Source organism: Anomaloglossus baeobatrachus, chromosome 5, assembly GCF_048569485.1.
Source record: "Anomaloglossus baeobatrachus isolate aAnoBae1 chromosome 5, aAnoBae1.hap1, whole genome shotgun sequence".
In the NCBI taxonomy this organism is placed as follows: domain Eukaryota; kingdom Metazoa; phylum Chordata; class Amphibia; order Anura; family Aromobatidae; genus Anomaloglossus; species Anomaloglossus baeobatrachus.
In genome coordinates this window covers 510,663,276-510,923,895 of record NC_134357.1, presented here as the reverse complement: position 1 = coordinate 510,923,895, position 260,620 = coordinate 510,663,276, and the positions used below count along the sequence as shown (strand labels likewise).

The following is a 260,620-nucleotide window of genomic DNA, read 5'->3' as shown; positions in this document are numbered from 1 at the left end:
ACCCCCACCATCCCCAGCAGAGGCCAGAGCCCCCCCACCGACCCCCAGCACCGGACCCCCACCATCCCCAGCAGAGGCCAGAGCCCCCCACCGACCCCAGCACCGGACCCCCACCATCCCCAGCAGAGGCCAGAGCCCCCCACCGACCCCAGCACCGGACCCCCACCATCCCCAGCAGAGGCCAGAGCCCCCCACCGACCCCAGCACCGGACCCCCACCATCCCCAGCAGAGGCCAGAGCCCCCCACCGACCCCAGCACCGGACCCCCACCATCCCCAGCAGAGGCCAGAGCCCCCCACCGACCCCAGCACCGGACCCCCACCATCCCCAGCAGAGGCCAGAGCCCCCCACCGACCCCAGCCCCGGACCCCCACCATCCCCAGCAGAGGCCAGAGCCCCCCCACCGACCCCAGCCCCGGACCCCCACCATCCCCAGCAGAGGCCAGAGCCCCCCACCGACCCCAGCCCCGGACCCCCACCATCCCCAGCAGAGGCCAGAGCCCCCCACCGACCCCAGCCCCGGACCCCCACCATCCCCAGCAGAGGCCAGAGCCCCCCACCGACCCCAGCCCCGGACCCCCACCATCCCCAGCAGAGGCCAGAGCCCCCCACCGACCCCAGCCCCGGACCCCCACCATCCCCAGCAGAGGCCAGAGCCCCCCACCGACCCCAGCCCCGGACCCCCACCATCCCCAGCAGAGGCCAGAGCCCCCCACCGACCCCAGCCCCGGACCCCCACCATCCCCAGCAGAGGCCAGAGCCCCCCACCGACCCCAGCCCCGGACCCCCACCATCCCCAGCAGAGGCCAGAGCCCCCCACCGACCCCAGCACCGGACCCCCACCATCCCCAGCAGAGGCCAGAGCCCCCCACCGACCCCAGCACCGGACCCCCACCATCCCCAGCAGAGGACAGAGCCCCCCACTGACCCCGGCACCGGACCCCCACCATCCCCAGCAGAGGCCAGAGCCCCCCACCGACCCCAGCACCGGACCCCCACCATCCCCAGCAGAGGACAGAGCCCCCCACTGACCCCAGCACCGGACCCCCACCATCCCCAGCAGAGGACAGAGCCCCCCACTGACCCCGGCACCGGACCCCCACCATCCCCAGCAGAGGACAGAGCCCCCCACCGACCCCAGCACTGGACCCCCAACATCCCCAGCAGAGGACAGAGCCCCCCGCTGACCCCAGCAGCACTGGCTCCACCACAGATGGTCCACAGTAGCATTGAGCGCCCCAAAAAAAAAATCCAGACCAGGCACACAGCATGAAGCTTCCACACACAGTAATAAAGATCTCCCGTTTATAACTATGAAGACACTGACCTTGGTCTGTGCAGGAAAGAGTCATCCATAGCGCGGAGTCCTGAGGTAGAGGCTGCAGCAGAAGCAGCGTCCACACATGCCGAGAAGCAGCGTCCACACATGCCGAGAAGCAGGAGGAAATGGCGTCTCCTCGAGTCCTCGTGCATTGTGAAATTAGACCAAGCCCCCGAACACGCCCCTAACACGTGACGGTAGTGACATCATGCCGGGAAGGAGCCTGTACACTCTAGCATCTACCATATATCCAGTGTACGGCTCTGCAGAAGGAGGGATGTGGAGAGTCCCCATTACTGGGCGCAGGGGGCATTAACCCCCTCAGTGCTGCGCTCACACTCTAGGAGACATAATGTGTTCCCGTCTGTGTCTCTATACCATGTGTGACAGGTTACGGGATTCTCCTATAGGATCCGTGTCTCCTGAGACAGACAGGCTTTTCCGTCCACAACAAGCGAGTCTGATGCATCTGACCACAACCAAGTGAATTTGTTGAATACGTAAATTAGGTGAAACGAAAATGATAAAACAATAGAAAATAAAGGCCTGTTCCTCCCGGCAGCTGGATATCTGCTTCTGGGACAAATCCTGGCTGACTTGACATTGTTACATAATTAGTGCTTCAAGCTTATAACAATTTCTATCTGTCACTGATTGTCCACTCTCGTTTTGAAAATTGACCTTGTTCTCTTGGACGTTTCCTGGCCATGGAACCAAAATTTCAATGCTTTCTCCACTGAGCCACTTAGGTATTACTTTTTCCTTGTGACGTGGTCTCCATCATGCTGGAAAAAGCAACGTTCAACAGATTGCTCCTGGATGATGGGAGAAGTTGCTTTTGAGGATGTTTAGATCCCATTCTTTATTCAAGGCAAAATAGTGAGTGAGCCCTCTCCATGGATGAAAAGCCCCCACACATGAATGGTCCCAGGATACTTTACTGCTGGCAGGACACAGGGCTCATGATAGCGCTCACCTTTTCTTCTCTGGACAATCATTCTTCCAGATCTCCTAAACAGTCTGAAGGAAGCTACACAAGGGAAAATAACTTTCCCCCAGTCCTCAGTCATCCAATCCTTGTACTTCCTGCAGAATTTCAGTCTGTCTTGTCTCTTTCTTGAACAGAAGTGGCTTCTTTACTTACCTTCTTGACACCAGGCCATCCTCTAAAAGTCTTCATCTCACTGTATGTGCAGATATATTGACACCTCCCTGCTGCCATTACGGAACAAGCTCTGCCCTGGTGTTGGAACAATTGTGTTTATTCAGGAATCCTGACACTTGCTGAATTTTATTGCATACCCTGAAGCCTTCTCCACAGAAATAGAACCTCTTTCTTTGAAGTTATTGATTATCTGATAAATGGTTGATTTAGGAGCAATCTAGGCTAATTTAGGGGCACACTGACATCTCTAATGCATTGCAATATGTGTGTATTGTAATGCATTAGAGCAGTGATAAGAGAAAAAAAAAAGTGAAAATGTAGAAAACAAAAAATATTTTTTACAATGAAAATATAAAAGAAACACAAAATAAAGAATAAAACTGTTCTACGCTCAGTAATTCACACAAAAAACTAGGGCCTATCTAATAACAAAACACACGTTACCCAACTGGTTTCTGTACAAATTAGCATTCCTAGCTGCCCAGCCCCTAGTGGCTCCTGCACAGACTGGAATAACCCTAACCACCTGACTATGAGATGACAACTCGGACCTGGCTTCCAAATCGGCCGTCGAGGTCTCCTCGAACCTCCTTAGAAACCAGGGGAAAGGGGACAGTGCTTTAACTGACTCAGGAAAGCATGCAGATATAGAAAGGATCCATAAGTGAGAAAACATAAATTAATAAAACAAAGTGAAAAGTGAAGTACTACTGAAAGAAAGAAATTCCTCTTACTTAACAGCTATAGATAGAAGAAACAGCAAAGATAATAACCTAGCTGATCTCTAACTGATTTGCAGAAATCCAAAGCAGTATGGCTGTAACTCCAAATAGGATCCACTAAGAATATAACCAGCAGGAAACATCATCAAGGTGAAGATTTAAATAGCCGCACCCAACTGTTGATAGGGCAACTAAATTAGCAAATTAAAACATCTGCTGTCTGAAAAAGAATGAAACAAGAACAACAGATAATAAAAACCCCGACAGAAACAGACCCCCAATATGGCTGAGTAGAGAAAAAAGCCAATAAAACAACACTGGCTCACCAGTTAAATCCCAAGACATGATATAACCCCCTTTCCACAAAGGGCCACTGGACCCACAGAGATCCTCATCCATTAACGCCACTGACAGAACTCTCTTACCAGACAATCCGCATGTAGATCTTCTGCATTTACCCAGGAATTGTCTTATGGACCGTAACCTTTCCACTTAACTATGTACTGTTAGCCAGCATCTGACATGTCTGAAACCCAGAACTCACTCTACCTTACACTCCTGATCCTCCTCTAAATCCACTTTCATTATGTCCTGTGAATTAGGCATCCCCTCAAACCTTTTAAAAAGAGAGGAATGGAAGGAATTATTGATCCTCCACGTCACCAGGAGTTGGAGTTTGGCCGTTACAGGTTTAAGGATACAGCTCAACAAATTTGAGAGCACATATCCTAGATGGCACTTTGAGAAGTACATTTTTAAGGACAACCACAAGAATTGTGAAGAACAGGAGCCCTCTTATGTCTGCGGTTCACAGTTCTCTTGGCCTTGTGACAAGTTACCAAAAGACCTTTTTCATCCTCCCTCCAGACCTTATTCAAAAGGGAAGAACTTTTCTCCTTCTCTGGCACAGAGGACTGCAAACCAAAAAAATTCCGAAATAATGAACGAAAACCTCCACAACAAAAAAAAAAGTTGCGGTAGAGGTGCGGTTATTGAGAGTGAAGTCAGAAAGAGGCAGAAATTCCATCCAGACCACCTGATTTGATGAAACAAAACATCTTAAATACTGTTCTACCTCTTTATTCACCCTCTTTGTCTGTCCATTTGTCTCAGGATGATAACCGTAGGAGTATGAAAGCTTAATACCAAATCTTGAACAAAAACTAAGCCAAAAGCTAGCTAAAAACTGAACCCCTCTCTCGGAAATAATGTTTTTATGGAACACCATGTAAATATCATGATGGCTTTGGGATAGCGGGAAACCGGGGCTCCTAAGCTGTCCCTCAACCTAGGGGACCCTACGCTATCCTTAACCTTGGGGATTTACCTGATGGTGTAGAGGCCTGAGTCTCCTTTCTGGCCCTGCTCAGATATCCACAGATAAAGCCAGAAAAGGAAAAAACAAAACTGTCACACAGCATACACACACAAAAGGTAAAGACAATAAGAGATTTAGGAGGAAAAATAAGAGCAGGAAAGATGTAGAAAACAACAACTAAAGCACAACTTTAATCACAGAGTCTGGAACACCACACCTCACAGACCAACATAGAATAAATTATAGCTGGCAAGGGTAGAAGGATTCCACCAGCATAAATAGGAGGGACGCAGAAGTGATAGGTGTCCCCACAACATGTGATTAAAGGAGCAAGCAGACTAGCAGAGTTTAAAGGGTACTTTACACGCTGCGATATCGGTGTCGATATCGCTAGCGAGCGTACCCGCCCCCGTCGGTTGTGCGTCACGGGCAAATCGCTGCCCGTGGCGCACAACATCGTTAGTCCCTGTCACACATACTTACCTGCCTAGCGACGTTGCTGTGACCGGCGAACCGCCTCCTTTCTAAGGGGGGCGGTTTGTTCGGCGTCATAGCGACGTCACTAAGCGGCCGCCCAATAGAAGTGGAGGGGTGGAGATGAGCGGGCGGAACATCCCGCCCGCCTCCTTCCTTCCTCCTTTCCTGTGGACGCAGGTAAGATGATGTTTGTCGTTCCTGCAGTGTCACACACAGCGATGTGTGATGCTGCAGGAACGATAAACAACCTCGCTACTGACCAGAGAACAATTATTGGTAAATGAATGACCTCTACAAAAGCAACGATTTTTACCTCTTTTGCCATCGTTGAAGGTCGCTCGTACGTGTCACACGCTGCGATGTCGCTAACGACGCCGGATGTGCGTCACAAACACCGTGACCCCGACAATATATCGTTAGCGATGTTGCAGCATGTAAATGGCCCTTAACTCTTGCTAGCCTGCCTATGAATCAGAACACAGCAGGTCAACGCCCAAGTCTGCCTGTGTTGATCCTAGACACTAGAGGAACCATCAGGTGGAGTGTCAGAATTGGAAACTCAACAGAGTACAATACTCCAATGACAGTTGGCGAAGTTTGTGAAAAACTCAGTTTGACAGTAATTTAACAATGTGAGAGATTAACAACGTGGCTAAACTCTTAACTGTAGGCAATTTTAAAGAGGAACCAAATGAACCATCTTGATGAAATGATGCACCACCCATACTTCTGTATTACCACCAGAATTAGGTAGATCATTGACAAAGTTTATTGTCAAGTGAGTCCAGGGCTGACACCTCGTTGGGCCTGGTGAGAGGCTTTAGCCCTGACACAAACTGTATTTATGGACATATTTATCAACATCCTTAAGAGCATTCTGCCACCAAAAGGACCTAGACATAGCTCCCCAAATGGCAGAATAACCTTGATGTCCAGCCAATACAGAATCATGTACTTTGTTAAAAAGATCTGTGCATAAAGTGGATAATACAAAAAGCTTGTTATGGGGTAAGCCCTCCGGTGCACTACTCTGAGCATCCTGAATGCTCTCTCTGACATCAATCCCCAGGGCACCCTTCATTAATTAACTTGACAGGATTTTCATCCCTCAACTCCGGAACAAAGCTACTTGATAATGCATCAGCTTTAACATTCTTAGATCCAGGGAGATAAGTCACAGAAAAATTAAACCGAGCAAAGAAAAGGACCCACTGGTCACCAGAAGATTTTTATGATCAGTAAAGATGATTACCATATGTCTAGCCCCCTCCAACTAAAGTCTCCACTCCTCAAATGCAAGGAGTTCTCGATTACTGATATAGTTGAACTCTACTTGGGAAAACTTCTGAAACAAAAAAGCACAAGGATGAATGTAACCATTTTTCTTTTGTGAAATGACAGCATCCATCCCCATAGAAGACCACAAAAGCCAAATCAATCTTGGGTTGACTAAGGACCAGAGCCTTCGAGAAGACTATCTCGAGAGCAGCAAAAGCATTGACTGCCTCATTAGACCAGGAGGAAAAGTCAGAACCCCTCTTGGTCATATGAGTATAAGGCTTAACTATGACTGAGAAGTTACATAGGTCAAAAATAGACCTACAGTAGGTCCGTCTAGATCAATCTTCCCCCACGAATGATACATTTTTATTATTAATCAATTATAACTGACAAGATAAGGGACAGCACAGGGGTACCAGTCTTAGGGTCAGCCTAGGAGCCCCTGTTCCATCCATACACCGCTGTGACATTATTTCCTGCTGACACATATTTTTCCCTATGGATCCTGTTTCAGGTCTCGCCAAACAAATGCAGGCATTGACACTGCAGGTAGCTGAGCTCAGGGGGTAGTGCAGCTGCAGGCTCAATTGGCCACTGCGGCGCAGGGCACTATGGTCGTCAGTTCACCTGATCCTAAGCTGCCGCTTCCCGAGCGGTTTTCAGGGGATTGCAGTCGATTTGTCTCCTTTCGGGAGTCATACCTACGTCCCCTCTCTTCTGGCAGTGAGGTTCAGCGTGTGGGTATTCTTGTGTCCTTGCTCAGCGGTGATCCACAAGCATGGGTTTTCTCTTTACCTTTTTATTCGCCGGTGTTTGGGATAAAGGACGATTTTTTTTGGCGCTTGGCTTGATTTATGACAACCCTGATAAGATGTCTTTGGCCGAATCCAAACTCCATTCACTGAAACAAGGGAATCGGCCGGCGGAGGACTTCTGCACAGAGTTCTGGCTCTGGTCGGTTGACACGCTATGGAACAACCCTGCTCTTAGGAGCCAGTTTCTTCAGGGCGTTTTTCAGTGGGTCAAGAAGGCATTAGTGATGTATGAAACTCCTCCATCTCTGGAGTCTGTTATGGCACTGGTTGTCTGAGGGGGGCATTTCATCAGTGTTTGTCCTTTGGTCCCTAAGAAAGACCGGCCGTTGGAAAACTTCTAAGCCCAGGGGGATTGGTGGGTTCCTGCCTGGGCTTACATATTTCCTCCGTGATGGTCACTCAGTGTTTGCAATCCACTAGGGTTAAGGTTTTGAGCCAAGAGCTCGCCATTTAGGTGTTTTTGGACAGTGGTGCCAGGGCCAATATTATTGACAAGCACCTTACCTGTTCTTCTGGGTTCAGGGTAGATGAGCTGTCTGCTCCGGTCCAGATTGTTGCCATTGACTCGTCACCTTTGTCCCAGGGGTTTTCAAATAATTCATATGTGATCTGGAACTCCACATTGGGGTCATGCATTCTGAATGCATCACCTGTCAGGTGCTCAATAACTTACCTGCGTCCATTGTGTTGGGGTTTCCGTGGCTTTCGCTACACAACCCAAGTTGATTGTAGGTCTCAGGACATCCTTCAATGGAGCTCATACTGTAAGGAACACTGTCGGGGAACCTGTGTCTCGGCTATGGCTCCCAGGCTTCCTGAGTCGTCCGATTTCATGGACGTGTTTTCTGAGAAAGGTTGTAAGGAGTTGCCACCATATAGGTCTTATGACTGCGCTATTCAGTTGAAACCTGGGGCTAGGTTACCTAAGTGCAGGTTGTATAACCTGTCCAGTCTGGAGCAACTCGCTTTCAAAGACTATATCACTTAGAGTCTGGCCAAAGACCACATTAGGCCCTTGTCCTCTTCGGTTGCGGCAGGTTTTTTTTTTTGTTAAAAAAAAAAAAGGATGGTGGTTTACGTCCGTCTCTGGTCTTTTGAGAGCTCTTATCCCTGATCTTTTTTTTTCATCAATCAAGATTTTATTGAATATTACAAAAGTATAAACAATCACATTCCAAGATAAAGAAAGACTCTTCTCCAATCTGTCATATAACTTAACATCTGGTCAAACAAAACTATATTTCATTCAATAATGAAGACCAAACATCTACATTTTTTGTAGAAACATAAGAGTCAGATTACTGAACCATGTAAGCGATTAAGAAACACAAAAGAAAGAGAAAAGAGACATAGAAAAAAGCAGAGTAAAGATATTAAGGAGAGAAAAATAGATAAAGAAAGAAGGGGTGGGAGAAGGCAGGAGGGGGAGGGGAGGGGGATCCTAAGGGGTACTTTGCACGCTGCGACATCGCTAGCCAATGATAGCGATGCCGAGCGCAATAGTACCCGCCCCGTCGTACATGCAATATCTTGTGATAGCTGCCGTAGCGAACATTATCGCTACGGCAGCTTCACACTCACTTACCGGCCCTGCGACGTCGCTCCTGCCAGCGACCCGCCTCCTTCCTAAGGGGGCGGGTCGTGCGGCGTCACAGCGATGTCACACGGCAGGCGGCCAATAGAAGCGGAGAGGGCGGAGATGAGCGGGGCGTAAACATCCCGCCCACCTCCTTCCTTCCGCATAGCCGCTGGAGGCAGGTAAGGAGATGTTCCTCGCTCCTGCGGCTTCATACACAGCGATGTGTGCTGCCGCAGGAACGAGGAACAACATCGTACCTGTCGATGCAGCGATATTATGGAACTGTCCGACACTACACAGATCACCGATTTACGACGCTTTTGCGATCGTTTATCGGCGCATCTAGGCTTTACACGTTGCGACGTTGTTACCGGCGCCAGATGTGCGTCACTTTCGATTTGACCCAGGCAATATCGCAGTAGCCCTAAGAATTTCACGTTAAACAATATGTCCCAAACCAAGATATACCTTTACCAGGCATAGAACTCTATCCAAAATGTGCAAATTGGGCTGAATCCCGAAACAAAATCCAGCTCTGCCACAGCATAGAGTATCCCTGATCTTTTTAACCAGATTTAAGGTGCAAGGTGTTACGGAGGGGACGATTGAATATAAAATAATATGATATCAATCATTGCCCCAAGCCCGCCGGGCAGATATTAAAGTCACTAAGGACAGGAGGACGAAATACAGCAACTCAGGAGAACACAAAGGAAGCAAATCTATTACTGACATGACAAAAAAAGGTATGGACTTTTCTAACTTTTCTGAGGGTGTTTTATATGCTTCTAACTGTCTTAAAAAATATTTGGCAGCACTTCTTTTGATACAGCCTGATGTACAGCGGGGAAAATAAGTATTTGATACACTGTCAATTTTGCAAGATTTCACACCTACAAGGAACGGAGAGGTCTGTAATTTTTATCGTAGGTACACTTCAACTGTGAGAGACAGAATCCCGAAAAATATCCAGAAAATCACATTGTATGATTATTAAATAATTTATTAGCATTTTATTGCATAAAATAAGTATTTGATACAGTAGAAAAACAGAACTTAATATTTGGTACTGAAACCTTTGTTTGAAATTACAGAGATCAGACGTTTCCTTTAGTTCTTCACCAAGTTTGCACACACTGCAGCAGGGATTTTGACAGCTCCTCCATACAGATCTTCTCCAGATCTTTTAGTTTTCGGGGCTTTCACTGGGCAACATTGAGATTCAGCTCCCTCCAAAGATTTTCTATTGGGTTCAGGCCTGAAGACTGTCTAGGCCACTCCAGGACATTGAAATGTTTCTTACAGAGACCCTCCTTAGTTGCCCTGGTTGTGTGTTTTCGGTCATTGTCATGCTCGAAGACCCAGCCACGACCCATCTTCAATGCTCTTAATGAGGGAAGGAGTTTTTTAGCCACAATCTCGCAATACATGACCCCATCCATACTCACCTCAATACAGTGCAATTGTTATGTCCCCTTGCAGAATAGCACCCCCAAAGTATGATGTTTCCACCCCATGCTTCATGGTTGGGACGGTGTTTTTGAGGTTGTACTCATCCTTCTTCCTCCAAACACAGCGACTGACCACATGACCTTCTCCCATCTCCTGGATCATCCAGATGGTCATTGGCAAACTTTATTCAGGCCTGGACATGTGCTGTCGTAAGCATAGGGCCCATGTGTGCCCTGCAGGATTTTAATCCATGAGGGCATAGTGTGTTACTAATGGTAATCTTTGAGACTGTGGTCCCAGCTCTATTCACCTCATTGAACAGGTCCTCCTGTGTAGTTCTGGGCTAAATCCTGACCTTTCTCAGAATCACCCTTACCCCACAAGGCGGGATCTTGCATGGAACCCCAGGCCAAGTAAGATTGACAGTCATCTTGTGTTTCTTACATTTTTTAAAAACTGCCAACAGTTGATGTCTTCTTACCAAGCTGCTTTCCTATTGCCCTGTAGCTCATCCCAGCTTGTGGAGGTCTACAATGTTGTCCCTGGTGTCCTTAGACAACTCTTTGGTCTTGGTGGAGAGGTTAGAGTATGATTGATTGTGTGGACAGGTGTCTTTTATGCAGGTAAAAAGTCCAAAAATGGGCAATTAATACAGGTAACAAATGCAGAATAGGAGGGATTCTTAAATAAATAATAACAGGTCTGTTCGAGCCAGAAATCTTGCTGGTTGTTAGGTGATCAAATACTTATTTCATTCAATAAAATGCAAATTAATTATTTAAAATCATACAATGTGATTTTCTTGATTTTTTTTTGTTATTCTGTCTGTCACAGTTGAAGTGTACCTACATTAAAATTAAGGACTTTTCCAGGTGGGAAAACTTGGAAAATTGACAGTGTATCAAATACCTATTTTCCTCACTGTATCTTTTTCCTTCATGGTGGAAGTTGATGCATCAGAGGAGGGGGTGGGATCTGTATTGTCTCAGGGTCTGTCTGTTGGTAAACTATGTCCATGTGAACTCTTTTCCAAGATGTTATCTTCAGCCAAATGTAATTTCGACAGTCGTAATAGGGAATTACTCGCTATCAGATTGGCGTTTGAGGAGTGGCAACACTTTTTGCAGGGAGCTATTCATCCGGTTACTGTAATTATGGACCATACAAATATCCTTTCCCTCGATTTAGCAAAACGTCTTACACCAAGACAATTCTGGCTTTTCACATCAGTTCTTCCCAATTTCCCTGGTTTGGAAGTAATCAGGGTAATTTTTTTTGGGTTGATGTCAGCTGTGTAATGTCAGCCGGCATCAAGCCAAGGGGTTAGTAATGGAGACTCGTCTCTATCAAATACAAAGAGAAAAAACAAGCACACAAATATATTTTATAAAAAAATACCCCAACTCTAGCCCTCGTTTACCAATTTATTAAAAAAAAAAAAGCCAAGAAGCTCCAAGGAAGCCCACAAAATCTAACGTAGTCCGCAAATGGGAACCTAAAAGACATAAGAAGAGATAGGTAAAGAAATAAAAACAAGAGACTGTCCCTTGTTCAACTATTATTAAAAAAAAATCCTTTCAGTTCCGACGTATTCCATGGTATTCCCAAGACGTCCACTGTTTTCGTAGTACAACCTATGCAGCATCGTTCTGAGAACAGCCCTATATACAGTATTTTTCGGACCATAAGACACACTTTTATGCCCCAAATGTTGGGGGAAAGTGGGGGGTGCATCTTATGGTCTGAATGTAGGGCTGCGGGGAATGAGGGTGCTGCGGTGGAGCGGGTCATCGGTGGCACGAGCAGGCTGTAGCAGCCTGCCGTGACCACGTGGGCCCACTCATTACATATGCACGCCCATCCTCCCACCCATCTCTCAGCGGTGAAGCCGGCGCTGATAGGTGGGCGGGGTGATGGGCGGGGGGTGCGCGCATAGTAAACAGCCTAGCAAAACAAATCCCATAATAACAGCCTTTGTTATGAGCACCAGGCCAGCCATAATAAGGCAGGGAGGGTGCCAGCACTACTCATAGTAACAGTAATACACCGGAGGACAGGAGTAAAGTGCAAAAATTTCAATTTTATTGAGACATACACAACACAGAACACTTAAAATGATGGTACACTACCATAAAGAGAGGGCGACAGATTGTCAGAGTCCAATTGTAAAGGAATAAGGACAGCCACCAACAATATGTCAATATGTGGAATATATAATTGTAAAAAATGGAGGCTGTCACAGGGTTACCTCAGGACAGAGGCAATAATAATGGTACGAGGCTGTGTAAGGGAGGCAGAAAATTTCACCATAGGCTCTCCAAGGAGAGGGAGAGACTATGGTGAAGCTGTAACTGAGGTCACAAAGTAAAAAAATGTGGTAAAATAACCATGCAGTATAGGAGCACATATAGTTATAACTTTGGTTTCTTACCTAAAGTGCTAGTGCAGTGAAGTAATCAAATAATGCTCCAGGTCCTGCCAGCCCAGACACTGTCCAACAGCTAAGTGTAGTCCCTAAATAGCGCCCAGGAGCCCAGGGAGCCCCACCTTGAGAAAGCTTGACCTCGCGAAACGCGCGTCGGATGGAGATCCTGGGCGCTATTTAGGGACTGCACTTAGCTGTTGGACAGTGTCTGGGCTGGCAGGACCTGGAGCATTATTTGATTACTTCACTGCACTAGCACTTTAGGTAAGAAACCAAAGTTATAACTCTATGTGCTCCTATACTGCATGGTTATTTTACCACATTTTTTTACTTTGTGACCTCAGTTACAGCTTCACCATAGTCTCTCCCTCTCCTTGGAGATTCTATGGTGAAATTTTCTGCCTCCCTTACATAGTCCCAGCCTCGTACCATTATTATTGCCTCTGTCCTGAGGTAACCCTGTGACAGCCTCCATTTTTTACAATTATATATTCCACATATTGAAATATTGTTGGTGGCTGTCCTTATTCCTTTACAATTGGACTCTGACAATCTGTCGCCCTCTCTTTATGGTAGTGTACCATCATTTTAATTGTTCTGTGTTGTGTATGTCTCAATAAAATTGAAATTTTTGAACTTTACTCCTGTCCTCCGGTGTATTATAGTAAACAGCCTGCCTGCATGATCACCCCTGGCAACTACAGCCTGGAGTGATCATGTGCGGCTGTATTCACTGCCCCCCGCACATCATCATCAGCGCGGGGTGCAGTGAATCAGTACACTCACCGTTCCCCTGCAGCATCGTGATGTCCTCCTGATTGCCGGCCGCGATGTGTGGAGACTAGCGGGACTCACAGCGATGATGTCATCGCTGTGCGCAAGTGTCCACACAGCGGCGCCGGCACAGACAGGAGATCGCTGTGCTGCAGGGAGCGTGGCTGGCTCCACACAGCGCAGCCAGCACAGACGGAGGAGGAGCGACGCTGCGTGGAGCGAGGAAAGGTGAATATAATTTTTTTTTTTATGTGTGTGCCGCAGGATGGGCGAATATGAGCAGGATGATGGGCACATATGAGCAGGATGATGGGCGCATATGAGCAGGATGATGGGCGCATATGAGCAGGATGATGGGGGTATATGAGCAGGATGATGGGCGCATATGAGCAGGATGATGGGCGCATATGAGCAGGATGATGGGCATATAGCAGGATGATGGGCACATATGAGCAGGATGATCGGCATATAGCAGGATGATGGGCGCATATGAGCAGGATGATGGGCGCATATGAGCAGGATGATGGGCATATAGTAGGATGATGGGCGCATATTGTGGGGACACGGGGCTCAGTGGGTGCTCTCGTCCTCTAAAACCGGCCGCCTTTAGAAAGACAGCGTGGCTCAGGGCTCATCCCAACTGAACGCCGGCCTCCTTAACCGTGGGTGGAACACTACTCAGACAAGACAGCGTGAGGGAACCACAATAATTAGACTTTATTGGATCCCCAAAATATTAACGGCACATAACACATAACCAGCGAAACACACAAATGTAACAGGCAACAGAGTCTCACCCTTCCGCTGGCTCACCAGGGATTTAGAATGTCCATGCCTCAGATGTTCCAGGGCTAATTACTCCAATCCAGCAGCACCCCGCTTTCAGCGGGCACCCACCGTGACTGGAATAATGCCAGATTTAGGAAGCTGGTTGAGGTCTGCAAAGTCTGTACCAGGTGACCGATTTGTCCCAACCTGGGTTTCCTCCTTAAGTGGTCTCTGGTATGATGATATAATACTGGCAGCCGAAGTCGGAATCCCTAGACTGTGGATATGGTCTCCAATCAGAACCGAAGTCCCTAGATTGAAGCCACAAGGTATCCTGATCCTCTAGCCAGCTCCTAAGAGCTTAGACTGGATCATGCACATCCATCAACAACAACAACCTGGTGACTTAAAGAAATCCCTTTTATAGCCACAGCCTTCCACTTGGATACACTGCATCCTCATCGGATTGGTTGGACAAGATTGCTTCTCCCATTGGATGAATTTCAAGCTGCATGGATAATGTTCATTTAAATGATGTGCATAGAAAGACTGAAGATATCTACATGAAGTCTGCAAGTCACAGACTCGACAATGGCTACTAAGGTAATTTACATTAGATTAGCAATACACAACTACATTACAATGATTGCTCCAAAGGGTCTGGTCCCAAACAATAGTTTAGCAAACATGAGTTAACACAAAAGAACAATACGTCTGGCTGAATGTTAAGAAACTTTAACCTATGAGAGTCCATGTCGTCACACATATGAGCAGGATGATGGGCGCCTATGAGCAGGATGATGGGCGCATATGGGCAGGACGATGGACATATAGCAGGATGATGGGCGCATATGAGCAGGATGATGGACGCATATGAGCAGGGTTATGGGCGCATATGAGCAGGATGATGGGCATATAGCAGGATGATGGGCGCATATGAGCAGGATGATGAGCGCATATGAGCAGGATGATGGGCATGTAGCAAGATGATGGGCGCATATGAGCAGGATGATGGGCGCCTATGAGCAGGATGATGGGCATATAGCAGGATGATGGGGACATATAGCAGGATGAGGGATATATATATATATATATATATATATATATATATAAATATAAGGATGGGGATTATATACAAGGCAGGAGGATCATTACCAGGATGGGGTACCTTACTAGAAAATTTGGGGACATTACCCCCATAACAGTGTCAGCAGCAGATCATCACCCCATAACAGTGTGTCATGACCACATTTTTTGCTTAAAATTTTATTTTCCTATTTTCCTTCTCTAAAAAAAGGGTGTGTCTTATGGTCCGGTGTGTCTTATAGTCTGAAAAATACGGTAGGTCACTCTTGGTCTGGCTGTACTCTGCACAGTCGCCAGGTATTGCAAAATGGAGCCTGACAGCAGTGACCAATGAAGCGTCATTCTCAGAACGAGGCTCCATGGATTGTACTAAAGAATCAGTGGACGTCGTGGTAGCACCATGGACTACATGGAGCTGAGGGGATTTTTTAAAAATAAGTGGGTGAATGAGGGACAGTATCTTGTTTTTGTCTTTCAAGTTCCCATTAGTGAACTACATTGGATTCAAGAGACTACTTCAGATCTTCACGGCTTTTTTTTTTTTTTCTCAATAACTTGGTGAACCAGGTTAAGAGTTGTGGAGTGATTTTTTAAATATAATATTTGTGTGTGTTTTTTGCTCTTTTAGTTACTGGGTTAGAACTGGGAGAGTCTGGTAGATGTCATTCCATTATTAACAATAGGGCTTCATGCCAGCTGACAACTCACAGCTGACATCAATCCTATAAACCATTTACTCGATTGCCACTGCAGCGGGGCAATCTGAAAGAGCTGAGGCCAAATGCCAGAATTAGCGCATCTAATATGATGCACCATTTCTGTGGCTGCTGTGGGCTATTATTTTTACACTTGGAAGGGCCCAATAAACATGGACATTCCCAGCATGATAACACCAGCCAACAGCTGTCTGCTTTACCTTGGCTGGTTATCAAACATAGAGTGTTTTTTTATTTTTTTTATCTATTTATCAGGTTAAATGGCTAAAAATACCCTTTAATGCCACATGAAAGGCATTAAAGGGTGCAATTGTACAATATGTAGAGAAGTGGCACATTACTTTGGTCAACTTCTTGTTTCATAGAATCATAGAATATTGGAGTTGGAATGGACCTCCTGGGTCATCTAGTTCAACCCCCTGCTCAAAGCAGGATTCACTAAATCACCCAGACAGATGTCTGTCCAACCTCTTTTTAAAGACTTCCATTGAAGGAAAACTTACAACCCATTGACTACTATAGGGTAAAAATATTCCCTGTAGGTGGTGCCCTCCCCATCCTTTTTTGCTATCTATTGTCTATAGTGTCCCCCTTATGGGATATTTTTCTGGAGCTGCGGCACACCTTCTTACATAATAGGCACTTAGCTTGTTATCAGTGAATTGACTTAATTAGATTATTCCATATATATGGTCCTCCTTTATTAACTGGGATGAATCTAGAGGAAAGGGAGAATGCCTGGTCTAACCAGGTGGCGGATGTTTTTGATCTTCCCACAACTGTTCAATTGGTTGAGGCTACAGAGGAAAATACTGGTTTTGAAAAAATTGGTACAGACTTAATTAAATTGCATAAAAATCTAACTAAGGGGGACTGAGGGTTCAAATCTTCCCTGCATGGGAGGCGGATTAAATTTTCAAGAAAACTTGGGAATCCGGTCTTTTGAAATGTTCATCCATTATTCTGGATATGTTGTTAATACATGATCAAGAATTACTTACCACCATTAGAGATGAAATAAGGGACAGGGAATCCAAGTTAAAGAATTTTGACCAAACCTCAGTGGTGGCGCCTTTTCAGATTAAACTGAAGGGAATTATCGATCTCTTTGAGAAGGAAGTGATTAAACGAAAACGTAACAAATTGCTTAGAGATAAAAAAGACTTTCAGACTCAACCTGAACTATTTCATATTTGATAGAATTTTTTACAAACAGGTTTCAGGAACTGCGATGGGGGCACGCTGTGTCCCATCGTATGCCAACATATATTTAGGATGGTGGGAGGAGACTGTAGTGAGGAATATGGCTATCTATGATAAACATGTCTTTCGTTGGTTTCGATATCTGGACGATGTTCTAATGTTATGGACCGGTCCGTGGGAAGAGTGTGAGGAGTTTATCTCCGAATTAAATAATAATATGTTCAACATTTATTTAACGTCACACATGTCTCTTACTACGGTAGATTTCCTGGATCTAAAACTCTCCCTGGAGAAATCAAGGATCGTCATGGATCTATTCAGAAAACCAACCTCAACAAACAGTTTCCTGCACTACAGCAGTTTCCACCCGGAGCACCTTCGAAATGGGATCCCGAAAGGCCAATTTCTGTGCCTACGCAGAAACTGTAGTCTTGATGTGGATTTTCGGACACAATCAAGAGAATTGACGAAACGTTTTCAAGCAAGAGGATACCCTAAGAAGGTAATTTCACGGGCCTTCCAATCCTCAATGACGAAGGGGAGAAGGGAGATCCTGGCCAAAAAAAGAGATGAGAGGACCCCATATGGTGATATTGGGGTGGTTACTACCTTCAATAACCAATGGTCTGACCTACGAGGGATCTTGAAGAAAAACTGGGGGATCCTGCGAAGTGAAGTGGCGCTCTTGCCACACATTGCAGAAACCCCACGGATAATTGCCAGACGGGCTAGAAATCTTAGAGATGTGCTTTCCTCTAGTCATTTTTGTAGACCATCCAGAAAAATGGAGGGGGGCTCCGTTACCCTTTACTTCCTCCTCAAATGATTTAGCGCAGGCGCGGTAGATACTTCCGGGACGCCGGATATCTCCGGAGCGCGCTGTTTGAAACGCCATTATGGCTGATACCCAGGACCTACAGGTATTTAAACCTGCCGTTTAGGGCACAGGGAACCCACCCCTGATGAAGTCACCCTAGTTGGTGACGATACGCGTGCGGATCTGTACCCTCTGTCACCCTGTCTTTGGGTTTTGCTATGGCTGGTAACTGGGGCATATAATATACCTGCAGGTTATTCTATATCTTGGGGAACTTTTTGTGCTGGGGGATATTTTCTCCTTGCGGTATTATAGTGGTATAATCTAAGTGACACTGCATATCTAAATTCTGTGCTTTATCTGTATGTACTTGAGTACTACTTTGTATATGGTATTTCCACTGTATAACCCCTACCTATACGAATTATACTCTTTAGTGCCTTACTTTGGCCAGTAATTAGGGCTTATATTATACCTGCAGGTTATTTTACTTCTTGGGGATTCCTACCTCTGCTGGGGGATAATTTCTCCTTGCAAAACTATAGTGATATAACCAATTGTAGTTAATCTTGGTGCTATATTTGCATGTACTTGGATATGACTTTGTATATTGTACTATATTTTGGAATGTTGGTAAATTCCCTACATATTCCCCTATCTGTATAAATCATACCCCATAGCTCCCCTTCGGGTAGCAGAGGATAGTCCAACCTTAACAGAGGTCCGGACATCTTTTTGATATATGGCTTTATGCTTTTTAAATGTTTTTAAAAGTGTGTGATCCTGTGTCCTAATTTTGTAATAAAGTACTTTTTTTCACATAATTTGGTGTATCCCTCTTATATGCACACTTCTTTTCCTCTTGTTATAATATCTAATCTGTGTAATACTATTGTATGAACTGAGGATTTCGATTGCGTTAGGGCAATGACAACCAGAGACAGGTTCTTGGTGCAAAGACGTTTATAATATGCAACCAACAATATGTACACAGAACAGAACATAAACACAGTAGAACATAAACACAGTAAATACCTGCCAGGTTCGGAGCAAAGGGGAATTCCCGGGGCCGCGCACCGGACTCCCCGAGGGAGACCACGAGGAGCGAACCCCTATACAGGGGCTGTCTGGCGATCACTCCAGAAGGCCTAAATGCGCAGCAGCCGGGACACAAAAGGGCAACAGGTATAGTCCAAAAATGTCCGTACGTGATGTGAGTCCTAGGGTGGATATGAAACGGAAGGAACCGGGCAGAAGTGCCGACCAGAGACGGCAGACGGAGTCCGGGCATAGCTTGATGAGATCAGATGAAGTCCAGAGCCGGTGTCGGGTGTTTCAACAGGATTCAAATAGCAATCAGGAACCAAGAGCAGCAGGGCAGGAGTAGACAGGAAGCAGTATACTCAAGCAACTAGACTAAGCTTAGGGGCGGGCTTTTAAACAGATGAACAGGAAGTAGGGCAACAGAACAGAAAACTCCATGTTAACAAAGGCAAGATCCTTCAGAAGCAAACTGGAAATCCCGGAACTCTGACAATCTGAGTCTCCTCCCCATCAGTTTCATCCCTTTGCTTCTAGTCTTCCCTTGTGAAAATGAGAATAAAACTGATCCCTCTACAGTGTGACAGCCTTTAAGATATTTGTAGACAGCTATTAAGTTTCCTCTCAGTCTTCTCTTTTGCAAGCTAAACAATCCTAAATCCTGTAACCGTTCCTCATAAGACATGGTTTGCAGACCAGTCACCATTATGGTCACTCTTCTCTGAACTTGCTCCAGTTTGTTGATGTCTTTTTTAAAATGTGGTGCCCAGAACTGGACACAATATTCCAGTTGAGGTCTGACCTTCTTCTGCTTCCTGCCTTTCAACCAACTTTATTGAGACAAAAACGCATGTGTCAAAAAGACTTAAAAAAGAGAGGTAAAGAAATAAAAACAAGAGACTCTCTTGTTCACCAACTTATTAATATAAAAAAATCTTGCAGTCCCGACGTAGTTCAGGGCATTCTCATGACATCCACTAATTTTGTAGTACAACCTATGGAACTTTGTTCTGAGAATGACACTTCATAGGTCACTCCCGGTCAGGCTGTGCTCTGCACAGTCTCCGGGTATTGGAGAGTGCTGCTTTACCACAAGTGACATTTGAACATCATTCACAGAATGAGGCTCAATAGGTTGTATTACAGAATTGGTGGATTTTGTGGGAATGCCATAGACTACGTCAGAGCTGTGGGGATTTCTTAAAATAATAAATTGGTTAATGAGGGACAGTTTCTTGTTTTTATTTTTCTCATTCTATGTCATTTAAGTTCTCATTTGTGGACCAAGTCAGATTTGGTGGACTACTTCAGATCTTCATGGCTTTTTTATTTTAATAATTTGGTGAACCAGGGCAACAGTAGGGGAGTTTTTTGTTTTTCTTTACAAAATATTTGTGTGGTTTTTGCTCTTTTTACTTACTGGATTAGTATTGGGGGTGTCTGATAGAGACACTTCTCCATTATTAAATCTGACACAATGAATTGCTGACATACTGAAGGCCAAAGGAGATCCAACACAATACTCTAATAAAGTGGAAATTCACAGGGTATGTTTTTTACGATGTGGAGACAACAGGATAAAGCTGATTATAGAATTTAATGTCTGGATCTTCTCACAATTTTCTGGTTAAGGAGATTTATATACAGCTGGTGAAATATGTATTGAACATGTCAGCAATTCTCTAAATAAACATATTTTTGTTCAAATCAAGATTTATAGAAGAAAATGTAGTCAATACAAAATATTCAAAGACATTTTTTAAGTGATTACATAAGACTGTTAAAGAGATCCAAGAAAATGGAAACCGAGAATGACATATCTAGTAGGTAAAACCATACATGGATCTCAATATATGAGTAAAAACAGTGATATTGAGTAGTGTTGAGCGAGTATGCTTGTTACTACTCGGTACTCGCACGAGTATCACTGTACTCGGGCTACTCGGCGGGGACCGAGTAATTTCGCAATACTCGTGCTGTACTCGTGGTCTTCATGTTGGCGCTCTTTTTAGGGCCAGCCCTTATGCAGGGATTGGCTGGCAGACCACTGCAATGCCACAGCCCTGTTGTGGAATTGCAGTGATTGGCCGGCCCTCACAGCATGACCTGCCTTTAGCCCGACACTTCCCCGCTCGGCTACGGCCCCTCCTGCACTCCACTCCGCGTGTATATATATATGCACGCTTACACACACACGCACGGTTTTTTTTTTAATTTACAGTTTTATGGTTTCTACATGCTGCCGGTGGTCATTTCAGAATAATACTCGGGTCTCCCATAGGATAACATTGGGCTCGGTGCTCGGGCCGAGTACACGAGTATCTTGGGATGCTCGGCCCGAGCCTCGAGCACCCGAGCTTTTTAGTACTCGCTCATCACTAATATTGAGGTTTTTTCAAATTAAAGCATTATCGAAGAGCTAGTAGGAATAGCGAAAAGAAGAAAAAGAATAGAATAGAATAGAAACCTTAAGTAAGAGGAAAAAGAGAAAAAGAAAACAGAGCCCTGCATTAGAGGTTCAAGCCTCACTTCTCTCTGTCATTCCATACAAGACATGGTTCACTAACTTGCAATCCACAGTCCAAATTCTACAGATTCTCTGTACATAATCCAGGGGGTCCAAACCTTCAGCACCCTTTCTGAAGTGTCTGTTGCCTGTCCTATAAGTTCCTCCATGCTAAAAATCTCATTGAGTTCTGAAACCAGATAAGATTTAAATGGTGTCACTACCTGTTTCCACCATCTGGGGAACAGCCTCCTGGCAGCTGCCAGAAAACGTCTCTCCAGAATGCCCTAATAGAGGGACATTGCCACCAGATATGTATGTACAAGCCTCTTTCTCTCAGACATCTCCAACAGGTGTCTGATGAACCAGGGAACATAGCTTTAATTGTCGTCGGGCATCTATACCACCATATCAAGATCTTGTAGCTTCTCTCCTGCGTTAGAGCATACATAGAAGAGTGCTTAGTGAACAGTAGAATCTTAGCACGGTCACCCTCAGAAAGCGTCTCCCCAGATCCTCCTCCCATTTGGTAAAGCAAAGAAGTTGTGGACCTCTAGTAGTCACCGTGTCCAGAAACATGTTGTACAGCAATGAGACCGGATGGGCAGGAAGGTACCTATCCAAGCAAAGCTGTTCAAAAGCAGTAGGAGGTCTAAAAATATTGTTGCTTGGGGTTAAAGACCTAATATAGCTTTTCACCTGCTAGTATAAAAAGCAAGCCCCCGGAGGAACCAGTGCTTCTGGGAAAAGAGATGATAGAGATCTAACCTCTGAGTTGTCTATGTAGTATTTGACCATGGGATGATCTTCTTTCTTCTTGTGCAATATGGATTGGCCAGATGCACCTGCTGGAAACCCCGGGTTTCCGCAAAGTGGAGTGAGGAGACCAGGGATAGTGGTTAGCTTAATCGCGTCCAAATTTTTCCTGACCCACCCAGACAAATTCTGTACCAGAAACGATGTCTCTCGCACGGAGTTAGGAATGCTTTCTGGCAACCAAATCTCAGCCAATGGGCCATTGTCTGTCTTGTTATACTCGATATTCACCCAACACATATCGCCTGTTATGGAAGAGATCTAAAATACATGCTCCCAAGGCCGCAAAACTGTAGAGCCGGAAGTCAGGTAAACCTGCCCCTCCATTTAGTCTAGTTCTACGCAAAATCTGATAGGAGGTGCGGGATCTTTTGTTGGCCCAGACAAATTCATTTATCAGAATCTTAAGGCCCCGTCACACTAAGCAACATCGCTAGCAACATCGCTGCTAACGAACAACTTTTGTGACGTTGCTAGCGAAGTTGCTGTGTGCGACATCCAGCAACAACCTGGCCCCTGCTGTGAGGTCGTTGGTTGTTGCTGAATGTCCTGGGCCATTTTTTAGTTGTTGCTGTCCCGCTGTGAAGCACAGATCGCTGTGTGTGACAGCGAGACAGCAACAACTAAATGTGCAGGCAGCAGGAGCCGGCTTCTGCGGAGGCTGGTAACCAATGTAAACATCGGGTAACCAAGAAGCCCTGTCCTTGGTTACCCGATATTTACCTTTGTTACCAGCCTCCGCCGCTCTCACTGTCTGTGCTGCCGGCTCCTGCTCTGTGCACATGTAGCTGCAGCACACATCGGGTTAATTAACCCGATGTGTGCTGTAACTAGGAGAGCAAGGAGCCAGCGCTAAGCATTGTGCGCTGCTCCCTGCTCTGTGCACATGTAGCTGCAGCACACATCGGGTTAATTAACCCGATGTGTGCTGTAACTAGGAGAGCAAGGAGCCAGCGCTAAGCATTGTGCGCTGCTCCCTGCTCTGTGCACATGTAGCTGCAGCACACATCGGGTTAATTAACCCGATGTGTGCTGTAACTAGGAGAGCAAGGAGCCAGCGCTAAGCATTGTGCGCTGCTCCCTGCTCTGTGCACATGTAGCTGCAGCACACATCGGGTTAATTAACCCGATGTGTGCTGTAACTAGGAGAGCAAGGAGCCAGCGCTAAGCATTGTGCGCTGCTCCCTGCTCTGTGCACATTTAGCTGCAGCACACATCGGGTAATTAACCCGATGTGTGCTGTAACTAGGAGAGCAGGGAGCCAGCGCTAAGCATTGTGCGCTGCTCCCTGATCTGTGCACATTTAGCTGCAGCACACATCGGGTAATTAACCCGATGTGTGCTGTAACTAGGAGAGCAGGGAGCCAGCGCTCAGTGTGCGCTGCTCCCTGCTCTCTGCACGTGTAGCTCCGTGCGGTGGTAACCAAGGTAAATATCGGGTTGGTTACCCGATATTTACCTTAGTTACCAAGCGCAGCATCTTCCACGCGGCGCTGGGGGCTGGTCACTGGTTGCTGGTGAGCTCACCAGCAACTTGTGTAGCGACGCTCCAGCGATCCCTGCCAGGTCAGGTTGCTGGTGGGATCGCTGGAGCGTCGCAGTGTGACATCTCACCAGCAACCTCCTAGCAACTTACCAGCGATCCCTATCGTTGTTGGGATCGCTGGTAAGTTGCTTAGTGTGATGGTACCTTTAAGTCTGGAAAAGAAGGAGGCCGCAAGGCAAATGGGAAAAGCCTGAAAAAAGTATAAAAGACGGGGCAAAAGGTCCATCTTGACCGCATTGATCCTGCCAAACCAGGAAAGGTTCAGCTTGTTCCATTTTGATATATCCTGTTCAATAGAATGGATCGCCTTGTGGAAGTGCAGACGCGGAAGACTATCCAGGTCCTTAGATATTTTAATACCCAGATAGGTAAGAGATTCCATGGTTCATTTGTATGGTAATGAGCTATGGAGTTGCGACACCAATTTGGGCAGCATAGTTACATTAAGGATTTCAGATTTATGTGAATTCACCTTGAAATTGCTGAGGTGACCAAAGCCAGAAAACTCCAATATCAGATTTGGTATGGTGGTGACCGGGGACGTGATGTAAAGGAGCAGGTCATCAGCAAAAAGAGCCAACTTATGCTCCACACCCCTAACAGACAGTCCTCTGATAGACTGGTTAGATCTGATCGCCTCAGCGAGGAATTCCATGGTCAACACATATAACAGTGGCGAGAGTGGACAACACTGCCTCGTCCCATTACTAATGCAAAAAGGCCGAGACAAGGAACCATTTATTTTAACCTGCACAGTTGGTGTGGCATATAATGCTGTGATTCTATTTAACATGTTCTCCCCTAGTCCAATACTTTTAAGTGCCAGGAACATAAACTCCCAATGCACCCTGTTGAAGGCCTTTTCCGCGTCTATCGACAGGGCGCACATAGGAATCCCTCTCCTCCGGGCTCAATCCATCAGAGAGACAATCTTTATAATATTATCTCCCGCCTCTCTACCCGAGACGAAGCCCACCTGGTCATTGTTGATCAGTGCTGGAAGGATGGGTTTCAACCTACTTAATATCTGTGTATATGAGGGAAATCGGCCGATAGTTACTGCAGAGAAGAGGGTCTTTCCCAGGTTTATGGATTACAGTAATATGAGCTCTGAGAGCCTGTTGTGGGAACCTACCCCCGGAGGACACAAAATTACACATAGTAGGAATAATGGGCTCAGCAGCTCCGAGAATTCCTTATAATAGCCCGCAGTAAAACCATCTGGGACTTCCGGTTCCGGTCCTGGCCGCGGTGGAGGCATAAAGGAGAAGCTCCTGCCCCCCCCGAGAAAAGCAGTCAGACAGCAGCCCCCCCGCATCGGAGTCCGGGACGGGAGGGACCCAGCCTGAAAGCGGAGATCTGCAGCTATGGACAGATACCTGCTGAGGAGCGCCAGCGGCGGTGAAGGGCCCGTGAGAGGCGGCGACGCTGTGGACATGAGGGGAATGGAGGAGAGGAACATGGCGCCGATGAGTGGGCCGGGGGCGGAGCCAGAGGTGCGGGGAAGAGACGCGATGGAGCCGGGTCGAAGCGAGGGATTAGCAGAGGACACGGCTGCAGAGGCAGAGGACTGTGGAGCTGGAGACAGGTGGCTGCAGGGGTCGGAGGAGGGCAGCTCACAGTGGGAGGATGAGGGGGAGGTGGGGGGAGAGACTGGAGAGGAGGACGCTGGCGTTATGGAGGGGAGCTATGGAGGAACAGGAGGGCTGGAGGAAAATGAAACCCAGCGAAGTAGAGGGTCCAGAGGGAGACAGCCGCAATACAGGAGGAGATCAACCTCAGGCACCCCCTGTAAAGGAGGAAAAAAAAAACAACAGCAGGATCCAATGACATCTCAATTTTACAAGACATCTGAGGGAGGCAGAGATTCAATGCAAATAAGCAGATCTAAGAAAACAGCACCACCTGCTGACCAAAACAAGCAAGTGCAAGAGTTCCATATGGATTACAAAAAACTGGCAGTAGAAGTAGCATCTCACTTGTCCAAAGACATAAAAATAGCCATTGAAGTAGCCGTACAAACTTCACTAGCCGCCATGCAGAAGCAATTGACTGATCATTCAAAGAGACTCACAGAAGCAGAGCAAAGAATCTCTAACTCTGAGGAGACAATCTTGACCATGCAAGCACAGATAGCAACTCTTGTAAAATCTAATGAATACCTGAAAGACAAGGCAGAGGACCTAGAAAACAGATCGAGAAGAAACAATCTTCGCATTGTGGGGCTGCCAGAATCGGTAACACCGGGACAGCTGGACAATATTTGTGAGGCGGAACTACCACAGGCGCTGGGCATAAAGGCGAAATTTAGAGTGGAGAGAGCCCACAGAGTGGGACCATTGAGGCAGCAAGAGGCGAAGGAGGGAGAAGGGCAAAATTCAAGCAATAAACCGCCCACAAGAGCCAGACAGGTGATACTCAAATACCTTGACTACAAGCACAAAGAGGAAATTCTGAAAGCCTTTAGAGAACGAAAGCGACCTTTACAATACCAAGGAAATAGACTGCTGATCTTTGGGGATTATTCCGTTGATGTGTCCAAACGGAGGAAGGACTTCAGTAAACTGTGCACATTTCTGTACAATAAAAGAATAAAATGCCAGCTACTCTACCCGGCAGTGCTGAAGGTCAGGAACTCCAATGGTTCGTTCTCATACTATAAAGATCACAAGGAGGCGGAGAATATTCTCATGTCAGAACATAAAGGGAACCGGACGGAGGGGCAGGAGAGGAGACCCAGTGGAGGAGAAAACTTCAGAAAAGGTTCCCCAACGGGTTCGAGAGGGGAAGGTGGACAACGCGGAAGGCAAACACAACCCGAGGCCAGTGGAGAGGGGAGACGCAGTCCAGCCCAGCAGTTTAGCCCAGGGATGGGACCCAGGGAGCAGCGTTCTTGAAAGACACCAAGACACAAGATGATTCTTGAACTCTTCTCTACTGGCCCTTATCGATCTACCCCCCTGAGTGAGGAAGGTGGCCGAGCCGAGGGGGACGAGCCAGCGTGAAGGGGGCGGAGGGGAGACTGAACAAGTCACCTACTCTCCCTCCCCCTCCTCCCCCCTTTTTTTTTTCTCTCCTTTTTCTCCTCTCCCCCTCTCTTCTTCCTCTCCCTCTCTCTTTTCTTCCCTACCTCCTCCCTTCTCTCCCCTAATTTGTCTCTGGTGTGTTCTCCCTTCTTTTCTCTTTCTCCCTTCCCCTCTTTTCCCCCCTCTCTCTCTCTATGCCCTCCCCGGTTCTACCTCTCTTGCCTTTTTTCCAATACTACTCCTCGCTTCTTTCTTCTCTTCTCCTCTGCGCTGTTTCTTCCCCTCTCGTGCTTCTTGGCTATGATATCCTTTATCTATTTCTATGCTCGGCTCTTTTATCTCTTTGTCTCTGCTCCGTTGTTCTTCTCTCTTTGTGGATTGCTTTGCAGGTCCAAATACAGTGGGCACGAATAGGTCGGCAGGAAGGTCCCACGAAACTAGGACTAACCCAGTAGATGAACTCTCTTTAAGGTCCTACCACTTATAACATAATGTTTTAATCTCTGTATATTACTTCAGATCGTTATGTTTTACGTGGGGGATAGAGCTCTGAATCTGTCTATTGGGGGGGGACTAGGGAGACTCATATTTTGGCCAGGAAAAAGGGAAGCCACTAGCATGGCAAAAAGTGCCGAAAGTCCCACCAAAGGGACAACTTGTTATACTGTTGTAGGATTTATACTTTGTATATGTTGTTTAAGAGTTTACACACAAGTTGGGGAAAAGAAATGCCATTCGGGGGAAACCACGTGTGAAGGATATAATGATAGTCGTGTCTCTCCTACAGCTGGGGACCTGGGGGGTGGTATTGATAAGAGCAAATTACCCAGACAAACATGGTGCAACTAACGACATGGAATGTTAAGGGCCTAAGATCACCTAACAAACGAGCAATGGTACTAAGACACTTGAAAAGATTAAAAACAGACATTGCTCTATTACAAGAAACTCACTTGGGGAGGGAAGATTTCTTTCGCATGAAAAAATACTGGGTGGGCTCAGTATATGGGGCAGCGGCGCAAGGAAGGAAGGCGGGCACAATGATTTTGATAAACAAGCAACTTAGACATGAAATAGTGGCTCAGGAAGAGGATGACCAGGGAAGATGGCAGCACATAATAATTAATAGCCCAGTGGGGACACTCAGCATATATAATATTTATGGCCCAAACTCGAAGCAGAATCAGTTTCACGACACCATAAAAGCCATAATTCTCTTGGACAAGGAGCCTAACATCATAGTGGCGGGGGACTTCAATGCAGTGCCAGACTCGGTGGAGGATAGAAGCAAGGGAGAGGGGGAGCCAGGATCCGGGGATAAGGGAACAAATCACAGAGATGTATCACTGGAGGATGTAGGCCTAAAAGACATCTGGAGACTAACTCACCCGCACGATAGAGAATATACGCACTTCTCTCACCCACACAACAGTTGGTCTCGCATAGACCAGATCTGGTTATCTATGGAACTTGCGAATGGTGTGCAAAACTGTATGATTGAGAATATGGTAATCTCAGACCACAGCCCGGTGAGAGTGGACCTTAGAGAAAAATTCAAAAGGGGATCAGATATTATTTGGAGATTCCCGACGTTTCTCCTTAGACAGGACAATTTTCGCAGGATAATAAAAGAATGGTGGGAGGAGTTCTCAGAGGATAACAAGGATCACAGGGTGACCCCGATTTTGTTCTGGGAAACTGCAAAGGCGGTCTTGAGAGGACGCTTGATGGGGTATGCTGCCATGGTCAAACGGAAGACGAATGCGAATTACAACTTGCACAGTGAGGCAGTACGTCTAGCGTATACTAATTATCTGTCAGACAGGTCTAACAGGGCAAGGGAGAGGTGGCTGGCAACCAAGAGAGATTTTGACGAGTGGGCAAAAAAAAAGGAGCAATTATTTTGGTCACATAAAGAGGCAGATCTTCATAGATTTGGTAACAAGGCGGGGAGGATGTTGGCAAATCTAGCAAGAGGCAACAGAAAAATGACAGTAATCTCTTCATTGAAAACGAAGGATGGGGGGATGACTTCGGATCCTAAAGAAATTAACAAGGTGCTGGGAGAATATTATAGAAAGTTGTACGGGCCAGGACAGAATGACATGACTGACGAATCGGAGTGGCTACGACAAGCCCAACTACCTAGCCTAACGGAGGAGGAAAGGGAGGCCCTAAATACAAACATCACGGAGGAGGAGGTCTCAAGAACAATTGGGGAACTTAGCACTAACAAGGCGCCAGGGCCCGATGGTTTTAATAGTGAATTTTATAAAGCCCTCAAGGACCAGATTTCGCCGGATTTACCCTCAGTCTTTAATGCGATACTGGGAGGAGCAGAAATCCCTAAAAATGCAAATATAGCGTACATTAAATTAATTCCTAAGGGAGCCAAGGACCTGGACGACCCCTCGAGTTATAGACCCATTTCGCTCATCAACCAGGACTTAAAAATAATGTCTAAAATCATGGCTGACAGATTGGCAGCAGTCTTACCTAGATTAATTTCAGAACACCAGGTAGGGTTTATAAAAGGAAGAAATGCAGTGACCAATATTAGAAAGACGATTTTAGTGGTTGATGCGGTTAGACTGGGGCGTACAGAGGGAAAGGCAAGCCCTGCTTTAGTCACGCTTGATGCTGAGAAAGCGTTCGACAATGTTAATTGGAACTGGTTGGACAAGGTGATGGAGGCCGCAGGGATAGTGGGTAGGATGAGACTTTACATTAACAATTTGTATGCCAACTCGGGAGCAAGGATCCACACACCGGGATTTTTGTCTGACGTGTTCCCCCTGATGAAAGGGACGAGACAGGGATGCCCGCTATCCCCCCTACTTTTTAACCTTGCAATAGAACCCCTATCAAGAGTGCTGCAGGGTCACAATAGTTTTAAAGGGATCAAAATAAGGGGAAAAGAGATGAAGTTAGCGCTGTTCGCCGATGACGTGATTTTGTATATGGGGGACCCTGTTGCGGACCTACCCTGGACACTTGATATGATTGGTAAATTTGGTGCCTTTTCAGGCTTTAAGTTAAACAAAAAAAAATGCGAGCTCTTATTCCTGAGCGGAGGCAAAGGACCAACTGTGGGAAACCCAAGTGAGGGTCATGTGAATGGGATCCCTATAGCGCACTCATCAGTAAAGTACCTGGGAGTACATATAGGGAGGACGACGGAATTAATTTATAAATTGAATTATGGTCCATTGATTAGAAAAATCATTAACCAGTTGAGGGGCTGGAAGGGGCTGCCCCTGCCACTATTGGCACGATGTCACCTCATAAAAATGATGAGCTTCCCTAGGCTGCTGTACCCCTTTCAGACGATCCCGCTATTGATAACACTGAAAGACGTCAACAGACTTAATTCAGCGTATGCAGACTTTGTTTGGAGGGGAAGGAAACCCAGAATAAAGCTGCGCACGCTGATGAAGTCAGTGGAGGAGGGTGGGATAAATTTTCCGGATGTCAGAGGGTATAACATTGTATGCATTATGAGACATGTGATTGACTGGCTGAGAGGAACGAGCAGGCACTCAGATTATGGAACGGAACTCAAGTATGCAGAACCATGGGACCTGACGTCCATTATACACTCCCCAATGTCTAAGGTTGAAGGTCATATAAGAAACTCGGTTATATTTCGAGACACCATGTTGGCCTGGAGATTGGTTAGACGGAAATTGGGACTCTCCTGGAAGGTATCAAAATACCTAAATCCTTGGGCGTCACAAAACTTTCCCCAGGGGAGAGAGAATAAATTATTCCTCAAATGGAAAGAGAGAGGCATTAGGAGTCTGATAGATGTCATGAATGTGGAAGAGAGAAGATGGATGACAGGTCGGGAGGTGCTTGATAAGTACAATCTCAACGGCCCCCACATTATGCAGTACGAACAATTGAAACATGGAGTACTGAAAGAGCTTGGTGAGATTGGAAGGGAATTGAACAAGAGCATGATTGATGAGCTCATGGGATGTAGCGTAACAAATGTAAATGTTTCCCGAATATACCAAACATTTAGAGGTGTGCTAATATCCAGGGAAGATAGTCGAACACTTCTAGCATGGGAAAAACAACTGAAAGGACAGGAAGTAGTGGAGGTCATACTGAAAGGATGGGTTCAGATGAGGAAACAAGTCACTAACGAGAGCTGGAGGGACACCCAATTTAGGATATTACACAGGGCTGTTTTGGGCTTCAACATTCCGGGCAGGGAGGCACGGTGTCCTAAGTGCCACAAAGAAAAAACAGACATGCTGCACGGTTTGTGGGAATGCAGTCCAATAAAGAGGTTTTGGAACCAAGTCAGAGCGTTAGTTCAAACAACATGGAAAATTTCCTGCAAACTAGAACTAATGGTGTGGATCTTCCACTTTTTGGAGGGTGGAGTTAGAGGGGGATTGAACGCTCAGGACAAAAAAACATTTGTAATCATACATGACATAGCCATGATAGCTAAAAGATGCATCCTAAGGCACTGGATACAGGAGGAGGCCCCAGCCATAGGGGAAGTCATCAGTGAACTGCACAACCTTTTGAGGCTGGAGAAATTAGAAACAGAAAGGGACAAGGATAATTTGACAACCAAGTTTTTTAGGAGGTGGAAAACTTTTATAGAAGTTCATTACAAACAGGAGGACATAAGCCATTTAGTGACACCCTTCAGACATACGGAGTGGTACCTCATAAATGAAATCCAGGATAGTCTGGGAAAGCTGAGGACTAATTAGCAGGGACCCAGGTGAGGGACAAAGGCGAGACAACATGACGTCATCAAGACATGACATTGGCACTAGAACTATCAGAGAATGGCACAGGGGTTCAGGGGTTTGTTTCATTTATGTTATGTTTGGATTTTTTAACTCTGATTCATTATCTGTCAATGCAATCTGAAGCGGGATTGGAGATAGAGAGGGGATTCTACCCCTTCCAATGATACTTATCGACAGCTGCAATCTTGTCTTTTGTAAATCATACTACTTTTGATACGATATTGAAATAAGTTTGTAAAATCAATAAAAATTGTTTTGAAAAAAAAACCATCTGGGCCAGGACTCCTTGCCTTTTTGGCTTCCTTTATAACTGCGGCCACCTCCTCCAAGGTAAATTCCCTTTCCAAGTCAGACCATACTTCTGCCGGCAGTGACGGAAGTCTATGTAGTCGGAGGTAGTCCTCAATTTTCTTTTTTAGCATGTCTGTCGGCAGATCAGCATAATGTCCTTTTATATTGTACAAAACTTCGTAGTAAGAAGTAAAGCTAGATACAATATCCTTTGTACTATGGACCTTAGGACCTCCCGCACTGCTGACACAAGGGATGTAGATGGTCGCTGTTTTTGGGTGGAGGGCTCTTGCTGGTAATTTGCCGCTTCTATCTCCCATGTGGTAAAACCTACTTCTCATTCTATCTCGCCATGCTCTTGATTTCTGATCTAAAATGCTCAACAGTTTTTGACGTGCTATGGAGAGCTCACTGAAAATCTGGGGCAATAGACCTTGTTTGTGTTTTTTTTTCTAAATTTGCTATGGACAACAAGTCCTTTATCTCTCCAGCTCTCTCCCTTTTGAGCCGTGAGCCATGAGAGATAAAGATTCCCCTCACCACACATTTCAATGCCTCCCATTTTATTGATGGCAAAGAAGGGTCTCCCCCATGGTACAGCATGAAATTTTGTATAGCTTGAGATACCTCTGCCTGACACAAGGGCTCTCGCAACAGGTTTTCATTCAAACGCCAGGTGAGGCCCTGCCCACCCTGGGAACCAAAATTCTAGCTCAGGTATACTGGCGCGTGGTCAGACCACAGGATAGATCCAATCTCCTCCTCAACCTGGAAATCTAGCAGAGAATGAGAAATAAAAAAATAATCATTCTACTGTAGGTCTGATGTACCTAGGAAAAGAAAGTGAATTCCTTATCCTCAGTGTGGAGTATCTTCCACACCTCAACCAGTCTCATGCTGTGAGCTAAAGCTTTTAAACTTTTACTTATGGAGAGGGAATATGAGGACCTGCCTGAGGAGACATCTAGGGTTGGATTTAGAGGGACATTAAAGTCACCTCCCATAATTACCGGAGAGGAGTCTGCAAAATCCTCGAGAAGATGCATACATTTTAGATGGAATTGCTTCTGGCTTTGGTTCGGGCTGTATATATTAGCAATCACAAATCTGGAATTCTTCCAGGACACCTGGAGAAAGACGTACCTACCTGTGGGATCAATAAGAGATTTTAGGACTTCTGGCACAAAGGATCTGTGGAAGGCTATTGAAACACCCCTGGAGTTTGATTCTGGGTTTGTACTATTTGTAACATCCTGGAAGTGGATCCATGGGACTGTGCACCGGACTCCCCCAGAGAGGCAACCCGGAGCTAACCCCTATACAGGGACTGTCTGATCACCCCACCAGAGGACCTAGATGCACGGTAGCCGGAACACTAGAGGTACGGAGTACGGGTCCTTCAGAAGTTTGCACGGGAGATGACTATTAGTCCAACGGGAACCATAGGCAGGACGGATGACTGGAACCGGGTACAGGTGCCGAGTAGTAATAGCAGACGGGGTCCGGATCCAGCGGGATGTACAGGCTGAAGTATCCAGGTGGAATCCAGGATCGGTGACGGGTTCAAGCTGACGGAAGATGGCGGGATCCACAGCAGACAGTCACCAGGACACCCCCTGAGAAATTGGCACGCTGGACACAGTCGGGACGGTAGACGGGCACTGCGGAGGAGACAGGGTTAAGCTGAGTACACAAGACAGAGGGACCTGAGCACCTAGCTACAGGAACACGTTGAACAGGCACCGCCCACATGGAAAAGGAAGTCTTATATACCCTGTTCCTGGGACGCTGGCCCTTTAAGAAGAGGTGAGTGAGCGCACCCGCGCTCTAATGTGCATGCGCGAGGCCCGAGTGCCGGAGACCAGTGCAGGAAGCAGAGAGGAAGGTGAAGGAGATAAAGGGAAGCCAGGCACAGAGTCCTGGGTCGCAGCGGGACGCCGAGAGCGGCGGACAGGAGGCATGGAGGACGCACAGGAGGGGGAGTGAGAGTGGAAGCCGCGAGCAGGAGGACTTGGGACTGGAGCGGTGAGTGACAGGCGGCGCTGGGATCTGGGGTGCGTGACACTATTGAACCATGTCGGATAATTCCTCGTGCTTAATTTGGGAATCGAATCTGCCCGAAAATGAGTTTCTTGCAACAGCAGGACCGCTATTTTTTTTTTGCTTGTGGTATGAAAAAACTATTTGTCGTCTCTTCTCGGGCACATTCAGACCTTTAACATTGTAAGAACAGAATTTAATCCTATGCATTGTCTATCTGAAACAGGACTGAGGCTAGGAGAATAGGGGCTATCTGCCACCCGCAGGGAAAGGATAGAGGAGAGAAAGCAAAGATAAAGAGTAAGATAGAACAAGAGAAAGAGAAGATTGTGACAGGGCAAAGAAAAGCTAGACAAGCCATGTGAATCATTTGTGCTGCGTTTAGATGGCATATCGCCATTTGTTGCACCAAAGAAGGAGGAAGTGGAAGCCAAGGGCCTAGGAGCTCTTCACCTCCTCCCCCTCCTCCACCGCCTATGTATTATAACTATGCTATCTTTAACGAAAGAATCATCGCTGACACAATAAGAACCTATATACAGAGCAGTTCAACCTCAATTTCAGAAACTCGAACTAGACCAGCTGCACAACGCTGGAGGGACAGTTACTGTCACAGTCTACTAGATAAACTAGTCAGGAACGCATTTCTTGAACAGTTATAGATAACATTAACTATAGAGTCCAAATCCAGATCTCTCCGGAATCCCAACTACTCACGAACATTACAGCCCCGACGGGCTCCGTCATTAACCAGGTGGTGAGCATCAACCATTCAAACTCAGACGCTCATTAAGCAACACCCATCTCACGTGATATGGAGACCTCAGGTGTCTTTTGCCGCCGTGGCTTGGGTCTCGGTCTTGTTTTTCTTGTTCCGATGAGCAGTGATCCATCTTGGAGGGGAGATAGGAAGCCTGGGAGCCGAGGGCCACTCTGGGATATCCACCATTGGAATTTCAAAGGTTCCCAGGAAGTTGGCGAGGTCACGCAGCAAACGGAAAGTAGCCTTCTTCCCCTCCTTGCTGGATGTCAGGTTGAATGGAAACCCCCACCTATATGGAATGTCTCTTTCCTTCAGCTGGTGCAGGAGGAGTCTTAAAGCTCTTCTCTATAATAGAGTACGCCTGGCCAAATCTGGGAAGAGGGAGATCTGAGTGTCCATAAAGGTGATCGGACTATTGTCACGTGCAGCACGCATGATAGACTCTTTTATTTTGAAAAAATGAACCCGACAGATGACGTCGCGGGGTCTGGAGTCTGAAGGTGATCTAGGACCAAGGGCTCGATGTATTCTGTCCAGCTCCACTGAATGAGGCCCTCTCTCTCCCAGTAGCTGTTTGAATAAATTCTGCGCAACACAGTCCAGTTCACCATTACTCACTGTTTCAGGTATGCCTCTTATCCGGATGTTATTCCACCTATTGCGGTTTTCAATGTCCTTTAGGCCCCCTGCCAGCTTTTCCAGCTTGATGGAGTTACTGAGAATGGCTTCTCTGTGTGCCTGCAGTTCACACAGCACTTCATCCTGTGTCTTTTCCACCTCCTCCACTCTGACAGTAAATGCAGCAGTGAGAGTCTGCAGGTCCTTCCTGTGTGCAGCTTCTAGCCTGCCAATGCAGCCCTCCAGATCTTCCTTAGTGGGGAGTGATTTTAGATATTTGCTAATCTGTGACAGGGCCATGTCTTCTCTCCCCTCCATGAGCCCCTCTTGAGATTCTTCTGGAGTTATACTGCCTGGACTGCTCCGTGCCTGCTGAGAACACTCCACAGCATGGGAAGCCGGTGCCATCTTTGTCTTCACTGACCTGGGAGTCTTCTGTGAGGTGAGCAGGGATCCATGATTTAAGAAGCGCTCCATGTGTGCCGGTGCTTTATTTTCGGTCTGGCCGGTTGTGGAGGGCTTCCAAGGTCTGCCCATAAGATCAGAGCAGCGGGGATTCAAGTTTAGATGGCAGGATCAGGGGAGATTGCAGAGAGCTCCAGGCTGAAGCTTCTTACCCGGCCATTAGCAAGCCAAACCCCCCAAATAAACATATTTTTAAAGGAACTGTTGACATGAATTTGTCACCAGATGTTGGAAACAACAACATATCCAATCCACACAGGCAAAGAAATCAAACCCCAGATGTCAGAAAATTAAGTTATGTGTAATAAGAAATGACAAGGAAAAATTATTTTAAACACACTTACTGAAATTTATTTAATACTTCATACCAAGGTCCGGCCAATGAAAAAGGAAGAAATGCTGTAGATTCTCAGGTCTCCCATCCAAAAGTCACATAATAAAATCATGGCTAAATTTATACTTCCATTTCTAATTGGTACTACTTTGCTTATCCCTTGTTCCTGTGCTAGTCAGTATTTTAATCATGTTCAGTGTGTTTATTTACTGGTTGTGGTTTTAATATCCATATGATCAACTATATCCCATACTCAATAAAGCTTTATATTTGTATTTTTCATTTGCTTTAATATTTATATGTTGGGTTATTTTGTAGGATTTTTTTCTACATGATGATATGCTTCAATTAGTTTTTATTATTTCTCATAGTTTGCTATCAGGTGATATCTTCCTTCTTGTTTGCCAGGTAAGTTATATTACATTCTCAGACTGAAATTACAAACAACAAGAAGAACAAACCATAAGATTGTGCAAAGGGAGTGCTATGATCTGATAACTAATAAGTTTTCAAGCACTAGCTCCATTCTGTGGCATGTGGGAGGGGCATAAAAAACAGACATCGTAATTTTTTTCATCTACAATGGCATTGTACCCATTGTGTAGGTGATACACTGGTCGAAACAAAAAAATCATCAGCAAAGGTAATATATCTGTTTTTGAGTTTGATGTGCTGATTTAAAAAATATACTTAGTTTTGCTCTAACACATAAAGTTTCTGAGATAGAAGTATTTTTGTTATGTTATTTCTGCGTTCTCAGTGTATGCTGGGCCCCTCGTGATATGCTCAAGTTGTTCAAATGGTCTTCGTGACTGGTTGAATATGAGGAAAGTGGTTATGCCACTTGCTGTTCCCATGATTTGGAGAGAACCCAAAAATCATAGTGATGACTACTACTTTTGATTTGTCAAACTAAAGGGCTTTTCGACAAAGAACAAACATAAGATTAATTACCCTGAACTTGAATCTGTGATTAGGCTAGTTCCACATGATGGTACCTTGCCAGTTCCTGTACCACCATTGTCTGGATTGCATGAAAATGAAGTAGAATATGAACACTATGGAGCTGAAGTTACTGGCGAAGACATGTAGACCTCAAGTCAAGAGGAGTATGTACCTGATGGAGCAGCCAATACGCTTTACTCAACATGAATTAAATGATCTCATCAGAGACATTTCATTATCAAAAGATAAAACTGAACTTCTTGCATCTAGGTTGAAAGAGAATAATCTTCATGATGATGTCAAAGTGTGTTATTATCGAAACAGAAGTAACACTTTAACACAATTTTTCACAGTTGTTGGACCAATAGTGCACTGTAACAATGTGAATGGCCTCTTTGAAGAACTGAATCAAGAGTATTTTGTTGTAGATTAGCGATTGGTTATTGACTCATCCCAGAGACGTTCGAAAGCAGTGTTGCTTCACAATGGAAATATGAAACCATCAATCCCTATTGCTCACTCATGTCATCTAATGGAAGTTATGAAAATATGTCAGTTGTTTTGGATGCTATACTGTGCAATATAAGCATCAGCAATGGAATATCTGTGAAGATTTGAAAGTGATTAGTATGCCAATAGGCATGCAAGGAGGTTTCACAGATTATTGTTGCTTCTTCTGTTTATGGGACAGTAGAAATACAGTAAAAAATTGTTCGTCGTGATTGGTGACAGAGAAACATCTATGCTCCAGGTAGAGACAATGTTCAGCATAATCCTTTAGTTGCTCCAACAAAAATCTTTCTTCCTCCATTACATATAAAGTTGGGATTGCTTAAAAACTCTATGAAAGCCATAGCAAAGACAAATTCTCAAGGGTTCCAGTACATTTCACAGAAATTCTCCAGTTTCGCTGGTGAAATCCTGAAGGAAGGTGTATTTGTTGGTCCTCAGATTAGAGAGCTTTTGAGAGATGATTTGTTTAAAGGAACTCTAAATGATAAGGAATTGAGATCTCGGAAAAGCTTCAAGTGGATCTGTGAAAACTTCTTAGGAAAAAATAAATCTTCAGAATATGTTGAAAGTGTTGAGGAACTGCTAAATGCATACCAGTGTATGGGATGTCACATGTCTCTGAAAATGCACTTTTTGCATTCACATTTAGATTTCTTCTCTCAAAATCTTGGTGATGTAAGCGATAAATAAGGCAAGCGGTTTCACCAGGACATTAAAGTAATGGAATACCGCTACCCCCCCCGCCACCTGCTCTTCCCTCCCTCTGGCTGTATGTAAATTTCTCTCTTCAGTTACACGGCGTCGGAGTTAGAGCCTTCGCATAGCGCTCATCTCCGGCGCCGTGTTTCTGAAGCCCACAGTATTATTGGGCATAAGAGAGCGGCGCATCGCCCTCGCTTCTTCAGATCTGTTGTGACCGCGGGAGCGCGCGCGATCACAACAGCACTGGAGAACAGCTGATTTTACCAATTAGCTGCAGCAGACGTCTGCTACGATATTGTCTGTTTCAGCTAATCGGTAAGATCAGCTGTTCTCCAGTCCTGTTGTGACCGCGCGCGCTCCCGCGGTCACAACAGATCTGAAGAAGCGAGGGCACATCATCCATCACAGGATGGAAGTAAGGGTCACCAGATAATATTTTTACGCTGCCGCTATAAAAATTTAAAATATACTATATGAATTGTTCATATCTAGACGTACAATTTGGAAACTAATTCATTTACAAATGTTCATCAGTAATTGTATACATGTTATATTACCGTATTTTTCGGACCATAAGACGCACTTTTTTTCCCCCAAATGTGGGGGAAAGTTGGGGGTGCGTCTTATGGTCTGACTATAAGGCTGCGGCCAGGAATGAGGGTGCTGCGGTGGAGCGGGTCATCGGGGCACAAGCAGGCAGTTGCAGCGCCTGCCGTGACCACGTGGGCCCGCTCATTACATATGCACGCCCATCCTCCCGCCCATCTCTCAGCGCAGAAGCCGGCACTGACAGGTGGGCGGGAGGACGAGCGGGGACGCGCGCATAGTAAAGAGCCGGTCCGCATGATCACTCCTGGCAATTACAGCCTGGAGTGATCATGTGCGGCTGTATTCACTGCTCCCTGCGCGTCATCATCAGCGCGGGGTGCAGTGAATCAGTGTACTCACCCGTTCCCGTGTGTGGAGCCATCCCCCTGCAGCACGCGATGTCTTCCTGTCTGTACCGGTCAGCTGATCTGTACTGATCAGCACAGACAGGAAGACATCGCGATGCTGCAGGGGAACGGCTCCACACACACAGGTCAGCGGCGCAGAGAGGAAGATGATCGATGCTGGAGGGAGTGAGGAAAAGGTGAGTATAAACGTTTATTTTTTTTCTCTGTGCTATAGGATACAGGCCATATACCAGGATGGTATATGAGCACGATGGAGGCATATAGCAGGATGGGAGTATATGAGCAGGATGGATGGGGGGGTATATGAACAGGATGGGGGTATATGAACAGGATGGGGGCATATGAACAGGATGGGCGTATATGAACAGGATGGGGTATATGAACAGGATGGGGGTATATGAACAGGATGGATGGCGGAATATGAGCAGAATGGGGGTATATGAACAAGATGGGGGTATATGAACAGGATGGGGGTATATGAACAGGATGGATGGGGGAATATGAGCAGGATGGGGGTATATGAACAGGATGGGGGTATATGAACAGGATGGGGTATATGAACAGGATGGGGTATATGAACAGGATGGGGGTATATGAACAGGATGGATGGGGGAATATGAGCAGGATGGGGGTATATGAACAGGATGGGGGTATATGAACAGGATGGATGGGGGAATATGAGCAGGATGAGGGTATATGAACAGGATGGGGGTATATGAACAGGATGGGGGTATATGAACAGGATGGGGGTATATGAACAGGATGGATGGGGGAATATGAGCAGGATGGATGGGGGAATATCAATATCGATGGGGGTATATGAACAGGATGGGGTATATGAGCAGGATGGATGGGGAAATATGAGCAGGATGCTGGGATATGAGCAGGATAGGGGTATATGATCAGGATGGGGGTATATGAGCAGGATGGGGGTTTATAGCAGGATCATATACAAGGGAGGAGGATCATTACCAGGATTTGGTACCTTAGTAAAGAATTTGGGGACATTACCCCCATAACAGTGTCAGCAGCAGATCCTCGCCCCATAACAGTGTGTCATGACCACATTTTTTTGCTTAAAGTTTTATTTTCCTATTTTCCTCCTCTAAAATCAGGGTGCGTCTTATAGTCCGGTGTGTCTTATAGTCCGAAAAATACGGTACTCATTTATTTACTTCTTTAAATTGATTTACCTCTTTCGTAGACTTGTCATTTTGCTATCCCTTACGTTGTAAATAAAACAAGCATGATAAGAAAATGTCTACTTTCCTGTGCGCGTTCCTTAATGTATATTAAGAAGTGTTTTTCCACTAAAACATTTCTCAACATTTAAACATGAAAATGGCATCTTCCTGTGTGAGTTCTCTGATGTGTAACGATATGATTTCTTTGTAAATCATTTCCCACATTCTAAACATGAAAATGGATTCTACCCTTTCTGAGTTCTCTGATGTTTAACAAGATGGCGTTTTATTGTAAAACATTTACCACATACAGAATAGGGCGTCTGCCCTGTGTGACTTCTCTGATGCAACATCAATACTTGTTTTTTCTTAAACAATTTCCACATTCAGAGCATGAAAGTGCCTGGCTTTCCCTTCATGACTCACCTGATGTGAAGTAAGATGCGATTTTTGTGTAAAACATTTCCCACATTTTAAACATGAAAAAGGCTTCTCCCCTGTGTGAATTCTCTGATGTATACCAATTTCAGTTTTTGTAGAAAAACCTTTCCCACACTCTAAACATGAAAATGGCTTTGCCACTATGTGAATTCTCTGATGTTTAACAAGATATGATTTAGTAGTAAAACATTTCCCACATTCTGAACATGAAAATAACTTTTCCCCCGTGTGAATTTTCTGATGATTAACAAGATTTGATTTCAAGGAAAAACATTTCCCACATTCTGCACATGGAAATGGCTTCTCCCCTGTGTGACTTCTCTGATGTATAACAATATTAGCTTTCGTAGAAAAACATTTCCCACATTCTGAACATGGAAATGGCTTCTCCCCTGTGTGAATTCTCTGATGTCTAATAAATTCATATTTCCTAGAAAAACATCTCCCACAGTCTGAACATGATAACAGCTTCTCTCCGGTGTGAATTCTCTCATGTTTAACACATTCATATTTCCTAGAAAAACATCTCCCACATTCTGAGCAAGAAAACGGCTTCTCACCAGTGTGAATTCTTTGATGTTTAACAAGTTCATTTTTTGCAGAAAAACATTTTCCACATTCGGAACACACAAATGGCTTTTCCCCTGTGTGAATTCTCTGATGTCTAATAAGATGTGATTTTGTAGAAAAACATTTTCCACATTTTGAACAAGAAAATGGTTTCTCTACAGTGTGAAATATTTGATGTTTAACAGTTTCACCTTTTGTTGAAAAACATTTCCCACATTCTGAACATGAAAATGGCTTCTCCCCTGTGTGAATTCTCTGATGGCTAATGAGATTTGATTTCCTAGAAAAACATTTTCCACATTCTGAACAAGAAAATGACTTCTCCCCTTTGTGAATTTTCTGATGTTCAAGAAGAGTTGATTTTGTAGAACAATATTTCCCACATTCTAAACACAAAAATGGCTTCTCCCCTGTATGAATACTCTGATGTGAAAGAAGTTCAGATTTACTAGAAAAAGAATTCCCACATTCTGAACAAAAAAATGGCTTCTCCCCTGTGTGAATTCTTTGATGCTGAACACGATATGATTTAGTAGAAAAACATTTCCCACATTCTGAACAAGAAAATAGGTTCTCCCCTGTGTGAATTTTCTGATGTTTAACAAGATGTGATTTCGCAGAACAATATTTCCCACATTCTAAACACAAAAATGGCTTCTCCCCAGTGTGAATTCTTTGATGTGAAACAAGTTCAGATTTCCTAGAAAAACATATCCCACATTCTGAACAAGAAAATGGCTTCACCCCTGTGTGAATTCTCTGATGCTGAGCAAGATGTGATTTAGTAGAAAAACATTTTCCACATTCTGAACATGAAAATGGCTTCTCGCCTGTGTGAATTCTCTGATGCTGAACAAGTTGTGATTTAGTAGGAAAACAATTTCCACATTCTGAACAAAAAAATGGCTTCTCCCCTGTGTGAATATTCTGATGTCTAATAAGATGTGCTTTTGTATAAAAACATTTCCCACATTCTGAACAAGAAAATGGCTTCTCTCCTGTGTGACTTCTCTGATGTACAACAAGTTTTGATTTCTTATAAAAACATCTCCCACATTCTGAACATAAAAATGACTTCTCCCCTATGGAAGCTATTTTATGTTCAACATCCTTTCTGTGACTTTTATTTTGCATATTTGTCTTTGGGAAAGCAGGAGAAAGGATCTTGACTTGAGGTGTATCTGGTATAATGACATGTTCTTCACATGTATCATTTGCAAAATCTGAGAATATCAGATGTCCTTCTGAGCTCATGGTACAGTCATCTGTAAATAATAAAATTGGTTTTATTATATTTTTAATAACACTGCATTGGATTATATTAATATTTCATATGATTATTTATATTATATATCTCAGAACATTTCCATACAAACTGTAATGTAATTCAATTTAACAGATTAAGACAAAGACTAAGACGGTAGTGGGATTGATAGAGTATGCTTTTTAAAATTCTAACTACTCTATTGTAGCCTATGTCTCTGAAGGTTCAAATTTCAATGTGTCACCAATCACCATCCATCAATCAATCCATCACCAATAATTTCAAGCTATCTGAGAAAACTCAGAAAGGGGCCTGTAATTAAAGTTATTAGGAAATTCCAGCTCTCTACATACACACTCTGGCAGGTGCAAGTACAAAGCAAAGCACATTGGAGGAGCATATTGCTCATGTACACGTAAGCCTTCAGTTTGGAGAAAGTGTAAGATTTTGTATTATTGTTTAATGTAACTAAGCAGTGGATGCAAGAAAAGAGAACAAGTCCTTTATATTCTTTATATGTCATGCAAGCAAATAGAAACATGGCCCTTAAATATCAATAAGGAAGCACATCTGAAAGTTTTTGCAGCAGTGTCCTCTGCATGCCATGGTTTTGAGTCCCTGTTTTTTTTCTACATTACCTAGCCTTCGTGGTGTTTGAAAGTTTATGAAACTTTAAAAATGTTCTGTATTTCTGCATAAATTTGACTAACACTACATCACAGTTTCAGTAGAAAGTAGGTAAAAGAGAAACACATCAAATAAATTAGTTAATGAAAACTTTAAGCGTCTGGTGTGACTCCCTTATGCAGCATTAATGACACTGAATCAGTTACAGTAATCGTTGATTAGTCTTGCACATTGGCTTGGAGGTATTTTAGCCCATTCCTACATACAAACCAGTTTCAGCTCTGTTATATTGGTGGTTGTTCTCCCATGAACCATTTGTTTCAAATCCTTCAACATTTTTAGAGTATTAAGGTCAAGCCATGAGGCCGGATACCAAGGTGTCAGATACCAAGAGGGCTCTCACCATAAACAGAGGGTCAAGACAAAATAGTAATCAGTTCACAGTCTAAGGTCAGAATTCCAGGAGAATAGTGGATCAAGACAAGGGAGCTAGGCAAATGAATAGTCAAAGGCAGGGTCCAAGTTCAAGACAGCAAAAGATCAGAATAACAGAGAACTAGCAATAAGGCATACACAACATCAAGCAAAGGCTACAACTGGCAATAGTCCGACCACTGTCAGCCAGCTAAATAGTCAGGTAATAACCCAAAATGGGAGACATCTGGAAGAAACCTAACCTGCCCCTACCCTGATTGGACAACTGGACTGTTACTCACAATCCAAACAGCTCAATAGGCCTTAGAATCTATAGTGTGGCAGAGCTGTCACTCACTAAGTCTAGGACACAATGAGATGCGGAATGGTGACAATGTGATTATGTGTTTTGAATTTAACTTCCCTTCTCATGAAAAACCGTAATAGTTGTTTTTTTTTCAACTTTTCCACATTGAAAGTTTTCCTCTGAGGGCAGTTCCTCAATACTGGTGACATGGTATGTTTTGATTTCTTATGAAATAGCAAAGCACAAGCTCATTTGCTTTCGCCCTTCCTCTGTCTTCTTTGTTGCATAAGGTGGTGGATACCTGAAGCTGGGAGGTGAAACCACATGCCACCCAACCGTGGAAACTTCACCACCTGATCTGGTTACAGTGGTGCATCACTGGCATTCAAAACATTCAACCAGTGGGTATAAAAGATGTGTACTGTCCATGACCGTAGTTGCTGCTCTATGTGTCTATGGTTCAATGAACTTCCAAACTCATCACCAAGAGAACAGTCACCCATGTAATCCTGCAGGTATGAACACAGAGCAGCCACCACTATCTGGGAGAAATAATGGCATATGGTTATCCTCAACCCATTAAGGATTGGGTGATATTTCATTTTATCTTGTTTATACAATGCTAAGTAATATTATTATTATTATTATTATACAAGCACATTTGGTCTTGGTCGCATCCCTGTATAATCTGCAAAGTGAAATTGGCAATTTGTGTAAATCGAACAGCAAGTTGTTCAAACCGTGACAAGTAAATTATCTCAAATTCACTAATCTCTACTTTATTCTAGTCCTATTGACAATAGATGGCGGCTCCTGCACCATCAACTGTGCAAATCTAAAGCTGCACACGAAGCCAAACAGATCCGTATTCTGCAAACATAACTGTCACGATTTCTGACATGGCCGTCTACATCCAGCCTTATCAAACTTATTGCCTACAGCAGGACGACTTCTGAAAGGCATTTTACTAAAATTCACACAGAAGCCTCCAGCAGATCCAGGAGAGCACATAAGATACAGAATAACCTTCCCGTGAGCTATTCCATACCTGTATGTTTCCCTCAAATACATAACTGAGTCAAAGTGTTTATGGCAGTTTTCTGTCGTAAAACACTGTGAGGAATCACAACATTTTGTAACTTTGGATGTTTTTACACCATTCCTGGTCAGATCCACCAAAGTGGGCAGAGCATGAACAGGACATGGTGTCAAGCCTCCGGCAAATAGTTCTATAGTTCCACTACTCTGGTGGTGTAAGTTACACCAGAAATGCTACTCCAATCCTTGAATGCAGTAGCATTTATGGCAAGGTGCATGCCATAGAGAAGACGTGCAGAATTAATTAATCGGCATTTTCCCTTTAATGACTTCAGCTCATCTTACCTCACCACACCCTTTCAATTAAGACCGGCGTCCACAGTGCAAGTCTTAATGAAGCGGCACCTACATTTTTAAGTGAAAGAACCACATCAAAAATTCCATGTGAGAACATTCTGATAAATCATATAAAGTTATTATAGAAGCCGGTGATGGAGTAAAATCTGTGACTTCTCTACATTTAGTGGTCACTACTCACCTGTGCGGTTATCTGTAGGAATCTCCTCTTTACACCGCTCATCACCCCTCACATATGTCCCTGCAGTATTAATATGGGTCAGATCTTCACCCTGAACAAATATTGTAAAAGTCACAGACAGATGGAGAAGTCGCGTGAAATGATTCAAAAGAACAGAAAAGATCATAAATGAACATGACAATCAAAACTGACAGCAGTAGATATCACAGAGCTGCAGGTCTCCTGTATAATCCAACCTGTCGCCTCCTAATTGTAACCAGCAGTCTCCATAACCAGAAAATTGTAAGAAGATCCAGACAACATCTAATGTCTATGATCAGCTTTATCCTGTCATCTTCACCAAGTATAAACCATACACTGAATGGCCACATTATTACAGACACCCATCTAGGAGCATTGGATTTCCTTTGGCATTTAGGAGTTCAGCAATTTATCACATCAAAGATTCCAGGTGATGAAATAGTTCTGCAGCATTAACGGATTAACCTATTTAATTGTGGATTTCCTGATTAAGAAGTGGGGACATATTTTACTCAGTACTTTGGATGTTCGTCATTCTTACAGCAATGCAGAAGAGTTCCACATTTTCTTTTGTTCGTGATACTCTCCTGGCAGCAGCCTTTATCCTGCCAGAGTCTGGCATGTTCCTGCCTGAGTCCAGAGTGTCCTGGCTGAGTCCAGAGTGTCCAAGGTCAGGCGTATCCAGGGTCCTGCCAGTGTACTAGTTCCAGTCCTGCCTATGTTCCTGTGTCTGTTCTGCTTGAGTCTTAGGGGTACTTTGCACACTACGACATCGCAGGTGCGATGTCGGTGGGGTCAAATTGAAAGTGATGCACATCCGGCCTCGCTGTTGACATCGGAGTATGTGAATCTTATTAACTACGATTAACGAGCGCAAAAGCGTCGAAATCGTATGATCAGTGTAGCGCCGGTCATTTCCATAATTTCAAAAGGACCGATGTTACGATGTTGTTCCTCGTTCCTGCGGCAGCACACATCGCTGTGTGTGAAGCCGCAGGAGCGAGGAACATCTCCTTACCTGTGTCCCGGCTGCAATGAGGAAGGAAGAAGGTGGGTGGGATGTTTATGTCCCGCTCATCTCCACCCCCCTGCTTCTATTGACCGCCTGCCGTGTGACGTCGCTGTGACGCCGCACGACCCGCCACCTTAGGAAGGAGGCGGTTCGCCGACCAGAGCGACGTCGCAGGGCAGGTAAGTGCATGTGAAGCTGCCGTAGTGATAATGTTCGCTACGGCAGCTATCACAAGATATCCCAGCTGCAACGGGGGCGGGGACTATCGCGCTCGGCATCGCTACCATCAGCTTGCGATGTCGTAGAGTGCAAAGTACCCCTTAATACCCGTCCTGTCTGTGGCTTCATTCCTGTCCTGCTGTCAACTAGCTTCACTCATCTACCACGGTCCCAGACACTGCCCTGGGAGGGGCACCTGCCATCTACCGGCAGCTAAGCCCAACCTCACCATCAGAGGCTCTGGTGAACACCCGGTAGATGCTTATTTACACTCCTCCCTCGTTGGGGTAAGAGTGGCTGTGCTTGTGGTCCAGTGAGTCCACGTTCACGCACACACTTGCTTGTGATGAACCGCGATGGAGCGTGACAAAGAGCGGGTGAGATTTACAGAGGGTCATCCCTGTAGCTGGGCAGGGGAGAGTTACACAGGGTCAGTTCTGCAGCTGGGCAGGTGAGAGTTAAAGATGATCAGATGTGCAACTGGGCAAGTGTATAATACTGGTGGCTAGAATGAGACTGAACGCAAGACCTTTATAGCCCTCTATAAGGGAGATTTCATGACATCTCACAATCTACCTGATGATCCTGAGGAACATTGGGATTTTCTTGTTTACAGTCCTGTGGGAGAAGAGGATGGGGACATCTCTCTGGTGTTGTCCTCTTACTGGATAGAACTGTAGGAGAAACAGAAGGGCTGAATTAATTCTTTACATACAGATAATTATAAGCCATGTGTATTTAGTCCTGTCTATTACCTGGTGATGTGAAGGGCTGGGGAACCTCTATCATGATGTCCTTGTACAGTCCTTTATGTCCTTCTAAATACTCCCATTCTTCCATGGAGAAATAGACGGTGACATCCTGACACCTTATAGGAACCTGACACATACAATGATACCGTCATCCCCCAATCCCTTCATATGATTACTGAATAATGTCCCAGCATTCCCAGCAGTGTCACCTCTCCAGTCAGTAGCTCAATCATTTTGTAGGTGAGTTCTAGGATCTTCTGGTCATTGATGTCCTCATGAATAAGGGGGTGAGGTGGAGGCACCGTGATTGGGCTCAGGGGTCTTCTCCATCCCTCAAATACAGGGTCCTGACAGCGCTCACTAGAGGTCTTCTTCACTACTGTGTAATCCTGGATATGCAGAGACACATTAATAAACCTCACTACAGACATTTCCAGAGTCCTCACCTCTTCATTTCTGTCCATCCATTACTCCCATAGATAAGAATAATGTAATGTGATGTCATCACAATCTCTCACCTCTCCAGTAAGCCGGAAGAGGATCTCTAGGGTGAGGTGTAATATCCTCTCCGCCATCTTGTCCCTGTCTCTATCCAACCTTGATGAGTCAATCAGTAATACTCTCCTATATTTAGAAGATCTGCACTGAGAGGATCCGATATTGTAGGGACCTGAATGGGGAGAAGATGGCGATGTAACATCAGAAAGATCCCAAGTAAGAAATCTCCGGAGCCATTACCGGCTTCACATGATCCCTACATCCAGTCCTGGCCATGTCCTGCCCCCGGTATAACACACAATCCAACTATAGTTACACACAGAGATTTATCACAGAATATCTCCAATCCAGCACCAAAGACACAGATCAAATATAAAGGTAAATCTAAAATATCTGAATCTTTATTAAATATTTCATAAGAAGAAAGACAAAGTTATGAAGTGCAGGAACATCCACAGAGATTGGAACGGTAAAACCGGGGCCGTCAGTAACAGCTAATGATAGTACATTAATATATCCTATATTCACAGAAACAAATACCATTAACTCCTTAAGGATTGAGCCACTTTATACGTTAATGACAAACTCATTTTTTCTATTTTGACCAGTATCACTGTGGTAATAAGTTTGCAACGATTCAAGATATCCCGGTGATTCAGTCATGCAGTGTTCGGTTCCGAACTCGCGGTTTGTCGCTACTGTGTCAGACTCTGTTCACATTGTAGAGTCAGACAGGCAACCCGTGATCTCCCAGTTACTCAGCCTGGGCTAGGCGTCGGCTGATTCATTTCCATTGCTCCCCAGCCCGGCTGCAGCAGTTGTCTATTTGTGTGCGGCTCCTATGACCCAGTTGCTAATTACCACCCACAGCTGTCTCTTTCCTATTTAAAGTATGGGAGCCTGTGTTTCTGAGCCAATAATAGCTTCTGCAGAGCTCCAGAGATTCCGCTCCTATGTGGTGATCCAGGTCTTGATGATCTGTAGTTGCTATTTTGAGTGGTGTGGAAGTTTCTCTGTTGTGAATTTCCTTCCTTCCTTTTTCTTTATTCCCCTGTACACTAATTGGTCTCTTCTTTGTGTGTGACTGCAGTGTGTACGAGTTTTGGTTCTCCCTTGTCCGTGTCGTTTCTGTGGAGTTTTGTGACTGTGTTTCCAGCCTGCCCCAAAAGTGGGGGAGAAGGGAGTAAGATCGAGGCTCGGACAGAAGTCAGGGTCACGCTGGGGGCTCAGACCTCGCTACCAGCAAGCCTACCTCTGAGATAAGGGACAGCACAGGGTGTCAGGACTGAGAGCGAGTCTAGGAGCCCCTGTTCTGTCATTTCATACCCGGTGGCACATTCTGAAAATGTTTTTGCCGTAATACATTGTACTTCATGTTAGTGGTAAATTTAGGTTGATATGATTTTCATTAATTTCTAAAAATATTAAAAATTTGACAAAAAATTTGAAAAATGTTGCAATTTTCAAACCTTTATTTTTTTATCTTTAAAGGGAACCTGTCAGATGCAATATGCACAAAGAATCACGAGCAGTTCTGGGTGCATATTGCTAATCCCTGCCTAACTGTCTCAGCATTTAGCAGCATACATAAAGAGATCTTTAGAAAAAGTATTTCTAAAGATTCTTTATGATATGTTAATGAGCACAGGGACTAGTCGTAAGGGTGTTAATGTCTGCACTCATTCCGCCCTCTTAGCATGGTAGCTCGCCCTCAGGAGCGTGCTAATATGCTATTCAATGCCCATTGCCTGGCGTCATCAGCAGTGATGCACGTACCTGTGTCCATTGTCACCGTATCAGACGTCTGGCAGTGCGCATGATCAGAAGTCCCGACACTTCTGGTCATGAGCACTACACCTCTTTGAAGCCTGGACAGGTACACCCGGCTTCCTTGTGCACATGACCGGAAGTGCGGGGCATTCTGATCATGAGCACTGCCCGGCATCTGGTGCAGTGACAACAGAGACGGGTATGTGCATCAACAGTGATGACACTGGGCAATGGGCATTGAATAGCAAGTTAGCACGCCCTCGTGGTAAAAGGCCAGAATGAGCACAGGAATGAATGCCCTAGTCACTAGTCCCTGCGCTCATTAGCATATCATAAAGAATCTTTAGAAATACTTTTTATGAAGATCTCTTTATGTTTGCTGCTAGATACAGGGACAGTTAGACAGGGATTAACAATATGCACCCATAACTACTCGTGGTTCTGGGTGTATATTGCACCTGACAAGTTCACTTTAAACTAGATTGTTATATCACACAATATACTTAAAAAATAACATTTAATAGACACGAGATACTGAAACTTGTCAAAAAAACAGAAGATGAGGGACAAACAACAGAAATTGTTTTTAGGCTATGGAGCAAGCTACCGTTATCAGTTTCAGGCCGTATCAACTTAATAAAGATGATCCTGCTCCCTAAATTTAGTTACTCCCTTCAACATAGTGCTGTTCCAGTTCCCAAGTCCTTCTTTTCGGCCTTGAACTCATTGATCTCTGTGTTTATTTGGGGTAATGCAAGGCTAAACTAAAATTGGCCACGTTGCACAGGTCGAAGCAGCTGGGAGGGGCAGCCCTGCCTGATTTTTTCCTTTATTACTTAGCTGGCCAATTAAAAGCGTTATCTTCCTGGATGCAAGACTCCTGTTTGCCTAATTCAGAGAGCCACTTCGCCTGTGCGGCGGAGACGGGATGCCTACTTGTTTTTTTGGAGGCGGGCAAACTGGGCTCACTAAAGCTACTACTACTCCTCAGACTGGCACGACAAGTCTGGAGGCAGGCAAAAAAGATTGTACGTTTTTTAGATACAATTGCTGAAATGCCCTTATGGCAGAATAAGTGTTTCCCCACACTGTCTGATCACCCATCTTCAAAATTGTGGAGCTCACACGGCGTTCTTTTCCTAAAAGATGTATTTGAGCAAAATGTTTTGTTGTCCTTTGACCAGATCCGGTCTCAATTTCAGATTGCTAGATGACACTTCTTCAGATACCTACAATGTAGAACAGCGATCCAGCACCACATGCAGAACACATCTGGGGCTACTCTAATATCCTCTTTCCCCTTGATTGGAATTCTTCGATCTCAGGGACCTAAGGGGATGATCTCTTCACTATACACCTATTTACTCTGTATTGGGAATGAATCCCGCCCATTGGCAGTCAGAAGGAAATGGAAGCTGTTAATTCCAAATCTACAGGAGGAGGACTGGGAAGGGATCTTGGAATCCCCAACCAAGGTCTCTCCTTCCATTAACAATAAAATGATCCAACTATATATTATACACCAGGCATAGCTAACCCCTCTGAAACTGTTTAAAATGCATCGCCGGGAGACGCCGGAGTGCTTGAGATGTCATGGGGAAGATGCAGACTTTATACATAAGATGTGGAGCTGCCCGGTGATAGCCTCCTTTTGGCGTGAGGTGATCTCGGTTTTATCTTCCCTAGCATTATTCCCCATACCCCTCAATCCACTTCTCTGTTTGTTCTGAGTACTGGACGAGGGGACCTGGTCTCATCACCACAAAATCTTTCTGCGGGAGTCTCTCTTTCTGGCCAGGAAACTTATAGCCTTACGGTGGATGGGTACTTCTCCCCCAAACGGTGCGGGCTTGGATGGAGCTGGTGAATGCAATGCTCCCTTTCGAACGCACTGTGTATCAGAATAGAGGGTGCCCTGAGAAATTCATTAAGGTCTGGGAGATGTGGAATCCTTCCTCTTTGACACTGTCCACTAAATGGGTGGTGGCCCGTGTTCCTGTATTTGTGACTAGAGATTAAGATCTGGCATTAGGTATATTCTACTTTTGGGTAGCCCCCAACGGCAGAAACGGTTAATTTGATTTCTTACTGTTTGATGTGATGTTTGTGCATCTCAGGTACCTCATTTAGACAATTCACTAAAACACAAAATGTAGTGTTATCATTGCCTTACGTTACTCTGATCATTTCTCTTTTTATCTGTCCATATACAGCTTTGAGCACGTATGTTTTGTATACTCTTACCATGTACCTGTCTTGCTCTGTTTGCTGTTTAATAAACAAATTTAAAAAAAGAAATTGTTTTTAGGACTTCTGTTGGGGCTGCAGGTAAAAATTGTCCCTGTGTCACAGCCAACTGACAAGGCAAATAGATTACAGAAATAACAATACCGTGCCAGCCACCTAGATACATATAGAACTAAAAAACATATGTAAGCAACCACATAAGTAAATGAAAGGGGCATACACGTGTATGTAAACTTGTAGGACAAAAAAATAAATAGCAGCTTACACACAGTACAAGATGCGAATAAAACATATGAATTGTAAGGCAGTTTTTTAATAATTTAAAAAAGGGGGAGAATAAAAACAATAATAATAATAATAATAATTGCAGTACATTGCCAACGTAGAATATAAAACACAAAACAAGTCTTACAATTTTGATTAAGGCTGGTTTCACACTACGTTTATTTAACAAGCGTCAGGAACGTTTTTTTGCTGCAAAAGCGGATCCTGCTTTTACAGCAAAAAACGCATGCAAACGCATCTGTTATTTTGCAGGATCCTGTCACTGGATGTTTAGGGGCGGGCATTGGAGTCATGTGATCAGGAGTGAGGGGAACTAGACTGGGAGCCGGCTTCTGACAGCTGCAGACGCTGGTAACCAAGGTAAACATCGGGCTTGGATACCCGATATTTATCTTGGTTACGAGTGTCTGCAGCTGCTAGGAGCAGGGCTGCCTGCACACGTAACCAACGTAAACATCGGGTAACTAAGAGAAGTGGTTACCCGATATTTACCTTGGTTACGAGTGTCCGCAGCTCTCAGGTGGGAGTGAGAGGGAGGGGAGGAAGGGGGAAAGACAGAGATAGAGAGAGAGAGAGGGTGAGGGAGGGAGGAGGAGAGCGAGACAGATCACGCGAGACTGGTTCTGTGCATGCTCAGTAGAGCAAGCAGGATCCTGTCTATCAGCATGCCAGCGTTCACCTGCGTTTGCGTGCTGTTTAGTCAGGATCCAGCGACTTGCAGTATTTGGACGCAGCTCAAAAACGCTACAAGTAGCGTTTTTGAAAGATGTTGGGGGCGTGGCCTGCACGCTGATGGCGACGGCTGCTTGAAGGAGAGCTCTGTGCTGACAGCAGGATAAACCGGCTCTTATCAGCTCACAGATAACAGGATTACCAGCTACAGGAGGTGTGAGTAACCCCAGCCCCCAGCTATGCCTAAGGGGAGACCTAAAAAGACTGGCACTCCAGCCAAACTGACAGACTTCTACCCCCTGGATAGGGATCTCTGCTCACCAAGCAAGATGGCTTCACACTCAGCTTCTTCCCACTCCTCACAGGGAGAAACAGGCTGTTTAAGAGGCTGCACAGCCATTCCACTGACAGAGGAAACAATGCAAGCTCTGCTGAAAACGCTGAGGGCTTCCTTGCAGGCTGATCTCAGAGAAATAGTAAGAGAGCTGAAGGAAGAGATCAGGTCTCTAGGGGTTCGCACAGAGCATGTAGAAACTAAGATGGCTGAATTTGCAACATCACATAACAATCTGATAGATGCTAACACAGCTTTGGAAAAGGAGGTGGAGGCACTAAAACTTAAAATCAGTGATATAGAGGACAGATCCCGAAGAAATAACCTAAAAATCAGAGGGATCCCCTCATCAGTAGCAGATAAAGACCTCCAGGAATACTTCCACAAGTTTCTGCAGCTTATACTCCCTGGATGGGACACCAGAGACCTGATAGTGGACAGGATTCATAGAGTCCCTAAAGCCAAAGGCATAGATCCAGCTCTGCCTAAAGATGTCCTGGCTAGACTTCATTTCTATAAAACAAAAGAAGCTGTGCTGCACACACTGAGGGGAAATCCAGCCCTGCCAGACACTTTCATGGGACTAAAAATCTTCCCAGATCTTTCTGCTGCAACTCTTAATAAAAGAAGAGAATTTGCCCACCTTTCTAAACTCCTTAGAGATAAAGACATCAAGTACAAGTGGGGGTTTCCGGTGAAGATGATAATTTTCAAAGATGGAGGCACTCACATATGTCATACTCCTTCTCAGCTGGGCAAATTGCTGGATGACTGGGGAATAGCCCACCCACCAAACCCTGGTGGGCAGGAGAATCATAGAGGCCCTCCAGACAGGATTAACCCTGAATGGTCAGTAGCTTAGCTGGGACTCCTTCCTGCTTATGGCACCTGCTGTCCCTGCTCCTGTGACACGGGATGTCACGTAGCCCCCCTGATGTTCTCGCCTATGGCGAGCGGTTATACACAGGGCACCCTACTCGGGGCAAACCGGTGTTGTTGGAATTTTTTTGTTTTTGTTCCTCTTCTCACAAATGTTCCTTAATTTTTTCTGGAAATTTCTCTCAATTCCTTGCTGGTCTAGCCCCTCTCATCCCTGATGGCGTTCCTAGGAATTCAACCCCCCCTGCGGCTCCAATATGAGAGTTAAGATATTGTCTATTAATGTGAACGGACTCAACTCCCCAGCAAAAAGGTCAATGATGTGGAGAGAGGTGAAGGCATCTAACTGTGATATAGCGTGCATTCAGGAGACCCACCTTCTTTCCACAGATAATAAACGGCTACTTCATCCAAGCTTCCAACACACCTTTTTTGCTAATGACTCAAAAAAAAGAGGAGGAGTGGCCATTTTAATAAAGAACTCAGTGGCCTTTAAATTGATAAATGTCAGTTATGGAGCGGATGGAAGATATATTATTTTGTCTTGTTATATCAACAGCGTCCCTTATACCTTGGCAACGGTTTACTCCCCAAATTCATCACAATTGACCTTTGCTAGGAAATTTCTCCAAGCATTCAAAGATACTGCCACAGGGGCGGAAATCATCTGTGGAGACTTTAATATACCTGTAATACGCTCCATGGATTGCTCCAACACCAGCATCCCACATGCTAAGGAACTTAAGCATCTCATCAATGAATTCCATTTTCATGACATCTGGAGATATTTGCACGCATCAGAAAGAGACTATACGTTCTTCTCTTCCAGGCATCGCTCATACAGTAGAATTGATTTTTTTTTGGTCGACAGCAAATCTATAAGTAATTGTGTGGCAGCTGATATTGGTTTAATTACTTAGACAGATCATGCGCCGATCTCTTTGTCTGTTCAGGGTAGCTTTAATGTTCAAAATTCCCCTAGGTGGAGACTGAATACCAGCTTGCTTTGTAGGCAGAAGGTACATGGGCTGCCATACGAATATTACAAACAATTTACATCCACTCTGTCCCCCTTTATGTCAAAAACCTTCAATTTTTGGCAAAATAAAGGGTCAATTTCCCCAGACAACTTAGAAGCGATAATTATCACGCTACCAAAGCCAGGGAAACCTGCAGACACCCCGGGTAATTTTAGGCCCATTTCACTCCTAAATTGTGATGTTAAAATTTATGCCAAACTAGTGGCAGATAGACTTCATAAAGTGATCCCGACCTTAGTGGCTCCAGATCAAGTTGGGTTTGTGACAGGGAGGCAATCTAAGGATGGCACCAGACGGATGCTTGACTTGATTGGACTGGTGGAGATATCGGGTGAACCCAGTGCATTCCTGTCTCTTGATGCTGAAAAAGCCTTTGACAGGGTGCACTGGGGATACCTGGAGAGAGTTCTAACAAAATTCGGGTTCTTGGGGAACATCAAGTCATCCATTCTAGCCCTCTACTCTTACCCAAATGCGTCAGTGTTGGCATCGGGGTTTCTGTCATCTAAATTTCAAATAAGTAATGGCACCCGCCAGGGGTGTCCATCGTCTCCCGCTATTTTTGCTTTAGTGGTAGAACCTCTGGCGGAAGCTATACGAAAAAACATAGCCATTTCTGGTATAAGAGTTGGGGAATTTGAACATAAACTTGGTTTATACGCAGACGATGTGATAATTTCCTGTTCTATCCTTGCAGTGTCGATTCCAGCAGTGGTGAACACATTATCAAACTTTTCTAAAGTGTCGTATTATAAGCTTAATGCGGCAAAGTCTTTGATACTGCCGTTTAATGTACCGGCGGAGGCCAGGAGTGCGCTGGAGGGGGCCTTTCAATTCAAATGGTGCGACAGGGGGATACCTTATTTGGGTATTAAGCTGACACCATCGCAGATGTTAATTAAAGAAAATTTGGAACCTCTGATCCAAAATTTAGAAAAGGAATTGGGAAGATATGAAAAAATATCATTGTCCTGGATGGCCAGGATACAGTCCTTTAAAATGGTTTTCTTACCCAAAATATTGTATGTGCTCAGATGCCTTCCCATTAAAATTTCTCACAAAACCCTGATGAAACTTCAATCGTTGACTAACAAATTTGTCTGGGGTAATAAAAGGGCTAGGGTCGCAGGTAAAGTGTTATACCCCCCATATGACTTAGGGGGATTGGGCACCCCAAACATAACGGCATATTATAAAGCCTTACTAATTGAATCACTAAAGGAATGGTGGCGTCCAGGTAATTCACATAGATGGGCTCAGATTGAAAATTTCCTGTCCCGCCAGGGCTCGGTCAGAAGAATGATGGAAGCAGAATATTTGAGCCGTTCACGGTTCTCCCCGTGTGTTCCCACCATGTCAGCCTCCCTGGAGGTCTGGCGAAATGACTTGATTCATAAGATTCAGATTCCTCTTTCAGAGATTTCCCTCAAGTCGTTGGAATCTCAAATCCCCTTTTTGAATCTGGCCAGGTGGGAGGGATCGGGCATTACAGTGCTGGCGGATCTATACTCTGATTTGGGTGTTAACCCCTTTAATGAAATAGTACGGGAACACCCCTCTTTAAAGGGCTGTTTCTATCAACACATCCAAATTAGTCATTTTCTGGCCTCTAAATTTCCTCCAAAGTCAAAGCCTCTGTTACCTACAACAAAAGCTTTGGTATTTAAAAAGATAATTAAATCCAAAGGTATCTCCTCGACATACAAATGGCTCAATAACCCCCCCGAAGAGCAAAAATCTCCTTATATGAATAAATGGGACGTGGAGTTGAGTGTCTCTACCTCACCTTCAAACTGGCACTCGGCATCAGCAAATATCCAAAAATATTCCAAGTGTATAAATCATCTGGAGCAACTGAAAAAAGTACACCTGCGATGGTATCGGTCCCCAGCCAACTTAGCACAGTTCCTCCCAAATTATTCGCCACATTGTTGGAAGGGCTGCCTCCAAAGGGGTACTCTTGGTCACTGCTGGTGGGCTTGTCCCAAGGTTTTCTCATTCTGGTTGGAGGTGTTTGGCCTGATGGGTGAGCTGACAGGCAATCGTATTAATCCGAATCCGGCTCTGGCAGTGCTAAACGTGGGTATAGAGGAGTTCTCTTGGGAATCCAGGGGTTTATTAGTTCACATTCTAGTAGCTGCCAGATATTGCATAAGTTTGCATTGGAAATCCCCAAAGACGCCTACATTAGTTGAACTATATAACCGAATTAATCTCCAATGCCAATACGAGTTCTGTCTGGCTCACTCCATCCGCGCCAAAAACAAAATACTTCAGATTTGGGACACGTGGTTAAACTCTGTATATGCATCCCCTGTCAGGCATCTGTTTCCAGGGCAAACTGTTGATAATTAAAAACGGGTCAAATAGGCTCAAAGTGTGTGTTACGCAGGGTGTTCACCCATACCACATGTCAATAGTCAAGGTGTTTAAATCTCTGTTGTTGTTACTGCTCGGGCTACCCCAAAACACCATCAAATTCCCTCCCTCCCCCCTCCCCCTCCCTGGTTGCCTCCTTGCAACCATCCATGGTTCTCCCCCTCTCCCCCACCTCTCTCTCCCCTCCCTTTTCTTATCTTCCTTTCTTACTCTCTGGTTCTGGTTGTTTGGATCCCTCATTTTGAGGATTAAAGAGTAAATTGGTAGGTTGATTCTATACGTATTGGGTATTGATTAACCTAAAAAAGTTGCAACTTGCATCAGACATGATTGGTGGTGGTGTGACAGGAAATGTGAATCATAATCAAAGGTGACACTACCACATGTTACAGCGTTGTTTTCTTTGTGTATTATTGCCAATGATACCTGAATTTCTCCTTTTTTTTGTAATGTAACTTCCTACAATAAAAATTGATTGGATTAAAAAAAAAAAAAAAAAAAAAAAAAGAAAGATGTTAAAAAACTGCAAGTCGCTGGATCCTCACTATAACGCACGCAAACGCAGGTGAACGCATGTTAACGCGAGTCCATTGCAAATGCATTGAAGTGAAAACGCATTTGCACTGGATCCGTTTTTCCGCTAAAAAAACGTCATGGACGGATGTTAAATAAACGTAGTGTGAAACCAGCCTAATAGTGGTCGGCAGAGACAGGTTTAAAAATGTAGGCATTGCAAACTCCGCTCTGGGAGCACTTACAGTTATTGGTGGGAAGTTCTGTTCGTCAGCCATAGGCTGCTTGCGGAGGAATTGTCCAGAAAAATCCAATACAGATCAGGGACCCAGAGTCTGATCTGCTCAGTGCGTATTGCAGGGGATGAGGATGCTGAGTATGCCAGTCAACTGTTGTATCCCTGTGATGTCACACGCCAGAGTTACTTCGAAGCGCCCGGGCTATTCTGAGGCAATGCTGCTGGCCGGAGCGTCCTCACCCCCTGTATAATATATGGAGGACTGTGGGGAGTGTACTATAAAATATATGGAGAACTATGGGGAGTGTATTATAATATATGGAGGACTATGGGGAGTAGTACAATATATGGAGGACTATGAGATGCATTATAATATTGGGATATCGGTGTATGGGAAAGAGCCAAGTGTAAGCATAATTATCCTGTACCCCGAGAGGAGTGAGAACAGGGGGGGGACAGGTACAAATTTTGCACCGGGTCCCATTGAACACTAGTTACTAGGGACAATTTGGGAATCTTTCCCCAGATACACCTTCACTTTGAATGTGTAGCTTGAGTCGCTTTCACACGATTTATAAATTTTCAGTCCGAATCGAGACCTTTTGGTTAGCAAATATTCCTTGAAATGCAGTCTGCCCTTGAAAAGGACCAGAGATTTGTCCACACAAATATTTTTTTGGGGTATATATTCGGGTATATACCGTATTTTTCGGACCATAAGATGCACTTTTTTTCCCCCAAATGTTGGGGGAAATTTGGGGGTGCGTCTTATGGTCTGACTATAGGGCTGCGGCCGAGAACGAGGGTGCTGCGGTGGAGCGGGTCATCGGGGGCACGAGCAGGCAGCAGCAGCGCCTGCCGTGACCACGTGGGCCCGCTCATTACATATGCACGCCCATCCTCCCGCCCATCCTCCCGCCCATCTCTCAGCGCTGAAGCCAGCGCTGATAGGTGGGCGGGAGGACGAGCGGGGACGCGCGCATAGTAAAGAGCCGGTCCGCATGATCACCCCTGGCAACTACAGCCTGGAGTGATCATGTGCGGCTGTATTCACTGCCCCCCGTGCGTCATCATCAGCGCGGGGTGCAGTGAATCAGTACACTCACCCGTCCCAGTGTGTGGAGCCGTCCCCCTGCAGCACGCGATGTCTTCCTGTCTGTGCCGGTCAGCTGATCTGTGCTGGTCAGCTGATCGGCACAGACAGGAAGACATCGCGTGCTGCAGGGGAACGGCTCCACACACACAGGTCATTGCCGCAGAGAGGAAGATGATTGGTGCTGCAGGGAGTGAGGAAAAGGGGAGTATAAGCGTTTATTTTTTTTCTCTGTGCTATAGGATACAGGCCATATACCAGGATGGTATATGAGCACGATGGGGGCATATAGCAGGAAGGGAGTATATGAGCAGGATGGATGGGGGGGTATATGAACAGGAGGGGGGTATATGAACAGGATGGGGGTATATGAGCAGGATGGGAGTACATGAGCAGGATGGGAGTATATGAGCAGGATGGATGGGGGGTATATGAACAGGATGGGGGTATATGAACAGGATGGGGTATATGAACAGGATGGGGTATATGAACAGGATGGGGGCATATAGCAGGATGGGAGTATATGAGCAGGATGGATGGGGGGTATATGAACAGGATGGGGGTATATGAACAGGATGGGGGTATATGAACAGGATGGGGGTATATGAACAGGATGGGGTATATGAACAGGATGGGGGTATATGAACAGGATGGGGGTATATGAACAGGATGGGGGTATATGAACAGGATGGGGGTATATGAACAGGATGGGGTATATGAACAGGATGGGGTATATGAACAGGATGGGGTATATGAACAGGATGGGGTATATGAACAGGATGGGAGTATATGAGCATGATGGGGGCATATAGCAGGATGGGAGTATATGAGCAGGATGGATGGGGGGTATATGAACAGGATGTGGGGTATATGAACAGGATGGGGGGTATATGAACAGGATGGGGGTATATGAACAGGATGGGGGTATATGAACACGATGGGAGTATATGAGCAGGATGGGGGTATATGAACAGGATGGGGGAATATGAACAGGATGGGAGTATATGAGCAGGATGGGAGTATATGAGCAGGATGGGAGTATATGAGCAGGATGGATGGGGGAAATATCAATAGGATGGATGGGGGGTATATCAATAGGATGGGGGTATATGAACAGGATGAGGGAATATGAGCAGGATGGGGTTTTATAGCAGGATCATATACAAGGCAGGAGGATCATTACCAGGATGGGGTACCGTAGTAGAGAATTTGGGGACATTACCCCCATAACAGTGTCAGCAGCAGATCCTCGCCCCATATCAGTGTGTCATGACCACATTTTTTTTGCTTAAAGTTTTATTTTCCTATTTTCCTCCTCTAAAACCAGGGTGCGTCTTATAGTCCGGTGCGTCTTATAGTCCGAAAAATACGGTGGGAAAATGTATCATTAAAATAATTTATCAGGGGCCTGACTTTGTAAAGTCGATCATGGCTAGGGTCATTGGGAGGGAGACAATTTGAGTTTTTCATGAAGTGTAGGAATCGTAAAATGCTTTAAAATTTGTTGTCGGGCCACCTAACTTCACCACAACCCTTCATAAAGACTGGTGTCCACAGTGCAAGTCTTAAAACTGTAGGTGCCGCCTCATTAAGTATAAAGTCCACATCAAAAATTTCATGTGAATACACTCTGATAAAAGATATAAAGTTATTATAGAAGCCAGTGATGGAGTAAACTCTGTGACTTCTCTGCATTTAGTGGTCACTACTCACCTGTGCGGTTATCTGTAGGAATCTCCTCTTTACACCGCTCATCACCCCTCACATATGTCTCTGTAGTATTAATATGGGTCAGATCTTCACCCTGAAACAAATATTGTAAAATACTTTGCATTACTATAGTTGCACCTTCTATTTATTTATTATGTGCGGCCATAAAAAACTCAGCTCCCCTCCCTTTTCATGCAACTTTTTTCTGGGTGGCCATTTACATATCATTGAATATCCATCTTTGATCCTTTTTTTCTGCCAAATATTGTAAAAGTCACACATGGAGAAGTTGCGTGAAATGATTCAGAAGAACAGAAAACTTCATAAATTAAGATGACAATCAAAACTGATAGCAGTAGACCTTCACAGTCCTCAGATCTTAGTCCTATAGAGCATCTCTGGGACGAGGTAGAATGGGGTGTTCAGTGCCTGTCAGCTCCTCAGTCTGATTTTCGGTAAATTTAAGAAGCTTTCATGTCCCCAAGCTCCTGAAATCCTTTCAGCACCTGGAATCTTTGATGTGATAAATTGCTGATCTCCTAAATGCCAAAGGAAATCCAACGCTCCTAGATGGGGGTCTGTAATAATGTGGCCATTCAGTGTATGGTTTATACTTGGTGGAGATGACAGGATAAAGCTGGTCATAGACATTAGATGTTGTCTGGATCTTCTCACAATTTTCTGGTTATGGAGACTGCTGGTTACAATTAGGAGGCCACAGGTTGGATTATACAGGAGAACTGCAACTCACCTGTATAATATCTACTGTTGTCAATAGATAGCATTGGTGTGTCAGTCTCTACAAGGAAAAAAAAGTTTTCCCCTTTGACCCTTCTTAGCTTCTCATACAGCCAGATAAGATCTCATACTTTGCACTGACGAGGGGAAATCACCCCGAAACACCGTGTCTGCAAATTGAAGTTCTGATCTGGCATAAATCCTAAGTCGTATGACAAGTCTCATTAAAGGGTCACTTTTGACTTTTAGGATTGCTACTTACAATAGGTGGCATTAGAGTTCGTCTACTTCCTCCCTGAATAGACAATTTGCATTTGTCCTGCAAAGAATGCGGCCCCCCAAAATACATTTTTTTTTTCTATGTGCGGGCTACAAACTGAGCCGAGTTTGAGACCCCAGTTCTACAGCAATACAGTGGAACCTTGGATTACGAACATAATTGGTTCTGGGACTGTGCTCTTAAACCAAGTTACTCTTATTTCAAAGCGAATTTTCCCATAGGAAATAATTGAAACACAGACAATTCGTTCCACATCCTAAACATATTTACAGTATTTATACAAACTTATTACAGCAATTCAAAATAATGTACTGTATTCATATAAAATTATTACAGTACACTAATACAAAATACTGTACAGTACAGTACAGTAAAAATCATAAAACAAATTAAACTGCAAGTTAGCTTCCAATAGAATTGTTGGTGGGCGGGAGGTACAGTATAAGCAATGTGCTGTACAGGTTATCAATAAGAGTACAATACTATATCCACAAATGCAAATTGATAGAAATGCTATATACTATATACTGTACTGTGCAATGGTATACAGTACATATGGACAGAAAATTACCTCCAGAGCGGGTCAGAGAATGGTGTAGGATGGAACGTGTGCACAGTGGGAATTTCTTCTTGCAAAGCATTGCTCTTAAACCAAGTTACAAATTTTTAATAAGCTTTGCTTGTCTTGCAAAACGCTCTCAAACCAAGTTACTCTTAAACCAAGGTTCCACTGTACTTTTGAAGTGTCTCACCAGTTAAGAATGGCAGTTGGACATGGCAAGAGACAGGTAAGCTGTGCCAGATACTTAGATACCTAAACATGCTTCTGGTTCAGCTGTACTACACTATTTGTCATATCTCTTTGCCTCTATGTTTTAGGTTCTACCTTCTCTCACCTATAGCTCCCTTTTGCACATTCTGTGCACTCTCTCCATATCAACGTCTTCCTTCTCCCCTCTACCATGTACAATACTGAAGCATTACTGACATTTCTCAACCACTCCAAACCATCCACTAGCACCATAAAGTACACAAAACGCTCACGCAAATAATCGAATCACCTGCTCTTTCTCCTAGTCGCTGTTGATATCTCTCCCAACTACGGCCCTCCTTCCAATAGTATATATAACTCTCATCCTGTAGCATATGGAAAGAAACCCTGCCAATCTTATCAACATTCAGCACTCACTTTCTCCTGTCTCTTTTAATTGTGCCCTCTAGAACACACGGTTAAGGAAAAAAAACAACTCCTCTATATTCAAGATTTCTTCCTCTTCAGCTTCCCTAACATTCTTGATTTTACAGAAACCTGGATACTGAAGTCAGACACCACTACCGCTCTCTCGTATGGTGAGCTACAATTCTCACATACCCCCAGACCTGAGAACATACAAGGTGGAGGTGTTGGTCTGCTCTATTTATCACAATGTGCTTTCCAAGTTATCGCCCTGATCACCTCACTTATGTTTCCTTCCTTTGAAGTCCACATGATTAGACTCTTCATACCGTTCTCCATTCGATTAGCAGTTATGTATCGCACTCCGGGCTCCTCCTGTCAGTTTCTGGATCATTTTGCCACTTGGCTACCACACTTTCTATACTGTGACATTCCCAGTCTCACCAAGGGGGACTTTAACATCCCCATTCATGACCCGCTCTCCCCATCGCCCATCTATTTTCTTTCTCTAACCTCCTCTTTCGCCCTTTTACAGCTGACTAACTCCCCTACGCATGAGGATGGGAATACCTGGACCTGCTTTTCTCCCAGCTCTGCTCAGTGGATTACTTCATTAATTCCTTTCTCCACAACCTTCTTTCCTTTTCTGTCAAGAATGGTAACCACACCCAGGAAACAAAGACCAGCAGCTTATGAACAATATACACTCATCTTTAGCTTTCATCTCCTCCCTCTCATGTCCAGACTCAGCATTGTCTCATTATAAAAATACATTGCAGAGTGCCCTGGATGAAGCTGCACCAGCTACATGCAAAAAGACCCCACACAGACAGTGGCAACTTTGGCACACACGTTTCCTTCAGCAGTGTTGAAGGTGTGCCAAGCGTCTGTGAAGAAAATTACTTTCAGCAGAAGGCTTCATCCACTATAAGTTCATGTTCAAAACTTATAAGGCTGAGTTCACATGTCCAGTAGTCATCCGTTAGAACAGATCCTACAGAGATCTGTTGGGAAAAAAGACGTGCAAACAACTTTTTGTCCGTTGTTAAATAACTGCTGTCTACTGGATCTGTTTTTTGTTGTTTTTTTTTTACCTTGGAGCCTGTCACAGAAGAAGAAATGACCAGGCTCCCTGCTTCTTCTCGCCCAACAACCTGCACCAGTGACCCTATTCTCTCACATCTCCTTCAGGCTCTCTCCCCAGCTGTCACTACTAACTAAATTATTTAACCTCTCTCTTTTGTCCAGTAACTTTCCCTCATCATTCAAACATGCCGCCATAACCCCTCTACTTAAAAAACCCTCCCTCTACCAAAACTACACTGCTAACTACAGACTGATCTCGAATCTTTCCTTTAGCTCTAAACTCATGGAACGCTTGGTCAACTCTCGGCTAATCTGCTAGCTCTCTCAAAATTCGCTTTTTGATCCCTTACAATCTGGTTTCCACTCTTTACACTCTACTGAAAATGCCCTTACTAAAGTCACTAATGACCGAGGCGTTGCCTAGCACGGCATGTGAGGAGACACAGTTTCTGCAGCTCCTCCTAAGTATCTAGCAAATGCATAGGAGAGAGACACGGAAAGTGCAAAAAAAAAGTAACAGTGGGCAGCTGGAAGACTTCCTGACGCGTGTGGACCGCTTATTGCCGCTGAAATGACAAAGAGAGGACCGAAGAGACAAGCAGGAGAGCCAGAACGGCAAATCCTAAATGGCACCGTGGGCAGCATGGAGCAGAAGACTACGGGCAGTATACAGACTGAGGAGCTTCAGATACAGACTGCAGCCAGGTTGGAGTGCTATGCAAGGCAGGGGAACGGTGGCAGACATGGAGGGACAGAGAAAGGAGCGATGGATGTGCATGCGAGACACAAAAACAGCATGGAGCTCAGTGAAGGAGAAGGGAGGGGGGAATGCAGTGAGGAAGATGCTGCAGCTGCTCTCTGCCCAGAAGTGATACAGCCTGGAACTCAAGCAGCGCTGCCAGAGAAGCTAATGGGTGCACAGAACATTCCTGAAGAGCCCACATTAAGAGATGTATTAACAGCAGTAATGCAGTGCAGATCATCTATAATGGAGGTGACCCAGCAGCTAGGGAGCCTTAGAGAAGATATGGTGTCCATGAGGCATAAGTTACATGAAGTCAAAGAAAGAACAGGAGTAGTGGAGCAGAGAGTCAGTGTCATGGAGGACCGCATGGCAGGGGTTGACAGAGATGGGCAGCGTGCAGCACAACAAATTGCAGCACTTTTGGCGAAAACAGACGACCTGGAAAATAGTTCAAGCCGTAACAAACTGGGATTAATTGGCGTCCCAGAGAAAGTGGAAGGTGCATAACTAACTGAATACTTTGAACAGTGGCTAAAAAGTAAAATCGGATCTGAGCATCTCACCCCTCTATATGAAGTGGAAAGAGCGCATAGGGTGCCCACCCGACCCCTGCCTCCGGGGCACCCACCGCGACCTGTCTTGGCCAAAATATTGCACTATAGAGACAAGGATAATATTCTGAAGCAAGCTAGAGGACACACTGATCTGACAATCAATGGCTTTAAAATATCCATCTTCCCAGACTACTCAATGAAGTGCAAAAACAAAGTTCCAAGTTTATTGACATCAAGAGAAGGCTGAGACAACTAAATCTGGTATACTCCACGATGTACCTGGCGAAGCTGAGAGTGGTGGTGGGAGAAAAAGTATACTTTTTTTTCGGATCCTAAAGAAGCGTTGCAATGGCTTGATGGCAATGAGCAGCGTCTGCGGTGAGACAGACGTGAAGGTGAAGCTGGGGACTGACTTTGGAAGGCACTTTACCTCTTACTGTGAATAGCTGTGTAAAGGAGGAAATACACAGTATGGTTGCTGAGGAGAAGGTTCTATTTGAATTTTCTGTTTTTTTCTTTCCCTCCCTGGAAGTTTGACTTTAACTATCTGTTTGATGGAATCTAGAAGGGGGAAGAGTTTCTGGTAAAGAAGAGAGGAAGTAGCACCTTGATCCGGAGGCGGGACTCTCTAATAAGCACTGGACACGTAATGTATGGTTGTCAATTATGGTTATGGGGGGGAGGGGTGTTTCTCTCCCCCCTCACCTTTTTTTTTTTTTTTCCTCTCCTCTTTCCTCCTCTGCATGCACAGATCTGTACAAAGATGCATTACGGAAATACAGCAGGACTGCATCGCAATTTTGACAGACAGCCGGATACCGTGTAGGTCAGAAAGGCGTGAGCTGTTTACTCACCTGGAGATCTTTATTTGGGGGATGTGGATGGTTAATTGGGCTATACTTATGGTAGAGGAGGAGCCCAGGCAAAAGATGTACACAGTATCGGGCGAAATTGTCAAGGCGAAAATATGCCCTCCGTTGCAAAGGGGACAGGTGGCAACGATATGCTGTTCATATGTTTATTGTTGGGGGGGTGTTTGTATTGGGGGGTAGGGGGTGGGAGGGCCGGTCGACAGTCTCATTTGGCCTATTAGAAAGCTTGAAAAGGGGGAGAATTAACTGGTTATGCACATGGCGGGGCGTATTAAGTTGATTAGTTAGAATGTCAGGGGCTTAGCCTCTGGCATCAAAAGGCAAGCAGTATTTCAATTTTTGCGTACAGAAAAACCTAACCTGATTTGCTTGTAGGAAACACACATGCTACCGGAGAAGATGCATTTGTTGGATAGACGGTGGCTTAGAGTGGGGTACCACTCTACGTATTCTGCATACTCTAGGGGGGCCAGTATATTGGTTCGCTCAGGTACGAGACTTGAATGTTTAAAGGTCATTACGAATAAGGATGGGTGGTATGTCTGTTTATCCTGTAGATTGGGGACAAGGGCTGTAGTAATTATATCCTTATCTATACCTCCGCCGTATTGTAGCAAGTTTCTTTATGATTTGATAACTGTATTGGCAAATTTCCCGGGAGTTCCCTTTATAATAATGGGCGACTTTAATAATGTTCCGAACTCACACTGGGATAAAGGGAGTCATGAGGCACGAAAGGAGGGAGGTAATCGTACACTGTTTGGCAATTTACTTAAAGAAACGGCGATGATTGACTTGTGGAGGACTAGGCATCCGGATGTGTATCAGTACTCCTACTATTCGGCTATGTTTTCATTCGTTTCGCGTATAGATTTGGCCCTGGGTAACGAGGCTATGCATAGTTTGGTAGTGGGCGCGAAATATTACCTAAGAACGGTATCAGACCATTCACCTATGGGGGTGGAAATGGACTTGAGGGACCAATGAAACCAAAATAGACCCCTATGGAAATTAAATCCTTTCTGGTTGCAGTTAGTGGAAGGAGGGGGGGCATTGGTGAGAGTCTAAGGGAGTACCTTAGGTTTAATGAAGGGTCAGCATCTATTGGCATGGTTTGGGAGGCATTGAAGGCATACTTGAGGGGACTATATATAAGGGGAATATCTAAGGTCAAGTCGGAGGCGAAACGACAGGATCAGCTTGCATTCCAGGAATTAGGGGAGACGGAAGAGGCTTTAATCTTAAATCCCACACCGACGGCAAAGAAGGGAATTTTGTTACTTACCGTAAATTCCTTTTCTTCTAGCTCTTATTGGGAGACCCAGACGATTGGGTGTATAGCACTGCCTCCGGAGGCCACACAAAGCAATTACACTAAAAAGTGTAAGGCCCCTCCCCTTCTGGCTATACACCCCCAGTGGGATCACTGGCTCACCAGTTTTAGTGCAAAAGCAAGAAGGAGGAAAGCCAATAACTGGTTTAAACAAATTCTCTCCGAGTAACATCGGAGAACTGAAAACCGTTCAACATGAACAACATGTGTACCCGCAAACAAACCAATAATCCCGAAGGACAACAGGGCGGGTGCTGGGTCTCCCAATAAGAGCTAGAAGAAAAGGAATTTACGGTAAGTAACAAAATTCCCTTCTTCTTCAGCGCTCTATTGGGAGACCCAGACGATTGGGACGTCCAAAAGCTGTCCCTGGGTGGGTAAAGAAATACCTCATGTTAGAGCTGCAAGACAGCCCTCCCCTACGGGGAGGCAACTGCCGCCTGCAGGACTCTTCTACCTAGGCTGGCGTCCGCCGAAGCATAGGTATGCACCTGATAATGTTTGGTGAAAGTGTGCAGACTCGACCAGGTAGCTGCCTGGCACACCTGTTGAGCCGTAGCCTGGTGTCGTAATGCCCAGGATGCACCCACGGCTCTGGTAGAATGGGCCTTCAGCCCTGATGGAACCGGAAGCCCAGCAGAACGGTAGGCTTCAAGAATTGGTTCTTTGATCCATCGAGCCAGGGTGGCCTTAGAAGCCTGCGACCCTTTGCGCTTACCAGCGACAAGGACAAAGAGTGCATCCGAACGGCGCAAGGGCGCCGTGCGGGAAATGTAGATTCTGAGTGCTCTCACCAGATCTAACAAATGTAAATCTTTCTCATACCGATGAACTGCATGAGGACAAAACGAAGGCAAAGAGATATCCTGATTAAGATGAAAAGAGGATACCACCTTCGGGAGAAACTCCTGAATGGGGCGCAGCACAACCTTGTCCTGGTGGAAGACCAGGAAGGGAGCCTTGGATGATAGTGCTGCCAGCTCAGACACTCTCCGAAGAGATGTGATCGCTACCAGAAAAGCCACTTTCTGTGATAGTCTAGAAAGTGAAACCTCCCTCAGAGGCTCGAAGGGCGGCTTCTGGAGGGCAACTAGTACCCTGTTCAGATCCCATGGATCTAACGGCCGCTTGTACGGGGGTACGATATGGCAAACCCCCTGTAGGAACGTGCGCACCTTAGGAAGGCGTGCCAAACGCCTCTGAAAAAAGACGGATAGCGCCGAGACCTGACCTTTAAGGGAGCCGAGCGACAAACCTTTTTCTAACCCAGATTGCAGGAAAGAAAGAAAGGTAGGCAATGCAAATGGCCAGGGAGACACTCCCTGAGCAGAAGACCAGGATAAGAATATCCTCCACGTTCTGTGGTAGATCTTAGCGGACGTGGGCTTCCTAGCCTGTCTCATGGTGGCAACGACCCCTTGGGACAATCCTGAAGACGCTAGGATCCAGGACTCAATGGCCACACAGTCAGGTTCAGGGCCGCAGAATTCCGATGGAAAAACGGCCCTTGGGACAGTAAGTCTGGTCGGTCTGGGAGTGCCCACGGTTGGCTGACCGTGAGCTGCCACAGATCCGGATACCACGCCCTCCTCGGCCAGTCTGGGGCGACAAGTATGACGCGGCTGCAATCGGATCTGATCTTGCGTAGCACTCTGGGCAAGAGTGCCAGAGGTGGAAACACATAAGGGAGCCGGAACTGCGACCAATCTTGCACTAGGGCGTCTGCCGCCAGCGCTCTTTGATCGCGAGACCGTGCCATGAAGGTTGGGACCTTGTTGTTGTGCCGTGACGCCATTAGGTCGACGTCCGCACCCCCCAGCGGCGACAGATTTCCTGAAACACGTCTGGGTGAAGGGACCATTCCCCTGCGTCCATGCCCTGGCGACTGAGGAAGTCTGCTTCCCAGTTTTCTACGCCGGGGATGTGAACTGCGGATATGGTGGAGGCTGTGGCTTCCACCCACATCAGAATCCGCCGGACTTCCTGGAAGGCTTGCCGACTGCGTGTCCCCCCTTGGTGGTTGATGTATGCCACCGCTGTGGAGTTGTCCGACTGAATTCGGATCTGCCTTCCTTCCAGCCACTGCTGGAAGGCTAGTAGGGCAAGATACACTGCTCTGATTTCCAGAACATTGATCTGAAGGGTGGACTCCTGCCGAGTCCACGTACCCTGAGCCCTGTGGTGGAGAAAGACTGCTCCCCACCCTGACAGACTCGCGTCTGTCGTGACCACCGCCCAAGACGGTGGTAGGAAGGATCTTCCCTGTGATAATGAGGTGGGAAGAAGCCACCACTGCAGAGAGTCCTTGGCCGTCTGGGAAAGGGAGACTTTCCTGTCCAGGGATGTTGACTTCCCGTCCCATTGGCGGAGAATGTCCCATTGAAGTGGACGCAGATGAAACTGCGCAAACGGAACCGCCTCTATTGCCGCCACCATCTTCCCGAGGAAGTGCATGAGGCGTCTTAAGGAGTGCGACTGACTTTGAAGGAGAGCCTGCACCCCAGTCTGTAGAGACCGCTGCTTGTCCAGCGGAAGCTTCACTATCGCTGAGAGAGTATGAAACTCCATGCCAAGATACGTTAGTGATTGGGTCGGTGACAGATTTGACTTTGGGAAGTTGATGATCCACCCGAACGCCTGGAGAGTCTCCAGTGCAACATTCAGGCTGAGTTGGCATGCCTCTTGAGAGGGTGCCTTGACCAGTAGATCGTCCAAGTAAGGGATCACAGAGTGTCCGTGAGAGTGCAAGACTGCTACCACTGCCGCCATGATCTTGGTGAACACCCGAGGGGCTGTCGCCAGACCAAATGGCAGAGCTACGAACTGAAGATGGTCGTCTCCTATCACGAAGCGTAGAAAGCGTTGGTGCTCTGTAGCAATCGGCACGTGGAGATAAGCATCTTTGATGTCTATTGATGCTAGGAAATCTCCTTGAGACATTGAGGCAATGACTGAGCGGAGGGATTCCATCCGGAACCGCCTGGCGTTCACATGCTTGTTGAGCAGTTTTAGGTCCAGAACAGGACGGAAGGAGCCGTCCTTTTTTGGAACCACAAAGAGATTGGAGTAAAATCCTCGCCCCCGTTCCTGAGGGGGGACAGGGATCACGACTCCTTCTGCTCTTAGAGAGTCCACCGCCTGCCGCATGGCATCTGCTCGGTTGGGGAGCCTGCACCCTGTGGGGAGGTTCTGAAGAACCGAAGTGGAGGCCGAGAACTGAACTCGATTCTGTACCCGCGAGACAAAATGTCTGTTACCCACCGGTCTTTGACCTGTGACAGCCAAATGTCGCAAAAGCGGGAGAGCCTGCCACCGACCGAGGATGCGGAGGGAGGAGGCCGAAAGTCATGAGGTAGCCGCTTTGGAAGCGGTTCCTCCATTTGCTTTCCTGGGGCGTGAGTGAGCCCGCCAGGAATCTGAGCTCCCTTGTTCTTTCTGAGTCCTTTTGGACGAGGAGAATTGGGCCTTGCCCGAGCCTCGAAAGGACCGAAACCTCGACTGCCACTTTTTCTGTTGAGGTTTACTTGCTCTGGGCTGTGGTAAGGAAGAGTCCTTACCCTTGGACTGTTTTATGATTTCAGCCAATGGCTCACCAAACAGTCTGTCTCTAGATAATGGCAAGCTGGTTAAGCATTTTTTGGAACCAGCATCTGCTTTCCAGTCCTTTAACCACAAGGCTCTGCGCAAAACCACAGAATTGGCGGACGCCATAGCGGTACGGCTCGTAGATTCTAGGACAGCATTGATAGCATAGGTCGCAAACGCAGACATTTGCGAAGTTAGGGACGCCACTTGCGGCACTGCTGGATGTATGATAGCATCCACCTGTGCTAAACCAGCTGAAATAGCTTGGAGTGCCCACACGGCCGCGAATGCTGGAGCAAACGACGCGCCGATAGCTTCATAGACAGATTTCAACCAAAGGTCCATCTGTCTGTCGTTGGCATCTTTAAGTGAAGCGCCATCCTCTACTGCGACTATGGATCTAGCCGCAAGCTTGGAAATTGGGGGATCCACCTTTGGACACTGGGTCCAGCGTTTGGCCACCTCAGAGGGAAAAGGATAACGGGTATCCTTAGAACGTTTAGAGAAACGCTTGTCTGGATGAGCGTCGTGTTTCTGGATCGATTCTCTGAAGTCAGAGTGGTCCAAAAAAGCACTTAATTTACGCTTGGGATACAGGAAATGGAACTTCTCCTGCTGTGCAGCTGCCTCCTCTGCAGAAGGGGCTGGGGAAGAAATATCCAACAGTCTATTAATTGCCGATATAAGGTCATTAACCATGGCGTCACCATCAGGGGCATCCAGATTGAGAGGGGCCTCAGGATTAGAATCCTGATCACCGTCCTCAGTCTCATCACAGAGAGACTCTTCACGCTGAGACCCTGAGCAGTGTGATGACGTGGAGGGTCTTTCCCAGCGAGCTCGCTTAGGCTGCCTGGGACTGTCATCTGAGTCAGAGACTTCAGCCTGTGATGCTTGAGACCCCCTTGAAGTACGGATTAGTTCCAACTGAGGGGGACCGGAGAGCATAGACACAGCAGTGTCCATGGTCTGAGTAACTGGCCTGGACTGCAAGGTCTCCAGGATTTTTGACATAGTCACAGACATTTTATCAGCAAAAACTGCAAAGTCTGTCCCCGTCACCGGGGCAGGGTTCACAGGCGTCTCTGCCTGGGCCACTACCACCATAGGCTCTGGCTGACGGAGTGCCACTGGGACTGAACATTGCATACAATGTGAGTCTTTGGAGCCTGCCGGTAGATCAGCCCCACATGCAGTACAAACAGTGTACACAGCCTGTGCCTTGGCACCCTTGCGTTTTGCGGATGACATGTTGCTGCCTCCTCAGAGCAGTACAGGGTGTCCAGCCAAGAAGCGACCTTACAGTGCAACTATATATATATATATGGTACTAAGAAAAAAGTACACTAATATAACACTGAGGCACTAGTGGGGCCAGCACTAAAGTGCAGCTTACCGCCCGCTTAGGAGCGGGTGTGTGGTCGCCGAAATCCCTTTAGTCTGGGTCTCCCAGAGCCTGCTGCCTTTCCCCAGCCAGACCGCATGTGTAATGGCTGCCGGCGTCCTTGTGGAGAGGGGGGGCGGGCCCTGGGCGTATACAGACGAAGAGCGGGAAGCCTGCTTCCCACTGTGCCTAGTGAGAGGGCTGGAGCATGTAAATAGAGCTCCAGCCCTCGGCGCTGCCAAATGAGCAGCGTCTCTCCCCTACCCTGATTGACAGGGTGGGGGCGGGAACGAAGCGGCGCTAGGCCGCAGAAGCCGGGGGCTAAAGTTAGAAGCGCCGCCGCCGTAAAAGCGCGGTCGGCGCAAAGTCCCCGGCGCACCACAAGTCGCAGCTGCGCCGCCGCTCCAGTAGCGGTCGGCGCAGTAGTTCCCAACATGTAACGTCACTCAGCAAAGCTGCAGTGACCTAACCCCAGCGCACAGCGCTACTGTCCCCGGCGCACTATAACGCTCAGCAAGCCTTGAGAGTGTCCGTGCCTGCCGGGGACACAGAGTACCTGAAAGTTGCAGGGCCTTGTCCCTGAACGGCACTCCCGCTCCAAATCCAGCAGGTTCTCTGGGTCTGTGGATGGAGCCCGGCCTCAGGGCTTGGGGGCCGGCAAGATCCCACTTCCACAGAGCCCACCAGGGGATGTGGAAGGAAAACAGCATGTGGGCTCCAGCCTCTGTACCAGCAATAGGTACCTCAACCTTACAAGCACCACCGCGGGTGAGAAGGGAGCATGCTGGGGGCCCCATATGGGCCCTCTTTTCTTCCATCCGATATAGCCAGCAGCTACTGCTGACTACAAACAGTGGAGCTATGCGTGGATGTCTGACCTCCTTCGCACAAAGCAGAAAACTGGTGAGCCAGTGATCCCACTGGGGGTGTATAGCCAGAAGGGGAGGGGCCTTACACTTTTTAGTGTAATTGCTTTGTGTGGCCTCCGGAGGCAGTGCTATACACCCAATCGTCTGGGTCTCCCAATAGAGCGCTGAAGAAAGCTGAGATGAAGGTAGCTCAAAAAACGGTTACTATTTTGACTATACAGGCGGCAGAAAGAAAGAAAATGTTTCAGACTATGCAGTGTTTTGAAAATGGAGAGAGCGGGACATCTATTGGCTGTGATAGCTGCGGCACAGAGGGAATCAGCGTTTATCGCGCGGCTGCGTTTGGCAGAGGGAGTGGAGATCACGGATAGCCCGGGGATTTTGAAAGTATTGGAAACATTCTATTCTGACTTGTACTCAATCAAGGTTCACCCGGAGGTGGGGGGAGGTAGATGAATTTTTGAGTAGAGCCCAATTACCAATCCTCTCTGTTGGGGGAAAGTGGAGGGTGCGTCTCATAGTCTGAATGTAGGGCTGCGGGGAATGAGTGTGCTGCAGTGGGGAGCGGGTCATCGGGGGCACGAGCAGGCTGCAGCAGCGCCTGCCTTGACCACATGGGCCCGCTCATTACATATGCACGCCCATCATCCCACCCATCATCTCTCAGCGCTGAAGCCGGCGCTGACAGGTGGGCGGGATGATGGGCGGGGGGTGTGCGCTTACTAAACAGCCAGCCGCATGTTCACCCCTGGCAACCATAGCCTGGAGTGATCATGTGCGGCTGTATTCACTGCTTCCTGCGCATCATTATCAGCACAGGGGGCAATGAATCAGTACACTCACCGTTCCCCTGCAGCATCGCGATCTCCTCCTGTCTGCCGGCCACGGCTGTGTGGAGACTAGCAGTGCTCACAGGGATGACGTTATCGCTGTGCGCACGTGTCCACACAGCCGCGCCGGCACAGACAGGAGGACATTGCGATGCTGCAGGGATCGTGGCCGGTTCCACACAGCGCTGCCGGAACAGAGGGGAGGAGGAGCGATGCTGCGTGGAGCGAGGAAAGGGGAGTATAAACTTTTTTTTTTTTTTTTGTGTGTGTGCCACGGATGCAGGACATATAGCAGGATGGGGGTATATAGCAGGATGGGGGTATATGAGCAGGATAGGGGGTATATGAGCAGGATAGGGGTATATGAGCAGGATGGGGTTATATGAGCAGAATGATGGCATATGAGCAGGATGATGGCATATGAGCAGCATGATGGCATATGAGCAGGATGATGGCATAGAGCAGGATGATGGCATATAGCAGGATGGGGGTATATGAGCATGATGAGGGTATATGAGCAGGATGATGGCATATGAGCAGGATGATGGCATATGAGCAGGATGATGGCATATGAGCAGGATGATGGCATATGAGCAGGATGATGGCATATGAGCAGCAGGATGATGGCATATGAGCAGGATGATGGCATATGAGCAGGATGATAGCTTATAGCAGGATGATGGCAAATAGCAGGATGATGGCATATGAGCAGGATGATGGCATATGAGCAGGATGATGGCATATGAGCAGGATGATGGCATATAGCAGGATGGGGGTATGTGAGCACGATGAGGGTATATGAGCAGGATGGAGGTATATGAGCAGGATGATGGCATATGAGCAGCATGATGGCATATGAGCAGGATGGGGGTATATGAGCAGGATGATGGCATATGAGCAGGATGGGGGTATATGAGCAGGATGGGGGTATATGAGCAGGATGATGGCATATAGCAGGATGATGGCATATAGTAGGATGATGGCATATAGCAGGTTGGGGGTATATAGCAGGATGGGAGCACATACCAGGATAGGGTATATAGCATGATGCGGCCATATACCAGGATGAGGTATATAGCAGAATGGGAGCACATACCAGGATGGCAGTATATAGCAAGATGGGGTTATACCAGGATGAGGGACATATCTATATAAAAGGCAGGAGGATCCTTAGAAGGATGGGGTACCTTAGTAGAGAATTTGAGGACATTACCCCCATAACAGTGTCAGCAGCAGATCCTCGCCCCATTACAGTGTGTCATGAGCACATTTTTTGCTTAAAATTTTATTTTCCTATTTTCCTTCTCTAAAACCAGGGTGCGTCTTATGGTCCGGTGCGTCTTATAGTCCGAAAAATACGGTACTACAGTATTTGATGGGAAAAAGTCCTTTGCTGGCTAGTTTGGAGGCGGGAAAATTTCGTGTCTTTGCTGCATCATACCCTACTATACAGTTGATAGATAAAATATGGAGTAAGATCAAACAAGTGAGAAGGATAACGGGGTTCACTAGATATACACCTATGTGGGATAACCCTAACATCCAGGAGTTGGTATCCCTTAAGGAATTTGGGCAATGGAGGAGAATTAGTATTTGGTTCCTTTCCTAGGTGATGGATGGAAATATATTTAAGACCTTTGAGGAGATTCTGAAAGAATTCCCGTTGGGACATGGTATGTTCAATAAATATTTGCAGCTACGCCATGCATTTGAATCACAAAATAGAATAACACCAATTAGTATACAGTCGGATAGCGTGATTAATATACTTGGAATGCAAAGAGGAATGGCGGGATTCATATCAATGGTGTATGGAGGACTGTGGTCTATGTCTGTGGGGAGGCAGCAAATTGGAGCATATGCAAAGTGGGTGGAGGATGTGGGAGACATTCTGCAATATGTAACTAAAATATCTCTGAGTTAGGCGAAACGGTTATCGCAGTTCTATGTAATATATAGATAGAACCCCCGTGTGGATGCAGAAAGTGGGAGTCAGAACGGATTCCAAATGCCCAAAATGCGGTGTTTAAGAAGCTGGGATCATGCACATGTTATGGGAGTTCCCGTGTTTGCAAGGGTTTTGGATTGTAGTATTGAACTTAATTCAATCAGTGATGCAAGTGGAACTACCAAGAAATCCGCTGGTGTGTGTGCTAGGGTACGCGGATGAAGTGGGGGCAGAGGAGCAAGAGAAACTGGCAGTGGCACGATTGTTGTATGCAGCAAGAAAATTAATTAGATCGTACTGGATATCTGAAATAACACCGACACGTAAGGAATATGTTGAAAAAGTGAATTATTTTGTTCTCATGGAGAAACATATTTATATTAAAAGGAGGAGAAGAACTCAGTATGAGAAGATTTGGAGTAAGTGGCTAGACTTTCCAGGATTGGCATCTTGGGAATTATTGAAAGACAGGATATTTGGAATCTAGATAGGGGAGGACAGATTGCAGGAAGTGCACAAGACCGTAGTGGGTCATAAATGAAGAGAAATGCGAAGAGTGGGGGGATGAGACTGTCGACCGAAAGCGGGTGAGGTGAGAGGGGTATGTTTATTGTTAATGGTATGTATATTAAAATGAAAAAAATTATAATAAAAAATGTATCTGATTAAAAAAAAAGTCTCTAATGACCAATTAACAGCAAAATCCAATGGCCACTACTCCATATTGTTTCTCCTAGATTTTTCCACTGCTTTTGACACTGCGGATCACCAGCTCCTCCTGACCATGCTCTGCTCTACCAGCCTCATGGACAACGCTCTCTCCTGGTGCTCCTCCTATCTCTCTGACCACTCCTTCACTGTATCTATTGCCGGCTCTTACTCCTATTATTTCCTTTTACTATTGGGGTTCTTCAAAGCTCGGTCTTGGGCCTCCTCCTCTTCTCTCTTTATATTGCCCCTATTGGATAAACCATTAGCATATTTGGTTTCCAGTATCTTCACTATGCTGGTGAAGCCCAATTATGCATATCGTCTGCTAACATCACCCCCACCTTAATACAAAAAAACAGGGATTGTCTGTCCGCTGTCTCCATCATCATGTCCTCCCTCTATCTGAAACTGAATTTCTTCAAAACTGAATTTCTCACCTTTCCTCCCTCTACTAATCAACCAATCAACTCTACTATCCAACCTACTACCTTTGATGATTCAATCATTATTCACTCACTCATGTCACTTGCATCTTAAAAACATCTCCAGAATCCGAATGTTTTTCACATTTAAAACTGCAAAAACCCAAACTGTCGCTCTAATTCATTTTCATTTAGACTACTGCAGCTCTCTACTGATTGGTCTCCCTATAAACAAACTTTCTCCTCTCCAATCTATCCTAAATGCGGCAGCCAGCATCGCATTTCTGTCCAGCCACTTCACCGATGCCTCCACCTTGTGCCACTCATTGCATTGGTTACCCATGCGTTACAGAACAAAATAAAAAATTATATCTCTCCCTCACAAAGCACTCACACAGTTCTGCACCACCTTTATATCTCATCCATCATCTCTGTATATCCCCCTACGCATCCCCTTGGTTCTACAACTGATGTTCTCAAAGACTCACATCTTTCATAATTCAAACCTCACAACTCCGTCTCCTAGACTTTTCTTGTGTTGCACCAGTTTTCTAGAATTCACCACCCCAAACAATGTGACAAATATCTAGTCCCCATGTTTAAACATGTACTTTAAAAAACACATCTCTTTAGACAAGCATATCTCAATTCACTAAACTAAAGGCCCCGTTACACGCAACGACGGATCTAACAATATATCGCCGGGGTCACGGATTCCGTGACGCACATTCGGCATCGTTAGCGACGTCGTTGCGTGTGACAGCAAGGAACGACCGTTAACAATGAAAAATACTCACCTTATCGTCCATCGTTGACACGTCGTTCATTTTTAAAAAATCGTTGATTGTTGAGGACGCAGGTTGTTCGTCGTTCTCGAGGCAGCACACATCGCTACGTGTGATACCTTGGGAATGACGAACTGCAGCTTACCTGCGGCCGCCGGCAATGAGGAAGGAAGGAGGTGGGTGGCATGTTACGGCCGCTCATCTCTGCCCCTCCGCTTCTATTGGGTGGCCGCTTAGTGACGTCTCTGTGACGCCGCATGACCCGCCCCCTTAGAAAGGAGGCGGTTCGCCGTCAACAGCGACGTCGCTATGCAGGTAAGTACGTGTGACGGCTCCAAACCAATTTGGGCGTCACGGGCAGCGATTTGCCCGTGACACACAAACAACAAGGGCGGGTGCTTTCACCAGTGATATCGCTAGCGATATCGCTGCATGTAACACCCCCTTAACTCTCTTCTGTCCCTGCCTTCTAAATGTTAATCATAACCTTTTCTCTCCTATTTCTGTCCTCACATCCTCCATACAACCCTAAGCATTTAACCAGTTACTGTCCAATGACCTGATCATGCAACTTTATATGAAAACCATTATTTATCATAATAATGGCCGGACCAGACACTAGAAGCATGTTCTACCTATTGTGCCCCCCTATTTCCCTACAGATTGTAAACTTGCAAGCAGGGCCCTCACTCCTCCTGTAACCTTTGAATTATTTGCTAGTTTGAATTTTTTAAATTTCTGTACACACCCCCGCTTAGCCCAGTTTCACACATCCGGCTTTTCGCCGGTTTGGCGGATGTGGCGCATGCCAGTACAGTATGATACAGTACAGTGGCAGCGCCGCAACTTCTGGGTCACATGCTCCAGTCACATGAAAGCATGTGACCGGCGCTTGTCGTGCTGCCACTGTACTGTATACACTGTACTGGCGTGCGCTGCATCCGCCAAACCGGCGAAAAGCGGGGTTAATTGTAAACTGCTGCGGAATATGTTGGTGCTATATAAATAACATTTATTCTTATTATCTATGCTAAGGAACGATGACTACATTCTAATATATTAGATGATCACCATCATTGTATTCAGCTGCAGATACCTAAATGATGAGATGTTTACATCCACAGGATCTAATATCACTAGAGATGTTTCCATGATCTCACCATTCATTATACTTTGTACATATACATACCCCCCAAAATTGGCAATTTTTAAATACTGGTCCAGGTTAATCCAGCACCAGTGACCATGTTCAAAGTCATTCAAAATGTTCAATCTTCATATTCTGAAAACTGATCACTTCATTATATGCTGTACTACACGGTCATGTGTGTAATAGGTTTCACATGAGTGGGAAAGTGTATCCAATATATTGGCCAGTGTATAATACTGAAGGATAAAACAAGACTGAGCACAAGACCTTCACAGCCATCTACACATCATAGGGAGATTTCATGACTTCTCTCCATCTACCTGATCATCCTGAGGAACATCGAGATCTTCTTGTTTACAGTCCTGTGGAAGAAGAGGACGGGGACATCTCTCTGCTGTTGTCCTCTCACTGGATAGAACTAGAGGAAACACATACAGGGACTGAATTCATTCCTTACATACAGATAATTATAGGCCGTGTGTTTTTAGTCCTGTCTATTACCTGGTGATGTGAGGGGCTGGGGAACCTCCATCATGACGTCCTTGTACTGATCTTTGTGTCCTTCTAAATACTCCCACTCCTCTATGGAGAAATAGATGGTGACGTCCTGACACCTTATAGGAACCTGACACATACAATGATACCGTCATCCCCGATCCCTTCATAGCGTTACTGTATAATGTCCCAGCATTCCCAGCAGTGTCACCTCTCCAGTCAGCAGCTCAATCATCTTGTAGGTGAGTTCTAGGATCTTCTGGTCCTTGATGTCCTCATGTATCAGGGGGTGAGGTGGAGGCCCCGTGATTGGGCTCAGGGGTCTTCCCCATTCCTCAGACACAGGGTCCTGACAGCGCTCACTAGAGGTCTTCTTCACTACTGTGTAATCCTGGATATGGAGAGACACATTAATAAATCTCACTACAGACATTTCCAGAGTCCTCACCTCTCCATTTCTGTCCATCTGTTATTCCCATAGATAAGAATGATGTAATGTGACGTCATCAGAATCTCTCACCTCTCCAGTAAGCCGGAAGAGGATCTCTAGGGTGAGGTGTAATATCCTCTCCACCATCTTGTCTCTGTCCCTATCCATCCTTGATGGGTCAGTCAGGAGAATTCTCTTATATAGAAGATCTGAGAGGATCCGATATTGTAGGGACCTGAATGGGGAGAAGATGATGATGCAACATAAGAAAGATCCATGTAACAACCAGATTCTAACTGCAGACTAACTTGAATCTGGTCATGTAACAATACAATGAGAGGAGAACGACTGAGGGGAAACGTAATGGGGAATCTCCACATACCTCCTCCTGCAGAGCCGCACACTGGATATATGGCTGCTCAGTGCTTACAGGACCTGTGATAACACAAGATTCTGCGTACACTGAGGAGCTGATCATGTGACCCCTGACTCCTCCCCTCCATGTGACATCATCACAGGTCCTGTCAGCACAGAGCAGCCATATATATGTAAGAAACCGCCTAAAGGAAATGGGATTTACATACAGAAAAGCTAAACAAAAGCCATCATTAACACCTAAACAGAAAAATACAAGGTTACAATATTCTAAGGAAAAGCAATTGTAGACTGTGGATGATTGGATGAAAGTCATATTCAGTGATGAATCGCAAATCTGCATTGGGCAAGGTGATAATGCTGGAACTTTTGTTTGGGGTCATTCCAATGAGATTTATAAAGATGACTGCCTGACGAAAACATGTACATTTCCACAGTCATTGATGATATGGGGCTGCATGCCAGGTAAATATAACTGAATAGGATAACTGAAGTGAGCACTAATATATATATATTATGAGTGCAAGCCAAAAAATACATACTATATACGGATAAGGCTGCACATCAAACTTAGATAATGGTATAATGCCTCAAGCATATGGAAAAACATTGGAATATACAATGAAAAATGCTACTTGCTGACTTGAACATGTGAATAATGAATTGCATACCTGCCATGAATATTAGGAAAAAGGAGATATTTAGCAATCGCATTGATCAATGTAACTGAGCCCCAAGACCTCGTCAAGGTATATCTCTATATTGGGGTCCCTAGCTCTGTGACCCTAACTGTGTGTCATCTCATTGCAATTAAAAACTGCTGTGGGTGGAGAGGGGTAACCAAGGACTTTCTTATATAGGAGATGGAAAAAACATGGCCGAAAGGGGCAGAGCTGTGTTCACATTCAGAAAAAAACTACATATAACTGAATAGGATAACTGAAGTGAGCACTAATATATATATATTATGAGTGCAAGCCAAAAAATACATACTATATCAGGATAAGGCTGCACATCAAACTTAGATAATAGTATAATGCCTCAAGCATATGGAAAAATATTGGAATATACAATGAAAAATGCTACTTGCTAATTTGAATATGTGAATAATGAATTGCATACCTGCCATGAACATTAGGAAAAAGGAGATATTTAGCAATCGCATTGATCAATGTAACTGAGCCCCAAGACCTCGTCAAGGTATATCTCTATATTGGGGTCCCTAGCTCTGTGACCCTAACTCGGCCATGTTTTTTCCATCTAGTAGCATTTTTCATTGTATATTCCAATATTTTTCCATATGCTTGAGGCATTATACTATTATCTAAGTTTGATGTGCAGCCTTATCCTGATATAGTATGTATTTTTTGGCTTGCATGCCAGGTAAAGGCACTGGGGAGATGGCTGTCATTACATCTTCAATAAATGCCCAAGTTTACATTACAAGTTTACATTCAAATTGTCTCTCCAGAAAAGGAGACAAACTCTAGAGCAGCGCCACCTATTGGAAGTAGCGATCCTAAAAGTCAGAAGTGGATTTTTAACAATCCTTTGCATATGATTTAGGATTTTATGCCAGACCAGAATCCCAATTTTCAGACACGGTGTTTCGGGGTGCTTGCCCCTCGTCAGTGCAAAGTATGGGGTGTCTGGTCTGGCTCATGAGAAGCTATGTGGGGGACTACGGGGGAACACTATTCTCCTTAGGCCTAAAACACACTTCCGCAAAAAAAACATACGTGTCTCACGGTCCGTTTTTCGGGTCCGTGTTCCTTTTTTTAGGGGTGTTTCTCCGGTACGTATGGCATCTGTGTGATGGCGTATGCGAGCCGGGTGTGCGTGTGTAATGTCCGTATTGACATAAAATACGTACGTGTGCTGTCCGTGTGCTGTCCGTTTTTAACGGCCCGCATTCTTACCCAATTAACGTTGTTAATCATTCATCATGAGATACTGGTGTTTTTGTTTGCCATCAATTGACCTCATAGATTGGTAACAAGTGTTTCAGATTTTGTGATTAAAAACGGACACGGATGATACGTGCTGAACACGGACATACTCCGTGTGCGGTCCATGCAGGCACAAACCCATAGACTAAAGCGGGTCCGTGCCTGCGTGCTGCCGGCCAAAAACGGACATGTCGTCCGTGTAGAAAAGCGCACACACGTACTTACCACACGGACACACGTTCCGTGTGATTTTACGTGTGTGTGCCATCTACCATTGAATAACATGGGTCTCCGTGTCTCCGTTACGTGCAAATACGTACCGCACACGTACAAAAAAAACGGATGTGTGTTGCGGGTCTTAGGGAGACTTTGCAAGCCAGTCTGGCTGCCAGTAAGGGGACTTACAGTTAGGTCCAGAAATATTTGGACAGTGACACAATTTTCGCGAGTTGGGCTCTGCATGCCACCACATTGGATTTGAAATGAAACCTCGATAACAGAATTCAAGTGCAGATTGTAACGTTTAATTTGAAGGTTTGAACAAAAATATCTGATAGAAATTGTAGGAATTGTACACATTTCTTTACAAACACTCCACATTTTAGGAGGTCAAAAGTAATTGGACAAATAAACCAAACCCAAACAAAATATTTTTATTTTCAATATTTTGTTGCGAATCCTTTGGAGGCAATCACTGCCTTAAGTCTGGAACCCATGGACATCACCAAACGCTGGGTTTCCTCCTTCTTAATGCTTTGCCAGGCCTTTACAGCCGCAGCCTTCAGGTCTTGCTTGTTTGTGGGTCTTTCCATTTTAAGTCTGGATTTGAGCAAGTGAAATGCATGCTCAATTGGGTTAAGATCTGGTGATTGACTTGGCCATTGCAGAAGGTTCCACTTTTTTGCACTCATGAACTCCTGGGTAGCTTTGGCTGTATGCTTGGGGTCATTGTCCATCTGTACTATGAAGCGCCGTCCGATCAACTTTGCGGCATTTGGCTGAATCTGGGCTGAAAGTATATCCCGGTACACTTCAGAATTCATCTGGCTACTCTTGTCTGCTGTTATGTCATCAATAAACACAAGTGACCCAGTGCCATTGAAAGCCATGCATGCCCATGCCATCACGTTGCCTCCACCATGTTTTACAGAGGATGTGGTGTGCCTTGGATCATGTGCCGTCCCTTTCTTCTCCAAACTTTTTTCTTCCCATCATTCTGGTACAGGTTGATCTTGGTCTCATCTGTCCATAGAATACTTTTCCAGAACTGAGCTGGCTTCATGAGGTGTTTTTCAGCAAATTTAACTCTGGCCTGTCCATTTTTGGAATTGATGAATGGTTTGCATCTAGATGTGAACCCTTTGTATTTACTTTCATGGAGTCTTCTCTTTACTGTTGACTTAGAGACAGATACACCTACTTCACTGAGAGTGTTCTGGACTTCAGTTGATGTTGTGAACGGGTTCTTCTTCACCAAAGAAAGTATGCGGCCGATCATCCACCACTGTTGTCATCCGTGGACGCCCAGGCCTTTTTGAGTTCCCAAGCTCACCAGTCAATTCCTTTTTTTCTCAGAATGTACCCGACTGTTGATTTTGCTACTCCAAGCATGTCTGCTATCTCTCTGATGGATTTTTTCTTTTTTTTTCAGCCTCAGGATGTTCTGCTTCACCTCAACTGAAAGTTCCTTAGACCGCATGTTGTCTGGTCACAGCAACAGCTTCCAAATGCAAAACCACACACCTGTAATCAACCCCAGACCATTTACCTACTTCATTGATTACAGGTTAACGAGGGAGACGCCTTCAGAGTTAATTGCAGCCCTTAGAGTCCCTTGTCCAATTACTTTTGGTCCCTTGAAAAAGAGGAGGCTATGCATTACAGAGCTATGATTCCTAAACCCTTTCTCCGATTTGGATGTGAAAACTCTCATATTGCAGCTGGGAGTGTGCACTTTCAGCCCATATTATATATATAATTGTATTTCTGAACATGTTTTTGTAAACAGCTAAAATAACAAAACTTGTGTCACTGTCCAAATATTTCTGGACCTAACTGTATAGCTGCCATGCCCCTCTAGGGAATATTCAAATTGTCTCTCCAGGAAAGGAGACAAACTCTAGCGCAGCGCCACCTATTGGAAGTAGCGATCCTAAAAGTCAGAAGTGGATTTTTAACAATCCTTTGCATATGACTTAGGATTTTATGCCAGACCAGAATCCCAATTTGCAGACACGGTGCTTGCCCCTCGTCAGTGCAAAGTATGGGGTGTCTGGTCTGGCTCATGAGAAGCTATTTTTACATTGACATTTTTGACACTTTTCTTATCCCATCAATTGAAAGGATGTTTGGGGATGATGAAATCATTTATCAAGTTGATAATGCAATCTGCCATAGAGCAAAAACTGTGGAAACATTCTTTGAAAGAAGACACATAAGGACAATGACATGGCCTTCAAATAGTCTGGATCTCAATCCAATTGAAAATCTTTGGTGAAAGGGGTACTTTGCACGTTGCGACATCGCTAGCCAATGCTAGCGATGCCAAGCGCGATAGTACTCGTCCCCGTCGCACATGTGATATCTTGTGATAGCTGCCGTAGCGAACATTATCGCTACGGCAGCTTCACACGCACATACCTGCCCTGCGACGTCGCTCTGGCCGGCGACCCACCTCCTTCCTAAGGGGGCGGGTCGTGTGGCATCACAGCGACGTCAGACGGCAGGCGGCCAATAGAAGCGATGGGGCGGAGATGAGCGGGACGTAAACATCCCGCCCACCTCCTTCCTTCCGCATTGCCGGTGGAGGCAGGTAATGAGATGTTCCTTGCTCCTGCGGCTTGACACACAGCGATGTGTGCTGCCGCAGGGACGAGGAACAACATCGTATCTCCTATTGGTGCGACATTATGAAAATGACCGATGCTACACAGATCACTGGTTTTCGACGCTTTTGCGATCGTTTATCGGCGCATCTAGGCTTTACACGTTGCAACTTCGTTACCGGCGCCGGATGTGCGTCACTTTCGATTTGACCCCGACGATATCGCAGTAGCGATGTCTCAGCGTGCAAAGCGCCCCGAAGTTGAAGAAAATGGTCCATGACAAGACTCCAACTTGCAAAGCTTATCTGGCAAGATCAATCAGAGAAAGTTGAAGCCAGATGATGAAGAGTACTGTTTGTCACTCATTAAGTCCATGCCTCAGAGACTGCAAGCTGTTATAAAAGCCAGAGGTGGTGCAACAAAATACTAGTGATGTATTGGAGTGTTTTTTTGTTTGTTTGTTTTTCATGATTCCATTATTTTTACCTCAGAATTGAGTGATTTCATAATTTTTACACCTGTTTGGTCTTGAAATGTAACCGTTACTGGCTAGCACATTATGTTTTCATGATTTTTTTCAGTGTTTTTTAAAGCCAGAAAGTTGACATTTGAAATGACTTTAGTTTTGTGCCATGTCTGTGATCTGCTTTTTTTAAACAAAAGTAAACAACTGAATGAACATCCTCAGAGCCAGGTGAGCCAAAATTTTTGCCAGGGGTTGTACTTCCTGCAGAATTTCAGTGTGTCTTATTTCTTTCCTGTAGTGAAGTGGCTTCTTTACTACCCTTTTTGACACCATGCCATCCTCTAAAAGTATTCATCTCACTGTGCGTACAGATACCTGCCTGCTGCGATTACGGAACAAGCTCTGCTCTGGTGTTGGAACAATTTTGGCTCTTTAGGAGATGGCCCTGACACTTGCTGAATTGTATTGGATATCCTGAAGCCTTTTCCACAGAAATTGAACCTCTTTCTTTGATTTAGGGGCAATCTAGGCCAATTTAGGCTATGTGCGCACGTATGTGCTCTGCTCTGCACCGCACCGAAAAGGTGCGCTTCAGAGCGCAGCTGAAAAGCTCCGTTCTGAAGCGCATGGTGCCGGCAGAGAACGTGCGCTCTGCATGCTGCCTCTCCCTATAGACAGCATGCAAACCGCACGAAAGAAGTGACATGTCACTTCTTAGAACGCAGCGATTCGGGCAGCAGCCGAATCGCTGCGTTCTAATATGCCACGTGCGCACGGCTCCTGCACAATCTCTATAGATTGTGCAGGGGACGCAGGACGCATGCAGTTACGCTGCGGTGCAGAACGCAGCGTAACTGCATGCAATACGCACACGTGCGCACATACCCTTAGGGACACACTGATATTTCTATTGCATTGCAATATATGTGTATTGCAATGCATTAGAGCAGTTATAAGAGAAAATAAAAAGTGAAAGCATGGAGAAAAATATTTTTTACAAAGAAAATATAAAATAAACACAAAATAAAGAACAAAACTGTTATGCTGTCATAGTAACTCACAAAGAAAACTAGGGCCTTTCTCAGAACAAAACACACCTGACCCAACTGGTTCCTGTACAGACTAAGGGGTACTTTACACGTTGTGACATCGCTAGCATCGGCTAGCGATGCCGAGCGCGATAGTACCCGCCCCCGTCGCACATGCGATATGTGGTGATTGCTTTCGTAGTGAACATTATCGCTACGGCAGCTTCACACGCACATACCTGCTCGGCGACGTCGCTGTGACTGCCGAACTATCCCTATTTCAAGTGGGAGGTGCGTTCGGCGTCACCGCGACGTCACTAATCGGCCAGCCAATAGAAGCGGAGGGGCGGAGATGAGCAGGACATAACATCCCGCCCACCTTCTCCCTTCCGCATTGCCGTCGGAACGCAGGTAAGGAGATGTTTGTCGCTCCTGCGGGTTTACACACAGCGATGTGTGCTGCCGCACGAGCGACAAACAACATCGTACCAGCGGTCGACCCGACATTATGAAAATGACTGACGCTACACAGATCACCGATTTTCGACGCTTTTGCGATCGTTTATCGGCGCATCTAGGATTTACACGTTGCGATGTCGTTACCGGCACCGGATGTGCGTCACTAATGATGTGACCCCGACGATATTTCGGAAGCGATGTCGCAACGTGTAAAGCCCCCCCAAGGTTCCTAACTGCGCAGTCCCTAGTAGCCCCTGCACAGATTGGAATAATCCTAACTACCGGACTAGGAGAAGGCAACTTGGACCTGGCTTCCTAATCGGCCGTCGAGGTCTCCTTGAACCTCCTAAGGCTATGTGCCCAGAGGCGCTCGTACCTGCGGATGAAACAAAACATCTTAAATACTGTTTTACCTTTTTATTCATCCTCTCTGTCTGTCCATTTGTCTCAGGATGATAACCGTGGGAAAATGAAAGCTTAGTACCGAATCTTGAAAAAAAACAAGGCCAAGATCTAGCAAAAAACTGAACCCCTCTCTTGGAAATAATGTTCTTTGCAACACCATGTAAATATCATGATGACTTTGGGATATTAGGGAACCGGGGCTCCTAAATTGTCCCTCAAGCTAGGGGACCCTACGCTATCCATAACCTCAGGGAGACTCCTGATGGTGGAGAGGCCTGAGTCTCCTTTCCTGGCCCTGCTCAGATATCCACAGATAAAGACAGGCAAGGAAAAAAACAAAACTGTCACACAGCATGCACAAACAAAGGTAAAGACAATGAGATGTATGAAGAAAAACAAGAGCGGGAATGACGTAGAAAGCAACAACTAAAGCATAACTTTAATCAAAGAGTCTGGCACACTACACCACACAAACCAACATAGATTAAATTATAGCTGGCATGGACAGAAGGATTCCACAAGCATAATTATAAGGGAAGCAGATGTGATAGGTCTCCCCACAACGTGATTAAAAGAGCAAGCAGACTAGCAGAGATTAACTCTTGCTAGCCTGCCTATGAATGAGCACACAGCAGGTCGACGCTCAAGTCTGCTTGTGTTGATCCCAGACACCAGAGAACCCATCAGGCTGAGTGTCAGAATCTTTTTTTTTTTTTATTAATCCAATCAATTTTTATTGTAGGAAGTTACATTACAAAAAAAGGAGAAATTCAGGTATCATTGGCAATAATACACAAAGAAAACAATGCTGTAACATGTGGTAGTATCACCTTTGATTATGATTCACATTTCCTGTCACACCACGACCAATCATGTCTGATGCAAGTTGCAACTTTTTTAGGTTAATCAATACCCAATACGTATAGAGTCAACCTACCAATTTACTCTTTAATCCTCAAAACGAGGGATCCAAACAACCAGAACCAGAGAGTAAGAAAGGAAGATAAGAAAGGGAGGGGAGAGAGAGGTGGGGGAGAGGGGGAGAACCATGGATGGTTGCAAGGAAGCAACCAGGGAGGGGGAGGGGGGAGGGAGGGAATTGGATGGCGTTTTGGGGTAGCCCGAGCAGTAACAACAACAGAGATTTAAACACCTTGACTATTGACATGTGGTACGGGTGAACTCCCTGCGTAACACACACTTTGAGCCTATTTGACCCGTTTTTAATTATCAACAGTTTGCCCTGGAAACAGATGCCTGACAGGGGATGCATATACAGAGTTTAACCACGTGTCCCAAATCTGAAGTATTTTGTTTTTGGCGCGGATGGAGTGAGCCAGACAGAACTCGTATTGGCATTGGAGATTAATTCGGTTATATAGTTCAACTAATGTAGGCGTCTTTGGGGATTTCCAGTGCAAACTTATGCAATATCTGGCAGCTACTAGAATGTGAACTAATAAACCCCTGGATTCCCAAGAGAACTCCTCTATACCCACGTTTAGCACTGCCAGAGCCGGATTCGGATTAATACGATTGCCTGTCAGCTCACCCATCAGGCCAAACACCTCCAACCAGAACGAGAAAACCTTGGGACAAGCCCACCAGCAGTGACCAAGAGTACCCCTTTGGAGGCAGCCCTTCCAACAATGTGGCGAATAATTTGGGAGGAACTGTGCTAAGTTGGCTGGGGACCGATACCATCGCAGGTGTACTTTTTTCAGTTGCTCCAGATGATTTATACACTTGGAATATTTTTGGATATTTGCTGATGCCGAGTGCCAGTTTGAAGGTGAGGTAGAGACACTCAACTCCACGTCCCATTTATTCATATAAGGAGATTTTTTCTCTTCGGGGGGGTTATTGAGCCATTTGTATGTCGAGGAGATACCTTTGGATTTAATTATCTTTTTAAATACCAAAGCTTTTGTTGTAGGTAACAGAGGCTTTGACTTTGGAGGAAATTTAGAGGCCAGAAAATGACTAATTTGGATGTGTTGATAGAAACAGCCCTTTAAAGAGGGGTGTCCAACAACAGGAAGATGAAAAATCGACCGCAAACAGCTGCTATGCCAAACAATTTCTTTTTTATTCAAGCGTTCTTTTCATCGGTGCAGATAAAAATGCGGGAGGTGACTAGGATGCGAGTCCCTCCAAAGGACGACGACGGCCGTTTCGTCTGTAAGCCAGACTTCTACGGGTCCACGTGGGGGAATGGCCGCACGCACCTTATAAAGGGGAGTGCATCCAGGCCACATCACCGCACATTAAAAACAGAGGAATGCACACATGATAGTGATTAACATAAGTGCAGACAACACATATTTGAACATACAGCTGGACGTTTTGAAAAAAGACACTCGTTCACGTGTCACTGAGGGTGTATGGTTAACATTCATACAGAATTTGGACAAAAAATTGATTGACACTCAGACAGAGATTAAAATTAAAAAAAGAGAAAAGTTTATGAGAGATAAAAAAGATTACGAAATGGGACAAATTTTCTGTTGGACAAAAGATCGCACTAAAAATTATAAAAGAAAACCTTATATAAAAAACAAAAAATTGGGTAACCAGGAAAGAGGGTACTGGACCACTGAATCGGAGTCCAGTGGCTCTGAGGATGTGGTTCCAGGCCCCTCTAGAACGGTGACCCCTCAAGTTGGGCCAAATCCTGCCCCTTTAGGAAACGCATCCGTAGGGGGGGCAGGAAGAGGCACAAGGGGAAGAGGTCACAAGAGAAAATTTGTCTCATGGAAGAATTAGAATATTTGTCACCCTCTCTCTCTCCTTCTGCCAATAATGTTGTTAACCTGTCTGAACATGTGTTGACCGATGATATGGTAGCCGTCCTATCTAGAGGTTTAAATTTTTGCGTGCCAGAAGAGTTTGATTTTTCTGAATTCAGAATTGATTTATATAAAGCCACAAGGAAAATGCACTTGCATAAGTTTTTTCACCAGACGTCGACCACTTCGACTATAGTCCCTGAGGGTCACCAACCTTGCACAACTGAGGGGTGCGATTGGGATATCACGGGGGCTTTTGACTCCACTGTAACCCAGGCCGCTGGTTTGCTGTTGAGTCTGAATGACCCCGAGGGCGAAAAGCCTTTTGACCCAGGTGGTGACACTAATGAATGTGGTAGATTCACTAAGGGGGTGAAATCTAATTTTTTCCCCCCGATGGCCCATGGTAATTTAATTGATGTGTTTCAGGAAGCAGTTGTCAAGGATGTGGAGGCATTGCTATATCCCAAAATGGATAATAATCTTAATGAGGGAGAACCTCCTCCCCCCCCTGGTGTTATGACATTGGAAGGGAGAGGGTTGGAGAAATAGGCATTCCCGTAGTTAGATTGTGCACAGTATATGTACCTTTGGTGTATATGAGGGCAAATATATGCTATACTATCTCCCATTAGTGATTTTAACCTAGGGAGATCCTGGGTTATAGAAACTGTACAGCATAACCTGTTATGTTCGGTATATATGGTGATCTAATGGTACTATAACTTACGGGGGTGGACTAAGATAACACCTGGTATTGAATTTTAGCTACGTGATGTGGAGCGCTGGTTTGTGTACTCCTTGTAGGGAGCTGCGCTAGGTATCGGAGAGCTGCGTCTCTGTGGGACACGTCACGTAGTAGCAAACACGCCCCCATCTGTGATAGTTCCTGTATAGGAGCGGTGCCCTGTGACGCGCTGCCCGGATAAACCGGATGTGACGCGATTCATACATCCGGTGACCTCTGTGTGGAACGCGGATGTATGCGTTCCACAGGAGGAGCCTGCGCAGTGTGTCCTGGGCAGTGCAAACACGCCCCTAATATCTATGTGTGGATGAATGCGATTGGCTGAGAGGCGCGCCAGTATGGCGCATTCCGATTGGCTGTCGGTGAAAGGCATCCGGAATGATTCCGGATGTGATGTACACACCGGATATACATGTTTTACTATGGAACGCACGCTGTACTGAGCCACCATGTGCCTCTATACATATAGCGTGGCGTTGTATATTGGAAAGTGAAAATAATGACTGAACATGAACACCTGGGGATGAAACTGGCCATTGGTGAGTTTCTGATTAAGTGCAATTCATGATTGGCTCTGCTATATATATATATACTCTCTTCTGTGCCTGCATCAGCTCCTATGTGAGTCTGGGTGTAGGACCTGTTACCTCTAAATGCAATACTGAAGTCCCCTGATGAGTCGGAATTGATGAAACGCGTCGGGACGAGGGCCAGGAATATTGTAGGGGCACAAGAGAGGACTAGATGTGGTCTGTTCTTGTAAGAGCAGAAGCTTTGGGGTGTTAGACATTATGAAGGTCTTCTAGGGTCAGTACAGGGCCAGCTGACGCTGTGTGGACCCATATAGAGGAAGCCTTCTGCACCCCAAGCTGCAAGAATGGGTGAGATCAATCCTAACTCATTCTATAAATTTTGAATTGGTAAATTCCTCTTTGAGGATTACCGTGCACTATATGTTTATTATATTGAGTTGTTTTTGATGATTTTTTATATACTCATATTGGACCACTGTCCTTTTTGGAGTGTTAACCATCATACTCAATTTTGTTTTGTGTTTGTTGTGTTTTTTTGATTGGTTTGTTATGTCATAGGTTCTCTGGGGCTGTGAGGGCTGTTTAACGACAGCAATCCAGAGAACTTTGGGTTAATGTTTTAGTCTAAAAGGATTTTAATACTAGATTAAAAGTTAAATTTTAACCTCTGATTGCTATTTTCTTTAATGAGGGAGAAGCGGCAGCGGTAAAAATAATGCGCACGTGGAATGACACAGTATTCCGCCAAGCGGATAAAGGCGGTAATATTGTGTTGTTAACGCGCACCGCTTATATTAAAGAATGCTTAAGGCATCTGCAGGATCGTGATACATATACTCCCTTACAATCTAACCCCATTACTGAGTATAAGAAGCAATTAACACGCTTATTGGGGAGATATGTAACACTCGGTTTTCTCACTAGCACTCAGGTCGAAAAATTAATTCCAGAATTTCCCACAAAACCCCATTGGTATGCTATACCTAAGATACACAAAGATAGTGTCAACCCCCCTGGCCGCCCGATAGTGGCTGGCATCGGTTCGTTAACTGAGCCGTTGTCCCACTATCTTGATTGGTTATTGAGGCCTCTGATGGAAAGAATCCCTTCCTATGTGAAGGATAGTAACGATTTTATATCTTTGTTGAGAGGTTTTGATTGGCAGGAGGGGTTTAATCTTGTGTCCATCGATGTGGAAAGCCTGTATACACGGATACCCCAGAACCTGGGTGTACAGGCAGTGAGGGAGACAGTGGCTCGCAGTGGAAAAACGCAGTTGTATTGCGATTTTGTAGGTGAAGCTTTGAATTTTGTGCTTTCAAAAAACGCATTCATGTTCCTGGATAAATGGTACGTCCAGTGCAGGGGTACTGCAATGGGTACCCCCGTATCGTGCGCTATGGCTAATATTTTTTGGGTTTTTTTGAGAGCGTATACGTTTTCGTTAGCACAAATCCATTTCTCAAGCACGTGAAGTTGTTCCTCAGATATGTGGACGACATATTCATGGTGTGGGATGGTACAGAGGAGGAGTTCACAGGTTTTGTCACCTACCTTAATAGTACAAACACCATGAATATGTCTTTTACATCATGTTTTGGAGGCAACGTTATTACATTTTTGGATATAGAGGTAGAAGTGAAAGAAGGGTTAATATTGACAAGGATGTATAGGAAACCAACTGCCTCTAACTCGTTACTGCACTTTCAGAGTGCCCACCCCAGTCATACTAAAGTAGCTTTACCCTACTCTCAGTTTTTGAGACTAAGGAGGATCAATAATGTAAAAGAGATTTTTGAAGAACAAGCTGGGGATTTAAGATCAAGGTTATTGGCACGGGGTTACCCTAGTACACTAATTGATTCTGCGTATGAGAAGGCGTGTTCTGAGAGTTCTGAAAATCTATGGGTCAGCCAATCTTCTGGTATTGGAAAATTGTCACATAGTCAGGCAAAGGCAAAAAAGGTGAGAAAAACGAACAATACCGTAAATAGGTTTATGTTCAGTTTTAGGTTTGGCCCCTTAGATGGAGTAATAAAAAAAGCCATAAAAAAGAATTGGCATATCCTTGCCAACGACCCGGATCTAAAGAGTATGACAGATGCAGGACCCCCAGTCTCTTATAGACGGTGTAATAATTTGAGAGATCTGCTGGTGAAAAACAGGGTGACCTGTCAGTCCACATGGCTCGAGAAATGTTCGCCCGTTGGGAATTTTCGCTGCGGTCACTGCAAGTTTTGCGCCTTGCATCTCACCGGTACATCTCTTCAAATTGGTTCCTTTTCTCACCAGGTCAGGCAGTTTATTTCCTGCAAGACGAAGTATGTGGTTTATGTGATTGTATGCCCCTGTGGAAGATTTTATATAGGGAAGACAATAAGGTGCATGTACATACGCTTTAGGGAGCACTATAAATCGATTTCCACAGGTAAAGGTTCTCCTAGGCTAATAGAACACATTCGCACATCACATGAAGGTAATCCCAACATCTTGCGCTTTGCAGGACTAGTCCAGGTTTCCCTGCCTCCACAAGGGGGCGATCTCCATAAGTTATTGCTACGTAAAGAAGCAAGTATGATAAAATTTGGAGCGCAGGGAAACCTGGGTTTGAATGACCGTAACGACCTAGCGGTATTCTTATAATACCGGCTTGCATAAAACTGATTTTTTGCAAATTATTTTAGAGTGATGGATTCATTTTGGATCTTTTGATAAATGAGTGGTTATGTCATTAAAAAGAATAATATGAACATAATGGGTTATGTATTGATATGACATTGATAAATGCCTCTGTACCTTTCAGGTGAATTTTGTTTCCCTTTTTTTTCCCTGTTTTCATGTTTGTTTTTGAAATGTGTGTCACATTGATTGTATGACCATGTTTTAAATGGGATGTGTTGTCTGCACTTATGTTAATCACTATCATGTGTGCATTCCTCTGTTTTTAATGTGCGGTGATGTGGCCTGGATGCACTCCCCTTTATAAGGTGCGTGCGGCCATTCCCCCACGTGGACCCGTAGAAGTCTGGCTTACAGACGAAACGGCCGTCGTCCTTTGGAGGGACTCGCATCCTAGTCACCTCCCGCATTTTTATCTGCACCGATGAAAAGAACGCTTGAATAAAAAAGAAATTGTTTGGCATAGCAGCTGTTTGCAGTCGATTTTTCATCTTCCTGTTGTTGGATCTCCTAGCTGCTCAATACCAACCAGCACGCTGCGCCTGCAAACCAGCGCTACATGGCAGTCATCAGCACGTGAGCCACTGAACTTGGAGGTAATCTGAGGGCAGGCGGTGCAGGACTTGTTCACTTGTTGCTACAGTATTTAAAGAGGGGTGTTCCCGTACTATTTCATTAAAGGGGTTAACACCCAAATCAGAGTATAGATCCGCCAGCACTGTAATGCCCGATCCCTCCCACCTGGCCAGATTCAAAAAGGGGATTTGAGATTCCAACGACTTGAGGGAAATCTCTGAAAGAGGAATCTGAATCTTATGAATCAAGTAATTTCGCCAGACCTCCAGGGAGGCTGACATGGTGGGAACACACGGGGAGAACCGTGAACGGCTCAAATATTCTGCTTCCATCATTCTTCTGACCGAGCCCTGGCGGGACAGGAAATTTTCAATCTGAGCCCATCTATGTGAATTACCTGGACGCCACCATTCCTTTAGTGATTCAATTAGTAAGGCTTTATAATATGCCGATATGTTTGGGGTGCCCAATCCCCCTAAGTCATATGGGGGGTATAACACTTTACCTGCGACCCTAGCCCTTTTATTACCCCAGACAAATTTGTTAGTCAACGATTGAAGTTTCATCAGGGTTTTGTGAGAAATTTTAATGGGAAGGCATCTGAGCACATACAATATTTTGGGTAAGAAAACCATTTTAAAGGACTGTATCCTGGCCATCCAGGACAATGATATTTTTTCATATCTTCCCAATTCCTTTTTCTAAATTTTGGATCAGAGGTTCCAAATTTTCTTTAATTAACATCTGCGATGGTGTCAGCTTAATACCCAAATAAGGTATCCCCCTGTCGTACCATTTGAATTGAAAGGCCCCCTCCAGCGCACTCCTGGCCTCCGCCGGTACATTAAACGGCAGTATCAAAGACTTTGCCGCATTAAGCTTATAATACGACACTTTAGAAAAGTTTGATAATGTGTTCACCACTGCTGGAATTGACACTGCAAGGTTAGAACAGGAAATTATCACATCGTCTGCGTATAAACCAAGTTTATGTTCAAATTCCCCAACTCTTATACCAGAAATGGCTATGTTTTTTCGTATAGCTTCCGCCAGAGGTTCTACCACTAAAGCAAAAATAGCGGGAGACAATGGACACCCCTGGCGGGTGCCATTACTTATTTGAAATTTAGATGACAGAAACCCTGATGCCAACACTGACGCATTTGGGTAAGAGTAGAGGGCTAGAATGGATGACTTGATTTTCCCCAAGAACCCGAATTTTGTTAGAACTCTCTCCAGGTATCCCCAGTGCACCCTGTCAAAGGCTTTTTCAGCATCAAGAGACAGGAATGCACTGGGTTCACCCGATATCTCCACCAGTCCAATCAAGTCAAGCATCCGTCTGGTGCCATCCTTAGATTGCCTCCCTGTCACAAACCCAACTTGATCTGGAGCCACTAAGGTCGGGATCAATTTATGAAGTCTATCTGCCACTAGTTTGGCATAAATTTTAACATCACAATTTAGGAGTGAAATGGGCCTAAAATTACCCGGGGTGTCTGCAGGTTTCCCTGGCTTTGGTAGCGTGATAATTATCGCTTCTAAGTTGTCTGGGGAAATTGACCCTTTATTTTGCCAAAAATTGAAGGTTTTTGACATAAAGGGGGACAGAGTGGATGTAAATTGTTTGTAATATTCGTATGGCAGCCCATCGGGGCCCGGGGCAGAGTTAGACTTAGTCATTTTAATGGCACCTAGGATTTCATGTGTAGTAAAGGGAAGATTAAGTTCCTCTAATTGCTCATCTGAGACCCGGGGAAGATCCAGGGTGTCTAGGAAACCCTGTATATCCACTTGAGTCGGCTGTGACGTATTGGAATCATATTTTAGATTATACAGGGCCTCATAGTATTTCGCAAATGCTTCTGCTATTTCAATGGGATGTCTAGTGATTGTTCCGTTCGGGTCCCTCAGGAATTCTATTTTAGATTGGATCTCACGTTTTTTCGTCCTTCTTGCCAATAAGGACCCCGCTCTATCCCCCATAGCATAAAATGTCGATCTATTTTTTTTAAGATTATGTTCGTATTTTTGCAGGAGTAGGGATCTTAGTTGGAATCTATGGGTTACAATTTCTTTAGTCAAGTTGGGGGATGCTTTGGCTTTATTCAGGGATTCAAGGTGATGAATACGGGTTAATATATATTTAATATCTGCGTCTTTTTTCCGTTTTTGGATGGAGGCTATTTTTATGAGCTGCCCTCTGACTACGGCTTTATGAGCAGCCCACAGGGTCTCGTCAGAAATTTCCCCATTATTATTAAGTTTAAAATATTCTGTTAACAGTGACTCTACTTCATCATGTACCTTCTGCCTACAAAGCAAGCTGGTATTCAGTCTCCACCTAGGGGAATTTTGAACATTAAAGCTACCCTGAACAGACAAAGAGATCGGCGCATGATCTGTCCAAGTAATTAAACCAATATCAGCTGCCTCACAATTACTTATAGATTTGCTGTCGACCAAAAAAAAATCAATTCTACTGTATGAGCGATGCCTGGAAGAGAAGAACGTATAGTCTCTTTCTGATGCGTGCAAATATCTCCAGATGTCATGAAAATGGAATTCATTGATGAGATGCTTAAGTTCCTTAGCATGTGGGATGCTGGTGTTGGAGCAATCCATGGAGCGTATTACAGGTATATTAAAGTCTCCACAGATGATTTCCGCCCCTGTGGCAGTATCTTTGAATGCTTGGAGAAATTTCCTAGCAAAGGTCAATTGTGATGAATTTGGGGAGTAAACCGTTGCCAAGGTATAAGGGACGCTGTTGATATAACAAGACAAAATAATATATCTTCCATCCGCTCCATAACTGACATTTATCAATTTAAAGGCCACGGAGTTCTTTATTAAAATGGCCACTCCTCCTCTTTTTTTTGAGTCATTAGCAAAAAAGGTGTGTTGGAAGCTTGGATGAAGTAGCCGTTTATTATCTGTGGAAAGAAGGTGGGTCTCCTGAATGCACGCTATATCACAGTTAGATGCCTTCACCTCTCTCCACATCATTGACCTTTTTGCTGGGGAGTTGAGTCCGTTCACATTAATAGACAATATCTTAACTCTCATATTGGAGCCGCAGGGGGGGGTTGAATTCCTAGGAACGCCATCAGGGATGAGAGGGGCTAGACCAGCAAGGAATTGAGAGAAATTTCCAGAAAAAATTAAGGAACATTTGTGAGAAGAGGAACAAAAACAAAAAAATTCCAACAACACCGGTTTGCCCCGAGTAGGGTGCCCGGTGTATAACCGCTCGCCATAGGCGAGAACATCAGGGGGGCTACGTGACATCCCGTGTCACAGGAGCAGGGACAGCAGGTGCCATAAGCAGGAAGGAGTCCCAGCTAAGCTACTGACCATTCAGGGTTAATCCTGTCTGGAGGGCCTCTATGATTCTCCTGCCCACCAGGGTTTGGTGGGTGGGCTATTCCCCAGTCATCCAGCAATTTGCCCAGCTGAGAAGGAGTATGACATATGTGAGTGCCTCCATCTTTGAAAATTATCATCTTCACCGGAAAACCCCACTTGTACTTGATGTCTTGATCTCTAAGGAGTTTAGAAAGGTGGGCAAATTCTCTTCTTTTATTAAGAGTTGCAGCAGAAAGATCTGGGAAGATTTTTAGTCCCATGAAAGTGTCTGGCAGGGCTGGACTTCCCCTCAGTGTGTGCAGCACAGCTTCTTTTGTTTTATAGAAATGAAGTCTAGCCAGGACATCTTTAGGCAGAGCTGGATCTATGCCTTTGGCTTTAGGGACTCTATGAATCCTGTCCACTATCAGGTCTCTGGTGTCCCATCCAGGGAGTATAAACTGCAGAAACTTGTGGAAGTATTCCTGGAGGTCTTTATCTGCTACTGATGAGGGAATCCCTCTGATTTTTAGGTTATTTCTTCGGGATCTGTCCTCTATATCACTGATTTTAAGTTTTAGTGCCTCCACCTCCTTTTCCAAAGCTGTGTTAGCATCTATCAGATTGTTATGTGATGTTGCAAATTCAGCCATCTTAGTTTCTACATGCTCTGTGCGAACCCCTAGAGACCTGATCTCTTCCTTCAACTCTCTTACTATTTCTCTGAGATCAGCCTGCAAGGAAGCCCTCAGCGTTTTCAGCAGAGCTTGCATTGTTTCCTCTGTCAGAGGAATGGCTGTGCAGCCTCTTAAACAGCCTGTTTCTCCCTGTGAGGAGTGGGAAGAAGCTGAGTGTGAAGCCATCTTGCTTGGTAAGGAGAGATCCCTATCCAGGGGGAAGAAGTCTGTCAGTTTGGCTGGAGTGCCAGTTTTTTTAGGTCTCCCCTTAGGCATAGCTGGGGGCTGGGGTTACTCACACCTCCTTTAGCTGGTAATCCTGTTATCTGTGAGCTGATAAGAGCCGGTTTATCCTGCTGTCAGCACAGAGCTCTCCTTCAAGCAGCCGTCGCCATCAGCGTGCAGGCCACGCCCCTCGAGTGTCAGAATCTTCAAACTGAACAGGGTCCAATGCCACAATGATAGTCAACGAAGTTTGTGCAAAACTCCATGTGACAGTAATTTAACGAAGTGCAAGATGAACAACGTGGCTAAACTCTATAGGCTGCTTTACATGGTACGACCGATTGTGCGATTTCACAATCGATCGTACCCGCCCCCGTCCAAATTGCTGCCCGTGGTGCACAAAGTCGGTAACCCCCGTCACACGTACTTACCTCTCGTGCGACCACGCTGTGGGCGGCGAACGTCCACTTCCTGGAGTGGGAGGGACGTTCGGTGTCACAGCGACGTCACACGGCCGCCGGCCAATGGAAGCGGAGGGGCGGAGATGAGCGGGACGTAAACATCCCGCCCACCACCTTCCTTCAAATAGCCGGCGGCGGCCGCGTGACGCAGGTGAGCTGCTATTCATCGTTCCCGGGGTGTCACACGGAGCGGCGTGTGCTACCCCGGAAACGATGAACAACTAAATTAAACGATATTATGGAACCTAGCGAGCAGTACACGACTCATGATTTGTGAGCGATACTGCGTCGCTAGGAGGTGTCACACAGGCCGGCATCGCCAGCAATGCCGGATGTGCGTCACAAAAAACGTGACCCCGACGATCTATCGCATGATAGATTGTCTGGTGTAAAGCAGCCTTTAGCTGTAGGCAATTTTTAAAGAGGAACTAAATGAACCATCCTAATGAAACAGTCCACCACCACCCACAGTACAGTATTACAACCAGAATTAGGCAGGTCAGTGACAAAGTCCATGGACAATTGAGTCCAGTGCTGAGACAGGACCTTGTTAGGCAAGGGGAAACCAACCGGGGCCTAGTCAGAGGCTTAACCCTAGAACGAACTTTGCATTTATTGACATATTCATCAACATCCTTACAAGCATTATGGCACCAAAAGGACCTAGAATTAACTCCCCACATGACAGAAGATCCTTGATGTCCAGCCAACACAGAATCATGGACTTCGTTAAGACGTTCTGTGCGTAAAGTGGATGGTACAAAAAGCTTGTTCAGGGGGAAGCCCTCCGGTGCACTATTCTGAGCATCCTGAATGAGCTCAGATCAATCCCCAGGGCATTATTCACTAAGGCGGGCTGTGCACACTACGACATCGCAGGTGCGATGTCGGTGGGGTCAAATTGAAAATGACGCACTTCCAGCATCGCATGCGACATCGTAGTGTGTAAAGGCTCGATGATACGATTAACGAGCGCAAAAGCGTCGTAATCGTATCATCGGTGCAGCGTCGGCGTAATCCATGATGTTGTTCCTCGCTCCTGTGGCAGCACACATCGCTGTGTGTGAAGCCGCAGGAGCGAGGAACATCTCCTACCGGCGTCACTGCGGCTTCCGTAGGATATGCGGAAGGAAGGAGGTGGGCGGGATGTTTACATCCTGCTCATCTCTGCCCCTCCGCTCCTATTGGCCGCCTGCCGTGTGACGTCGCAGTGACGCCGCACGACCCGCCCCCTTAACAAGGAGGCGGGTCGCCAGACAGAGCGACGGTCGCAGGACAGGTGAGTCCATGTGAAGCTGCCGAAGCGATAATGTTCGCTACGGCAGCTATCACAAGGATATCGCTGCTGCAACGGGGCGGGGACTATCGCGCTCGGCATAGCAGCATCGGCCTGCGATGTCGCAGCGTGCAAAGTACCCCTAAGAGTCTTGACAGCATTTTTGTCTCCCAACTCTGGAACAAAGCTACGTGCCAAAGCATCAACTTTAACATTCTTAGATCCAGGGAGATAAGACACAGAAAAATTAAACCAAGAAAAGAAAAGGGCCCATCGGTCGCTATTAGATTTTTGTGATCGGTAAAGATTATTACCTTATGTCTATTCCCCACCAACTAATGTCTCCACTCCTCAAATGCTCTCTTAACTGCCAGGAGTTCTTGATCACTGATATACGTAAACTCTGCTTGCGAGAACTGCTGAGACAAAAAAGCACATGGATGAAGGTAACCACTTGACTTTTGTGAAATGACAGCATCCATCCCCACAGAAGAGGTGTCTACTGTGTAGACGAAAGGCAAATCAACCTTGGGTTTACTGAGGTCCAGAGCCTTCGAGAAAACTGTCTCAAGAGCAGCTAAAGCATTGACTGCCTCATTAGACTAGGAGAAAGAGTCAGTACCCCTCTTGGTCATATGAGTAAAAGTCTTAACTATGACTGAGAAGTTACATACGGTAGTTACATACAGTTGAAACCAGAAGTTTACATAAACTATCTAAAGAGACATGTAATAACCTGCAGGTAACGGGATACGCAAGGACTGCACGGAACCACGGGGGTTAATCAATGCAAATTTAATAACATATTGCACAACACAGGTGGAGGAATAGTGCAGGAAAGGAGGGGAAGAAAAGGGAAGGTGCACAGCAGTAGATATAATGTAATATACATACAACCACTTTGAATAGCTTGTCAAGGGTGGGAAGCCTCAGATTGTACTCCCAAAAGCAAAACACAAAAATCCTTATTAAGCAAAAAAAAACCGCAGGGTCCTTGTTACCTTACTTGTATAACACAGTGCAGAGTCTTTTCCTATCTGTCCCTAACTAAAAGTAGTGTGCACACTTAACTGCAGGTTTCAGCGTGGGGTACCTCGTCACCGTTGGGGCCCGTATTCCGCCGCAGACACCTCTAAAGTTCAGTCTTTGTCCCGGATCTGTAATTTGCCCGTGCTGTCTGGCACCTCGCTCCACATCCAGCCTTTCTTGGATCTGTGTCTTGGGGAGATGTCACGCAACACTCAGGTACTTGGACCTTGTTCAGCAGGGCAGAATGCGGCCTTGCCTTCTTCAGCACGTCCGAACACACACCTCTCTGCATAAACAGCTACCAAACAAAACTAGCTCCTCTTCACATCCTGTTCAGGACTGTACCAAGTAAATCAAGCAGCAGGGGGTTTGTGCCCGCTGTTCTTTGTTTTGACAGCAGGTGGCAGCATAACAAGGAAAAGTCCACAGTCTTCTAACCTATATATGTAAATGTTAACAGGTCTTACATTTCCCCCCCTCTTTAACCTCGGTCGTCCCGGCCGATACTCTCCTGAGGCGCTCTGCACAGGGGCACACGGTGGCAACTCCTGCCCTGCTTCACAGCCTGTTGCTTGGGAGCCAATGTCTTAAAACAGGATCCAGTGACAGAACACACAAATTCATCTGCCAAGTACCAATCAGGGGGAATACCAGCATTAGCCCGCTCAGTCCGGCGTGGTACTACGGCTAAGTCACCAGACGTCGGCGCCGTATCAGGGAGTACAGTATTCTTGTCCCCATCTCTGGCGATTGGTGACTCCTGCTCTGCACGGGTGGCACCTGTGTCTTGAACGGATGGGGGCGTGGATCTCTCCCAGTCTGCTGGGTTGGCCGGGGCCCGCCACCATTCTTCATCGTCAGAGCCCTCTTCGAGGGTAACAGGAATGGGCACGGGCACCGTCTCCGAGGTACTTTGTCTGGTCCTGTCTTCTGAAAAGCAAGGGCCTCAGCATATTGCGATGCAGGATGAGGGTGCTGCCTCTTTGCTCGCCTCTCACTTCGTATACTGATCCGTGGGGCGAGATTCTTCTGATCACAATGTAAGGCTCTGTTTTCCAGCGCTCGCTCAACTTGTATCTCGGGTGCTTCTCTGCAACTAGTACTCGGTCCCCTGGCAAGAACGGGGTTTCACACACAGGTTTCCGCTGTGGATGTGTCTTTTCTTGCAGCCGCTTGGTGACAATTCGATGGATAGTCTCCAGCCGTCGTCGGTGACAGTCAACCCAGGAACCCACACTCTGACCTTCACTGATCTCGGGGGGAGCCAGGTTTAGCTCTTCAATGCCTCTTCCAGCTCTTCCAAACAGTAGCACGTATGGGGTGTACCCAGTGGTGGAGTGGACACGATTATTGTACGCCCACACGAGTTCTGCGAGATAGCCGGGCCAGTGATTCTTACGATCATCCTCTAACGTGCGTAGCATTTGTAGGAGGGTCCGGTTAAATCTCTCGCAGGCTCCGTTGCCCTGTGGATGATAAGGCGTAGTCCTTGACTTCTGCATTCCGTAAATCCTTTGCAGCTCTCTCATGACACCGCCCTGAAAGCAAGCCCCTTGGTCGGAATGTATTCTTTTGGGGTAGCCGTACACCCGGATAAAGTCATCACTGATGGCTCGAGCAGCTGATTCAGCCGTCTGATCTCTGGTGGGCGTCACCACCGCAAATTTGGAGAAGTGATCTGTCATCACAAGGCAGAACTGATAGCCCCGGTGGGAGTGACCAATCTTCAGATAATCGATCATGAGTACTTCCAATGGCTCTTTGGTTGAAATAGTCTGTACTGGTGCTCGCTGTGGGGGAGCTTTACTTAACTCACAGGAACGGCACAGTTAACAGGCCTTCTCTACTGCCCGAAGCATCTGAGGACAGTATACTATTCTTTGCAACCACTGGTAAGTCTTGTCCGGTCCGAAATGGGCTCCCTTCTCATGCGCCTCTTGGGCCAATGGTACTGCCATCTTCTGGGGTATCACTACTTGCCACCGCACTTCCAACTCTGTAGCTAGGTGCACCTTCCGATACAGCATCCCTTCTTGCACCGACAGATTATCCCACTGGCTGAGAATCTGGAGGGCCACGTGCGACAGCGTGGCCCGTATTTCCTTTCTAGGCTTGCGCTGCTGGATCACCCACTCTTTCACTTGAAGCAGTTCTGGGTCAGATGACTGGATTTTCACCCATTCCTCTCTGGTTTGGCCAAGCAGGCGTGATGTCGTGCCCGACGCAATTTCCAGCATACGAGCCTCTACCAATTGAGCGGTGAATTTACTGAAGTCCGGAATTTCGTCTTCCTCCAACTGTTCATCTCTCTCCCCCACTGGGGCTTCGGTGGTAACACGAGAAAGGGCATCCGCATTCTGATTTTCATGCTTGGAGCGGTACTGCACATGATAATTGTATCTGGAGAGTCGTGCCAGCCACCTCTGTTCCATTGCTCCCAGTTTGGCGGTGGAGATGTGAGCCAGGGGATTATTATCCGTATAGACTTCAATTTGGGCTCCCGTGAGATATTCCGAGAACCTTTCGGTTATTGCCCATACTAGTGCCAGTAACTCCAGCCGAAAGGAACTGTAATTCTCGGGGTTGCGCTCGGCTTCCCGTAACGTCCGACTTCCATATACAATCACCCATTCAGTACCATTCTGTACCTGGGCCAGTACTGCACCCAGGCCGTAGAGGCTTGCGTCTGTATACAACCGAAAAGGGAGGTTATAGTCTGCATAGGCAAGCACAGGGGCGCTAACCAAGGCCTCTTGCAATCGGTGTAAGGCTTCTGCTTGTCTTGGTCCCCAGCAAATTTTCTGTGCTTTTGGTCCTTTCGCAGTCCCTCGGAGCAATTCGTGCAAAGGTTCTGCCTCCTTCGCGAAATCTTTGATAAAGCGACGGTAATATCCGGTTAGCCCCAGGAAAGCTCGAACCTCCCGCACTGTGGTGGGTGTGGGCCATTGTAGCACTGCTCTCACTTTCCCATCGAAGGGCTGTACGCCGGCTTCCGACACCTTGTGTCCGAGATATTCAATCTCTTCCTGAAAGATCCGGCATTTTTTTGGTTTCAGTTTAAGCCCATGGGCCCGTAACCGCTGAAACACTTGACCCAGGTTTTCTAGATGTTTTTCGAAGGTTGCAGAATACACTACTATGTCTTCCAGGTAAATCAACGTGGCCTCGAAGTTCATGTCTCCAAGGCAACTTTCCATGAGGCGCTGAAAAGTTCCTGGGGCATTATTTAGTCCAAACGGCATGCGATTGAACTCGAAGAGTCCCATGGGTACAATAAACGCGGTCATGGCCTTGTCTTTCTCTGCCACAGGGACCTGCCAATATCCGCTGGCCAGATCAAGGGAGGAGAAGTAACGTGCCTTTCCCAGCGCCGACAGGGACTCCTCTATCCGGGGCAGAGGGTAGGAATCGCGAACCGTGCATCCATTAAGCTTGCGGTAGTCAACACAGAAGCGGGTAGACCCATCCTTTTTCTTGACCAGCACGATTGGGGCAGCCCATGGACTCTGACTTTCTCTTACCACCCCGCTCTTAAGCATCTGCGCCAAGAGCTCTTTCACCTCTTGGTAGTACTTTGGGGGTATTTGTCTGTACCTTTCCCTGATCGGTGGGGCATCTCCCGTGGGTATTTCGTGCTGAATCTTGTCAGTACAGCCAAAATCTTCTGCGTGACGGGAGAACGTGGCTTGATTCTCCCAAATAAAGTCTTCTATGGCTTGGGCTTGCTCCGAAGCGAAGGGGCTCAGGTCCACTCCCATCTGCCCTAAGATGACGCGACTGTTCCACTGATCAGTGGGTTTCTCTTTTCTTTCCATAGAAACAGCCCAAGTCCAGGCTTCCCCTGCCATGGGCTGCAATTCAATCGATTCTGCGGTCGCCACCTAGTCAGGCGCCAGGTAGACATGGGCCAGAACAACTCCCGGGGTCAAGGTGTAGGCCTGTTCACCGGTGTTCACGCAACGGAAAGGGACTCTTCCATTTCTTACTGTTGCTAAAGTGCGAGCCACCAACGGTTCATCTCCGTTCTCTTCACCACGGTAAGGCTCCACCAACACCTCCAATCCCCTCGAGTGTACGGTGGGCTCCGACTGGCAAGGTGAGGACTGTCTCACGATTTGGAGGTAGAGTAATTGTCTGTCTTGGGACTCGAACCCTCCCCACCGGGTAGCGGCTCCCACCATTCCTCCACAGTCCTCGGGCACGGATAAGGTGTTGGAAGACCTTTTGGGCGGGCCTGTTAGCAACTGTCGTCTTCCAGTAATCACAGCCCCCCTTGTTGAAGAGCAACTGGTCTAATTCTTTTAGGACGTTCATACCCACGATAGCCGGCACCTCTCTGTCGTACCGGCCCTCCGTTAACACAGTCCCTTTTTTGCCTAAGTTCTGGCCACATGCACGTATGTTCATCCACATGACCCCTACAACCGGAATGGGAAGATTGTTTGCAGCCCTCAGTTTGATATGTGCCCCTTTGTCAATGGAAACAGTTTGTCCAAAATGTTGGTAGAAGAACTGTTCTGGCATGGTGGTCACTTGGGACCCAGTATCCATCAAGCATCTTACTTCTTTCCCTTCAAATTCGGCCATGATTGTCGGCGTGCTGGCTGCTATATCTTCAGGGTGTTGGTCTTCTCTAAGCTCAGTTGGTCTCCCCGCCATGTGCCCATCCATGGAGGGAGGCACTAGTTTAACGGCGGTCTTTCTTGAGACGTCTTCCTCTCCGGACAGTGTCGGAATAAATGGTTCTGATTTCCACAGTTCCAACACTGGTACTCTCCAGCGGGTCTCGATCGTCTCTGCTCGATCTGTCCCCTCTCTTCTTGATAGGTATGCGTGCGGGTATTTGGCCGCAGTGCTGTCGTTCTGACTTCTGACACCGGGGCTTGCATATTCTTCAGCAACTCTTGTAGAGCAGTAACCGTCTCTTGTAACTGATCCACTTTAGCCTCAAGTTGGCTCGGTTCTCGGTTTTTCTCACCCGGGACTATCTTATGCATACAAAATTCTCCCCAGGCGTTCTGCGGGTCTCAATTTTCAGTTTGTGCGCGGGAGACTGCTTCTTCCAATATTTCCTGGAAAGTTAGTTTTTTTTCTACCCTGAGCCGTTCATGGAGGGCACCTTTGATCTTGGGGTTATGTAACCCACGGAGGAATTGATCTCGTAGGGTACGGTCAGCATAACCGGGGGTTTGTGCTAGCTCTGGCTCTGCTGTAAGCATTTGTCTCATTATTCTCTGGAGTGCATTTGCATACTGTGGCAGACCTTCTTCTTCACCCTGCAGCCTGTAGAACAGTTGCGCCTGTGAATCTCCTGCTTCTGGTTTCCCGCCATACACTCTCTCAAGAATCTTCACCACCTGCTCTAACGTCTTTCGTTCACTCTCAGGGCGCAATAAAATAGTCTCTTGAGCATGGCCTTCAAGGGCAATCAACAATATTTCCCCTTGATTTTCTGCAGTCACTCCTGCTACTCTCAACATGCCCCTCACTCTCTGCGCCCAGTCATGGAGAGGTACATTGTTGCCAGTAAATTTTGGTATATGGGTCAGCATAGCCCCCAGGGACAGCTGCCTTGCTGGTATTCCCCCATCAGGTTGTATTAGAACACCTCCATCAGCGACACCCCCCTGTCCGTCCATTGTTCTGTACCAGCCTGCGTATCCTGCCGACTACGCCAAATGTAATAACCTGCAGGTAACGGGATACGCAAGGACTGCACGGAACCACGGGGGTTAATCAATGCAAATTTAATAACATATTGCACAACACAGGTGGAGGAATAGTGCAGGAAAGGAGGGGAAGAAAAGCGGGAAGGTGCACAGCAGTAGATATAATGTAATATACATACAACCACTTTGAATAGCTTGTCAAGGGTGGGAAGCCTCAGATTGTACTCCCAAAAGCAAAACACAAAAATCCTTATTAAGCAAAAAAAAAACGCAGGGTCCTTGTTACCTTACTTGTATAACACAGTGCAGAGTCTTTTCCTATCTGTCCCTAACTAAAAGTAGTGTGCACACTTAACTGCAGGTTTCAGCGTGGGGTACCTCGTCACCGTTGGGGCCCGTATTCCGCCGCAGACACCTCTAAAGTTCAGTCTTTGTCCCGGATCTGTAATTTGCCCGTGCTGTCTGGCACCTCGCTCCACATCCAGCCTTTCTTGGATCTGTGTCTTGGGGAGATGTCACGCAACACTCAGGTACTTGGACCTTGTTCAGCAGGGCAGAATGCGGCCTTGCCTTCTTCAGCACGTCCGAACACACACCTCTCTGCATAAACAGCTACCAAACAAAACTAGCTCCTCTTCACATCCTGTTCAGGACTGTACCAAGTAAATCAAGCAGCAGGGGGTTTGTGCCCGCTGTTCTTTGTTTTGACAGCAGGTGGCAGCATAACAAGGAAAAGTCCACAGTCTTCTAACCTATATATGTAAATGTTAACAGGTCTTACAGACACATATGCATGTTTTCTCAGTATCTGACATGTTTTAGGTCAATTAGGATTAGCAAAAATATTTAGATTTGCCAAATGCCAGAATAATGAGAGAGAGAGAGAGAGAATGTTTTAAGACATTTTTATTACTTTCTGCAGAGTCAAAAGTTTACATACACTTAGAGTACTATGCCTTTAAACAATATGGAATGTAAACTGGAGGAGCAGAAAGAGGTATTACTGCACTGCCTGTGACAGAAAAAATACAAAAAAAATGTTTGTATAATAAAAGGAGTGAATTTATTTCTACGCGTTTCAGGAGTCTGAGCCCCCTTCTTCAGGAAAGGAATCACTCTGATTTGTCTGGTGAGAGTGCAGTGGACTGGAGCTCCATGATGAAGCTGAATCACTGAAGCCTCTTAGGGTGGTGTCACACACAGCGACGACGACAACGACGTCGCTGCTGTGTCACCATTTTCTGTGACGTTGCAGCGACGTCCCGTCGCTGTCGCTGTGTGTGACATCCAGCAACGAGCTGGCCCCTGCTGTGAGGTCGCCGCTCGTTGCTGAATGTCCAGCTTCATTTTTTGGTCGTCGCTCTCCCGCTGTGACGCACACATCACTGTGTGTCACAGCGAGAGCGCGACGAAATGAAGCGAGCAGGGAGCAGGAGCCGGCATCTGGCAGCTGCGGTAAGCTGTAACCAAGGTAAACATTGGGTAACCAAGGGAAGACCTTCCCTGGTTACCTGATATTTACCGTCGTTACCAGCGTCCGCCGCTCTCGCTGCCAGTGCTGACTCCTGCTCTCTGCACATGTAGCTGCAGTAATTAACCCGATGTGTACTGTAGTTAGGAGTGCAGGGAGCCAGCGCTAAGCAGTGTGCGCGGCTCCCTGCTCTCTGCACATGTAGCTGCAGTACACATCGGGTAATTAACCCGATGTGTACTGTAGCTAGGAGTGCAGGGAGTCAGCGCTAAACAGTGTGCGCGGCTCCCTGCTCTCTGCACATGTAGCACAGCGACGCGTGTCGTTATGATCGCTGCTGCTTCTGCTGTGTTTGACAGCTAAGCAGCGATCATAACAGCGACTTACAAGGTCGCTGTTACGTCACAGAAAATGGTGACGTAACAGTGACGCTATAGAAAACCAAATGAGTTCAGCACTGCAGGGGGCCTGTTGATACCAGGGAAGCAACTAGTGAGTCACCACACAGAGGAAAAGAGATGTTCGATCATCGGGGGGGGGGGAACGCTGTGTTGAGATGTGGAGCTAAAGATACCTTGGGGCAGTGGCAGTAACACAGATAAGTTTTTTGCGCCAAAATCGCCATTTTTGGTCTCTCCACTGACGCCAGATTAACTGCCAAGCACATCACCTGCTCTACCTCCCATTCTCTGTCCACAATTATCACAACAGATTTCGTTTGTTTAAAAAAATACTCTGATATTAATCTGACAGCATACTGACTAAACTGAAGAAAAAGAGTTGAACTGTACAGCGCTGAAAAACACGGAAATCGCAGTTTCCCATCACTTCACTGCATTAGTTCCTTATTAAGGGAGTTCAAGACACAAGCTCCTCTATGCCTGCAAGATCACAGCGGCATTTTGTCCACAAAGGGATGAAGGTGAAGAATAAATCTGCCGGGTCAGATCAGTCACACATGGAGCTGGCGGCTACACCATCTTTGTCTGCCTTAATCTCACTGCAAGATGCTACACAGGGACTACTGGACTCCCCATTGGATCCAGAATCAGGAGACTTGGAGAGCTTCTCTGAGCACAAGCAACTGAAAAATTATCTAAACCTTCTCCCTACTAAAGAAGACTTTAAATGACAGAAAATATAACTTGGAGGGGGAAGTAAAATGGCCGCCGGTGCAGTCAGACGCATGTGATGAAGCTCCTGTTCCACAGTTTGAATCCGCCACCATCTGCAGTCCTAAGAGCCCTAATCTTTGGTCCGGGGAGCTACCAACTGCTGTGGAGGTCCAGGAAGTCCTAAGCTTGGAAGCATGGTCCCCTGGAAGACGTGCTGGTAGCAAACTGAGACCTCGTGGGGACATCCCAGGCCACTGCACCACAACTCTGCAGCTCCCAGGCTCTAGCAGAAGGGTGAAACGCAGGACCTGCTGCAGAGGATCGGAGAACCAGACACCTTTCTGGATGACGAGCGGGTGGTGAGTGAGCCTACCCCCCTGGCGGGACACCAACCAGTCAGTCACTTACTGCTTGACGGCCCACTGAGCCTACACACTGCCCACAATGACAGCCGCCATCTTGAGGACCCGTGCGCCTGCGGCGGGCCAGCTTCCCAGTCGCCGACAGGTGAGGGGAGAACCCAGCTCCCCATCTCTCTTCAGCACCCATCTTCACTGGGTGAGTCACAGGTGGCAATAGGCCCGAACTGAGGGAAGCACTGCCTGCTGCTAAGTCTGTGGGGGAGGAGGGATCCCGGCCGGAGCTGAGGCCTAGCTAACGCGAGGGAGCTGTGGCCTGGAGGGAAGTGCTGCCTGTTTCGGTGCCACCGCAACCAGGACCCCTCCTTCCAGAAGCAAACCCGGTGGCTGTGTGGCGCCCTGAGGCTTCAGTTGCCACAGAGGTACTGCACCTCAGCCAGAGCTGTAGTATTCCATCTCAGGTAAGGAGGAGGTCAACACCGGTTCACACAAAGCATGACACCCAGGCTCAGAAACACCTCATCAGACATGGCAGAGGGCATGATTATACCTGAAGCCAGGCTGGGGGATGGAGTCGTAGGAGTGGAAACACAATAGTACAAGTGGGAACACAATGTGAAGTGTGGAGTTTCAGTCTGAGGAGCAGTGGAGGAGCTAAGACCCGTGACCTGGAGCAGGTACCGCTCAGCCCGAGCACAGATAGGAGGGGTCCTAGAGACCACGGAAGCTAACCTCTCGTGGCCTTGTTTCACATATAATCTACTGGTGGAAGGACTAGGCTGCAACACAGGGACTGATCCCTGGGCTAGGAGAGTATAACCTACGGGCTTCGCTAGCAAAACCAGAGGCTGAGGTGTCTGCACACACCGTAGCTACCACCACGAATTCCCTGGAAGGTGACCCTCAAGGACCAAAGGGATAGAGCTTCACACCACCCCACAGGGTTCACGGGCACTGATACAGGTTTCAGTGAGCGAAGGCAACACAGGATGGAGAAGCAAGCGCATGAGTCGGCCAGGAAAGGGTACACTTTAGAAAGGTGCACCGGACTCGACCTCCAAACTACCCGGGATCGGCTGGAGCCCATCACGGTGCTTCCCGGCACTCCAAAGGTGGTCCCTGGCATGTGTGTCACCGGCTACAGTGAGTAAAAACCTTGAGACTGCACCCCTGTGTCGCTCCTTTATTCGCCTGCGCCCGCCATCATAGACTACTACTATCACCCCCATCCGCCCATCGGCCCAGCTCTATCTGTGGGGAGCTGCACCATCTAAGCTGCATCACTATCTGCCCTGGGGAGCCCCATCCCGCAGCGGCGGCACCTAACTTGGCGCATAACACAGGTGGTGTCATGAATAAACAGTCATCATCCCCTTCCTATTTACTAAACAACACTGCCGGGGTCACGGAGCCAGACCACGCCACCACGGCGCCCCAGGAGCAGTACCGCTGCCCAGTAACGAGTCACTCCACAGCACCGGTGCGGGCATGTCAACTTGGCATCACGAACAGGATTCTGTGCCAGTCCTAACGGGTACTGTGCGCCTTAACAGACTGTTCAGATCACGATTTATTAAATTAACAACTGCCATTAACCGCGCGGCACGGGAAGAAAGGGGACGTGCCGTCGTGGGCGGAAACCAGAAAGGGAGCAAACAAAATTCCCGCCACTAGAGTGGCTGAAAGGTTAACCCTAGAGTCCTCAAGGGAGGCAACAGGATGCAAAATGAGGAAGGAAACCTGGCTGCTGCCGCAGTTGCAGCCACAGCGCCGGTATTCCTGTTCTCAATATCATATATCCTTGGAGCAGCATGGCTACCATAGTACTCAGGAGAGTCCCATACCTTGGGTGACTTCAAAGAGATGCTGAATAGTTTGTTCCGGGTGTACCCCTTGACTGAAAATCAGAAGGCAAACATCCTACTTGGCCAGATAAAGGGTGCAGCACAGCGGGAGGTAAAGTCCTGGTCAGAGGCTGACAAGGGAACAGTGAGGCAGATCCTGACTAGAGATGAGCCACCCCCCTGGCGTTCGAATTTGGTTCTGTTCGTCGAACCACTCGAACCCCATTGAAAATAATGGGAGGCAAACACAAACACATAAAAACACATTATACATGTACACATACAGTTAATAAACATTGCCATAACACTTACAGGTCCCCGCGACGTGTCCTGCACTCTGTCTCCCGCCGCTTTTCCTTCCGATAATCACTGCGTCCTCCCGGTAACCAGCACTGATGATAGGACCTATCGTGACGTCAAAATAGCATGTGACCAGTCACGTGTCTATTATCTCATTGGCTACAGACTGGTCCCGTGGCTAGACGTCATGCTAGGTCCTGTCAGTGCATCTCTCCGGTACGCGGTGATCATTCCAGCATCTTCGTGTACCGGCGAAATGCTCTGGTATATGGTCGGCTTCCCTGTCCATGCATGTGAACGCTCTTTACAGAGTCAGCCCACATGCAAGGACTAGATGCCACAGCTGGTGAATTGCGGCACCGGGAATCACGTGAACGGAGCACCGTTTCTATGGTAACCCGCCTGCCAGAGAGAAGATAGAGAAGAGAGAAGAAGAGAGAAGATAGAGAAGAGAGAAGATAGAGAAGAGAGAAGATAGAGAAGAGAGAAGAAGAGAGAAGGGAGAAGAGAAAGGAGAGAGAGAGGAAAAAAGAGAAAAAGAGAGACTAAGAGAGAGAGAGAAAAAGAGAGAAGAGAGAAAAAGAGAGGAAAAGAAAGAGAGAAAGAGAGAGAGAGAGAGAGATCGAGAGATCAATGCAGCCTCATTCCGTGAACTGCTCCGATTTTAGAGGTGTGTCCCGCGGCTCACAGCTGATGTCCGGCTCCTCCCCTCAGTGCATAATTAAATTAAACCGGGACTTGAACTCAAGAACTAATGCTTCTTAGACGGGAGCTCTATCCATTGAGCCACTGGCTCTAATGAGAAACATAGGCAGATTTGGTAAGTCTGGTGACAGCGCGGCTCACTTCAGGTGTTACGTGGAGAGGACACAGATCGCTCGCTTTCATCTTCATGTAGCAGAGCTGACAGTGTCATGTGGATTACTTTGGACCTGGATTGTTGTTTGAGGATTAATAAAAAGTTAAATGAGGTGTTTTTTTGTCTTTTATTCCAAATAAAGGATTTTTCGTTGTGTGTGTTTCTTTACTTTCACTTACAGTTTAATCATGGAAGGTGTCTCGGGGAGACGCCTGGCATAATTAACCCCTTATTACGCCGATTGCCACCGCACCAGGGCAATTCGGGATGAGCTGGGTAGAGTCCCGGGACTGCCGCATCTAATGGATGCAGCAATTCTGGGCGGCTGCCTGCTGATATTGTTAGGGTGGTGGGCTCCCCATAATGTGGTGCTCTCCATCCTGACAATACCAGCCTCCAGCCTTGTGGCTTTATCATGGCTGGTATCAAATATGGGGGGAACCGCATTTTTTTTTTTATTTCTTTTACTGCACGATATAGAGACGCCCGCCGGCGGCTGGGCTTGGTTGCAGTGAGACAGCTGTTACGGGGGTGTGTTTGACTGCAACCAATCATGGGCGCCGGTGGGTGGGGAAAGCACGGAATAACTAATTGAATAATGAAGTGGCAGCCATTTTCAAAAGAGGAAATGCCGCTGGAGATTTGTGACAGCCATGCAGCGAGACGCCCGTGATCGGTGAGTAGGAAAGAGAGAAGGATTGTGCTGGGGACACAGGATGCATGCAGATATGAAAGGTGTGCACATTCTTACTGTGAAAGCCACGCTTTTGGTGCTCGAACCGTTCTCGAACGTAACTTGAACTGCCGAACTTTTAGCAAATCATTCGAGTTCGAACGACACGAACACCCCCCAAAATCACTCGAACATTAAATTGGCGAACCGCGAACATCGCTCATCTCTAATCCTGACAAAGCTGAAAGCTTTCAACACCCGCACAGCAGCCGTGATAAAGATGAAGTTCTTTGGATGCAAACAGGGGGTGTAGGACAGTGTATGGGACTACTTTCTGAATCTTCAGGAGGCCATGTGGGCTGTTAAGCAGTTGGACCCTGATGGTGTGCGTTATGAAGACCGGCTGCTAACCGACCAGTTCATCGAGGGGCTCCTGTCTGATGCCCACCAAACACAGCTGCATATAATGGCCCTGCAAAACCCTGACCTCCCCTTCGCCCAATTCAATAATCGGGCTATTCGGGTGCTGCGAAATTCAGCTCCAAGTACCACTGGCCCCCTTCGTCCCCAGGCAGTCCCGTGCAGTAAAATTTGGTGGAGGTTCCATCATGCTTTGGGGCTGTGTGGCCAATGCCAGCACCGGGAATCTTGTTAAAGTTGAGGGTTGCATGGATTCAACTCAGTATCAGCAGATTCTTGACAATAATGTGCAAGAATCAGTGATGAAGTTGAAGTTACGCAGGGAAGGGATATTTCAGCAAGACAATGATCCAAAACACCGCTCCAGATCTACTCAGGCATTCATGCAGAGGAACAATTACAATGTTCTGGAATGGTCATCCGAGTCCCCAGACCTGTATATCATTGAACATCTGTGGGATGATTTGAAGGGTAACTGAACTGGAATTGTTTTGTAAACAGGAATGGTCAAATATACCTTCAGAGGATCTACAAAATATTAATGTCACTTTTATGTTGAGGTGCGCATACTTTTGCACCGGTCAAATTTTGTTTAAATGCGGATTGCACATTTTCTGTTAGTACAATAAACCTTATTTCAATCCAGAAATATTACTGAGTCCATCAGTTATTAGATATATGAAACTGAAATAGTTGTTGCAAAAACCCAAAAGTTTATAAAGAAAAAAGGTTAACATTAATAGGGGTGCCTAAACTTTTTCATATGATTGTACATCTATCAAACATACGGATGGTCTGCGAGCAGTTTCGCTTTTCCTGAGGAACAGTACCATTGACAAATCGATGGTGGAATTATTGTTAATCTAGTTGGAGTTCATATTAACCCATAATGTATTCACCTTCGATGGAAAAATCTTTTTGCAGACACAGGGCATGGCAATGGGGGCGGCATGTGCCCCTTCATATGCCAATTTATTTTTAGGAGCATGGGAAAGGGACATCTTTTTGGGTGATGCCATCCCAGGTTGTAGTCGCATTCATAATTGGATGCGCTACATTGATGACATCTTGTTCATCTGGGATGGCACCCCCATTGAATTGAATAAGGTGATGCAAGCCTTGAATGATAATCAACAAAACATGAAATTGATGTTCAAACAAGGTAGAGAACTTGAATTTCTCGATATCTTCATTAAAACTGAAGACAATGGCTTCTTGTGAACCTCAATTTTTAGAAAAAGTACGGCTACCAATAGCCTTCTCCATGCCTCATCCTCGCATCCTAAGGCAGTAATCTCTGGTATTCCAGTAGGGCAGTTTTTAAGAACAAAGAGAATTTGCTCTGATCAAGACATGTTTGAGAAACAATCAAGTGAATTGGCACAGAGATTCTTGGAAAGAGGCTACAATAAGAAAGTGATACGGAAAGGTTACCATCAAGCCACACACTCTTCTAGAAGTGCGTTACTTTTTTCTAGTGATTATGGATCAAACAGGAATAATAAAGTAAAAGAAGAAAAAACAGGGCAGCTACGGTTAATCACCACATATAATAACCGATGGGCAGAGATGAAAGGAATTTTGCAAAAGTATTGGGGAATTTTACGCTCTGATGTAATCCGGAAGAATATCTTACCCCCAAAGCCTTTAGTCACAGCAAGAAGATCAAAAAATTTAAAAGATACGTTGGTGCATAGCCACTTTGATCCAGAAGTGAAACACAAAAGAGTGTTATCCACAGCAGATCAGGGCGTTTTTCCTTGTGGGCTGTGTAAAGCCTGTGCTAATTTAGTTAAGTCTAAAAACTTCACTAACTTTGATGGGTCTAAAACATTTACTATAAGGAAACAATTGACATGCTTCTCGAAGGGAGTCATTTACTTGGGTGATTGCCCCTGTAAAAAACTATACGTCAGTTTAACGACCCGTGAATTGAAGATCAGAGTGTGGGAACACTGTAGGGACATCTCCAAGGCAAAGACGGTAGAGGATAATACACAATTAAAGACTCTACAGGGACATTTTAAAGAATTTCACAATTGTAACCCATTTTCCCTTAAGGTCAAAGCTATTGATCAGGTGGAGCTTGGAATTAGAGGAGGGGACTAAGGTAAAATTCTAGCAAGAGTTGAGAGTCGCTGGATTTATCGGTTAGGCACTCTCAGCCCTCAGGGCGTTAATGAAACCTCAGGTTTTGGAGCATTTTTGTGAATTTCTAAAGGCGGTGTCCAGAACAGTGATAAATGTGTTTAAATATCTGGATCTTTTTGTCGATTCCTTTTTAAACGGTTTGGGTTTTTATTCTGTGTTGGGAGTGGGTGGAGGTGTGGGGATGTTTTTAAAGTCACTAGTTTTTTTTTACTGATGCATTTATTCTTTCTCCTTCATAGATAATGATGTCCTTTTGTCTTAGTAATCTACCTCGAGACCTACTATCAACTCCCTGAGAATATATTTATTATTTATTTTTTTTATATTTATGATAATGGGGAGGGGTGTTTCCTGTTGGGGGGTGGTGTGACCCATTATTGTTTTTTTAATGTGGGTTATACTCCCCGCTATATAGATTGGAATATGTGATTTTACTATTGTTTTCAATAAAGATAGTTTGGATAGGAATCTATGATACACATTACTGTAAAGTATTTGATATAGCTGCTTGTTTAAAGGGAATTTTGGTGTGGTATATAGTTAATAGGGTTTTGTGTCACTAGATAAGATGTACAATAATGTAGTATCCTATATTTTTCTATGAAGGAGAAGTTTCACATTTATCTGTATACAATGATCTAATGCGGTTTTTCCGTTATGGTACTGCGGTAAACTTACTCATTGGGGCAGGGCGTTTATACGGTCCGAATCTTCCTGGAACTGAAATGCTGGGCACAGTAAGTGGAATGGTTTGTGTTGTCGGACACTTCTGAGTGCCTGACACGCAAGCTGCGTTCCACGGTCGCCCGGCAGGAAGTCACATTATACTGAGGGAGGAATACGACTGACGTAAGCGATGCTATTGCTTCCGATTGGTGTAGTACGTATATTTAATCCCAGCGCTTCCCCCGGCCCGGCATGCCCCCCGTTGAAGCCGGGTAGCGAAACATACGTCGGGGTAAGAGGCTGACGGCATGCTGTAATAATACACCCAGGTAACCTTTGAGCGTGTGGTTGGTGGATCGGTTCTGGTGTTTTTTTGGCGTGGCATATATACTGCAGTGTACTATTTGCCTTTTGGGGCTGTTAACACGTGCCAGCTGATTTAATTTAATGCCAGTTACTATCTTTATTCTGATCCCGCTTGAATGTGGGATATAGCTCCATCTATCGACGTAATTTAGAACTCATCCATCATCCCCATGCGACTGGGTTATACTGCACAGAAATTCACATTCTATTGTAATTAAAGTGACTAATATAAGTTGATTCTATCTTGTAATAACCAAGCATTGTACTATACTCTATTTATCAAACTCTATAAGGGCTTTATGCAACTCATTTTGATGCACGTAAATACTGTAATTATATAGCCCTATTTGTTTTGATATAAGGAGAGGAAGTATTTTGAAATACTATATAGCACAAGTCACTTCCCTTGTGGATTTTCCCATGTGCAATATTATTATGCTGCTAGGTCCTCTGTCTTTTGCTGTATACATCTTTTTTAATTGTGTGTTTATATGTTATATTAATATTTAATAAAGATTAGTAATTTATAATTTGGGACTTTTTGCTCCTTTCTTGAAAAAATGACAACATTTTTTTCATAAGGTGTTATTGCTATGAAATGAGAGTGTCCTTCTATAGACAGACTGCTTTTGTGTTAATTTTTCCTCACTATAACTTTTCCCTTCATGGTGGAAGTTGACGAATCAGAGGTGGGAGTGGGAGCTGTATTGTCTCAGGGTCCGTGTGTTGGTAAACTACTTCCATGTAAACTCTTTTTCAAGGAGTTATCTACAGCCAAATTAAATTATGACACTCCAAAAAGGAATTACTATCAAATTGGCATTTGAGGAGTGGCAACACTTTTTGCAGGGAGCTATTCATCCGGTTACTGTTATTATGGACCGTAAAAATCTCCTTTCCCTTGAGTTAGCAAAACATTTTACACCGAGACAATTCTGGCTTTTTGCATCGGTTCTTCCCAATTGCCCTGGTTCGGTGGTAATCGGGGTAATATTTATTGGGGTTGTTGTCAGCTTTGTAATGTCAGCTGGCATCAAGCCAAGGGGTTAGTAATGGAGAGTTGTCTCTATCCAATACAAACAGCAAAAAATGAACACAAAAGTATTTTATTTTTAAAAAAAATTCCCCAAACTCTAGCCCTGGTTTAATAGTTTGTTACAAAAAAAAACCAAAACCATGCAGCTCCAAAAGAAACCCACTGAATCCGACATAGTCCTCAAATGGGAAACTGAAAGACATAAAAAGAGAGAGGTAAAGAAATAAAAACAAGAGACTGTCCCTTGTTCAACTATTTATTATTAAAAATAATCCTTTCAGCTCCGATGTAGTCCACGACGTTCCGTTTCTGCAATACAATCTATGAAGCCTCGTTCTGAGAACGGTGCTTCATAAGTCACTCCTGGTCTGACTACTCACTCTGCATAGTCGCCAGGTATTACAAAACGGAGCTTTACCGGGAGTGACCTATGAAGCGTCATTCTCAGAATGAGGCTCCATGGATTGTACTACAGAATCAATGGACGTCGTGGGAGCACCATGGACTACCTCAGAACTGAGGGGATTTTTTAAAATAAATGGGTGAATGAGGAACAGTATCTTGTTTTTGTCTTTCAAGTCCCCATTAGTGGACTACATTGGATTCAAGAGACTACTTCAGATATTCATGGCTTTTTTTTTATTAATAAATTGGTGAAATGGCAAGAGTCGTGGAGCGATTTTTAAAATATAATATTTGTGTGTTGTTTGCTTTTACTTAATAGGTTAGAAATGGAAGAGTCTGGTAGATGTCTCTCCATTACTAACACTAGGGCTTCATGCCAGCTGACAACTCACAGCTGACATCAACCCCATAAATAATTACCTTGATTGCCACTGCACCAGGGCAATGGGAAAGAACCGAGGCGAAGTGCTAGAATAAGCACATCTAATGTGATGCACCACTTCTGTAGCAGCTGTGGACTGGTATTTGTATGCTGGGAAGGGCCCAATAGCCATGGACCGTCCCAGTATGATCATATGAGCCCACAGCTGTCTGCTTTACCTTGGCTGGCTATCAAACATAGGTTGGACCCAAGTGTTTTTTTTATTTTATTATTAGGTTAAACAAGGTTAAAACCACCCATTAGTGCCACATGAAAGGCACTAAAGTGTACAGTTGTACATATTGTACAACTGTACAATATGTAAACGGGTGGAACATTTCTTTGCATGGGTCAACTTCCTGTTTCTTCTGCTTCCTGCCTTTCAACCAACTTTATTGAAACAGAAAAGCATGTGTCAAAAAGGCATAAAAGAGAGCGGTAAGGAAATAAAAACAAAAGACTCTCTCTTTCACCAATTTATTAACAAAATCATGCAGCTCCAACGTAGTCCAGGGCTTTCCCATGACTTCTACCGATTCTGTAGTACAACCTATGAATCTTTCTTCTGAATGAAGCTTTATAGGTCACTCCCAGTCAGGCTGCGCTCTACACAGTCACCGGGTATTGCACAGCACAGCTTTACATTGAGTGACCTATGAGGCTCCATAGGTTATATTACAGAATCAGTGGACGTTGTGAGAATGCCATCGGAGCTGTGGAGATTTCTTAAAATAATAAATTGGTGAATGAGGGACAGTTTCTTGTTTTTATCTCTCTATTTTTGTCTCAAGTTCTCATTTGTGGACTAAGGGGTACTTTGCACACTACGACATCGCAGGTGCGATGTCGGTGGGGTCATGTCAAAAGTGACGCACTTCCTGCGTCGCTCTCGACATCGTAGTGTGTAAATCCTAGATGATACGATTAACGATCGCAAAAGCGTCGTAATCGTATCATTGGTGTAGCGTCGGCGAATTCCATAATTACGCTGAAGCGACGATCCGATGTTGTTCCTCGCTCCAGCGGTAGCACACATCGCTGTGTGTGAAGTCGCAGGAGCGAGGAACATCTCCTACCTGCGTCACCGTGGCTCCCGTCGGCTATGCGGAAGGAAGGAGGTGGGCAGGATGTTTACATCCCACTCATCTCCGCCCTTCCGCTGCAATTGGCCGCCTGCCGTGTGACGTCGCAGTGACGCCGCACGACCCACCCCCTTAACAAAGGAGGCGGTTCGCTGGCCAGAGCAACGTCGCACGACAGGTGAGTGCATGTGAAGCTGCCGTAGCGATAATATTCGCTTCAGCAGCTATCACAATGATATCGCAGCTGTGACGGGGGCGGGGACTATCGCGCTCGGCATCACAGCATCGGCTTGCGATGTCGTAGTGTGCAAAGTACCCCTTAGTCGGATTTGGTGGACTACTTCAGATCTTCTTTGTTTTTTTTTTGTTTTAATTAATTTTAATAAATTCGTGAACCAGTGCAAGAGTAGGGGAGTTTGTTTTTTTTTATAAAATTTTGTGTGTTTTTTGCTCTTTTTACTTACTGGATTAGTAATGTCTGATAGATTTAGTAATGGAGAAACATCTCTAACACAATGAATTGCTGACATACTGAATGACAAAAGGAGGTCCTATACAATACTCTAATAAAGTGAAAATTCAGTGTACGTTTTTTACTATGTGAAGATGACAGGATAAAGCAGATAAACGAATTTAGATGTATGGATATCCTCACTATCATGTGGTTATATCACCTCACCAATGCTCTAAGTAAACATATTTTTAAAGGAGCTGTTAATCTGAATTTGTCACCAGATGTTAGTAACAACCCATCCAATCCACACAGGCAAAGAAATCAAATCACAGATTAAGTTATATGTAATAATGAGAAATGACACAGAGAAAAATTATTTGAAACACACTTACTGAAATGTATTTAATACTTCATACAAAGGTCCAGCTAATGAAAAGAGAAGGTAGAAATGTTGAGCGATAAATACATTCTCAGGGCTCCCATCCAAAAGTCACATATTGAGGACCTGGCCAAATCCATACTTCTATTTCTAATTGGTACTACTTTCCTAATCCCTTACTCCTCTGATCTGCTGTTCATGTCCAATTCATGACCAGTGTATTTATTTACTGTATGTGGTTGTAATAGCCGTATAATCAACTATATCCCATACTAAATAAAGGTTCATGTTTTGGATTTTTCATTTCCTTTAATATTTATATATCAGATTATTGTGTAGATTTTTTTTTCTACATGATGGTATCCTTCAATTAGTTATTATTATTCCTCATGGTTTGATATTAGGTGATATCTTCTCGCTTGTTTCACAGGTAAGTTATATACACTACTCAACATTGATATTACAATACCAAGAAGAGGAAGCCATAAGGTTGTGCAAATTGAGCACTAAAATCTGATAATGAACAAGTTTTCAAGCACCAGCTCCAATCTGTGGAATGTGGGAGAGGCACAAAATACCATATCAGCAAATTGAGGTTCTGATCTGGCATAAATCCTAGGTCATATGAAAAGTCTTGTTAAAGGTTAAAGAGACACTTTTGACTTTTAGGATAGCTACTTCCAATAGGTGGCACTAGAGTTTGTCTCCTTCCTGAAGAGACAATTTGAACACTACCAAATGGTCATTGGTAATTGTATTTTGTACATGTTCTATTACTCATTTATTTCCTTAAATTGTTTTCCCTTTCTTTTGTAGACTCATGGTTTTATTATCATTTGCATTTTTCTTTACGTTGTAAATAAAACAAGCATAAGAAAATGTCTACTTTCCTGTGAACGTTATTTAATGAATAATAAGAATTGTTTTCCCACTAAAACATTTCTCACAATTTAAACATGAACATGGCTTCACCCTGTGTGAGTTCTCTGATGTGTAACGATATGATTTCTCTGTAAAACATTTACCACATTCTGAACATGAAAATGGTTTCTGCTCTGTGTGAAATAAAATATTAGCAAGACTGTATTTCTCTGTATAACATTTTCCATACTTGAAACATGAAAATGGTTTCTACCCTTTATGAGTTCTTTGATGTTTAACAAGATGGTATTTCATTGTAAAACATTTACCAAATACAGAATAGGAATAGAGTGTCTGCCCTGTGTGACTTCTCTGATGCAATGTCAATACTCTTTTTCTTTCTTTATTTAAACAATTTCCACATTCACAGCATGAAAACACCTGGTTTCCCCTTCATGACTCATCTGATGTGAAGTAAGATGCGATTTTTGTGTAAAACATTTCCCACATTTTGAACACAAAAAAGGCTTCTCCTCTGTGTGAATTCTCTGATGTATACCAATTTCAGTTTTTGTAGAAAAACCTTTCTCACACTCTGAACTTGAAAATGGCTTTGCTACTATGTGAATTCTCTGATGATTAACAAGATTTGATTTCAAAGAAAAACATTTCCCACATTCTGAACATGAAAATGGCTTCTCCCCTGTGTGAATTTTCTGATGATTAACAAGATTTGATTTTAAAGAAAAACATTTCCCACATTCTGAACATGGAAATGGCTTCTCCCCTGTGTGACTTCTTTGATGTATAACAATATTCGCTTTCGTAGAAAAACATTTCCCACATTCTGAACACGAAAATGGCTTCATCCCTGTGTGAATTCTCTGATGTCTAATAAATTCATATTTCCTAGAAAAACATTTCCCACAGTCTAAACATGGTAACAGCTTATCTCCAGTGTGAATTCTCTGATGATTAACAAGATATGATTTAGTAGAAAAACATTTCCCACATTCTGAACATGTAAATGGCTTCTCCCCTGTGTGACTTCTCTGATGTACAGTAATATTAGCTTTCGTAGAAAAACATTTCCCACATTCTGAGCAAGAAAATGGTTTCTGCCCAGTGTGAATTGTCTGATGTTTAACAAGTTCATTTTTTGCAGAAAAACCTTTCCCACATTCGGAACACAAAAATTGCTTTTCCCCTGTGTGAATTCTCTGATGTCTAATAAGATTTGATTTTGTAGAAAAACATATCCCACATTCTGAGCAAGAAAATGGCTTCTCCCCAGTGTGAATTCTCTGATGGCTAATAAGATTTGCTTTCCTAGAAAAACATTTTCCACATTCTGAACAAAAAAATGGCTTCTCCCCTGTGTGAATTTTCTGATGTTCAACAAGAATTGATTTTGTAGAACAATATTTCCCACATTCTAAACACAAAAATGGCTTCTCCCCAGTGTGCATTCTCTGATGTGAAACAAGTTCAGATTTCTTAGAAAACCATATCCCACATTCTGAACAAGAAAATGGCTTTACCCCTGTATGAATTCTATGATGCTTAGCAAGATGTGATTTAGTAGAAAAACATTTACCACATTCTGAACAAAAAAATGGCTTCTCGCCTGTGTGAATTCTTTGATGCTGAACAAGCTGTGATTTAGTAGGAAAACAATTCCCACATTCTGAACAAAAAAATGGCTTCTCCCCAGTGTGAATATTCTGATGTCTAATAAGATGTGCTTTTGTATAAAAACATTTCCCACATTCTGAACAAGAGAATGGCTTCTCCCCTGTGTGACTTCTCTCATGTACAACAAGTTTGGATTTCTTATAAAAACATTTCCCACATTCTGAACATAAAAATGATTTCTCCCCTATGGAAGCTATTTTATGTTCAACATCCTTTCTGTGACTTTCATTTTGCATATTTGTCTTTGAGAAAGCAGAAGAAAGGATCTTGGCTTGAGGTGTATCTGGTATAATGACATGTTCTTCACATGTATATTTTGCAAAATTTGAGAATATCAGATGTCCTTCTGAGCTCCTGGTACAGTCATCTGGAAATAATAAAATTGGTTTTATTATTTTTAATAACACTGCATTGGAATTCTATTAATATTTTATATGAATATTTAGATTATATATATCATAACATTTTCATACAAACTGTAATGCAATTCAATTTAACAGACTAAGACTGTAGACCACAATAGAGGGATTGATAGATTGAGCTTTTTCAAATTCTTACTACTCTATTGTAGCATCTGTCTCTGAAGTTTCAAATTTCACTGTGTCCATCAGCAATAATTTTAAGTTACCGTATATGCCGGCGTATAAGACGACTGGGCGTATAAGACGACCCCCAACTTCTGCCCTAAAAATATAGAATTTGGGATATACTCACTGTATAAGACTACCCCGCTCCCAAATGAAAAAAAGTCTGCTTTGATTGCAACATGTTAATTTTAATTCCGCGAGAGCCGTACAATATGTTTTTAAAGGGCCATTGACAGATCAATTGCTCCAATGTTCACTTAGTACAGCAAGGAATGCTCCTCCCTGCTGTATAAAGCCACATCTGGACTGAAACAATGGTACTACACTCTGCTACAAACAGACACACACAACTCTGCTACAAACAGACAAACACACACAACTCTGCTACATACAGACAAACACACACAACTCTGCTACAAACAGACAAACACACACAACTCTGCTACAAACAGACAAACACACACAACTCTGCTACATACAGACAAACACACACAACTCTGCTACATACAGACAAACACATACAACTCTGCTACATACAGACAAACACATACAACTCTGCTACATGCAGACAAACACACACAACTCTGCTACATACAGACAAACACACACAACTCTGCTACATACAGACAAACACATACAACTCTGCTACATGCAGACAAACACACACAACTCTGCTACATACAGACAAACACATACAACTCTGCTACATACAGACAAACACATACAACTCTGCTACATACAGACAAACACATACAACTCTGCTACATACAGACAAATACACACAACTCTGCTGCTCTGTGGGGCCTGCACCCGCGGCTCGGCGGGTACAGCACCCGCGGCATCGGCGGGGGGGGATTGGCAGGGCATACATCTGGGGGGTTAGAAGCAGCTCACCGGGGCCCATAATGGGCACAAGTCCCCCTGTGTTAGATATCTCCCCCATAGTGCTGCCCATGGCCCCTATATAGATCGCACAAGTCCCCCTGTGTCAGATATCGCCCCCATAGTGCTGCCCATGGCCCCTATAGATCGCACAAGTCCCCCTGTGTCAGATATGGCCCCTAGGCTGCTGCCCAAAGTAAAATAAAACCCTCTTTCCTTATCTCCTCCAGCGCTGAGCTCCCTCCTGTCTGGCTCCGTGCTTCTGTTCTTCCACTTCCTGGTTCTCAGTGCGGTCATGTGATCGGCACAGCAGCCTGAGCTCTCTGCCTGCCTGATCACAGTGGAAGCAGGGACACGGGGAGAAACGCTGCAGGGGTAAGTAAAGCTTTTTTATTTTAGAATGAGCAGCAGCCTGGGGGCCAAATCTAACACATGGGGGACATGTGCGATCACACTGGGACGCAGGCTCATATAATATGCACCGCTGCCCCAGCCCCTCACTGCGTGCGATTTCAGCACCATTGGAGATGGACAGCGGCTGTGCATATTATATGAGCGGGTGCAGGAGATCAAAGGATGCAGCCCGCAGCGTTCCCCTGTGCTCCAGAGCTGCTGCCCCCACCTCCCCTGGACGCTGCAGTGTACATACACACCCCCCCCCCCCGTATATCCGGCGTATAAGACGACCCCCCACTGTAGCCATTATTTTAAGGGGGTAAAAAGTCGTCTTATACGCCAGTATATACGGTATCTGAGAAAACTCAGAAAAGGGGTCTGTAATTAGAGTTATTAGGTAATTCCAGCTCTCTACATACACTCTCTGGCAGGTGCGAGTACAAAGCAAAACACATTGCAGGAGCATATTGGTCATATACACATTAGCCATTACTTTGGAGAAAATGTAAGATTTTGCTTTATTGTTTAATGTAACTAAGCAGTGGATACAAGACAAGAGAACAAATCCTTTATATTCTTTTATATGTCATAAAAGCAAATAGAAACATGGCTCTTAAATACGAATAAGGAAGCACATCTGAAAACGTTTTTGCAGCAGTGTTCTCTGAATGCCATGGTTTCCTGTCCCTATTTTTTTGCACATTACCTAGCCTTAGAGGTGCTTGAAAGTTTATGAACCTTTAAAAAAATGTCTGTTCTTATTAAAGGCAATAGCCCTGCCTCCTCCGGTCCCAAATGGCTCCTTCCCCTTGTCCACGAATCTAGCAGGGCCCAGATGATGGCTGGCGACTCACTGGCCAATCCCCACTCTGGGGCACCGCTGCCCATGCCGTCAATGAGATCGCAAGGACTCCGCCATGTCTGCAGCCCTGCCTTCCGACACGTTCCTGACACGAGATCACACATATTTCCCAGCATGCTCCGGGCGTGCGTCACAGAGCGCGCCTCGCTCCCAGAAGGCCTGCAGAACCAGCAGGCCGCAGAGAGAACGCTGAGGAGCTGCAGGGGGGAGGGTGGTGTGGCAATCCCGAGACCTTCATTATACAGTTTGTGCCGCCCGCACCCGCACGGACACCAGGTCCCAAGAGGGTTGGTGGATGGCGCTTCCAACCCCGAAGAACGGCGCCACAGGACCCACCCTGTTCTTGCGGTCACCGGACGGGGATTGGTAAGTTCAGGCCTCTTCTGGCCCATAACTTCTTTCTGTACTGCACACAGAATTAGGTCTCCCATCAGGGACAGGAAACCAACTGAAGAGGGGGAGAGGTATCGCCCTTTTTTATTTTAGAATGGTTTCCTGTCCTTGCTGGGTTGATCTCTCTCTCATGTGGTGCTGTCATAGGTGAGGGTAAAAAATTCATCAATGAGAACTTTCAGCGTCTGGTGTGACTCCCTTGTGCAGCAATAACAGCAATGAAACAGTTACAGTAATCGTTGATTAGTCTGGCACATTGGCTTGGATTCGGAATTTTAGCTCATTCCTACATACAAACCAGTTCCAACTCTGTTATATTAGTTTGTTGTTAGCCCATGAACGACTCGTTTCAAGTCCTTCCACATTTTTAGAGTATCAAGGTCAGATCTTTGACTTGATCATTCCAGAACCTTAACTTTATTTTTCTCTAACCATTATTGTGTAGAACAAGTTATGTGCTTTAGATTATTGTCTTCCTGTATGATGCACGTTGAGGAGATTGAGATTTTATTTACTGTGTTTTTTCTCCACACATAATGCATCTCATTTAAATAAAAAGAGGTTCACTTTTGTCCCATCTGTCCCCAAAAACATTGTTTCAATAGACTTTTGGCTTGTTAGGTGTTCAGTAGTAAAATGCAGACGGCCAGCAATGTTCTTTTGAAGAACACTGGCCTTCTCCTTGCATTGTTTTCTATGTTCAACATATGGTGCACATATGAATATTGTTGTTAGCTAATGTGTTAGCTAATGTGAGAAAGACCTTAAGTTCCTTAGAATCTGCCTTGGGTTCCTTTGTGACCTAGCAGACTATTATATGCCTTGCACTTTAAAAATATTCAAACTTTCAACCATCACTGTAAGTGTATAGACAAATTTGTATGTGTGATGCTAAGTCACAACTCAAGGGCAAGCCATGAGGCAGGAGGGACAAGAGGACAGTATCAGATATCAAGAGGGCTCTCGCCATAAACAGATGGAAGAGACAAAAGCGTAAATCAGGTCCCAATCCAAGGTCAGAATTCCAGGAGGACAGTGGATCAAGACAAGGGAGCTAGGCAAATGGATAGTCAAAGGCAGGGTCCAAGTTCGAGACAGCAAAAGATCAGAATAACAGAGAACTAGCAATAAGGCACACACAACATCAAGCAAAGGCTACAACTGGCAATAGTCCGACCACTGTCAGCTAGCTAAATAGTCAGGTAATAACCCAGAAAAGGAGACATCTGGAATAAACCTAACCTGCCTCAAGCCTGATTGGACAACTGGACTGTCACTCACAATCCTAACAGCTTAATAGGCCTCAGATTCTATAGGGCGGACGAGCTGTCACTCACTGAGTCCAGGACACAGTGAGAGGCGGAATGGTAAAAATATGACTAAGTGTTTTGAATTTAACTTTCCTGCTCATGAAAAACTATCATAGCGGGTTTTTTTTCAACTTTTCCACGCTGAAAGTTTTCCTCTGAGGACAATTACCCAATGCTGGTCACATGTTATGTTTTTATTTCTTATGAAGTAGCAAAGCACAAGCTCATTTGCTTTCGCTCTTCCTCTGTCTTCTTTGTTGTATAAGGTGGTGGATACCTGCAAGCTTGGAGGTGAGACCAGATGGCGCCCAACCATGGAGGGCTTCACCACTTGTTGCAGTGGTGCATCACTGGCATTCAAAACATTCAACCAGTGGCTATAAATGATGTGTACTGTCCATGACCATAGTTGCTGCTCTATGTGTCTATGGTACAATAAACTTCCAAACTCATTACCAAGAGAAACAGTGGCCCATGTAATCCTGCAAGTATGAACACAGAGCAGCCACCACTATCTGTGAGAAATAATGGCAAATGGTTATCCTCAACCCATTAAAGATCGGGTGATTTTTCATTTTATCTTGTTTATACAGTGCTACGGAATATGTTGGTGCTAAGGAAGTCAAATTATTATTATTATTGTTCTATAAACAAACTTGGTCGCACCCTTGCAATTATCTGCAAAGTGAAATTGGCGATTCGTGTAAATCGAACAGCAAATTGTTCAAACCGTGACAAATAAATTATCTTAAATTCGCTAATCTCTGCTTTATTCTAGTCCAATTATTATATCAAGATATTTCATACAATAGAAGGTGGCTCCTGCACCCTAACAGCTGAAATCTAGAGTTGCACACGAAGCCAAACAGGTCCGCATTTTGCAAACTTAACTGTCACGATTTTTGACATGGCCGTCTACATCCAACCTTATCAAACCTATTGTGTACAACAAGATAACTAGAGATGAGTGAGTAACGAAATATTCGTAATCACTTTACTCGTAACGAGTAATTTGTAACACTCACATATTCCCAATAGAGAATACAATGCAAAATCATTGGGAAATGCAAGTAATTTTCTGCTGGACCCAACAAAAAGGTATGGGGGCCTGAGGAAAAGTCTAACATGGATGGGAAAGTGATGAACTGAATGGGGAGAGCCTGGAAAATATGCCTGCATGCATTTCTGACTCACATATGGTTTCAGGGAATAAGAATGTCACAGTATTACGCTACTTTTACAGATGCACAAGAACACCTACCAAACCTAATCTAAATTGCATTTTACAAGCCAAAAGGGTTAAGAAATCGTTTTTCCAGTATAATCACTTGTATAAAATGCTAAATAACCTGGAGAGAAAAAAATAATCATTTTGACATTTGTTCACATGTAGTGTTTTGGATTTTTTTTACTTTTACAATTGGGAGGAGCCTGACTTATACATTTTGTAGGTCCCTCTGTCATACATCATTTCTAGTAGCTATTCCCCAGTACTTTACAAGGCCAGTTAGAACGTGCCCGTTGATATGTTGATCTTTGACCTGAGGGGCCTCATGTGGTCCTGTAAAATACGTTTTGGAGGGACTGCTATTACTTATACATTTGGGTGGTCCCTCCCTCATTGAGACTCCGATAGTGTAATACACATTCTGAGGCCCTAAATTCAAGTTTTCAGAGGGCCTGCAGGTGTCAGGAAACCTGAGTTTGGTGAGCACCCAGAGGTGGCCCAGTAACATACGTTTGGGAGGGACTGATCTTACCTATACATTAGAACAGTCCCTGCCTCATTAAGACTCACATAGTGGAATACATATTCCATAGCAGTTTACAATGCGTCCATTGTAGGGAGTCACAACCTGGCTTGTGCCGTCCACATCAGCCACATTAATACGTTGCTAGTGGGCTTGCCAAATACAAAGCAGTACTATAAACATTTTGTGCTGTCTGACACACTAAACGTACCAGTCCCATTTCCCCATTATTTTGGGGGGTCACACATCTTGTCTTGTGACATCCACATCAGCCACATTAATACGGTGCTAGTGGCCTGCCAAATACAAGGCAGTACTACTGGCATTTTGGGCTGCCTGGTACAAGTACTTACTGGTACTTTTTCCAGAATATTTTTGGAGTCAAAGTTTGCTTGGTTTGGGCCATCAACATCTGCAAATATGTCACTAAAACCCAAAATGACAAAAAAGCCATTTAAAACACAAGGATGTAGATGCAGGTATGGTGTTATCAGTGGTGGACGACAAGGCACTGAGTCTGTGTCAGGTCAGAAGAAGCTTGATGCATCCACTATGTTCCTTGACAAATTTTCCTGTCTGGAACTTAAACGTGTGTGGAAGCCAGAAGAGCAAGAGCAGATTCTGTCTTGGATGGCAAACAAGGCATCTTCGCATAGCTCAAACAGCAACAAATCTTCCACGAACACGCAGTCTACTGTGGATACAGAGAAGGCTGGCCCATCCAATCCTTAACCTGGTTCTCCTTCCTCCCCCCCATTATCAGTAGGAGACATATGACCCCAAGCTTGGCCACTCTGAGAATCTGTTTTGTACATATCCTTTGGTTGGCTCTGGCCTCTCACCGTGCAGCATTGAAGAGGGATGTGAGGAGGTGGCGTGCGTTGATGCGCAAGTATTTGAGGACCTACAGTCAGAAGAAAGCTACTTTGAGAAACATGATATACTCTCTCCAGAGGTGGAGGCTGTTGATGATGATGATACACAGTTGCCATCAGGTCAGCCTACAATCTAAACTGGAAAGGAGGATGAGAAGGAAGACGAGGTGGTCGATAATGAGTCCACTGATTTGACCTGGACCGTTGACATGCATACCCAGCACAGCAACACAGAGAAAGATGGATATGTAGCTCCAACACAGGCACCAAGGGGTAATGGTTTGCCCAAAGTGAGAACTGAGTCAACTGTTCCGAAGAGCACCCCCACTGTGGCCCAAGTCAGGGCAAGGGGGCGTTCAGCCGCTGTCTGGAAGTTTTTTTCTTCTTCAGAGAAAAACATTGTCGCCTGTGCTACATCCTTCACAAACTGCTGTCCAGGAAGAAGGTGCTCATACATCCTGCCCATAAGCTGCGATTGCACAGACACAGCAAACATCAACCACATCCACTTCCTTGTCCCAGCGAAGCATCCAGTTGTCTGTGCCTGAGAGCTTGGAAAGGAAGCATAAATACCCAACCATGCACCCACAGGCACAAAAACTAAATTCGCACATTGCCAAATTGCTAGCTGTGGAGATGTTGCCGTTTAGGCTTGTGGGAACAAGGTGTTTGCATCATCTCTTGGCTATGGCTGTCCCACGATACAGTGTTCCCAGCTGCCACTATTTTGCCTGGCGTACCGTCCCCGCATTACACAAGCACGTGTTAAACGATCTCAAACGTTGTCTAACCAACTCCGTAACCTGGAAGATCCACCTAACAGACATGTGGGCAAGTTGTTGTGGACAGGGATGATACATATTTTTCACGGCACACTAGGTGAATCTGGTGGAGGCTGGGACAAAGTCGCAATCTGCAACATCACACATCCTACCCACGCCAAGAATAGCGGGCCCAACTTCTATCAGCGTTTCCGCCTCATCATATGCCACTTCCTATCTCCCCTCCTCCTCCTTATCCTCTGCTAAATTACCCTCCCCATCACTGCCAAGCTCTGAGCTGTATAGCAGCGCATCGGCAAAGCTTCAACACATTCTGCTGAAGCTGATCTGTTTAGGTCAGAAACCACACACTGCAGCAGAGCTGTGGCAAGGTATAAAAGAACAGACTGATCAGTGGGTCTCCCCAAAGCAGCTCCAACCCGGTCTGGTCGACTGTGATAATGGACGTAACCTGGTGTCAGCTTTAAAGGTAGGCAAGTTGGTATACGTGCCATGGCTCACGTGCTGAATCTAGTTATTCAGAAATTTCTCAAAACATACCCTGACTTGGCGTACCTACATGAGAAGGTGCACCGTATTAGTGCCCATTTCAACTATTGCTCCACCACTTCTGCTGGTCTTTCAGCTCCACAAAAGCGCCTCAATTTGCCAAGTCACCGACTCATGTGCCACCTGCCCACGCGGTGGTACTCTACATATCATATGTTGGTGAGGATTAGTGAGCAACAGAGGGCAGTAGCTGAATATCAGTTTTTGGGATGTGCGATCCATGTCTTTTTTTCTTCATAGTGTGTTGAATACCAGTTTCAACATGCCCGTCAGAAACAGTCAGCCATCAGACATAACTGTCGAGTGGGTATGGATCCCTGACATTTGTGAGGTTCTTGAGAACTTTCATTACAGCACCAAGCTCGTGAGCGGTGATTAGGCTATTATCAGCTTAACAATCTCGCTGCAGTGTCTGTTGAAACAGTGACTGCAAAATCTCAAAGAGGAAGCTTTGAGTGTCCAGCATGTGGCTATGGAGCCAGATTTCCCAATGAGTGATACTACCCAGCCAATATTCTGAGACAACACTGGATGAGGATAAGGAGGGAGAGGACTTGTTTTTCTGTGCTACCGAGGGGATTCCCAATGCTCCACAGGGGACTCTCAACTCCAGCTTCATGTCTGTCCAGCATGGCTAGGCTGGAGAAGAGGAGGAGGAGGAGGAGGAGGAGGCGAGTCAGTGTAAGGAGAAGATGGGTATTGTTCCTCCTGGTGGAGAACCAGAACCTTTGCCTGTTTGCAGCTTGGCCAACATGGCACAGTTCATGTGTGTCTATCACAAGACCCTCGCGTGATACACATTTTATCCAACAACCTATACTGGTTGCCACCTTTCTAGACCCCACGGTACAAGGAGAAACTTCCTTCTCTCCTTTTGGAGTCACCAAAGGGTTGCACAATTGAATCCGTCAAGAGGGTCATTGTAGATCAGTTGCTGAAAACATCACCCTCAGACAACACTGGTGGCAGAGTTATCAACTGTTTTCAACACCAAGGATTAGTGAGGAGAGACACGAACACCAGGTCCAACAGAGGTGGGGGAAAAATGTGCGCAAACTGGGCCGTTTTCAATAAACCAGCACACCAGTAAGGGCTATTTGTGCCTGTAACAATGCCAAGGAGAGAGAAGTTGCACAACATGGTCAAGGGGTACTTAAGTGACCATACCTGCATCCTTTATGACTCTTCAGTTCACTTTAATTATTAGGTATCCAAGCTGAACACTTGGCCCGACTTCTCCTTATACGCCTTGGAGGTGCTGGCCTGCCCTGCTGTTGGTGTGATGTCAGAGCGTGTTTTTAATTCTGCTGGGGCAATCATCACTGATAAGCGCGCAACAAGGACTGGATTTCTCCACAGTTTGTAATCCCTCCAGATGAGAGCAAACCAAACTTAATTCCCCAAAAATATTGATTTTGACTACTGCCGTTAACATCCACCCCTTCCCATATAATGCCTTTTCCTTCCTGGGTCAACCATGACTCAGCCCATAGGGCTAATTTTTGTAAACATTAAACACTATGCACATTGTGCTGTGATGGACAAACCAAGACAATACTCCTTCTCCGCCTAACTACTATTTGTCATTGGAGGCCCTTTTGATGGTGACTCACTACGTCAAATATGACTCAGGCCATAGGGCTAATTTTGCAAACAATGCACATTGTGCACTGGACAAACCAGGACAGTAGTTCTACCAAACTAATATTTGTCATTGGAGACCCTTGTCAAGGGTTGTCCCACATTGTGACTGAGATAGGGGATACATATTCGTCAGCAATTTACAATGACTGTTGATGAACAACTGATGACCACAAAACCACAAAACCACAACCACAAAACTTGAATTGTGGACCACAACTACTACACTAGTCCTACGTAGATAATGTTTGTCATGAGAAGCTCTTGTCATGGTGTCTTCCTGCATCTATGACATAGCCACCAGGAGTAATTTTTAGAAATCCAATGCACATTCTGCATTGGACCAAGTACTGGAGTATCAACAAGTCTTCTATTCCTTTATAATCTGGGGAATATTGCCAATAAATATCTCTGAGCCATTTGGAGAAACTTCTCCAACACATCCTGGAGGGGGGGCACCATATATCTTTTGTCCATTCACTTGCACAAGTGATATGTTTGAGCTTGTCATCCAGTTGACTAGTGCAGCTTTATTTTTTCTGTTGGTAGAGTTCAACCAAACCGGAGGCTCGCAGGCTGCAGTTACTGCTCCCTTGTTGTACTCCATGTCGCTTGCTCTTCTTCTCTGTAGTCTCTGCCCTTAAATGAGTTCAATGAGCGAGTGAGGGCCCTGCGATATGAATAAGTGAGGGCACGCTCAAATATACAGAAGAGGGCCCTCCAAAATTTATAGAGGGGGGCCCTTCCAAACATATGTTACAGGGCCACCTCAGGGCTCTTAAAGTCAGGTTTCCTGACACCTGCAAGCCCTCTGAAAACTTGACTTGAGGGCTGCAGAATGACATGGAGGAGGAGGGTAAAGCCCAATGGTAAAATGGGCGCATTCTAAACTGCCATGGAATATGTATTCCATTATCTGATTCTCAATGAGGGAGAGACTGCCCAAATGTATAAGAGCAGTCCTTCCCAAACGTATGTTACTGGGCCACCTCTGGCCCAGCTGAAAACATGCTCTGAGATCACACTAGCAGCTGGACAGGCCAGCACCTCTAAGGCGTATAACAAGTGGTGCGTTTACTATATCAGACAGCACAAAATACTAGTAGTACTGCTTTGTATTTGGCAAGCCCACTAGCAACGTATAAATGTGGCTGATGTGGATGGCACAAGCCAAGCTCTGTGACCCCCAAGAATAGCGAGGAAAAAAGGACCAGTGCTTTTAAACAAGAGGCAGCACAAAATTACACTACTCTGTGTGCTGGAAAAAAAAGAGCCCTGCCTCTGACAAGAGCTGTTCTTATATGGACACTGGAAGAAAAGGTTAACCTCTCACTACCTAATCCACAATCTCTTCCTCCCTGTACTGTGAGCTTGTTCAGTGGTTTCAGCTCTTAAAAGAGCTATTGTATTCTGGTAATATGGAAGTAGTGACACACTCCTTTAAGCTCGAAAATCTCTCCCTCCTTACATTACACTGACCTACTATACACTCCAGGTAACCCTGAAAAGGGTTTTTGTGTTATTAAGAGGCCTAAACACTCTCCCTATTAGCTGCTCGCCCTGCCCCTATACTGATACAATGGTGGCTCCGGATGCAATGTGTGCAAAATGGCTTTTATAGAAGGGAAGGGCTCTTATAGACTCTTATAGGCCAGCTAATCACAGTAATTTCACAACCAAGATGGCTGCGGCATTACTATGTTTGGTTAAGAAACCCAGCATGTTTAGTGGCTGCAAATCAGGTGTCAAACCTGCTGGGAGGAACATACAAATATTGTGAGGTGAGTACACAAAAACTCGCAATATAACGAGTAACCCGAATACCGTACTATCTGTGTGAGTAGTGAATAGTAACGATTACACTTGGCCATCACTAAAGATGTCAACTGAAAGACATTTTATTAAAATTCACAAACAAGCCTCCAGCAGATCCAGTAGAGTACATAAGAAAACAGAATAACCTTCCCCTGAGCTATTCCATACCTGTACATTTCCCTCAAATACACAATTGATTCAAAGTGTTTATGTCAGCTTTCTGGCATAAAACACTATGAGGAGTCAAAAAAGCTTGCAACTTTGGATGTATTACACCAGTCCTGGCCAGATCCACCAAAATGGGCAGAGCATGGACAAGGCGTGGTGTCGCCCCTCTGGCAAATAGTTCAAAAGTTCCACTACTCTAGTGATGTAAGTTTCTCTAGTCCTTGAACAAAACAACAAAAAAAACAAAAAAGTGAGCCGCAGTATGAGTTGTATACATGTAGCTTGTAAGCTCATGTTCAGATTGGCCATAAGACATAAAATAAAAAAAAAAAACAAGGAAAAAAATAACATGAACATATACCCTGCTGTGATTAAATAAAAGCATAATGCATATACAGTGGGTACGGAAAGTATTCAGACCCCTTTACATTTTTCACTCTTTGTTTCATTACAGCCATTTGGTAAATTCAAAAAAGTTCATTTTTTTTCTCATTCATGTACACTCTGCACCCCATCTTGTCAGAAAAAAAACAAATGTAGAAATTTTTGCAAATTTATCTAACAAGAAAAACTGAAATATCATATGGTCATAAGTATTCAGACCCTTTGCTCAGTATTGAGTAGAAGCACCCTTTTGAACTAGTAGAGCCATGAATCTTCTTGGAAATGATGCAACAAGTTTTTCACACCTGGGTTTGGGTATCCTCTGCCATTCTTCCTTGCAGATCCTCTCCAGTTCCGTCAGGTTGGCTAGTGAACGTTGGTGGACAGCCATTTTCAGGTCTCTCCAGAGATGGTCAATTGGGTTTAGGCCAGGGCTCTGGCTGGGCCAGTCAAGAATAGCCACAGAGTTGTTCTGAAGTCACTTCTTTGTTATTTTAGCTGTGTGCTTAGGGTCATTGTCTTGTTGGAAGGTGAGCCTTCGGCCAAGTCTGAAGTCCAAAGCACTCTGGAAGAGGTTTTCTTTCCATGATATGTCTGTACTTGGAACATTCATCTTTCCTTCAATTGCAACCAGTTGTCCTGTCCCTGCAGCTGAAAAGCACCTCCATAGCATGATGCTGCCACTACCATGTTTTACGGTTGGGATTGTATTGAGCAGTGCCTGTTTTTTTCCACACATACCGCTTAGAATTATCACCAAAACGTTATATCGTCGTCTCATCAGACCAGAGAATCTTATTTCCCATAGTCTGGGAGTCTTCATGTGTTTTTTTGCAAACTAAATGCGGGCTTTCATATGTCTTGCACTGAGGAGAGGCTTCTGTCGGGCCACTCTGCCATAAAGGCCCGACTGGTGGAGGGCTGCAGTGATAGTTGACTTTGTGGAACTTTCTCCCACCTCCCTACTGCATCTCTGGAGCACAGCCAGAATGATCTTGGAGTTTTTCTTTACCACTCTCACCAAGGCTCTTTTCCCACGATTGCTCAGTTTGGCTGGACAGCCAGGTCTAGGAAGAGTTTTGATGATCCCAAACGTCTTTCATTTAAGGATTATGGGGGCTACTGTGCTCTTAGGAACCTTGAGTACTGCAGAAATTCTTTTGTAACCTTGGCCAGATCTGTGCCTTGCCACAATTCTGTCTCTGAGCTCTTTGGGTAGTTCCTTTAACCTCATGATTCTCATTTGGTCTGACATGCGCTGTGAGGTCTTATATAGACAGGTGTGTGCCTTTCCAAATCAAGTTCTTTCAGTTTAATTAAACACAGCTGGACTCCAATGAAGGAGTAGAAACATCTCAAGGAGGATCACAAGGAAATGGACAGTGTGTGACTTAAATATGAGTGTCTAAGCAAAGGGTCTGAATACTTAGGACCATGTGATATTTTGGTTTTTATTGTGTAATAAATGAAAAAAAAAATCTACATTTCTGTTTTTTTTTCTATCAAAATGGGGTTCAGAGTATACATTAATGAGAAAAAAAAGAACTTTTTTGAATTTACCAAATCACTTCGATGAAACAAAAAGTGAAAGATGTAAAGGGGTCTGAATACTTTTCATACCCACTGTAAATGAACATAGAGTACTTAGCAACACTATTTTGATCAAAAGAGTGTAAAGCCATCCCACCGCGACAAGGTGTACCCAATTGGGACGGTACCTACACTCTCTAATATTAACACCTCACCATGTGTCAAACGACATCAATTTGAATAAGAGTGACTGTATCACAACTGGACACAGCCATGAGAGGCACCAGATGAAATGTAATGCCAAGCTCACTGAGAAGGGGGTAGTAGCATTTCTGGCAAGGCGCGCGCCATAGAGAAGATGTGCAGAATTAATTAATTCGCATTTTTCTCTAAAAGAATTCAGCGAATCTTACCTCATCACACCCCTTCATTAAGACCGGGGCCCACAGTGCAAGTTCACCTCACAAATTCCATGTAAACACACTCTGATAAATCATATAAAGTTATTATAGAAGCCAGTGATGGAGTAAAATCTGTGACTTCTCTGCATTTAGTGGTCACTACTCACCTGTGCGGTTATCTGTAGGAATCTCCTCTTTACACCGCTCATCACCCCTCACATATGTCTCTGTAGTATTAATATGGGTCAGATCTTGACCCTGAAACAAATATTGTAAAAGTCACAGACAGATGGAGAAGTCGTGTGAAATGATTCAAAAGAACAGAAAAGATCATAAATGAACAAGACGACCAAAACTGACAGCAGTAGATATCACAGAGTTGCAGGTCTCCTGTATAATCCAACCTGTCACCTCCTAATTGTAACCAGCAGTCTCCATAACCAGAAAATTGTGAGAAGATCCAGACAACATCTAATGTCTATGATCAGCTTTATCCTGTCATCTCCACTAAGTATAAACCATACACTGAATGGCCACATTATTACAGACACCATCTAGGAGCGTTGGATTTACTTTGGCATTTAGGAGTTCAGCAATTTATTGCATTCAAGATTATAGGAGATGAAATAGTTCTGATGAATTAACCAATTAACCTAATTAATTGTGGATGTCCTGATGAAGTGAGGACACACTTTGAAATGCGTAGAAATAAAACCACCCATATTTTACTCAGTAGTTTGGATGTACGTCATTCTTACAACAGGGCAGAAGAGTTCCACATTTTCTATTGTTCCAGATTCTCTCCTGGCACCAGCCTTTATCCTGCATGGAGTTACAGAGGGTCAGCCCTGCAGCTGGGCAGGGGAGAGTTACAGAGGGTCAGCCCTGCAGCTGGGCAGGGGAGAGTTACAGAGGGTCAGCCCTGCAGCTAGGCAAATGTATAATACTGTTGGCTAGAACAAGACTGAACGCAAGACCTTCACAGCTGTCTATACATCATAGGGAGATTTCATGACACCTTCTCTCCATCTACCTGATGATCCTGAGGAACATCGGGATTTTCTTGTTTACAGTCCTGTGGAAGAAGAGGATGGGGACATCTCTCTGGTGTTGTCCTCTTACTGGATAGAACTGGAGGAAACACATACAGGGACTGAATTAATTCTTTGCATACAGATAATTATAGGCCGTGTGTATTTAGCCCTGTATATTACCTGGTGATGTGAGGGGCTGGGGAACCTCCATCATGACCTCCTTGTACAGATCTTTGTGTCCTTCTAAATACTCCCACTCCTCCATGGAGAAAAAGATGGTGACATCCTGACACCTTATAGGAACCTGACACATACGATACCGTCATCCCCCGATCCCTTCATAGCGTTACTGTATAATGTCCCAGCATTCCCAGCAGTGTCACCTCTCCAGTCAGCAGCTCAATCATCTTGTAGGTGAGTTCTAGGATCTTCTGGTCCTTGATGTCCTCATGTATCAGGGGGTGAGGTGGAGGCTCCATGATTGGACTCAGGGGTCTTCTCCATCCCTCAGACACAGGGGCCTGACAGTGCTCACTAGAGGTCTTCTTCACTACTGTGTAATCCTGGATATGGAGAGACACATTAATAAATCTCACTACAGACATTTCCAGAGTCCTCACCTCTCCAGTTCTGTCCATCTGTTATTCCCATAGATAAGAATGATGTAATGTGACGTCATCAGAATCTCTCACCTCTCCAGTAAGCCGGAAGAGGATCTCTAGGGTGAGGTGTAATATCCTCTCCACCATCTTGTCCCTGTCCCTATCCATCCTTGATGGGTCAGTCAGGAAAATTCTCTTATATAGAATATCTGAGAGGATCCGATATTGTAGGGACCTGAATGGGGAGAAGATGACGATGTAACATCAGAAAGATCCCATGTAAGAAATCTCCGGAGCTGTTACCGGCTTCACATGATCACTAACATCCAGTCTTGGCCCCTGGTATAATACACGATACAACTATAGTCACACACAGAGATTTATCACCGAATATTGTCCCATAGCCGGGGCAGTCAGTAACAGAGAACGATAGAACATTAATATCTCCTGATAGTGACAACATGTAGCGGGCGACGACCATAATGGAAACTGTAAAGTAACAGAGTAGCCAGCGGCATCAGGAGGGAAGTGACCATAGGGGTAATGATCACGGTCACAACAACGACCTGGCCCAGGGGTACTGGGAACCCACCGGCCCCAGCACCTGTTTCAGCTGAATGTGCGTCTGAGGGTGCCTATCCAGCTGAAATACATCATAGCACAAAGACCCATCAGGTCTATGCACTGCGATCTTCCGGCCGCCGATTAAGGCTAAGAGTATTCACTGCTTCCCATGCTGATAATGGGGAACAGAGAACATGCCGGCAGCTGACTGTGCTGTAAGTGGGCACGATGTGCATGACAGTGACATTGTGGCATGCTATTATTGGAGGAGGACACCGGGGGAGTCGGGAAAGGTGAGTATAATCATTTTGTTTACGGTGTGTGGCGCCTGAGGGTATAATATGTACCAGGATGCAGCTAGGATGGGGACATAAAACTGGCTTGGGCCATTATGGGGACATGTATATCAGGCTGGGGTTATTATGGGGACATGAATACCAGGATGGGGCCATTATGGGGACATGCATACCAGGATGGTGCCATTATGGGGACATGCATACCAGGATGGTGCCATTATGGGGACATGCATACCAGGATGGGGCAATTATGGGGACATGCATACCAGAATGGGGCCATTATGGGGACATGTATACCAGAATGGGGCCATTATGGGAACATGTATACCAGAATGGGGCCATTATGGGGACATCTATACCAGAATTGAGGCCAAAATGGGGGCATATATACCAGGATGGGGTCATTACGGGGACATCTATACCAGGATGGGCCAATGGTGGGGACATATACCAGGATGTGGTCATATACCAGGATGGGCCATGAGGACATATATACTAGGATATAGCCATGATGGAGTCATGCAACAGGATGTGGTCATGATTGAGACAAGTATACCAGAATGAGGCCATATATAAAAGGGTGGGCTATGATGGCGACGTATATGCCAGGATGAGGCCATGATGGGAACATATATACCAGGATGGGGCCATATATTGCAGGATATAGCCATGATGAGGTCATACACCATGATGGGGGACATTAGTACAGAATAGGGGTAAGCACTACACAATGAAGGGGGAGTGGGGCAACTCATATGTCATAGGATTTAGAAAGCTACACGGACCATACATCTGACCAACATGTGGAGGAGGGCCCAGTCTCAAACTTTGCACTGGGGTCCATCGGACTCTAGTTATGCCACTGGAAGTGAGTGACCCAATCTAATCCGATACAGCCAGATCTCCTGATAGAGCCGCACAGACGGGAACACGTTCTGTCTCCTGGAGTGTGAGCGCAGCACTGAGGGAGTTAATGCCGCCTGTGCCCAGTAATGGGGAATCTCCACATACCTCCTCCTGCAGAGCCGCACACTAGATATATGGCTGCTCTGTGCTTACAGAATCTGTGATGACACAAGATTCTGCGTACACAGAGCTGAACATGTGACCCATGACTCCTCCCTTCCATGTGACATCACAGGTCCTGTAAGCACAGAGCAGCCATATGTAAGGGGTAGTCGGACCCCTGGTAGTGAAGGAGCGGTTTTTCCCCCCCTGAAGACGCCACAGTAGTATGGTGGCAAATTGTAGATGTTAATGGTAAAATGTTACCTGTCATAAACTGTTTCCCCACTAGGTGCCAGTGTAGAGCAGTGTGCAGAGGGCAGTGAGATGTGACTGGAGAGAGAAGTCTGAGGTGACGGGGCAGAGTGTGTGAGTAAAAAGTGGCAGGCAGCCAGAGTGAGTGCGCAGACAAAGAAGTGGAGGTACACGGGAACGCCCGTAGAAAGCAAGAGAAGTAGTTCCCCGGCAAAGTGGAGAGGTGAGAACTTATCCGGAGCCGGTAGTCTGTGCTAGATCTGCCCTATAGTAAATCCGGGTTCAGTGTGCAGCTACTAGGGGGTTAACGCATGTCCCCTGCAGGCGAGGGAAAGTTACCAGGGAAAGAGGAAACCGTCAGCAAGAAGTGTAACCTGTAAACCGATGTGACTTGATGCTGAAAGGTGTAAAGAGGAGTGGGAACTCATCCGGAACCGGTAGTGTGTGCTAGATCTGCCCTGCAGTAATTCAGGGTTCAGAGTACAGCTACTAGGGGGTTAACAAGTGTCCCCTGCAGGTGAAGGAGAGTGACCGTCAGCAAAAAGGGGAAACCGTCAGGAAGGAACGTAATCTGTAACGTTAAAGTGAAGTACTGAAGTAACTTGCTGCTGAGAAGTGTAACAGAAAATGGAAGCCTCGTTCAATAAAATGTTTCTTAGTTTACCAGCTGCCTGTCAGTGGCTCTTTTCTGTAACTGATGAAGGGGCTGGCGAGCCGAGGGAAAACGGCGTCACGGAGAACTCAGGTACCGGCACGAACGCGTCCCTGCCACCCACACTCTGCCCCACAAACAACACCTCCGTTTTAACAGTGACGGCCGGGCCGGGGGTCAGCCTGCCGCCCCCTGGGCGGGAGACCGCGACTACAACCCCTGAGGCGCCCCCTGCCCCCGTTACACATACACTGTGTGCAGAATTATTAGGCAAATGAGTATTTTGATCACATGATACTTTTTATACAAGTTGTCCTACTGCAAGCTGTATAGGCTTGAGAGCCAACTACCAATTAAGTAAATCAGGTGATGTGCATCTCGGTAATGAGGAGGGGTGCGGTGTAATGACATCAACACCCTATATAAGGTGTGCTTAATTATTAGGCAACTTCCTTTCCTTTGGCAAAATGAGAGATTTGACGGGCTCTGAAAAGTCCACAATTGTGAGATGTCTTGCAGAAGGATGCAGCAGTCTTGAAATTGCCAAACTTTTGAAGTGTGATCACCGAACAATCAAGTGTTTCATGGCAAATAGCCAACAGGTTCGCAAGAAGCGTGTTGGGAAAAAAAAGACGCAAAATAACTGCCCATGAATTGAGGAAAATCAAGTGTGAAGCTGCCAAGATGCCGTTTGCCACCAGTTTGGCCATATTTCAGAGCTGCAATGTTACTGGAGTATCAAAAAGCACAAGGTGTGCCATACTCAGGGACATGGCCAAGGTAAGGAAGGCTGAAAAACGACCACCTTTGAACAAGAAACATAAGATAAAACATCAAGACTGGGCCAAGAAATATCTTAAGACTGATTTTTCAAAGGTTTTATGGACTGATGAAATGAGTGACTCTTGATGGGCCAGATGGATGGGCCAGAGGCTGGATCAGTAAAGGGCAGAGAGCTTCACTCTGACTCAGATGCCAGCAAGGTGGAGGTGGGGTACTGGTATGCACTGGTATCATCAAAGATGAACTTGTGGGACCTTTTCGGGTTGAGGATGGAGTGAAGCTCAACTCCCAGACCTACTGCCATTTTCTGGAAGACAACTTCTTCAAGCAGTGGTACAGGAAGAAGTCGGTATCGTTCAGGAAAAACATGATTTTCATGCAGGACAATGCTCCATCACATGTATCTAACTACTCCACAGCGTGGCTGGCCAGTAAAGGTCTAAAAGATGAAAAAATAATGACATGGCCCCCTTGTTCACCTGATCTGAACCCTATAGAGAACCTATGGTCCTTCATAAAATGTGAGATCTACAGGGAGGGAAAACCGTACACCTCTCGGAACAGTGTCTAGGAGGCTGTGGTGGCTGCTGCATGCAATGTTGATCGTAAACAGATCAAGCAACTGACAGAATCTATGGATGGTAGGCTGTTGAGTGTCATCATAAAGAAAGGTAGCTATATTGGTCACTAATTATTTTGGGTTTTGTTTTTGCATGACAGAAATGTTTATTTCTAAATTTTATGCAGTTATATTGGTTTACTTGGTGAAAATAAACAAGCGAGACGGGGATATACCGTATTTGTTTTATATTAAGTTACCTAATAATTCTGCATGGTAATAGTTATCTGCAAAAACAGATATCCTCCTAAGATAGCCAAATCTAAAAAAAACACTCCAACGTCCAAAAATATTAAGCTTTGATATTTATAAGTCTTTTGGGTTGATTGAGAACATAGTTGTTAATCAATAATAAAAAAAAAAATCCTCTAAAATACAACTTGCCTAATAATTCTGCACACAGTGTATATCTAGTGTGCGGCTCTGCAGGAGGAGGGATGTGGAGATTCCCCATTACTGGGCGCATTAAAGGGAACCAGTCACCTAAAATATGCGTTCCGACCTATCAGGAGACGCATGTGTGCCCTAATTACACCTTTCTACCCATCCCTGTGTTATAAAATTGTATAATATGAAAGTAATAAAAAACGTTTTATTACCTTCATATTTCGTATGTAAATAGCAGGGAATATGGTCACAGGGGCGGCGCCTTGCCCTGCATACTTTCCGTGGTATCACGCCCCTATGGGTGTGGTACCATGGAGTCACATGAGCAACGTCACCGTCACTCATTCTATCCTGCGTGCATTGTGGCAGGCTTAGTTTCCGGGTGTTCACGCGCCGGCTTCAGACGTGCAGTGCGCATGCGCAGTGCACGTCTGAAACTGACAAGGAGAACCCGGAAGAGAAGCCTGCCGCAATAGTAAGTGTAAACGTGCGCAGGATAGAATGAGCGACGGTGACGTCTCTCATGTGACTCCATGGTATCACGCCCACAGGGGCGTGATACCATGGAAAGTATGCATGGCAAGGCACTGCCCCTGTGACCATATTCCCTGCTATTTACATAGGAAATATGAAGGTAATAAAACGTTTTTTATTACTTTCATATTATACAATTTTATAACACAGGGATGGGTAGGGAGGTGTAATTAGGGCACACATGCACCTGCTGATAGGTCAGAACGCATATTTTAGGTGACAGGTTCCCTTTAAGCTCCTCTGTGCTGCGCTCACACTCCAGGAGACAGAACGTGTTCCCGTCTGTTCCCTGCACACATCTCTGACTCCCACGTCACTGAAAACTGAACTTGTCAGAGTATTACATTACTTTTACAGACTGACAATAAAACATACCAAATAATAAAATGTGTTTTAATGAACAAAACGTTAGGAAACGTTCTTTCCTGCATAATGACATGTTTCTAAGGCACATGTAACTGGAGAGGAAAACTGCCTGCTCTACCCCGTTCACACTTAGCGTTTTTTTAAAAAACGCAGCAGTTTCCCATTTCAGGCAGGTAAAATAAACAATTGTGTGCATTAACTTGTTAAGTCACCGCTGGAGTCTGCTCCAGCGACTTCTGCTCCGATCGCCAGGCGATGCCGTGTTCCTGCCGTGGATGGTTCTGGTGATGGGAGAGGAGTCGATGCCAGCGGCACCGGTGGGCGCAGGCTCCGATCATCCACTGGGCTGGGTTATTTTGGGATCTGCAGTACCGCTGGCTGACTGTCGGTGGCATGTGTCTTCCAGCTGAAGTTGCCAGCGTTCAGCTACAGCCAATGGGAAGACACCACACCCTTCTTATTCCCCCTCCTGTCACATGACCACTGCCAGAGATAGTTCTGATTTTCCTGGCTCCTGTTACGTCCTATTCTGTTTGGTTATTCCTGTGTGCTGATTTCTGCGTGTTTTCTGACTACCCTCCTGCCTACTGTTTTTGTACCTCGCTGCCCGATCTGGATTTGACCTCTGCTACGGTTGATGACTAAGTCATTGCCTGCCGATTCTGTCCCTGTTCCGCAATTCCTGGTTTGACCCTGCCTGACTACTACTCTCATCGGACTGCAGCCTTCCACAGGTAGTGATCACCAGGGCCCTATGTAATTCCAAATGCCTGTATAGGGGTTAAAGGGTTTCAGGGTTCTGGGGGTCCTGCTTGGTGAGTGGCTTTCCTCTAGCCTCCCCATTACAGCCTGAGTCTGTGAATCCAGGCAGGCGTTACATTATCTCTGGCCCATCTAACAAGGAGAGAAAAAAAAAAAAAAGGATTCTCTCCATGCTGTGCTAAATCAGGTGCACACCCTTTCTGGCCTTGTACATGGACTTACACAGCAAGTGCAGGATCTCAGGTCTGCTTAGGTTCAAGCCCCTACAGCACCTACCTCATCGTGCCCAGAGTCCTGTCAACTGCAAGGGAACAGATCACGTTGTGGAGCCAAACATGGAGTGCCTGGATCAGAGAGGCAATCATTTCCAAGGCAGCAGCAACACCTGAGCGGGCCCCAGGATACCCGCTCAGGTGCCCAGGTACTCCCTGCAGACCCTATGAGGTTAATGATACCTGTCTCATTGTCTCACCAGGGAGAATCTGTACGGCTGAAGACCTTTGTTGATTGTGGTTCTGCTGCTAATTTCATAGACCCTATTGTAGCAAAAGAGCTGGATTTGACTTTGCTAAGGTTAAATGCACCTATTAGAATATCTGCTATTGATAGCACCCCTATCACGCAGGGTGTGGTTACTTTTATAACTCCAGAGATCTCCATGCTTGTTGGTGCTCTGCATGTAGAATCTGTGTCATTTTTTGTTCTTGAAAATCTGATGTCAGCAGTGGTATTAGGCATGCCATGGCTGCGCAAACATAACCCGGTCATAGACTGGCACCAGGGTGAGATTGTGCGCTGGAGCCCTGATTGTCAGGAGACATGCATGTCTTTATCTGTTAACATGACTAGAGCTGAACCTAACTTCATACCTCATGCATTCAGGGATTTTGCTGATGTCTTTTCTGTATCTGAATCTGAAAAATTACCTCCGGACAGAGATTATGACTGCCCCATGGATTTGGTCCCCAATTCCCGACTCCCCAAGGATAAAATGTATAATCTTTCTGGTCCGGAGCGTCAGGCCATGAAAGATTATATAGCAGACAGTCTGCAGAGAGGGTTTATCAGACCATCCAGGTCATCAGTCGGCGCTGGATTCTTTTTCGTTGATAAAAAAGATGGTGGCCTCAGACGTTGTATTGACTACTGTGAACTGAATGCTATTACTGTAAAGAATCAGTACCCTCTGCCACTCATCCCCGATCTATTTAACCAGCTCATAGGAGCCCGGTGGTTCACCAAGCTGGATCTCAGGGGAGCATATAACCTAATCCGCATCAGAGAAGGAGATGAGTGGAAAACAGCATTTAATACTCGAGAGGGACACTATGAGTACCTGGTAATGCCTTTTGGATTAAGTAATGCGCCGGCTGTGTTTCAGAACTTTGTTAATGACATTTTCAGAGATATTTGTGGTCAGTATGTGGTGGTCTATCTGGATGACATCCTGATTTATTCTTCTGATGCTACGTCACATGTCCAACATGTACGCACTGTACTCCAGAGACTCAGGGAGAACTCCCTATTTGCTAAATATGAGAAATGTGTTTTTTTTTGAGGCAGAGGTTAATTTCCTGGGTTATATATTGTCTGCAGAAGGCTTCCACATGGATCCCTCTAAGCTTCAACCGATTAAGGAGTGGGTACAACCCAAGTCTCTGAAAGCCTTGCAGCGTTTCCTTGGGTTTGCTAATTATTACCGCAAATTTATTAGAGGTTTTTCCAAAATTGCCAAACCCCTCACCGATTTGACTAAAAAGGGGGCTGATGTGGTTAATTGGAAGCCAGAGGCGATCCATGCCTTCTCAAAATTAAAAGAATGTTTCTCCTCAGACCCGATTCTGGTTCAGCCTGACCTTATGCGTCCGTTTATTGTGGAAGTCGATGCATCCGAGGTTGCAGTGGGAGCGGTGCTATCACAAGGTACTCCGTCTCTCACTCAGCTTCGTCCTTGTGCCTTCTTTTCCTGCAAGTTTTCTCCCACAGAGAGAAATTATGACATTGGTAATCGTAAGCTGTTGGCAATTAAATGGGCCTTCGAGGAATGGCGCCACTTCCTCGAGGGCGCCAAACATAAGGTCACAGTCATCACAGACCATAAGAACCTCACTTATCTGGAATCTGCTAAGAGACTCAATCCTAGGCAAGCTAGGTGGGCATTGTTCTTCTCCAGATTTGATTTTGTGGTAACATTCTGGCCCGGTACCAAGAACACAAAAGCTGATGCACTTTCCCATTGCTTCTGTCCCTCTCAGTTGGAAAACTCTGAACCAGTGCATATATTAGCTAAAGGCATTATTATGTCATCTGTTTCCTTAGATTTGATAGAAGAGGTCCATAATACCAAAGACCAAGCTCCTGAAACCACTCCTGTCAAAAACTGTTTGTCGCCCCCTCACTTCGCCTACGGGTACTCCAGGAATCCCACAATTCTGTGCTTGCAGGTCACCCTGGTATCGGCAATACCCTCCAATTAGTAACCAGGAATTTTTGGTGGCCAACCGTAGCGAAAGATTGTAAGGACTATGTACTGGCTTGTGAAACTTGTGCGCGAGCCAAGGCACCCCGTAACCGCCCTGCCAGATTTCTCCAGTCCCTACCTACTCCAGTAAGCCCTTGGACACATCTCTCCATGGACTTCATCACTGACCTTCCACCCTCAGAAGGGAAGACCTGTATCTGGGTAGTAGTGGATAGATTCAGCAAACAGTGTCATTTTGTTCCTCTGTCCGGATTACCCAATTCTGAAACTCTTAGCAAGTTGTTTATTAGGCATATTGTGCGGTTACACGGGGTTCCGGAAAATATTGTTTCTGACCGAGGAACACAGTTAGTCTCGAAATTCTGGAGGTCGTTTTGTAAAAAGATCAATATAGAGCTATCTTTTTCATCTGCCTACCACCCAGAGACCAATGGTCAGACCGAACGTTCCAATCAAACCCTTGAACAATATCTCCGGTGTTATGTGTCTGACCGTCAGTCTGACTGGCTGGAATATCCAGCTGAAGTTGCCAGCGTTCAGCTACAGCCAATGGGAAGACACCACAGCCTTCTTATTCCCCCTCCTGTCACATGACCACTGCCAGAGATAGTTCTGATATTCCTGGCTCCTGTTATGTCCTATTCTGTTTGGTTATTCCTGTGTGCTGACTTCTGCATGTTTTCCGAATACCCTCCTGCCTACTGTTTTTGTACCTCGTTGCCCGATCTGGATTTGACCTCTGCTACGGTTGCTGACTACGTCATTGTCTGCCGATTCTGTCCCTGTTCCGCAATTCCTGGTTTGACCCTGCCTGACTACTACTCTCATCGGAATGCAGCCTTCCACAGGTAGTGATCACCAGGGCCCTGTGTAATTCCAAATCCCTGTATAGGGGTTAAAGGGTTTCAGTGTTCTGGGGGTCCTGCTTGGTGAGTGGCTTCCCTCTAGCCTCCCCATTACAGCCCATCTGAGTCTGTGGATCCAGGCAGGCGTTACATTACCTTTATGAAATCTCATTACTTTTGCTGGGACTGTACAATAACTTTTTAATTTGCATCAAATTTATTAAAAATGCTTTAACACTGTCACGCCAGAGCCTATTTCTGCCTTCGTGACAGGGCCAATTTATTAATTTCTGACCAGTGTCTCTTTATGAGGTTACTAGCTGTTTCCAGCCAGCTAACGCTCAGCACGCCCATTATGATCAGTTCCTCAGTGTATGAAGGACTCTGCTGTGGGTATACAGCTCTCCCCCAAAGGGTATACAGCTTTCCCCCAGGGTATACAGCTTTTCTCCCCCGCAAAGGTTTACAGCTCACCTCCCTGGTATATAGCTCTCCCCCAAAAGGTATACAGCTGTCCCCCTCAAGGGTATACAGCTCCCCTGCCGCCAAGGGTATACAGCTCCCCTGCCGCCAAGGGTATACAGCTCCCCTGCCGCCAAGGGTATACAGCTCCCCTGCCGCCAAGGGTATACAGCTCCCCTGCCGCCAAGGGTATACAGCTCCCCTGCCGCCAAGGGTATACAGCTCCCCTGCCGCCAAGGGTATACAGCTCCCCTGCCGCCAAGGGTATACAGCTCCCCTGCCGCCAAGGGTATACAGCTCCCCTGCCGCCAAGGGTATACAGCTCCCCTGCCGCCAAGGGTATACAGCTCCCCTGCCGCCAAGGGTATACAGCTCTCCTGCCGCCAAGGGTATACAGCTCCACTGCCGCCAAGGGTATACAGCTCCACTGCCGCCAAGGGTATACAGCTCCCCTGCCGCCAAGGGTATACAGCTCCCCTCCCCCCAAGGTTATACAGCTCTTCTCCCCCCTAAGGGCATACAGCTCTTCTCCCCCTCAAAGGGTATACATCTCTTCTCCCCCCCAAAGGGTATACAGCTCTTCTCCCCCCAAGGATATACAGCTCTTCTTCCCCCAAGGGTATACAGCTCTTCTCCCTCCAAGGGTATACAGCTCTCCTCTCCAAGGGTATACAGCTCACCTCCCTGGTATATAGCTCCCCCAAAAGGTATACAGCTGTCCCTTCCAGGGTATATAGCTCCGCTCCACCCCCAAGAGTATACAGTTCCCCTCCCTCCAAGGGTATACAGCTCTCCCCCCCAAACGGTATACAGCTCTTTCCCTCCTAAGGGTATACAGCTCACCTCCCTGGTATACAGCTCTCCCCCCAAGTGTAAACAGCTCCCCCCCAAAATACAGCCCCCCGATATTTATACAGCTAGCTGTATACAGCTGGGGGTGTAAGAGTTAATCACCGTGGCACTACACTGCAGTGTTGAATATTGGCGGGTTTCCCGGCGGGCTGGCGGTGTGAGGGTTAATCATTGTGACAGGTTCATCACTTACACTACACTGCACATAGAGGGGAGGAGTCAGGGGGGGTCACATAATCAGTTCCCCAGTGTGTGCAGGACTCTGCTGTGATGGTTGTCGTGGTGCTGGATGAGGTGAAGTTTATGTGCGGGGTCAGGACCGATTTAGAGTGTGGATGTAGCGGAGCCATGTGTGGTAATGGTGGGGTGCGAAGCCGCGTGTGGTAATGGGCGGAGCCGCGTGTGATAATGGGAGGGAGGCGGAGACGCATGTGGTAATGGAAGGGGGCGAAGCCGCATGTGGTAATGGGAGGGGGCGGAGCCGCATGAGGTAATGGCAGGGGCGGAGCCGCGTGTGGTAATGAGCGTGGGGGCGGAGTCATGTGTGGTAATGAGCGTGGGGGCGGAGCCGCGTATGGTAATGTACGGGGGACGGGATTAGTGAGTAATCACAACGGCTCTTATATATAGATATATAACTCTGGAACTTCAGCGGATCCCGGTAATTCTGACACTTTTTTCGTGACATATTGTACTTCATGGTAGTAGTAAAATTAAGGCAATATCTTTTACATTTATTTGCGAAAATGACGAAAATTTTGGGAAAATTTTGCAATTTTCAAACTTTAAATTTTTAGACCCTTAAAGGAAACCTGTCAGGTGCAACATGCACCCAGGACCACGAGCAGTTCTGGATGCATATTGCTAATCCCTGCCTAACCGCCCCTGGATATATTAGCATAGATAAAGAGATCTTTAGAAAAAGTATTTCTAAAGATCTTATATCGTATGCTAATGAGCGAGGGGACTAGTCCCGAGGGCATTGCTTCTCTTGCAAGTCGCTTCACATTAGCATGTTAGTATACCCCTGTGGGTGTACTAACATGCTAATGAATGCGCAGCGTCAGAGGATGATCTCACCTCTCCACCGCCATAGCCCATCGCTCCCCCACAAGTGACACCATTTTGGAATCTAGACCCCTCAAGGGAATTATTTAGATGTGTGGTGAGCACCTTGAACCCCCAGGGGCTTCACAGGAGTTTATAACGTTGAGCTATGAAAATAAAAAAATAAATTTTTACCACAAAAATCTTCAAGCAAGTAGCTTTTTTCACAAGGGTATCAGGAAAAAATGCACAATATAATATGTTGTGCAGTTTCTCCTGAGTACACAGATACCCCATATGAGGTGGAATTCTATTTATTGGGCACACGGCAGGGCTTGGAAGGCAAGATGCCATGTCGTGTTTAGAAACCCCTGAGGTGCCTAAACAGTGGAGCTCTTTCAAAAGTGACCCCATTTTGGAAACTAGACCCCTCAAGGAATATATGTAGATGTTTAGTGAGCACTTTGAACCCCCGGGGGCTTCACAGACGTTTACAACATTGAGCCATGAAAATAAAAAAATACATTTTTACCACGAAATTGTTACTTCAACCAGATACCTTTTGTGAAATAAAATGCACCATAAAATTTATTGTGCAATTTCTCCTGAGTACGCAGATACCTCATAGGTGGTGGAAATCTACTGTTTGAGTTCACAGCAGGGCTTGGAAGGGAAGGAGCGGCAATTAAATTTTAGAGTGCACAATTGCTGGTATAGATAGTAGATGCCATGTCGCGTTTGGAGATCCATCCATGTGAGGTCTTGTTTTTTGCGGGACGAGTTGATGTTTCTATTGGTGCCATTTTCAGGTGCCTAACATTTTTTAATTGTTTTTTATTCTAATTTTGGTTGGTAGAATAAACATGAAACAGCAAGAGTTTTGGGGATTTTTTTCTTTATGCCGTTAACTCTTTGGTAAAAGTAACAACGCAGGTTTATTCTTCGGGTCAGTACGGTTACATCGATACCACATTTATCTTTTTTTATGTTTTGTCGCTTTTACGCAATAAAAACAATTTTTTTTTTAAAAAATTATATTTTTTGCATTGCTGTATTCTGAGAGCTATAATTTTTATTTTTCCGCTGATGGAGCTATGTGGCGGCTCGTTTTTGCGGGACAGGATGTCGTGTTCAGTAATACTATTTTTGTTTATGTTCAACTTTTTGATTTTGTTTTATTCTCCTTATATATATATACACACACACACACACAGTCATATGAAAAAGTTTGGGCACCCCTATTAATGTTAACCTTTTTTCTTTATAACAATTTGGGTTTTTGCATCAGCTATTTCAGTTTCATATATCTAATAACTGATGGACTGAGTAATATTTCTGGATTGAAATGAGGTTTAATGTACTAACAGAAAATGTGCAATCCGCATTTAAACAAAATTTGACCGATGCAAAAGTATGGGCACCCTTATCAATTTCTTGATTTGAACACTCCTAACTACTTTTTACTGACTTACTAAAGCACTAAATTGGTTTTGTAACCTCATTGAGCTTTGACCTTCATAGTCAGGTGTATCCAATCATGAGAAAAGGTATTTAAGGTGGCCACTTGCAAGTTGTTCTCCTATTTGAATCTCCTATGAAGAGTGGCATCATGGGCTCCTCAAAACAACTCTCAAATGATCTGAAAACAAAGATTATTCAACATAGTTGTTCAGGGGAAGGATACAAAAAGTTGTCTCAGAGATTTAAACTGCCAATTTCCACTGTAAGGAACATAGTAAGGAAATGGAAGAACACAGGTACAGTTCTTGTTAAGCCCAGAAGTAGCAGGCCAAGAAAAATATCAGAAAGGCAGAGAAGAAAAATGGTGAGAACAGTCAAGGACAATCCACAGACCACCTCCAAAGACCTGCAGCTTCATCTTGCTGAGGATGGTGTCAATGTGCATTGGTCAACAATACAGCGCACGTTGCACAAGGAGAAGCTGTATGGGAGAGTGATGTGAAAGAAGCCGTTTCTGTGAGCACGCCACAAACAGAGTCGCCTGAGGTATGCAAAAGCACATTTGGACAAGCCAGTTACATTTTGGAAGAAGGTCATGTGGACTGATGAAACAAAGATTGAGTTGTTTGGTCATACAAAAAGGCGTTCTGCATGGAGGCAAAAAAACACGGCATTTCAAGAAAAGCACTTGCTACCCACAGTAAAATTTGGTGGAGGTTCCATCATGCTTTGGGGCTGTTTGGCCAATGCCGGCACAGGGAATTTTGTTAAAGTTGAGGGTCGCATGGATTCAACTCAGTATCAGCAGATTCTTGACAATAATGTGCAAGAATCAGTGATGAAGTTGAAGTTACGCAGGGGATGGATATTTCAGCAAGACAATGATCCAAAGCACTGCTCCAAATCTACTCAGGCATTCATGCAGAGGAACAATTACAATGTTCTGGAATGGCCATCCCAGTCCCCAGACCTGAATATCATTGAAAATCTGTGGGATGATTTGAAGCGTGCTGTCGATGCTCGGCGACCATCAAACTTAACTGAACTGGAATTGTTTTGTAAACAGGAATGGTCAAATATACCTTCATCCAGGATCCAGGAACTCATTAAAAGCTACAGGAAGCGACTAGAGGCTGTTATTTTTGCAAAAGGAGGATCTACAAAATATTAATGTCACTTTTATGTTGAGGTGCCCATACTTCTGCACCGGTCAAATTTTGTTTAAATGCGGATTGCACATGTTATGTTAGTACAATAAACCTCATTTCAATCCAGAAATTTTACTGAGTCCATCAGTTATTAGATATATGAAACTGAAATAGCTGTTGCAAAAACCCAAATTGTTATAAAGAAAAAAGGTTAACATTAATAGGGGTGCCCAAACTTTTTCCTATGACTGTATATATAGATATAAATAAATGTATTTTTTGGAATGTTTCTTAAAGTTTTTAGTGATTTTTTCAGATAAAAGTGCGCCTGCGCAGGACCTCAATGTCGACCTATGTGCATAACATAGGACATGTCATGCACTTAGGCTTCAGAAGAAGGAGGACAAAGATGGCTGCTGGTACCGGAGAACAGAGACACCCACCTGACCAGTCTGTAACGCACCATCTGTTAGGTATTATAACGTCAATTTTACGTTCTACACAGCGGCCTGGGCTCTTATACAGCATGTTAGAATGCTGTATATAAGAGCCTGGTGGTGGCCGCAGCTTATAGTCACCAAATCTGGGGACAGGTTCCCTTTAAAAAATAATGTCTGGAAACGTCTGGCTGTATTTTGAACACACCCCCTTATCATGTAACAGAAATAATGTCATACCTGGAAGGAGCCTGTACACTCTAGCATCTACCCACATAGATATATGGATGTGTGGCGCCCCTGACCTGGTCAGGCGCCACTGAGTACTGCACCCATGCTGGGTGAGTGCGAACAGGTAATCCCAAAGGCTGAGTAGGGTGTGTACGCACAGACACATAGTAACCAGGTCTCACACACACACCATAGAGGGGACGCCTGGGCAGACCCAGGAGGGGGCGTGGCCTCCACATCTCAGCTAGTGGTTCGGTAGGGAGGCAGGAAGCTAGTAGTTGCAGTGGCAGTCAGAGAAGGAGTAGAAGAGGAGCAAGCCGAGTCTGAAGCGGAGAGCGGGCACGCAGACACGCTAGTCAGACTCTGCAAGTGTAGTGGCTATTGGTGGGGGAGAACGGTCACCAGAAGTTGGACAGAAAGACGCTGAGGAAATCAGTTGGTCTGGAGGACACTGAGGGAGCCAGCTGGTCGTGTACTGAGACTCCTGGAGGGCTAGGCATGCACGGGGAACAGGTCCTTAGAGCCAGACATCCATTTAGTGGTCTGCTAAACCTGCCGGTGGACAACAAGTCCCACACCAACCAACACAGAGTCTGAAATCAGCAGCAACGAGGGGCCCCATAAGGAGGATCGAGCCTGGAGCCATCTTCCTTGGTCCACGCTGCCAGCAAACGGGCCAGAAAGGAGAGAAAAGGAAGTTGTGACTTCCCTGGATGAATCCCACGGTACTTTAAGTCAGGGGTTGTCAAGAAGTGCTAGGAAGGAGAGTCAGCAGTCACCCCTATACCAGTCTGCAGGATACCTGGTTATCTCCGTATCGCCCGGGTTATCTCACAAAACCAGCTGAAAGTGAGTAAACAAGTTGAAAGACACTTTGGACTGAGACTGAGTTATTCTGCGACCTGTTGTTCCACACACATACACCCGAGTCCCTGGGGCCAGCTTCACTCTCGGGAGGCCATAACACCAGACTGCAAACACCATCAGCCCCAGACGCTCGTTAAACTGCAGTGGCGGTCACCCATAACCCTGACCGCAAACCGAGAGTGGCGTCACGACTCAGAAGTAAACCTGACATACCTGCTGCCAGCGGTAATCAAAGTGAAGCCCCTGTGGCGTCGCAGAAGGTGGAGTGACGTCCCTGGAACGGACGCTGCGGGTGGGCGACACAGATGTTCTGTGCTTACAGGACCTGCGATGATGTCACATGGAGGGGAGGAGTCACATGTTACACATCCCTTCCTGTAAACGATGCAAATGACGGTTGAGCCTAGAATGTACGGGCTGCAGTCAGGTCATGGGCGTGACCGTTTGGGTTGGGGGCGTGGCGAGGTTTGTCTCCATCCACTATAATCATGCCCCTGTGGCTTCGCTCCACCCCCCTGCACCCTCCCCTCCTGTGGTCTCTCCCCCAGACATCCTCTTCTATTATAATCACCTCTATGCTCACGTGAACTTAGAATAAACATATAAAACATTGTTTTTCTGTCTGGAAACACCAGGCTGCATTTTCAACACGCCCCATTACACAAGTTACGTCATACCTGTCAGGAGCCCGTACATTCTAGCATCTAGCCTAGAGTATGACGCTGTTCTGTGCAAACAGGACCTGTGATGATGTCACAGTCATGTGATTAGTCACTTGGGTGGGGGGAGGAGCTAGTCTAGAGTTTGCAGAAGACGGCCTCATGTGAGAAGAAGCTGGAGACATTTTGTACAGCGCTGACCGGTAATGAGGGAACAGAGTGTGATAGAGGGGCACAGAGCTAAGCCTGGGGCAGAGGGGCAGGAGCTTCACCAGCAGCCATATATGTAGTGTGCGGCTCTGCTGGAGGAAGATGGAGGACTCAGTGCTGGGGGAGGGGAAGATGTGTGAGATCTGGATGTGCAATGTGTATGGAGCGGAGCAGAGTGATGTGTATGAGAAGGGGAGCGGAGAGGCGTACGAGGGGAGGGGAGCAGAGAAGCGTACGAGGGGACCGGAAAGGCGTACGAGGGGAGCGGAGCGGAGAGGCGCGGGAGCGGAGCGGCGTACGAGGGGATAGGCGTACGAGGGGATAGGCGTACGAGGGGATAGGCGTACGAGGGGATAGGCGTACGAGGGGATAGGCGTACGAGGGGATAGGCGTACGAGGGGATAGGCGTACGAGGGGTGCGGATGGGAGAGGGGTGCGGAGGGGAGAGGGGTGCGGAGGGGAGAGGGGTGCGGAGGGGAGAGGCGTACGAGGGGAGGGGAGAGGCAGGGGAGGGGAGGGGGAGGAGAGGCAGGGGAGGGGAGGGGAGAGGTGTACGTGGGGAGGGGAGAGGCGTACGTGGGGAGGGGAGAGGCGTACGAGGGGAGAGGAGAGGCGTGGGAGGGGAGGGTGAGGAGAGGCGTGGGAGGGGAGGGGAGAGGCGTACGAGGGGAGGGAAGGGGAGAGGCGTACGAGGGGAGGGGAGGGGAGAGGCGTACGAGGGGAGGGGAGGGGAGAGGCGTACGAGGGGAGGGGAGAGGCGTACGAGGGGAGGGGAGCGGAGAGGCGTACGAGGGGAGGGGAGCGGAGAGGCGTACGAGGGGAGAGGAGCGGAGAGGCGTACGAGGGGAGAGGAGCGGAGAGGCGTACGAGGGGAGAGGAGCGGAGAGGCGTACGAGGGGAGAGGAGCGGAGAGGCGTACGAGGGGAGAGGAGCGGAGAGGCGTACGAGGGGAGGGGAGCGGAGAGGCGTACGAGGGGAGAGGAGCGGAGAGGCGTACGAGGGGAGAGGAGCGGAGAGGCGTACGAGGGGAGGGGAGCGGAGAGGCGTACGAGGGGAGAGGAGCGGAGAGGCGTACGAGGGGAGCGGAGCGGAGAGGCGTACGAGGGGAGGGGAGCGGAGAGGCGTACGAGGGGAGGGGAGCGGAGAGGCGTACGAGGGGAGAGGAGCGGAGAGGCGTACGAGGGGAGGGGAGCGGAGAGGCGTACGAGGGGAGGGGAGCGGAGAGGCGTACGAGGGGAGAGGAGCGGAGAGGCGTACGAGGGGAGAGGAGCGGAGAGGCGTACGAGGGGAGCGGAGCGGCGTACGAGGGGAGCGGAGAGGCGTACGAGGGGAGCGGAGCGGAGAGGCGTACGAGGGGAGCGGAGCGGAGAGGCGTACGAGGGGAGCGGAGCGGAGAGGCGTACGAGGGGAGCGGAGCAGAGAGGCGTACGAGGGGAGCGGAGCAGAGAGGCGTACGAGGGGAGCGGAGAGGCGTACGAGGGGAGCGGAGAGGCGTACGAGGGGAGCGGAGTACGGCAGAAATGCTGAAAGAACTGATGTACTGTAGATTATTTTCTGCACCAAATCTGCAAGGGAAAAATTAAGTATGTGCAGAACACTTCAGGATTCTGATTGACTTTCCTGGCATAAGGATAGATTTGTGACAAAATTGCACCCGCCATCCAAAAACACGCTTCAAGAATGCAGTGTGTGCACACAGCTTTAAAGGGAACCTGTTGGGTCCAATATGCACCCAGAACTATGAGCAATTCTGGGTGCATATTTGTAATCCCTGCATCTAGTAGCATACAGTAGATAAAGGGATGTTTAGAAAAAGTATTTATATATAATATTATATACTAATGAGCGCAAGGACTAGTCGCAAGGGCGTTACTTCCCCCGACTAGTCAGCCCTCTTAGCATGTTAGCACGCTCCTGTGGGTGTGCTAACATACTATTCAGTGCCAGCGTTATTGGCATAGATGTGTGTACATGTGTCCGTTGTCACCACATCAGACGCAGGGTTTACATTCAGTGCACATGCTCAGACGTCCCGGCACTTCCGGTCATGCACACTATGAAGCCGGGTATACGCTTCTCAGCTTCATAAGGGTCCAGAGCGCATGACCGTAAGTGTCGGGACTTCTGATCATGTGCACTGAACCTAAACCCGGCGTCGGAGGCGGTGACAACGGACAGGTACGCGCATCCATGCCGATGACGCTGGGTATTGAATAGCATGTTAGCAAACCCACAGGAGCTTGCTAAGAGGGCGGACTAGTCAGCAGAAATCAAGCCCTTGCGACTAGTCCCTGCGCACATTAGTAAATCATAATGAATCTTTAGAAATACTTTATATAAAAGATCTCTTTATCTATGCTACTATATACAGGGACGGTTAGGTAGGGATTAGCAGTATGCACCCAGAACTGCTCGTGGTTCTAGGTGCATAGGGGACCTGACAGGGTCACTTCACTTTAAGAGTTCAGTACAGATATTTAAGAAAACTTTCTGGGATCTCTGCATGTTTGTTTTATTAAGGGATTAAGGGTTCATTCACATGACCGTTCTGTTTGTCCTGGTCAGTTCCTGTTTTTTTGTGGACCCACGGACAGGACCATCTTTTCAATGTCTTTTGTGTAGGATCGGATGGCACATGGTAGCACTTCCATGTTCATCCGATCCTACAAAATAACACATTGGATGCCGTATGTCCGTTCCGTTATTATGGAACATGTCCTATTCTGTTCTATACCTGACCGTGACTCAATACAAGTCAATGGGTCCGCAAAATCTCCGTAAGCCGCACGAAAGGACTTCCGTGTGACCTCCGTCCGGTGCCTCTGCAGTCTGTGTCCTGCTCCCGCGGCTGCTCGCACTGCAGTGTCTCAGCATTTGCCCGCACTGCAGTGTGTCCGCAGCTGCCCAGACAGCAGTGTCAGCATATGCCCGCACTGCAATGTCAGCATATGCCCGCACTGCAATGTCAGCATATGCCCGCACTGCAATGTCAGCATATGCGCAAAACTGCAATATCAGCATATGCTCACATTGCAATGTGAGCAGTCGCGGGGATGATGAGCGCTGCCGTCAGGAAGTTAGTAAAGTTTATTACCTGCTGTGATGAACTCCTGACGTCAGCACTCGTCACTGACCGCCGCGTTCTCACATCACCTCTCGCGGGCGGCCTGAGACTGTAACTAGTGGTGATGTCACGGGTCGCTCGCGAGAGGTGATCTAAGAACGCGGCGGGCATAGAACTCAGTGACCAGCGCTGATGTCAGGAGTGCAGCGGCTTCCATCACCGCTGGTAATGTACCTCGCTAACCTCCTGAAGTTCGCACTGGTCATGCCCTGAAGTGACCTGGACTGACCTCATGATGTTAGCTCAGGTCACTGCACTGCTTTCTAAGCCAATGGGGAACATTCTGTTCTTCATTGACTGGGATAGGGAGTAAGGATCGTCGTGGGACCCTCTTATTGGATTACGCCGGACCCGGATTTGGATATTCTTTTCAATAAATTGATGAAAGAGGGAATGTGTTAAGTTTATATAAAAAAAATTATTTTTTTTTGTCTATTTTTTTTTAAATTACTGACTAGGTTACTGATGTCGGGTATCTGATAGACGCCGTGACATCAGTAACCCCAGGGCTTGATGCCAGGTGACATTACACATCTGGTATCAACCCCATATATTACCCCGTTTGGCACCGCACCAGGGCATCGGTATGAGCTGAGGCAAAGCATCAAGATTGGCACATCTAATGGATGCGCTACTTCTGGGGCGGCTGCTGCCTGCTATTCTTAGGCTGGGGAGGGTCCAAGAACGACGGACCTCCCTAGTCTGAGAATACCAGACCGCAGCTGTCTGCTTTACCTTGGCTGGTGATCCAATTTGGGGGGACCCCCACGTTTTTTGTTTTAAATTATTTATTTAATTTAAAATCTGTTTTGGATTACCAGCCAAGGTGAAGCTGCCAGCTGTGGTCTGCAGGCTGCAAACGTCTGCCTTACCCGAGCTGGCCATAAAAAAAAAAAAATAGGGGGACCCCACGTTTTTTTTTTCTCTAATTATTTTTTGGCTAAATACAAGGCTAAGTACCCTTTAGTGCCACATGAAAGGCACTAAAGGGGTGCAAGATTACAAAATGCTGGGGAGTGGGACATTATGTCTTTCTCATCTATTATCTATCTCTATCCATTCATTCGTTCATTCATCCATCCCTCTATCCATCTGTCTCTCTATACCTCTATCTATCTATCCCTCTATATATATATCTAGCTATTCATCTATTTATCTAGCTGCTTGCGCGTTTTGCATTCCGCAAAAAAACCCAGAAGGCACACGGATGACACACGGCCCGTATACAGAACGGGTATCACACGCATGCCACACGGATGCATCCGTGAAAAAAACGGACAGTGTTTTGCGGACCGCAAAAACGGAACGGTCATGTGAATATAGCCTAATTGTCCATGAGAATGTTTCTGTTTACAGTGCCTTGTCTCAATGTGATTTGTTATTGTCGTGCAGTATCCTGACTAAACATTATAGATGTTATATTTGCAGCTGTAGGAAATTATTGAAAAAATTATCTCTTAGGCCCCTTTCACACCTCAGTTTTTTGCTATCAGTCACAATCCGTTGGCTCGACGGTTCCGTCGCAGATTGTGGAAAAACTGATACGACAGATCTGCCAAAAAAACGGGACCGTCGCATCAGTTTTTTTTCAGCCCAACAGTGTTTTTACACCCCATCTGAGCATGCTCAGTTAAAAAAACGGATCCGTCGCCAGATTCCATCATTTCACAGATTACGACGGATCCTGCGCCCATAGGCTTCCATTCTACCAAACGACGGACGGCGACAGATCCGTCGCTGTACGTTTTTTTTGACATACACAAAAATGTTACTGTGGACGTCGTCTTCGTCCGACGGACAAACATTTTTCGACGGATTAAACATGAGGCCATCCATCGCTAATACAAGTCAATGAGAAAAACCGGATCCAGCGGCATCAGTCGCTGGATCCTTTTTTTTTCAAAATTCAATGCATTGTGACTGATGGCAAAAAACTGATGTGTGAAATAGGTCTTAGTATTGCACATACACTGTGTGCAGAATTATTAGGCAAATGAGTTTTGATTACATGATAATTTTTATACATGTTGTCCTACTCCAAGCTGTATAGGCTTGAGAGCCAACTACCTATTAAGTAAATCAGGTGATGTGCATCTCTGTAATAAGGAGGGGTGTGGTGTAATGACAACAACGCCCCATATAAGGTGTGCTTAATGATTAGGCAACTTCCTTTCCTTTGGCAAAATGGGTCAGAAGAGAGATTTGACGGGCTCTGAAAAGTCCAAAATTGTGAGATGTCTTGCAGAGAGATGCAGCAGTCTTGAAATTGCCAAACTTTTGAAGCGTGATCACCGAACCATCAAGCGTTTCATGGCAAATAGTCAACAGGGTCGCAAGAAGCGTGTTGGGGAAAAAAGGCGCAAAATAACTGCCCATGAATTGAGAAAAATCAAGCGTGAAGCTGCCAAGATGCCATTTGCCACCAGTTTGGCCATATTTCAGAGCTGCAACGTTACTGGAGTATCAAAAAGCACAAGGTGTGCCATACTCAGGGACATGGCCAAGGTAAGGAAGGCTGAAAAACGACCACCTTTGCACAAGAAACATAAGATAAAACGTCAAGACTGGGCCAAGAAATATCTTAAGACTGATTTTTCAAAAGTTTTATGGACTGATGAAATGACAGTGACTCTTGATGGGGCAGATGGATGGGCCAGAGGCTGGATCAGTAAAGGGCAGAGATTTACACAGACTCAGACGCCAGCAAGGTGGAGGTGGGGTACTGGTATGGGCTGGTATCATCAAAGATGAACTTGTGAGACCTTTTTGGATTGAGGATGGAGTAAAGCTCAACTCCCAGACCTACTGCCAGTTTCTGGAAGACAACTTCTTCAAGCAGTGGTACAGGAAGAAATTGGTATCGTTCAAGAAAAACATAATTTTCATGCGGGACAATGCTCCATCACATGCATCCAACTACTCTACAGCGTGGCTGGCCAGTAAAGGTCTAAAAGATGAAAAAATAATGACATGGCCCCCTTGTTCACCTGATCTTAAGCCCATAGTGGTCCCTCGTAAAATGTAAGATCTAGAGGGAGGGAAAACAGTACACCTCTCGGAACAGTGTCTGGGTGGCTGTGGTGGCTGCTGCACACAAAACCAGTAAACCGATCAAGTAACTGACAGAATCTATGGATGGTAGGCTGTTAAGTGGCATCATAAAGAAAGGGGGCTATATTGGTCACTAAGTTTTTGGGGTTTTGTTTTTCCATGTCAGAAAAGTTTATTTCTAAATTTTGTGCAGTTATATTGGTTTACCTTGTGAAAATAAACAAGTGAGATGGGAATATATTTGGTTTTTATTAAGTTGCCTAATAATTCTGCACAGTAATAGTTACCTGCACAAACAGATATCCTCCTAAGATAGCCAAATCTAATAAAAACACTCCACCTTCCAAAAATATTAAGCTTTGATATTTGAGTAATTTTGGTTGATTGAGAACATAGTTGTTGATCAATAATAAAAAAAAGTCCTCTAAAATACAACTTGCCTAATAATTCTGCACACGGTGTACAACTTAATGACTGATTAATAGAAGCTACAAGACTGTTGTTTTTATTTATATTTTTTTCTCCTTATAGTCTGAAGTCTCTTTCCTCTATACAGGATAGTGAGGTCAGACGTCTGAATTTGCCCAGATATCCCCCTCCCCTTCTTTCTTTTTCCCCTCCCCTTCCCCTTTGTCCCCTTCCCCTTTTTTTTCCCCTCTTTTTTTTGCCCCCCACCATTTGTTCCCCCCTTCTGCCTCCCTTCTCTCCCCCCCACCCTCCGCCTCCCTTCTTCTCTCTCACCTTCCGCCTCCCTTCTTCCCCCGCCTCCCTTCCCTTCCTCTCCCCCTCACCTCACCGCTATTGTGATTTATCTTCTGCTTCTAGTTAGGAGCTGCAGATATTAGACAAAGATCTACTGTACAATGTATTTTTACTGTATTTGACGTGATCATGGAACTACAGATTTGTTTTAAGGCTTTCAAAACTAGTTTTCTAAGAAGCTAAGGATTGTTTTGAAATACAGTGGAACCTTGGTTTACAAGAACAATTCGTTCTGGGAGTGTGCTTGTAAACCAAGTTACTCCTCTGGCAAAGCAAGATTTCCCATAGGAAATCATTGCAATGCAGACAATTCGCTCCACAACTTGTTCAATGTTCCATCCTGGTCCCCTATTGTGCCATTCCACACATGCACAAACACGCACACACACATATTATGCTTACCTTGCATTCCATTCCATCGCCGGCCTCCCAATTTCTTGTAGTTCGCCGCTACAGGATGTATATTGGGTAACCATCGCAACGATGGAGGAACTTCGCTGTCAGAGCGCTGACATCAAAGCTGCTTACCTCTGATTGGTCTGACTTTGAGTAGCGGCTGACAATGGACGTTCCTCCCTCGTCGCGATGGTTACCCGATATACATCCTGTAACGGCGAACTACAAGAACCGGGAGGCCGGCGATGGAACGGAAGGTAAGGTGAGCATAATTTGTGCGTGTTTGTGTGTGGACTGCAAGAGCGGGTTCCAGCGTGAGGGAAGTACGGAACCGGAAGTGTGTGCGGTATTTGTTCGTACGGCAAAGCTTGCTCGTAAACGGAGTTACAAATTTACAGCAAGCTTTGCTCTTATAGCAAAATGCTCACAAACCGGATTACTTCTAACCGAGGATCCACTGTACCTGAACTTAGTTTTAATAAAAGGGATCCATGTCGTAAAGATTATTCCAGGCGTTTGCAACCTGGTGTTTTTGCAGTGTTTTTTTGTTTAGCAGCGTTATTGTCTTGGTTTTATGCAAATCTATGCTAATCAAACGCTGCTTTTTCCAGGCCCAGCAAAGTCTGAGATTTCTAAAATCTCATGCATACACACACCTGCAGATTTTTTTACCGACAAATACCTGCGTTTTTGGTCAGGTTTTCAAAGAATAAATGTCAATTCTGTGCAGCGTTTTTGCAACGGTTTTGCATTGAAACAATCCACTTTGTAGCAAAAACGCCACAAAAGAAAATAAAAAATGCACCAAATCTACAGATGACTCCCAGGAGACATCCTGTCACTAGATCAGGCTTAGGTCAGGAAAAAAAAAAACTCCGAGTGAATATAGCCTAAGGCCTTGTGCCCACAGGGCCTTTTTTATAGCGTTTTTCCTTTTTTTTTTTTTTTAATCAATAAAAAGCAAGCAAAAATCATCGCAGCAAAGTCTAAAAATCATGACTTGCTGTGCACACGCTGCTTCTTTTTTTTTGCTCTTTTTTTTTTGCTCTTTTTTTTTGCTTTTTTTTTTTTGCTCTTCTTTTTGTTGCTGAAAAAAGAAGCAGCATGTCAATTGCTTTAGCGTTTTTTCCTGTTGTTTTTTTTTTCTTTTTTTTCCCCCCCCAATTGACCTCAATGGAGTCAGTGAAAAATGCAGGAAAAAACATGTGGAATGCCCACGTTGCTTTTTTTTTTTTTTTTTTTTTTTTTTTTTGTGCCTTTTGATGTCACTGGGGTTCCCTGTAATAGAGATGAACGAACCTAATTGGCAAAGATCGGAAAAAATTGTACTATCTTTGGCTGGATTGGGATCGGATATCCAATCGCTTAGGCCTAAGACACACGATGTCAAAATTGTAGCAAGTGGAATGCGATAAAACATCGCATTTCACTCAGACCAATATTAGCCTAAATGCCAGCAGCCACGAGCGATTATTTTCTCAGCCCTAATTGGACAGAGAAAACAGTCGCAGCATGCCGTGGGTGCAATGCGATCCTTGTTTCTCTCATACCCATTCAAGTCTATGGGACGAGAGAAAAATTGCACTGCACTCGCAGTATGGAGGAACGGAGGAGAGAGGGAGATAAATCCCTCTCCTCCGCAGTGCCGTCCCGCCCCTCCGCAGCGCCAGCCCACCCCTACTCAGCCGGCCCGCCCCCCGCAGCTGTGGTCCGATCGCACGATCGGAGCTCAGTTGCAGTGACACTCGCATAACACTCGGCTCCCGCTGTGCTGCCAGCGTGAACAGAGTGTCATGCGAGGATCGCAGTAGTCCCCATGTGGCCCTGGCCTTACCGCAAAAGATCTTGCCAAGGATCCGTAAATGATCGGATGGCAAAAACCATACTCTCCCTGCCCATCACAGCCATGTCAAGTATTGGCATGGCTGCGATTGGCCTCTGTAAAAAAAAAAAAAAGGCAAAAGGTTTAAAGCACAAGGTACATACTTACGCGCCCAACAATTATCTCTAATGATTATTCACTGCTTTCCCCGCCCACCGGCATATCTGATTGGCTGCAGTCAGACCCCACACACAGACAGCATCTGTTGATTGGTTGGAATTCACAGGCGCTGTGTCAGGATCTATATTGTGGTATAAAATTGGCGTAGGGTCCTGCTGTATTGATACCAGCACAAATAAAGCTGGCCACAGGCTGCAGCCCCCAGCTGTGCGCTTATCTTGTCTGTGTATTAAAATAAGAGGAACCACTTGCGGGTTTTTTATTTAAAAATGCAATAACCTAAAAACCCCAGCATGTTGTCCCTCCCCCCCCTTACTTAATTTTGATACCCAGCCATGATAAAGCCCGACAGATGGGAGCTGGTATTATCAGCCTGGGGAGTCCTATAGTTATTAGTCCGCCCCCCCAGGTTAAGAATAGCAACCTGCAGCCGCCTAAGATTGTTGCATGCATTAGATGTGACAAGCCGAGTGCTTTACCCGGCTCTTCCCGATTGCCCTGGTGTGGTGGTAATCACGGTAAGATAAGAGGTTAATAACAACAACTCATAGCTGTCAGTTAGCTCTAGATTAGTGATGGCAGGTGTCTGACACCCCCATCACTAATCTATAAGGGAAAGTAAATAAACATAGAAACCGTAAAAATCCTTTATTTGAAATAAAAGAAAAAGAAACACCTTCTTTCACCACTTTATTAACCCCCTAAACACTCCTGAAGGTCCGATTTAATCCACACAAGGTCCTAAACTATTCCAGCACTGCTACATATGAAATTACAGCGCACGATCATGGAACATGACCGAATGCTGTAACTGCTGGCAGAGAGCGAGCCGTGATCAGCGGTGACATCACTCAGGTTAGTGACGATCACAGCTGGACGTTCACCTGTTCATGCCGGTGGATCACTGGGGTTTCCTGCAGCTCCACCAGCATGAACATGATTCATCTTATGACATCACCGGGTTTCCCTGCACCTAGGCCTCGCGGTCTTAACCGTGGGTCCATGCAGGAGGCAAGTGCGGTGAGGTAGGTGCCCTGGTCTGTGAGGCGATCCGTAGTTCAGCAAGCCTGGGTCGTCATGGTGATGACCAGGGTTACTATGGCAGCGATCGGGCCCTTGTGATCACTTTCCAGAGACCCAATCGCCAGGGAGAGGTAAGGTGGGAGCGGCGCAGGCGCCTCTCTGAGCAGAGAGCCGCGTCCTAGCTGTAACATTAGCTGGAGAACCGGAGGCAATCGCGGGGGTATAGCGCCTGAACCCCTGCGGTCACCATGACAATAAAAGCACGAAATAAAGCATGTGACAAAGCATGAAAAAAAGCACATTTTTTCAGCAGTTTTTTCCTGCCAAGACATGTTTTTTTTTTGTGCTGAAAAAAAAGCAACTTGGGCACATATCCTAATTGGTAGTGAGTGATCGATTGAAGATAGTGATAGAATCGCACAGGAAATGGATGAAGGGGAATAAGACTTAGGCTACTTTCACACATCCGGTTTGAGCCCTGCGGCTCAATCCGGCTGTGAAAACTATGCAACGGATGCGGTGAAAACACCGCATCCTTTGCATCAGTTTTTACATGCGGCCGGTCCGGTTTTTTCCGGTTGCGGCATGCTACTGAGCATGCGCAGTGGAAAATACCGCATGCGGCGACCGGATGCGGTTTTTTCCGCATCGCGCCGCATCCGGCCTCCATAGGGATGCATTGAAAAATGCGCCGCAGCGGCCGGATGCGGCGCGATGCGGTGTTTTTTGCCGGAGCAAAAAACGTTGCAGGGTACGTTCGATCCGGCCGCCGCATCGGCTAAATCTGCCGCATGCGGCAAAAACCGGACCGAACGCAAGCCCCTACGGCACAATGCGGCACTAATGTAAGTCAATGCAAAAAAAAACCGCAATCGGCGTTACAAAAGCCGGTTGCGGTTTTTCTGCAGAACGCCGTATTGTGCCGCAGAGCAAAAGTCCGGATGTGTGAAAGTAGCCTTAGGCTACTTTCACATTGCGTTTTTACTTACGTTCAGTGTTCCCATCGGGGCATCCTTCCGAACCGCCCCTAACCGCAAAACGTGTTTCGGACGCATGCGCCGACAGGGCCATTGACTATAATGGAGCAGACTCTGTCAGAGTGTGTTCTGTCTTGCACCATTTATGCACAGATACGTTTTCTGCAGGCGGACACCTAAATGTAGTTGACTGCGTTCGGGTGTCCGCCTGCAGAAAACGTATATGTGCAAAAATGTTGCAAGACAGAGCACACGCTAACGGAGTCTGCTCCATTATAGTCAATGGCCCTGTCTGCGCATGCGTCCGAAACACGTTTTGCTGGGAGGGGCGGTTCGGACGGATGCCCCGACGGGACCACTGAACGTAAGTAAAAGCGCAATGTGAAAGGAGCCTAAGAAAGAACATAAAGAATTGAGATGTTGCCTGTATCACCCAACCCGGCCTACCAGACCCCAATGCTCCACCTCTGCTTGTAGTTACATAGGCTTAAAGGCCTGGAATTCCAAACACTTTGTGTTTCGTACCACAATTGTTCCTCTCATAGTTCTTCCTATTCACAGTCAGGTCTGTATTAGTTCTTTTCCACGATTTTTGCTCTAATTATTCTTATTTGTGAATTGTTCTATGTAAGAGATGACAAAGCAGTTAGTATATCTAAAGTAATAAGAGTGTGAGAAGAAATGGATGAAGTCATCAGGTAGTGACTGATCACTTGTAGAACAGCCCAGAATATGGTCCTGAAGTGTGAAGAGTCTGATGGAAAGAATTGGGCTTGAGGAATATCGTGTTTTCCTGTGAATTAATGGAAAATAAGTGTTGGATTTGTCTGTTTTTGTCTTAGTTTGTGAAAAATTAAATTGATGTTAGGATAAAAATCTGTCAATGGAGTAATATTCTGCTAATTTAATATTGTGTTGTAATTATTATAACAGGAAACATCTAATATTAGTGTATATATTAGTAAGTCAGATATGTACTGTATAAGAGATCACGCTTGCATATACTGAAGAGGAGTTCTTCTAGGGAGAGTTTCGTTGTCCAGAGAAAGCCAAAGGAATGCATGGAATGTGGGAAGAGGGAAAATAAAGGTGACGCATATAGTATACAGATACAGACCCTTATATCTACCCTCATGGAAGGGTGAGAGAAAGTTTTTCCAATTATTTAAACGGAACCAATCACCAGGATTTTCATATATAAGCTAAAGCTAGTGCTATACTGGCACTATCAGGCTGATTCTCTACATACCTGTAGTGGTCAACGCGCATGAAGAGGTTTTGAAATCCAAAAAAGTAAAGTTTATAAAATCGGCAGCTTCTTGAGTGACAGCAGCTGAGGATCAGATAATATATTTATAGTTATCCCCTCCCCCTGTTAGAATTAGCATAAGTATTATACAATCGATTTAACTTTTCACTACCAGGACCTCGGATATATAGGTTTTGTAATCCAAGAAAGTAAAGTTTATAAAATCATCAGCTTCTTGAGTGACAGCAGCTGGGGATCCGATAATATCTGGGGGGGGTATTCAGAGTTATCCCCTTCCCCTGTTAGAATTAGCATAAGTATTATGCAATCGATTTAACTTTTCACTACCAGGACCTGTGTGAGGTCATACCCATGTGACCAGAAGGGGCGGGGGTTCATCCAACAAAGCAACCAGGAAGCAACATTTTTATTTGCTGAGGACCCGCCCCTTCTGGTCACATGAGTATGACCTCACACAGGTTCTGCTAGTGAAAAGTTAGTCTATGTGCCCACGTTGCGTATTTGCATGCAGTTGCGCTGCGTTCGGCACCGCAGCGTAACTGCATGCGCCCTGCGTCCCCAGCACAATCTCTGAAGATTGTGCATAATCTATGCCCACGTTGCGTTTTAGAATGCAGCGATTTGCATGCTGCCAAATCGCTGCGTTCTGAAAAGCAACATGTCACTTCTTTCGTGCACTTTGCATGCTGTCTCCATTGTGTCTATAGGGAGAGGCAGCATCCAGAGCGCACGAATTCTGCAGGAATTCTGCAGTACAATGCGTCTCAGAACGCAGCTTTTCGGCTGCGTTCTGAGACGCACATGCAGTGACTTTACGCTGTGGTGCAGAACGCACACACGTGGGCACATAGAATTAGCATAAGTTTTATACAATCGATTTAAGGGTAACAGGGGGAGGGGATAACTATGCATACCCCCCCCCCCCCCCCCCGATATTATCTGCTCCTCAGCTGCTGTCACTCAAGAAGCTGATATTATAAACTTTACATTCTTGGATTTCAAAACCTATACATCCGAGCTGACCACTACAGATATGTATAGAATCAGCCTGATCGTGCCAGTATAGCACTGGCTTTAGGTTATATACGAAAATCCTGGTGATTGGTTCCCTTTAAGGAACATGAAGTTGAATTGATTTAGTTTTGTATGGTATATTAGAGGTTAATGATTTATTTAATGGATCCAATCATAAAAGGCACGTCCGCTTGTCTGAACAGTGCCTGAAGAAATCGCTATCTGACGCTAGACTAAAGGCCCCTTTACGCACTGAGACTTTCTAGCGATCCCACCAGCGATCCCGACCTGGCCGGGATCGCTGGAAAGTCGCTGGTGAGCTGTCAAACAGGCAGATCTGGCCAACAACGCATCAGCGATACGGACCTGCAGAACGACCGGTCATCCGTGTGTAGAATGTGGTTCTTGGCCGTACTTCTCAGTACCTCAAGCTGTGGGTGTTAGGTCACCACCAGAGGTACTCGACTATTTTCCTCTTTTTGTTTGTATTGAAGCAGTTCACTTCTAGGGGTCCTTGTGGCTATAATGATCTGATCATCAGGAGGTGGAGGTGGGGTGGTAGCCTTGGTTTAAAAATGTCTTTTTAAGATGGGTTAAGTGTTCATCCCTGTCTGCTGGCCTGGAACAGATATGATTATATCTGAGGGCCTGGCTGTAGACAATGGACTTTTTAATGTGTTTGGGATGGAAACTGTCCCATCTGAGGTACAGTTAGGTCCAGAAATATTTGGACAGTGACACAATTTTCGCGAGTTGGGCTCTGCATGCCACCACATTGGATTTGAAATGAAATCTCGACAACAGAATTCAAGTGCAGATTGTAACGTTTAATTTGAAGGTTTGAACAAAAATATCTGATAGAAATTGTAGGAATTGTACACATTTCTTTACAAACACTCCACATTTTAGGAGGTCAAAAGTAATTGGACAAATAAACCAAACCCAAACAAAATATTTTTATTTTCAATATTTTGTTGCGAATCCTTTGGAGGCAATCACTGCCTTAAGTCTGGAACCCATGGACATCACCAAACGCTGGGTTTCCTCCTTCTTAATGCTTTGCCAGGCCTTTACAGCCGCAGCCTTCAGGTCTTGCTTGTTTGTGGGTCTTTCCGTCTTAAGTCTGGATTTGAGCAAGTGAAATGCATGCTCAATTGGGTTAAGATCTGGTGATTGACTTGGCCATTGCAGAATGTTCCACTTTTTTGCACTCATGAACTCCTGGGTAGCTTTGGCTGTATGCTTGGGGTCATTGTCCATCTGTACTATGAAGCGCCGTCCGATCAACTTTGCGGCATTTGGCTGAATCTGGGCTGAAAGTATATCCCGGTACACTTCAGAATTCATCCGGCTACTCTTGTCTGCTGTTATGTCATCAATAAACACAAGTGACCCAGTGCCATTGAAAGCCATGCATGCCCATGCCATCACGTTGCCTCCACCATGTTTTACAGAGGATGTGGTGTGCCTTGGATCATGTGCCGTTCCCTTTCTTCTCCAAACTTTTTTCTTCCCATCATTCTGGTACAGGTTGATCTTTGTCTCATCTGTCCATAGAATACTTTTCCAGAACTGAGCTGGCTTCATGAGGTGTTTTTCACCAAATTTAACTCTGGCCTGTCTATTTTTGGAATTGATGAATGGTTTGCATCTAGATGTGAACCCTTTTGTATTTACTTTCATGGAGTCTTCTCTTTACTGTTGACTTAGAGACAGATACACCTACTTCACTGAGAGTGTTCTGGACTTCAGTTGATGTTGTGAACGGGTTCTTCTTCACCAAAGAAAGTATGCGGCGATCATCCACCACTGTTGTCATCCGTGGACGCCCAGGCCTTTTTGAGTTCCCAAGCTCACCAGTCAATTCCTTCTTTCTCAGAATGTACTCGACTGTTGATTTTGCTACTCCAAGCATGTCTGCTATCTCTCTGATGGATTTTTTCTTTTTTTTCAGCCTCAGGATGTTCTGCTTCACCTCAATTGAGAGTTCCTTAGACCGCATGTTGTCTGGTCACAGCAACAGCTTCCAAATGCAAAACCACACACCTGTAATCAACCCCAGACCTTTTAACTACTTCATTGATTACAGGTTAACGAGGGAGACGCCTTCAGAGTTAATTGCAGCCCTTAGAGTCCCTTGTCCAATTACTTTTGGTCCCTTGAAAAAGAGGAGGCTATGCATTACAGAGCTATGATTCCTAAACCCTTTCTCCGATTTGGATGTGAAAACTCTCATATTGCAGCTGGGAGTGTGCACTTTCAGCCCATATTATATATATAATTGTATTTCTGAACATGTTTTTGTAAACAGCTAAAATAACAAAACTTGTGTCACTGTCCAAATATTTCTGGACCTAACTGTATGTGGGACGGTCAATAGACGGTCAACTTCACCACATTCTACACAAGGATGACCGGTTAAAAACAATATTCAAACATCCTCCATTGCTGTGCTACAGGCAACCTCCTAATTTAAGGAGCATCATGATCTGAAGTTCTATGCCCTCAGACAGACCAAGAGGAACTTATCCTTGCAATGTAAAGAGCTGCAAAACCTGCGCTCATGTAGAGACCAAAGACAGGATACAGATCCCTAAAACACAGAAGGACTATAAGATTCCTGGGACATTCACATGCTCCTCTTCCAATGTGGTGTACTTAATCCTGTGCACTATATGTCCTATTGGGGGCCTCTATGTTGGAGAAACAGGACAGAGACTGAAAGCAAGGATGAGATCTCACCGGCACACAATTACAGACAAAAAAATCCATTTACCGGTGGCCAAACATGTCTGTGCTCCAGGACACAACATAAACCACATGAAAGTCCTCATATTAAAAGGCAACTTCAGATCACAGAGCCATCGCAGGGTCTGGGAATACAAATTCATCACAATGTTTAACTCTGTGGACACAGGACTCAATCTGTCAGAAGGATTTATGACTCATTACAAAATCTGAGAGGTCAGCTCCAGAGACTGCTAGGGCACCGTGCCTCTGATCCTACATGGATATTGGGACAATAAAACTCACACCACTAATCAAAACTAATTAAGGTTTCACTTTCCAAGCTGTGTTTTGTTTATTTAAATGTCCTTTTACTATGCATCGCTGCAGAGGTGACACATGCGCAGTGCTAGGTTGACATGAACATAATACTGCACACAAGGCGACTTGGCTTCGGACAGAAGGGCGCGTTCAGCATTATATAGCGAATAGACTATTGATTAACACTTCATAACCAATCAGAGGTCAGCTTTCACTTTACCTCAGCAGCTTCAATGCTGAAAGCTGCACTCTGGTTGCTATAGGTAACCAGAACGATCTTACTGGGAGGCAATACTCATAAATGAGGCCCAAGTTACTTCGGCAGTGGCTAATCTTTGATTAAAAAAATAAAGCCCTTTAGCCAATAAAACGATTTGATCCCGGCTTCAGACAGAAGGACGCATTCACCATTAGGCTATGTGCACACTAGGCCGTTTTACCCGCGGATTTACCCGCGGTTTTGCTGCAGAAATTTCTTGAGAAATGTTTGAAATCTTTCTGCAGACATTTCCCAGCAAAACCTATGGGGAAAAAAATAGCTGTGAGCACGCTGCGTTTTTTTCTCAAGAAAATTCTTTGTGAAGATTTTCTTGAGAAAATTTCTTGAGAAAATGTGCATGTCACTTCTTTTCCGCAGATACCTACGGTATACCCCCGGTATTTCACTCCATTCACTGTAATGTAATCGCGAAATTCCGGGGGTATACCGCAGGTAGCAAATGATGTGCGGTATACCCCCGGTATAGCCGCGATTTACCTGCGGTAATGCTCATCGCTGCCTGCGGTTTTGCAGGAAGTGATGTCATTATGACAGAAGATGATGCGGAGCAGAGTAAACACACACGTCACACTCCATGGACGCTGCACAGAAGCACTTCCGTGTGACGTCCGGCAGGTGTCCGTGCAGTATGTGTCCCGCTCCGGCCTCGCCGCTGCCTATCCTGCAGTGTCAGTGTCTGTCCGCAGTATCAGCAGCTAGTCACGCTGCAGCGCAGGCAGACACTGACACACAGCAGTGCGTGCAGCCGCGGGGATGACTGGCGCTGCTGTCAGGAGGTGAGATGAGATCATTACCTGCTGTGACGATCTCTTGCCTCCTGACGTCACCACGGTCACTGCTGTCTATGCCCGTCTCGCGAGCGGCCCGAGACTGTCACTAGCGGTGACGTCATGGGCTCTCGCGATACTGCTGAGAACGCGGCGGGCATAGAAGTCAGTGACAGCGCTGATGGCAGGCAGGACTGCAGGAGATCATCACAGCAGGTAATGATCTTATGTAACCTCCTGACAGCAGCACTTGTCAAGCCCTGCAGTGACCTGGGCTGACCCATTGATGTTAGCTCAGGTCACTGCATTGCTCTCCCAGCCATTGGGGAACATTCTGTTCTTCATGGACTGGGACAGGGACTATGGTATGGATCGCCGTGGGACCCCCCCCCCCCCTTATTATTACGCCGGACCAGGATTTGATCGTTCTTGTCAATAAATTGGTGAAAGAGGGAATGTGGGGAGTGTTTTTTTTTTTCTTTCTTCAAATAAAACTTTTTTTATTGTCTATTTTATATATCTTACTGACTGGGCTTGTGATGTCAGGTATCTGATAGATGTGTGACATCACCAACCCCAGGGCTTGATGCCAGGTGACATTACACATCTGGCATCAACCCCATATATTACCCCGTTTGCCACCGCACCAGGGCAACGCGATGAGTTGGGGGCGAAGCGCCAGGATTGGCACGTCTAATAGATGCGCCACTTCTGGGGCGGCTGCGGCCTGCTATTTTTAAGCTGGGGAGTGTCCAATAACAGTGGACCTCCCTAGTCTGAGAATATCAGACCCCAGCTGTCCGCTTTACCTTGGCTGGTGATCCAATTTGGGGGGGACCCCCACGTTTTTTGTTTTAAATTATTTATTTAATGTAAAATAACAGCGTGGGGTGCCCTCTGTTTTGGATTACCAGCCAAGGTGAAGCTGCCAGCTGTGGTTTGCAGGCTGCAGCCGTCTGCTTTACCCTAGCTGGCTACAAAAAATAGGGGGAAACTCCACGTCATTTTTTTTTAATTATTTATTTATTTTTTGGCTAAATACAAGGCTAGGCACCTGCCACATGAAAGTCACTAAAGGGTGCCAGCTTAGAATATGCAGGGGGGTGGGACATTATATAGGTCTTTCTCATCTATCTATCTATTCATCTATCCATCTTTCCCTCTATCCATTATCTGTCTGTCTATCTATTATCTATATTATTTATTTCTGTTCAGCATAAAAAAAACGCAGGCACCAACCTGTGGAAAAAACGCAGCAAAAACGCATGCGTATTTCCCGCGGATTTGGTGCGTTTTTTTACCGCAGGTGCGGTAATCTTCAACTCCCAGAAGTTTCTCAAGGAATTTTCTTGAGAAAAATCACTTTTCTAGTGCGCACATAGCCTTATATTCTAGATTCTACCCCTTTTCATGGTGTCCTGAATAGTGATGGGCGGACCCGGACTGTAACCCCAATCGTACAGTGGCTAAATGGATCCCAGTATCAAGGAGTTATATGCGATTTAAATATCCTTTCTAGAGACAGCAGATTAGTAATGGAACATATCTTAATGGAAACGATGGTGTGTGTATAAGTATATTCCGTATTTTTCAGACTATAAGACGCACCCTGGTTTTACAGGAGGAAAATAAGAAAATAAAACTTTAAGCAAAAAAATGTGGTCATGACACACTGTTATGGGGCGAGGATCTGCTGCTGACACTGTTATGGGGGTAATGTCCCCAAATTCTCTACGAAGGTACCCCATCCTGGTAATGATCCTCCTGTCTTGTATATGATCCTGCTATAAACCCCCATCCTGCTTATATACCAGCATCCTGCTCATATTCCCCCATCCTATTCATATACCCCATCCTGTTCACATACCCCCATCCTGTTCATATACCCCCATCCTGTTCATATACCCCCATCCTGTTCATATACCCCCATCCTGTTCATATACCCCCATCCTGTTCATATACCCCCATCCTGTTCATATACCCCCATCCTGTTCATATACCCCCATCCTGTTCATATACCCCCATCCTGTTCATATAGCCCCATCCTGTTCATATAGCCCCCATCCATCCTGTTCATATACCCCCATCCTCTTCATATACCCCCCCATCCTGTTCATATACCCCCCATCCTGTTCATATACCCCCCATCCTGTTCATATACCCCCCATCCGTCCTGCTCATATACCCCCATCCTGTTCATATACACCCATCCTGTTCATATACCCCCCATCCATCCTGCTCATATACCCCCATCCTGTTCATATACCCCCCATCCATCCTGCTCATATACCCCCCATCCATCCTGCTCATATACCCCCATCCTGTTCATATACTTCCATCCTGTTCATATACCCCCCCATCCCTCCTGCTCATATACTCCCATCCTGCTATATGCCCCCATCGTGCTCATATACCATCCTGGTATATGGCCTGTATCCTATAGCACAGAGAAAAAAAAACCAAACGTTTATACTCACTCATCTTCCTCTCTTCGCCGCTGACCTGCGTGTGTGGAGCCGTTCCCCTGCTGCACGCGATGTCTTCCTGTCTGTGCCGATCAGCTGATCAGCACAGATCAGCTGACCGGCACAGACAGGAAGACATCGCGTGCTGCGGGGGAACAGCTCCACACACGGGGACGGGTGAGTGTACTGATTCACTGCACCCCGCGCTGATAATGATGTGCGGGAGGCAGTGAATACAGCCGCACATGATCACTCCAGGCTGTAATTGTCAGGGGTGATCATGTGGACCGGCTCTTTACTATGCGCGCGTCCCCGCTCGTCCTCCCGCCCACCTGTCAACGCCGGCTTCTGCGCTGAGAAATGGACGGGAGGATGGGCGTGCATATGTAATGAGCAGGCACACGTGGTCACGGCAGGCTGCTATAGTAGCCTGCTCGTGCCCCCGATGACCCGCTCCACCACAGCACCCTCATTCCCCGCAGCCACAGTCAGAACATAAGACGCACCCCCAACTTTCCCCCAACATTTGGGGGAAAAAAAGTGCGTCTTATGGTCCGAAAAATACGGTAAGTAAATCCGATTTTAAGTAAGCGGGAAAAAACGTGAAGCCTCTTCCTCCTTTTTTCTTTTTTTTCATACAAACGTCTCAGTGATCTCATTTAACCGCTTCACCTCCTGGGTGATTTTTTCTGTTTTTCGTTTTTGTAGTTTTTTGGGTTTGTTTTTTTTTTTTTTTTTTTGCTTCCCTTCTTCTGAGAGCTGTAACTTTATTTTTCCGTCAATCTTGCCCTATGTGGGCTTATTTTTTTGCTGGACCAGTTATACTTTTAAATGAAACCATAAGTTTTACCATATAAAGTACTGAAAAACAGGAAAAAAATTCCAAGTGTAGAAAAACTGCAAAAAAAAGTGCGTTTGCATGATTGTTTTTTGGGATATTTTATTCACTGTGTTCACTATATGGTAAAAGTGTCGGTGTGATGGCTCAGGCCGGTATGAGTTCGTACACACCAAACATGTATAGGTTTACTTTTATCTAAGTGGTTAAAAAAAATTCAGAAGTTTGTCTAAAAAAGTGGCATACTTTTTGCGCCATTTTCCGAAACTTGTAGCATTTTCATTTTTTGGCATCTATGGCTCAGTGACAGATTATTTTTTTGCTTCTCGAACTGACGTTTTAATGGTACTGTTTTTGCGCAGATGCTACGTTTTATTTGATCGCCTATTATTGCATTTTGCACAAAATTTGCAGCGACCAAAAAACGTAATTTTGGCATTTAAACTTTATTTTACTGCTACGCCGTTTACCGATCAGATTAATTTATTTTATATTTTGATAGATTGGGTATTACTGAACTCGGCGATACCAAATGTGCGCATATTGTTTTTTATTTTATTTGACCCTTTAATTTTAAATGGGGTGAAAGATGGGGGGCATTTGAACTTACCGTATTTTTCACTGTTAAGACGCATCAGATTATAAGAAGCACCCCAAATATAGAGAGAAAAAAGGTGAAAAAAAATAATGGGGTCCATTTTATACTCCAGTGGTGTCTTACCTAAGGGGAGGGTCGACAGCAGTGGTGGAGCAGGGGTCACAGGAGGCAGGGGGGGGTGCTGGAGTAGGGCAGCGCTGGCTGCTGCGTGGAGCAAGGCACTGCGGCGGTTAGATGCTCTGTCGGTGGTGTGATCTTCAAATAATGCCACCGGAATCGTCGCCTGCGCAGATTGATCTCTCAGCTCAATGACAATCCGAGAACTCCGTCTACTCCTAGCGGCATTGTTTGAAGATCGCACCACCCGATAGAGCATCTTACCCTCGCACTGCCTTGCTCCACACAGCGCCCACTGCAGCAAGCAGAGCCCCGCACCGCAGACAGAGCATCTCACCCGCCGCAGCCAGCACAGCCCCGCAAATGCCGACAAAGCATCTTACCTGTCACACCGCTTTGCACCACACAGCGTCCACCGCAGCCAGTACAGTGCTCATTCTCCACCTCCTGGTAAACTACATTTGGATTTTAAGATGCAACCCTCATTTTCCTCGAATTTTTTTGGGAGGAACACTGCGTCTTATAATCTGAAAAATATGGTAGGTTTTTTATTTTTATATTTTATTTTTTTTAAAAACTTTTTTTCTTTTAAATTCTACTAGTCCCCCTTGGCGACTATAAGGATCAGCAGTCTGATCACTCATTCATTTCAGTTGATCACACCTACACAGTTCTGATCAACTGAATTCTCGTCTCTTGTAACACAGGCTGCTTGACCGGTTAAAACAGGAAGTGAATCATGTGAGCTACAGGGGTCATCACATGACCCTGTACTACCATGGCAAGCATTGGATCACGGTGATCACGATGCTGTTGATGGAGCCGGGTAAGTGCATGATTACCGCAGCGGGCATTTAAATTGTGCTGTCATATTTTGACAGCGTGATTTAAAGGGTTAACAGGCGCGGGTGGATCGTGGATCCACCCGTGCCTGTCAGGCACACATGTCAGCTGTTCAAATCAGCTGACATGTGCAGGAATCAGCCCAGGCGGATTACCCCTTGATGATTTAGGATGTACCAGTACGTCATCAGTCATTAAGGGGTTAACCCAAAGGCTATATACACAGGGCATTTTTTGCCTAGAAATAACCTGTGTTTTTTTTGCTGCGGTTTTGCACTTCCTCATTGATTTGTTTGGGTGAAAAATTGTGGCAAAAACGGTGAAATAATTGGCATCCTCATTCTTTAAAAACGCAGAGAAAACCAAAGAGGTTGACATTTCGGTCAGGAAATATTGTTTTGTGTGCATGAGATTTCTGTAGTCTCATAGGCTTTGTTAGGACAGTTAAATATACAAAAATATCCATGGAATAGGTAAAGGGATAATAATCATAAGTATAACATGCTAAAGAGCATTTTAAATATCATATGGGAAGACCTGTGTGGACTACCATAAACAATGAAAATGCAAACCACTCAAATTGAAAGCACAAAAACAGGAGGGCACAAAGTGGTTGAGATGCAAAGGTATATGTCAAAATTGAATAATGCATGCAAATTTAATGAAGCACATGAATAAATAAAGTGGGGATACAGAAGACAGGTTGCAAAAGGCACGATAAAAAACAGGGGATATCACATGTTAATAAATAGTCAGAAAGTCAGCTTGTTAAAGGTAGGAACGTATAAACCATGTGATTATCCAGAGTAGTCGCTGGTGACACCGGGGTTAACATATAGCAAATGCCCAAGTAGAACAGTGTACAATGCAGAAACATACCAATGCTGTATCAAATCGGGAAAACAGTCACCAGCGTAACATTAAGGTGCCAAGTGCAGGGCTGCAAGACCAGAAGTCCCCCCTAGATGGTAACGCGCGTTTCACGTGTTTAATGAACGATTCATCAGACCAAGGAGGGGTAAAGACTCCTCTGTTCAAGGACCTTATGTGTGCACCATGTGAGGTGTCACATGGGTAAAAGTAGCCAATCAGTGATGTTTACATCGGCGCATGCGCAGTTCACATCAAACTCCCCAGCCACTGCGAGCGGCGTCAGGTAGAGGAGCGCTCGAGGGGGGGCACTCCAGTGTATCAGGTAACGCCCCCACACGAGCGCAACTCCACCCTACAGACACCGCAAGGCATGCCAGGGAGAGGGAGCGGACCACGCATGCGCGCACATCAGCTGCTGACACATGGGAACGGAAACTCCCTATATAACAGAAATACACAGAGGCATATAAAGGACTGAATGGCATAATAGCAGTAACACATAATAGTAGTCATAATCGGAGCCATGTAGGCCAATACTCAGTCGAAGCTGCAGTGAAGGGAGTCTTCATATGTTCACATGTATAATTGAGTGACGTGTTCAGGCATACAGATGGCAAGGGTCCAAAAGAACAGGAAAAGAAAGCTGCAAACAGGCAAAGATAGCATAAAAACCGATGCAGCTATAGTGCATTAAAATAGCAATAGTAAGGTGAAAAGGGAAATAAAAAATGGGAACAACCCACTGAAAAAAAAGGGGGGGGGGGAAACATGGAGAATGAGGAACTACAGGAAGGGGGCAAAGCTAAGGGACTCATTTAAACCAGACGGAACCAATGTCCCCAGTATCGTAATCCATTTTGTTTCCCTCTGAGCTAGGATTTTTTTAAGGTTCCCACCTCTGTTGCCACATTGAACAACGTCTATCCCCGTGACCCATAATGATTTTGCTTTACAATCGTGATAATTTCGAAAGTGTCTTGGGAGGATCTTAAGGGTAGAGACGTCGATCACTGTCTTGGCCGCACCAATGTCTCTTACATGCTCGCGTACTCTTACTCGCAGCTCCCTGGATGTTAATCCTATATATATTTTAGGGCAACTGCATGTCGCATAATAAATAACGTAAGAAGTAGCGCATGAAATAAAAGTCCTGATGTCAAAGGTCCGACTACCATCAGCAGTGGAAAAAGTCTTACTGCGAGAGACATTAGTGCAGGCAACACAGTGACCACAAGGGAAACAGCCACGGACTGGATTAGTAGACCCAAAAGGATGTGGGGTCACTGGGACATAATGGCTATGTACAAGGTGGTCACGGAGGTTCCTCGAACGTCGTGCCGTCATTAGTGGATAGTCAGGGAGGAGGTCCTTAAGAACAGGATCCGATTTCAGAATTGGCCAATGTTTGTTCAGGAAAGCAACCTCTTTCTTCTGTATCCCCACTTTATTTATTTATGTGCTTCATTAAATTTGCATGTATTATTAAATTTTGACATATACCTTTGCATCTCAACCACTTTTTGTGTTTGTTAGGACAGTGTAGGCAGCTTTTATTAGCCTGCATGGATTTGCATACAAGTTAAAAACCATGCAAAGACAACCCATTTTGAACATAGCCAAAAGGTTTCCGATAATTAGTTTTGTATAGTCAATGCAGCTTTCTTTTTCTACATCTCCTGTTTAAGTAATTCAAGGAAGACTACTTCAATTATAGTGATTAGATGCATGTAACATCCATGTTATGCATTAATGTACAATGTCTGGACAAACCCTGTTTCATATATCACAGACGGTGACTCACTCCTCCATATAGACCTTTTCTGCCTCTTTCAGGTTTCGGGGCTATCACTGGGTAGCATGGAGGTTCAGCTCTCTCCAAAGATTTTCTATTAGGTTCAGGTCTGGAGACTGGCAAGGCCACTCTGGGACCTTGAAATGCTTCTTATGGAGCCATTCCTTAGTTGCCATGGCTGTGTGTTTCCATTCTTCATACTGAAAGAGACCCATCCATGACTCGCTTCAATGTTCTTATGGAGGGAAGATGGTTGTTAGCGAAAATCTGGCGATGCATGACCCCATCCATCCTTCGTTAAATTTGATGCAGTCATCCTGTCTCATTCTGCAGAAAAGCACCCTAAGGCTCTGTGCGCACTGGGAAATGGAATTTTCTTGTGAAAATTCCGCATGCTCTCAAAGATTACCGCACCCGCGGTAAAAAACCGCGGGAAACCGCACCCGAAAACCGCATGCAGTTTGCCGCGGTTTTACCGCAGTATTATTCGCGGTATTGCCGCGGTTTTGCCGCGTGCGGGTTGGGATGTGCTTTATTGCATTCAATGCAATAAAGCACATTGAAGAAAAAAAAAAAAAAAAAAGTCATTTAATTCTGAGATAGTAGATAGACAGAAGAATAGATAGAGGGATAGATAGATAGACAGACAGATAGAGGGATAGATACAGGACAGATCGCTGCATTTCCCACGGTCGGCAGTGAGTTCACATTACCGGCCGTGGGAAATGACCGGTAATTACCTCTGCTGTCTGCTGCATTCAGCCTGTGTCTGTGACAGTCGCGGCTGGATGTCAGCAGTGCAGGACGCTGGAGTCGGACCTGTGGATTACGCCGGAGCTTTGTTTGGGGGGGGTTAATAAAATGGTGAACGAGGCTTGTTGGTTTTACTTAAAATAAAGGATTTTTCGGTGTCTGTGTTTTTTTCACTTTACTTACGGGTTGATCATGTCAGCTGTCACATAGACGCTGCCATGATCAAGCCTGGGGTTAATGGCGGTGATCCACCATCATTAACCCCTTGTATTACCTTGCCACCACTGCTACACGGTGGCAAGAAGAGCCGAGGACACTCCCGGTGCTGCCGCATAATGGATGCGACAGTGCCAGGGCAGCTGCGGCTGATATTCTCGGCTGCCGGAGGGGGAGTGAGGCGGGGGACATTACCCCTGCCCCTCTCCCTCCCCAGCCTGAGAATACAGGGCCGCCGCTGTGTGCTTACCTCTGCTGGAAGGTGAATATGCAGCGGAGCCCACGTTCTTTTTTTTCTATATTTCCGTTTTCTTTCTATGTGTGTTCTATGTGTCTGTGTCTATGTCTGTGATGTGTTCTGTGTGTGTGATCTGTGTGTTTACTCTCTGCACGGCTTCCTCTTCCTGTAATGACATCACTTCCCTGCAAAACCGCAGACAGGCGATGCACATTACCGGAGGTAAACCGCGAAATACCGCAGGGAATAACGCAGGAAAACGCAGTGAACCGCACAGAATTTGCTGCCTGCGTTATTCCCTGCGGGATTTCATGATTAACATTGAGTCAATGGAGGGAAATTCCGCAGCGGCGTGTGGAAAAGAAGTGACATGCACTTGTTTTTGCTGCGGGATTCCCGCAGCAAAACATGCAGCTGTCAAATTCCGCCTAGTGCGCACAGGATTTTTTTTCTCCATAGGATTTGCTGGTGATTCACTGCAGAGATGTTATGAACATTTTCTGCAGCGAAACATGCAGCAAATCCGCGAAAAATCCGCTGCAAAATCCGGTAAGTGCGCACATAGCCTTAAAGTATGATGTTTCCACCCCCATACTTCACAGTTGAGACGGTGTTCTTGTGGTTGTACTCATCCTTCTTCCTCCAAACACGGCGAGCGGAGTTCATACCAAAAAGTTCTATTTTGGTTTCATCTGACCACATGACCTTCTCCTATGCCTTCTCTGGATCATCCAGATGGTCATTGGTGATGTTCAATTTGGCCTGGCCTGGAAATGTGCTGGAGTGAGCAGGGGGACCTTGTGTGACCTGCAGGATTTTAATCCATGACAGTGTAGTGTGTTACTAACTGTAATTTTTGAGACACTGGTCTTCAGGTCATTGACCAAGTCCTCCCTTGTAGTTCTGGGCTGATTTTTGATCTTTTTCAGCATCATCCTTACAACATGGAGCCCCAGACCAAGCAAGATTGACAGTCACCTTGTGTTTCTTCTATTTTATAATTGTGCCAACAGTTGTTGCCTTCTCACCAAGCTACTTGCCTATTGTCCTTTAGTCCATCCTAGCATTGTGCAGGTCTACAATTTTTCCCTTGTGTCCTTTGACAGCTCTTTGGCCTTGGTCATGGTGAAGAGTTTGGAGTGTGATTGAGTGTGTGGACAGGTGTATTTTATACAGGTAAAATACTATAAATCCAAGACCCGAATTATAAAACAATACTTTTATTAGTTCTACAAAAATATTTTAAAAACACCAAAAAATACAATTACCACAAAATTGCATGATAACAGGTATCTAGTACAATTGTAGTCTCACATCACCTGATTTAACCCTGATATCTCCCTAAGATGTACCACTACCTAACTGCGGAGACCTCCCTGATGTTATATGGGGTCCCCGCTCCACGGAGGCTGTCCCTCTAATTATACCTGATATTCCCTAATCCTAATGTAATCATACCATACAATGATAGAGGAAGGATAGAGAAGGTGGTAAAAAAGGAAAAAGCCTGGGTAGACAAGTACCCCATTCAATCAAGACAATTCAGACCCAACAATGAATATATAAGTTTAGACTGATGAGAAGAGCTAAAACAAGTCACCAGTTTCTTTAGACTATAAGGGGGAATTCCTTTTATGATATTTTAAGGTACGTCAATGGCCTGTGTTCCCCATATCTTGCAACCAATCATGTATGGAATTGATGGAATTCCACATATGAGATACCTATATATACATATCTGACCTGAGTAGTCTCGAAAGCTTGCTATTATTACCATCTTTTCAGTTAGCCATTAAAAGGTATCAACCACTGAGGACTTCAGTTCTTTTACACAATTTTTTTTATATATCAGTAATAACCCAGGTCATCAACACCCCTCCTTTCATTGAGGGTCAATGCTTTATAGTGAAGTATAACCTCAGGGTACAAAGGTATCATGTGACATGAAAAATACAAAATATTCTCCTATGGTTTTTTTAATGAGGTATACTCCTCAGGGATTCAGATAGCCAAATCATTGGTGCTCTTGTCTTTCTACAATGGGAAGACCTTACAGATCCAGAGTCACCTATCGGATAACAGTCCTTCCCATAAAGGAGTTCTATCAGAATTCATTTTTCGCCTCTGCCTCGACGCGTTTCTCCCCTTCCATGGTTGGGGTTCTTCAGGAGGCCTTATATTCAAGAATCAGATTTAATCCATAAGATTATCAGATACGCTGGGGTGCAAAATATCAACCCTCCATAAATAGGATCTGTGCAGCATTCTAGTATAAATACTGATACTCAGAAGCAACATAAGGAGACTCCCATCCGCTCCCATGCAAAACGCACACCGCTATAGCAGCCCTGCAGCTGTCCTCACAACAAACGATAATGGCATTCCGATTGTTAGTTGGTAGGTGATCAAATACTTATTTCATGCAATAAAATGCTAATTAATTATTTAAAAATCATACAATATGACTTTCTAGATTTTTTTTTTTTTTTTTTTTAGATTCTGTCTATTACAGTTGAATTGTATGTACAATAAAAAATTAAGGCCTCCATTTTTATGTAGGTAGGAAAAGTTTTAAAATCGGCAGTGTATGAAATATCGTACTTATTTTCCTCACTCTTCCACATTCTGGATTTGACAGTCCATACGCGTTTTAATTAGGAAAACCTCCCCTGTGTGAACACCGGAAGGTGTGTACCCCTAATGTAATACATTTGCAACACTGGCATTTATTTGCTCGATATTTGTAGCTCCCAACGTTTTGTGGAGCAAAATGGATTGTGTTGTGTTAGGGTACTTTCACACTTGCGTTATTTTCCTTCCGTTACAATCCGCCCTTTTGGGAAACAGCGGAATCCGTTAACGGATTCCGCTGTTTCCCATAGACTTGTATGGTTGACGGATTGTACCAAAAGGAGCTGCGTTGCTTCCGCTGGGCGACGCTCCGTTGCTTCCGCCCAGCGGGAGGAACGCAGCATGTAACGTTATTTTGAGCAGCGGAATCCTCTGGATTTCACTGCGCATGCTCTTTTTTTTTTTTTTTTTTTTTTTTTAAATCAAACTTTATTTTGGCTCGCGGTGGCCGAACGTTCAGCTGAGCGCCCGGCCGTCGGCAAGCGACAGCGCTCAGCTGAATGACCGGCCACCAGCATGCCCGGCCGCCGGCAAGTCACAGCGCTCAGCTGAGCGCCCGCCCGCCGGCATGCCCGGGCGCCGGCAAGTGACAGCGATCAGCTGATCACCCGGCGGCCGGCTGCAGGGAGCGATCAGCTGATCACCCGGCGGCCGGGAGCGATCAGCTGATCACCCGGCGGCCGGGAGCGATCAGCTGATCACCCGGCGGCCGGGAGCGATCAGCTGATCAGCCGGCTGCAGGGAGCGATCAGCTGATCACCCGGCAGCCGGGAGCGATCAGCTGATCACCCGGCGGGCGGGAGCGATCAGCTGATCACCCGGCGGCCGGCTACTGGGAGCAATCAGCTGATCACCCAGCGGCCGGCTGCAGGGAACGATCAGCTGATCGTTCACTATAGTCTGCCGCTGGTAAAACCGGGAAAAAAAAAAAAAAAAATCAAAACGAATTGCGTTGTTTTGCAGCATCCGTTGCATCCGTTGTGTCACTATATGCAACACATCCGTTGCATCCGTTACACAACGCAATGCAACGGATACCGTTCAACGCAAGTGTGAAAGTAGCCTTAGTCAACGGGTTTTTGAGGCTGGGAGCGAAAATATTTCTAGGAGGTGGTGCTCATTGGAAGGTAAGTTTGGGTAGTTTATGAATGATTGTATTGAGCACATGATCTTTCAGTATAATGTGCCATTGCTTGTGTAGGGACCTACGGATATGATGATGAGCACAGTTTTAAGTGATTATAAAATTCTCCTGGTATTTATCATTTGTGGGTTCTGCTTTCGATATAGAAAATACAATTTGCTGTTGTGAAGTTATTTTTTTTCTCTGAAAAGCCCGCTCAAACATACTTTTTGGATCATTTTGCCTGCAAAACCGTTCCTGGAGGATCCCAGCTTGTGCAATAAATTTTTTATTGGATTTAGGGGATGCTCTGTAAAGTGGATGTATCAATTTATAGCCTCATTTAAAAAAAAAAAAGTTTACTCCTATACTTTCTGCCCAGATTCAGGTTTGCTGCATTTGATTGCATCTTAGCAGAAAGTATAGTCATGTACATACACTTCAGAATTCATCTAGCTGCTTCTGTCTTCAGTCATATCATCAATAACCACTAGTGACCCAGGGCCATTAAAAGACAAGTATGCTCGGCCATCACACTGACTCCTCAGTGTTTTACTTAGTATGTGGTGTGCTTAGGATCATGAGCTGTTCCAAGCCTTCTCCATACTTTCTTCTTCGCCTCATTCTGGTACAGGTTGATCTTCGTTTCGTCCAAAGAATGCTTTTCCAGAACTGGGCGGCGGCTTTAGATGGTTTTTGGCAAAGTCTAATCTTCCATTTCTAATATTAAAGCTGATAAATGGTTTGCACCTTGTGGTCAACCCTTTGTATTTGCTCTAATGAAGTCTCTTTATGGTAGAATTAGTTCCTGAAACATCAACTTCCTTGAATGTTCTTCACTCAGGTGGATATTGTGAAGAGGTTTTTCTTCAGATTGGAAAGGATTCTGTGATTATTCATCACTATTGACTTGTGTTGATTTGACCTCCCCTAACAATTCTGCTAGCTCTCTGATGGATTTGCTCTTTTTTTGTCAATCTAAGATGATCTGTGTCTTTTGCATTGAGACCTCCTTTGACCACATGTTGTAGGTTCACATCAACAGCTTCAAATGCAATACCTGGAAAAGGCTCCAGACCTTTTACCTGCTTAACTGATGATAGATTAAAGGGAACTTGTCAGCAGAAATTTTGCACTAAACCTAAAAGATTCCCTTTCTGCAGCTCCTGGGCTGCATTCTAGCAAGGTTCCTATTGTTATTGTGCCCCCTTTTAGACCAAAAAGAAATACTTCATAAAGTGGTACCTTTTTGTATGCAAATCTTGTTAATTGTACACAGGGGCGGGCTGTCTGGTGTCCGTTATTCTGCCTCCTGCTGCTTTACGCCATCCCCCATCGCTCAATTTCATACCTCAGGACGCCGCCTACTGCGCCCGAGGTCTCGCGCATGCGCCGTGCCACTCTAGCGGGACTGTGCACTATGCATGGTGTGACTGCTGTTGACGTGTTGCGCAGGCGTGAGATTATGGGCAGCGCTGTGATTTTCATCAGCAAGTACCCACGCTTTCCCCTCTGCCTCCGCTGTCCTGCGCAAGCGCTGGCCAGATGACCCCACGTTACCTCTTTCCCATCTTGGTAAGAGAAATTATTGTGTATTTTATGTTCCAGTAAGACAGAAAGCACTCTTCTCATGGATCCTGACCAGCTGAACAACACGCAGTGAAACGACCCTCAGAATGTCATCTACTGCATATGTTATATTTTGTAGGCTTTGAAGTTAGGATAGGGACAGGTAATAGGGGTGGTGATGCTCCCCCTGGTTGTTTTGACCCCATGTAGTTAAGGCCCTTATCCATTAACTGTGTGACATGGGGTGGGTTAGCCAACAATATTTCTTAGGAAGGGAGAATATTTTTTTTTTTTTTGACAGGCTTGAAGAAAAAAATGGGAAATGTTAGAGTAAGGAAGGGGTTAATGTCTATACCCCTGCCAAAATCTCATATGGTGTTTGTTCTTTGAGATCTAATTGAAAAAAAGACTTGCTGAGGGAAGTGATGCAAGGAGTGTCTTTGCTTACCGTGTTTTTCCAAAAATAAGACACTGTCTAATACTTTTTTTGCCCCCAAAAAAGCATTAGGGCTTATTTTTGAAGGAGGTCATATTTGTGGAGAAACCTGGTTGGGGGTAAGTTTACCCCCCCCAAAAAAGCAGAGAGTCCACTTCCCAAGAGACTCATACTTACCAGACCCGGACGTCTGCGTGGCTCCCAGGTTCTCCCTGTGATCTCCGGTGGGTGCTGCACGCCGTCCTCCCCTGCTTCTGGCTGGCTGACACTGACTGACTGACTGACACACACACACACACACTCCACACACTCATTACATCCAGCGTTACAGAATACTTCTGGCCGCAGGGAATGATGGGAGGAAGTCACGTGTCCGGCCCGCAGGTCCTGTAAGCAAGCATTCTTGCGCTCCACTGCACTGCCTCCCAGGATTCTGCCAGCCAGAAGAAATCGGTGTCGCTGAATGTGGTATGTGTGTGATGCAATGTGTGTGTGAGATCCGATGTTTGTGTGTGCGATCTGATTGTGTGTGGGTGTGAGATCGGATGTGTGTGGGATGCGATCACTGCAGGTCCTCTGCTCAGCATCTGGTGACTGTGATTGCGGGGTGCCCGCTGTGTATAATGAAGTGTCCTGCAGTATCTGTAACTTAGCTGCACAGACACTTCACTATTGAACCGCGACTAGGGCTTCTTTTCGGGAAAGTGCTTATATTTAAGCCTTGCTCTGAAATGCTGAAAATCCCTGCTAGGGCTTATTTTTGGGGGAGAGCTTTTTTTTGGAAACACACGGTACTATTTCCTGTCATGTAGGAAATTCCTCAACTTATGCATAATACGTTCACATTTTCGGGGATGAGGGGGGTATAAAAGACTTGATCTTCATTAAATTCACTGGAGAGCTTTGGAAGTCACATGCCTGTATATTTTATTAATTCTCTCCAGCACTGTAGAAAGAATTCCAGGAAAGTTTAATTGGCATTATTACTGCTCCAACATGTTAGTTTTCTTCTGTGTTGTGGTGTTTAATTTGAAATATAATGTGATAAGTCTGAATATGACGATAATTGTGTGTTATGCCGAGGGCAGGACGGGGCCAGGACAGGATGTCGTGAAGCCAGTAACAGCTCCGGAGATTTCTTACCTGATATTTTTATGATGTTACGTTGTCATCTTCTCCCCATTCAGGTCTCTACAATATCGGATCCTCTCAGATCTTCTATAGAAGAGAGTTTTCCTGATTGAGCCGTCAAGGATGGAAAAGGACAGGGACAAGATGGAGAGGATAATACACCTCACCCTAGAGATCCTCTTCCGGCTTACTAAAGAGGTGAGAGATTCTGATGACATTATTCATTCTTATCTATGGGAATAACAGATGGACAGAACTGGAGAGGTGAGGACTCTGGAAATGTCTGTAGTGAGATTTATTAATGTGTCTCTCCATAACCAGGATTACATAGTAGTGAAGACCTCTAACGAGCGCTGTCAAGCCCCTGTGTCTGAGGGACGGGGAAGACCCCTGAGCCCAATCACGGGGCCTCCACCTCACCCCCTGATACATGAGGACATCAATGACCAGAAGATCCTAGAACTCATCTACAAGATGATTGAGCTTCTGACTGGAGAGGTGACACTGCTGGGAATGCTGGGACATTATACAGTAATGCTATGAAGGGATCGGGGGATGACGGTATCATTGTATGTGTCAGGTTCCTATAAGGAGTCAGGACGTCACCATCTATTTCTCCATGGAGGAGTGGGAGTATTTAGAAGGACACAAAGATCAGTACAAGGAGGTCATGATGGATGTTCACCAACCCCTCACATCACCAGGTAATACAGGAGTAAATACACACAGCCTATCATTACATACAGATAATGAATGAATTCAGTCCTTGTATGTGTTTCCTCTAGTTCTATCCAGAGAGAGGACAACACCAGAGAGATGTCCCCGTCCTCTTCTTCCACAGGACTCAGAACAAGAAATTCCCACTGTTCCTCAGGATGATCAGGTAGATGATAGAAGGTGTCATGAAATCTCCCTATGATGTGTAGACGGCTGTGAAGGTCTTGTGTTCAGTCTTGTTTTCTCCTCCAGTATTATACTCTGAATGAACACTTTATTAGAGACACTTTGACACTCACATGTGAAACCTATTACACACATGACCGTGTAGTGCAGCGTATAATGAAGTGATCAGTTATCACAATATGAAGATTAAACAATGAGTAACTTTGCACACAGTCACTGGTGCTAGATTAGGCAGGACCAGTATTGCAAAATTGCCAACTTTGTCAGGTTTTTTATTGTAATGAGTTCAAAAGTATACTGAGAATGGTGTAATCATGGAAAAACATCCAGTGATTATTGAATCCTGTGTATGTAATCATCTCGTCATTTAGGTATCTGCAGCTGAATACAGTGATGGTGATCATCTAATATAGTAGAATACTGTACAGTCATCGTGCCATAGCACAGTTGGGTTATAGCAGATGATCCGTTCCAGTGTCATTGCTGTCTAAGAGAAACAAAGAAATTAAACTTTATTTGGCAAAAGAGAGCAAGGATTATATCACAGAGCAGTGGGAGACATTGTTTGAAGTAATTTCCACTTCAATTTAAAGTTTCTGGGATTGAGTCTACGGCGCAGTGAAAATTAAAGAAATTCACAGGCGTGGGATTTCCGAAGCTCTCCCAAGTGATGAGCATCATATTTTTATAGTAGACATATCGTGCAAAAATTTAGGTGTTCTTCACAGGATAGTAAATAGAAGATATGACTGCAGAGGTAGACACTCCCAGCATCAACCCAGCTAAGCCACATCCCCTGAACACGTCTTGGTTACAAAAGTATAATCCCATGCCCTGAGAACAGGCTTTGACAGGTTTGAAGATTTTTAACTCCTTCCTTATTTTAACATTTCCCCTCTTTTTCTTCATGCCTATCCAAATCATTTGTATCACTTCCTAACAGATGAGGTTGGTTATCAACCCCTATGTCACACAGAAAAGAATTTGGCCCTTCGCTACATGGGTATACCATACCATTCAGGGTGAGCATCCCAATCCCTATCTCTGTCCTATCTTTGAACTTGACATAATATATCATATGCAGTCTGTGATTCTGGGGGTTGGTTCACTGCAGCCATTGGTCAGATGTGGGGATGATAATGCTACAGTACTGGTCAGCTGGTGATGGTGCAGGAGATCAGAAGTGCAAACTTTCTAAGCTGGAACATAAAATATAGCTTTAGATCTTTTTAAAACTTTGAATCTTTCTATTTTTGCACACTCTGGTACACAGATCATTATTATGCATATCACTACATATATAACTATATAACAGTGTAGTGAACACTTCTACTACCAACTGTGATATTCCTGAAAATAAACCACCTTAAATTAATTACCGTATTTTTCGGACTATAAGGCGCACTTTTTTCCCCCCAAATTTTGTGGGAAAGTGGTGGGTGCGTCTATAGTCCGATGGCTGCGGTGCGGTGGTGGTGGAGCGGGTAAAGGCGGTTGCGGTGGTGGTGGAGCGGGTCAGGAGCAGGCTGTAGCAGCGATACCTTGACGTGAAATGCACGCCCATCATCTCTCAGCACTGAAGTCGGCGCTAACAGGTGGGCGGGATGATGGGCGGGGGATGCGCGCATACTAAAGAGCCGGCCCGCGTGATCATCCCAAGCAACGACAGCCTGGAGTGATCATGTGCAGCTGTATTCATTGCCCCCCGTGCACCATCATCAGCGCGGAGGGGCAGTGAATAAATACGGTATACTCACTGTTTTCTTGCAGCATCGCGGTGTCCTTCTGTCTGCCGGCCAGCTGATCTGTGTGTAGAGCGGTGAGCACAGTGATGACGTCATCGCTGTACACACGGCTCCACACAGGTCAGCTGGCACAGACAGGAAGCGAGCGATGCTGCATGAAGTGAGGAAAGGTGAGTATACAGTGGGAGTCCTCCACCTGTTAACGCAAATCCGGCTGCGGCTGAAGAGACCACGAGATCTGTGGTGACTTTAGTCAGGTGATGTGCGGTGACAGCTGGAGTCACCGCTGATCCCGGCGGCTCACTTCACTTGCGGCCTGACTCTCACAGAGAGCGGTCGTGTTCTATGGCTGCTCTCTGTGTCAGATGTGGGACATCGTGTGGATTACATCGGACCTGGGTGTTCTAAGGGTTAATAAAGTGGTGAAACGTGGGTTTTTATGTCTTTTATTTCAAATAAAGGATTTTTATGTGTTTGTATTTATTACTTTCACTTACAGCTTAGTGATGAGGGGGTGTCTCATAGACGCCTGCCATCACTAAGCTAGGACTTAGTGGCAGCTATGGGTTGCTGCCATTAACTCCTTATTACCCCGATTGCCACCGCATCAGGGCAATCGGGATGAGCTGGAAAAAGTCCCAGGACTGTCGCATCTAATGGATGCGACAATTCTGGGTGGCTGTTGGCTGATATTTTTAGGCTTGGGGGGCTCCCAATAATGTGAGTCTCCCCAGCCTGAGAATACCAGCCCCCAGCTGTGAGACTTTATCTTGGCTGGTTTTCAAAATTGGGGGAACTGCACGCCGTTTTTTTTAATTACCCCCATACAGTGTCGGCAGCAGATCTTCGCCCCATAACAGTGTGTCATGACCACATTTTTTGCTTGTAAATAGGAAAATAAAATTTTTCTCCTCTAAAACCAAGCTGCGTCCTATTTTCCGGTGCGTCTTAGTCCGAAAAATACGGCAGTTGGATTCAGTCAAGATAGTTCTTGACCCAATCGCAACTGGGAGTTATATCACTATGTTTGAGTGTAGTAGCCCCTGAATTCAGTTTTGCATGTTCTACCAATCAAGTACAGACTTTTTTTTTTACATCCAAATCTGTTTAGGTAGGGCATTTACTTGACTAATGTAGTTTTCTCTGTACTTCTTCACTGTAACCGAGTCTCCAATCTTTAATCCTCTAGGCTCTTTGTATCTGATATAAACAAGAAAACATGATGATACGTATCTTGCAGTGTCTGTTGTAGTGCACTGACTTATCCTGTCATGTTCCTGTACAAGTGCTGTAATTCCTGACAGATATAACAGCCTCTGTTATCAGGACTCATAACAAGAATCTTATAGGGGGGAAAAAAAAACCTTTTTTCTGCTTAGATTACTTCTGACTGACAATAAAACTTTTGGCAGACATTCAGTTCAGTTTTATTGGTTGCTCAATCATTTTATGAATCTTTAAATTTCTGTGTCCCACTCGGACCTCAGCTATCTGATACTGCTTTTCTTTTTGGTGCTTTCACACAGGGCCAGATATTTGAGCATTCTGAAAAGAGATTTATACAGATCAGGACAGACTCATATGTTCCCACCTTGGGAGTCTAAATGAAATCATTCTGCCATTGTTGGAAGGCGTACAATGGACTTAATCTGTTTTCTTACAGGTCAAGCTGTTTGACAAGCTTTTCTTCAGAGTTGTGCTGTGCACAGATAGTACAGTACAGCTTGGCGCTGAAATTTCAATTCACCAGACTTGATCACTATCATTTAATCTTAGAAGGATTTAATAAGAATCTAATTCTGCAATAACCCAAATAGAAGACTGGTTGTAATGCTTGTGGCAGGTATAGAGGCAGCGAGCGGGAGTAGTGGACCCTCAGGGGGGGAACCAGGCTTACCCTTTAGTGGGAGGGACTTGTCTAAGCACGTTTTGCAATCCGGACACGAGGAACCACTCCCAAGGCAGTCAAAAGGACTGAGGTAGCCGACCCCCATGACAGCAGACTGACTCGGGTACCAACACAGATGCAAGCAGGTACACTTGGGATGACTGAGGTAGGCAGGTATGGATAGATATGGGGGCATGGCAGGGACAGATAGGTATGGGAAGGCAGGTACAGGTGATGGACACAGGAGCTCGGGACCTGACAACTAACTAGCATGCTAAAAAGTGGGGAAGCCATTGCACCACTGCTGCCACAATGATTAATAAGGAGATGATACACCATGCAGAGAAGGATGCAACAATTAAAGGATAAAAAGACCCTGCATATTAAAGTGTGCACATCAATCATGAATAATAAAAAAGATTTTTTTAGAAGACAAAAAAACACAATTTAAAAAAAAATAGAAAATAAAACTGACAATTCCTGAGATGAGTCTCAATGGCCATGACAGAAAAAATAGAAAGCAATGTACAATTACACAGCTATATTAAATCATGAAAACATATGGCCACAGTGTATATGGAGAAACAATATCCCAGTAGGCCATATATTAACAGAGACATAGGAGTAAAGGGCCCTTGAGGAGAAAGCATATTTCACCAATACTTAGGTTCACAGCATGGTATATGACGTAAGAATTACCAAAATAAGGGCCAATGCCCATCATAAGAACCAGGACAAGGAAGCCCAGAATAGTCAGTGAAGGACTCTACACATGTCTCCGTACTCGGCGGCTTTGTCAGGGATAACATACAATCAGGTAGTCGGTCTATTTATATCCCCTTTAATAAGAGATATATATGTACCCGTGTTGTCAACAGCACACACAACTAGAGGCGGGGAGCAAGTATCCATCAGCTGGTCAGGCTGTGAGCGCATATCCGGACCACCGTTGCTAGGTAACATACATAACAGAGGGGAGATTGTAAAACCGGCTAACGCCCATCTCTAAGTAATCTTCCTGAAGTCAATTTTGGAGAAACACTTCATTAACTTGTAAGCGATCGTTTCTTCGGCGCTCCATTGGGAGACCCAGACGATTGGGTGTATAGCACTGCCTCCGGAGGCCACACAAAGCATTACACTTAAAAGTGTAAGGCCCCTCCCCTTCTGGCTATACACCCCCAGTGGGATCACTGGCTCACCAGTTTTCTGCTTTGTGCGAAGGAGGTCAGACATCCACGCATAGCTCCACTGTTTAGTCAGCAGCAGCTGCTGACTATGTCGGATGGAAGAAAAGAGGGCCCATATAGGGCCCCCAGCATGCTCCCTTCTTACCCCACTTGTGGTTTGTAAGGTTGAGGTACCCATTGCGGGTACGGAGGCTGGAGCCCACATGCTGCTTTCCTTCCCCATCCCCCTGAGGGGCTCTGTGGAAGTGGGATCTTACCGGCCCCCAAGCCCTGAGGCCGGGCTCCATCCACAGACCCAGTGAACCTGATGGATACGGAGCTATGTACCGTTCAGGGACAAGGCCCTGCAACTTTCAGGTACTCTGTGTCCCCGTACGGGCGGGCACGCACACACCAGACTTGCTGGGTGTGTTAGTGCGCCGGGGACAGTAGCGCTATACGCTGGGGTTTGAGTCACAGCAGCTTAGCTGTGTGACTTCATGTGCTGGGAACTACCGCGCCGGCCACTCTCGGAGCGGCGGCGCGGCTGGGACTTGTAGTGCGCCGGGGACTTAGCGCCGACCGCGCTTTTACGGCGGCGGCGCTTATAAATTTAGTCCCCGGTTTTTGCGGCCTAGCTCCGCTTCGTTCCCGCCCCCTCCCTGTCAATCAGGGAAGGGGAGAGACGCTGTACGATTACTCAGCGCCGAGGGCTGGAGCCTTATTTACATGCTCCAGCCCTCTCACTAGGCACAGTGGGACGCAGGTTTCCCGCTTTTGGTCTGGCACGCCCAGGGCCCGCCCCCCCCTCCACAGGACGCCGGCAGCCATTCCTGCACGCAGTCTGGCTGGAGGACGGACACAGGCTCTGGGAGACCCAGACTAGGGATTTCTGGCGACCACACACCCGCGTTTAGCGGGCGGTAAGCAGCACATTAGTGCTGGCCCCACTAGTGCCACAGTGTGTATTGGTGTACTTTTTCCTGTACCAGATATATATATATATACTGCACTGTACGGTCGCTTCTTGGCTGTATACCCTTTATTGCTCTGGGAAGACAACAACATGTCATCCACAAAACGCAAGGGTGCCAAGGCACGGGCTGTATACACTGCTTGTACAGCATGTGGGGCTAATCTACCAGCAGGCTCCAACGACTCTCATTGTGTGCAATGTTCAGTCCCAGTGGCACTTCGTCAGCCAGAGCCTATGGTGGTGGTAGCCCAGGCAGAGATGCCTGTGAACCCTGCCCCGGTGACGGGGACAGAATTTGCAGTCTTTGCTGATAAAATGTCTGTGACTATGACAAAAATCCTGGAGACCTTGCAGTCCAGGCCAGTTGCTCAGACCATGGACACTGCTGTGCCTATGTTCCCCGGTCCCCCTCAGTTGGAACTAATCCGTACTTCAAGGGGGTCCCAGGCATCACAGGCTGAGGGCTCTGACTCCGATGACAGTCCCAGGCCGCCTAAGCGAGCTCGCTGGGAGAGACCCTCCACGTCATCACGCGGGTCAGGGTCTCAGCGAGAAGGGTCTCTAGATGATGAGACAGAGGTGGGTGATCAGGAGTCTAGTCCTGACACCGCACTCAATTTGGATACGCCAGATGGTGACGCCATGGTAAATGACCTTATAGCGGCCATCAATAGGCTGTTGGACATTTCTCCCCCAGCCCCTTCAGCAGAGGAGGCAGCTGCCCAGCAGGAGAAATTCCATTTCCTGTATCCCAAGCGTAAATTGAGCACTTTTCTGGACCACTCTGACTTCAGAGCATCAATCCAGAAACACCATGCTTATCCGGACAAGCGTTTTTCCAAACGTCTTAAGGATACACGTTATCCTTTTCCCCCTGACGTGGTCAAACGCTGGACCCAGTGTCCAAAAGTGGACCCTCCAATATCCAGGCTTGCAGCTAGATCCATAGTTGCAGTGGAGGATGGGGCTTCACTTAAAGATGCCAATGACAGACAGATGGACCTTTGGTTGAAATCTGTCTATGAAGCTATTGGCGCGTCGTTTGCTCCAGCATTCGCGGCCGTGTGGGCGCTCCAAGCTATTTCAGCTGGTTTGGCACAGGTTGACTCTTTCATACGTCCAGCAGTGCCGCAAGTGGCGTCCTTAACTACGCAAATGACTGCGTTTGCGACCTACGCTATTAATGCGGTACTGGACTCTACGAGCCGTACCGCAATGGCATCCGCCAACTCTGTAGTTTTGCGCAGAGCCTTGTGGTTAAAAGAATGGAAAGCAGATTCTGCTTCTAAAAAATGTTTAACCAGCTTGCCATTATCTGGAGACAGACTGTTTGGTGAGCAATTGGCGGAAATCATTAAACAGTCCAAAGGTAAGGACTCTTCCTTACCCCAGCCCAGATCAAGCAAACCTCAACAGAGGAAGTGGCAGTCAAAGTTTCGGTCCTTTCGAGGCTCGGGCAAGCCCCAATTCTCCTCGTCCAAAGGGACTCAGAAAGAGCAAAGGAGCTCTGATTCCTGGCGGGCTCACTCACGCCCCAAGAAAGCAACCGGAGGTACCGCTTCCAAGGCGGCTGCCTCATGACTTTCGGCCGCCTCCCTCCGCATCCTCGGTCGGTGGCAGGCTCTCCCGCTTTTGCGACATTTGGCTGCCACAGGTCAAAGACCGGTGGGTAACAGACATTTTGTCTCACGGGTACAGGATAGAGTTCAGTTCTCGTCCTCCGCCTCGGTTCTTCAGAACTTCCCCACATCCCGACCGAGCAGATGCCCTTCTGCAGGCGGTGAATTCTCTAAGAGCAGAAGGAGTGGTGGTCCCTGTTCCTCTTCAGGAACAAGGACAAGGTTTTTACTCCAATCTCTTTGTGGTGCCAAAAAAGGACGGCTCATTCCGTCCTGTTCTGGACCTAAAACTGCTCAACAAGCATGTGAACGCCAGGCGGTTCCGGATGGAATCCCTCCGCTCAGTCATTGCCTCAATGTCTCAAGGAGATTTCCTAGCATCAATAGACATCAAAGATGCTTATCTCCACGTGCCGATTGCTACAGAGCACCAACGCTTTCTACGCTTCGTGATAGGAGACGACCATCTTCAGTTCGTAGCTCTGCCATTTGGTCTGGCGACAGCCCCACGGGTGTTCACCAAGGTCATGGCGGCAGTGGTAGCAGTCTTGCACTCTCAGGGACACTCTGTGATCCCTTACTTGGACGATCTTCTTGTTAAGGCACCCTCTCAGGAGGCATGCCAACTCAGCCTGAATGTTGCACTGGAGACTCTCCAGACGTTCGGGTGGATCATCAACTTCTCAAAGTCAAACCTGTCACCGACCCAATCACTAACGTATCTTGGCATGGAGTTTCATACTCTCTCAGCGATAGTGAAGCTTCCGCTGGACAAGCAGAGGTCACTACAGACTGGGGTGCAGGCTCTCCTTCAAAGTCAGTCGCACTCCTTAAGACGCCTCATGCACTTCCTCGGGAAGATGGTGGCGGCAATGGAGGCGGTTCCGTTTGCGCAGTTTCATCTGCGCCCACTTCAATGGGACATTCTCCGCCAATGGGACGGGAAGTCAACATCCCTGGACAGGAAAGTCTCCCTTTCCCAGACGGCCAAAGACTCTCTGCAGTGGTGGCTTCTTCCCACCTCATTATCACAGGGAAGATCCTTCCTACCACCGTCCTGGGCAGTGGTCACGACAGACGCGAGTCTGTCAGGGTGGGGAGCAGTTTTTCTCCACCACAGGGCTCAGGGTACGTGGACTCAGCAGGAGTCCACCCTTCAGATCAATGTTCTGGAGATCAGAGCAGTGTATCTTGCCCTACTAGCCTTCCAGCAGTGGCTGGAAGGAAAGCAGATCCGAATTCAGTCGGACAACTCCACAGCGGTGGCATACATCAACCACCAAGGGGGGACACGCAGTCGGCAAGCCTTCCAGGAAGTCCGGCGGATTCTGATGTGGGTGGAAGCCACGGCCTCCACCATATCCGCAGTTCACATCCCCGGCGTAGAAAACTGGGAAGCAGACTTCCTCAGTCGCCAGGGCATGGACGCAGGGGAATGGTCCCTTCACCCGGACGTGTTTCAGGAAATCTGTCGCCGCTGGGGAAGGCCGGACGTCGACCTAATGGCGTCCCGGCACAACAACAAGGTCCCAACCTTCATGGCACGGTCTCGCGATCACAGAGCTCTGGCGGCAGACGCCTTAGTGCAAGATTGGTCGCAGTTCCGGCTCCCTTATGTGTTTCCACCTCTGGCACTCTTGCCCAGAGTGCTACGCAAGATCAGATCCGACTGCAGCCGCGTCATACTCGTCGCCCCAGACTGGCCAAGGAGGGCGTGGTATCCGGATCTGTGGCATCTCACGGTCGGCCAACCGTGGGCACTGCCAGACCGACCAGACTTACTGTCCCAAGGGCCGTTTTTCCATCGGAATTCTGCGGCCCTGAACCTGACTGTGTGGCCATTGAGTCCTGGATCCTAGCGTCTTCAGGATTATCCCAAGGGGTCGTTGCCACCATGAGACAGGCTAGGAAGCCCACGTCCGCTAAGATCTACCACAGAACGTGGAAGATATTCTTATCCTGGTGCTCTGCTCAGGGAGTGTCTCCCTGGCCATTTGCCTTGCCTACTTTTCTCTCTTTCCTGCAATCTGGGTTAGAAAAAGGTTTGTCGCTCGGCTCCCTTAAAGGGCAAGTCTCGGCGCTATCCGTCTTTTTTCAGAAGCGTCTAGCACGACTCTCTAAGGTGCGCACGTTCCTGCAGGGGGTTTGTCATATCGTACCCCCGTACAAGCGACCGTTAGATCCATGGGATCTGAACAGGGTGCTAGTTGCCCTCCAGAAGCCGCCCTTCGAGCCTCTGAGGGAGGTTTCACTTTCTAGACTGTCACAGAAAGTGGCTTTTCTGGTAGCGATCACATCTCTTCGGAGAGTGTCTGAGCTAGCAGCTCTGTCATCCAAGGCTCCCTTCCTGGTCTTCCACCAGGACAAGGTAGTGCTGCGCCCCATTCAGGAGTTTCTCCCGAAGGTGGTATCCTCTTTTCATCTTAATCAGGATATCTCTTTGCCTTCTTTTTGCCCTCATGCAGTTCATCGGTATGAGAAGGATTTACATTTGTTAGATCTGGTGCGAGCACTCAGAATCTACATTTCCCGCACGGCGCCCCTGCGCCGTTCGGATGCACTCTTTGTCCTTGTCGCTGGTAAGCGCAAGGGGTCGCAGGCTTCTAAGGCCACCCTGGCTCGATGGATCAAAGAACCAATTCTTGAGGCCTACCGTTCTGCTGGGCTTCCGGTTCCATCAGGGCTAAAGGCCCATTCTACCAGAGCCGTGGGTGCGTCCTGGGCATTGCGTCACCAGGCTACGGCTCAACAGGTGTGCCAGGCAGCTACCTGGTCGAGTCTGCACACTTTCACCAAACATTATCAGGTGCATACCTATGCTTCGGCGGACGCCAGCCTAGGTAGAAGAGTCCTGCAGGCGGCAGTTGCCTCCCCGTAGGGGAGGGCTGTCTTCGCAGCTCTAACATGAGGTATTCTTTACCCACCCAGGGACAGCTTTTGGACGTCCCAATCGTCTGGGTCTCCCAATGGAGCGCCGAAGAAGAAGGGAATTTTGTTACTTACCGTAAATTCCTTTTCTTCTAGCTCCTATTGGGAGACCCAGCACCCGCCCTGTTGTCCTTCGGGATTTTTGGTTGTTTTTCGGGTACACATGTTGTTCATGTTGAACGGTTTTCAGTTCTCCGACGTTACTTCGGAGTGAATTTGTTTAAACCAGTTATTGGCTTTCCTCCTTCTTGCTTTTGCACTAAAACTGGTGAGCCAGTGATCCCACTGGGGGTGTATAGCCAGAAGGGGAGGGGCCTTACACTTTTAAGTGTAATGCTTTGTGTGGCCTCCGGAGGCAGTGCTATACACCCAATCGTCTGGGTCTCCCAATAGGAGCTAGAAGAAAAGGAATTTACGGTAAGTAACAAAATTCCCTTCTTTGCACTGTTGAAAGAACCGTACATCCGATGAGCAATATTGTTGCACAGAAGAAATAACCGTACGTGCGGAAACACTCCCGTTCACTGCAGGGCCCGTTTTTACACCCTCCAGTGATTTACCGTGTCAAAATGTAATCTTTTTATTTTTTTCTGCCGCACGTTTTTTAGCTAATCTTGCTAATCGACACTTTGCCGGGATTAGTCTGTTTGCCTGCTACTAAGTTGGCTGACATACGCTTGAGCGCAGTGATGTGTCGCAGGTGTGGCACAAACGCATCATCGAGGAAAGCGGCATAGGTCTCAGATCAAGGATGCAGGGTAAAAATGGCTAACGCCCATCTCTAACTAATGTTCCGTTAGCCAGTTTTTGAGAACCACTTTGTACAGAGGGAGAACTGGCTAACAGAACATTTCCCCTACCCGAAAACCGTTCCAGAGAATCACGGCAAAATGTCCTTGGGACTTATTCAAAAATCGAAAATGTCTTGACTAGAGATGAGCGAACTTTTTCCCGAACATGTTCACCAATTTCAAATTCGGCACAAACATTGATGATTCGGTTTGCGATCGGAAAACCGAGCAACTTATCAAAAAATCCGCCGAATGTGGCTGTGCTCAGGAAAAAAAAATGCTAACATTAAATTGGCCCTAAAACTTTCCCTGATTCTTTGGTGACAAAACTCTCGCCGGAAGACCCGCTGGCTGGGAACAACACCTAACATTAGGAGCATTCCCTGCCAGCGGGTTTACGGCTTGTATCAAGGTGTAGAATTTTTTTCTTTTTGAGCTTTAAATTCATTTTTTTTTAAGCTTTCTGAAGTTTGCAGGTGTTTGACACCTGCAGGGTGTGAATTTTGGAAACATTGCCGCAGCTGTGAAGTCCAGGAATCTTTACAGTGTCCTTTTTAAAAGATTTGTTTAAGAGAGCTTAACCCCTTCACGACTGCGTGATGTACCGGTACATCCTAACAATCGCGGGGACACGGGGCTGTGCACCCACGATCGCAGCCGGTGACTACTTAACCAACAGTTGAGCCTCTGCCTTCACAGCCAGGGACTTTGCCTGCGTCCCTGGCTGTTTAAAGGGAACCTGTCACCAGTTTTTTACCCTATAAGCTGCGGCCACCACCACCAGTGGGCTCTTATATACAGCATTCTAGCATGCTGTATATAATAGAGCCCAGGCTGCTGTGTACAACATTAAAAAACTTTAGAATACTCACCAAAATCAGTCGCTGCAATGGATGTGGCTTAGATGGTCGTCTTTGTCCTCCAGTGCCAGCACCGCCTCTTTCGGCCATCTTCGTCCTCCTGAAGCCGCGGTGCATGACGCGTCTACGCCATACACACTCGCCGGCCCCGCGCATGGGCACTACAATACTTTGATTTGCCCTGCTAAGGGCAGATCAAAGTGCGCCTGCTCAGAACCTGAATGCCTGCGAGTGTGTATGACGTCGGACGTGTCTTGCACCGCGGCTTCAGAAGGACGACAGAGGCGGCGACAAAGATGGCCGAAAGAGGCGGCGTCGGCACCGAAGGATGAAGACGCTCATCTGTGCCACATCCACCGCAGCGACTGGTTTAGGTGAGTATTATAAAGTGTTTATGTTGTACACAGCGGCCTGGGCTCTTATATATAACATGTTAGATTGCTGTATATAAGAGCCCACTGGTGGTGGCCACAGCTTATAGGGCAAAAAACTGGTGACAGGTTCCCTTAACCACCTTATTGCCCTCCGCGACCAATCAAGACACTTAAGGAATTGGGAGACAGATTGTGCACTCTCTCCCATCTGATTAGTACCCTTGCGATATAATCGCGAGGGCCTGGTTGTTGTTATGGTGACCCGAAGTTGTCATGTCGACTTCCGGATCACCTGACTAAGGATGCCTGCAGCATTATCACACACACTTTCAGTGCAGCTCTGACAGATGCAATATCCTGCAGTGATCGAGCACTGCAGAACATTGCAGCTGCGATCAAAGTACTGTGAGGTGATGTCCCATAAAGGGACTAAGTTTTTTAAAAAAGTAAAATTTAAAAAAGAATCAGAAAATAAAGAATAAAAAAATAAATGATCAAATAAATAATCATATTTGTATTAAAAATGAAAATTTAAATAAGCAAAGTACACATTTTGGTATTGATGCGTCTGTTACAACCCGCGCTATAAAACTATCACATTAGTTAACCCCCTTCAGTAAACACTGTAAAAAAGAAAATGAATAAAAAAACAGCAAAAACTGTCTTTTGAACATACAGCTGACAAAGTGGAATAAATCGCCATCAAAAAAGTCATATATAAATAAAAATAATACTGCTGAAAACCTCATCTTGTCCCGCAAAAAACAAGCCACGATACAGCTCTGTCAGCCAAAAAATAAGTTATAGCTCTCAGAATACAGCAGTGGAGAAACCTATTTTCATTATTTATCCTATAAAATAGTTTATATGGTATAAAAGCTGCAAAACAAAAAAAAAATATATAAATATGGTATCACTGTGATCGTACCAACTTGAAGAATAAGGTTTATCAGTTTTATGGCATGGTGAACAGTGTAAAAAAGAACAAATAAAAAAATAAAAAAAACATTCCTTAGTTGTTTGTTCTTGATTCTGTCTCACAAAAAATGGAATAGAAAGTGATCAAAAATTACACAGGTGTGCAACTAAAAAGCTGAAAACGAAAAAAATATTGAAAAAAAATCCTTGACGTCAGGATTTGCCACAAAATGCAAAATTCTCTTCAAATTTAGTAATTGTTTCTCAATTTTTGGTATTTTTTTGATGTTTTGGGTTTTAACCAAATTAATATTTATTCACATCAGTGCATTCAAGATATACAATGCCAAAAAAATATAAGTTTCAAACAAAAGAACTTTCTGAGCAAGCTAATGAAACCAGTATCAACATGTTGCAAGCTGAACGTGTGGGCTGGTAAATACCTGGGCTCCTTTTTCTTGGTTCTCGCCTGTTCATACTTTTTGATCTCAGTTCGTGTTAGCTTGTCATTATTTTAAGTGTTTCCCAAAATTAGCATTTTGGCTCAGCAGAAGTGTATTAAGTCGCCTGACAGTTTGTTACATTTCTGGTGAATATACAGTGTTGAAGCAACAGCTGACTATTACAGACTTTGTGATAAAAGTACACTTCGCATACTTCAGATTAAACCTTGGACATCAAGATAAAGCTTAGGTGCCTCATAAAGTGTGCAAATAGTATGTTGAGGATCTCCGAAAGTGGTTCAAGGGTAAGAGAAAAGCTTTCTGTTATGGGATTCCTATGGTATGGCTAGAGCTAAAGAAACATAGTGACGATTGTTACTTTTCTTCATGTGATTGGGGTATAAAATGGAATGCTTCCATTTTGAATTATAACCTATCTTCACTCAGCAATTCGTCCCATCCCCCATGGCACAGATATACTAGTACCCAACACCCCTGCTACCTTAGAAGAGCTAAGTAGCTCCCATGAAGGTGGAGCCAGATGATTAATCAAGTTCTTACTTTGAAGATGATACAAGACCAAAATTGTTTTCCCAGATGGAGATGAATGATTTGGTAGGAAACTTAAATCTTTCCAAAGATGTGGCTCAGTTACTCGGATAAAGGCTCAAAAGCACAAATTTATTGTTGGCAGGAGTGTCTGTTTCATGGTTCAGACACCATGAAAAGGAGTTTGTTCCTTAGTTTGCCCAGGAAGACAAGTTGGTTTATTGCATCGATGTTGAAGGCTTGATGGGTCAGTTCAAAATCCAATATGATTCAGAGCAATGGCGTCTTTTTATAGATTCTTCAAAAAGTCTCAAAGGAGTTTTACTTCACAGCGATTTTTATGCTTCCATCTCTGTAGGTCATTCTGTACACCTCAAAAAAAACCTACGAGAACTTGGTTATTTGTAAACTTAAATATGAAGACCACGGTTGGCAAGTGTATGGGCATTTGAAAGTTTTGTGCATGCTGTTTGGGCAATAGGTTGGGTATACCAAATACCCTTGATTTCTGTGTCTATGGGACAGTCAAAACCAAAAAAATCACGGGACCAAGAAGAGTTGGCAGCCAAGGGTGCTCAAAGTTGGTGAAAAAAAATGTCCACCGAGAAACTTTGGTACCTCCCCAAAAAGTTCTTCTACCACCTCTCCACATAATTCGTAATTCGGGATTCGTAAAGCGATTTGTAAAATCACTTCCAAGAGAGAGAGAATGCTTCAAATACTTTGTCACCAAGTTTCCAGGCCTCTCAGAGGCAAAACTGAAGGAACGTGTGTTTGTTGGACCAGACATTAGAAGGCTTATAGCTAATTAAGAGTTTATCAATACCATGACAGATCCTCAAAAAGAAAAGTGGATTGCATTTAAAGAGGTCATAGAGAATTTTTTAGGCAATAACAAAGATCCTGAGTACAAAAAGATCATTTGATGACTGCTAAAAGCATTTCAAGCTTTAGGTTCCCTGACCCACCTTGACAACTTTGTTGAAAATTTGGGATCTGTGAGTGAAGAGTGAGGTGAATGGTTCCACCAGGACATTAAAGAGATGGAAAGAAGATACCAGGGAAGATGGAACATTACAATGATGGCAGACTACAGTTGGACGCTTCAGGGAGACATTCCACATGCTACTCACAAGCGTAAATGTACCAAGAAGAGCCTCACAGGGAAGAATCAATTTTAGTGTGTGTGTTAGTGAGCTCATTCCAAATTTTTTTTTTTTTTAAATATTTTCATGAAAAATTTGAAATAAAACAAATAATTTTATAAGTCTTTTTTCATTTATTTTGAGGTATTGCCTTATTTAACAGTTACCTAAATTGTCAGAAAATGTGATGTTCTATGACAAAACCGAGCTCATTTTCTGATTCAGCGCACCCTAAAACATAAAGATTATGTGGAATGACCAAAACAGCTCTTGAAATTTTTTTTTTGCAGACTTGTGTTATGTGGCCAAAAAAATCTGCATCAAAATCTGCATATCTATCCTGAGGCCAACAACGTCTGATAGGCCAGAAGTGTGGATTTCTTGGTCATAACTTCGCCACCAAGGATTTTCCAGAGGTTTTCTATTGGGTTTAGATCAGTACTCTGGGCTGACCATTTCATTATGTGTTTCAAGGAACTACCGTATTTTTCGCTTTATAAGACGCACTTTTGTTCCCCCAAATTTTGGGGGACAGTAGGGGGTGCGTCTTATAAGCCGAAAATATATAATATATATATATATATATATATATAATGTACACTGCAGGGTCCAGGGGAGGTGGGGGCAGCAGCTCTGGAGTGCAGGGGAACGCCTTTGATCTCCTGCTCCCGCTCATATAATATGCACAGCCGCTGTCCATCTCCAAAGGTGCTGAAATCGCACGCAGTGATGGGCTGGGGGAGCGGTGCATATTATATGAGCCTGCGGCCCCCTGTGATGGCACATGCCCCCCCTGTGTTAGATTTGGCCCCCAGGCTGCTGCTCATTCTAAAATAAAAAATCTTTACTTACCCCTGCAGCGTTTCTCCCCGTGTCCCTGCTTCCACTGTGATCAGGCAGGCAGAGATCTCAGGCTGCTGTGCCGATCACATGACGCACTGAGAACCAGGAAGTAAGGAACAGAAGCACGGAGGGAGACAGGAGGGAGCTCAGCGCTGGAGGAGGTAAGGAAAGAGGGTTTTATTTTACTATGGGCAGTAGCCTGGGGGCGATATCTAACACAGGGGGACTTGTGCGATCTATAGGGGCCATGGGCAGCACTATGGGGGCGATATCTAACACAGGGGGACTTGTGCGATCTATAGGGGCCATGGGCAGCACTATGGGGGCGATATGTAACACAGGGGGACTTGTGCAATCTATATAGGGGCCATGGGCAGGACTATGGGGGCGATATCTAACACAGGGGGACTTGTGCGATCTATATAGGGGCCATGGGCAGCACTATGGGGGCGATATCTAACACAGGGGGACTTGTGCAATCCATAGGGGACCATAGGCAGCACAGGGGAATGTATGCAATCCATAGGGGGCCATAGGCAGCACAGGGGAATGTGCAATCCATAGGGGACCATAGGCAGCACAGGGGAATGTATGCAATCCATAGGGGGCCATAGGCAGCACAGGGGAACGTGTGCCATCACAAGGCTGCTATATTCAATATAAGGGGGCCATATCCAGATTAAGGGGGCTAATTTTAGGATGGGGGGCTATGAGGGACATATATCCTATATGATTTGTTGAGGGACACTGGCATTATAAGATGGACCCCATTTAACATTAAAAAAAAATAATTCTCTTTTCCTTCACCAAATTTGGGGGTGCGTCTTATAATCAGGTGCGTCTTATAAAGCGAAAAATACGGTAATTTACCCATTTTGCTTTGTGACTGGGCATTGTCCTGCATGAAAATTGCTGGCTGAGTGATGAACGCAAGTAAGGAACCACGTGTTGTTGAAGAAGGTTCTGATACACAATTGCATTAACTCAGTCATTTAGTTGTATGAGAGGTCCAACTCCTGCTGCAGAAAACATTCCCCAAACCACTTTGTGTTAACTCTTTCCCCAGTCTGTCGACGAACATAATGTTTCCCATCAGACCCAAATAAATTAAACTTTCTTTCATCACTAAAATGAACTGTGGACCACTTCTCTGTCCACACATCATGCTACTCGCCAAAGGTGAATCTAGCCTTTTGATTTTTTTTCTGCCAATGAGAGGTTTGGTCACTGCAGAGTGGGCTTTCAGTCCAAATGCTCTTAAATGTCGTGACGCTGTATGACGAGACAGATCCTTACCCTGTTCAGTGCTGAACTGGCGAGCAATTCCAGCTGCAGTGATGAAACAATTACCCATGGAGATTCTCCATATTATCATGTCCTCTTGCATTTGTCTTTTGAGGGCAACCAGCCTTCTTGGGGGACTTGAAAGAGTTTGATGTGGTAAAGATGCAATATTCCTGAAATCACAGACTTAAAAATACCAATTTCTCTTGCTATGGCTGACAGGGTCACCCCTTTGGCCTTCATCTGGATAACCTGCCGCCGTAGGGTTTCAGTCACATTGGAACGGCACACCATTTTTGCAAAGTAAATTCAAACTGGAAAGGTAGGCTGCCAGTTAAATAGGGTTTGTCAGATAATTAAGGAAATTAGCACCAGGTCCCAGATGAACACCAATAACTTGCAGGTATCTGAAAAAGTTCTTTAATTTTGATCAGTGTTCTTTTTAATTTATCTCATCTACATTTTTATTATGTCCTTTGGAATAAATTCAGTTTATGAAATAAGCTTAAAATACAGCTAGTTAAGTCATGATAGGATATAATCACCGAGGACTACACAATGAACGCAAAATTTCGGAAATTGTATGTTCTCTAATTTTATTCTCCAGTGTATATCAAGGAAGACTGCTAAAAAGCAATTCAGACAACTTTTTTGCAAGGTGTGCAACACTTTACAGGACAAACTATCCATACATCTGTGCCAGTCCTGCATGAAAACAGCTTCCGAAGAGGAGCGCATTGATGTTTTGGAGGAAGCAAAGAGGAAACAAAGCAACATCATTAAATACTTGACTGCGGTTCCATATAACATCCTGGATTTCAAGAACAGCAAGTTTGAAGATCCCAATGAATATTTTGCTGACTTTTTGGAGAGGCGTGGATGCACGGTCTTAAATAAGCCCTCTAAAAGGTAAATATATATAGTGGAACCTCGCTTAACGAGTAACCCACTTAACGAGAATTTCGCTTAACAAGCAAAGCTTTCTGTAAATTTGTAACCCGGTTTACGAGAAAGCTTTGCTGTGCGAGCAAAATCCTCACCTCACACACTTCCGTTTCCGTCCATCCACCGCGCTCTGACCCGCAATTGCAGTCCACACAAACACACACAAGCACGCACAAACACACACGCACGCACACACATACAGTATTATGCTCACCTTACCTTCCGTTCCACCGCCGGTCTCATGGTTCTTGTAGTTCCCGTGTACATCACGACGTGCTCGCGGCGAACTAGAAGTACCATGAGGCTGGCGGTGGAACGGAAGGTAAGGTGAGCATATAATATGTGTAACTTCCGTTTCATCGCCGGCCTCCTGGGTCCTGTAGTTCGCCGCTCCGCTCCACTCCAGGCTGTGCATCGGCATCCATAGCGACGAAGCAGGAACTTCCTGGTTCCTGTCACCGTTGCGGCTCTGCCTTTGATGTCAGCGCTCTGGCAGGAAGTTCCTCCCTCGTCGTTATAGTTACCCGATACATGGCCCGCACGGAGAACAGCAAGTCCCAGGAGACCGGCGATGGAACGGAAGGTAAAGTGAGCATATAATATGTGCGTTTGCGTGCTTGTGTGCTTGTGTGTTTGTGTGTGTTTGTGCATGTGTGGAATGACAGAATAGGGGACCAGGATGGGACATTTAACTAGTTGTGGAACGAATTGTCTGCATTGCAATGATTTCCTATGGGAAATATTGCTCTGCTGAACGAGTAACTTGGTTAACTGGGAAATATTGCTCTGCTGAACGAGTAACTTGGTTAACAAGCACAGTCCCAGAACGGATTGTTCTCGTTAAGCAAGGTTCCACTGTATAGCTAATTCTACCCTTAACTTATGGAAAGCTTGGTGGTATATACAGATGTCAGGTGCTGTCTGGAAAGCTAAGTGGCAGATATAAATGTATTTTCTTCGGCGCTCTATTGGGAGACCCAGACGATTGGGTGTATAGCACTGCCTCCGGAGGCCACACAAAGCAATTACACTAAAAAGTGTAAGGCCCCTCCCCTTCTGGCTATACACCCCCAGTGGGATCACTGGCTCACCAGTTTTCTGCTTTGTGCGAAGGAGGTCAGACATCCACGCATAGCTCCACTGTTTGTAGTCAGCAGTAGCTGCTGGCTCTATCGGATGGAAGAAAAGAGGGCCCATATAGTGCCCCCAGCATGCTCCCTTCTCACCCGCGGTGGTGCTTGTAAGGTTGAGGTACCTATTGCTGGTACAGAGGCTGGAGCCCACATGCTGTTTTCCTTCCACATCCCCTGGAGGGCTCTGTGGAAGTGGGATCTTGCCGGCCCCCAAGCCCTGGGGCCGGGCTCCATCCACAGACCCAGAGAACCTGCTGGATTTGGAGCGGGAGTGCCGTTCAGGGACAAGGCCCTGCAACTTTCAGGTACTCTGTGTCCCCGGCAGGCACGGACACTCTCAAGGCTTGCTGAGCGTTATAGTGCGCCGGGGACAGTAGCGCTGTACGCTGGGGTTAGGTCACTGCAGCTTTGCTGAGTGACGTTACATGTTGGGAACTACTGCGCCGACCGCTCCTGGAGCGGCGGCGCAGCTGCGACTTGTGGTGCGCCGGGGGCTTTGCGCCGACCGCGCTTTTACGGCGGCGGCGCTTCTAACTTTAGCCCCCGGCTTCTGCGGCCTAGCGCCGCTTCGTTCCCGCCCCCACCCTGTCAATCAGGGTAGGGGAGAGACGCTGCTCAATTGGCAGCGCCGAGGGCTGGAGCTTTATTTACATGCTCCAGCCCTCTCACTAGGCACAGGGGGAAGCAGACTTCCCGCTCTTCGTCGGTGTACGCCCAGGGCCCGCCCCCCCTCTCCACAAGGACGCCGGCAGCCATTATACATGCGATCTGGCTGGGGAAAGGCAGCAGGCTCTGGGAGACCCAGACTAGAGGGATTTCTGGCGACCACACACCGCTCCTAAGCGGGCGGTAAGCTGCACAGTAGTGCTGGCCCCATTAGTGCCTCAGTGATATATTAGTGTACTTCTTTCTTGGTACCATATATATATATATATATTTATATAGTGCACTGTAAGGTCGCTTCTTGGCTGGACACCCTGTACTGCTCTGAGGAGGTAGCAACATGTCATCCGCAAAACGCAAGGCTGCCAAGGCACGGGCTGTGTGCACTGTTTGTACTGCATGTGGGGCTGATCTACCGGCAGGCTCCAATGATTCACATTGTGTGCAATGTTCAGTCCCAGTGGCACTTCGTCAGCCAGAGCCTATTGTGGTGGTAGCCCAGGCAGAGACGCCTGTGAACCCTGCCCCGGTGACGGGGACAGACTTTGCAGTGTTTGCTGATAAAATGTCTGAGACTATGACAAAAATCCTGGAGACCTTGCAGGCCAGGCCAGTTCCTCAGACCATGGACACTGCTGTGGCTATGCTCTCCGGTCCCCCTCAGTTGGAACTAATCCGTACTTCAAGGGGGTCTCAAGCATCACAAGCTGAAGTCTCTGACTCAGATGACAGTCCCAGGCAGCCTAAGCGAGCTCGCTGGGAAAGACCCTCGACGTCATCACACTGCTCAGGGTCTCAGCGAGAAGAGTCTCTCTGTGATGAGACTGAGGACGGTGATCAGGATTCTAATCCTGAGGCCCCTCTCAATCTTGATGCCCCTGATGGTGACGCCATGGTTAATGACCTTATATCGGCGATTAATAGACTGTTGGATATTTCTCCCCCAGCTCCTTCAGCAGAGGAGGCAGCTGCACAGCAGGAGAAGTTCCATTTTCTGTATCCCAAGCGTAAATTAAGTGCTTTTTTGGACCACTCTGACTTCAGAGAATCAATCCAGAAGCACGACGCTCATCCAGACAAGCGTTTTTCTAAACGTTCTAAGGATACCCGTTATCCTTTTCCCTCTGAAGTGGCCAAACGCTGGACCCAGTGCCCAAAGGTGGATCCCCCAATTTCCAAGCTTGCGGCTAGATCCATAGTCGCAGTAGAGGATGGCGCTTCACTTAAAGATGCCAACGACAGACAGATGGACCTTTGGTTAAAATCTGTCTATGAAGCTATCGGCGCGTCGTTTGCTCCAGCATTCGCGGCCGTGTGGGCACTACAAGCTATTTCAGCTGGTTTAGCACAGGTGGATGCTATCATGCATCCAGCAGTGCCGCAGGTGGCGTCCCTAACTTTGCAAATGTCTGCGTTTGCGACCTATGCTATCAATGCTGTCCTAGAATCTACGAGCCGTACCTCTATGGCGGCCGCCAATTCTGTGGTTTTGCGCAGAGCCTTATGGTTAAAGGACTGGAAAGCAGATGCTGGTTCCAAAAAATGCTTAACCAGCTTGCCATTATCTAGAGACAGACTGTTTGGTGAGCCATTGGCTGAAATCATAAAACAGTCCAAGGGTAAGGACTCTTCCTTGCCACAGCCCAGAGCAAGTAAACCTCAACAGAAAAAGTGGCAGTCGAGGTTTCGGTCCTTTCGAGGCTCGGGCAAGCCCCAATTCTCCTCGTCCAAAGGGACTCAGAAAGGACAAGGGAGCTCAGATTCCTGGCGGGCTCACTCACGCCCCAGGAAAGCAAATGGAGGAACCGCTTCCAAGGCGGCTACCTCATGACTTTCGGCCTCCTCCCTCCGCATCCTCGGTCGGTGGCAGGCTCTCCCGCTTTTGCGACATTTGGCTGTCACAGGTCAAAGACCGGTGGGTAACAGACATTTTGTCTCGCGGGTACAGAATCGAGTTCAGTTCTCGGCCTCCACTTCGGTTCTTCAGAACCTCCCCACACCCCAACCGAGCAGATGCCCTGCTGCAGGCGGTGGACTCTCTAAGAGCAGAAGGAGTCGTGATCCCTGTCCCCCCTCAGGAACGGGGGCGAGGATTTTACTCCAATCTCTTTGTGGTTCCAAAAAAGGACGGCTCCTTCCGTCCTGTTCTGGACCTAAAACTGCTCAACAAGCATGTGAACGCCAGGCGGTTCCGGATGGAATCCCTCCGCTCAGTCATTGCCTCAATGTCCCAAGGAGATTTCCTAGCATCAATAGACATCAAAGATGCTTATCTCCACGTGCCGATTGCTACGGAGCACCAACGCTTTCTGCGCTTCGTGATAGGAGACGACCATCTTCAGTTCGTGGCTCTGCCATTTGGTCTGGCGACAGCCCCCCGGGTGTTCACCAAGATCATGGCAGCAGTGGTAGCAGTCTTGCACTCTCACGGACACTCTGTGATCCCTTACTTGGACGATCTACTGGTCAAGGCACCCTCTCAGGAGGCATGCCAACTCAGCCTGAATTTTGCACTGGAGACTCTCCAGGCGTTCGGGTGGATCATCAACTTCCCAAAGTCAAATCTGTCACTGACCCAATCACTAACGTATCTTGGCATGGAGTTTCATACTCTCTCAGCGATAGTGAAGCTTCCGCTGAGCAAGCAGCGGTCACTACAGACAGGGGTGCAGGCTCTCCTTCAAAGTCAGTCGCACTCCTTAAGACGCCTCATGCACTTCCTCGGGAAGATGGTGGCGGCAATAGAGGCGGTTCCGTTTGCGCAGTTTCATCTGCGTCCACTTCAATGGGACATTCTCCGCCAATGGGACGGGAAGTCGACATCCCTGGACAGGAAAGTCTCCCTTTCCCAGACGGCCAAGGACTCTCTGCAGTGGTGGCTCCTTTCCACCTCATTATCACAGGGAAGATCCTTCCTACCACCGTCCTGGGCGGTGGTCACGACAGACGCGAGTCTGTCAGGGTGGGGAGCAGTGTTTCTCCACCACAGGGCTCAGGGTACGTGGACTCAGCAGGAGTCCAGCCTTCAGATCAATGTTCTGGAAATCAGAGCAGTGTTTCTTGCCCTACTAGCCTTCCAGCAGTGGCTGGAAGGGAAGCAGATCCGAATTCAATCGGACAACTCCACAGCGGTGGCATACATCAATCACCAAGGGGGGACTCGCAGTCGGCAAGCCTTCCAGGAAGTCCGGCGCATTATGATGTGGGTGGAAGCCACGGCCTCCACCATATCCGCAGTTCACATCCCCGGCGTAGAAAACTGGGAAGCAGACTTCCTCAGTCGCCAGGGCATGGACGCAGGGGAATGGTCCCTTCACCCGGACGTGTTTCAGGAAATCTGTCGCCGATGGGGAAGGCCGGACGTCGACCTAATGGCGTCCCGGCACAACAACAAGGTCCCAACCTTCATGGCACGGTCTCGCGATCAAAGAGCTCTAGCAGCAGACGCCCTAGTGCAAGATTGGTCGCAGTTCCGGCTCCCTTATGTGTTTCCACCTCTGGCACTCTTGCCCAGAGTGCTACGCAAGATCAGATCCGACTGCAGCCGCGTCATACTCGTCGCTCCAGACTGGCCGAGGAGGGCGTGGTATCCGGATCTGTGGCATCTCACGGTCGGCCAACCGTGGGCACTACCAGACCGACCAGACTTACTGTCCCAAGGGCCGTTTTTCCATCGGAATTCTGCGGCCCTCAACCTGACTGCGTGGCCATTGAGTCCTGGATCCTAGCGTCTTCAGGCTTATCCCAAGGGGTCGTTGCCCCCATGAGACAGGCTAGGAAGCCCACGTCTGCTAAGATCTACCACAGAACGTGGAGGATATTCTTATCCTGGTGCTCTGCTCAGGGAGTGTCTCCCTGGCCATTTGCATTACCTACCCTTCTTTCTTTCCTGCAATCTGGGTTAGAAAAAGGTTTGTCGCTCGGCTCCCTTAAAGGACAAGTCTCGGCGCTATCCGTCTTTTTTCAGAAGCGTCTAGCACGACTTTCTAAGGTGCGCACGTTCCTACAGGGGGTTTGCCATATCGTTCCCCCGTACAAGCGGCCGTTAGATCCATGGGATCTGAACAGGGTACTAGTTGCCCTCCAGAAGCCGCCCTTCGAGCCTCTGAAGGAGGTTTCACTTTCTAGACTATCACAGAAAGTGACTTTTCTGGTAGCGATCACATCTCTTCGGAGAGTGTCTGAGCTAGCAGCGCTGTCTTCCAAGGCTCCCTTCCTGGTCTTCCACCAGGACAAGGTAGTGCTGCGCCCCATTCAGGAGTTTCTCCCGAAGGTGGTATCCTCTTTTCATCTTAATCAGGATATCTTTTTGCCTTCGTTTTGTCCTCATGCAGTTCATCGGTATGAGAAGGATTTACATTTGTTAGATCTGGTGAGAGCACTCAGAATCTACATTTCCCGCACAGCGCCCCTGCGCCGTTCGGATGCACTCTTTGTCCTTGTCGCTGGTAAGCGCAAAGGGTCGCAGGCTTCTAAGGCCACCCTGGCTCGATGGATCAAAGAACCAATTCTTGAAGCCTACCGTTCTGCGGGGCTTCAGGTTCCATCAGGGCTGAAGGCCCATTCTACCAGAGCCGTGGGTGCGTCCTGGGCATTGCGACACCAGGCTACGGCTCAACAGGTGTGCCAGGCAGCTACCTGGTCGAGTCTGCACACTTTCACCAAACATTATCAGGTGCATACCTATGCTTCGGCGGACGCCAGCCTAGGTAGAAGAGTCCTGCAGGCGGTAGTTGCCTCCCCGTAGGGGAGGGCTGTCTTTGCAGCTCTAACATGAGGTATTTCTTTACCCACCCAGGGACAGCTTTTGGACGTCCCAATCGTCTGGGTCTCCCAATAGAGCGCCGAAGAAGAAGGGAATTTTGTTACTTACCGTAAATTCCTTTTCTTCTAGCTCTTATTGGGAGACCCAGCACCCGCCCTGTTGTCCTTCGGGATTTTTGGTTTGTTTGCGGGTACACATGTTGTTCATGTTGAACGGTTTTCAGTTCTCCGATGTTACTCGGAGTGAATTTGTTTAAACCAGTTATTGGCTTTCCTCCTTCTTGCTTTTGCACTAAAACTGGTGAGCCAGTGATCCCACTGGGGATGTATAGCCAGAAGGGGAGGGGCCTTACACTTTTTAGTGTAATTGCTTTGTGTGGCCTCCGGAGGCAGTGCTATACACCCAATCGTCTGGGTCTCCCAATAAGAGCTAGAAGAAAAGGAATTTACGGTAAGTAACAAAATTCCCTTCTTCAAAGTATCAATGCAGATTTTCTTTCATCTCCTTAGGATACCAGATTGTGAAGTTTCCGGCAGTAGCGGTGAAAAATCTCAGTAAGTGCTATTTACCATTATCCCTAACTACTGTATTTGTAACAGATCAAATATTATAAGTTGGCATGTGCGGCTATATCTTTGTGTATATCCGTTATTTAATCAGATAACAGGGTACACAGACACTATCAGTGTGGATCATCTCGGTTTCCAGTGGATATATACATGCCTACTCATAATGTATGTTGCATGCATTATTAGGTGACCACTGCCCACCCGCACTTGTCACTCTGAGCAGGTATAGGTATGCAGATTAGTCCCACGCGCCGGCCATGTTTCCGCCTCTTTCCTGGTTGAGTCGTGTGACATATACACATAATGTGTGCTATATGTTATTATGCAGGTGAATCTCTTCTGGGTCTCCACGCATTGTGTGCATACGTTTTGACTCAACCAGAAAAAAAAGAGCCCCTCAGAAACCTGGTAAGTGGTGTGTTTTTGTTTTGTGTAGTGATGGGTGCTGTGGTGGTACAGCCAAACAAGTTGGATGCGTTTGGTGGGTGGGAAGCCCTCACCTTGTCACTGGTGATGAGGCAGGGATGTCCCTGCATATGGATAGTTTTGTCAGAAATCTATCTGTTGAGGATCCTGGATCCAGGTATCTGTTTGACAGTAATGAGCAAAAATCCTCTACTGTGTGCCCTAATGTGTCTACCTCTGTTTCAGGTTTCACTTGCGCAAACAATTGTCAGAGGCTGGGTTACAATTGAAACATGATATAAAATCCCCCATGTTGACAAGTTTTAAAGATTATTTACGGAAGACCCTTTCAGCAACCTCTGTTGTGCCAATGGCAAGTTTGATGCGTTGCATGTAGTTAATGAATATTCCTTAAAGATTCCAATCCTAATGTATGTTCGTGCGCTTAATTTCAGGTGGACAATGTGGCCAAATTTCTTTATTATGTCAGCCCCAAGGAAATCACCCTGGATTTTATAAAGAACTTTGATAACACCATGGCATATTTTGATGTGCTGTCAAAACTAAAAACAGCTGAGAAAACTATGAAAAAATATATAGGAAATGTGCGCCGATTGGTAATATTTCTGACAGAAGGTAACTACTCTGGTGATCTGGATGAGGAAACCAAAAGCGGTGCAAAATCTTTTTTGGAGGGTTTAAAGAAAATTGAACAGGGACTCAATGAGAAGACATGTAAACCCATAAAAAGGGGGTAAGCATAGGAGAGTCATTTCTTGGATAATTTGCCGAAATGACAAAGTATTCATACTTTTGTCTTTTTCTATTTATCACATACAGGTTGGATCTCCAGCCACTCACAAATACAGAATGCTGCCAAATTCTAAAAGTGTCTAAAAAACATGTGACCTCCATCTTTGAGAAGGCAAGCTTGGATAAAATAATTTGTGACAATGACAAGGCTCTAGTTGGATACTACCTCAGGGCACTCCTCATTTTAAAACACAGGCGTAGACCATCTGTATCAAAAAACCTGACGGTAAGCTACTTACAGCTATTACATTATCGACAAATATGATGTTGTGTCCTATGTCATGTATTTTCTATGGTTCTTATCCGATAGGTAAAAGAATGGCTGCAGAGGAAGCAGGTACATGACCATGATGAAAAAACCTTCACAGCTATTTACACAGGATATGATGTAATTATAGTGGACAATGAGGAGGAGCAGGTAAGTGTTAAGGCTGCTTTACACACAACGATATCGCTAACGATCTTGTTAGCGATGTGATACGACAGATCGTAGATACGATTTGCCAAGATCGCATATAGGTCATTTTGTGACCGGCGCTACAAAAACGACTTATGTGCGATCTCGGCAAATCGTATCTACGATCTGGCGTGTCACATCGCTAACGAGATCGCTGTGTGTAAAGCAGCCTTTAGAAATTCTATATGAAACACCGAAATATACACTGCAATTCAAAAATTTATTTTCACCCACACAATTTTGTCTTTTCCATGAAAAATCATACTTTTATTTATCAAATAAGTTACATAATGAATAGAAAATATAGTCCAGACATTGATTAGGTTAGAAATAATGATTCTTACTTGCAATAATAATTTTCTCCTTGAAACGTTCCTTTTGTCAAAGAATGCTCCCTTTGCAGCAATTACAGCTTTGCCAGAGGTGTATCTAGGCTTTCTGGAACCCGGGCCAAGAATTCTGTTTGGCGCCCCCCACCCCCCCCCCCCCCCCACCCCCTCCATCCCCGCTGTTTGAGTAGTTATCATGTGACCGCTCATTCATATATGATTTACACATTCACGTGCAGACAAGCTGCTTTCCTAACTTTCTCAATGTTCAATGAAAAACAGAAGTAGAAAAAGAAGTGAATTGTCACATGACTAAATATGAAAATTGCATGAGTGGAGCGGCCATGTGATGACTGCTGGAACCATAATGCAGAGCTGAATCCTAAGGCTGCGTGTCCACGATCAGTGTTTGCAGCGTTTTGGATGTAACGTGTTTTTGCAGTGTCCAAAACGCTGCGTTGTACCATACAAGCATAGTGGATTGATTTCTAGAAATCCCGTGCCCACTGTGCTTGTTTTTTCCACAGCAAACACTGACCTGTGGTGCATTTTTCCAAGTTGCAGCATGTCAATTGTTTGTTGTGGATTTGCATGCGTCCTCCTTAGGGAGAACACAAGCGAGAGACCGCAGCACACTGAACCCTGATAGTGGGTATGAGTATTTATTATTATTATTATTATTATTATTATTATTATTATTATTATTATTATTATTATTATTATTAATTTATTTATAGAGCACCATTAATTCCATGGTGCTGTACATGAGAAGGGGGTTACATACAGGATACATATACAAGTTACAGTAGACAGACTAGTACAGAGGGCCCTACCCTTGCGGGCTTACATTCTATAGGATTTTGGGGAGGAGACAGTAGGTGGGGTGTAGATTGGGCGGCAGCTCCCGCACGGTGGTTGGGCGGCAGCTCCCGCACGGTGGTTGGGCGGCAGCTCCCGCACGGTGGTTGGGCGACAGCTCCCGCACGGTGGTCGGGCGGCAGCTCCCGCACGGTGGTCGGGCGGCAGCTCCCGCACGGTGGTCGGGCGGCAGCTCCCGCACGGTGGTGAGTATCTGCAGTCTCCTGCGGTGGAGACGCATGGCCCCACAGGTCAGGACCCACTGTGTCCAGGACGCAGTGAATCCTGATCGTGGGCACATACTCTTACTGGGAGTATATTACATGCTGTTAGGACTGGGCTACATTGCTTCATTTTATAGTTATAGGGGGTGTCCAGGTTTATGATGAAAGTCTACAGTCACTAGGTGACTGCAGGCTTCTGAGTTCTCACACCGCATGTTCTGCACCCTTAGGATTCTCCCATGCCAGTGGCGAGAGTAGACTGTCATGTGAGCTCAAGTATGCTGGGTACTGCAAATCTGCCTCATTGATTTGGATAGGAGCGGATATGCACTACACAGCCACGGCTACTATCAGAAGATTGATCGGATCTGGAATTGAGCACTCTGGCAGTCTACATCTGCCATCGGCACGAAAACCAGCCGATTTGCGAGGGTGCCAGCTGCCGAACCCCGGTCGATTACACGCTGGCCGTATACCGCACACAGCTCTGACTCACTGGCCGTATACCGCACACAGCTCTGACACACTGGCCGTATACCGCACACAGCTCTGACACACTGGCCGTATACCGCACACAGCTCTGACACACTGGCAGTATACCGCACACAGCTCTGACACACTGGCCGTATACCGCACACAGCTCTGACACACTGGCCGTATACCGCACACAGCTCTGACACACTGGCCGTATACTGCACACAGCTCTGACACACTGGCCGTATACCGCACACAGCTCTGACACACTGGCCGTATACCGCACACAGCTCTGACACACTGGCCGTATACCGCACACAGCTCTGACACACTGGCCGTATACCGCACACAGCTCTGACACACTGGCCGTATACCGCACACAGCTCTGACACACTGGCCGTATACCGCACACAGCTCTGACACACTGGCCGTATACCGCACACAGCTCTGACACACTGGCCGTATACCGCACACAGCTCTGACACACTGGCGGTATACCGCACACAGCTCTGACACACTGGCGGTATACCGCACACAGCTCTGACACACTGGCGGTATACCGCACACAGCTCTGACACACTGGCCGTATACCGCACACAGCTCTGACACACTGGCCGTATACCGCACACAGCTCCGACACACTGGCCGTATACCGCACACAGCTCTGACACACTGGCCGTATACCGCACACAGCTCCGACACACTGGCCGTATACCGCACACAGCTCCGACACACTGGCCGTATACCGCACACAGCTCTGACACACTGGCGGTATACCGCACACAGCTCTGACACACTGGCCGTATACCGCACACAGCTCTGACACACTGGCCGTATACCGCACACAGCTCCGACACACTGGCCGTATACCGCACACAGCTCCGACACACTGGCCGTATACCGCACACAGCTCCGACACACTGGCCGTATACCGCACACAGCTCCGACACACTGGCCGTATACCGCACACAGCTCCGACACACTGGCCGTATACCGCACACAGCTCCGACACACTGGCCGTATACCGCACACAGCTCCGACACACTGGCCGTATACCGCACACAGCTCTGACACACTGGCCGTATACCGCACACAGCTCCGACACACTGGCCGTATACCGCACACAGCTCCGACACACTGGCCGTATACCGCACACAGCTCCGACACACTGGCCGTATACCGCACACAGCTCTGACACACTGGCCGTATACCGCACACAGCTCCGACACACTGGCCGTATACCGCACACAGCTCTGACACACTGGCCGTATACCGCACACAGCTCCGACACACTGGCCGTATACCGCACACAGCTCCGACACACTGGCCGTATACCGCACACAGCTCTGACACACTGGCGGTATACCGCACACAGCTCTGACACACTGGCCGTATACCGCACACAGCTCTGACACACTGGCCGTATACCGCACACAGCTCCGACACACTGGCCGTATACCGCACACAGCTCCGACACACTGGCCGTATACCGCACACAGCTCCGACACACTGGCCGTATACCGCACACAGCTCCGACACACTGGCCGTATACCGCACACAGCTCCGACACACTGGCCGTATACCGCACACAGCTCCGACACACTGGCCGTATACCGCACACAGCTCTGACACACTGGCCGTATACCGCACACAGCTCCGACACACTGGCCGTATACCGCACACAGCTCCGACACACTGGCCGTATACCGCACACAGCTCCGACACACTGGCCGTATACCGCACACAGCTCCGACACACTGGCCGTATACCGCACACAGCTCCGACACACTGGCCGTATACCGCACACAGCTCCGACACACTGGCCGTATACCGCACACAGCTCTGACACACTGGCCGTATACTGCACACCGTACACGACACACACTGGTCATATACAGTACACATGCATTGGACATACTGTACACACCACTCACCCCCCCGCCCCCCGTATACAGCACCACCCCCTGTATACAGCACTCTCATACTGAACATATACAGCATACATACACTAAACATTGAAGTCACTAATACATTAGATATATGGTTGTAAATATTAGATATAAACACACTTAGCTCAGATATAAGTAGCTGCGGCTTAGTTGGCCCTGTAAGATCAGGTGCAGCACAAGTTCCTGACTGACGCTCCCTCCTCATGTAAGATGGATGCAGCAGCCGGGCACTGACTGGTTAATGTGTGGCCAATCAGCACTGGCTTCATTCTGGTCTCCTGTCTCATTTGTGGTGCAGAGGACGGGAGGGTGAGTGGCTGAGCACATGCACTATGCTGCCTCCTCAGTGCCGTGCAGGCCCCTCCCCCATCACTCTCCTAACTGCAATCTGACAGGCGAGCGTGCAGGTGCCAGAGGCGGAGGGGAAATCCCACCTCCAGTACAGTCTGCTGGCTGGAGCCCTGTGCCATGCAATTGATTACACGGAGCCGCGCGCCACACTTTGAGTCCGGCTGTCAGCTTGACTACCGAACTCAGAGAATATCTCCCACTACGGAGGGCGGTAAAACACAGCCGCCAGGGAGACTTTCAGAGCGCTGCCTTAGGCAGCCGGACAGCACCCCCTGACAGCTGCGTCCGCGGCAGATGCCCTGCCAGCCCCCCCAGATACGCCTCTGGCTTTGCAGACCTTTGGCATTCTAACTGTTAATTTGTTGAGGTAATCTGCAGATTTCACTTCATGCTTCCAGAAACCCCTCCCACAAATTGTTCTTTTGCCCATATTAATCTTTTCCTTTTATTAGCCAGTCTCAGATATGGCTTTTTCTTTGCCACTCTGCCCTGAAGACGTTGACACTGGCGTTTTGTGGGTACAATTTAATTAAGCTGCCAGTTGAGGACCTGTGAGGCGTCGATTTCTCAAACTAGAGACTCTAATGTACTTGTCTTATTGCTTATCTGGTTAGAGCCTGTTTGTGCTCTTCTCTGAAGGGGAGTAGTACACACCGTTGTAGGAAATCTTCAGTTTCTTGGCAATTCCTCACATGGAATGTCCGTCATTTCTAAGAACAAGAATAGAATGTTGAGTTTCACATGAACGTTCTCTGTTTTTGGCCATTTTGAGAGTTTAATGGTAAGTTCACACAGTGCGTTTTTTGTGGCGTTTTTCAGGTGCGTTTTTGCTCAGAAAACTGCATGACGCAGCTATAAACGCAAGGGATGGGTAGTTAAGTGACATGTACAGGAAGAGGATTCCTGTTGGTAAAGACAGAAGCGTGAATCCTCGCGGTACCGCCACCGCTGCTTCCACCTCCCGTAGGGCGCCATGGCCAGGCGGGAAGTGGAAGCAGCTGCAAAAACAAAAGTGAACAGTAGAAAAAAAAATGTCATACTTACCTGTCTGCAGACTCCCGACATGTCCGCTCCCAGCACCGCCACCCCCGCTCCGGCTGTGTGCAGTCTCCCTGGCAGCACGTCCGATATCTGCAGGACCTGGCGGTGATCATCTGATGCGGCACCTGACGCATCAGTTGATCGTAAGTCTCTCGGTGACGCCGGCTTTTTAGCGCCCAGCCGGCTTAACATATCAGCTGATGCCGTCAGGAGACTTCATCAGCTGATTACCGGCAGCTCCTGCAGCGATCGGACGGGATCAGACTCCTGTCCGATCGCTCCAGGAGCTGCCGGTAATCAGCATATAAGTGATTTTTTTTTTTGATTTTTTTTTTATCGGATGCATCAGCTGATTGTGTAAAAGCAGTTTATACAATCAGCTGATGTGTGATGTGATTCACGTCCTTGAACCTGACACATCATCTGATCGCTTTGCCTTCCAGCAAACCGATCAGATGATATTGGATCTGAATTAGACGGCGCGGGACCCTTGACCCAGGATTACTGCGGAGGGGGGTGTTCTTTATTTCAATAAAGATGGAGTCACTAATTGTGTTGTGTTTTATTTCTAATAAAAATATTTTTCTGTTTTTCGGGCTTAGGGCCAGCTGATAATATACAGCTAGCCCTAACCCCATTATTACCCAGCGAGCCACCCGGCATCAGGGCAGCTGGAAGAGTTGAATACAGCGCCAGAAGATGGCGCTTCTATGAAAGCGCCATTTTCTGTGGTGGATTTGGACTGCAATTCGCAGCGGGGGTGCCCAGAAAGCTTGGTCACTCTGAACTGCGGATTCCAATCTCCAGCTGCCTAGTTGTACCTGGCTGGACTCAAAAATTGGGCGAGGCCCACGTCATTTTTTGTTTTAATTATTTCATGGAAAAAAAAAGGGCTTCCCTATATTTTTGGTTCCCAGCCGGGTACAAATAAGCAGCTGGGGGTTGGGGGCAGCCCGTACCTGCCTGCTATACCTGGCTAGCATACAAAAATATGTCGACGCCCATGTCATTTTTTTTTGGGGGGCAAAAAACTCCTGCATACAGTCCTGGATGGAGGATGCTGACCCTTATAGTTCTGCAGCTGCTGTCTGCTCTCCTGCATACACTATTGTATGATGGAGTATGCTGAGCCTTGTAGTTCTGCTCCCCCTGCCTCTCCCTCCAGCATACAGTCCTGGATGGAGCATGCGGAGCCTTGCAGTTCTGCAGCTGTCTGCTCTCCTGCATACACTAGTGGAGAATGAGACCATATTGAAGAAAGAAATGACATCAGACCTTTTTTTATTTATTTTTTTTTTATTTTCAACAATCTTTAATGGCATTGTTCACTGATAAAAAAAAAAAGCAGCAAAAAATGCAGCAAAACGTGGTAAAAATGCATGCATTTTTTGCCACGGGTGCGTTTTTGAGCGGTTTTGCCGCAAAAAAATGCCCAAAAACGCAGCGTCAAAAAAACGCAGTGTGTGAACTTAGCCTAATAGAACCAAGAAATGTAATGCTCCAGATTCTCAACTAGCTCAAAGGAAGGTCAGTTTTTTAGCTTCTCTAATCAGCAGTTTTCAGCTGTGCTAACATATCGTATTTTTCGGACTATAAGAAGCACCAGACCATAAGACGCACCCTGTATTTAGAGGAGGAAAATAGGAAAATAAAATTTTAAGCAAAAAAATGTGGTCATGACACACTGTTATGGGGCGAGGATCTGCTGCTGACACTGTTATGGGGGTAATGTCCTCAAATTCTCTACTAAGGTACCCCAGCCTGGTAATGATCCTCCTGCCTTGTATATACAGTATATGTCCCTCATCCTGGTATAGCCCCAAACCTGCTATATACCGTCATCCTGGCATATGGCCTCATCCTGCTATATACTGGCATATGGCTGCATCCTGCTATATACCCCATCCTGGCATATGGCCCCATCCTGCTATATAACCCATTCTGGCATATGGCCCCATCCTGCGCATATACCCCCATCCTGCGCATATACCCCCATCCTGCGCATATACCCCCATCCTGCGCATATACCCCCATCCTGCGCATATATCCCCATCCTGCGCATATATCCCCATCCTGCACTTATACCCCCATCCTGTGCTTATACCCCCATCCTGCGCTTATACCCCCATCCTGCTCTTATACCCCCATCCTGCTCTTATACCCCCATCAATCCTGCTCATATACTCCCATCCTGCTCATATACCCCCATCAATCCTGCTCATATACCCCCATCAATCCTGCTCATATACCCCCATCAATCCTGCTCATATACCCCCATCAATCCTGCTCATATACCCCATCAATCCTGCTCATATACCCCCATCAATCCTGCTCATATACCCCCATCAATCCTGCTCATATACCCCCATCAATCCTGCTCATATACCCCCATCCTGCTCATATACCCCCATCCTGCTCATATACTCCCATCCTGGTATACGGCCCGAATCCTGTGGCACATAAACGTTCATACTCTCCTTACCTCACTCCCTGCAGCATCGCTCCTCCGTCTGTGTCAGCAGCAGCGCCCGCAGAGTGGAGCCGGCCATGATCCCTGCAGCATCGTAATGTCCTCCTGTCTGTGCCAGCTGCGTGTGGACACGTGAGCACAGCGATGACGTCATCTCTGTGCGCACAGCTAGTCTCCACACAGCCACCGCCGGCACAGACATGAGGACATTGCGGTGCTGCAGGGATCGTGGCTGGTGAGTTATACTGATTCACTGCACCCCGTGCTAATGATGATGCGCGGGGGGGCAGTGAATACAGCCGCACATGATCACTCCAGGCTGTAGTTGCCAGGGGTGACCATGCGGGCAGGCTGTTTAATATGCGCACATTCCCCGCCCATCACCCCGCCCACCTGTCTGCGCTGGCTTCAGCGCTGAGAGATAATGGGCGGGATGATGGGCGTGCATATTAAATAAGCGGGTCCACGTTGTCACGGCAGGCTGCTACAGCCTGCTTGTGCCGCCGATGACCCGCTCCACCGCAACACCCTCATTCCCCGCAGCCCTACAGTCAGACTATAAGACGCACCCCCCACTTTCCCCCAACATTTGGGGGGGAAAAAAGTGCGTCTTATAGTCCGAAAAATACGGTACTTGCACAAGGGTTTTAAAGGGATTTCTAAACATCCATTAGCCTTTTAACACAGTTAGCAAACACAATGTACTATTAGAAAACTGGAGTGGTCGTTGTTGGAAATGGGCTTCTTTACACCTATGTAGATATTGCATTAAAAACTGGACGTTTGCAACTACAATAGTCATTTACCACATTAACAATGTACAGAGTGTATTTCTGTTTAATTTAATGTCAGCTTCATTGAAAAGAAATGGGCTTTTCTTTCAAAAATAAGGAAATATCTAAGTGACCCTAAACTTTTGAACTGTAGTGTATACTCTTCATGTTTCTCCAAGAACAATTAAATCCATAACTCAATGTTTCACTCTTAACAGCTTTTTAGCACATATTTCGAGAAGATACGGCCAACACTTGAGAGACCAAATTCAACCACCATGCAGAAGTTTTTTCTTTCTCTAACTGGCCAAGAAGTTAAAAATCCCACAAAAGACCTAGAGCGCTTCCATAACAAGTAAGTGGAAAGGGAGAGAAACAAAGGGCCTTATTATTATTTTTATTTTATTTTTTTTTTTTTAAAAAAGGCAAAGGAGAACCCCCCCCCCACAAACAGCTGTCTTTGTTGCCCATAGAAAACAATCTGAGCTCAGTTTTGATGTCTTTAACCCCTTCAGCCCCCAGCCTGTTTTCACCTTAAAGACCCGGCCATTTTTTGCAATTTTGACCAGTGTCACTTTGACAGGTTATAACTCTGGAACACTTCAACGGATCCTGGCGATTCTGAGATTGTTTTTTCGTGACATATTGTACTTCATGTCAGTGGTAAATTTAGGCCGATATGTTTTGCGTTTATTTGTGAAAATTTCGGAAATTTGGCGAAAATTTTGAACATTTTGCAATTTTCAAAATTTGAAATTTTATGCTCATAAATCTGAGAGATATGTCACACAAAAAAGTTACTAAATAACATTTCCCACATGTCTACTTTACACCAGCGCAATTTTTGAAAAAAAAAATTTCCGTTAGGAAGTTAGAAGGGTTCAAAGTTCATCACCAATTTCTCATTTTTCCAACAAAATTTACAAAAAAAAATTTTTTTTAGGTACCACATCACATTTGGAGTGATTTGAGAAACCTAGGCGACAGAAAATACCCAAAACTGACCCAATTCTAAAATCTGCACCCCTCACTCTGCTCAAAACCACATCCAAGAAGTTTATTAACCCTTTAGAAGCTTCACAGCAACCAAAGCAATGTAGACGAAAAAATGAAAATTTTACTTTTTTAACACAAAAATGTTACTTTAGCCATAAAAATTAGTATTTTCACAAGGGTATCAGGAAAATTGCATCATAAAATGTATCGTGCATTTTCTCCTGAGTACGCAGATACCCCATATGTGGTGGTAATCAAATGTTTGGGCACACAGCAGGACTCGGAAGGCAAGGAGCGCCATTTGAATTTTTGAGTGCAAAATTAGCTGCACTCATTAGCGGACGCCATGTCGGGTTTGAAGACTCCCCGAGGTGCCTAAACAATGGAGCTCCCCCATAAGTGACCCCATTTTGGAAACTAGAACCCTCAAATATTTTTTCTAGATGTTTGATGTGCACTTTGAACCCCTGGGGGCTTCACAGAAGTTTATAACGTTGAGCCGTAAAAAGAAAAAAAAAATTTTTTACCACAAAACTGTTGCTTCAACCAGGTAGCTTTTTTTATCACAAGGGTATCAGGAAAAAATGCACCATAAAATGTATTGTGCATTTTCTCCTGAGTACGCAGATACCCCATATGTGGTGGTAATCAAATGTTTGGGCACACAGCAGGACTCGGAAGGCAAGGAGCGCCATTTGAATTTTTGAGTGCAAAATTAGCTGCACTCATTAGCGGACGCCATGTCGGGTTTGAAGACTCCCCGAGGTGCCTAAACAATGGAGCTCCCCCATAAGTGACCCCATTTTGGAAACTAGAACCCTCAAATATTTTTTCTAGATGTTTGATGTGCACTTTGAACCCCTGGGGGCTTCACAGAAGTTTATAACGTTGAGCCGTGAAAAGAAAAAAAATTTTTTTTACCACAAAACTGTTGCTTCAACCAGGTAGCTTTTTTTATCACAAGGGTATCAGGAAAAAATGCACCATAAAATGTATTGTGCATTTTCTCCTGAGTACGCAGATACCCCATATGTGGTGGAAATCAAATGTTTGGGCGCACGGCAGGACTCGGAAGGCAAGGAGCGCCATTTCACAGCAAAATTGGTTGGAATTATTAGCGGACGCCATGTTGCGTTTGGAGACCCCCCTGAAGTGCCTAAACAATGGAGCTCCCCCACAATTGACCCCATTTTGGAAACTAGACCCCTCATGGAATTTATCTAGCTGTTTAGTGAGCACTTTGAACCCCTGGAGGCTTCACAAACGTTTGTAATGTTCAGCCGTGAAAATATTTTATTCTTTTTTTTACCACAAAATTGTTTTTTCAAACAGGTAGCTTTTTTTTCCACAAGGGTATCAGGAAAAAATGCACCATAAAATGTATTGTGCAATTTCTCCTGAGTACGACGATACCTCATATGTGGTGGAAATCAATTGTTTGGGCGTACGGCGGGGCTCAGAAGAGAAGGAGCGCCATTTCACAGTAAAATTGATTGGAATTATTAGCAGACGCCATGTTTCATTTGGAGACCCCCTGAGGTGCCTAAACAATGGAGCTCCCCCACATGTGATCCCATTTTGGAAACTAGACCCCCCCATACAAAAAAAACTAGTTTGGCGAAATAAAAAATACAGACATCAGTAAAAAAAAAAAAAAAAAAAATGAGCGCCTGCCACTAAGACCAGTGCCAAACGTGAGAGCAATGCACGAGTCTTGCATCGCATCATCCACTGCAGTCTGGAAGCGAGCAACTGCGCTGGATAATGCGATGTGAGAGGGCGGGGCGGCAGATGAGAAAGGGCGCAGCGGATGGAAGATGGGAAAGGGCGCAGCGGGTGGAGTAGCGGCAGAGGATGGGAAAAGGCGCAGCGGATGGAGGAGCGGCAGATGAGAAAAGGCGCAGCGGATGGAGGAGCGGCAGATGAGAAAAGGCGCAGCGGATGGAGGAGCGGCAGATGAGAAAAGGCGCAGCGGATGGAGGAGCGGCAGATGAGAAAAGGCGCAGCGGATGGAGGAGCGGCAGATGAGAAAAGGCGCAGCGGATGGAGGAGCGGCAGATGAGAAAAGGCGCAGCGGATGGAGGATGGGAAAGGGCGCAGCGGATGGAGGAGCGGCGGAGGATGGGGGGGTGGGAGGTGAGATTGGGGATAGCTACCTTACAGGATGGATCTAGGCAGCAGGATCACAGCAGACAGAAAAGGCAGCAGATGAAGGAGGGTGAAAAGGATGGGAGAGAGCAGGCAGCAGATCAGGGAGGGGGGCAGAGTCTGATGGGAGAGAGCGATGGCACATGGAGGGGGGAAGGCAGCACATGGAGGGAGGGGGGGAAGGCAGCACATGGAGGGGGGGGAAGGCAGCACATGGAGGGAGGGGGGGGAGGCAGCACATGAAGGGGGGGGAGGCAGCACATGGAGGGGGGGGGAGGCAGCACATGGAGGGAGGGGGGGGGAGGCAGCACATGGAGGGAGGGGGGGAGGCAGCACATGGAGGGAGGGGGGAGGGGAGGCAGCACATGGAGGGAGGGGGGAGGGGAAGGCAGTACATGGAGGGAGGGGGGAGGGGAGGCAGCACATGGAGGGGGGGGGGGGGAGAGGAGGCAGCACATGGGGGGGAGGCAGCACATGGAGGGGGGGAGGGGAGGCAGCACATGGAGGGGGGGAGGGGGAGGCAGCACATGGAAGGCGGCAGCCGATTAGGTGCAGTGGCAGCCGATGGAGGCGGCGGCCGATCGTGTGCAGCGGCGGCTGAAAAAGGTGGGTGCGACTGAAAGGGGACGGTGGCGGCGGGGACAGCGGCGTGTAAAGCGGCGTGGCGGGCAGGGACAGTGGCGGGAATAGCGGCGTGGTGGGCAGGGACAGTGGCGGGAATAGCGGCGTGGCGGGCAGGGACAGCGGCGGGAACAGTGGCGTGGCGGGCAGGGACAGCGGCGGGAATAGCGGCGTGGCGGGCAGGGACAGCGGCGGGAATAGCGGCGTGGCGGGCAGGGACAGCGGTGGGAATAGCGGCGTGGCGGGCAGGGACAGCGGCGGGAATAGCGGCGTGGCGGGCAGGGACAGCGGCGGGAATAGCGGCGTGGCGGGCAGGGACAGCGGCGGGAACAGCGGCGTGGCGGGCAGGGACAGCGGCGGGAACAGCGGCGTGGCGGGCAGGGACAGCGGCGGGAATAGCGGCGTGGCGGGCAGGGACAGCGGCGAGAACAGCGGCGTTGGGGGCAGGGACAGCGGCGGGAACAGCGGCGTGGCGGGCAGGGACAGTGGCGGGAACAGCGGCGTGGCGGGGAGCAGCGGTGGATCATGGGGATCAGCGGTGAATCGGCAGGCAGCAGCGGTGGATCGGCGGGCAGCAGCGGTGGATCGGCGGGGAGCAGCGGTGGATCGGCGGGGAGCAGCGGTGGATCGGGGGGGCTATAACTTACCGATGGGCACCTACAGCGACCGCTCTCATGAGCTTTCACGGACGGAGTGAAGCTGAGGGTAGCGGTCACATACAGGTCACTGGCACAAGATCCACAGTGATTGGGAGAGATCGGTCACAAGGCCGGTCTCTCCAATCAGAGCTGGGGGCGGGTGAAACAAAGTTCACCCAGCTCCAGCCAGTCATCAGTGCTACAGCAGCACTGATTTTGGCTGGATTTCAATGTGTCAGCCATTTTCAATGGCTGACACATTACAGTGACTGTAATTGGCTGAGCGGCGTTTGTCAGCCAATCACAGCCTCTGTAGGTTCGGGGAGGAGACACCACCCCTCCTGAGGTCAGGCAGAGGTCCCCTCCTTCCCGAATCTACCGTTTAATTAAACAAATTTCACTCCCCGGGGCTCCGGGACCGTGATTTCGCCATGACGTACTGAGTACGTCATGGGTCGTTTAGCACCATGTCACCATGACGTACTCAGTACGTCAAAGGTCGTTAAGGGGTTAAAGAGGACCAACTACCAGGAGTTTCCTATATAAACTAAAGACAGTGCTACACTGGCGTTATCATGCAGATTCTAAACATAACTTTAGTTGTGATATCGGATGTATACTTTCTGAAATATAGGCAAGTAAAGTTTGTGAAATTCACGGTTACTTGATTGATAGGTGCTGCTGAATATCTAATAGGTGGATCAGGTTTTGCTAGTTTTCTCCTCCTGTAATAACAGATGGGGAGGAAGGACAGGCACGCTGACAGGTTCAAGAATTACTAGCAAAACTCGACCCACCTATTAGATATTCTGTAGTTGCTATCAATCAAGTAACAGTGAATTTCACAAACTTGCCTGTATTTCAGAAAGTATACATCCGATCTCACAACTAAAGTTATGTTTAGAATCAGCATGACAGAGCTATTATTTCTCTGTCTTTAGTTTATATAGGAAAATCCTTGTGGTCGATCCTCTCTAAAATTGCTCAGGTAAAATGAAAGTTGTTCTCTGCTTCATTGCTCTTGTCAATTTAATATTTTTATTTTAGATTGTATGGACAAATTTTCAATATATTCTTAGGAGTCTTTTACACACAGATAATTGTTCAACGAGTGTTTTGGCAGATCTGTGGTTGGAGCAAAATTGTGGACAATCAGTGCCAGGTTTGTGGCCGTGTACAAATGGAACATTATGTCCACAATTTCACTGCAAACAGAGTTTTGCCGAACAATCTTTAAACAACTATCTCTGCATGTAAAAGGGCGTTACTCATACTAACAATTCCTTTCTTCTCAGGTACAACCTGCCCCTTGTGACGTGGCAGATGACAATATCTGCATATGAGCATTGGGCAGATGAAATGTCAAAGGAAAATAGATCCCTCACAGATGAATATGTATATTATGGGGAACTTAATAACCAGCTTTTCACCCCAGATTTGGTTGAAGGAATGAAAAAATTGGCGAAAATGGAGGAAAACAGGGAAGGAGAAACATCTGGGTAAGAGTCGTAACCGAATACACAAACAGCCCCTCCAGGCACTTTCCATAGCATCAGATTTGAGCAATGACTGTTAATTTCAGTTTAATGGTCTTGTTCATTCCCGCGATTTCCCTGATGTTTCCTGAGCTCATTTTGAAAATACACCATATGCTAATGTCAAGAGAGGCATTGAAAACGGGCACCAATCATAAAAGTCCTTGAAAAACCCCTTTTAACATAACTTACTTCTCATTTACACTTCACAGAGGAAATGTCGCCAAGAGGGCGAGGACAAGCAATGACCAGGAACTGGACAACAGAGAGGGCGAAAGTGACGAGGGACAGAGCAGCAGTGAGGGTTCACGCAATTTCTTGTACCAGAGGCTGACAGATATGTACCCCGTAGATATTGCTACTTCTCCACCATCAATAAACCTGTGTAAAGAAGTAAACCGGGATCATGCAATGTTTCTGCGAAAGAAATGGATCTTCAATCAGAAAAAGTTAAGAGTAGCAAATGCTGCTGGTAAGTTTTTGGGGTTTTTTTGTTTTTGTTTTTTTTTAATAAGGTTTTTTTTTTCTCTTCATTTCCAATCTATGTGCAGTAAGTAGATGGCACTGTGTTCCAGGCCTATGCTTACAGAAAATACTGTGTATGCTGTTTATTCTAATTTTTTTTGTATTTAGCATCCTTCAGGAAACCCCCCAGCAGCAAAGACTTGGCGAGATATGTGAAAGGAAAGGCATGGCGTACAAATGTACCATACATAGAAGAAGTGAAGCGTGCTTGGAAACCCCCTATGCCAAGGAAAAAAACCCACTTTACAGAGGAGATCAAAGATCTTGTGAGGACCCAGAAATGGAAAGGGCTAATTATAATGGAGGACAGCAGCAAAGGCGGGCATACCGTGAAGACTGTCCGTGCTTTTAATAGGGGAGAGGTGGTCTGTGATTATCACGGAGAAGTTATGGATGGTAAAAAAGCAGAAAATACGTACAGATCACTGACTGGAAAGCCATATATGTACTTTTTTGGAAACAAAGGATATAAATTATGCATTAATGCCACCAATGCACCTTGTAATTGCCACCCAGACATGCCGTCCACTTTTGGAAGGATGATAAATCATTCGTGTAAGATGGACAATCTTAAGCCAAAGGTTCAGGAATGTGAAGCTGGAGAGACCCCAACAATTCTCTTTTTTGCTAAGAAAGATCTGAAGCCAGGCACAGAACTATTTTTTGATTATGGAGTTGTTACGTCTCCCCCAGAGTCCGCTCCTGTGACTTCTGCTTCGATCACCAGGCACCACCGTATTCCTGCTGTGGGCAGTGCTGGTGATAGGGGATGAGTCCGTGCCAGTGGCTCTGGTGGGTGCAGGCTCCGGCCATCCACTAATCTGGGGTTGACTGGGACTTGTAGTACCACTGGCTGTCTGTGGTAGTGTGTGCCTTCCAGCTGAAGTTACCATCTTTCAGTGACAGCCAATGGCAAGGCACAACACCTTCTTATTCCTCCTCCAGTCTGCTGGTGCCCACTAGATATAGCCTTAAAATACTTACTGCTGCGTCTCTGGTTCACCTTGTCATTACTATTGTTCCCAGTGTTTTCACATCTACCTGATCTCTGACTATTCACCTGCTTGCCATTTTTGTACGTCGCTGCCATTTCCAGTTTTTGACCTTCGCCTGATTTAGTGACCACTCTTTTGTCTGCCGATTTTACCCCTTTTTTGAACCTCCTGGTTTAGACCCTCCTGATTTAGACCCGTCCTGTCGCCCATTCTTCTCTGGATTGCAGCCTTTCCCAAGGCAGGGACCCTCTGGACCTTGTAGTAATTACAGATCCCAGTACAGGGGTTAAAGGGTTTTGGGGGCTCTCGGGATCTTGCTGGCTGGGCGGCTTGCCTCTAGTCTGTCTGTGACAGTCACCCTGTGTCCGTGGTCCTGGACAGATGTCACAGGAGTCTGAAGAAACCAGTATGGAGAAAGGGGGAATGTTAACTGCTTGTCTCTTAATATTTTACATGACCCCCCTATCCATGCATGTGACCCATTGTTTTTTGTGTGTGTGCACTTACTTTATATTAGTCTTATGTGTGGACAAAGAGACAGTTAACAGAGTTTTATTATTGTTAGTTTTTTTTCTAGATTGAAGCTATTTTACTGTTAAAGGGTTTGTACCAGCACTTCTAATTGATTCTTAACTAATCTGTTCATCCTGGTTGCTTCTGTCCAGAACATGTGACTGCCACAGCCAATCACAGGCCATAGAAGGGAGCTTCCACAACCAGTAATTACCTACACAGTGGTACCAAAGGGTGGACGGCGAGTGGCAGGCACTGGGGGTCGCATCGTGCTGGAAACCAGCCAGATGGAGAGGAGACAGCCCCAAGGCAGTGGTGGCTCAGATGATGAAGACCATAGTCCCACGTTTTCATGGAGGCAGGAAAAGAAGAGAGATAAGCGTCCCTTGATAGTGATGTTAGGCACAGTCCCTCAATACTTATGTCATCACCACCTGCGTTACCATGGAGACGGGGATGTTACAGAATGTAGCTTCGGCTGTGGAAGTCACTGAGCTGACAGTGTCCACATTGTAGTCCCCTGGGCCTGGGGGGGCCTTTCCATTCCACATCCTAATGAAATTCACTACTGTTCCAGGTACTGGACGCACCACAAGGCAAAACACGACACTAGGCCGCATCATCACGTATACACAGCGAGTAATGTTCCATTAGCCAGTTTTGGAGAACCACTTTATACAGATTGGAGATCGTAAGGCAGGGGTGGGGAACCTTTTTTACTACCGGGGGCCATTTGGCAATTTCTACGAACCTTCGGGGGCAGCATCAAATTATCATTGTGAAAATAACCCTGCTATATATGGTCAAACAATTAATTAGCTCACCCCTACTATGGTGGTTGGAGCTCCTTCTCTTTGGTGTGGCTGTGATGTTTGATGATACTAATCATGTTGCTTCTGACAACTGCTTTTCCAGGTTTGTCTCGGTGTGGAGCGCAGTCAACTCTTTGTATATACATCACAGGAGATGCTGAAGGAACATACATCACTGGAGGGGCTGAGGGCATATACATCACATAGGAGACGCTGGGACTGCTGTATATACATCACAGGAGATACTGGAGGCACATATATCACATGAGGAGCTGGGGACATATATATATATACCCCCTGTGATGTAAGTGTCCCCAGTGTCTCCTGTGATGTGTATGCTCCCAGCATGTCCTGGGCATACACATCACAGGAGACGCTGGAGGCAAACACAACACAAGAGGGGCTGGGGGGCATACACAACGCAAGAGGGGCTGCTGGGGCGCACACAACGCAAGAGGGGCTGCTGGGGCGCACACAACGCAAGAGGGGCTGCTGGGGCGCACACAACGCAAGAGGGGCTGCTGGGGCGCACACAACGCAAGAGGGGCTGCTGGGGCGCACACAACGCAAGAGGGGCTGCTGGGGCGCACACAACGCAAAAGGGGCTGCTGGGGCGCACACAACGCAAGAGGGGCTGCTGGGGCGCACACAACGCAAGAGGGCCTGCTGGGGCGCACACAACGCAAGAGGGCCTGCTGGGGCGCACACACCGCAAGAGGGCCTGCTGGGGCGCACACACCGCAAGAGGGCCTGCTGGGGCGCACACACCGCAAGAGGGCCTGCTGGGGCGCACACACCGCAAGAGGGCCTGCTGGGGCGCACACACCGCAAGAGGGCCTGCTGGGGCGCACACACCGCAAGAGGGCCTGCTGGGGCGCACACACCGCAAGAGGGCCTGCTGGGGCGCACACACCGCAAGAGGGGCTGCTGGGGCGCACACACCGCAAGAGGGGCTGCTGGGGCGCACAGACATCACAAGAGGGGCTGGGGGCACAGACATCACTGGGGGGGAGGGAGACATCACGGGGGGGACATCACTGGGGGGAATGGGAGCATGGACAGCACTTTCAGAGCACAGACATGACTGGGGGAACACAACACTGGGGGTTATACACAGCATTGGGAGGGCACACGGCACGGGGCAGGCTATACAAAGCACTTGCAGAGCCCTGACATCACTGCGGGGACATAGCACTGTTTGTTGCACACAGCTCTGGGAGGGGGTGGCACACAGAATTGGAAGGCCCTAAAGCACTGGACAGTCACAGAGGGCAGGCGCTGGGCACACAGTGCGGGAGTGCGGGCACACAGTGGCGGGAGTGCGGGCAGCGGGCACACAGCGGCGGGCAGCGGGCACACAGCGGCGGGAGTGCGAGCAGCGGGCACACAGCTATAGTGCTGTACAGGAGGAGGCGGCACTATCTGTACCTACATCTTGTACAGGGGGAGGAGGCAGCACTCTCTGCACCTAGATCCCGTGGAGGGGGAGGTGGCACTTTTCACAGAGGGGCGGGCACACACACACACCACTGAGCACGCTGACACTGGACAGTGGCGCATGTGATGAATTAAAAGGCCGGCAAACTACAAGACCGCAGCGACAGACCCAGAACTGCAGCCCCCGGGAATCTGCCCGGGGGCCGCATAAAAGGTCATCGTGGGTCGTATGCGGCCCGCGGGCCGGAGGTTCCCCACCCCTGCCGTGAGGCTATGTGTGCATGATGCGTTTTTCGTAGCGTTTTTGCGGTGCATTTTTGGTCTAAAAACTGCATGACTTTGCTTCCCCAGCAAAGTATGAGTTTTCATTTTTGCTGTCCGCACAGTGCAGTTTTGTTTTGGGGGCATTTTTGTGGTGACCACAAAGATGCAACATGTCAATTCTTTCCGCATTTTTGCCAGCGTTTTCACCCATGCATTGCATTGGAAAAAATGCAGCAAGCAAAATGCAGAAAAAACGCATGTTTTTATGCATCTTTTTACCGTGGGTGCGATTTTTGCGTCCAAAAACGCTGCATCTTTGTGGTCACAAAAAAAGGCAACGTGCGCACATAGCCTAAAACTGGCTAACGCCCTTCTCTAAGTAATGTTCGTTTAGCCAGTTTTGGAGAAACACTTTAACATCTGGGCAATATTATTGCACGATCTAAATAACCGTACATCCAGATATGCTCCCTTGAGCAACATCGGTGCACAGTGGAAATAACCGTATGTGCAGATATGCTCCCATTCACTGCAGGACCCGTTTTTACGCTTATTAGGTGATTTACAGTGTCAAAACAAATTTATTTTTTTTATGGTGCAAGTTTTTCGCTAACCTGGCTAATCGACACTTTGCCGGGACTGGTCTATTAGCCATCTTAGGAGCAGGTTAACATAAGCTTGAGTGCGGTGGCGTGGCGCAAACTAGGAATGCAGCTTAGCCAGTTTTACTTTACATCCTCAATCTGTCTGAGGCCTAACGGCCATCTCCTAGTAATGTTCCATTACCCAGCTTTGGAGAAACACTTTAACATGTGAGCGATATTGTGCTGTCGAAATAACTGTGCTTGCGGATACATTCCCGTTCACTGCAGGGCCATTTTTTATGCTTGTTAGGTGATTTATGGTGTTAAAATGTAAACTTTATATATTTTTGGGCGCAACTTTTTCACTAAACTGACTAATCGACACTTTGCCGAGATTGGTCTGTTAGTCAACTTAGGAGTGTCAGTGGCGAGCGGCAGGCGACTTGGGTGCTTTCACCCTGTTGGCCAAGCTAACGGCGATGCAGTCCGTGGACGGTGCTGGCATCTGCTGGTTTGCTGCATGAGAGCTCCAAAATTTGCTAACGGCGTTCAAGAGTCAGATGAACAGCCCCGCCATCTGCTGATCGTTCACCACATGAGAGCTCCAAAACTTACTATTGGCGTCCAAGAGTCAGGTCTTTTGCAAAATATTGTGCAACATCGCAGAAGCGTGAGTGAGGTGGTGTATTGTTCAGTTGGGTCCGGCGGAGGGGGCGGCGGTTGTACCTCACGCAACAACTGCGGCGAAGACTCACGGAAATCTGTGAAGGCGCCGACGCTGCCCTCTCTGACGACCCCCCGAAAGGCGGGATTTCAGAGTTTCGGGCCAAACGTGTCAGTTATGGTTTTTCACAAATTGAAGCTGTTGACCCTGATCTCGTTACATTGAGAAACAGTGAGGTTAGTAGACACCAACACATTGTTTTAAAGAGTTTTATTGAACCTTTATTAGGAAAAAATAAATAGACCGGACTTTCAGCATCCTGAGGTTGCCCAGGAAACCTATCTGAAGTGCCACAGAGGTGGGTGGGAAGATCAGGCATTCCCCTCTTACGTGACCAGTGATCTCACTGGTCACATGGGTGGGGAATCCTTTATCTCCCTACCTGAACTTCTTTTTTTTTTTTTTTAGAAAAGATTTTTTTTTTAAGTTTAAAAATAAAAATGGTGTAAAACAGCTGGTCAAGCTAACTATCTCTATATCACTATTCTATCAGTTCCATTTATCTTTCTATATCTATAAATAATTTCTTTGTCGCTCCATTGGGAGACCCAGACAATTGGGGTGTATAGCTTCTGCCTCCGGAGGCCACACAAAGTATTACACTTAAAAGTGTAAAGCCCCTCCCCTTCTGCCTATACACCCCCCCCCCCCAGTTTTTATGCTTTGTGCGAAGGAGGCTGACATCCACGCATAGCTCCACATCTTGGTCAGCAGCAGCTGCTGACTATGTCGGATGGAAGAAAAGAGGGCCATAACAGGGCCCCCAGCATGCTCCCTTCTCACCCCACTCTGGTCGGCGGTGCTGTTAAGGTTGAGGTACCCATTGCGGGTACATAGGCAGGAGCCACATGCTGTTTTCCTTCCCCATCCCTTAATGGGCTCTGGGTGAAGTGGGATCCTAATCGGTCTCCAGGCACTGGGACCGTGCTCCCTCCGCAGCCCCTGGGGGAATCTGCTGGACAGGAGCCGGGTATCGTCAGGGACAAGGCCCTGCTACTGTGAGGTACTCTGTGTCCCCCTGGGGGACCGCGCATGGAGCGCTTGTGCCATACACACTGCAGCACTGCTGGGTGTGTTAGTTCGCCGGGGACTACCGCGCCGGCCGCGCTTATTTGCCGGCCGCGCTTATAACTTTAGTCCCCGGCTTTTGCGGCCTAGTATCGCATATTCCCGCCCCCAGGCCTGCCAGTCAGGGGAAGGGCGGGACGCTGCACAGGACGTCAGCGCTGAGGGCTGGAGCATACTCTGTATCCTCCTTCCCCCTCATTCAGCACAGTGGGGCATCAGATTCCCGCACTTTCTAGGGCACGCCCACGGCCCCCTCCTCCCCACAGAACGCCGGCAGCCATTCCTGTCAGCACTTCTGACGCTGGAGAGGAGAGACAACACGGCTCTGGGAGGCCCAGGCAGGGAATCTGGTGATCACACAACCGCTTTGAGCGGTCGGTAAGCAGCACCTGGGTGCTGGCCCCACTGAGTGCCGAAGTGTACATATATATATGCTTATATGCTATACATTTACACTGTACGGTCGCACTGTTGATTTTTGGCTAATACCCTCCTGGATTGTACTCAGAGGAGACAACAGCATGTCGTCCGCAAAAAGCAAGGGTGCCAAAGCACAGGTTTACTTTGCAACCTGTACCTCATGTGCGGCTATACTACCGGCAGGTTCCACCGATCCTCATTGTGTGCAATGCTCGGCCCCTGTGGCACTTACTCAGCCGGAGCCTCTGCTACTGGTGGCCCAGGTGGAACCACCTGCTACCACTGTCCAGGTGACAGGGACGGAGTTTGCAGTATTTGCTGACAAACTGTCTGAGAGTATGGATAAATGGTCTGCCAAGATACTAGAAGCCTTACAGTCCAGACCGGTGACTCAGGCCACGGGCACTGTTGAATCATTGACCCCAGGCCCCCCTCAGTTGGAGCAGCAAAGTGCTCCTGGGGTGACCCATAGGTCCCAGGGTGAGGTCTCTGACACGGACCGCAGTCCCAGGCCGCCTAAACGGGCTCGGTGGGAAATTCCCTCGACTTCATCACACTGTTCGGAGTCTCAGCAGGAGGACTCTCTGGATGATGAAGCGGAGGTAGCAGATCAGGATTCTGATCCTGAGGCCGCTCTCAACCTAGATACACCTGAAGGTGACGCCATAGTGAATGACCTTATAGCGACCATCAATCAGGTGTTGGATATTTCTCCCCCAGCTCCTCCAATTGAGGAGTCAGCTTCTCAGCAGGAGAAATTCCGTTTCAGGTTTCCCAAGCGTACATTGAGTACGTTTCTGGATCACTCTGACTTCAGAGAGGCAGTCCAGAAACACCGAGCTTGTCCAGATAAGCGTTTTTCCAAGCGCCTTAAGGATACACGTTATCCCTTCCCCCCTGACGTTGTCAAGGGCTGGGCCAGTGTCCCAAGGTGGATCCTCCAGTCTCCAGACTGGCGGCTAGCTCCATAGTTGCAGTGGAAGATGGGGCTTCACTCAAAGATGCCACTGACAGACAGATGGAGCTCTGGTTGAAATCCATCTATGAAGCTATCGGCGCGTCTTTTGCTCCAGCATTCGCAGCCGTATGGGCACTCCAAGCTATCTCAGCTTGTCATGCGCAGATTAATGCAGTCACACGTACGTCTGCTCCGCAAGTGGTGTCCTTAACCTCTCAGGCGTCGGCGTTTGCGTCCTACGCCATTAATGCTGTCCTGGACTCTGCGAGCCGTACGGCGGTAGCATCCGCCAATTCGGCAGTCCGCAGGGCCATGTGGCTACGTGAATGGAAGGCAGACTCTGCTTCCAAAAAGTTCTTAACCGGTTTGCCATTTTCTGGCGACCGTCTGTTTGGTGAGCGATTGGATGAAATCATTAAACAATCCAAGGGAAAGGACTCATCCTTACCCCAGTCCAAACCAAACAGACCTCAACCACGGAAGGTACAATCGAGGTTTCGGTCCGCGGGCAGGTCTCAATTCTCCTCGTCCAAAAGGCCTCAGAAGGATCAGAGGAACTCCGATTCATGGCGGTCTAAGTCACGTCCTAAAAAGACCGCCGGGGGAACCGCTCCCAAAGCGGCCTCCTCATGACTTTCGGCCTCCTCACACCGCATCCTCGGTCGGTGGCAGGCTTTCCCGCTTTTGCGACGCCTGGCTGCCACAGGTAAAAGACCGTTGGGTGAGAGAGATTCTGTCTCACGGTTACAGGATAGAGTTCAACTCTCGTCCTCCGACTCGGTTCTTCAGAACATCTCCGCCCCCCGAGCGAGCCGATGCTCTTCTTCAGGCGGTGTGCACTCTGAAAGCAGAAGGAGTGGTGATCCCTGTTCCTTTTCAGCAACAGGGTCACGGTTTTTACTCCAACTTGTTCGTGGTGCCGAAAAAGGACGGATCTTTCCGTCCTGTTCTGGACCTAAAACTGCTCAACAAACACGTAAAAACCAGGCGGTTCCGGATGGAATCGCTCCGCTCCGTCATCGCCTCAATGTCCCAAGGAGATTTCCTAGCATCAATCGACATCAAAGATGCTTATCTCCACGTACCGATTGCTCCAGAGCATCAGCGCTTCCTGCGTTTCGCCATAGGGGACGAACACCTTCAGTTCGTGGCACTGCCTTTCGGCTTGGCGACAACCCCACGGGTCTTCACCAAGGTCATGGCAACAGTAGTAGCAGTTCTGCACTCTCAGGGACACTCGGTGATCCCTTACTTAGACGATCTGCTTGTCAAGGCACCCTCTCAAGTGGCATGCCAACACAGCCTGAGCATTGCTCTAGAGACTCTCCAGAGTTTCGGGTGGATCATCAATTTTCCAAAGTCAAATCTGACACCGGCCCAATCACTGACATATCTTGGCATGGAGTTTCATACTCTCTCAGCGATAGTGAAACTTCCGCTGGACAAACAGCGTTCACTACAGACAGGGGTGCAATCTCTCCTTCAAGGCCAGTCACACCCCTTGCGGCGCCTCATGCACTTCCTAGGGAAGATGGTAGCAGCAATGGAGGCAGTTCCTTTTGCGCAGTTTCATCTGCGTCCACTTCAATGGGACATTCTCCGCAAATGGGACAGGAAGTCGACGTCCCTCGACAGGAACGTCTCCCTTTCTCGGGCAGCCAAGGCTTCCCTTCAGTGGTGGCTTCTTCCCACTTCTCTGTCGAAGGGGAAATCATTTCTGCCCCCATCCTGGGCTGTGGTCACGACGGACGCGAGCCTGTCAGGGTGGGGAGCGGTCTTTCTCCACCACAGGGCTCAGGGTACTTGGACTCAGCCAGAGTCCTCCCTTCAGATCAATGTTCTGGAGATAAGGGCAGTGTATCTTGCCCTGAAGGCGTTCCAGCCGTGGCTGGAAGGCAAGCAGATCCGAATTCAGTCGGACAACTCCACAGCGGTGGCTTACATCAACCACCAAGGCGGAACACGCAGTCGGCAAGCCTTCCAGGAAGTCCGGCGGATTCTGCTATGGGTGGAAGCCACAGCCTCCACCATATCCGCAGTTCACATCCCGGGCGTAGAAAACTGGGAAGCAGACTTTCTCAGTCGCCAGGGCATGGACGCAGGGGAATGGTCCCTTCACCCGGACGTGTTTCAGGAGATCTGTTGCCGCTGGGGGATGCCGGACGTCGACCTAATGGCGTCCCGGCACAACCACAAGGTCCCGACATTCATGGCACGGTCTCAAGATCACAGAGCTCTGGCGGCAGACGCTTTAGTTCAGGATTGGTCGCAGTTTCAACTCCCTTATGTGTTTCCTCCTCTGGCACTGTTGCCCAGAGTGTTACGCAAGATCAGGTCCGACTGCCGCCGCGCCATCCTCGTCGCTCCAGACTGGCCGAGGAGGTCGTGGTACCCGGACCTGTGGCATCTCACGGTGGGCCAACCGTGGGCACTACCAGACCGACCAGACTTGCTGTCTCAAGGACCGTTTTTCCATCTGAATTCTGCGGCCCTCAACCTGACTGTGTGGCCATTGAGTCCTGGATCCTAGCGTCTTCAGGGTTATCTCAAGAGGTCATTGCCACTATGAGACAGGCTAGGAAACCAACGTCCGCCAAGATCTACCACACGACGTGGAGGATATTCTTATCTTGGTGCTCTGATCAGGGTTTTTCTCCCTGGCCATTTGCCTTGCCCACTTTGCTTTCCTTCCTTCAATCCGGATTGGAAAAAGGTTTGTCGCTCGGCTCCCTTAAGGGACAAGTCTCAGCGCTCTCTGTGTTCTTTCAGAAGCGCCTAGCCAGACTTCCACAGGTACGCACGTTCCTGCAGGGGGTTTGTCACATAGTCCCTCCTTACAAGCGGCCGTTGGAACCCTGGGATCTGAACAGGGTGCTGATGGCTCTTCAGAAACCACCTTTCGAGCCAATGAGGGATATTCCTCTCTCACGCCTTTCGCAGAAAGTGGCCTTCCTAGTAGCAGTCACATCACTTCGGAGAGTGTCTGAGCTAGCAGCGCTGTCATGCAAAGCCCCTTTCCTGGTGTTTCACCAGGACAAGGTGGTTCTGCGTCCGGTTCCGGAATTTCTCCCTAAGGTGGTATCCTCCTTTCATCTCAATCAGGATATCTCCTTACCCTCTTTTTGTCCTCATCCAGTTCACCAATGTGAAAGGGATTTGCACTTGTTAGATCTGGTGAGAGCACTCAGACTCTACATTTCTCGTACGGCGCCCCTGCGCCGCTCGGATGCACTCTTTGTCCTTGTCGCTGGCCAGCGTAAAGGGTCACAGGCTTCCAAATCAACCCTGGCTCGGTGGATCAAGGAACCTATTCTCGAAGCCTACCGATCTTCTGGGCTTCCGGTTCCCTCAGGGCTAAGGGCCCATTCTACCAGAGCCGTGGGTGCGTCCTGGGCTTTGCGGCACCAGGCTACGGCTCAGCAGGTGTGTCAGGCAGCTACCTGGTCGAGCCTGCACACTTTCACGAAACACTATCAGGTGCATACCTATGCTTCGGCAGATGCCAGCCTAGGTAGGCAAGTCCTTCAGGCGGCGGTTGCCCACCTGTAGGTAGGGGCCGTTTTACGGCTCTATTTCGAGGTTTTACTTTACCCACCCAGGGACTGCTTTTGGACGTCCCAATTGTCTGGGTCTCCCAATGGTGCGACAAAGAAGAAGGGAATTTTGTTTACTTACCGTAAATTCCTTTTCTTCTAGCTCCAATTGGGAGACCCAGCACCCGCCCCTGTTCCCTTCGGGCTGTTGTTCTTTGTGTACACATGTTGTTCATGTTCAATGGTTTCAGTTCTCCGAAATTTCTTCGGATTGAATTTACTTTAAACCAATTTATAACTTTTCCTCCTTCTTGCTTTTGCACCAAAACTGAGGAGCCCGTGAGGCACGGGGGGTGTATAGGCAGAAGGGGAGGGGCTTTACACTTTTAAGTGTAATACTTTGTGTGGCCTACGGAGGCAGAAGCTATACACCCCAATTGTCTGGGTCTCCCAATTGGAGCTAGAAGAAAAGGAATTTACGGTAAGTAAACAAAATTCCCTTCTTTTCAGGTTTTACACATTAAAAAAAACAAAACAACATTCATTTCAGTATCTTTTTTTTTTTTTACCGGTACCACACGGACAACCATATCAGTGCGTATGGCTTGCACCTGTTTAAACACGGACATCTGAAGGGGGCCATATGGATATCCATCTACTGTATGTACTATAGTTTTGAGTTGCTGCAAATTATGATGTTCTCCTCAGCGGCTAATATTACTTCTCAAAATTTCTAAGGAGTATTGTTACCCCTCTATAAAATATGTAGTGTGACCTCTGCCAGAGCCTGTCCTATGGAACAGTGGTGGCAACAGCTTCAGACGTTCAGCGAAAAGCAACTTCCGTCCCTTTTTAAATTAAAAAACAAAAAAAAAAACCAACAAAAAAAAAGTTTCGCCCCATATGACTTGAATCAGGCGCTTTGAGTCTCATGTAGTTATGTTGCCACAAAAGGAGGGAAACACTGAGAAACACGACTGGTGCCTAATAAATGTGGGACATAAGAGAGGATCAGGGGGCTGCTAAAGAAAATAAATGGTCAGCGAGATCTGAACAATTTACTGTGGGTCAATATGCGAGGACTGTGAGATGTGGAAACTACCTGCAGCAATGTGTGAACACAGCCAGGTACAGATCCAACCGGAAGTGACTGTTCACTAATGTCACACCGAGCTTTATCATTATAGAAATGAACATTAAGCCCATACTTCCAGAACAATTTTATTAAAACAAGTATATCAATAATTCTAAAAAAAAAAAGAATGTTTGTTCAGTTTTATAGATAATTATTGGTTCCATGCTGTACATGGGAATGGGTTACACACAGAATAAAGATATAAATTACAGTGAATAAACCAATCCTGACAGACTGGTACAGAGGGGAGCGGACCCTGCCCTCGGGGGCTTACAGTCTACAGGTTAATGGGGAGGAGACAGTAGGTTGGGGATACAAATATATAACACTGAGATGGATACAGAAGGTAGCGGACCCTGCCTTAACCCCTTAACGACCGCGGGCCGTAAAATTACGTCCTTGCGGTCATAATGTTACTGCCCGCGGTCTGCCGGCAGCATCATGCTGCGATCGGCACACATCTCAGCTGATTTTCACAGCTGAGATGTGTGCCTGCTAGGCACGAGCAGAATCGTTATCTGCTCGTGCCGTTTAACCCCTTATATGGCGCTGTCAATATGTGACAGCGCCATTATAAGCGCGATCGCGGTAAACATTTACTTACTGCCCGATACCGGAAGTCACGTGACGCGATCACGTGACTCCCGATAGTTGTCATGGTAGCACAGGATCATGTGATGACTCCTGTACTACACCTGACTTGCTTTCACTTTCACTGTGCCAGCGGCACAGCAAAAGAGAAAGAGAGCGGATCTGCTGTTTACAGCCTTGTAGCTGTGATCAGCAGATACTGCAGAGCGATCGGAATGCTGATCGCAATAGCCCCCTAGGGGGACTAGTAAAATAAAAAAAAAAGTTAAAAAAAGTTTTAAAAAATTAAAAAAAAAACCTAAAAGTTCAAATCACCCCCCATTCGCCCCATTGAAAATTAAAGGGTTAAAAAAATATACACACATTTGGTATCGCCGCATTCAGAAACGCCCGAAATATCAAAATATAAAATCAATTAATCTGATCAGTATACGGCGTAGCGGCAAAAAACTTCCAAACGCCAAAACGATTTTTTTTGTCGCCACAACTTTTGCGCAAAATGCAAAGAGGCGATCAAAACGTTAGCATCTGCGCAAAAATGGTACCGTTAAAAACGTCAGCTCGAGACGCAAAAAATAAGCAGTCATTGAGCCATAGATCCCGAAAAATGAGAACGCTACGGGTCACGGAATATGGCGTAAAACGTGCGCCACTTTTTTCGGACAAACTTCCGATTTTTTTTTTTAACCCCTTATATAAAAGTAAACCTATACATGTTTGGTGTCTACGAACTCGCACTGACCTGAGGCATCACACTCACACATCAGTTTTACCATATAGTGTAAACTAAATTTGAGAGAGAGAAGGCGCAATAGGGTATTACCCGATTTACTGGGTAAAAAGTATGAGGAAATGGTGCACTCACCTGGTTGGGTTGTGCCAGTCACAACCCCTTTGAGAGCATAGGCGAGCGCTAAGGTGGTCCAGCAGCAGCCCTGTTGTACAAGCAAGACTTCAAATTCGGGACTGGAGAAAACAGGTTTAACACCGCGCTTGAAGACCACGGACATCAGTGATGAACAGACAATTCTTTTATTTTACTTCATTCCTACGCGTTTCGGAGGCAACAGCTGCCTCCTTCTTCAGGGAAAAGGATTTTACAGATACCAAGGAGGAGCCCTTAAAAAGGATATACAGAAAAAAAGGGGGGTGGGGAGGAGGAGGATGAGGGATCCCTGGCTATGACGTCAGTTCACCGTGTGCTGTGGAGCAATGACTCATTGCCACGTGGAGTGAAGCCACATTACATGGCCCTTACAAAAATTAAATAAATATACATTGATACATTTAGATCAAACAGAGAAATCATAATCAACAATGAAAATCATGAAAAAAAAAAACAGACAAAATAAATTTGAAAGTGAAAACGTGGAAAAAAAAAAAAAAAAAAAAAAAAAGGGGAGTGGGTAATATATATACTATTATCAATGATCTTTGACACGAACCTGGGGTAGAGTGGCCGTGAAATTGACCGGCCATCACACTGTCATTGTGCTAACAGAGAGGTCGAGTGATGATTCATGGTTGGCTATAAAAACCATTGGCCACTAAAACTGCACTAGGCAAAAAATCGGCAAATAGAACAGGGCATCTATTGCATTTACAAGTAGGACCGATAGTGACATCGTTTCAGTTATTATTAGAACTCAACCTTTTTAATTTTTTTAATTGATGGGTGAAATGCACTTGAATAGAATCGACTAGTGAAAGGGATCCGTTATGATAAACCAGGAGGAGCAACAGAGGAACGGTGTAGTGCGCATGTATAGGAATGGAAGCAGGTTCTCTTAATGAGAAGAGGTGAAAGGGAGTTCAGATCGTGGGAAAAAATTGCAAAGCGCAAGCGCGCTTCACATAAAAAGTAGCGAGTTCCTCACATCTCAAGGTTAAGAAAGTTCAGGAGCGTGGGAACTAACTTTAGTGCGCGTGCGTGCAGCCGGTGACAGTTCAGGATTTACCCGAAAAAACATGTAGTCAAGCCGTGGAGAAGGAAAGACAAATCACGAATGAAATGCTCAGAGGGCTGTGAAACGGGATCAAGCCCGACAGTGCTAGGCAGAATAAAAGACAGTTCATCTCAATCTGACAAACCATCCAAAAATCACTCATAATTGGTTTACCAAAAAAGCTGATTTTTGACACTGAAAAAGCAAGGGAAGGACAAGGGTAGCTTAAAAACAGTAATGCATTATTTGAAACACGTAGTAATTTGAGCAAGAAATGAATTAATAAAAAAGGGGGGAGAGTCAGGATATATGTGCGATGCGCACAGGGATTACTGACAAATACATATGTTGACAGTATATCATTAGTAACATGAAAAGAGAGAGAGGGTGGGGGTGGGGGTGGGAGGGGGGAGGGGAAATTAAAAATATCTGAACTGGTGATTAAAAGAACATTTAAGACATGAATATAAAAACAGTCTATCGGAGAAAAATGATACAAACATGATATAAAAATATGTAAATATAAAAACGTGAATCTATAGGTAAAAATATATATATATATATATAAAAATATATATGAAGAATATATGGCGAATAAAACATAAAAGGCAATCATTATGACGATGAATCAATCATAAAAAATCACAAGGACATATTCCCACAAGTTAATAAAATAAATCAGTAATCTCATTGAGACCAAAGGGCTTGAGGGTATTCAATCTGTGTATCCAGTAGGTTTCCTTTCTGCTGAGTGCTTCTGCCCTATTGTTGGCATTAGGGGGAACCTGCTCAATGGGTGTGATTTTGAAATCTGGATTTTTATTGTGTGCAATAGTGCAGTGTTTAGACAACCCATGTTTTAGGAAGCCAATCTTGATGTTATGGCGATGGGAATTGACTCTATTATGGAGTTCCTGACTGGTCCGACCTACATATTGCTTACCACATTTGCAGTCCACCAGATACACCACATGATCGGACTGACATGTCAGATGATCTCTTATTGGGAAATTCTCAGAGGTACCAGGAGTACTAAAGGTGGTCCTCCCGTGACATATATTCTTACAACACAAACATTTTTTTGACCCGCATCTAAAAGCTCCCCCTATGGTAGGGGTATTCTTATTTTGGTTAGAAGTTACTGTTCTGAGCCTACTGGGGGCTACTATAGTCTTGATAGTTGGTGCCCGTTTAAAAGTAACACCAGGAGCTGAGGGCAAAATGGAGCTAAGGATGGGATCTTTTTGCAGGATCGACCAATGCTTAGATAGAGTGTCCCTTATAATCAGATTATCCCTGCTGAAGGTAGTAATAAAATTTAATGCAAATCCATCTAACATTTTACCCCTTGTTAAATCCAAGGGGGCCTTTCTCCTTTTAATGAGATCAGACTGTTTGAGTTTAGCAGTCTCCTGGTAGGCTCTCCGGACCAAAGAACCAGGGTATCTTTTCTCTGAAAAACGCCCCCTCAATACATCTACTTGATCTCTAAAATCAATGTCACGCGAACAATTTCTCCTAATCCTCTTGTATTGATTGAGAGGAATGTTTTGCAACCATTTGGCATAATGTTCACTTCCAAAGTGTATATAGGCATTAGCATCTACCTTCTTGAAGAAGGTCTTAGTAAGAATTTTTTCATTGTCATGAAAGATTGTTAGGTCCAAAAAGTTGATCTCCTTATCGCATATAGTAGCTGTAAAATCCAACCCCCAGTCATTACTATTAAGTTCATCAAGAAAGGTTCTGATATCTGAATGGTCACTATCCCAGATTATGAAGAGATCATCAATGAACCTTTTATACAGGATAATGCTACTCCCATGTGAGCCATTTTCAATAAATAGAAATTCAAATAGCCCCATAAACAAATTAGCATACGAGCAAGCGGCTTTAGATCCCATAGCTGTACCGACATGCTGATGATACAATTTTCCCAAGAAAGTAAAAAAATTGTTGTGAAGGATGAAGTGCATACTTTCACAAAGAAAGTTTTTTTGCAGAAGAGGAAATCTGTTATCATTCTCCAGAAAAAAAGAGAACGCTAATAGGCCCAAATGGTGGCGAATATTTGAATATAATGATGCTATATCAATTGAAACAAAAATATAGGATTTGTTCCATGCGATTTCATTTAGAAATTCTACTAGATGGGCTGAGTCCCTGAGATGGCTTTTAAGGTTCCTAACATGTGGCTGCATTAATAGATCCACATAGTGGGCTAAATTCGCTGTGAGGGAGTTTATGCCAGAGATAATAGGTCTCCCAGGTGGATTAAGTAAGTTCTTATGGACTTTTGGGAGGTGATAAAAAAAGGATAATGGCGAATTATTCACCTGAAGGAACTTCTTTTCAGCTGGGCTCAGCATATTAGCATCCACTGCACCTTGGATTAAAACTTTATAAGATACAACAGCTTGGTTATATTTTTCTTTACTGACAATTTCATAATAAAAAGGGTCCGATAGGATTCTGAGGGCTTCTTTAATGTAGTCTGCCCTATTTTGGATAACTATTCCTCCACCTTTATCAGCTGCTCGAATTACTATATCGCTATTATTTTTAAGACTAATTAGGGCTTTCTTTTCTATATGTGACAGGTTATGCTTAAAAAGTTTTTTTCGATTAACTGCTACTTTTAAATCCGCCAATACTAGGTCGCAAAAGGTTTTTATGAAATGGCCTTGGCTGGCTATAGGATAGAACTTCGATTTCGCCTTAACCGCAGTATGATAATAAGAAGTTGTTTCTGGGAGATTGACAAAGTTAGTGTCATCCTTTTTTAATAAAAAATGCCTTTTCAGGGTTAATTTTCTGATATACTTTTGAACATCCAGGAAGAGGTCAAAGTCTTTTGACCTATACGATGGGCAAAAAGACAAGCCCTTATTTAGAACTTGGATTTCACCCTTGCTTAAGACATGATCAGAGAGATTAAAAATGTTATTAGTGATAGCAGTCTCTCTCGATATAGCACCATCACAGATCACATTGTTTGCACTGTTGGATCTGTTTAGACATTCTTTTTTTCTTTTTTGTTTGCATTTGGAACCTGCTCTGACTCCTCTACGCTGTTTTTTCTTTTTTTGGTTGATGATCGTGGGACTAAAAAATCAGTTATTAGATTAGTTTTCTGGATTTTCGCCGATGGTAAAAACGATACTGACGGCTGGGACATATTAGAATTATCGATAATGATTTTTTCAGGTTCTATGGGTGCAATCTCAGGGACTAGTAGTATTGGTGAACCAAATGAAGGGGTATAGTCATCATGTACGGATATGTTTAATAAGTCAATAATATCACCATCTTGCGATGTGATAAGGACCTTTTCTTCCTGTTCGATGAGGGCTCTTTCCTTTCTGATTTTATCTATTTGGAGTCTAATTCTAGCCAGATGAGCCCGTGTTTCCTCCGGGTTCAGGGAGGCCGGGTTCAACGGCAGGGGATTAATGCAATCTCTAGAGATGGACGGTTGGGCTGCAGAAGTTGCCACTACAGCCTTGCTTTCAATAGGAGCATTGACCTGCTGGAAGACTTCATCTGCCAGCAAATCTATCTTATCAGGCTGCCTGACGGGCTTGCTGGAGTCGGTCTCCCCATTAGCAGCTGATGGTTTTACCACAATGCTGCTAGAACCTCCAGCTACGTTCTGATGACCATTGTTAAGCTTATGAAATTTACTATTGATAAAACTTTTTCTATTATTAAAATTATTGCTGGAGGAGGAGCTAAAACTCCTATGTGAAATCCTTCTAGGAGGGAGGGGGGGCATTGAATCCACACTAGAAGGGTGGGATTTTGCTTTACTCTTGTCATGCCTATCCCTTTGGAGTTTTTTGGACTTTCTCATGATCGTGTCATGCTCCAGCTGCAGGAGACGAGTATTGAGCCCTGAATTCAAATATTTATAGTCTGGGTGCAAACAAAACTTGGAAAGTTCACAATTTAGCTCAGTGATTTTTTGGGCTGAAGCTATGGCAATATTAGTCCTTTTCTCATGAAGGCAAAGCAACATACCTTTCATGCAGTCCTTAAATAAGTCACTCCATTTGGCTGTAAAAACTTGGTCCTGCGGAAAGGGTGATTCACGTCCAATCTGCAAGCCTTTAGGACAAAGTCCTTCATCCAGGTATATCGATAAAAACCTGGCATCCAGGCTGTAATGCATCTCTTCTTTCATAAGGTCCTCCAAAGTATGAAACAATTTCTTCATAAGGAAAGTATCATCCTCAGAAAAAGGGACCCCTGAGTCCATACTGGATTCAGGATCATTGCTTTCTGGTGTACCCGCAGTCTGAAGTATTAACCTTTCTCTAGAGGAGAGTCGATTACTGTAATAATCCATGTCTCTTGAATCGATAGAGGAGTTGATGATGTACCCTCTGCTGCCCGGTTCTCAAGAGGAAAAAGGAACTTGGTCACACCGCCAAATCCCGATGCCCAACGGACTTGAGTAAACTAAATTTGAGAGAGAGAAGGCGCAATAGGGTATTACCCGATTTACTGGGTAAAAAGTATGAGGAAATGGTGCACTCACCTGGTTGGGTTGTGCCAGTCACAACCCCTTTGAGAGCATAGGCGAGCGCTAAGGTGGTCCAGCAGCAGCCCTGTTGTACAAGCAAGACTTCAAATTCGGGACTGGAGAAAACAGGTTTAACACCGCGCTTGAAGACCACGGACATCAGTGATGAACAGACAATTCTTTTATTTTACTTCATTCCTACGCGTTTCGGAGGCAACAGCTGCCTCCTTCTTCAGGGAAAAGGATTTTACAGATACCAAGGAGGAGCCCTTAAAAAGGATATACAGAAAAAAAGGGGGGTGGGGAGGAGGAGGATGAGGGATCCCTGGCTATGACGTCAGTTCACCGTGTGCTGTGGAGCAATGACTCATTGCCACGTGGAGTGAAGCCACATTACATGGCCCTTACAAAAATTAAATAAATATACATTGATACATTTAGATCAAACAGAGAAATCATAATCAACAATGAAAATCATGAAAAAAAAAAACAGACAAAATAAATTTGAAAGTGAAAACGTGGAAAAAAAAAAAAAAAAAAGGGGAGTGGGTAATATATATACTATTATCAATGATCTTTGACACGAACCTGGGGTAGAGTGGCCGTGAAATTGACCGGCCATCACACTGTCATTGTGCTAACAGAGAGGTCGAGTGATGATTCATGGTTGGCTATAAAAACCATTGGCCACTAAAACTGCACTAGGCAAAAAATCGGCAAATAGAACAGGGCATCTATTGCATTTACAAGTAGGACCGATAGTGACATCGTTTCAGTTATTATTAGAACTCAACCTTTTTAATTTTTTTAATTGATGGGTGAAATGCACTTGAATAGAATCGACTAGTGAAAGGGATCCGTTATGATAAACCAGGAGGAGCAACAGAGGAACGGTGTAGTGCGCATGTATAGGAATGGAAGCAGGTTCTCTTAATGAGAAGAGGTGAAAGGGAGTTCAGATCGTGGGAAAAAATTGCAAAGCGCAAGCGCGCTTCACATAAAAAGTAGCGAGTTCCTCACATCTCAAGGTTAAGAAAGTTCAGGAGCGTGGGAACTAACTTTAGTGCGCGTGCGTGCAGCCGGTGACAGTTCAGGATTTACCCGAAAAAACATGTAGTCAAGCCGTGGAGAAGGAAAGACAAATCACGAATGAAATGCTCAGAGGGCTGTGAAACGGGATCAAGCCCGACAGTGCTAGGCAGAATAAAAGACAGTTCATCTCAATCTGACAAACCATCCAAAAATCACTCATAATTGGTTTACCAAAAAAGCTGATTTTTGACACTGAAAAAGCAAGGGAAGGACAAGGGTAGCTTAAAAACAGTAATGCATTATTTGAAACACGTAGTAATTTGAGCAAGAAATGAATTAATAAAAAAGGGGGGAGAGTCAGGATATATGTGCGATGCGCACAGGGATTACTGACAAATACATATGTTGACAGTATATCATTAGTAACATGAAAAGAGAGAGAGGGTGGGGGTGGGGGTGGGAGGGGGGAGGGGAAATTAAAAATATCTGAACTGGTGATTAAAAGAACATTTAAGACATGAATATAAAAACAGTCTATCGGAGAAAAATGATACAAACATGATATAAAAATATGTAAATATAAAAACGTGAATCTATAGGTAAAAATATATATATATATATATAAAAATATATATGAAGAATATATGGCGAATAAAACATAAAAGGCAATCATTATGACGATGAATCAATCATAAAAAATCACAAGGACATATTCCCACAAGTTAATAAAATAAATCAGTAATCTCATTGAGACCAAAGGGCTTGAGGGTATTCAATCTGTGTATCCAGTAGGTTTCCTTTCTGCTGAGTGCTTCTGCCCTATTGTTGGCATTAGGGGGAACCTGCTCAATGGGTGTGATTTTGAAATCTGGATTTTTATTGTGTGCAATAGTGCAGTGTTTAGACAACCCATGTTTTAGGAAGCCAATCTTGATGTTATGGCGATGGGAATTGACTCTATTATGGAGTTCCTGACTGGTCCGACCTACATATTGCTTACCACATTTGCAGTCCACCAGATACACCACATGATCGGACTGACATGTCAGATGATCTCTTATTGGGAAATTCTCAGAGGTACCAGGAGTACTAAAGGTGGTCCTCCCGTGACATATATTCTTACAACACAAACATTTTTTTGACCCGCATCTAAAAGCTCCCCCTATGGTAGGGGTATTCTTATTTTGGTTAGAAGTTACTGTTCTGAGCCTACTGGGGGCTACTATAGTCTTGATAGTTGGTGCCCGTTTAAAAGTAACACCAGGAGCTGAGGGCAAAATGGAGCTAAGGATGGGATCTTTTTGCAGGATCGACCAATGCTTAGATAGAGTGTCCCTTATAATCAGATTATCCCTGCTGAAGGTAGTAATAAAATTTAATGCAAATCCATCTAACATTTTACCCCTTGTTAAATCCAAGGGGGCCTTTCTCCTTTTAATGAGATCAGACTGTTTGAGTTTAGCAGTCTCCTGGTAGGCTCTCCGGACCAAAGAACCAGGGTATCTTTTCTCTGAAAAACGCCCCCTCAATACATCTACTTGATCTCTAAAATCAATGTCACGCGAACAATTTCTCCTAATCCTCTTGTATTGATTGAGAGGAATGTTTTGCAACCATTTGGCATAATGTTCACTTCCAAAGTGTATATAGGCATTAGCATCTACCTTCTTGAAGAAGGTCTTAGTAAGAATTTTTTCATTGTCATGAAAGATTGTTAGGTCCAAAAAGTTGATCTCCTTATCGCATATAGTAGCTGTAAAATCCAACCCCCAGTCATTACTATTAAGTTCATCAAGAAAGGTTCTGATATCTGAATGGTCACTATCCCAGATTATGAAGAGATCATCAATGAACCTTTTATACAGGATAATGCTACTCCCATGTGAGCCATTTTCAATAAATAGAAATTCAAATAGCCCCATAAACAAATTAGCATACGAGCAAGCGGCTTTAGATCCCATAGCTGTACCGACATGCTGATGATACAATTTTCCCAAGAAAGTAAAAAAATTGTTGTGAAGGATGAAGTGCATACTTTCACAAAGAAAGTTTTTTTGCAGAAGAGGAAATCTGTTATCATTCTCCAGAAAAAAAGAGAACGCTAATAGGCCCAAATGGTGGCGAATATTTGAATATAATGATGCTATATCAATTGAAACAAAAATATAGGATTTGTTCCATGCGATTTCATTTAGAAATTCTACTAGATGGGCTGAGTCCCTGAGATGGCTTTTAAGGTTCCTAACATGTGGCTGCATTAATAGATCCACATAGTGGGCTAAATTCGCTGTGAGGGAGTTTATGCCAGAGATAATAGGTCTCCCAGGTGGATTAAGTAAGTTCTTATGGACTTTTGGGAGGTGATAAAAAAAGGATAATGGCGAATTATTCACCTGAAGGAACTTCTTTTCAGCTGGGCTCAGCATATTAGCATCCACTGCACCTTGGATTAAAACTTTATAAGATACAACAGCTTGGTTATATTTTTCTTTACTGACAATTTCATAATAAAAAGGGTCCGATAGGATTCTGAGGGCTTCTTTAATGTAGTCTGCCCTATTTTGGATAACTATTCCTCCACCTTTATCAGCTGCTCGAATTACTATATCGCTATTATTTTTAAGACTAATTAGGGCTTTCTTTTCTATATGTGACAGGTTATGCTTAAAAAGTTTTTTTCGATTAACTGCTACTTTTAAATCCGCCAATACTAGGTCGCAAAAGGTTTTTATGAAATGGCCTTGGCTGGCTATAGGATAGAACTTCGATTTCGCCTTAACCGCAGTATGATAATAAGAAGTTGTTTCTGGGAGATTGACAAAGTTAGTGTCATCCTTTTTTAATAAAAAATGCCTTTTCAGGGTTAATTTTCTGATATACTTTTGAACATCCAGGAAGAGGTCAAAGTCTTTTGACCTATACGATGGGCAAAAAGACAAGCCCTTATTTAGAACTTGGATTTCACCCTTGCTTAAGACATGATCAGAGAGATTAAAAATGTTATTAGTGATAGCAGTCTCTCTCGATATAGCACCATCACAGATCACATTGTTTGCACTGTTGGATCTGTTTAGACATTCTTTTTTTCTTTTTTGTTTGCATTTGGAACCTGCTCTGACTCCTCTACGCTGTTTTTTCTTTTTTTGGTTGATGATCGTGGGACTAAAAAATCAGTTATTAGATTAGTTTTCTGGATTTTCGCCGATGGTAAAAACGATACTGACGGCTGGGACATATTAGAATTATCGATAATGATTTTTTCAGGTTCTATGGGTGCAATCTCAGGGACTAGTAGTATTGGTGAACCAAATGAAGGGGTATAGTCATCATGTACGGATATGTTTAATAAGTCAATAATATCACCATCTTGCGATGTGATAAGGACCTTTTCTTCCTGTTCGATGAGGGCTCTTTCCTTTCTGATTTTATCTATTTGGAGTCTAATTCTAGCCAGATGAGCCCGTGTTTCCTCCGGGTTCAGGGAGGCCGGGTTCAACGGCAGGGGATTAATGCAATCTCTAGAGATGGACGGTTGGGCTGCAGAAGTTGCCACTACAGCCTTGCTTTCAATAGGAGCATTGACCTGCTGGAAGACTTCATCTGCCAGCAAATCTATCTTATCAGGCTGCCTGACGGGCTTGCTGGAGTCGGTCTCCCCATTAGCAGCTGATGGTTTTACCACAATGCTGCTAGAACCTCCAGCTACGTTCTGATGACCATTGTTAAGCTTATGAAATTTACTATTGATAAAACTTTTTCTATTATTAAAATTATTGCTGGAGGAGGAGCTAAAACTCCTATGTGAAATCCTTCTAGGAGGGAGGGGGGGCATTGAATCCACACTAGAAGGGTGGGATTTTGCTTTACTCTTGTCATGCCTATCCCTTTGGAGTTTTTTGGACTTTCTCATGATCGTGTCATGCTCCAGCTGCAGGAGACGAGTATTGAGCCCTGAATTCAAATATTTATAGTCTGGGTGCAAACAAAACTTGGAAAGTTCACAATTTAGCTCAGTGATTTTTTGGGCTGAAGCTATGGCAATATTAGTCCTTTTCTCATGAAGGCAAAGCAACATACCTTTCATGCAGTCCTTAAATAAGTCACTCCATTTGGCTGTAAAAACTTGGTCCTGCGGAAAGGGTGATTCACGTCCAATCTGCAAGCCTTTAGGACAAAGTCCTTCATCCAGGTATATCGATAAAATGATGACTATACCCCTTCATTTGGTTCACCAATACTACTAGTCCCTGAGATTGCACCCATAGAACCTGAAAAAATCATTATCGATAATTCTAATATGTCCCAGCCGTCAGTATCGTTTTTACCATCGGCGAAAATCCAGAAAACTAATCTAATAACTGATTTTTTAGTCCCACGATCATCAACCAAAAAAAGAAAAAACAGCGTAGAGGAGTCAGAGCAGGTTCCAAATGCAAACAAAAAAGAAAAAAAGAATGTCTAAACAGATCCAACAGTGCAAACAATGTGATCTGTGATGGTGCTATATCGAGAGAGACTGCTATCACTAATAACATTTTTAATCTCTCTGATCATGTCTTAAGCAAGGGTGAAATCCAAGTTCTAAATAAGGGCTTGTCTTTTTGCCCATCGTATAGGTCAAAAGACTTTGACCTCTTCCTGGATGTTCAAAAGTATATCAGAAAATTAACCCTGAAAAGGCATTTTTTATTAAAAAAGGATGACACTAACTTTGTCAATCTCCCAGAAACAACTTCTTATTATCATACTGCGGTTAAGGCGAAATCGAAGTTCTATCCTATAGCCAGCCAAGGCCATTTCATAAAAACCTTTTGCGACCTAGTATTGGCGGATTTAAAAGTAGCAGTTAATCGAAAAAAACTTTTTAAGCATAACCTGTCACATATAGAAAAGAAAGCCCTAATTAGTCTTAAAAATAATAGCGATATAGTAATTCGAGCAGCTGATAAAGGTGGAGGAATAGTTATCCAAAATAGGGCAGACTACATTAAAGAAGCCCTCAGAATCCTATCGGACCCTTTTTATTATGAAATTGTCAGTAAAGAAAAATATAACCAAGCTGTTGTATCTTATAAAGTTTTAATCCAAGGTGCAGTGGATGCTAATATGCTGAGCCCAGCTGAAAAGAAGTTCCTTCAGGTGAATAATTCGCCATTATCCTTTTTTTATCACCTCCCAAAAGTCCATAAGAACTTACTTAATCCACCTGGGAGACCTATTATCTCTGGCATAAACTCCCTCACAGCGAATTTAGCCCACTATGTGGATCTATTAATGCAGCCACATGTTAGGAACCTTAAAAGCCATCTCAGGGACTCAGCCCATCTAGTAGAATTTCTAAATGAAATCGCATGGAACAAATCCTATATTTTTGTTTCAATTGATATAGCATCATTATATTCAAATATTCGCCACCATTTGGGCCTATTAGCGTTCTCTTTTTTTCTGGAGAATGATAACAGATTTCCTCTTCTGCAAAAAAACTTTCTTTGTGAAAGTATGCACTTCATCCTTCACAACAATTTTTTTACTTTCTTGGGAAAATTGTATCATCAGCATGTCGGTACAGCTATGGGATCTAAAGCCGCTTGCTCGTATGCTAATTTGTTTATGGGGCTATTTGAATTTCTATTTATTGAAAATGGCTCACATGGGAGTAGCATTATCCTGTATAAAAGGTTCATTGATGATCTCTTCATAATCTGGGATAGTGACCATTCAGATATCAGAACCTTTCTTGATGAACTTAATAGTAATGACTGGGGGGTTGGATTTTACAGCTACTATATGCGATAAGGAGATCAACTTTTTGGACCTAACAATCTTTCATGACAATGAAAAAATTCTTACTAAGACCTTCTTCAAGAAGGTAGATGCTAATGCCTATATACACTTTGGAAGTGAACATTATGCCAAATGGTTGCAAAACATTCCTCTCAATCAATACAAGAGGATTAGGAGAAATTGTTCG

The 260,620-nt window shown here is 46.0% G+C and overlaps 3 protein-coding genes across 3 annotated transcripts in view; 1 reads left to right on the top strand and 2 right to left on the bottom strand.

Moving 5' to 3' along the window:
• The window catches only part of LOC142312003 (uncharacterized), a 169,862-nt gene extending 89,209 nt beyond the window's left edge, over window positions 1-80,653 (bottom strand). Inside the window, exons 1-10 of the mRNA XM_075350877.1 lie at window positions 80,480-80,653; window positions 80,275-80,398; window positions 80,094-80,191; window positions 61,308-61,398; window positions 48,165-48,316; window positions 47,856-48,035; window positions 47,650-47,773; window positions 47,471-47,568; window positions 45,643-45,733; window positions 40,870-42,719 (exon numbers count right to left, since the gene is read on the bottom strand). Coding sequence (XP_075206992.1) covers window positions 40,870-42,719; window positions 45,643-45,733; window positions 47,471-47,568; window positions 47,650-47,773; window positions 47,856-48,035; window positions 48,165-48,316; window positions 61,308-61,398; window positions 80,094-80,191; window positions 80,275-80,398; window positions 80,480-80,503 — 2,832 coding nt within the window. The 5' untranslated portion in view covers window positions 80,504-80,653. The remainder of the gene's footprint in view (window positions 1-40,869; window positions 42,720-45,642; window positions 45,734-47,470; window positions 47,569-47,649; window positions 47,774-47,855; window positions 48,036-48,164; window positions 48,317-61,307; window positions 61,399-80,093; window positions 80,192-80,274; window positions 80,399-80,479) is intronic.
• A 41,557-nt stretch (window positions 80,654-122,210) lies between these two features.
• On the bottom strand, window positions 122,211-157,134 carry LOC142311977 (uncharacterized). The gene is made up of 7 exons (XM_075350846.1): window positions 157,003-157,134; window positions 140,825-140,969; window positions 140,516-140,695; window positions 140,313-140,436; window positions 140,132-140,229; window positions 139,266-139,356; window positions 122,211-125,139 (listed from the first exon to the last, which is right to left on the bottom strand). Exons 2-7 carry the CDS (start codon window positions 140,900-140,902, stop codon window positions 123,485-123,487), a joined length of 2,226 nt encoding a protein of 741 aa, XP_075206961.1. The 5' UTR covers window positions 140,903-140,969; window positions 157,003-157,134; the 3' UTR covers window positions 122,211-123,484.
• Window positions 157,135-157,566: 432 nt separating this feature from the next.
• On the top strand, window positions 157,567-236,768 carry LOC142311969 (uncharacterized). Its single transcript, XM_075350832.1, has 15 exons — window positions 157,567-157,651; window positions 191,052-191,193; window positions 191,317-191,493; window positions 191,576-191,699; window positions 191,781-191,878; window positions 210,038-210,339; window positions 217,446-217,490; window positions 218,157-218,283; window positions 218,366-218,664; window positions 218,751-218,949; window positions 219,034-219,141; window positions 227,868-228,004; window positions 233,348-233,551; window positions 233,800-234,059; window positions 234,221-236,768. The coding sequence occupies exons 2-15, from the start codon at window positions 191,119-191,121 to the stop codon at window positions 234,883-234,885; spliced, it is 2,820 nt and encodes a 939-aa protein (XP_075206947.1). The 5' UTR covers window positions 157,567-157,651; window positions 191,052-191,118; the 3' UTR covers window positions 234,886-236,768.
• Window positions 236,769-260,620: the final 23,852 nt, after the last annotated feature.

Excerpts from the sequence above, each read along its gene's own strand:
- LOC142311977 (XM_075350846.1), bottom strand. The coding sequence starts at position 140,902 with ATGGATAGGGACAGGGACAAGATGGTGGAGAGGATATTACACCTCACC. Across the intron at positions 140,696-140,824 it reads TCTTCCGGCTTACTGGAGAG|GATTACACAGTAGTGAAGAA; the intron begins GTGAGAGATTCT and ends CTCCATATCCAG. Across the intron at positions 140,230-140,312 it reads CCAGCCCCTCACATCACCAG|TTCTATCCAGTAAGAGGACA; the intron begins GTAATATACAGG and ends TGTTTCCTCCAG.
- LOC142311969 (XM_075350832.1), top strand. The coding sequence starts at position 191,119 with ATGGAAAAGGACAGGGACAAGATGGAGAGGATAATACACCTCACCCTA. Across the intron at positions 210,340-217,445 it reads TTAAATAAGCCCTCTAAAAG|GATACCAGATTGTGAAGTTT; the intron begins GTAAATATATAT and ends TCATCTCCTTAG. Across the intron at positions 233,552-233,799 it reads AGGGAAGGAGAAACATCTGG|AGGAAATGTCGCCAAGAGGG; the intron begins GTAAGAGTCGTA and ends TACACTTCACAG.